Source organism: Magnolia sinica, chromosome 15 (assembly GCF_029962835.1).
Source record: "Magnolia sinica isolate HGM2019 chromosome 15, MsV1, whole genome shotgun sequence".
NCBI lineage: Eukaryota > Viridiplantae > Streptophyta > Magnoliopsida > Magnoliales > Magnoliaceae > Magnolia > Magnolia sinica.
In genome coordinates this window covers 14,746,807-15,035,164 of record NC_080587.1, presented here as the reverse complement: position 1 = coordinate 15,035,164, position 288,358 = coordinate 14,746,807, and the positions used below count along the sequence as shown (strand labels likewise).

At 40.2% G+C, this 288,358-nt stretch overlaps 4 protein-coding genes across 11 annotated transcripts; 1 reads left to right on the top strand and 3 right to left on the bottom strand.

The window, feature by feature from the left end:
• The first annotated feature begins 57,816 nt into the window (after positions 1-57,816).
• On the top strand, positions 57,817-163,840 carry LOC131226734 (uncharacterized). Its single transcript, XM_058222418.1, has 35 exons — positions 57,817-58,065; positions 59,018-59,185; positions 59,309-59,398; positions 68,275-68,411; positions 68,509-68,599; positions 68,801-68,883; positions 69,002-69,108; positions 76,349-76,501; positions 80,044-80,108; positions 91,112-91,199; positions 91,635-91,713; positions 91,804-91,912; positions 92,501-92,560; positions 92,721-92,839; positions 102,456-102,837; positions 102,927-103,111; positions 103,216-103,288; positions 117,005-117,155; positions 117,283-117,452; positions 118,106-118,456; positions 118,904-119,071; positions 119,546-119,839; positions 120,995-121,171; positions 121,264-121,527; positions 124,249-124,347; positions 125,544-125,728; positions 127,547-127,882; positions 128,626-128,779; positions 128,971-129,081; positions 129,910-130,077; positions 148,633-148,759; positions 161,755-161,916; positions 162,043-162,155; positions 162,244-162,303; positions 163,312-163,840. Exons 1-35 carry the CDS (start codon positions 57,880-57,882, stop codon positions 163,513-163,515), a joined length of 5,469 nt encoding a protein of 1,822 aa, XP_058078401.1. The 5' UTR covers positions 57,817-57,879; the 3' UTR covers positions 163,516-163,840.
• Positions 163,841-166,737: 2,897 nt separating this feature from the next.
• Positions 166,738-177,329, bottom strand: LOC131228248 (10 kDa chaperonin, mitochondrial-like). Its single transcript, XM_058224152.1, has 3 exons — positions 177,166-177,329; positions 175,372-175,511; positions 166,738-167,120 (listed from the first exon to the last, which is right to left on the bottom strand). Exons 1-3 carry the CDS (start codon positions 177,268-177,270, stop codon positions 167,072-167,074), a joined length of 294 nt encoding a protein of 97 aa, XP_058080135.1. The 5' UTR covers positions 177,271-177,329; the 3' UTR covers positions 166,738-167,071.
• Positions 177,330-180,504: 3,175 nt separating this feature from the next.
• On the bottom strand, positions 180,505-277,971 carry LOC131228246 (hydroxymethylglutaryl-CoA lyase, mitochondrial-like). 8 transcript variants are annotated; one of them, XM_058224150.1, is made up of 3 exons: positions 277,638-277,971; positions 276,267-276,517; positions 180,505-180,658 (listed from the first exon to the last, which is right to left on the bottom strand). In XM_058224150.1, exons 1-2 carry the CDS (start codon positions 277,833-277,835, stop codon positions 276,269-276,271), a joined length of 447 nt encoding a protein of 148 aa, XP_058080133.1. In that variant the 5' UTR covers positions 277,836-277,971; the 3' UTR covers positions 180,505-180,658; positions 276,267-276,268. The 8 variants fall into 8 exon arrangements, with proteins under 8 accessions (XP_058080133.1, XP_058080130.1, XP_058080127.1 ...); XM_058224147.1 differs by lacking the exon at positions 180,505-180,658 and adding an exon at positions 190,849-190,976; XM_058224144.1 differs by lacking the exon at positions 180,505-180,658 and adding an exon at positions 236,265-236,536 and having other exon boundaries at positions 277,638-277,966.
• Positions 192,251-216,223, bottom strand: LOC131226825 (uncharacterized). Its single transcript, XM_058222547.1, has 9 exons — positions 216,171-216,223; positions 213,632-213,689; positions 213,495-213,593; positions 208,605-208,784; positions 201,035-201,115; positions 200,778-200,941; positions 197,946-198,082; positions 194,222-194,337; positions 192,251-193,089 (listed from the first exon to the last, which is right to left on the bottom strand). The coding sequence occupies exons 1-9, from the start codon at positions 216,221-216,223 to the stop codon at positions 192,796-192,798; spliced, it is 1,182 nt and encodes a 393-aa protein (XP_058078530.1). The 3' UTR covers positions 192,251-192,795.
• Positions 277,972-288,358: the final 10,387 nt, after the last annotated feature.

Sequence of the window (288,358 nt, the reverse complement as noted above, 5' to 3'; positions counted from 1 at the left end):
ATCAAATGGACCACACCACAAATAGCAGTGGGGACATTGATTCCCACCATAAAAACATTCATAGGGCCTACAATAACGTTTACTTTCCATCCAATCTGTTTATAAGGTCACACATACCTGGATTGAGTAGAAAAGAAAAAATCATATTAATCCAATGTTTATGTGACCAAAAAAAAGGTTTGAATGCTAGACGTTCAATCCCCCACTTTTTTTTGTGGTGTGGCCCACACTTGATCTTTGTATCTATCATTTTTTTTTTTTCCGTTTCAAGACTTAATACTATCTCTTTAAACGGATGGACAGTGTGGATATAACACATACCACATGATGGGACCCACATAATTTGCTGACATCAACACACCAGCCAGGTCGGTGGTGTGTGGTACACCAGCCAATCCGCTTCCGTTCCCCTCGGGCACAGGCTTGTAGAAGAGTTGGATTGCGTACTGAGTTACTCTGTATGCTCTCATCGTACTGAGTAAACTCTGTTGGGGACACGGAGAATGCATGTGGTTTATCCACGCTGTCCATTCTTTTTTCCATATCATCTTAGGGGTTTTGATGCATATACAAAGCTCAAGTGGATCATGCCACAGGAAAAAGTGGAAGTATTGATTTCCACCGTTGAAAACTTTCTAAGCCCCCAGTGATGTTTATTTGTCATCCAACCTGTTCGTAAGATCAGACAGACAAGGATGAAGGGAAAAAAAACAAATATCAGCTTGATCTAAAACTTTGATTGCCCCCGAGAATTTTTCAAGGGTAGGTGTTCAATTCACACTGTTCTAGTGGTGTGGTCCAATTGAGATTTGTATATATTCCATTTTTTGTATAAAGCCCTAAAATCATGTGGTAAAACCGATGTAGGTAGTGAAAACAATTCATAAATGACAGTGGGGCCCACAGAGTTTACTCAGTACGCAATCGGCGTGCCTGAACTTAAAGACCCGTTTAAAATTAAACAGCCTTGGCTACAGCTTTTACAAAATCTTCTATTTTAATAAGGCCCAACAGCTTATACAAAGCAGACCCGTTTAAGATTTTAAATTGGGTGGGCCTGGACCTGAAATCTAAGGCCCAAATTAGCAAATAGGCTGTTTTGGCTTGGGCTGATCCTAACCGTCCAAGACCCAGCCTATTGGCACCCTTATTTTGAGATCTGGTGGACCACGCAACTTATTACCCACTCAATCTCCACCATTCATTTGACCAATATATGATAGAGAATCCTTCATCGATTAGGCCCATTGTGGATGTACCATGGAGCACTCATGGCTTCGATCAGCTGATCCAAACCATTAATTGAGTGGAGAGATAACACAACCTTGTACAGGACAACTCATTACTCTTCATTACCTAATTTTCTTTTTTATTGATTGTATTTTAATTATTTTTCATTTTAATCTTTCAATTGAAATTTCGATTAAGGGATCTGATTCAACTCCTCTTCTATAAATATCATTGTATTTAATTCTTTGCATCTTTAAAGAAATTAATGTACACGTTTTAGATAAATGTTTTGCACGTGCAAGAGGGCCCAGTTACAACTATTTATATTGGTATAATCCAATTCTAAATAATCCTATCAGAGGACCATAATAAAGGCTTCATCTAATGGCTTAGATTCATTTAAAAAAAGGTCTCTTCCTTGGAGATATCTACACCATCTATTTCGTGGGTTATCTCTTCCTTTGAGATATCTACACCATCTATTTAGTGGGTTACCTCTTCCTTTGAGATATCTGCACCATCTATTTAGTGGGTTACAACATTCAAGTGTGGTTGCACAAATATTAGATTGATGAGACGATCTCAGCTATCTGATTGTTCTTTGTTTTTAAAACATGGATAGTTAGCCTTTTCTTTCATTTTTTGCAATCTCTAATACATTGTAGGAATCATGGATTGAACAATTCTACTCAACCATCAAAGTAAGAACTGGAGGGTAATCACCAATTCTCTATACGGGGCCCACCATGTTGTATATATTGAATCCTTATTTTAACCATACACGCAAAAGATTAGATTGATAAGAAAACTCAGGTGAGCCACACCAATGGAAACAACGTAACATTGTGCCTAAAACCTTTAAGCTCATACAATGTGGCCCAGCTGAGTTTTTGTTTTTTTGTCTGAATTTTGTAACTCACCTTGGTCATGGTGAGTCACTACTGGAATGGGTTTTATGAAAGATACACACCGCTCGCTGTTGTGTGGCCCACCTGAGTTGTGGATTTGACTGTTATTCGGTCTCAGGGTACATAGCATAGTGGACTAATATGACTCTGGCCAATTTTCTAAAATGATTGGGGAGTTCTTAAATAATGATATGGATTATAAATAGCAAAGCAATAGTATGGAAAATGGATGGTCCATCTTGATTATAATTGAAAATGTTTGATAAATAATTTAGATAGTCATCATGTGGGTCCCAATATCTTTAAGTCAATTCAATATGATGGTTGTAACACCCCGGGTTTTTAGGGGCCGTGTAATAACTCGGCTTCCAAATTTTCAGGTGTCGTTTATATCCTAATTATGGTAATTTGTACATAAATCAGTTTAAATGGGCAATAAAGGAATCGGCTGGAACATACACCGCAACCATAACTAATCTACTGAATTAAATGCGACTAAGAAATACAAGTCTATAGGAATATCAAACGGGTCGCACAAGGTGTCGCTCGATAAAATTTATATAAGAAATGCTCAAAAGAAATGGTGCGCTAGATCCCTACTCAACAACCCATAAACAACCCGCACAGTTTACGGTGATCCACCCATAAGCTGTAAGTAAGAAAGCTTATCTTCCCTATCCATGCCCACCTCCCTCAGCTCATCGAGCTCCGCCTCACCTGCATCTAGTAAAGGGTTTGGTTGGTGTTTTAAAACACCGTCCCAGAGTGGGAGTGAGTAGCTAACTCAGTGGGTGTCATCAGCCATAGGTTATATCAAATAACAATTCCATGATAAATTTAATGAAAAGTACACATTCATAAATCACTAACTAGTATTTGTTAATGCATATGCATGAGTTGTGTATGATGCATGACCTCACCCACAACACTCCCTCGAGCGACTTCGTCTTACGGTCGCGCATGACTAACACTCCCTCATTGCGACCTCAACTTCCGAGTCGCCAAATCCTACCTAATGCAATGCATGAATAATGTTAGCCTAGTATTTAGTTAATTCTGTTCATCCAACAGGTTGAGAAAACTGGTACACCCCGATGATATCAATGCCCTCATCCATTTGCGAGGCCCGGACTCCTCAACGCGCGAGGCTAGGACCCCGCGATCCTTGATCCCATTGGGGTCCCCACTCCGATTGCAAGCACGTGGGCAGTGCTGGAAAGCGGGATCGCTCGCGATCACTACGGGGAGGCTCGTCACCCCAGCGTAGGCCAATAGCTCATACACAGTGTCCCATTCTACCATGCCCAGCTCACGAGACTGTGGATCAGTTTTCAGCTGTTGTCAGTGGGCGATGGGAGTTCCAAGTTCTAAACAGGCGTGAGCAAACATGGTTAACAAGCATGGTTAGTTAGTCAGTGGACTAGACTGCTGAAGTTCAGGCGAGCACGTAATGCACAACATCGGGTGCAAGCAACCCATGTAGTCCCACTAATGTTGCCCATTCGTGTCCACCCAAATCAGTCAGTCTGGTCACAGGGCGGTCCAACCAACGGGTCTACCCTCACAATTCTCAGTTCCTGACCAACACAGAGAATGAGTTATATTCAATATCACTTCAACAATTAAGAGTTCATCTTCTAGCACAAGTGAAATGATGCGCATAATACATCGAGCATGAAGTTTCAGGTTGTTAATATAAATGCAACTACTCTTAATAGCATGAGTTAGACGTGTATACGTGTGGTGCTGGATTACCGAAGAGACAAAGGACAACACACACTCATAGTACAAGAATACAACAAGAAATAGTACAATCATACATGTTATAGGAAAAATCATATAGGAGTCAAATATGAGATAATCATGCAACACCAATTTCATACTCAAACATGTTGAAAACCAAACAAATAGCAATTTATCATTGTATGGATGTTGGTGGACCTAATATGTAGGTTTCTACCTAGGTTTTTTCCAAATCAATCATACATATCACTCTAGCATTCAAAATCATTAAATTTATCCTAAAATTAGTACTTATCCACCTAGGGATAATGGTCCGCACCTTGTGACGTTTCGCCCAACTCATGGCGCTTATTGGGTTAGAAATTTGGGGAAAATGATTCTTATACCAATTTAGAAGCAATTAGGTAAGATTAATGCAATTCATTTTAGAAAAACCTAGGTTGGGAAGTAGGTTTTGTTTCTTACCTTCCAATCGCGAATGAAGCGGATTCAGCGAAGGAAAATGATCGATGCTAGGGCTTTGATTGGAGGAAACCGATGAAGGGAAGCACTAAAGCCTCTCCCACCCTACTCTCTCTTCTTCTCTTCTTCTTTCTCTCTCTCTCTCCTTTGAAAATGCAAATTCGTATGGGAAGAGGGGGTGCCCAAATGAAGCCCTTATATAGTGTCAGATTTGGTGTAAATGGCCCTAATGGTTGGGTTTTTACTATACTAGCCCTATGGGAGGATTTTTTTAACCTTTAGGGCCCATTATGGGGTGTACAAGTCGATATACACTAGGATAGTTGGCCCTAATGATGATCTACATGTGGATATGATCGGCCTGCCATTTGGATTGTCAATCAACGGATATGATTAGAAGTTTGTTTAACAGTCATCGATGGTCGATCGGGGCCACAACTATATGGATATGAGTAGGGAAATATCTATAACACCCCGACTTTTTAGGACCCGAGTATATGACCCGTGTTCCAGAAACCCGAGTGTTAACTTTTAAAGGATGGTCAGATATAATTTATTTATTTATTTTATTATCAGAGTAAGCAAATGAGCGTAGTGTGGACAAATCGACATAAAGAAAAATTTCATTATCATTCAAATATGCCCATAATGACTTATATAAACCATTGTCTCTAAAATTAACAAATATAAGAATTACATGATCTAATACATGTGAAATAATAGAAAACATATAAATATAAGCCGCAAGATCACACAGCTCCTCCAAGCATGCAATCAAGCATTCCTTGTGATCATACCCTGCTCCTTAACAAGTCTGAGCATGCATATCACTTAAGTCACCTGTACTACCTGTACGGTTTTATATTTGATGGATGAGTGACCAACTCAGTGTGAATTCCCCTCAAGATTACACACCACCGCATTAGGTAAGAAATAGTATAAAACATCCAGACAACCAAAACAGAGTAAATGCAATCTTATTAGGTGCATGGATGCATGAATGCAATCATCGACCCGAGTAAACCATTCGGACGGTCGGTGCCCCAGGAAAAATATCCAGACAGGCAATGGGGTCGTCACTCAAGGATGTGACTGGTCATCAGCGTAACACGCGGCGTAATCGTATGGGCATGAGTGATCCAAGTCATCAGCATAAATCGATCGGCTGGTCATTAGCGCAACACGCGGCGTAATCGTTTGGGCATAATGATCCAAGCCGTCGTAGTATGCTATGCATGCATGATTTGCCAGCCCGTTATTAGTCTAATTGCAATTAGCCATTTTTGAATAAGCTCACGGTCACTACGAGGAGCACATGACCCAGCGTAGGCCGACAGCTCGGGCAGAGTGTCCCATTACCACCATCCCCGACTCATGAGGCTACCATCTTAGGATGTTTAATGGAAACCCGTCGACTAGTGGCCAATCATATTACAGTATATGGGGCTTACCATTGCATGGTTGCACGGTATAAAACATTAAACCCATATAGAAAAAATACCAGAACAATGCCACATAAAACGATATTAAACAAGCCACATAGGGCAATTATCAAAATAGGCCTCATAGGGCGCGTATCAAAACTATGCGATAAAAGACCATCATTAAAAACTATTGGACACAACAACCTTGGATGGTAGGCCCACATTAATGTTCCATTTAGACCACCACTCAATAACCACTAAGTCAAAGGTCCATTTTAATCACAACCAGTCAGGTTACATCCCAAGTATGGGTGTACATTTATAGGTGGGGGTTTTCCACTAATGTACCAGTTTAAAGTCCATAAGCAATACACAAATAATCCACAAGCATGAACAAATATACAGGATGAACATTAAGCAGGTAATATAGCAATTCAATTTCCACCAGCTAACACATGTGATTATAAGAGAGAGATATCAAAACTATAACTTAAGCTAATGAGAAGATGGAAAGTTCAAGGGGAAGAATCATCACCTTATACTTTAAATTGCTTACTAGTGTCGCTAAGTGCTTGCGCCCTTAGAATTGAATCCTACCACAGATTATGAGCTTACATCATTAGATCCAAGTTCCACGCACTTCTTAAGTTTAAGATCATATCCTAGGGTTTGAGTCATCTATCTTAGGGTTTTTAATGTAGAATTAGGGTCTTCATCCTAGAGTTTGGGTTTAGGCTAGATCTTTAAGGTTGAACCCTAGTAGTGTGTAATTATTTATAATGTTAATTTAATAGTTATAAAATATTTACTAACATTAGTGCTATAGTTAATATTGGTTAATAATTATTATGATGATAATCAATATTATGATATTCTATCTATGATAAGACAACGCATTAATTTTAATTTCTTGTATATAATAACTATCTTTAAAATAGATAATTTACTAATGGTCATGCATCCTAATATTTAACAATCCTATTAATAATGGAAATAGTAACCATGTTAATTTAATAATTAGAAAATAATTGTTAACATTAGTATTATAATTAATATTAGTTAATGTGGCAAAATAATCATTGTGGTGACACCAACGACTATCCAAAATGAATATTTAAGAATAATAAACAGGATACTAATATTTAATAATTGAAATTTGTTTATAATAACCAGTTTAGCATAATGGTCTACTAATGGCTAATCTTTGCTAATATTAATAATCCCAATGGCAACAAATGATAATAGTACGTTAAAACATAACTAGAATGGGAGAAAATGTTAACTCACCCATGATGATTCGGTTCGAAACGAGTTGACTCAACTCAACACAACCGTCCATCAACTCTCTCTCTCCATCTCTTTTATTCTTCCTTCCTACCGCTGGAACCACCCAGCAACGGCTGTCAAACCCAGCCTGACCCAGCCTCAGTCGAGATGAGTTGGCGCGGTGGCTGCATGAAGAGGCAGCGAGTCAGGCTACCGAGTCAGGATTGTGCAGCGAGTTGGTGCAACTCGGCACAACTCAACCCAACTCTCTCTCTCTCTACCTCGACTTTCTTTCTTCCTTCTTTTGCTGGAACTCCAACATGGCCTGGACCAGGCCCATCCCTGACTCGACCGAGTCGAACTCGGTTTCAGCCGAGTTAACTCGGCAGCAACTCACAACCAGTCCCCTCTTCTGTCTCGCTCTTCATCCTCTCTCTCTCTCTCTCCCTTTATTTATTTATTTATTTTTCTTCTTCTCTGCATTGTCCAACAACCCTGGACTGAACCTGACTCGAGCACAACCCACCGAGTCGAGTGGTGCAACCTCCCAACCGCACACTCTCTTCTCTCTTTCTCTTTTCTTCTTCCTCTAATCTCCCTGAGCCCCGTCTTATGACCAGACGAGGCTTAGACTTGGTCCCAACTCAGGCCAAACTAGGCCTGGTCAGCGTAGTGCGGCACCCACAGCGAATAGCGTGGTGTTCGCTCCTCCTTCGAATGCTCTCCCTCCTTCTCTCCTTCTTTCGCTTCTCTTCTTCTTCCTTTCTCCCATCTTCTTCTCTTTCCTTTCTCACACCCATGACCCTCATCTGGACTCAACAAGCTCGACCCAAGCGGACCAGCTGACTGGTGGTGAAATGAGGAAGAAGACTCAGCCGTTAATGGCAGATTCTCCCCCTCAGCTTTCTTCTTCAATCTGACAACGTGGGAGGGTCCCTACAGGTGCATTGAAGCTTGGAGGATGGACGGATCGAAGGTTTGTAAGGCTTTCGGTGGTGGGTTCGGGCGTTGAAGGTTGTGGTCGATTTTCGGAGGTAGGGCTGTTAGGGACAGGCAGTGAGCTGTTCATCGTATTTATCCCCTTTTCTTGAAGCCCTAAGCGTCACAACACAGTTGGATGGATGGTGGATGGTCAGGATTACATCCTACAGTCCAGTTTTCACAAAACCGTGGGAATGAGCTGAAACCGTCCCCGGTTTCACCTGGAACGCCCTAAACAAAATGGATGGCTGTGATAGGACGGGGGTGGACGGCTAAGATTTCGAGAGGAGGGCTCACACGGATCGCCCTCGTGTCAGTAGCGGAATGGGATTTCCATTTTTAGCAATTTGTGTTTGTAGGGCCGATTTGCGCCGTAAACTATGCCCACACACACGCACTTCAACACGTGAGGTGAGTTGGGTTTTGGTGGGACCCGCTGCCCGAGTCAGATGGACGGTTTGGATCATTAATATGGATGATGAAGGTGGGCCACCTCATGTCCCAAAAGGACTCTGTCCGTTGACTGTGCAAAACGAAGAGAGAGAGAGAGAGAAATCTCTCTTTTTATGGAAATTGTGGGTAAGACCCGTTTGACCGTGCTGGGCCTACTGGTGCACAGCAGGTGCACGTGAAATGTGCGCATGCAACATTTAGGTGGGGTCCACAATGGTGTTTGGATGAAATCCACTCCATTCATTTGGTTTCACAGGTCCAATTAGGACCTTAGGCTAAAGATGAGGTGGATCCAAAGCCTAGGTGGGCCATACCAAGTGATTCTTGGCCTTAAGTACGGATCCTCGCTGATTCGCTAGTCGAATAATCTTGAATTTGGATGTCAACGGCTAAAAGAGTCCTAGGGACTACTTAAGCTAGAATTTAGTGGTTGTTCTATGAATCATATGGCCTAATACACACTTATAGCATGAGCTATTTTTTTTTCAATGCTTTTCATATCATTAATATTATTATTATTATTTTTCTAAGTTGTTTATCATCAATTGTGATTTCGACTATCAATGGTTAAAATATCTTAAGGGATCACTTATGTGTCTAAGCACATTATCATATGCTTTTATTCAAATAATATATAAATTTTAATATTAATATATTATCATATACGTGCTATGGATCACATGTTTATTAGTATATAATAGTAATATATATTTAATTAAAATCATCTTTGTATTCCTCAATATTGTTAAGTCATATAAAATCTTATTAAAATATCTAATAAATTTAGTACTCATATTTATAGAAGATATTTAGTACTACATCAATATTTATAATTCATTCATACATTGTAAAATTATTAGTCACTATAATATTGTTTTCGTAATATTTTGTATACGGTAGTTATATACATATCATTTTAATATGAGACTTTAAATATTTATAAAATCTATAAATAACATTTCATAATACATATATTTAGGTTGTATTATCTTTTTTTTTTGTATTCATATTGAATTAAATTAAATGGTAACACTTGAGTACTGGAAAGTATGGGGTGTTACAATCTACCCCCCTTAAAGAGAATTTCGTCCCCGAAATTCAGTGCTTCTATTATTATTAGGGACGATGATAATATCATTATTTTCCTACACGTACAAACGTATGCCACTAGGCGCCCAAAACTGAGGTCGTTACAATATCATTAATCGGTACTCCAATTTTGGTTGTGGATTAATGGTCCGAAAGACACAACTTCACGAAAGAGCGGAATGTCTATTTCACTTAATTTCAGATTTCGGCCTAGGGGATTCGCACGTTACAAACACTTAGCTTTCGGCCCAAGTTGAGCCGTTCTAGGCACTTTCTTGGTTCGCCACCCGCAATGAACGTCAAGTCCAGTGAGACGAACATTATTCTATAGTTTTAGAACTAGTGGCCCACTAACGAGCGGTCTAAAGCTTGTTCGGAAAATTGGAGCATTTTTGGAATGAATTAAGTATTGAGATTTCTTGTGGGCAGTGATTAGGGTTTAGATTAGCTATGTTCATAGTGTGACCTATTTATAACTAGTGAAAGTGGGAATTTGATCATGATTACTCTAAACCGTCAGTTTTAGGCTAAAAGAGTAACGGGGTTGATTTGGTCTATTAGTCAAGATTCGGGCCTTATCTAACTCGACTTCGAGTAGATCTTTTAATTTAGTTACGATTGTCTTAATTAATCAGTGGTAGGTCGGTTAGATTTAGGCTCTGTGTGAGCAAATCATGTGGTTAAATTCGGTATTTAAGTGATCGTGCGGATTCGTTGGCTTCCTAATATTGATTAATCGGACTTGTCCGGTTCTTTATTGGTACCACCTGTGTATATGAAAGTGCCCTGGTTTGTCAATTAACATGAGTGTTGAGTCGGACAGACTGCAGAGCCTCATAGGAAGATCAATTCAAGCATCTGCCTCAACCAGGATGTGTGGGAGCTCACCTCAGGTAAATCTAAGCCTCACATTCCATGTCCCAAAACACTAGGTATATAAACCTTTAAAACAAACTAGAACATCATAGGGTTTTTAAGTTGAGAAAACTTTTTCAAAACTCAGAAAATTCTCTAAGTTTTCTTGCTTTGTCGATTTTATCGACACACTTCTCGATAGAATTGACCTGTGCTGTCGATGTCCTCAATGCTTAAATGATATCATCGAATTGAGGACAAAATACGTCCAACAAACACATATATCTTTGGACAGATTTATCGATATCATCGATATTTAAATCTCGAGTCCATCGATGGTAACTCAATAATATCGACAGACAGATCTCTGGTGCCCCTGTTTTACTTAAGAAAATCATGTGTGCATCGATATATCGAAACTCTTCTCGATATCATCAAAGTTCAAATCCCGATAATATCGGAAGACTCTCGATGTTAACGGTCATGGGCACCTTGTCTTTCAGCAAATATTTTAGGATGTTTTATCTTTGATCGAGGGTCCCTCGATAGAATCGATATTCTAATATCAATGATATCGATGCTGAATCGATTGCATCGATCATGGACATAAATTGTCCAGCACGCTTAATAAAAAATTATTTGGATTTATCGATGCTTTGATATAGCTATCGATATCATCGACATTCAAATTCCGATGATCTCAAAGGTCTCTTGATCATTCTTGTAAACCTGAAATATTTCATAACAAGTCTCTCTCATTTTCAAGTGTCGATGAATCAAACCTCTCATCGATGATATTGGAGTTCGAAATCTGATGACATCGACACGTGCTTCAATTCCCTCGACCAGCTGGCATTAGGTTTCAAAAGCGTATGACATTTGATTTTGTGTCATCGAGCGGACAGTCGATACAGTCGAGAGTATACGCTCAATGATATCGACCTTGTTCGATGATATCGAACTCTGTCATAAATGTGACCATTTTATATCCATTGGAACCTTTTGCCAATATAAAGAGGACTTGTCTATTGTTGCTGGTAGAGAAAGAAGAGAGTGCTTTTGAGTGTTTTACCTTAGATCATATACCCAAAGCCCTTTCTCTCGGGGAAGTTCATCCTCCAATCCACCCTCATCATTGATATTCAATAGATTGGATTGGGGAATAAACTTCCGCATTCAAGGATCCTCCAGCTACTACCTTAATGGTAAATCATTAAGCTGGATACCTTGAATGCACAGATAATTGGAATCGCTCTATCTTCCTAATAGGAAAACATTTAGAGAGTAGGATTTCATCATAACCTTGACCCAACCCGTCGCCATATATTGGTATATCATTTGAGTTGCGGATCAAGGAAGCAAAAGACTCTTCATCAATAAAGGATGAGATCTTCATCATCGAGCTGAATGAGACTCATCCACTTATCTGTAAGTAACTAGAGTCCAGAGGACCCTTTGATCATTCCTCTGTAGGATTGGGTCTAAGGTGTTTCTCACCCTTACAAGCCCTCATAGGAGGCCTCTTGCGGGAGTGTACGTGGTGGGTGCGTTGTGTGGTCCCTTGCTCTGTGGAGAGCATAAATATTCGGTTAAATGTGAACCTGTCTAAAACCTTAGGTTAGAGGTGAACTATGTAAAATCTCAGTTAGGGTCTTATGGAAGATCCTTGGCCAGTGTGCCTAAAAGTGGGTGCGTTGTGTGACCCTTGCTCGTGAGAGCATAAACAGTCAGCCTCAGTGTATGTTGCTAAGGTTGAAGGTGAACCTGATTTAAAACCTTAGGTTTGAGGTGAACCGCTGTGAAACCTCCTTAGTGAAATCTGGTACACTCAGGGTTGAGTGCGGTTACCGAGAGTGGAGTAGACAAGTAGTCGAGCCACTATAAAAATGACTGTGTTTGAAATTGTTATTCTTTTGTTTGTGTGATTTGCTTTAATATTTTCATATCTGAATATCTGAGATCACACCTCACACACATACACAGTCATATCCATCATAAACTAGTTTGCGTATTGTTCACCTATTAAATAGTTTGCGATTGGATCCTCTACCAGGCTTAGAAGCTAGTAGAGTTACTTTTGAGTAATCCTAATATGAGTTTGTTGTTAGGATTAGTGCAATAAGATTTTAAATAAACCATAAAAACTTTAAAAGTCTTATTCACCCCCCTCTAGGACATATTGGCATATTCCTACTTCAACTAAAGCGGTCTTTACCGCAATTTCAGTATAAACTAACACTGAGTGTTAATGGTTAGTAAGTGATAATATAAGTTAATTATATAAAAAAAAATTCAAGGATTTTTAGAAATCCAAAATAGTGAAAATTTAGGACATTACAATGGTTCTAACCATGGTCGCTTGGATTGGACCCATTAGAATGATTATGCCAGGTTTTTAAGTGCGTTATGCGGCTTTAATTTGGTTTGGGTTGTTATTAAAATGAGCTTAGCCATTGCATACAAGTACCTAAATCTAAGCTGTCCAGCTTTACAAATTCATTATAAATGGGCCATGATTAAAAATAAAAATAAAAATCATACTAAAATGTCCCATTAGTTGGATTTTAACAGTTAGCCAAAATGAGAGATTTTGAATATCATAACACATCAAATAAATATCACTAATTAGAGGTTAGGATTGAATGTGGCACTAATGTGTGAGATCCAGCATTTCATCTCACGTCTCTCCTTAGCTGTTGTATTTTTTAGGATATTCCAATCTTGAATTTATTTGGCATAAAAAATCAAATTTATGGCTTATTATAAGAAAGAAACTTACTAAAATGCCATAAATGTCCATACCTTGTAGGTATATTGGCCCGTCTAATTTTAATACCATAGAGTATGGTATGTAAGGGTAAAATTGAAATTGAAATGACAACAAACTATCTTAATGTGGATTATGAGGTACATTTGAGGTATGTAAAGAAAGAATATCAATATTCAATTGAAAATTTTCCACACCTTTTGTGTGAATTGTATTTCGTAATTTATAGATTTACAGAGAAGGTTTTCATAATAAGAGGAGAGAATTTTGTCAGATTTTGTAATATCTATTTATTGTAAATTACAAGTTTTTCTTATTTGTGGATATTCACGAGTTGTATGAGATATTGTTGAATATGATGTGGATGATTGTATAATTGTAAGATCATAGAATTTTTAATGCATTCGTTGATAAAATTGGACTCATTGGTCATAGAGACATTGATTAGGCCGATATGCTAATAAGTGGAGCTCTTCGGGTAATGGTCGAGATGTTCTTCGAGTCATTTAAGAAGCAACGCGTAGTTGCTGTTTCATAGAAGTAGAGAAGATCGATCGCTAGTGCAAGTCAAGTTGTGTGGTTTCATTGAGTGATCGGTGATTTAAATTGCGAGCAATATACTCCGATGAAGATCGTATGGGAAAGGAAGTTGGTGATTACATTGAAAATAAATTAAAAAAATGTTTCACTTGTGAATCAAGCACACTGACATCAAATTTCACTATATTTGAGACCTTATGAAAGATGAAAGGTGATTGACCTAATGGTGTTTTTTAATGTATGTAATATTTAGAATAAGTGCAAACACATGTCCACCATATTGGACCTATAAATGTGAGCCCATGTGTGCTGATGTGTTTGATGAGCTCATTTGCCATGATTTTGGACCCATAAATGCAGGTGTAGATGTGTATGGTGAGAGGCTCATTTGCTAGGATTTTATATGAAGGGTGCTTGGAATATGTACAGATATACCATATCTTTTATTTAGACATAGATTTTTGCAGTTGTTTGAGTTACCATCATTTGTTTGAAATGCGCCATGTGGGCCTCACATCTATAAACCAACTTTTGAATAGGAAACACATGCACACTGTTGATAAGCATGTGCAGGAAGACGTGACATCACCTTCACTTTTTTAGTGGGTGTGGATATCTCTTTTTTGCTACAATGGTGGATTAATGGCACACTGAGTAAAATGCTTATTTTAGAGTCTCTACTAGCCTTTAAACACAAAATATACGTTCGCCCAGACATGCAAAATCAAAATGAGTTGAGGAATTAGAGAATCCTTGACTTGTATGACTCTTATGGTAGGTTGAGACTGGCGATTTTGAGTAAGAATCTTGGTAACGAAGAAGGAAAGGGTTAGGTACCCTTCTTCGCCCGCACTCATGTGGGTCTCTACTTTGTGGATTCTTTTTTTATTTAAGGTTTTTGGATGCTTTAGTGTCTAATCATGTAACGCCTCAGATTTCGGGGGTCAAGTAGATACTTGACTCCTGATATCCCGAGTGCCACTTATTGTAACACCCTGGTCCCAACGGTAAGAAATTGTCCGTTTTGGCTAGCACAATGTCCACCTCACGGCTTTGTTCTTGCAGGTGGAAGCGGTTAGCGAACCACCCGCAAAACGCGTCTTACCCTTAAAGGCCGAAGCCCCACATATAGACCAAGATCTTAGGCTCTCCCTTTCCGATGTGGGACTGGACACCCACCTCCTTGACAGCTGGCTCGTCACCAACCCGGCTAGGCAGGGACTCACCCAACCTCGGGAGACAGAGCGCCCTCGCTCACCATTTGTAACACCGCGGTCCCAATGGTAAGAAATTGTCCGCTTTGGCTGGCACAATGTCCACCTCATGGCCTGCCCAGCCGGGTTGGTGACAAGCCAGCTGTCAAGGAGGTGGGTGTCCAGTCCCATATCGGAAAGGGAAAGCCTAAGATCTTGGTCTATATGTGGGGCTTCGGCCTTCAAGGGTAAGACGCGTTTTGCAGGTGGTTCGCTAACTGCTTCCACCTGCGAGAACAAAGCCGTGAGGTGGACATTGTGTCAGCCAAAGCGGACAATTTCTTACTGTTGGGACTGGAGTGTTACACTTATGCTTTGCAGAAGTGGGATTTTATGGTTCATTTTTACTTGGCATGTGAGCATTTGAGGAATTAAAATGGATCATGCAACATACACTGAAATGATAGTAACTTAAACTCAAAATGTGACTAATAAGAATATATATATATATATATATAATATATTATATATATATATATATATATAATATATTATATATATATATATATATATATATATATATCCAGTGTACGGCACCATATCCCAGGAAAATACATATGGTTCCCAAATATAAAATGTCTCGGCCCTAGAGTGTCATCACTAGCCCTAAGACAACCTATAATGGCTCGCCCAAGAGCTGAAGATATGAGAGCCCCTCCTCCAAAGCATCAGATGTCATAGTACCTGCATTTACAAAAGTGTCTGGTTGGTATTTTAAAACATCATCCCAGAGTGGGAGTGAGTAATCAACTCAGTGGGTTCTATTAACAATAAGTTACACAGGTTATCAATTCCATAGGTAAAATTAATGAAAAGCATCTAAACACAAAGTTCCTAGCTAGTCTTGTTAATGCATATGCATGTTATTATGATATGATGTATGCCCTCGCCATACAACACTCCCTCAAGCGACTCCATCTTATGGTCGCAAATGATAAACACTCATTCAATGCGACATCGACTGCTGAGTCGCCAACCTAACTAATACAATGCGTGAATATTCATGTTAACCGAGTATTTAATTAAGTCCGTTCATCCAGCAATATTGGGGAAGCTGAAACACCTCCATTTAATTAATGGCCTTACTCAAATCACTTGACTCAAAGTGGCTGTAGCGGCTCTGAGCCTACGATCCTTGATCCAAATTTAGGTATCATCCATTTGCCTCATAAATCAATAATTTTAAAGGTAAGACATGATACCGAAAGGTTTGAAGATCAACTCGGTATAGGTCGTCACCCAAACACCGAGTACGACTACTCAGTTTCGAGGTACGAGTTGTCACACAACCAAATCACCATAGGGAAGGGCTCGTCACCCAATTACACTCATGCTCGGGTCATTCAAACGGTACTCTGGTAAGGAACCATTATCCGGGTAGTTTGACGGGGGTCATTCAGACAAAGACCTGTCACCTCCTGTGCTCGCTGGTCACTACGGGGAGGCTCGTCACCCCAGCATAGGCCGACAGCTCGGACATAGTGTCTCATTCCACCATGCCTGGCTCCCAAGACTTAGTTACTCACTGGTCATTATGGAGAGGCTCATCACCCCGACGTAGGTCGACAACTCAAACACTGTGTCCCATTCCACCATGCGCTGCTCATGAGTCTTAGTAGGATCGAATCACTAACGGTTATCAGTAGGTCTCTCAAAGGTATGAGATGCTTCAAATTTAGGCAGGCATAACTATATATGGTTAACACACATGGTTGGTCAGTTAGTGGGCCAATTTGTTCAATTCAGGCGAACTGCGAAACACCCGGCATTGAGTGCGAGCATTTCACGTAGTCCAACTACTACCGGCTATCTGTGTTCAACCTAAATTGTTTAAATTGGTTGTTGGGTGGCCCAACCGGTGAGGCTGCACGTACGAGTCTTGTAGTTTCACTGGCCAACCCAAAAAATGATTTAAATTACTTAATATTTAAGGAAGATCATATACTATTCCTAGTTATAGGAGAATTTAGGCATGCATGTAATTAAAATTTAAATTATTTGGCATCATAGAGAGAATTATGATTTACTCTTAGTTGTTGAAAGTTTAGACATGCATTTATATAAGACTTAAATTGCTTAATAACATAGGAAAATCACAAACTACTATTTACAGAAAATTCAAGCATGCGTGTAAACAACAACGAATATTTGACCTAAATCAATATATAGAAGACATGCAACACATTTCCCCCAAATTGCTTCAAATTTGAGGATGATCTAATTTCAATTTCACATAATAAGAAGGAAAAGCAAGAAAAGAAGGCAACATTTGAATGACTTAGTCTATATGGCAAGGAATTAAGTATTAATTTCTCTAAACATGTTTATATAGATTTCTAAAGAAGTAACTACTAGTGGATTCCTCATAAATCAATCATGCAAAGAAAATTTAACAAACACAATCATTAATATTAGCCTAGGTTCGATAATTGACAACTTAAGGTGTAAGGCCCGTATCCTAGTCTGTCCCATTCCTTAAACTCCTGCGATCCTCCCCGTTGAATTCCGGTAACTCGCGATCTATAATCGCATTTGCACGCGACCCTAAGTCACAACCTGTCAACCCGCGTCGACTCAACCCGAGACTTGTACCCCAACGACCGCGCCGTCGCCGCGGTTCCAATGCCACGTCTCGCGCGCTGATGCGATACCCAGGCCAGGAGTTGTGGGCCCGCATTTGTTTTGAGGAAATACCGCGTGTTGTGAATTCTGAGAGAATCTCTACCACCTTTCACATCAGTCAATCAATCACAAGTCAAGTACATAGCTGTAACGCCCTGAAAATCGGGAGTTGAGCAGGAGCCCAACTCCCGAGTTCCAACACATCACTTATGTAACATAGTTAATGATGAATAAATGTTGTCCGTATTAGTGCATTAAACATGAGTGAGATTATATCAAAATATCATATCATACTCCAGAGACAGTTAAATTATGCAAGCGGAAGACTGTGATAGATATATAAAATATATAAACTGTCGTAAGTCTCCAGAGTGTGAACATGATACTAGGTTAAATATATACATGTATACTCCAAAACTGAACAAAATGAATATACATGGGTGTTCCAAAGTGCAAAATGACAAGTGTAATGACGTCTAATCAGCATCCCTGTAATCCTGTCGATCAGAACATGGTCTACATAGACCCGCCTGATAGCTGCAAATAGGAGGACTCCTCATCATCATAAAAGTCTGGGTCCGCTTTGCAAGCATCGTCATCATCTGCAACTACAAAAGGGTCTGGTTGGTGTTTAAAGCACCGTCCCAGAACGTGGGAGTGAATGATCAACTCAGTGGAGCTATAAAACAAAGGTTAACATGTTATCAATTCAGTCAAGTAGTAATGATAAAGTAATACAACAAGCATTCCTAAGTACTATGGTTAATGCAAGGATGATGTGTTAATGATGTATGCCCTCGCCTGTACTCCCTCTTGCGATAACATCTCACGATCGTGGTATGCAACATTCCTGTTATGCTCAACTCCAACGCCAATGGCATATATAATGCGGTGCATGTGCGTGATTAGCCAAGTTCTTAATTAGGCATATTCATACAGCAGGATTAAGAAGCTAAGGTACCTTCCTTTTCGTCACTTACCCAAACAATGATCCATCTAGGGTCGTCATCCTAGTTAATCACATACGGTAGGCAAGTTCGCGAGTTTACACCATAACTCGCTATGAGAGGCTCGTCACCGTCAGCATAGGCTTAATTCACACTCGAGGTCACCCCACCAATGCCCTACCAATTGGCAGTCTATTTTCGAAGGCTCGTCACCAACCCGACTGGAGACCACAGCCAGGATGCGTCGGGGTAGGCCTATTTTGTACTCGAGGTCACAACACTAACGCCAACCAACTGGTAGTCTATTTTTAATGGCTCATCACCAACCTGACTGGGGACCACAGCCAGGCTGCACTAGTGTAGGCCGATAGCTCGAATACAGTGTCCCATACCACCATATTCGGCTCACGAGTCTGGATTGCTCACTGGTCACTACGGGGAGGTTCGTCGCCCCAACGTAGGCTGACAGCTCGACTATGGTGTCCCATACCACCGTGGCCGGCTCATGAGTTTTAGCAGATCATGGTACAATGGTTGAAATGGGTCTTTACATTAGTAAGAGGTACCTTAGGTTCAAGCAGTAGTGTCCATACATGGTAAACACACAATAGGCCAATCGGTTTATTAGATGAGTTCGACTGGTACGAGCGTATGTTGAATTAATCGACAAGGTACTGCTGCCAACGATCCTCGTATGACTTGGATTCACCGAACGCATCAATTGTGGCGAGACTAATTCGGCCACTCAAATAAGAATTATTATCGATTGCCTGGAGTACGTAGTAGTCCCAATCATATTCAAATGCAGTATATGGAGACATGTGATAATCATATAAGCATTTAATAAACATTCCCAACACGAATCTCAATTGAGCATTTCATCGAATAGATTGCACATATCGTCATATATTGCATTTCATCCATAGATTGCATAATCGGAATTTAGGTTACATGAAGGAAACTATGCATATAGATAAGGTGGTTGAGAATTCTATCTCAACACCCTTATTAAATATAGTTCATCAAACGATATCTCATTCAGACATTTTATCAACCACATAGAACATGTCATTATACATAAACCACGTAGTTGAAATTAAGACTACATGGAGGAAATTATATATCTAGATAAGGTAGTTGAGAATCCTATCTCAATGCCCTAAATAAATACAATTCATCGGACAATTTCTCATTCAAACATTTTATCCAACACTTAGTCTACACATTCCATCGTTTATAAAATAAATTAGTTATAACCTATATTATAGCAAATCCTTTCTCAAAAGAGTTGCCACACATGCAACAATCATGTATTCTCAACCAATACTCATGGCGGGCACAAATCATAATTCCATGTTCATTCATACATTTCAACAAACACAGAATACATTATTTTTAACATAGTTCATATATATAAGCGTAATACACGGAAATCATCGCATCTAAGCGCATGTGACAGCAATCAAGTCAGTCATAAATCATTAACTGACATTGAAAGCCTTGAAAACCATAACCTAAACATTTATAGTTCGCACCTTTCGTCGGTAAACTCGTATCGAACTCAGTTCGAACACTACGTCTTTGTCCATGACACAACGACAACCTATAGCATGAAATAGGTTAGTTATTTCATCAGTTACTCTATTTGAATCCCTAAAACAGATTAGGTTTAGGATTCCTTACCCGAAAACGGAATCGAAATCGCGGGTATAGCGACATGGAAGCGATGGTTAAGCATGTGGAGTGGTGGGATCGAATCCCAAGAACGATCTCCCACTTTCTCATCTTCTCTCTCTTCTCTTCTCTTTCTTCTCTCTTCTCTCTCCTAGGGTTGAAATTCGTATGGAATGAGAGAGGGGTGGGTTTAGGTCTTTATATAGGCCCAGAACTGACCTCAATGGCCCGAGGGCCATGGTATACTTAGATTATAGCCAAAAGTCAGTTGTTTCGGCGCAACGGAGCACATCTAGAGGCTCCTTTTCTGCACATGGTCTGAGGGAAGTTTCCTGACATTGGATGTAGGTTAGGCTAAGTTTTCGGTCTGATCGGATTTACAAATCGACTGTGGAGGACCAGTTTCAGTCCAACAATCACCAGTACTCGATCAGGGTCACAGGTACACTGACATGTGTTGAAAATTTTTCCTGATTCGAGGGTGTAATTGGGTCAGATTCTGACGGTCTGAATCCTTAGATTTGGCCTGCAAGCGAACGACTCAATTTACTTAAGTTTTAGTTCATTTTCTAAAGATATTCGCGCTTCTCACACACTTAGCTCCGGGCTCAAGTTGTGCATTTTTAAACACTATCTGGATTTGATTTCTAAGATGATTGTTAGGTCTAGCAAAGCGGTCATAACCGTATAGTTTTGTGGTAATCGGACTTTCGACGCGCAGTTCAGGTCTGATACGAAGTTTCAAGATGCTCCCAAGAGCAACTGGGTTTAGAGATTGGTCCTAGGTTTCTAGATAATGTAGCGTTAACAGTTCTACTCGTTTTGGGTCTTGCACTTCGTATTTAAAGCGATTTAAGCTAATTCCACCGATGATTTAGTTTAGCACTTAATTATTTTTGTCTAATTCCTAAAGGATTTGGTCCTGAGTGATATCTACCTGAGGTGGTACTCGGGTCTTTGTAAGGATTTTTCCGGGATGTTACAATCTACCATCCTTAAAGAACAATTTCGTCCCCCAAAATGGTATTAAAGGTTTTATTATTTCATTTTGCTTAGTCTTATTGGTTTCAGGTTTATATACGTATTAGGGTATATAATAACTATAGCAGCCTAGCTTATACTGATCTACCCCCTTAAAAGTTTCTACCTTTAAGGTTTGGAAATAAATGTCCAAATCATTATTATTATGCTAAGTGTTTGATGATAAAGTTTACCTAAGGGTGGTATAATCCACTCTTTATGATTGGGCTAATACGGAAAGACAGTTGTGGTAGGCTCAAATCCGATATGTCGATTGCCCGCCTGACTAGGGTAGACAACTCGTTGTATCCCTTCCTAATCCTGATGGATTTTGGTCTTCTACTCGGTCAAAGCAGTGAGTCCTTTAGTAATTACTCAGGATTGAGAATTGAGTTAAGTCACGAATGCCTCGTAGGGATATGGTTCTGAAATTTTGAAATCTGATAATCCTAATTATCTGAGGAGTATTATAATTCATTAGGAGGTTCAAGCCTCATGTTTATGAGGTTGTCCTTCGGGTCTTGTTCAATGAGAGTTCTTGTCTAACCTATGCTTAATGTGGTGAATAATAAGTTCTTCCATGGTGCTCATGGTCAAAAAATATACTAGAAGGATTTTCAATCTCCTAAAATTATATTTGTATGTCACCATTTCGATCATACGGCTAAGGGGTTATGGACAGATCGCACCTTTGGTTTCATTTACTTCGGGAGGGAAGGAAGAGTCGAGAGTTCTAAAATATTTCATAAGTTTGTAATATTAGCAACATAAGGTCGCGGGAAAGGAAAGGAGAGGGACATATCCTTGACGCGGTATGAATCTTGAATTTTCAAGGGAATAGGAAACTTATAATATTTTACTAGAGTCCGCCACTAACATGAGCTTACGGAGTATTAAGTTATGAAACTCAATCCTACTCAAGGGTCCTAATTTAATTGCACAAAAATAATTAAAAAATATATATATATGTGTGTGTGTGTAATTTAAATTTAATCACAAGATGATTCCTAGTATGATTACAAATAATTCCTAAATAGACACAAAATACTAAACTTTAATATGAAAAGGTATGACCAGTCTATTGGTAACTTGAAGTTGTAGAAATTTCTCGTTTCAACCCTTCTATTATTTATAACATATTTGTCACCTCTAGATATATATGTGTGTGTATGTGTGTGTGTGTGTGTGATTTAAATTTTTTCACAGGATGATTCCTAGTATGATTACAAATAATTCCTAAATAGACACCAAATACTAAACTTTAATATGAAAAGGTATGACCAGTCTATTGGTAACTCGAAGTTGTAGAAATTTCTCGTTTCAACCCTTCTATTATTTATAACATATTTGTCACCTCTAGTTACCATATTATTTTTATAGTAATCCATTGTTAGGCCCATTCTTTCATATGAATTGGTTTAATAAACCCAGTGTCTACCAGTAGGAATACATGTGTACCTTGAATGTGGGTTGTGACCTCAAAGGTCAAAGGTGCTGCAGTTGCTGACTCAGGCGTTTTAGCTGGAAGTGCATGCACACAGGCTTGTTGAGGATGATTTGGTTGCGCTGCCATAGGTCGTTGGGGCAACCTATTTCGGGATATAGGTGGTTGGTAAAGTGGCTGCACTGGTGATGCAAATCGTAGAGGTGGAGTCACTATATCACGTGGTGGCTGACGGTCGATCTTCTGAGGTGGCATGATACCATTGTCTTTCATCTTGGTAAAACAGAAGGGGTCAGCGTGTCCCCCTTTATTGTAGTATGTACACTAACGGCTTGTTCGTCTCTGATGGGTCGGCAGAGCCATGGGCCTGGGAGGCGAGTCGACATGTGGCCTCTTACCTAGGACTGGTCAGTGCTGTAATTCGGGATTAGGCCTCAGGCCCATTGATATACGTTTCTGAGAAACTCTGTCTCCATCTTACTCATCTCGTAGAGACATGTTGACTAGCTCAATGTAATTGGGGATGCCAGCGTAACACGTCCTATTGTGGATATTGGGCCGCAACCCATCTGAAAAATGCTTCATTTTCATCGGTTCATCTGCTAGTATCAAAGGGGCGTATCTAGCTAGCTCCGTGAATTTGTTCTCATATTCTGACACGATCATCTCTCCCTGTCGGAGGCGAAGAAACTCACCCTCCTTTTCATTATAGTATGTGAGGGGGAAGTACTTCCCACGGAAGCGTATCTCAAATGCATCCCAGGTCCACACATGTCCTGCGGGAACTGTTTGTAGGATGTTGTCCCACCATAAACTAGCCTCCTCGAACATATAGGTGGCTAGCTCAACTTGTTCTGCCTCAGTGCAGTATAGTGGCTTCAACATCTTAGAGATACGATCTAGCCAGTAATCAGCCACCTCGGGTCTTTGAGTACCCGTAAAAGTGGGAGGACGGAAGTGCTTAAAGCGCTCAAAAAGTCCGCTGGTATTTATGTTCCTAGCAGGGTGCAGCCTATCAAGGCTATACATAGAAACAAGCAACAAAGGAAACCAAAAGACGACTACATGTGCGACTAGTCGTCCGAATCTGGCGATGGTGGAGGTGCACCCTTGTCCATTAGACAGCACAGGATAGCTCTAAGGGTGTGAGATACCTTCTTGAATTTTTGTTTTACGAAGGCCTGGGTCTCACTGACCTCCTACCGCAGGGCGACCTGACCCTCCTCAAGTTGAGCCAAGCGGGCTTCTACAACAGCCTGATCACTATCGCACACCTGTGTAACAGGAGGAGAGCCCTCGTCAGTGTCTTGGGCCTCCTTTTCCTCTTCCTGCTCTCCTTCTTCCTTTATCTCATTTTCTTCCTCTTCTCCATCACTTTCCTCTTCCTCACTCCCTTCATCTTCTTCACTGCCTTCCTCGTCCTCAGACCCATCACGTTGTGGTCGCAGCCCAATCTTCATGTTAGCAAGTGTGGTGTCATTTATAAAGTGAATCGGCGCCACCACATCAGGGCAAAGTCTGTAGCCGAACTCACGAGCAAGCTTACTATAACGCCCTGAAAATAGGGGGTCGAGTATAGACTCAACTCCTGAGTTCCAACACATCACTTATGCAATATAGAAAATGATGATTTAATATTGTCCATATTAGTGCATTAAACATGAGTGGGATTAAGCTAAAACAACATGTTAAACTCCAAAGGCATTTAAACAACACAAGCGGAAGACTGTGATACATATATAAACAGTATAAGTGAGTGTAAGCCTTCGGAGTATGAACGTCACCAAGTTAAATTATTACAAGTGTGTTTCTAAAAAAAATAAAATAATGAAGTGTCGTGTCATCTATCCATGCCCCTGCAGCCCGTCTGGGCAAATCCAGGCCTACATAAACCCGCCTGCTAGCTGCATATAGGAGAACGCCTCCTTGTCATCCGTAAAGTCTGGCTCCATCTCATAAGTCGTGTCATCCTCTGAAACTACAACAGAGTCTGGTGGGTGTTTAAAACACCGTCCCATAACGTGGGAGTGAGTGATCAACTCAATGGAACAATAAAGTAAAGGTTAACATGTTATCAATTCAGTCAAGCAGTAATGATAACACAATACAACAATCAGGTCCTAAGTACTCTTATTAATGCAAGAATGATATGAAATAATGATGCATGCCCTCGCCTGCGCTCCCTCAGCGACTTCATTTCAATATTGCGGCATGAAACACTTCCTCAGTGCTTGACCTGCTACGCCAAAGGCACACATAATGCGGTGCATGCAAGTGATTAGCCAGGTTTCTTACTTAGGTTTATTCATACAGCAGGATTGGGAAGCTAAGGTACCTCCCTTATATCAATTCCTAAACAATGATCCATTCTAGGGTCGTCAGTCCTAGCAAATCTCATACAATATTGCGGTTCTAGGTCACTACAAAGGGCTCATCACCTGCTCAATGTAGGCCTAGTTTATACTCTAGTTGCTACGGAAAGACTCGTCGCCTCAACGCAGTCTCAGAGTATGCTCGAGGTCACTACAAAGGCGTTACCTAATTAGTGCGCAGTCTCAGAGTATGCTCGAGGTCACTACAAAGGTGTCACCTGATCAGTGTAGGCCGACAGCTCGAATACAGTGTCACATACCACCGTATTCGGCTTACGAGGCGGTGTTGCTCACTAGTCATTACAGGTGGGCTCGTCACCCCGGCATAGGCCGACAGCTCGACCACGGTGTCCCTACCACCATGCCCGGCTCATGGGTCTTAGCGGATCGAGGTACTATGGTTTAACGGATTTTCATTAGTAAGTTTGGTACCTTAGATTCAAGCAGTAGCGTCCATATATGGTGAACATACCTTGGGTCAATCGGGTTACTTGACGAGCTTGACTGACGAGCTTGACTGGTACGAGCGCACATCAAGTTTGTCGACATGAAGTGCGTAAGTACTCCGTGTGGCCTAACCACTGTCGACAACCGAAGTACGGCTCGGATTCATCGAACACCTGTGTGGCAAAACAACCTCAACCACCTAGTCAGGACCTATTACCGATTGCTTGGACTATACCGTAGTCCCAAACACATTACGATGTAGGAAATATGTACATGTGATAATCACACAACACTTAACAATCATTGCAACCATGGATAGCATTTGAAAATACAATGAAACACATATAACATGCCATTTTACATATACCTATTCTACTCAAACACACCATATAGATTTATAGCTACTTGAAGGAATTTTGTGTACATAGCTAAGGTGGTTGAGAATCCTATCTCAACAACCTTATTAACTACAGTTCATCTAGCAACAACTTATTCAGGCATTTTGTCAAACACTTAGACTACACATAACCGACACACATGACGTATGTTGATTTCAACATATAATAGGACAAATCCTTTCACTGAGGAGTTGTCTAATACACATCAATCATGTTCTTACATTCCATATACATGAAAGGCACAAATCATGAATCCATATTCATTCAATCATTTCAACAAACACTTAGACTACACACTATAACACACATGACGTATGTTGGCCATAACATGAATTAGGGCAAGTCCTTTCGCCAAGGAGTTGTCGTACATACAACAACCCCATATCCACGACGGATAATCATGTCAAACACGAATCCAAATTCCATACGCATTCAATCATTTCAACTAACACATGGGATAAACTATACACGATATAGTTCATATATATCAATAAAGCGAAGGAATCTTCGCATTTAGCATGTGAAATGGCACCCAAATCAGTTATGAATCATTAACCGACATTGAAAGCCTTGAAAACCATAACCTAAACATTTATAGTCCGCACCTTTCGCAGGTAAACTCGTACCGAGCTCGGTTTGAACATTACGTCTTTGTCTACGACACAACAACAACCTATAGCTAGAAATAGGTTAGCTATTTCATCACTTACACTATTTGAAACCCTAAAACAGGTTAGGGTTAGGTTTTCTTACCTAAGAACGGAATCAGAATCGCCCGTATATCGATACAGGATGGTGGTTAAGCACGTGGAGCAGCAGGAGTTAATCCCAGGAACGAACTCTAACTCTTACCCTCACTTTCTCTCTCTTTCCTTCTCTTTTCACTCTTCTCTCCCTTAGGATTTTCCAAATTCGTATGGAAAGAGAGAGAGAGAGAGAGAGGGTTTAAGCCCTTTATATAGGCCCATAACTGATGGGAATGGCCCCAGGGCGATGGTATACTTAGGTTATAGCCAAATACGGGCCGTTTAGGTCCAATGGAGCTGTTCTAGAGGCTCCTTTTCTACATACAGTCGGACTTAAGCTCTCTGACAATGGATCCAGGTCAAGCTAAGTTATCGGTCTGATCAGGTTTACAGATCGACCATGGCGGACCAGTTTCAGTTCAACGGTCACCGGTACTCGATCAGGGTCACAAGTACACTGACATGTGTTGAAAATTTTTCCTAATCTGAGGGTGTAATTGGGTCAGATTTTAACAGTCAGAATCCTTAGATTTGGCCTGCAAGCGAACCGACTCAATTCATTTAAGTTCAGTTCATTTCCTAAAGATATTCGCGTTTCTCACACACTTCGCTCCGGGCTCAAGTTGTACATTTTGAGGTACTATTAGGACTTGATTTCCAAGATAGTTGTCAGGTCCAGTAAAGCGGTCTTAATAGTATAGTTTCGGGGTAATCGGACTTTCGACGTGCGATCCAAGTCCGATACGAAGTTTCATGATGCTCCCGAGAGCAATTGGGTTTAGAGATGGATCCTAGATTTTTGGGTAATGTAGCGTTAACGGCTCTATTCATTTTGGATCTTACAATTCATATTTAAAGTGGTTCAAGCTAATTCTATTGAGTATTTAGTTTAATACTTAACTAAATTATGCCCTAATTACAACAGAATATGGTCCTAGGGCAGTTCTACGCCCCTTTCTAGCACTTTCAATTAGTATATTATTTTAATTATTTTTTCAGTGGTTTATCATCAAGTTTACTTCATCTCCACCAAATTTCATGAGATTTCGTATTGTAGAAAAATTCAAAAAATTCCAAAAGCAGCAACTGTCCAACAAATGATTTTCAGATAATTGTCACAACAACCTACTTTTAACTATATTAAATATTTTATTATATTTTTCACTTATTTTTATATGAAACTAGACTCATTTATCTTCAATTTAACTTTTGAATCACCTATATCGGAGTTATAACGAGGGAGATATGACTTTTTGAAGTTTGACAAAAAATGCAGAAAAAAGGCAGAAAATGGGCCGCTCGATGCGCTGCGGCCTGCCAGGCCGCTAGCCGGCGAGGCCTCGCCGATCCAGTGAGGACATCGCCTTTCTCTGGACCTTGGGGTGATGGCTCGTCTAAGGGCGATGCCATCCCCCCCCCCCCCCCGGGGGTGCCGGGAATGTGCGGGACCCACCTCGGGTCCCCTCAATTTGCATCGTTTGGGCCCCCGAGTCCGTTTGATGTGGTTTCGCCGATCCGAGATTTGAAACAGGTGCATCTTTCAATCTGGAATGGGTTACGTAATGTGCAATATATGATTTTGGGGTAAGAGAAGCTAATCTATCCAAATAACCTATATATATCATGAGATTCCAAAAAGGTTAATAGTCAAAGCCCATTTTATTTATGTATTTACCATTTATAGTAAGTTTTAGTTTAAGTATTGTTCTTCATCATTTAAACTTTAGGATTAGTATCTAATATGAAAGTACTTGGAAAAATTTGAAGAATAAGGTGGTGAAAGGTGAGATTTTTAAAGGAAATGAGTTGAAAGGGGATTTGAGGCTTTAAGATCGAGTTCTGAGAAGTCAATTAAGGTGTTATGATCGACTCATTGCCCAAGGACGTCTAATTCCAGGTTGAAAAAAATTCGGGGTGTTACACTTGCATATGAGTTGGCCAAAGAGAAGTGTAGTAGCCGTCCTAGTAGAACGGGTGGTCAGGACTATCTCACGCAGGACGAAGGTAGGCAAGCACGAGTTATCTCCCTGCCCGATAGGGTATAAGAAGTCTACCATCAAGCGCGTGCAGTCAGTGCGGTTGCTCCACCTGGGATACACATTGTATGTGAATATATGGTGGAGTAGTCGGAAGTCAGAAGTCATCTTGATCGCTAGGAGGCAAGTGCCTTGGTTGCTCCAATGGACCAAGTGGTCACAGAGGTATCGCGTGCGGTGATCTCTTTCACGCGCACTCTTGAAATACTTCTCATCAGCATGCACCTCACGATGCTATATCCTCATGACCTGAGCTATCAAACTGACATCGACGACTGCTTCCCACCTTACCACAGGAATCTTGAACTGTAGAGGCTCCAGCGATGGGTCCTGTATATGGGCTTAGAAGGCTCAGACAATGTCCACAGTCACACGTGACTTGCCTTCGAATATGGGCCCCCATCCTGCGTCTGACAGATGGTCCATCAGCAGATAAAGCCTAAATAGCTTCTCATCTACATGCACTTCAAAGAGAACCCTACAGCCTTGAAATCTTCCGTGCGACATGTAACGCCCCGTGTTTTCAAGACTCAAGTATATGACTCGTTTCTCAAAAACCCGAGTGTTAACCTTAAAGGATGGTCAAATTTGAGTATATATATATTTTTCCCTTTATCAGAGTAAGCAGATGAGCTTAGAGTGAACAAACCAACATAGGAAAATTTTCATTATCATTCGAATATACAAGCAGCCCATAATAACTTATACAAATTAATGTCTTAACATTAACAATTACAAAATTTGCATACATAAGAAATAACAGAAAGCATATAAATGTAAGCCGCATGACCACACAGCTCCTCTTAGAAATACAGTTGTGCATTCATGACACCTGCACAGCTCCTCATCAAGAGTAAACATATACATCATCTGGGCCATCTGTTTTACTTGTATGGTTGTATCTTTGATGGATGAGTGGGCAGCTCAGTGTGAATTTCCCTCAAGATTATACACCGCCGCATTAGGTAAGTATAGTTATAAAACAACAAAGCAATCAAAACAATACATGATACAATCTTTTTAAATGCATGGATGCATGAATGCACATCGGCCTGGGGATGCACATCCAGCCGGACTTAGGCTCATCACCCATGCAAATCATCGATCTGAAAAAATCATCCAGTCAGACAGGGGTCGATAGTCGGTGGTCTGGGAGCTAGCAAAACGATACCCCAAAGATCCTAAGGGGCACGTGCTACAGCATCCAGATTAGCCACCCGTCATCGCCAACATGCTATGGATGTATGATTAGCCAAACCGTTATTAGTCCAATTACAATCAGCCAATTTAGGTAAGCTCAAGGTCACTACGGGGAGCTCAGAACTCAGCGTAGGCCGAAAGCTCGGGCATAGTGTCACATTACCACCATTTCCAGCTCATGAGGCTACCACCTTAGAATGTTTAATGAAAAACCGTCGACTAGTGGTCAATCATATTACAACATATGGGGCTTGCCATCGCATGGTTGCTCAGTATAAAAACATCGAGCTCATATAGGGAAAATACCAGGACAAGGATACATGCAGCGATATCAAAGCAAGACACATAAGGCAAATATTAAAATAAGCCACATAGGGCGAGTATCAAAATCATGTGATAAAAGACCATCCTTGAAAACCGTTGAACACAACAACCCTGGATGGTAGGCCCACATCACTGGTTAATTTAAACTACCATTCAATAACCACTAAGCCGAAGGTCCATTACTATCACAACCAGTCGGGTTACATCCCAAGTATGGGTGTACACATATAGGTGGGGGTTTTCCACTGGTGTACCAGTTTAAGTTCCACAAGCAATCCACAAATATTCCACAGAATGAATAAATATGTAGGATAAACATTAAGCATGTAATATAGCAATTTAATTCCAACAATTAACACATGTGACTATGAGATGGAGGTAATAATTACAAGTTAAAATAAAAACTATAACTTAAGCTAATGGGAAAATGGAAAGCTCAAGGGGAAGAATTATCACCTTATATTTTGAACCGCCTACCCGTGTTACTAGAGAATGCATGTTTCCTTAGAGTCAAACTGTATCATGAATTGTAAAGTTATACCATTAGATTCAAGCTTTACACGTTATTCTAGGTCAAGGTCATAACCTAGGGTTTGGATTACCTTAGTTTTAGGGTTTTACCCAAGAGTCCAGGTCAAGTCTCAGACCTTGGGGTTTGGACCCTAGTTAGTTGTACAATTAATTAAAGGGTTAATTTAATGGTGCTTATTAACATTAATGATTAATATTAGCCAATATGGTAATTATAATTGTTGTGATAAATGTTAATATAATAGCTACCAGGTACTTATTAATGATACAATTAGTATTAGCTAATCTGGTAATCATAATTGTTATGATAGTGACAACTAGTACAGTCCATTATTAATGGTAATATTTAAGGATGGTCATTAAAATATTACTATATAATAATTATAATTATGTTTATAATATTTAATATCAGTGTAACTAGTCTAACAATGGCTAATCGTGTCTATAATAGTAATAAGGGTGGTAGTTGTACATCGGGTCTGGAGTTTGTCCATAGCTAAGGCCTGAATTGGGCCATACACATGGGCCTGACACAACATAATGGGTCTCATATGTACAGCAAGTGGGCCCCTCCAGGCAATGAGGCCCACGACCCAAAAATAAATGGACAGTGTGTGCAACACACATACATCATGGTGGACTTGGGACAAAAATCAAGTCAATGTGTGGCTTATGTGAGCCGTACAATGCATAACAATTAGGAGGTTCATCCACCATTAGAGTATTCGTAATCATTTGTTGGGCCCACCAAGTTGTGGTTCACAATCCAACCCATCCATCATGTGTGTCCAGCTAGGTTAAGGGGTCAAACCAAGTTTCAGATGCATACAAATCTCGGATGGACCCCGGAAAGTGCTTTTATATGGTTTAACAAGTCTTTAAAAGATTGTAGTTGGTGTGGGCCACTTGGGCTCTGTGTATGGCTGATTTTTGGGGGCACCCCCTGTATAAAAGGGACCCATCAAATGGACGGTGTTGATGTTCAACACACTATATGGTAGGGCCTGTGGTGGGGCCCACGGTCCTAGCCAAAATTTAAAGCACAAGGAGGCAGCGTCCTCTGGACGTTTACGTGCATGTTCTTGGTATATTTATTATTATTATTTATTTATTATTTTTTAATAGGTGGGGCCCACCTCAGGAGGATCTACTCTGTCCGTAGGGTTCCAGGCTTAGGACAGGTACAATGAGTCCAATATCGGATGTCTTGAGGCACCGAAATATCGCAGTGGGCCCTAATGATTTTTCACTATTAAATTAGTTCTTCAGCTGGTGTGGCCTACCAGAGAGTTGGGTTGGCTTCATTTTTCGGGTCAACGCCTAAAATGAGGTAAGAAATGGGATGGACGGTGGAGATATAACATACATCTAGGTGGGGTCCCACTTTAAGCAAATTTGATGGGCAGTGTTGAATAACACATACCGCAGTCAAACCCACAGACCCACGGAACTTGGTAACGTCAATACAGCAGCAATATAGCTGCTGTGCAGACTCCAGCCAATCGGTTGCACATCAGGAGGGCCACATATGATTAAAGAGAGAGAGAGAGAGAGAGAGAGAGAGAGAGAGAGAGAGATCACCTGACTTGGCTAGGCTTGGAGCTAGGACAGGGAAGAAGATGACGCCATTAATGGCAGATTTCAAATGGAGGCTCCCTCCTCCAATCAGTCCGCATGGGATGGTTCATATGGACTCTAGGAAGCTTATGGATGGACTTTTTCAAAGCTTTAGGATCGTTTGGATGGTGGGTCCGGAAGGAGGAAGAAATGGATGTTTTCTCATGGGCGGCCGCAAGGAGATGGGGAGAGGTTACTGTTGATCGATCCATCATGCTCTTCTTAGTTCAAAAACCTAGCCGTTTCCAGACCGTTGGATGGAGGGTGGACGGTCAGGATTTGTCTGCCTGAAACTGTCCCTAAAACAGTGGGTATAGCCGAAACCGCCCATGGTTTTCTTTACTGAGGTGGAGACTAATTCCCATTTTTGGGAAATGGCGGGTCAGCGTCTAGTCTGACCACGCATGCCATTCGGTGTGCTGTTGGTGCATAGTTACCGTGTGCACACTCTAAATCTAGAGGTGGGGTCCACCAACTCCCTGCCAAATCTACTTCATCCATCGAGTTCTAGAAGCTCCACCAACAGATCTTAGCCGTTGATCAGACTGATCTAAGGTCTAGGTGGGCCATACGGGTCGATTCCTATCTCTAACGGTGGATTCTTGTTGTTCTAATGGTTAGATTGTTCTGAAATTGAATGTCAACGGCTAAAATAGTCCCTGGAATTTACCAAACAATTGGGTCCATATGTTGTAGGGACATGGTGGTGGAAACCATAGTTACTTTCGGTTTCTGAATGTTTCTTCACGTTGCTGATCAAAATAGGTAGGGTCCACCTGTGATGATCTTTTCAAGAATCCATGCCATTCACCACTTTTGTATCGTTATATTAGGACACGGGGTCAAATATGAGATAATTTGGTTAGTCGAGTAAGTCGTACGGTGTGTCCAATAGCAACCAACACTCACCGTTAAACCCCATGCACGTAGCAGTGAAAATTTAAATGAATCGAGTTATTTTGTGTGAAGTCCACTTTACTACTTGTAGTTGTCTGATCCGCTCTATTCATTGCGTTTAACATGCCCTGTTAGGATTAAGGTCCAAAAATGGGGTAGATCTGTTGATTGGGTGGGCCATACTATCAGATTCAAGCATCAATGGTGGCATGCAATGGCATTCACTATTAACAAACTCGCCATCCATTTCTCAACCGGCATCCAACGCCCGTTATGTCGAAATGTGCCGTCCGAATGTCTTGAAATTTGACGAACATGCATCATTTTTCGTGCTCTTTCCTGTGATCCAGTTTGGGTTCCGATCTCCCGAGGATGAATAAGATGTTCTTTTAATGGCTAGTATACTTCAAAATTCTAAAATAATATTTGTACACCTCTAATCAACAAGTTACTAGGCAGTTTGGACTTAGAATCTAAGATCTTCATGATGATCGGTTTACCGTGATGTTCTTGTAGCCTGTTTGGCAGATCCGAATATGACTGGGGGTCAGATAACTAGCTAAAAATATGAGAACTTAATGGTTAGCACTCTTACTATGTATTTAGGTGGGTATACGGTCAGTTTCGTAAACGGATAATATGTAAAGTGGGTTTCAGGAGGATTAGGGGTAAAGCTTGTGTATCGTCGGATTAGAGTATCTTATTCACCCATGTAGGTTTCTCAGATTATAATTCTAATGGTGAGTTAAACATATTCATATAGTGTGAACAAGATGAACAGATCAGAATCTTGGTCTGATAAGTGTACGGACGATTGTGGGATCAAGTAGCTAAATTAATGTGATCTAAGGGCTGAAATTTGATGTGTACGGTTAATTTATGATAATTAGGCCTGATATAAAGTTTCACATGAAACGGATCATGAGAACCTTGTGAGTTAGAATTCAGGGTCTAGGTTGATGGCATTTTCGTAATTATTGCTGATCTAAGAGTTTTGTTAAATCTAATGGTTCTAGATAATTATATGTCATTTTCTAAATAATTCTTACAAAAGGACTTATATTTAAATCATTATAAATAAAGACTTATTCACTGATTTAGTTAAAGGAAGGTACATGTATCAAACTAAATGAGCAATGGTCGGACGACTTGATTTATGGATGAATATCATTCATAATCGGTCAGATTCATGTTGGAGGATGGATGTAGGGTTAGGTTGACTAGACTGATATCGTACACGTATATATATTAGGTTAAATTTATGGTAACACTCGAAGACTTTCAATACTCGGGTATTGAAAAGTTCGGGGTGTTACACGACAGGTCCGTTAGTAGAGCTCTTCCAAGAGGAGCCTGGGGATTGAGGTCCTGCTTCGTCCTCAGCTCATGTGCGGCACTTGAACTTGACTCTGTGCCCGATCTCTTCTTTGGACGGGTTGGGCGATTAGGCCCGACTTCATCCGCGGGAGCCCTCTTCTTTCCCATGAGGGAAATAATTGTGGAGAGAAAAAAAATGGCGGCCATAAGCTCGAAAAAAGCCATGAAAACCAAATAGCCTTATAATGAAGGTGGATTTTGAGGGTTCATGAAAGATGAGACACAACACTATGAACTTCGTGCCCAAACGTGTGGGGAATAGGGAAAATGGGAGTTGTAGATGATAGATTTTTGTTTTTCTTTGAAGAAGATGATGAAAAGAGAGTAGGTGGTGAAGGAAATGAAGAAGATGAAATTGAGGGGGATTTGAGAGAGAGAGAGAGACAAGGTTTTGAGGGATTTGGAGAGCTTGGAGTGGTGTGAGGGAGGGAAACGAAGCATAAAGGGGAAATGGAAGAGGTCCCACATGATTTCATAGGCCCCACAGCCACCCACACACGTCGGCCCGGCAGGCCCGCTGGCTAAAATCGGGGATGTATCCCTGATCGCTGGACAGTTGGGGGATGCCTCCCCAATTCGGGGATACTATCCACCCCGGGGACACCGGATGTGCGCGAGACCCACCTCGGATCCCTTTAATTTGCGTCGTTTGGGCCCCCGAGTCGATTTGAAGCGTTTTCGGGTCCCACCACACGTATATTCACACTTTTCAGGTTCTTTGAGTGCAAAATGCACCAAATCCTTGTCTAAACTTGTTGATTGACAGTCTAGGAGTTTGGTGCTATCTCACATGATCACCGAAGCCTACAGGCCCGGTTTCATCGGTCAATGTTGGTCACTTTCTTCGATTAGCGAAACTGGGCATCCTATGACTGTTTCTATATTTCATCGCACCCTCCTAAATCAAAGTACGTCAATGTGCGTCGTGTTACTATAACCTAGGTCCAGTTTAATCCAAATCATGCTCTGATACCAACTTGTAACGCCTTGAAAATCAGGGGTCGAGCAGGAGCCCAACTTCCGAGTTCCAACACATCACTTATGCAACATAGATAATGATGATTAAATGTTGTTTATATTAGTGCATTAAACATTAGTGAGATTATACCAAAACAGCATATCATACTCCAGAGATAGTTAAATTACGCAAGCGGAAGACCGTGATAGATATATAAAATGATATCAGGTTAAATATATACATGTATACTCCAAAACTGAACAAAATGAATATATATGGGTGTTCCAAAGTGCAAAATGACAAATGCAATGACGTATAATCAGCATCCTTGTAACCTCGTCGATCAGAACATGGTCTACATAGACCCGCCTGATAGCTGCATATAGGAGGACTCCTCCTCATCATCATAAAAGTCTGGGTCTGCTTCGCAAGCATCGCCATTATCTGCAACTACAACAGGGTCTAGTTGGTGTTTAAAGCATTGTCATAGAACGTGGGAGTGAGTGATCAACTCAGTGGAGCTATAAAGCAAAGGTTAACATGTTATCAATTCAATCAAGCAATAATGATAAAGTAATACAGCAAGCATTCCTAAGTACTCTGGTTAATGTAAGGATGATATGTGTTAATGATGCATGCCCTCACCTGCACTCCCTCTTGTGACAACATCTCACAATCACGGCATGCAACACTCCCGTTGTGCTCAACTCTAATGCCAAAGGCACATGCAATGCGGTGCATGTGCGTGATTAGCCAAGTTCTTAATTAGGCATATTCATACAGTAGGATTGGGAAGTTAAGGTACCTTCCTTTTTGTCATTTACCCAAACAATGATCCATCTAGGGTCGTCACCCTAGTTAATCACATACGATAGGCAAGTTCGCGAGTTTACACCATAGGTCGCTACGAGAGGCTCGTCACCATCAGCGTAGGCTTAATTCACACTCAAGGTCACCCCACCAACGCCTTACCAACTGACAGTCTATTTTCGAAGGCTCGTCACCAACCCGACTGAAGACCATAGTCAGGCTACGCCGGGGGAGGCCTATTTTGTACTCGAGATCACAACACTAACACTCTACCAATTGACAGTCTATTTTCGAAGGCTCGTCACCAACCCAACTGGGGACCACAGCTAGGCTGCACCTGTGTAGGCCGACAGCTCAAATACAATGTCTTATACCACCATATTTGACCCACGAGCCTAAGTTGCTCACTGGTCACTACGAGAAGGCTCATCGCCCTAGCGTAGGCTAACAGCTCGACCACGGTGTCCCATACTACCATGCCCGGCTCATGAATCTTAGCGGATCATGGTACCATGGTTGAAACGGGTCTTTACATTGGTAAGGGGTACCTTAGGTTCAAGCAGTAGTGTCCATACATGGTAAACACACAATAAGTCAATCGGTTTAGTAGACGAGTTCGACTAGTACGAGCATACGCTAAATTAATCGATAAGGTACCGCTGTCGACGATCCTCATACGACTCGGATTCACCGAACGCATCAATTGTGGCGAGACTAATTCGGCCACTCAAACAAGAATTATTACCGATTGCCCAATTATATTCAAATACAGCATATGGAGACATGTGATAATCATATAGGCATTTAACAAATATTCCCAACACGAATCTCATTTAAGCATTTCATCGAACACATTGCACATGTTACCATATATTGCATTTCATCAATAGATTGCATAATCGGAATTTAGGTTACATGAAGGAAACTATGCATATAGATAAGGTGATTAAGAATTCTATCTCAACACCCTTATTAAATACAGTTCATCAAACGATATCTCATTCAGACATTTTATCAACCACATAGAACATGTCATTATATATATGCATTTTATACATAAACCACGTAGTTGAAATTAAGACTACATGGAGGAAATTATATATCTAGATAAGGTAGTTGAGAATCCTGTCTCAATGCCCTAAATAAATACAATTCATCGGACAATTTCTCATTCAAACATTTTATCGAACACTTAGTCTACACATTCTATCATATATGAAATAAATTAGTTATAACCTATATTATAGCAAATCCTTTCTCAAAGGAGTTGCCACACATGCAACAATCATGTATTCTCAACCAATACTCATGGCGGGCATAAATCATAATTCCATGTTCATTCAGACATTTCAACAAACACATAGAATACATTATTTTTAACATAGTTCATATATATATATATATATATATATATATATATATATGCGTAATACACGAAAATCATCATATCTAAGCGCATGTGACAGCAATCAAGTCAGTCATAAATCATTGACTGACATTGAAAGCCTTGAAAACCATAACCTAAACATTTATAGTCCGCACCTTTCGCCGATAAACTCGTATCAAACTCAGTTCGAACACTACGTCTTTATCCACGACACAACAGCAACCTATAGCATGAAATAAGTTAGCTATTTCACCAGTTACTCTATTTGAATCCCTAAAACAGATTAGGGTTAAAATTCCTTACCCAAAAATGGAATCGAAATCGCCGGTATAGCAACACGAAAGCGGTGGTTAAGCACGTAGAGTGGTGGGATTGAATCCCGGGAACGATCTCCCACTTTCTCTCTCTTCTCCTCTCTCTTCTCTTCTCTTTCTCATCTCTTCTCTCTCCTAGGGTTGAAATTCATATAAAATGAGAGAGGGGTGGGTTTAAGTCTTTATATAGGCCCAGAACTGACCTCAATGGCCCCAGGGCCATGGTATACTTAGGTTATAGTCAAAAGTCGGTTGTTTCGGCTCAACGGAGCACATCTAGAGGCCCCTTTTCTGCATACGGTCCGAGGAAAGTTTCCTGACATTGGATTTAGCTCAGGCTAAGTTTTCAGTCCGATTGGATTTACAAATCGACCGTGAAGGACCAATTTCAGTCCAACGATCACCGGTACTTAATCAGGGTCATAAGTACACTGACATGTGTTGGAAATTTTTCCTGATCCGAGGGTGTAATTGGGTCAGATTCCAATGGTCTGAATCCTTAGATTTGGCCTATAAGCGAATGACTCAATTTACTTAATTTTTAGTTCATTTCTAAATATATTCGCATTTCTCACACACTTAGCTCCGGGCTTAAGTTGTGTGTTTCTTGACACTATCTGGATTTGATTTCTGAGATGGTTGTCAAGTCCAGTAAAGCGGTCATAACTGTATAGTTTTGTGGTAATCGAACTTTCGACGCACTGTCCGGGTCCGTTACGAAGTTTCAAGATGCTCCCGAGAGCAACTGGGTTTAGAGATTGGTCTTAGGTTTCTAGGTAACGTAGCATTAGCGGTTCTACTCATTTTGGATCTTGCAGTTCGTATTTAAAGTGGTTTAAGCTAATTCCACCGATGATTTAGTTTAACACTTAATTAATTTTTATCTAATTCCTAAAGGATCTGGTCCTAAGTGATATCTACCTGAGGTAGTACTCGGGTCTTTGTACGGATTTTTTCGAGATGTTACAATTGCCCATCCCTCTCTCACCAACAAGGCATGTCAACCCATACCTTTCTCATCCAAAGTCAACTCTCTCTCTCTCTCCACCCATCCCTTCCTTACACCCATCACCCATCACTCCACCCATCACCCATCATCTCTCTCTTATCATTTCTCAATCCATTTTCCCAAGCAACCCAAGGGAGGTGACCATCCAAGCTTTCTAGGAGAGAAAAAGAACCCAGGTGTGGCCCACTCCCTGTCACCCAATATCTCATCCTAGCCATTCATACTTCATCATCCTCCGTCAAAATCAAAGTCAAGGAGCTAAGGAAGCCAATGGACCAAGAAAGAGTGCAATCGATGGGTGATTTTAGGATATCCACCGTTGATTTTCATTTGAAGGCCCACTTGTTATGGGACCGATTTTGATGTATGTGTTGTAAACAAAGAGGGGTCCATAGTGGCGGGGTCCCTCCACTACGCTGTCTCTCTCTATCTGTCTCCTCTCTTTCTCTCCCCCTCTTTTATTTCTTTTGATGATGATGAGGCCGTGTGGCCCACCTAGATGGACCCCACCATGAAGTATGTATTATATCCATGTTGTCCATATGTTGGACCCACCTTACTGGACCGTCCAGTGGCAGGCCCGCTAGCCTGTTCGTCTGGACAAGCCCAATGAAGAGAAAAACATAAATATCAGCTTTGTTCAAAGCTGCTGGTGGGCCCCACACATGTGGACCCACCTCGTGCATGTGTTGCATCTGGGCCGTCCATCTACTGGACAGCCAATAGCACCTGGCTGCTGCAATTTACGTCAGCAAGTTTTGTGGTCCCACAATGATGAATGGTTATATCCAGAACGTCTGTCCGTTTGAGGACGTGGACCCCACCACAAGATGTATGTGTTCCTCCAGTTGTCCATCTGTTATGAGGTGTGGGCCCACCCCACACGTGTGACATGTGTGGGCAGGTGGGACCCGCCTTGATTTATGTATTTTGTATCCAAACCGTCCATTTGGATGGTGTACTGAGTGGGATGCACCACGATGCATGTTTTTCTCCACTTTATCCATTTGTTTTTCATCCACACCACCCATTGTCTGGGACAGTGGGACCCACCCTGCACGTATTGCAAGTGTGGGGTGTGGGGCCTACCATGATGGATGTGTTGTATCCACACCACCCAATCCTTGGACGGTGGGAAGCAGATTGGTTGGAGTACCTCACACCAGCTATGTAGCTGCTATATTACATCAACAACTCTGTGCGTCTGAGCATGAGGTATGTGTTTTATCCACCGTCCATCTGTGGACGGTGGGTCCCCCTAGCAGCAAATAACTGTTGTAAGACGTCAGCAAGCTCCGTGGGTCTGATCTGAGGTGTGTTATATCCAAACTGTCCACCCACTTGCGAGCTCGTTTTAAGGCTTGAGACTAAAAATAAGACAGATCTACCTATCAGGTGGACCACACTACAAAAATCAATGGAGGATTGAATGTTTACCATTGAAACCGTTTGGGGATCACATAAGTTTTGGATCAATATTAGATTTTTTTTTCCTTTTAATTTAAGTCTTTATGACCTTATGAACAGATTGGATGGAAAATAAACATTAAGGCGGCCCCCATGAATTGTTAATGGTGAAAATCATTATCTCCACTACTATTTGTGGTATGGTCCAGATAATCTTTTGATATGATTCATTTTTGGGTAATGCTCTATAATAATCTCTAAAAATAGATGTATAGTGTAGATATAATAAAATAAAAATATAGTGTGTGGGTCCCACCTTGATGTGATGTATATTGGGCCCAGATATGAGGCCCATTGTGATGTGTTTGAGGCCCATGGGTTGTAGTCCATTGTGATGTATTCGAGGCCCATGGGACGTGGCCTATTGTGATATATTTAAGGCCCACGGGATGTGGCCCAAGGCGATGTATATGAGGCCCTTGTATGAGGCCCAATGTGATGTATATGAGGTCCATGAGTGAGGCCCAAAGCGATGTATATGAGGACCAATGTGATGTGTGATTCCACCATGATGTATGTAATGATGTTTATGATGAGCCATGCCTTGGGGGCAATGATGACTTAATGTCCACATTGTAACTCTCCCTAGGGCCCATTGTTAGGCCCATCTCACCTCCCTTTAATGGGCTAACTCAAACCGTTGGGCCCCCGTGATCGTTAGGCCCATTCTTGATATGAGTAGGCCGTCTAGGCCCATCCTTGATATGAGGAGAGTACATCATCATCATACAACATGTTTAGTATAGCTTCACGATCCATGCTCATGTGCATCATATGTATGCTTGATATGAGGAGTGATTGATCATAACACATGTCATTAGGGGGATTATTATGGGACTCCCTAATAGGAGGAGTTGTCCACATGAGCGCGCGGTATGCGTAGGATTGCTGCATGACTGGATAGTATGATTCACACATATCGCATTTGTGTGATGTGATTTCTATATGCTCTAGCGACATCAGGGTCATAGCCTCCACAAGCATATCGTGGATGGCAGGATTGGACACCGAAAATACTGTTACTAGCACCGGGGCACTATAGATGTCCATGGGTGAAAATTCCTAAACCCGATGGTACCAGAGGATGACTCTAACGTCGAGACCGAGTGGATACATGAGCGTACGAGGGCCGTATACCAGTAGGCCACAGCTCTCACTATGTCGTAGTTGGTTGGAAGGGGGTGTGACCTTACCCGCCTGAGTGAGGGGGCAATATCTAGGTTGAGTTTGACCGGCTTGAGAAATGGGTCTGCTATCGATGAGCCGGGCCCGATATTGGCAGGTGGATAGTGAGGTCTCTTCCACTTACCCAGTTGTGCACTCGGATAGGGGCGGCAAGCTAGCGTAGAGTGTACTAGACTCTGGTGATTATCCAATGTGAGATCTGTACTGATAATTAATGCTTTTAGCGATGAATTGTATGGTTATATGGATTCATATGAGGACTAACATGCGTGCATTGCATCTCACATATGACATTCAGCTACATAGGCATCGCATCGCGCGGCCTTAGTATGGTCGACATTATTCATGCCTTGCATCGCATGGTCTTGGTATGGCCGATGACATTCATGGACTTACCAGCATTTTCGCATTACTCTGATATTACATTCTTACATTGTTACCTTGCGCACACACTTTCACCACTCTATAAACTTTCTATAAGCTTATGCACGACCGTTACATGTAGCTGACGCTAAGCCGTAGCTGAGCAGGAGCAGGAGCGTGCGGTAGAGCTTTTGGAGTTTTATCATTATTATCATTGTATTTCCTTTTATGCATATTGTACTCAAGTTTTTATCATAGTGGATTTTTGTGATGGTGTTCTCGTTATTGTTCGTGGGTTATACTTGTAGTTATGCTGAAATATATTTATATTAAAAATCCTTCTTGTAGGATCCTAAAATCAGAACCTAGTATATGGGTGCCAGGAGCTGAGAATGGGGTACTACGGAGGTTGTTGGCGCTGGATTCGACGCTTGAAAATTTTGTGAGCCCGGTCTCTGAGTTTAGGTTGTGACATAAGGATAATGGTCCACACCTATAATGGTTTGACGGCTTGTGAAGCCGCTCCCAAGGTGCCGGTCCCGCGAATTGGAGTGTTGAAGCCATGTGCCAATAGGATTTGCATGTTAGTGCCAATAGGATTTGCATGTTAGGATACATGCAAGGGGCCTAATGCACTAAAAACTGAAAGAGGGTTAGAAGGATACCTTTCAGTTATTAATGGGGTGCTCCCGCGGCGGTGGGGTTGCAAGCTTCAGCATGGGACTAAGGTAAGGGAGGAAATTTATCAACTTTCAGCCTCCTTGAGCTCTTCTTCAGCCTCCACTCCCTCTCTACTCTCTCTCTCCCCACTTGCAGGAATTTCGTATGGAAGTGTGGGAGAGATTTTAAGGGCTTATATAGACTGAAAATTGGTCCAGTTGGCCCCGAGGAGACTTGTTCTAATGTATATACCCTTAGTAGGTGGTTTTTGGTCCCTGGGGCTATCTTAGTGCCCCCCTGGCCCATCTGCATCATGGACCAGGTGCCTCATGGTCATATGAAGGGTCGTTCCAAGTTTGGTAGCAAACAGATGAGTCGATTGGCCGAGGGGGCCTGATTTGCGATTAATAGTCACCGGTGTTTGATCAGGGCCCCAGTTATATGGATATGAGCAAGGAAATATCCCTGACTCATGGCCCGAGTTTGATTACAATTCAACGGTTGGAAATTCGCAACTTCGCTATTTTAGTGGCGAGGCCAACTCACTTAAGTTTCAAGTTTCAAGTCTCGGAGAGTTGCACCTTTCAAGCTCTAGCTTCACGGTCTAAGTTGTGCAGTTTGGGGCATTATTTAGGCCCACCGTCCGCGATGGACGTCAAGCCCAGTGAGACGAACATTATTCTATAATTTCAAAACTAGTGGCCCACTAACAAGCGGTCTAGAGCTTGTTCGGATAATCATGGCATTTTTCGAATGAATTGGGTATGGAGATTTCTTGGTCGCAATTGATAGGGTCTGGATTAACTAAGTTCATAGTGTGGCCTATTCAAAATTAACGAAAATGGTGATTCGATCATAATCACTCTAGATCGTTGGTTCTTTAGGGTAAATGAGTGACCGAGTTGATTTGGTTTATTAATCAAGATCTGGCCCATAGTTGTCTCGGCTTTATATCACACCCCAAACTCGGAGATCGGGCTCACAGAATTCCTTATCACCAAATCCAGTGCCAATAGCCCCTATAGTACCCCATTCTTAGCTTCTAGCGTCCATACGCCAAATTCCGATCCTAAGATCCTACAAGTAGGATTTTCAGTGTGATTTTTTTTAATTTTTTTGTAAAAGAACATAACCACAAGTGTACCCAAATCACAAAGGCAACATCATCATCACATATCCACTAATTTGAACGTTTGATTACAGTGCCGAAAAGGAAAACACATAAATAACAAGATCTCCGCAAGCTCGACGCACACCCCTGCCTTAATGCTACTGCAACCTAACGTCTCCTGCACGCAACGGTCGTGCATAAGCTTACAAAGAAGCTTAGAGGGTGGTGAACATGTGTGCACTACATGTGCCGAGCATATAAATATCAAAGTAAGTGAAAATACTGGTAGGTCCATAAATATCATCAGACTTATCCAGACTAAGCGATGCAATGACATAGTAAGGCAATTTATATACTGAAGAAGCAATGTAGATCGGTTATGTAATGCGGAGACATAGTAAGACAAATGTCATATACTGAGGATGCAATGCAATATGCAAATCCTGACGAGTCCACGAATGCCGTTAACCGTATCTAAACCATGCAGTAGAGAAACATAATAAACTATATGTCATATGCAGAGGATGCAATGTGAAAGAGATGACAAAGCTGGAGTGTATAGTTGGGATGATAGTACGTAGTATCGCAAGCTGTGGGGTCCATCACAATGGATGTAACGACCTTGGAAATTTTTGTGCTAATCTTTCCTTAAGTAGTTGTTTTGGGGTAATTAGCGCTATACTCGATTGCTTGTGAAATTCGCATCAATCACTTTAAATTGTATCTGCATGGCTCAAAACTTGTAGATTAGTTAGCGCTACGTTACTCTGAAATCTGGGATCCATCGCTAAATCCAGTTGTTCTGAGAAATTTTTGGAAGATCTGGATCGGACCTGGACCGCGAGTCGAAAGTCCGATAGCGATGATCTTAGGCTGTTGCGGTCACTATGTTGGGCTTAACCATCGCCTCGAAAATCAAGTCCATGTAATGTTCTCGGTCGATTTGATTGAGTTCGGAGTGAAGAGTGTGAGAACGGTTGGATATTTAATAAGTTTTTATGAATCTGAGTCATGTCGCTTGCGCGACGATTTTAAGCAATTTGACCGTTGGATTCTGACCCAATTTTACCCTCTGATCAGGGAAGGTGGCCCAGGCATATCCTTGTGCTTGTGGACCTGATCGAAATTCTGTGACCGTTAAATTGAGTGTGGTCCGCCACGGCTGATCTGAAGAGCCGGTCGGTACGAAAACTCAGCCTGACCTAGATCCATGGTCAGTGAGCTTAAGTCCGACCTTTCGTGGTTATAGGCCCACCAGAAGTGCTTCGTTGGATCGCGAGAGTCAGGTTTTGGTTATACCTTAAGTATACCTTGGCCCTGGGGTTATTTTCATCAATTTGAGGCCTATTTATAGTCCTTAAACCCTAGCTCTCTTTTCCATACGAATTTCTCTAACCCTAGCTTGGAGAGAGAGTGGAAAAGAGAGAGATAGTGAGAGAGAAGTTGGTGAATCATCTTGGATTCTTTCTTGTTCTTCTTCATCTTTGAACCTTCACTTTGAATCGTTATTCTGACGGTTCTGAGTTCATCTTGGGGTAAGTTAACCTAACCCTAATCTGTGTTAGAGCTTAGAATAGTCTTGGTGTTGTTGTATCTCATTTCTATCCTTGTTTTAGGGTATTCTATCGCCGTTGACGAAGACAACTCGTCTAAATCAGTTCGGTGTTTCTTTTCTGGCTTAAGGTGCGGACTTTAAGTGTATAGGTTATGGTTTTCAAGGCTTTCAATGCCAGTTAGTGATTTATTCTTGTTATGGATGAGATTTCGCATGCCAAATGTTGTGTTTACTTTGCGTTCCTGATATGCATGTGTTATATTGAGATTTGTGTATTTTATGTGTATGTATAAAGTACCGTATACGTATAAAATATGCACATGTGTTTGCCATGATTATTTGTCATGTATGTATGCTAGATGTATGTGTGACAACTCCTTGGTAAAAGGAATTGTCTAAATGCTTGTGTTTCAACATACATCATGTATGTTGTACCATGTATTCTAAGTGTTTGTAGAAATGCATGAATGATCTAAAGTGTAACTTATTACACTAATTGCGGGCGTTGAGAAGTGATTCTCAACACTCCCATTGATGTGCATGATTTCCTTTATGCAAGTTACATTCCATGTTATTTAAATTCAAGCATTACTTATGCTTACATTTATGTTAGTTGATATTCTTCAGATGCTTGAGTACCACTTGATTTAAGTTGTTGTTCCTTTACTGTTTTACATTCAATATGAATATCTGTTGTAGTGTAATGTGTTTGGGACTATGCATTAGTCCAGGAAGTCGGTAATACGCTTCATGGTCGTGGCTGAGATTGCTTTCGCCACGTAGGACGTATTAGATGAACCCGAGCCGTATTAGAGTTGTCGGCAGTGGTTTGGCCACGTGGAGTGTTTGCGCACTCTATGTCGTTCAACCCAACGTACGCTCGTGCTAGTCGAGTTCGTCAAGTAACCCGATTGTCCGATGTATGTTCACCATGTATGGATGCTATTGCTTGAATCTAGGGTACCGAACTTACCAGTGAAATCCTATTAACCATGGTATCTTAATCCGCTAAGACTCATGAGCCGGACATGGTGGTATGGGACACCGTGGTCGAGCTGTCGGCCTACACTGGGGTGACGAGCCTCCCCATAGTGACCAGTGAGCAACTAAACTCGTGAGCCAATTATGGTGGTATGGGACACTATATTCGTACTGTCGGCCTACATTGATTGGTGACGAGCCCTTTGTAGTGACCTCGAGCATGCCTGGATACCGCATTGAGGTGACGAGCCTTAGTGTAGTAGCGAAGGTATGAAAGGCGTGCATTGATTGGTGACGAGCCCTTTGCTACGACCTCAAATATATGATCGTATGAGATGACTAGGATTGATGACCCTAGAATGGATCATTGTTTGGATGGTGATATGAGGAAGGTATCTTAGCTTCTCAATCCTGCTGTATGAAATGGACTAATAACAACTTGGTAATCATATCCATGCACCGCATTTGCATGTGCTTTATAGATGTGGCGCACTTTGAAGTGGTGTCATGCGTAACGTAAGATGAAGACGCTGAGGGTGTACGCGTGAGGGCATGCATCATTTTGCATACATCCTTGCATTAACAAGAGTACTTAGGATTTATTTAATTGTTCTGCTTTATCATTACTGATTGATTGAACTGATAACATGTTAACTAGTGCCTTATTGTTCCACTGAGTTGATCACTCACTCCCACGTTCTAGGGCGGTGTTAAACACCCACCAGACTCTGTCTTATGTTCTGATGTTGCAGATATTGATGCGACTTCTGAGGCAGAGCGGGAGATGAATGATGATGAGGCTGCCTTCTCTTATATGCAGTTTTCAGACGGGTTCTAGCGAGCCTTGGTTTGATGCGCGGGATGCTGGGATTATTTTTAGAAATTTAAATGATGTAATTTGATACTTATAATTTTGTTAAGTAACACTTTCATACAACCTGGTTTGTATATGTACTTCAGGGATTTACACTTGTACACATATATTTCTATAAGTCTTTCGCTTGCTTTATTCACTTATCCCTGAATTATATCTGTGTTTTGGCTTAATCTATTCCATGTTTTATGCACTAATACAGTCAACATACATCCATCATTAAATATGTTGCATAAGTGATGTTTTAGAACTCGGGAGCTGAGTTATGCTCGACCCCCGAATTTTCGGGCGTTACAATGGACTTCTATCCAAACCAGTCTCATACATAAATTTGGATAACTAGGCTTAATGTGGTAAACTTCTGATCTCAGGTTGGTTGTGTACCCAACCGAAACCATGGCCATTGCGAAGGTGCACGAAATGATCTAATTGCGCACCACTAACCCGAGTGAATAGTGAATGAATGAATGAATGAGTCAAATGCTGAGTACACAATACCCACTCAGCGAGTTCACATATCAGTATAGCTCATCTTTGGGATATCACCGAGGTCTAGTATACTCTATGCCAGCTTGTCGCCCCTATCCGAGCTCACAGCTGGGTAAGTGAAAGATACCTCACTATCCGCTTGCCAATATCAGGCCTTACTCATCAATAGCAGACCCATTCCTCAAGCTGGGTCAGACTTAGCCTAGCCATTGTCTACTCCCTTAGGTGAGCAAGGCCACACCCCCTTTTAACCGACCATGACACAGCAGGAGATGCGGTCTACTGGTATACGGCCCTCATGCACATATATATATATATATCCACTCGGTGTAGACATTGGATTATCCTTAGGTACCATGAGAGTTTAGGGATTTTCACCCAGGGACATCTATGGTGCCCCGATGCCAGTAACAGTATTTTCAGTGTCCTATCTCGTCATCCATGATATGCATGTGAAGGCCACAGCCTTGATATCATTAGGGCGTACGGTGGTCATATCACAAAATGTGGGACCCATGAGTCATACCATCCAATCTTACATCAAACCTGCGCGTACCACCCGCTCACGTGGGGCAACTCCGTCTCTCAAGGAGTCCCGTAAACAATTAGCCTAATGACATATAATATGATTAATCACTCCTTGTAACAAGCATACATATGATGCGTATGGGCATGTATCATGATATAATAAAGTACATAAACATGATTATTTGATTGGTAGACAATAATAATCCACAATCAACCATTACCGGCGTATCACATATACAAGTATAAATTGAACGACGTGCTCCCACTACAACTATATGAGCCTATGCGGCATGTCTTACATTAGCCTTCCAAGGCTCTGCATGATCCAAGACGGGGACAACGGGTTAATCCATACATTGAGATAGGTTCTACATAGTGGATATACCAAACCTGATACTACATATTCTTCCATCTACGACAAAGGGTAATAATGTACTCTCCTACAGATAGTGGATGACTTAGATGCTTATATATTAATGTCAGGGATGTACCTCACACTCGTCCCAAGAAGGTACATGGATGGTGTGGATGATACTTTCATAACATCGAGATCCTAGCAATCGATTACAAGGGTAGGACACATCGTAGGGGGTGAGTCAAGCAGGTATACAACAAAGTGAGTTAAGAGGATAAGTCTAGGTATAACAAGTGGGCTTTCTTACCCTCGTTATCATGTAGCAACTGGGATTTCCTACGGGGGGGCCTGGTATGAGTACAAGGAGGGCCTTGGCAAGGTTCACACATCTAGGGCTATGTGTCCTTACAAATTGATTGGGTAGCCTGCTCATCATCTAAGTGGGCCTCGGGCTAGGGTCACTAAGCTTGGGTAAACACACGTCTCTAGGTGGACCACATTTACTAAGGAATGTCCGGTAGGAACACAAGGTGGGCTCTAAGGTTTGGGTAGTTCTACAGGGTATGGTAGAAAACATCATTATCAATGGGAGTCCAACGGCATGGGATAGCCTAATAAGGATAGATGAGAGATTTCTAATATCAATGGGGATAGACCTCATGGGGCGAATCTAACGGGCATACAACAAAGGGAGTCAAGAAGGTGAGCCTAAGTATAATAAGTGAACTTCCTTATCCACTCTATCATGCCATGAACTGGGCTCCCTTATGGAGGCACGGTACAAACAAGGTGGGCCTCCAGGCTCGGATAACCTACAAGGCGAGGTGAAAGGCATAAACATCAATGGGGACTCAAAGAATTGGGATAGCCCAATAAGGCGTGATGAATTATACTAATAATAATAAGGGCCCATCAATTTGGGTTAGCCCACTAAGGGGAAATGAGAATGAGCCTAATACAATCGTGATGGGCCCCATACCATCTCAATGGTTTGTATCATGATGTTATACTAGCATATGCTCATAGTCGGCATCAATAATCGGCCTATACAAGGCGGGGTCCATAAATGGACAGCAGATCCATAACATGAGGGTCAATCCTCAACTGTGGATATACCAAATCTGATAGCACAGATCCTTTCGTCTATGGTGATGATGAACTCTCCTCATGTCAAGGTTGGGCCTAAGTGGCCTACCTATAATCCTAAGGATCCGGAATGGGCTTCGTTCACCATACTATCATATAGCCTACTAGATGCCCTAGGGAGCCAAAATAAGTCATAGATGGACTCCAAGATTAAAACAACTCTACTAGCAACCAATAGGGGCCCAACATTTTGGGTTGGCCCAAGAAGAATAGATGGATCATGCAATAACAATGGGGCCCAACGATTTAAGTTAACCTACTTAGAGAAGGATGAGAATGGGCCTAACGAGGCCTAAGGGAAGGTCACAATGTGGATATTTAACCATATCGCCCATTAATGTGGACATTTAACTAACATTGCCCCAATGACTGACCTACATAGAGCCAAGCGTACAGTGGGCCCATGACCTCACACAAGGGCCTAATATACATCACAATGGGCCTCACTTAAGGGCCACATATACATCATATCGGACCTCATCATATGGGCCTCATATATCACATCGGGCCTCGCACATGGGCCACATATATATCACATCGGGCCTCACACACGGGCCACATATGCGTCGCATTGGGCCTCACACATGGGCCACATATACATTACATTGGGCCTCACTCATGGGCCTCATACATGGGCCACATATACATTACATTGGGCCTCACTCATGGGCCTCATATACATCATATTGGGCCTCATCATATGGGCCAATATACATCACATCGGGCCTCATCAGATGGGCCGCAAATACATCATATTGGACCTCGCCAAATAGGCCACAAATACATCACATGGGCCTTAACATATGGGCCTCAAATGCATCATATTGGGGTGGGCCTTGCACATTCCAAAGGACCCACCAGATGAACAGCATGGATGTATAACACATACATTAAGGTGGGCCCCGCCATAACGTTTATTTTCCATCCAATCTGTTCACAAGGTCACAAAGACCTGGATTAAGAGGAAAAACGAATTCCATATTGATCCAAAACTTCTGTGACCCCAAACGGTTTTAATGGTAGACGTTCAATCCTCCACTAGTTGCAGTGTGGTCTGCTTGATAGATGGGTGGATAGAACATATACATCAGCAGTGGGTCCCACCATCCAGCCATCTAGACGATGTGGATAAGACTCATACATCATGATCGGACCCACAAAACTTGTGACGTTAGTACAACAGCCATATAGCTGGTGTAAATGTACACTAGCCAATCCCCTTCTATAGAGGTGGGTCCCACGTGGGTCCCACCAGATACCTATATATATACTATGTATATATATATATATATATATAAAATATTATATGCATTGTATAAGCAACCACCGTCCAGTGGACTGGACGGTGTGGACTGTCACACGTGCAGCAGGACCCACCGTCCAGGATCCCACAAATAGTGTGGATAGTACATCACGGTGGGCCCTACATCCTGAGTTGGACGACCTGGATATACAACACATGTTCACGGTGAGGCCCATAGAACTTGCTGACGTTAATCCAGCAGGCCGGTGGCCCACCGTCCGTCAGACTGATGGTTTGGATATAACACAAACCTCATGATCGGGGCTCGCAGCCTGCTGACGTCAATACATCAACTATATAGCTGTTGTAAGGTACAACAGCCAATCCTCTCTCACGGCAGGTGGGTCCCATGTGGGGCCCACCACATATTATATTATTATAAATTACATATATATATATATATATATATATTGTAACAGCTATTGGTCCAATGTCCAACGTCCAGTGGACTGGACAATGTGGGCTGCCACACCTCATCAAGTGGGATCCACGGATGGACGGTGTGGATCTAATCTATTCATCAAGGTGGGTCGCAACAGGGAAAAGGCAAGAGGGAGAGAGATGGAGATGGTGATGGAGGGGAGGGACTCCGCCACTATGAGTCCTCCCTAGGTGGGCTATGTAAATACAATACATATATTAAAATGGGTCCCAAATCATGTGGACCCTAAATCATAAAAATCAATGGTGGAGATCCCTTTCCACCAAAAGATGCAAGGTTTAGATGACTTTTTCACAAATAGGAAATAAACATCATGATAGGGTCCATGGAGAATGGCTCCATCATGGGATGATCATGTGCATCATAATGGGCCATCGGCCACATATTATATTATTATAAATTACACACACACACACACACACACACACACACACATATATATATATATTGTAACAGCCACTGGTCCAGTGTCCAACGTCCAGTGGACTGGATGGTGTGGGCTGCCACACCTTATCAAGTGAGATCCACGGATGGACGGTGTGGATCTAATCCATTCATCAAGGTGGGTCGCAACAGGGAAAAGGCGAGAGGGAGAGATGGAGACGACGATGGACGGGAGGGACTCCGCCACTATGCGCCCTCCCTAGGTGGGCCATGTAAATACAATACATATATTAAAATGGGTCCCAAATCATGTGGACCTTAAATCATAAAAATCAATGGCAGAGATCCCTTTCCACCAAAAGATACAAGGTCTAGATGACTTTTTCACAAATAGGAAATAAATATCATGATGGGGTCCATGGAGAATGGCTCCATCATGGGATGATCATGTGCATCATAGTGGCCCATCGGCTACACCTAGGGTCCAAAGTAAGATCCATACCATCAATTGGTAGGCCCCACTTGGCCCAACATCAAAACACAATCTAATCCTAAGATCACTCACCGATTGCTAATCTTCTTAGTTTTATGGCTTCCTTAGCTCCTTGGCTTCAACTGTAATAGAGGAAGATGAGGATCGCAGGGTGGAGATGGGAGTTTAGGGGTAGGAAGTGGGCCACACTTGCTCTCATCTTGGAAAGCTTGGACGTCCACTCTTATTGCTTAGAAAAAATGGTGGAGAGAATGAGAGAGAGAGAGAGGAGATGTAAGGAGAGAGGGATGGGTGATGGATGGAGTGATGGGTGGTATGGGTTGTGTAAGAGAGTGACATGAGAGGCATTAGTTGTGTTGACTTTTGGGTGAGAGAGGGATGGGTGTGATGGGATGTGTACTTGACTTGTATTTGATTAATTGATGTGATGGATGGTAGAGATTTTCTTGGAATTCGCAACGCGCAGCGTTTTTCTCAAAATAAACGTGGGCCTACAACTCTTGGCTTAGGTATCGCATCGGTGTTCAAGAAGCAGCATCGGAACCGCAATGAGGGTGCGGTCGCTGGGGTATAAGTCTCAGGTCGAGTCAACTCAGATCTACGGGATGCGATTTAGGGTCACATGTAAACGCCTATTACAGGTCGCGGGTTGCCGAAATTGAAAGGGAAGGATCGCAGAAGTCTAAGAAATGGTACGGAGTAGGATACAGGCCTTACACTTTAAGCATGTTTTTATTTATTTATGGTTATCTCAACTGATCAGTGATAAGTTGGCTAGATTTTTAGGCCTTATGTGAACAAATCATATGACTAAACTCGATGTTTAAGTGATCGGTCGAATTCGTTGGCTTTATACGGTTGATTAATTTTATTTGTGCGATCCTTTATTAGTATCACTCACGTATAGGCTCACTTCGAGCATCATAGGTCAGTGAGTGATGACGTAGGCTATATATATATATATAAACTAGTGTACATCGTTACTTACTTACCCTTGATACTCAAGGTGAGCTTATACGTATGTGATACCGATAAAGAACTGCACAGATTCGATTAATCAACCATAGAAGGCCGACAAATCCGCCCAATCACTTAAACCTTAAACATAGCCTCGTGATTTGTTCATCTAGGGCTTGAATTTAACCAACTTATCATTGACTAATCAATATGACCACAACTAAATTAAAGATCTACCCGAAGTCGAGACAAATAGGGATCAAATCTTAATTAACAAATGAAAGTAACCCAATTATCCGTTTAGCATACGAATCAACGGTTTATAGTGATTATAACCGAATCACTATTTTCACTAATTACGATTAGGCCACACTATGAACATAGTTAATCTAAATTATAATAATTACGCACAAGAAATTTTGATACCTAATTTATTAAAGAAATGCTCCGATTATCGAAACAAGCTCTAGACTGCTCGTTAGTGGACCACTAGTTTTAAGATTATAGAATAATGTCCGTCTCACTGAGCTTGACGTCCATCACGGGTGTAGCAAATCAAGATTATACCCAGAACTGCACAACCTGGGCTAGAGGCCGAGTGCTTGAAATGCACAAATACCCAAGGTTGAAACTTGAATCTTAAGTGAAATGAATACCCTACTCTTTCGTGAACTTGTGGCCTTCTGATCATTAGATCGTGACCAAACTTAATATATGATTTAAAGATATTTCCCTGCTCATATCCGTATAGTCGCAGCCCCGATCAAGCATCGACGACCGTCAATCGTAAGCGGGGTCTCCAAGGTTTATCGAAGTGTTCAATTGCCGATCGATTCTGACTAACCATAGATCCTATAGTGGGGCACATTTTTCTTGAAACAGATGAGCCAGTGGGCTCTCGAAAAGACCCTGTAAATCGAAATCAGCTCCCTAGAGACAAGTTTAATAGGAAAGAGGCCCCGAGGGCCATTTGCACACTTATCTAGGGCTATAAATAGCCGAGATTTTCACTCCCTCACTCTCATACGAATTTTATTGCAGCAAGGAGAGGGAGTGACGAGAGAATGAGAGAAGGGACGTGTGAGGAGCTTAATTAGGGGATTTTCCCTACCACCATAGGCCGCAACATGGCCCACGATCGCATCGCGCTATAGGAAATCAACTCGGCAACAAGAGAGAGGTAACTACCGAACCCATATCGTGTTTTAGGCCTTATAAGTCATTTGCATGCGCCCTTGCCAACTAATCTCATTGGCGCAGGGCACCGATATGTTGATTTAAGGACCCATATCCTAGGAGCGGCGCTAGAAATTTGATGAACCACTTCTAGGTGCGGACCATTACTACTAAGTTGTTGTTTATCGAATCTCATATCACGATTAATGATTGTGTAGTGAATAGATGATTTCATGCTAACCTATGTGTACTTGTATGACCCGTTTACTTTTAGATGATTACGTGTTAACCCATGCGTACTCGTATAGCCCGTTTACTTTTTATAAATTGCTATCCATGCATAATGAAGCCTATATGTTTGATTGGTTGCTATAATATGTTAAATTTACTAATTTATTGCTCATGCTTCATTTTACTCACCTGCCCATGCACTCAATTTACCTTACCTCACATGAAGTGCTATGTTAGTCGTAATGTGGCTTGCATGTTCGATAAAATGCCAAATAGAGTAGAATTTCATGATTTATTGCTTGTATCATTTATTGTAGCTGCGTAGTTGACTTATTAGTGTTATTGATTGATTGAGACTACTTGGGTAGTTAGGTTGGTTGACAAACCGCAGACCCACGAGGGTGACCTTGACTAGGTCGCCCGCCCCAGATTAGTCCAATTAAGTTGGGGCGAACGTGAACAACTGACAATAGTTAGATTATACGAGATGCTTATACTCAATGCCGGTTGCGCTGAGGTTCGCCAAGTCCACCGAACTAATTTATTAGCTAACCAACCATGTGTGTCCACCATGTATGATTATACTAACTTGAAACTAGAGCACTCCATACCTTAGAGATGCCCACTGATAACCGTCAGTGATACGATCCCCATGTCTCAAGAGCCGGGCATGGTAGTATGTGACATTGTGTCCGTGCTATCAGCCTACATTGGGGTGACGAGTCTCCTCGTAGTGACCAATGAGTAACCAATAAGGCTATGAGCCTAATACACCAAACTGTAATAATATCGCGACCGTTCCACAACTGCATTCGGGTGACGACCCTTACATCATTTGTGGGTGCCCTCCACCCATCGATGAGCGGCCTAACCCTATGCATCCAGGCTGTGTCATCCGAGTCCTGAGTGATCGGTTGGGCCAACGTTAGCCTCACATTGAATGAAGATTTTTCGTCTGGATGGTAAACCTTAATATGGATCAAGGATCATAGGTACGGGGCCGTTACGGCCGCCTTGGGCCTAGTGATTAGGTTAGGGCCATTGATTTAATGGAGGTATTTCAGCTTCCCCAATCTTCCTGGATGAATGAACTTAATTAATTCACTTGGCTAACATGAGCATTCATTACACTGTATTAGATAGGTGTGACGACTAGGTAGTTAAAGTTGCAAGATGAGGGAGTGTTGATCATTTGCGAATGTGAAATTGGAGTCACTACGAGGGAGTATTGGATGGCAATAGCATGCATCATATCATTATAGCATGGACGTGCATTAACAAAGGTATATAGAGACTGTATGTTTAAGTTGTTTTTCATTAATTGTGCATGTGGATTTGATAACTTTTGTAACTCAATGTCAATAAAACCATTGAGTTGATTAGTTACTCCCACTTTGAGACAGTGTTTTAAAATACCAACCAGACCATACCATAGATGCAGATATCCTGGAGTTTGACATGTTTGATGAGGCATCCATGGACCCAGGGGAGGAGTCCTCGTATATCCAGTTTCTCAATGGGCAGATGTAAGATGCCTGTGGGTCGTCGATGAGATATTAGAGTTGACGCATTTGTAAATTTTGGACTGTATATTTTGTTTAGTGGTAGTTCTGTACTCTGGATGGACATGTTTTAATGATAGTTGATTTACTTACATTAAAATTTATGTTTATTTTATGGTACATTGCATAGTCTATTTTAATTATATGAACTGCTCAAATGCTATGTGAAACAAACTATAAAATCTCGCTTCTACAAAGCATAAGTGACACTTGGAATATCGGGAGTCGAGTATTTACTTGGCCACTGAAATCCAGAGTGTTACATTGAGGATAATATAGGAATAGCTAGGCTTGTATTTGAGCTCAACATGAGAGAGCTGAGGGCTCTTAATAGGTTCGATTTTTTCCTCTTGCTTTTGTTGTCCTTTTTACTCTTCCGATGCCAAACATCTTCCACGGGGATTGAACAGATTATGGATGGATTCCCTTGAAAAATATAAGATTTGTCAAACTACACTGCAAGATTATGGCTAAGGGTTGGATGGTAGTAAATGGTTTACATTGTAAATGATTTACTAATAAATCACTTAAAAGCTGTAAATGATTTGTAACCTGTATTTTTGGCTTCAAGTTTAAATCATTTATAGAGTTTGGATAGCACAAAGTTTATAAATGAAATCTATTTTATAGGTTTTTATAATTTTTTTTAAAAAAGGACCGTTGCACTCACCTTTTTGCTAGTAGATAAAAAGGGGCCTTGCTAGCAAATTATTTACAAGTTATAAATAATTTGTTAGTAAATCATTTACTACTTGCCCTATTTACTAACATCCAAATGACCCCTTAAAAAAATATGAGATTTGTCTAACTCCACGACAGGACTATGGCTACGTGAGATGTTGGTTGAACCATAACAATCATAAGCACTACTTATTTGCTAGCACTACATATACGGAACGAAACCACTTTCAACTGTCGACATTACATGAACCACTGTTTCCCATGATGTGGTCCACTTAAGCTTTGGATTTGCTTTATTTCCGGGCTCATGATAAAACGGATGGAAAATGTGGCTAAATCACATAGATTATGGTGGGGCTTCAATTTTAAGTTAGCCCTTTATGGGCCAGTTTGGAGGTAGAAGATTTCCATCTTTTTGCAAAAGATGCTGGAAGTAATAATGACCCATTTATCAATATTTAAAAAGGATTTAAAAAATCAAACACCCATGAGTGTCACAAGAGGAATATAACATATTTCACTCACTAATTATACAAGAACCGAATTGGAATCCATTTTTTTATACATCTGATGAAAATCATCATTGGACGCTTATTATTTTTTCTTTTATATTCTCTTAGATTACACGTGACATGCCTCGTGTCCATGTGAAATTTAAATACAGGCATCTTTGCACAAATATGCAAAATATATGTGACTATTTACAAATACTTTAAAGTTGAGGCGGTTTTATATAAAAACTCTTTTCCGTCGCATACAAGAAATACTTCCTGACAGTAAGCGCTGCTCTCTCCGTTTTTCATTTTTCGCCTCTGATTTCGCAGCAGCAGCAGGAATGGCGGATTCTTCATCATCTTCCCTTTCCTCAGAGAAATCTGAGGCCGAGATCGAAGAAACTTTGGACCGGATGCTGACTCGCCTAGCTCTCTCTGACGATTCCAAGCTCCAAACCCTTCTCTCCAAGATCCTTCCTTACACCATCTCCTCTCTCTCTTTCCCTTCTCAATTAATCCGGAAAAAGGTATAAAATCTAATCTCCATTGACTTGATTTGAACTCCCGAAAGCTGTTATTGATGGCAGACCGTCAAATTTCCGTTTCTCGATCCATGAAATCATTGATTCTGTCCGAATACTTCAATATTGTATACATATATTTATTTGCTTTTATATGGTATGTATTGGATACTAGTTAGAGTAGTAAGGTCGTGTTTCGTGGTGCTGCTGAGTTGAATTTGATTTATTAGTTTGATAGAGTGGAAATGAATCGAATTGTGTCACGTCCTTACAAGTACAGCTCAGAGACTAATATAATGGCATGTTTCTCATTTGCCCCTTTGCTGAACTCGTTATTGCAGTCTGGTTTGTGAAAGTTGTTCCTAAGAATTAGAAGTTTTGGGGACTACTTAAGTGCTTGGAATGTAATTAAAGTGTAATTGAATGTGGTTTGAGGTGTATGGTGTGATTGCGGCTAGCAGTTGGGCTGCGAGAAAAATGATTTGATTTTGGGACTTTTTACTCATTCTAGAAATTCCAAAATAATGAAACATTGTTCTTGTGGATACAATAGAGCTCTTTCTTTTCAATAAATACAATGCGGTAGAGCTCCATTTCATGACTTTTTGGTAATTCTACTGAGCGTAGAAAAATGGCCATGGGCGAAATGCAACCTTAAGGTTTGATCTTTTTGATTGATATATAGTTTTCATATTGAATCCTCTTTAAGTTATAGTCCTCATCATGTAGTTGCCTGGGAATTGGTTCCACTATCCACCTACATTGATACTTTGATATTGAAGAAAATTTGCTTCAAAGACATGCATGAGATGTAAATAGACCATGCATTTGATCGAACACATAGGCAACTCCAATTCTGAAGTGTGCTTTGTGTCTATTTCCCATCAATAATTTGCTCATAGATTTCCTTTGTATCACACTATACCGATTTTATGGTACTGTATTTCATTCATGATAGGTGATGGAGATCCTTACTCACATAAACAAGCGAGTGAAGCACCAAGCACAGATAGGATTGCCTTTGTTGGAGTTATGGAAGATGTATGTGGAGGCTAATGCTGCACCGATGGTTAAGAATTTTTGCATTGTCTATATTGAGATGGCATTCGAGCGCTTACCAGTAGAGGTTAGTTTTACACTTCTTGTATTTGGATTTTGTTAGTTGAAACTTGAAAGTTCGTGCATTTCACCTTTCAATAAAGAACTGTTGCTTTCGAAGTAACACTAATAAACATGCCTTTTGCTACAGGAAAAGGCTGATATGGCACCTGAGCTGGTAGCTAATGTTTCAAACGTTCCTCCTCAACATCAAGACATTATTTTGAGAATTTCTGCAAAGGTACACCTACCGAATATCTACTTTATAAATAACCAGGGCACAATCTTGTCACTCACTTCATGTTTAGGGCTGGAGTTCAAAACTGAGGGGAATAATGGCTGTTAGTTTAAAACTGGGGACGTGTTTTGGCTAATTGGGGTTTTGTGATGGATAAAGTTGAGGAACTTAAAGGGATTTGGTTTAGCATGGTTGGGTTAAAATTTGTGAAAAAGGGGAAATTGGAAAGTTGGGTTTCAAATTCGGTAGGATTTTGGGTAATTAAGGTCTAGGGATCTGGGAATATAAGGGATTTGGGGAACATTGAGGTTTGAGGATGAGGGAATTTGTTGGAACAGAAAAAGAAAAGAAAACGCTAGGATTTTACTTGCTTTGATAGCAAGCTCGACATGATTGAAGCTAGAGCATCATTGATTAAAACTGAAACTCTCCACCAACTAAAGCTCAAGATTTGTTTAATGTGTTACATGCTTGAAATATAGACCCAGATGATGGATTGTGTATATCAATCTGACGGTCTTCTAGTTTATTCAACTTGCAAAGAATTAGAAGTAACACATGCTAAAGCAAAAGGATTCCTTCCCAGTTATTTGTATTGTCCTTGTTTTTGGTGCTTTGCTTTGTGTTCTGGCTGGGGAATAAAATTACACCATTCATAAACAAAAAAGGAATTAGAAGTAACACATGCTAAAGGAGATAAAAGGAACACATGCTAATGGAGATATAACTAACAGATGCTAGAAAACTAGAGCAACTAATGCCAGAAGCAACTGATACTAAAATAAACCAGTATTCAAATTATTCATCGGAGTATCATGTCCCATACACATGGCCCTTGGCCTTTATACAAGTCTCTACAAAGTCATGAAGTCTCTTGCTAAATTTAGAAGAAACGTATTCTTAATGCCTACTGACTCACATAATTAATTCTCCTAAACTATCTCAAAGTAGTACTAAAATACCTAGCAAGTGTGAACTTCTGAAGATGATGAATGGGTGAACTGCTTTCTCTCTTTTATTTTGGACGTTATAAATATTGATAACTCTAGACTAGAGAAGAGTTTTTTGCTTTTGCAAAAGTTTGTTCAATAGAGGAATGAAGAAGAAGGTTTCTTATTCCCGCCGATCAGGTGAAGCGCGTAGTCACGATCGTCGTTCCCAAGAACACTTCTCGTGTTATGAGAAATCGGTTGCGCTCTCAGATCCTCATACCTCTTCGGAATATCGTTCGAGACGTCACTCTAGGGCTAACGACTGTCCCTCTAATAGCAATCGGTTGAACAATCTAGAGAGGAGATCCACCTCCGCGAGATGGGATAGCTCTTCGGATTCTTGCTTCTCAACCCCAGGTTATAGCGACTCCTTAGATGGAAATTTTCTTAGAGACTACGATGCTCTTAGAGATTGGGAAGCCTCTAAGCAGATCACGATTTCAGTGCCATCTATAACGGAAAAAGGAAAGAGGCCGGCTTCTCCTGATTATAGAAGTGGGGTTTCTTCTTCAAAAAGAAATCCTGGAGGAAGTCTCCATGAGTTCGAACGCTTTGAAGCATCCAAAGGTTGGGTTAAGGTGAATGGCAGGAAGAAACAACCTCCAAAGGCAAATTTAACGTCGGTGAATCCTTTGTGGGAACTTTCGACTCTCTTCATTGAGAGGTTCCTAAAATTGAACGCGTGTCTCGCCTCTTGGATCCTCGTGCACTGCTCTCTAGGTCGGAGGACGTTATCGAGGCTGTGGCTTCGTCTGCAGGTGAGATGAGGAGCATAATACCATGAGTGAACGATCTCATCTCGTGAGAATCTTTAATTGTTGATTTGCCCTCTCCCGATTCTTCAGCAGCGGGTGGCTCGATGCCCTTTTCATCTGAATCGCTGACTTCGTGTCTAATCCCTAGCCATACTCCCCTTGCCTCGGGCAGTGGGATGGGGACATGTCCTCTTTGTAGCCAAGTCCGATTGATCTCGAGCCGCTCGTCAAATACGTGTCTTGCAAAGGATATTCATAATCCCCCCTCCATCGATGACATTGCCACGTGTTCGGACATTGTTCAATAGGCCCTTTCTCCTTCAGATTGTATTGTCTCTTTTCAGCTTGTGGAAAGAGATGGGGCAGTGGCGGATCCTTTTTCGCTTGAAGAAGTCTGTTCTTCTCCTCTTCTCTCTTTCAGTCAGGGAGATTTAGCCGTTGATAAAGAGACAAGCTTTTTCTAGATCCACAGTTGGAGGAAGGAGACTCCTCCTTTGAAGAGTCTGAGGATTCCTCTTTTGTGGATGGTGTGAGAAGTGTGGAGGATGGGCAACCCCCCAGTTCTTTCCCTCCAACCCTCTCAAGATGCTGATCTGGATGAAAGACTTAGAGCTGGTCGACAAGGCTCTTCTTGCCAAATGGATTTGGATGCGACGAAAACAATTTGTGGCATCAGCTTATTGTGGCCAAATATGGTCTCTCCCCTCAAGGTTGGTGGATCAAATCTTCTTCCTTGTACAAAGCCTCTTTCCTGCGGAAAGGAATTGCCAAGGTGGCTCCTCCGGTTTTGAATAGTGTCTTCTCCTCCTTGGGAAATGGTACTAGATTGCGCTTTTGGCAGGATTTCAGGTGTGGTCCCCTAAATCTTGCGACCTCTTTCCCCTCCCTTTTTGCAATCACCAGTGATCCGAGCATCACTATTGCTCTTGACAGCGAGGGAGGTGTTTGGCATTACGGAGCAATCGGGTCTCTTCTCTATGAGATCTATGTAAAAGATGCTGGCAAACCCTCGCCCCCCTGCGCTTCTCTCTCCTACAGGTCCAGTTTGGCATTACGGAGCTCCCCAAAAGGTTGCAACTTCTGGGTCTAAATTGCGTCCTCACAGTTGATAAGTTGAAGAAAAGAGGAATGGTTTTGCTGAAGATCTGTTTACTTTGTTACAAGGCTGAAGAGACCGTGGAACATCTCTTCATTCATTGTTCCTACACCACAGGCATCTGGTGGAGCATTTTGAGAATGGTCGGGTTATCATGGGCTAGGTGTAAGGAAATTGGTGATCTCTTCTGCCTCTGGCACAATGATCACGGAGGAGCTTTAGGGAGAAGGAAGTGGAGGATCATCTTTTTTGTTGTCTATTGGGTTGTGTGGGTGGAGATGAATAATTGCTGTTTTAGAAACTAGTTATCTTTAGCCTTGGGGGGTGCTCTCAAAAGTCCTCTCTTTATTCAGGGATTAGGCTCCTTAGTTAGGGTTAGGATTGGTTCTGGGGTTCTTTTCCCCTAGCAGTTGTTTGGGCTTTTCTTTTCCTTTCAGCATGGGGTTGCTATTGTATTTTGTTTTAGGTCCTGTTAGTTTTCTGTGTTTCCCGTTTCCTATTTTTAGGTCCTTTGTGTTTGTTGTTTTCTTCTTTTATTAATAAAATTCTCATCTTTCAATATATATATATATATTGATGACTCTGCTTGTGTGGTGTTTGTACTCTCTTAGTTATGTGAATACAAGTGATTCTTACCCCAAAAAAGCAAATATCCTTAAAAGAAACCAATCAAATATGGAGATAAGTAGAATTCAACCTATCAAATGACTATGTACATCGACCATACAACGTAGGCACCACCTTGTGGGACTTTTGGGTTGGTGTGGTTGCACTGAAGCTTGTTTATTTGTAGAGGTTGGATAAGCTGGCTGCCTGCAGGCATTACAAGGTAGTTCATTTATAGTTTACACGCTGATGCAGGACATGAAAATTAAATATGATACGCGAGATTTCAGGCTTAAGATCACGTTAGTTCAGAAACAATTACACAAATTCCATATCCCACATGAAAGTCCAAACATTCAATTAAGGGGAATCTATGCGGGTCCAGGCCTACACATGATAGGGCTGGATCAATAGAAATTATGAACCAAACGATACTCAAAGATAAGAAATAATCATCCACACATGCATAGTAATCAGTATCTAATCCAAGGGATCCAGAAATTTTAATTCGGGGAACCCTAGGGTAAGAAAAATGGGCATAAAATTGGAGATTTGAGTAATTTAGGGTTAAGTTTAGGGATTTTGGGTGAAAGCAGAGTGAAAGAGAGGAGAGAGACGGACCAAAGAAATACCGCACACGTGGACAATAACAATGGCTCAGACGCACGTGCGTGTGATCCCGGCTACACGTGTGTGGGACCCACTATTCAAAAAAAAGGCCACCTTGGCCCTGGTTGGCCAGGGATGGACTCCAAAACCCCCAAATCTCAGCTCGATCCGATGAACGGTTTGTGAGTGTTGCTCTGTCGAAGTTTCAGCCCTCCTGTAGGGCCAGATTCTGAAATTCTGCTGTGGGGAGGAGAATTGCTGCAATAGATGATTGATTCAAAGTGCAGATGATGGGGTGAGATGAGAATAATGGATGTAGAAGATGGGTAGTAGAGATGGCGATGGATGAGGGCGAATCGGGATAAATGTGACTTCGCACCACGGTAGTCAGCCCTTCGAAAAGGGAAGGCTTCGCAACCACTTTTGAATTCTTCTACAACTCATTAAGAGAGCAGAAAAATAAAACAAGAATTTTTATTAATTTTCAATGGCATCAAAAGGGGTGCCTATTTATAAGAAAACCCTATACCCTAAAACTCGTGCCATGTGCACAACCTATTACGTGGCGATGGAGTAAACTAAAATAAAAATCAAACAAAGAAATCTAAAGCGTTTATGATGTTCTAAATAATAACAATAAGCAAAACCTAAAATATGAAATCAATTCGACTAGTGGGCCCCGATCATGGGATCCCATGATTGGCTTTATTTGATTATCGGGCCCACTCCAAGGAACCAAAACTCCGTCTTCTAGCTAGGAGGACCCCACTGGACGTCGTTATTGATCCAGATCGACGGTGGGGCCCTCCTTCTTCGTGCGTACGTGCGTAGGGGGCGGCGTGCATGCGCGTGTGCGCGTGATGTCCCCATCACACGCCACCACCTGTGTCGGCGTGGCACGAGTTTGACATCCTAGCCGTCCATTAGTTTGGTTGCATTATTTCGATGCTCTGACACAAAATTTAGGGCGATCAGCTCATCAAGTGGCAACGTTTACAAAGAAATGGATTGGTGAAAAAACTATGGGCAAGTTTTTCTAAGCCATTCACGTCTTTGTAGCCTTGTGGTGCACCTGATGAGAGGTCTGACATAATTTATTGCCCATGAGATTTGTACGGAGGGACCCATGTGATGCATTACTTGGATTTCATGCCTGCATGCCCTGTTGCACTGGTGGCGGCATGTACATAAATTGCCTTGTATGCACCATGTGGCATTAGCAAATCTCTTCTTTGTAGACAGCGTGTGTTTGAACATCGAGGTCTTGGCTTCGAGCCCAACCGACCTATAAAAAAAAGGGTAGTGTGTGTAAAGAGTTGCATGTTTAGACTTATTGGCTGAACAATCCTGCCAGTCATTAGTTCAGGCCATCTAATTCGACCCGTGGGTCCCACAATCCAATCAATCATTGAGTTGTCCATATGTCACATCAAGACCATTGAAGTTGTCCCAATATGTAATTAGATCAATATGGAACTGTCACACCCCGAAAATCGGAGACAAGTGTGCACCCTCAGACCTGAGTTACGGTCCATGACTCATACATCCAGTGTACATAATTCCACTTATAATACAGTTGATAGGAGGCGTAATGTAATGTAGTCTAAGTTCTCACCATCATTTAACATTCAAACATCCTCACCAACTATACGAACTCACTTCTTCCCATTATCACAATCATCACGTTATCAAATCACATTACTAAAACTGAAATTTAACTACGTCCGCCCATTTGAGACTTTATTCAACTAACATATCAAGTGCTGTTTAATAAATGCATAATTATAAACAATCTGGATTTAATCGAACCATCAATAGTACAATGAATGGGAACTAAATCTTCTATAAATCAGCTGCATAAACAAATCATCCATTTAGTGCGGCAAGTTCATCTTCCGCCAAATATGGCCATTGGTCCCGAGTCTCATCTACTAACCCGACCTCATCCTCCGATATTGGATTTGGTTTTCCTGCTAAGTTCGTTTCTGTATAGTTGTTAATCCACAACATTAGCTGGTCAGGCTGGTGAGAGCATGGTTCATACGTAGCACAATATAAGATAACACAACAAAATGGAATGAGGTGTATGCATGCATGAGTATGGGTACTGAGATGTCATGAGATGCATGTCAAGTGGGATGATCGTCCACTTGCTTGGGCTGGATATCCGTCAACCCAAATCTGTACCCTTTAGACAACCACTGTAGGTAGGCATGGGCAATCCGTACTCGTCAGACATCCACCTAGGTAGGCATGGGCAATTGATACATCTACTCCATGAGTAGGCTTCCACTAATGTGGGCATTTGACAACAAATCTACCAGGAGAACCATCCAAGGAGATGATCCCCTAGGAACCTAGGCACGAGGTGTGCATGCAGTCATCTAGAGCGTGCCACTAGGAATCAATGTAGGAGTGCTATGGAGGCATGTAATGTGTGCTCAATGTTTGTGATTTGTCATGGGTGACCAATATATACATCTCATTGAGAGGAAATGATGGATTCATGTCATCAGTGCTTTGTATGCCATATATGTAATTCATATTAACAATTATTCAGAATGTAAATTATACCACATGAATTACAATCAAATAATACCAAAATCAATTACATCAATCATGGCAATCATAGCAATCACGACAGTCATAACGATCATGTTGGGATTCACTCACCTATTCGTATTAGAGTCGAATCCATCGAGTAGTTGAATGCCTTGGAATCTAGAATTCGAATCCCTATTAAGATGATTTAACAATTCATGAATTCAATTAGTTATCCCATCAAGTGAGGTCCACCTTTGATCAAACCAATATGACCCACCTTTAGTCTTTTAAACTAAATTTGAAAACCAAAAAGGAAACTGTTGATCGATTGAGCTATCTCGATGGTCCTTGATCGATCTTCCGATCGATCGGCTATATATCGATGAAATTCGAGATTTAACATCTCAAGTCTTTGGACAAATTTGGCCATCTTCGATCGGTTGAAACAGGTCGGATCAATTCAATTTAGTTGCTGGACATATTGGTCATCTTGATCGACACCTTCGATCGATCGAGACCTCTCGAGGAGACCCTTGATCGATCAAACTTGGACTTGATCAATTGGACCACGATATGATTTTTTGACTTAGGTTGCTAGACAAAAATTGACACGTTTTATCAATAGAACATTAGCTTCGATCGATCGACCGAAGTCGGCTAGGTTTTGTTACGCAATCCGATTTTCCGAAAATCTTAGGGTTTCTTCTTTATTTCCTTAGCTTCGGTGTATTCCATTGATTTCAGAATTGGTTCTAACCCATTTGATGGTTTTTCTCATTGTCAAATTTGGAGTGACCAAGGGTAGCCTGGATCTGAAATATTTGGAAATCTGTAATTGTTGGTAAAAAACTGTTTTATAGCATTGTCTAACATCATCTAGCCTACTCGCAGATCGCCGTGGGAAATGCCTCAGTCGAATCACCCTAGGGTTCAAGGTCCTGACACGGTTCGACTATAGGATCCTTGGATTCGAATTTTCTAGACTGATATAGCTGGATTTCTCACAGCCGATCTCCCATAATACAAAATTTCACGCAAAAAGCCGTTTTTCTTCCTTTTAAGACTTCTCCAGAGAATGTAGGTTTAATCCACCACCTTCTTTGGTTAGATCTTGGGTTTTAGATAGAGAATTCAGAAAGATTACAAAAGAACTCAGTGGAAACTTACTGGCGGAGGCTTTTCTTTCGCAGGGCTTCTCTCTCTCTCTCTCTCTCTCTCTACTATTAGCTTTAGGGTTTTCTGCAGGAATTTCCTGCAGACCTTCCCTTTAAATAGAGAAAGAGCCCTGGATCTAGAAGTTTCCATTAGGGTTTTGTGGAATTTGGCAAAAATAAAAACCCCTGTGGTGTTAGGAATTGACCCCCTAACCTATCCTTCCACCAAGAGTACCCCTACCAACTAGGCTACGTGCTTGGTTTTGTTAATGATCACAAAATTAAATCATAATTTGGGTAAGTGTGGTTTTCATATGGCTTAAAAATCAGGGTTGTTACAGGAACCCTAAGATGGTCCAGATCTTCAATTTGGATGGTTGGTCATTTAATCGTTGTCCATATCTTCAACCTAGATGGCTGGAAATTTAATCTGGATCCTTTCATGCACGTGATTTCGGTATGATCTGCAATCTCGTCACCTAATTGTGAATCAACCTGCAATGTGACCACTGTGCTCTCCCATTGGATCATCAGACAATCATGCATTAGTGAGTCTTTGTCAGGTCACCTGATACATATATGTATTGTCCAATACATAGTGAAATGGTTAATCGTAGTAAAATAAGTCGCCTTTTGTTTTCATGTTTCTTGCACAAAAAATGAGTGCATATTGCGGATGCATATCGTATTGGATGAAAATTTATCCTTTATTTGTTCTTGTTAAAAAGCGCATTGATTTTAATCAACCCTTTTAATTGACTATTACATAGTGCCTGTGGAAGTTTTGTGCTTTCATTGCCATTCCCAAGCCAGGATAAAGGAGGGTTGCATCAAGTTGGTGGCTGGCGCGAAACTTTTGCTCCGGCATTTTTCATGATTCCCGTCAATGTGACATTTCAAGGATATGGTTGAAATGATAGAGTGGAGTGACGTAACATGATTTGTGTGGCTGACCTCAATTAGTTGTGATAAGGCTTCCACACACAAACACACAAAAGAACAGAAAAGTAGTGGGATTTTATTTGTGCAAGCATTTCTTTTCATCAATTTCCATTTTATTGTTTGTTGGTTTTTGAATTTACCTCAAGCAATTTCATTATCTTTGGGCATATTTTGGTTTCAGGTGATTGGCGAATGCCATTCAAGTCAGATTGATGAAAAAGTTGCTGCAAAATACAGATTGATTGAAGGTGTCAAGGACAGGCAGCTATTTGTTGAGTTTTGCCTCCATACAATTTTGTATCAACCACCACCTCAAGGGTCTGATATCTGGAATCCTGAGTGCAAATGCAACCACAAACTTGTGATGTTCTTTTAAAATATTGGATAACTGAAATAATTGTTTATGCTTCTGCAGCATGGGATGTCCAGCAGGGCTTTCCGTTGCCCAGTCGGATCGTATTACTGGGAAGCTTCCATTGAAAGGCGATTTGCTTTTAATGAGAAAGGTGATGTATTATGAGTTAGTGCATGTGAAAGCTACTTAGAAGTTTAGAGGTTGTTTTTTTGTATTTGGAAATATTCTCAATGGTTATGACAGCACTTTCTAGATGGGCCAGTGCCCAGATTTAACATATGTTGTACTTTATCTTTGTAATTTCTTCTCCACACATACATTGTGCTTTATCTTTGTAATTTCTTCTCCACAGTTAGGGATATTGAATGTAATTGAAGCTATGGAGCTATCTCCTGAGCTTGTTTACCCTCTTTACATAGCTGCTTGTTCAGACAGGTGTGTATTGAACTCAACTAAGTCCAAAATGCTGGTTATATAATCTTTGAAGTTCATGCTGTGCCATGGACTTGAATTTTAGACAATAATATGCTATCTGCTGGCTGATTTGTTCAAGTCAAGAGCCTGTTATTAAGAGAGGAGAGGAGCTTTTGAAGAGAAAGGCTGCTGGTGCCAATTTAGAAGATCGGGACCTGATAAACAGACTATTTTTACTGTTTAACGGTAAACATTGCCTCTTCATTAGTCAGCTTCTAATTTACATTAGATCTAAATTTATAATTTTTCAGCGTGAATCTTTCATGTGCACTCAATGGTACAGTTTACTGAAGCTGTTTGAGAAGTCAAAGAGTTTATTAGCGTACATCATAATTGAAATATGCTTGTTCTAGGATCTTCTAGGTGCACCAAAATGGTTGGAACAAATACCTTAACACAAGTTCATACTGTCACATCAGTTCTTATACAACTAAAGTCCGATGGATGCCATGGTTCTGAGAGATGAGCTCTTAGCTCTGTCAGATGACTCAGATTAGTAACTCGTCCTCTTTAGGATGCTCATGTCATATGAGAAGTTAAAGGGGCAGTTTATGAAAGAAATTGATAATTGCATTTTTTTTTTCCCTTTGATGTATAGAAAATGAAACCTTTCTTTCCATCATTTTTCACCTATGGATGAAACTGTCCTCCAAAGGTCCAGCAAGAAGACAATTCTGCCATTTTCAATTACTTTGTTACTGTTATCGGATGTGAATCTGGGCTGTTATATGGCCCATTTTTAGGCCCATCTATGTTTAGGACTTGGGTATTTTTGCTTTTGTTATTAATGGCATTCTTGTAAATATTGAAAATCATGTAATAGACTTGAGAGCGGTTGGGACGTGTGAAACCTAATCCTTATTCTCTCTCTCCTCTCTCCTCTCTCTCTCTCTCTCTCTCTCTCTCTCTCTCTCGTTCTTTCTATCCTTTCTTCTCCTTTTCTTATTTTCGTTCCTCCTTTCTCAATCTGTCCACATGTATTAGAGTTAAATTGATCGGAGCATCGATCTCGTCCTTCTTCTTCAATGTTTCTTCTCTCTCTTTTTTTAAATTTTTTTTTTTTTTTATGTTTATTTTTTCCTTTTCCTTTTATTGATTGAGGTGAAAATCTGAGGTCATTGGGGGCTGATCTACTCGAATCTCTCTCAACCACCGTATGGTGGGCCGTGTAATCGTGTCCCAAGGCCCATTTTCATATAGATCCACCGTGATGGACAAAAGTGGGGCATTGTGTGTTTATGGCCAGATTTAAGATCGAAAAATATGTGTTGAAGGTGAGCGTTGCAAGAGTTAAAGAATCAATGTACGTGTGAAGGTATTGAAACAAGAAGTTCCATCAAGTGATTGTGTTCATTGATATACGTCGGTTTCAGAAATACGTGCGGGGTTAGTTAAAGTTACTTGTTCCTCTTTGGGTGTTTGATTTTTCCTTAATCAATGGATTTTAAGAATGAAGCCAACAGTCTTTTGTCTCCATATGAGTCGATGAGTTTTCAGATTACAATCGACTAAACTGAATGGGAAATTTACTGTGGGCCATATCAGTAGATGTATTCCTTACGGATAAAAGGAAATTACATATTTGTCTTCACCTAAACCTAACAAAGGTTCAATAGAGTGCGAAGATTGGGTGGTAGGGGATGGCCAAATTAGGGAGAAAGTGGAAGATGGGTGGCTCGATCACACACACAAAGGGAGGGAGGGGTAGTTGGCCATCGATGTTGGAGGTCGAGAGGGTGGACCTATTCACAGAATGGTATACCCCACCTCTAAATTGGAATTGGAGGGCTAGGGATGATTAGACAGGTTAGATTGGAATTGGAGGGCTAGGGACCTACTGCTACTGAGGGGTCCTCAAGCAGGAGCAAGTGGGGACCATCATAGGGGAAAGGGAAACATAGTGGTGCTAAATAAAGACGGTTCATGTTAGGTGGATGGGTTGCCTGAGCCTCATCATGCAAATATGCAAGTTGCAGTTTCAATTGGCTGCATATCGGGAAACAAAAAAAAAGTGAATGGGCTAGTGAGGTATTTTTGCTGGGGGGTCCTCAAGCAGGATCAAGAGGGCACCATCATAGGGGAAAGGGAAACATAGTGGTGCTAAATGAAGATGGTTCATGTTAGGTGGATGGGTTGCCTGAGCCTCATCATGCAAATATGAAAGCTACAGTATCAATTGGCTATATGCGATCTATATGCTATACTATGGGTATAAGAATTTTATCGAACACCTACCCTACGCTAGACCTAGGCTCTGATACCAAATTTGATATAAGGTGATGGAAACTATCTTAGGATGCAAGATGAGAGATCAATTACACATTAATTTCAACAATCAACATGTAAAATCAAACATATCCACATAATAGATTCAAAAATTCAGATTTATAACACGAAAATCCTAGGTTGTCCCATACGTGGTGCACAAAAATATAAAATAATTCAACAGTGGCCCACTTGGAGGTAGGGACCAATGTTTTAAATATCGATGATATCGGCCGATATATCTTGTATCCCACCTATACGATACGAAACGCATTGGTAGTGCTGATATATCCCACATGTTTGATCCGGTGTGCATTTTCAATTTCTGATTCTTTTTTTTTTTTTGGTTGAAATTATGTTACATCAGTGTCAAATGGTTACAAATCCATTGGTTCTTCATGTTTTGCATGAAAAATCATTGAGTTGGCGTTTTGATTTCAATATCCATTGGTTCTTCATGTTCTCCATGGTTTTTTTTTTTTTTTTTTTTTGAATTTTTCCTTCAACTAGGTGTCAATTGAGACTAATTTCAAAGCATTTAGGAGTATTTGACGAAATGATCATCACATACACTCAAATTTCGAAATTTGAGTGTAGGTGGTCCGATTTGGGAAAATTTGGGAAAATTCGAAATTTCTCCAATTTCTCCCAAATTGCTTGCAATGTTGCACTCCAAACATGAAATCAAGCATGTATGAGGGCTGATCTATTGATTTGTGAAGTCCTTGTCAATTTTTGGAAAATAAAAATCATTTTTAATTAAGAAGTATTAATATATATATATATATATATATATATATATATATATATATATATATATATATATATATATATTTCAAAATTTCCATTCAACCAATTGTCAATTGAGACTAATTTCGAAGTATTTAGGAGTGTTTGATGAAATGATCATCACTTACACTCTTAATGTTATGCATTCAATTTGAATATTGTTGCATTAGTTTAGTCAAACAGGGCATAACTTAGGACCCTATACAAAGGAAACTTATTATGTGCACTTCTTTTTTGAGATGTTTATGATTTGAAAGTGTGTATTAAAGTCTTTTTTTAACAATCCCTGAAGTTTCATTGAAAAATTCAACCATTTTCCTAATTTTTTCTAGAAAGCATGATAAATTATCCGATACAAATGATATATCCCATGCGATAACCGATATGTATCTGTATCTGAATGATGCGATATGTAACATGATACCGATATTTCAAACACTGGTAGGGACTTCCAATTTAACGTGGGTAGTGCAATAACCACGTGGATAGACAATGATGCATGCAAAATTCTGGTTTGGAGAAGGTTTCACAAAAAAATTCAGATTCTAATTAGGATTTTAGATTAATGGATGGAGGTTTGGGGAACTGGGTTTCTAGGGATTTAAAAGAGCTAGGGATTAAGTAGGTTTAAAGGGAAATCAAAGAGGGAAAATGCCAAATGAGGGCCCACATGTGGCTGCCCGTACGGATGCACGTGCGCGCGCACGTGTGCACGTGCGGGTCCACTTGTGGATAGGTAAAAGGAAAGAGAGAGGGTGGATTGGGTAGGGTTTTGATGGGTTGAGAAGGTCGTATGGGAAGGGGAAGGAGGAAGACAAGATAAGAAGAAGAATACTTTGTTGGAGAAGAGAAAGAGGAAGAATGTACATTGGGAAATCCATCACCAAACAAGCCTCTACCATTCTACAATTCAATTGAAAGGAAGGGTTTCTCACAACTCCTAAAGAACAAGGAGGAAAATTCCTTCACACAAGAGAGCTTCTTCCTCCCTCTCTCTCTCTCTCTCTCTCTCTCTCTCTCTTCTCAATATCTCCACTAGCATTGGATGTCCACCCCCCATGCTTTATAATGAAATATCAACATAATTACAACTATGCCACTCATTTAAGTGAAATGGCCCGTCATCCAAAATAAAGAAACTAAAAAACTTATTATCAATGTCAACCATCAAATAAATCTTAAAAATAATAAAAAACATAAAGGAGGCAAGATCAAAGTTGAAGGGGCCAAGATCTGGAAGATCTGGTGGCCCGTTGGTGTGATCGACAAGATCCAACGGTCGGATTGACACAAAATAAAAACCCTATGGCTAAAATAGTCTCCTAAGCAACCCACATGCATCATTCCAAAGTGGGGTCTTTCTGATGCGCGTCAAATGCATGTGGGGTCTTTAAAATGGTCCGATGGGCCCCATTTGGAACTCGTCTCCCATCTACAAAGAGAGTTGCACTGATGTAGGTGGTTGCCTCTGTCTCTGGTACACTTGCATAGGTCCTCTGTTGTCCTACATCGAATGGTATCAGAGCGGGAGGCTAATGTTTGAGTCTCCTTACCGGTGTAGGTGGATGAAGCAGGTGCATCTCCACACTAGGGTGGGGTGGCTCACGAGGTGGGGTCTGTGAGATGTAGAATGGCCACGGGGTGGGGCCCACTGTGGGACTTGTGAGATGTGGGGTAGCCCATGGGGAGGTGTTGTTCAGTTTTCCTGGGAGGGTCTGGATAAAGTGATATTCCAGTGCTTCCCCAATAGTTTTGGAGTCTCGGTCGGTTTGCCTGAGAGGGCTTGGATAAAGGGATATTCCAATGCTTCCCCAATAATTCTGGAGCTTTTGGTGCGTTGGCTGGTACTCCCTACATAAAAGGGATATTCTGGTGCTTCCCCAACAACTCCGAAACTTTTGGTGCGTTGGCCGGTACTCCTTACATCATTCGGAAGATGAGTAGGTTCTAACTGGTCAGCTGGGAAGATGCATGTAAAACTAAGGAGGGGAAACTGGGAATAAGATGCTTGAGAGCTTCAAACACAATTCTTTTGGGGAAATGGCTTTGAAGTTTGGAGCAGAAATTGGTAGCCTGTACTATCACATTATTTCTGGCAATATGTGCGGTGGAAGGTGGCTAATTCCCTAGATTATCGGTTCGGTATTGAGCTTCGGGGTTATGGAAAGCTGTGTTGAGCATAGCTCTTATGTTCAAAGGGGGGATCTCCTTGACATGAGAGGTAATTCTAAAATCTGGTTCTGTCCAGACAAGTGCTGTGGTGATTGGCCTCTTAAGGAGTCCTTTTCTAGTCTCTTCAGAGTTGTGGCAAATGAGGATGGCATTGTCTACAAATGTGTAGACAATGTTGTGTTGTCACCCTGTTTTTGCTAGAATTTCTTGAAGGAAGAAACTGAAGAATGTTCTCACCTCATGGACCTTCTTCAAAATGTCGAAAACGGGGTTTTGGATTTGGATAGGTGGGGTTTGGAATGCTGACAGATGGTAGAGTTTCAGTCGGATCTTTTTACTCGGTTGTCGTCTCCTAATCCTCTATCATTCTGGACCCTCAGTCTCATTTGGAAGTTTTATGGTCCTCCTCGGGTTCTCGCATTCACCTAGTTGTTTGGGAAAAAACAAAATACTTACCATTGACAATCTTAGGAAGCATAGGATGATCCTTCCAAATGGGTGGTGCATGTGCTTAAGGGAAGAGAAATCAGTAGGTCATTTATTCTTGCTTTGGCAATTCATCAACCAAATTTGGTGGAAAGTCCTCAGATTGTTAGAAGCGGAATGAGTGATGCTAGGATTTATGAGGGCCTTTATTTCAACTTTGCATGGCGGAAGGAAAGTGATGAGGACATCATACCCGTCAAAGTTTATCAAAGACGAAGGCGGCCGATGAATACATCTTTATGGCTCGATAATGGTTCATGGCACAACTAAGGATGATTTTTAAGATCTGGTTAATTGCACAACTAAGGATGATTTTGAAGATCTGGTTAATTGCTCAACTAGGGATGATTTTGAAGACCTTACATGTGTCCTTAGATTAATTGAAGGCCCCACATTAGGAGGACACACATGTAGGGTGAGTTAGAAGACTGATCTGTTACAAGTTTTTTTTTTTTTTTAAATAAATTTTTATAGAAAGCTTTGTTTTGCACTTTTTTTTAGTACTTTTGTCATAGGGGTATTGTAGTCATTTTCTTTTAAATCTGAATTTTATAAATACGGTGCTTTCTACCCTAAACTTGATGATTTTTTTTTAATGAAAGCTTGGTGCCTCCTTCCCCTTTCTCTCTGTGGTAAGTTCTTCTCTTCCCGTAATCTCTTTTCTTCTTCTAACTTCTATTTCTAGCCCTCCAGCCTTCTTCTTCTCTTCCTATGCCTAGTTTTTTTTTTTTTTTGGTTGCTACTGACCCTGAAAATCTGAGAATTGATCCCAACCATCTCTCAGATTTTCCAGCCGTCCCTATTCCAGAAATCCTTTGATTTCCTGGACCAGAGAAGCTGCATTGATTGTTGGATTGAAATCATGCAAGATTGGGAGGTTCCATCCCTCGTCGGATTCAATCCACGCATGATTTGAATACGGTACCGCAGGATTGTGATGATGGTTTGCAACCATTGCATATTCCCTTTATTATTATCTTTACCATGATGTGGAATGTCAATATTTTAATTGATTTGCTTAGTTTGTTTCGCTGGATCATTTTGTGCTCACACATGCATTCTAGTTTAGACCGTCCTGCATCAAAAAGGCTGCAAAAGAAAGATGTTGCTTTGGAGAATTTCCGTTCTTGCGGTGCTTTGGGGTGATATGGATTAAAGGGAATTATTTGTTGAACAAGAATTCCTTTTGTAGTGTTGCTGCAATATTCCTCAAAGCCAAGCAGTTGGCTATCAACTATGCCTTATCTTCAAAGATATTTGCTTCTAATTCCAAGTATTTTGTTAGGGGGTCTTGGGGCTTTAATTCTCCTTTGTATCCTAGATGATTTCTCATCATCTTCTTGTATAGTTTTCCCTTTTCAATAATATGTTGGAACCCTTTACACAAGTTTAATGCTTATGACAAAGTGGTGCCTATTCATCTCTATTATGGAAAGAAGGTTTCTTCCATCATACTTGCATTACTTTAATAGTTATTATGCTTCAATGTTGTGCTTATTTCACCCGCATGGGGTTTGGGCGAACGGCAAGCGGCGTGGGTGTGTTCCCCACAGACGTGAGTTCGATTCCCCTTTTGGGATTACCTGATGCACGTGGTTTGCAAGTGATTGTGTGCATTCGCAAGGAATAGTCACGCCTCAAAATGGGGTAGGACACCTTGGCGTCATAAAAAATGTTGTGCTTATTTCTCTCAATAACGGAACCCTTTTTGCAGGTACCACTGGAGTTGAAAACATTGCTGCGGATGCTAAAGTTAGTCCTGTGAACTCTGGATTGAGAGCCCGACTGATGTCTGTTTTCTGCCGGTCTGTTACTGCGGCAAATGCTTTTCCATCCACATTGCAGTGCATTTTTGGCTGCATATATGGTAAGTTTCAAAATAATCTTTCTTGTGATGTTTTTTAGTAGTATGTTTATAAGAATTTTTGTTTTCAGTGACACTTGATAGTTAATATTATTTTCTTTAATTTTGCTTGCTTCTACCCTTAAGTGGCATAACACTTTAAGAAGCTGCAGGGCATAGAGATGCTTTTCTTTGTTTTACTGAGAATATACTATGCAATTAGTTGGGATAAGGCTTAAATGATGATACATATTATGAGTTTTGTTACTTGCATTGTCCATGGTTTGCCATACCAGCAGCAGGAACATTGAAGAATATGCTGCATCTGCTATATATATATATATTTGTGTAACAATAAGTGGTATTCTGTTTCAGATGTGGGGTGGATGGGGTTTGCAGAAAGAGAGTAAAAAGTAGAACTTAGTAGAATAATCACGTGACACAATTCAAACATGTTGATTTTTAGGGTTTCTCTTCATCTGCAAGGGAAGCCTGTTTTGGATGCGTTGAAAAGTTTCATTTCTTTGGAATACCCTTTCGAGATGAAATAGTGAAACTGGAAACAGAGAAGGGATGATTGGGAGCATTCCCATTTTCCCTTGAAAAGCTATGCATTTGTTGTCTAGCATGACCTCGTTTTCGTTTTGGAATGTTTGGATTGGTGGAATCCTCTTTTCTACTATGGAGATGAAATTGTTTTCCTTGGATGTCACATTTTTTGTCATTTGCAAAACTAAAGTCAGCCGTGGAAATCAATTTCTGTTTCCAGAGTTTTCCTTGAAAAAGGGCGACTTCCTTTTCCTCAAAAAAATCTGTTACATGAAGATTTCCATGTTTTTGAGAGACAACTCACACTTTCTAACCATTGAGATTTCCACATTTACACAGAAATCACATTTGCTTAAACAAACAAGGTTCTTGGATTCTTTTTCATGGATTTCTATTTCGTCTGATATGACATTTTCCTTTCCAAATCCACATTTGGATTCCAATCCAAACATGCAATACATTTGGAAGATTTCACATAAGAAAACACAAAAGTTTCACTAAACATTTGACACATGTGGCACATGTGGAACACTTGAAATTGTATAGGGGCATGTGTTCATTGGCACATGTTAGATACTTGAGATGAACATGTGGCACATGTTGTGAGGTGCTTGAAGATGCACATGGCACACATCATGCATAAACAAAAGTTCCATTTTAAACTTTTGGCACATGTGGACATGTGGGACGCTTGAAATTGCGTGGTGGCACATGGGGCACTTGAAGATACACTGTAAGTTGGTACATGCGGTTGTGATACACTACTTAAAGCACTTGGTTTGCTAGGGAAGGATCATGTAGGTCATACACTGTATATGCGAAATTGCTTTTCGTACAAATTGATGTCTTTTATATATGAAATATCGAATGTTCTTATTATAAATTCCTCGTATAATTTGTGCGTGCGATTGCATAATCAAAGTACAAATCTCTATATTTTAAATATAAATTATAATTTAATAAACAACAAGTGTATCGAACTAAAATTTTAGTTTTGTAAAAGTAGGGATCATATTGCAAATGATGCATAATGATGCAGGACAATTAACCACTTGCTCTAAAAGCTCGAACTGATAGAGCATGGTGAATTAATCCCTTTATCTCATAGCCCAGGCCTCAAATCCATGGGTTCCGTGGGCCACCCACCCCGAGTGTGCCCTCTCATCCTACAAGCCACCCCACTTGAGCTCAGTGTGAAAGTGCCCTGCATTAATCACTCTCGGTGAGGAGTCTTGAACACGAGACCTCCTGCTCTGATACCAATTTGATGCAGGACAATTAACCACTTGCTCTAAAAGCTCGAACTGATAGAGCATGGCAAATTAATCCCTTTATCTCATAGCACAGGCTCCAAATCCATGGGTTCCGCCTCACACGAGCCACCCGCCTCACATGGCCCCCAAATCCTTGGGTTCTGCGGGCCGCCCACCCCGAGTGTGCTCCCGCATCCCACAGGCTACCCCACTTGAGCCCGGTGTGAAAATGCCCCTGCATTACATAATCCAAATTGCGAGATTCTAATAAGGTGTTGGCGATTTAGGTAACATTGATCTAGAAGTGCCCTAGAGAAAATCTACTTTTCTTTCTTCAGTATTGCAAGCCTCGTGACATCTACCGCATGTGCACATGCACATATGTCTATGTCTGAACGTCTGTATTGACACACTTATATTGCCTGCGCATCTACATGCTAGCGCATGTTCGATGTGGCAAATATGTGGAACATCCAAGTAGTCCATCAGATGGGACAGTGCAGATGATCTGGCCCAAAAATCAGGCCTAGCCATTCATCATGTGGCCAGTGTAAGAAACAAATGGGCAGAGATGAAGCCAGTTTTTTCTAGCCATTCATTTGTTTTAAACATTGTGGTGAACCTGACAAGTAAACCCACTAGATATTCGGGCTAGGAAATTTACATTTTGTACTCACCTGATGGACTGCTTGGATATTGCATGTGTTTGCCATATTAGCATGTGCACTAGTGTGTAGATAGGTAGGGCGGTACATGTGTGGGTCAATAAAACTTGTATATATACTTTATGAGAAATGATCTAATAACCTTAGAGGACTGTAGTTATAGTGCTCCGAGCTGCATTGGCACAGTTGGTTGATCTGGAATGACCATTAGGCCCGTGGAACATTTCAAGGGTTACCATGTGAAGAAGCACACTGATTGAATCATTTGGTTAATCCATAAGTTGGCCTTCTTTTGACAGCCATCAGTTTATTAAGCTATGGATTTGATGGTTATGATTGTCTGATGAGAGTTATTCTTAATAATTATAGACAATCCATGATGAGTCCCAGAGAATAGATGGCTCAAATTGTTGATTGGACCTTTCTTGACATAACTATTTTGACCGTCTCTTTTTTATTCTATTGATTGGATGGTGTGAATCATCCAATATGTGTGTTCTTTGTATGGTAGCTCTTGAATTGTGTTGTGGATCTAATGGATAGCCCAGATCGATCTATTGGATTGTCCAAGTGGGCCAATGCACATAGAGAATCGTTACTTGATAGTTAATAGTGCTCCTACGTTTTTCTCTCCCTCTGGCCTCCATGCTGATGGAAATTCCGAAAAGATCTCCCAATCACCACTCTAGTGGGAATTCCCAAAAGATAGATCTCCCAAATTGGGAGATCCTGGCCCTCTGATTGGTAATCAGTATCATACGGAATATTTTTAAGAAAAAATATACAACAATGGTTCAAAACAAAGCAAAGGTCAAAATCAAATGGCTAGGATCTTCTAATATGGAAGAATTTTGAGCATCTCCCACCCACCACGTGCCCTAATTGTATGTGGTGGGCAAATCAGGACACCATGCATGTCTTAATGTAGTAGGACTGCAATGCTCATTATTATAAACCAGAAACTAATATGCTGAATAATGAATTTGTAGTTTGCTTGTGATTTCGTATTACTTAACATGTTAGAATTTACTAGCTCATTTTTTCTTAAATTCTTACATGCATCCTATCAAATTTGTGGTATGGTATGAGTGTATGACAGGAAGTGGGACCACTTCAAGGTTGAAGCAGCTGGGCATGGAATTCACTGTCTGGGTGTTTAAACATGTAAGATTTGGTTTATCTGTTGAAGTTGGTATCTCTACATCCCTCTATGATCCCTTGCTGTTATCCTAGAGTTTTTTCAGTTACTAAAGCATGCTTTTGATGTTCCATGCAAAGTATCATTTGATGTTTTATATATGGCTTGGATAACATGTGAGAAGTCAATTATTAAATTTGCACTTATTTTATTGTTCCATGCAAATACAAAACCCTTGATTTTGCATGCATATCATGCATAGAAAGGAGTTAGAAGATTTTATTCAAAAAACCAAAAAGATAACCTTGATGACAATCAATCATCTCATAGTGTAAAAAAGAAAAGAAAAAACTCTTAAAGAAGAATGGATTGCCCTATGAATTTGGGTCCATTCGACACTTAATCACTTGATTTTTCACTATAACCACATGAGGCAGGCTGGCAGTGTTGCGAATTGATCGATTGTTACATTCCTGCCACACGACCCATTTTTTGTTTTTATTTTTGTTTTTTGAGAAGTGACGATAATTTTATTAGAGGAGAACCAAAGGCCCAAACTACAAACAACACTTACATCCCAAATAGAAAAGATCAAGCACTTTGGTCAAATTCCTTCATACAAGAGACTCACTCTAATACAGGCATATTAGCGCTCTTATAGACTTCTACCTTTTTCCCGCATTTGTTATGAAAACACTGATAGTTCCTCTCTCCCCATATCGCCTATATAATGGCCAATAAAACTAACCTAACTCCACACCACATTCTCTTTTTTCTCGAACTCTGCCCAAATCTTAAACCAAAAATAGACCCTCGATGGACCCTGACATTACCCAACATGTTCAAAACAAGCGAAGAATTCCTCCCACAACTTTGGGATGAACAAGTGATGGACGAACAAATGATCCACCGACTCTACATTGCCCCCCTCCCCCCTATGCACATAATGCAGCAGTTGGGACCACCCTTGATATTTTCCAAAGGTTATCAATTATGAGGATCATGATCCTACCCATCAACCATGCAAACGCTGCGAAATTGGTGGGCAAACCAAAGGACCAGGTGAAGGACAAAAAATCTTTACTCTCAGCAGACGAGGGAAGGCGTAGCAACTTGTAGAAGGATTATATCGAAAATTGCCTTGATTTCTCTAGTGACCACACCATGGAATCCTTTTCTCCCTTGGTTGGCTTGAGACCGGGGGGTTGTTATTTGCTGGCAATTACCTCTCTCCACAGCCTTCTTTCCTCTGAGCCAAACCTCCACAACCATTTACCTAGCAGTGTGAGATTCACATGTTCCATGTCACACCTCAAAATCTAGACTCTTGTGGACAACACGAGAAGCCAAGTTTCTGGATGTTTGCCGGAATATGTCAGAGTATAAATACTCCGCATATTCCTTACAATCATTATAATTCATATTTTCATGGAAATCATGGCATAAATAACAGGAAAATAAATCTAATTCCATTTTTAAATAACTATTCTAAGTTCCATTCACCAAAGTCCAATCAAGCACGAAAATAAAATCCAAGTTTTGTCCTCCCATGAGGGGACTTATTACAATTTGAATTTAAATAAACTACCATTAAAGGAAAACAAAAAATAAATAACATTTGACTGAGTCGCGTCAGCTTCATTGTCTGCCATCTGTTGCTATGATCCAATGTGTTCCTCTCCCTGGAGCTCTTCCATGGGATCGTCACCTGCAAAGTCTGCGGTTTTTCTATAAGATGAATGAGTTGCCTAGGTTCGGCTCGGTGAGGGAGTCCCTCCAAGATTAACCCACAACAATAACATAACCAACATGTGTATAATTCATCCAAAACTTCCATATAGAATCTTCTTAATGTAATGCATGATATGCATGCTCTAATGGAGGTACCCGACCAAATGAAACAGGGATGGCTGCGCTTTCCCCAAAACAGGATCCCCATACTTTCGGCGGAAATAGGAATTCCCACGCTTTCACTAATCGCTTAGCGCCACTAGAGGTTCCGAACCCGCTAGTGAGACGGTGAACCCACCACTCTCACAAGCTCCCATACCCAACTAATGAAACGGGATCCCCACGCTTTCATTAGATAGTGTACAACTAGAGAAATAAACATTCCCACTCTTTCCTCAACTAGAAACAAGACTCCCACGCTTTCTAGGGAATCATGGATTACCACGCTTCCTCCTTGTAACACTTAGAGGGGTTGATCCACCAAGTCGGATCCTAGTGAATGCATGGTTTTAAATCCAACCTTTAGTTAATCCGGTTTAACATCCAATTAATTCAATAGTGCACACATACTCCAAGTTACCACTAGAGCTGTACACGAGCAGAGTTAGTTCGGTGACTCGCTCGACTTGGCTCGAAAAAGCTCGACTCGACTTGGTTACTCGGATCGAAACTCTATTCGAACCAAGTCGAGCCATTTTTTGGGAGCTCGGAACATTTCGAGTCTAGTCCGAGCTGGACCTAGCTTGACTCGGTATTGAGCTCGACTCGACTCGGATCGAGTTTTAAGTGCATATATAAGGGTTTAAAAAAAACAAAAACCCTCATTCGCCCGACCCTAACCCATTTTGCCCAACCCAGAGCAACCCTAACCTAGCGAGCTTCCAGTGCTCAAATCGCCCGACCCTGACCCATTTCTCCCTCCCTTTCGCCCAAATCGGCCATTCGTTCGCCCAATACTCTTGCCGTTCTCCACCGCCCGGTGATATTCCTGCTTCCAGCGTCTGTCCGGACGACCTCCTCTCCCAAAGTGAGTCATCTCCTCCCCTCTCTCCATTTTTTTCCGGCGAGTAGCGTCCGTCTGAGTAGTGGAACCCATCCGACCAGCGACCACTGGCTGGGTGGCTCTGGTACAATCGGACGAACATCTGGTTTGGTCGGACGAACCCATCCGACCAGCGACCATTCGACTCGAAAACTCAGCTCGAACTCTGCTCGAACTGGACCGAACTGCTGGCCAAGCCGAACATGAGCTGCTGTTCCAAGCTTGAAGGCCGAGCCGAGCACGAGCTGAGACTCAAGTTGTCCAAGTCGAGCATGAGCTGGGCAAAGCTCGGCTCGGCTCGACTCGTGTACACCTCTAGTTACCACCACATCCACCACCAACTCATGGCCCGACAATATAATATAGTTGTTCACAAATTGACTCACAATTCAACACAAATGTCCACACATGGACCCACAATGCAACACCATTGTCCACACATGGACTCACAATTCAATATGATCGTCCACACATGGACCCACAATTCATCATAACTTGTACATGTGGAAGTGTGGCTCCTTGGGATGTGGCATTCTCAAAACATGTGTCTCATCATATAATTCACCACATAAACATCTCAAGTCTCAGTCTCATATAGTTTCATCATGATAAACCTTATAACATAGCATAATGCATGTATCTCACAAAAAACAATCCCAAATTCATGTTCACATGTTCACATGTACTCAAACATATGGCACTTCGAAAATTTCAGCAACATAGCAATACATCAAACTCATGGTAAACATCATCAAATAGCACATACACGTTCCAAGTTAGATCCATCAAAACTGCATAGTATGGGGTTCATGTTGAACTACTTTGGTGGGCGAACCAAGTTGACTTGGTGGGTTAACTTGACATAACGAGTTGACTTGCTGAGTTATACTTCCCCACATTTGATCACCACAAGTACACAAACTACGTGGTTTCCAACACCATAGATCATTGGACATAAACCCACGTACAAGTAGTTTGAATCCCTAACCTAGCCTTGTTCAATCTCTAATCCAAACACATCCATTCATGTAATTAATCACTCCACACATGATTCACAACATTAATTCATCACAAATCAGAGGTTTAGTGTAAAGGATTTGAACCAAAACAATCAATCAATCAACAATTGGAAACAACATACAACTACATGAAGGTTAAGCTAGTATTGGGGAAAAGCTAGAAGGGATCCTCACCTTGGAAATTGGATGATCTAGATGATGCTAGGATGATGATAATCACATACCAAGAGACGAGGTGGGACGTCCACTATGATGGACGGTTTCATGTGGTGGGCGTCCTCTCTTTCCTTCTCTTCTTCTTCTCTCTCCTCTCTCTTCTTCTCTTCTTCATTGAGAAAGGGACGTGAGGGGGCCGAAGAAAAGAGTTTTAGGCGTGGAGTGGTTGGATGTGAGGATGGGAGAAACTAGCTTCCCAAAAAGAAGCTTTATGGAAGCTTGCGCAAGGGGGAGGGACGGCTGCTGGTTCTCTCTCCTCTCATGGGCTGGGACACCCAATAGGGCTGGAAAACGGATTGGAGGATGTGGGCCCCACTTGATGTTGATTGTTAATAAAAACCATTCAAAAGTTTTGGATTTCAATGGGCTACAAAGTGTATATAGTAGTTTCTCGATTGGATGCTCCCATTGGCCTATGGGTCAAGTTCTTGATAAATGGTTGATGGGCCTGATATACATATTCCCACTTTTGGGCCTTCTAGGAGTTGTTGATCAAGGATATGAAACCATAGAACTGGTAAGATTTAAGAGATCTTTAAGTTTTATGCCTTGGTTTGATCATAGGACACCCAGGTGGGCCAAACGGACTTGATCTTGATTAAGGGTCCACACATGGTGATCAGGGTCCAAAATTAGAGGAAATGCATAGTCATGATAGGCAAACGATTGGGCAACATTTGGTGGTTGATCGATGGTGGGAAAGGTCTAAATCTTAGATTCCACCTATTACATCAATAAGCAGAAACATGCTTTAGGGTGATCATCATTCGATGGTGTGGGATCATAGATCGGGGGTCCACGCATGATGATTGGGGTCCAAAATTGGAGGAAATAGGCAAACGATTGGGCAAAATTTGGTGGTTGATCGATGGTGGGAAATGTCTAAATCTTAGATTCCACCTATTACATGAATAGGCATAATCAGGCTTTAGGGTGATCATCATTCGACGATGTGGGATCATAGATCAGGGTCCAAATTTTGTATAATCTCATAGTCATTTGAGGCCAAGCTGTGGTCAAAATTTGGGTTGTGATTGACAGTGGGAAGTGGGTCAATTGGATGGACCACCTTATGGAATTTGGGAAATTTGGATATTTCAAAAAACGGGTAACTTGGAGTTTAAGAAAAAGGCTTATCAAGATGAGGCATTCAGATCACACATTCGGTCCATGTGATGGGCGATCCAAGTCACTCACATGAAAGGAAACACTCGACTACAACTACCTATTAACTTTTCTCACTCGATGGACACTAAAATCAAGGGTGAAGGGGCTGCCTTGGAAATTAGGCCACTTTTACTATGATCCAAGAGCTGAAATTTTAGGTGTACGATCAAAACATGATGGATAGGCTTAGGTTAAAGTTTGGTGGCGATCAGATACTCAAAAAGGGTTAAAGGTGAGCCATTCACATTTATGGGCACTCAAGATCTCATATTTATACACCTCGGATGCTCACATCAATCCTAGGTTTAGGGTTTACCACCAAGGCGATCAATTTGGTACGGCTACTTTCCCAACTACCTTCCTTGATCAACGACCACATACACTGCTAGGTTAAGATCTCCATGATCATGTGGCCCGCTTGAAAATCTACCCACATGGCGTCGTTACACACCTAAAACTACACCTACCTTTTGGACATATTCAAAAACTATCTACCCGATTGATCAAAAATCGTGAATTTGGATGGTCCAAGAGCATTATCGTAAATATTTCTGATTTGAGACTTTTGGGAAATCTAATGGTTCTAAGCAATTCTTACAAATGGAACACTATCAAAATCTCTACAAATAATTAGTTATTCATGAAACGAGTTAAAATTCCTGTTACCTAAGGGAAAATACACATGCATACCAACATACCGAATATGAACTTAAGCAAAAACATCCGGGATGTTACAATCCACCCCCCTTATAAATAATTTCGTCCCCAAAATTGCTTGATCTATGTCTTCAAAAGGTTAGGGTTATTATCTTTGATTTCATCGTCGTCCAGCTGTGACTGTTTAATTTGATTACAAGGAATGGTCTTAGTCACGAAGAATTTGCTCTTTACAATTTTGGGTGCATACAGTTCTTCTAGGTACATGATGTTGATTTTCGGCTTCATCCGTTCCCTATTGATCACATGCGCTGATTTGATCACACTTTCCTGACTACCTTTTCTAATATAGACATGAATTTTCCGCTTTGAGGGGTCTGTGAACAATTAGATGATATCAGCTTCTTTGGGATGACTTGCAAAATTTTCAGTCATTTTAACCTTTTTTTTTTCCTCATCAGCATCTGGCTAACGATGCGGTGTACGATAAGAATGTTTAAAAATGCTTTATAGTTGAATTTAGCAAGCGGAAGGAATCGTTCCTGCTACCCTTGAAATTTAAAACACGTGCTCGTGATATATTTCTCGTCTTTAATTATCTTTGATTCATTCCGGTGTCTATCTAAAATTTGGGGTCATTACATTCCAAATTCCTTACCTTGGACCTCTAGTGCCACTTTTGCTTTATTCATTACTTGCAACCTTCTAATGTCCAAACCTCCCTCATCCTTAGCTTGCAAATCTCTTCCCACCCCCATTAAGTGGAATTTCTATCTTCTAAGCCTTGCCACAAGAAGCCCCTTTGAACGTTCTATAACTTGTGGTTGACATGCTTGGGCATCGGAATAAAGCCATGAAGTATATTGCCATACTTGCAATTGCTACTTTGATTAGCCGCCCCCCGCCTGCCCCCCCCCCGCAAAATAAAATAAATAGATGCTGGCTCTTCCACCCTTATAATTTCTTTTCTACTATTTCAATCACCATGTTCCACATTTGGTTAGCTGGTCGTCCAATGCACAAAGGCAATCCCATAGAAAAGGATGGGAATTTCCCAACATCACACCAAAAGCTAGTGCATATTTCTCTACTTCAACTTCCTCCATGCATATCCCTAGCATCTCTCTTTTAGCCAAATTAATCGTTAGCCTCAATAGCCCCTCAAAGCATCTTAGGATCTGGTGCAGAGGTGCAGATTATTGATTAGACCAAAAAAGTGTCATCCACAAACTAAAGGTGCTAGAAGAGGATGTTAGTCTGCTCAACTACGAAACCGTTTGTAAGACTAAGCTCACTTCCTTTTGCCAACAGCTTGCTTAAAGCCTCTTCCACAAGAACGAAAAGAGAAGAAACCTTTTGCATTTCCATTCACCAAGACTGAGAAGTTTCCTAGCTGATACACTCCCATATCCACTTCCTCCAAATAGTGCCAAATCCCATATGACTTATTAGGTAGCGAAGAAAGTTCCAATTCACCATGTCATATGGCAAGTCTACTTTGCACATTACCCCTGCTTCCTTAGACTAGAGTTTCGAATTGATGCATTAGTGAGCTGTAAGAGCCTTGTTGAGAATTTTCCTCTTTGGTTTTGCAAGATAAATGCATCCTAGAACCTTCCTCAACCTGGTTGTGAGGGTCTTGGCTAGGATTTTGTATGGGCCACCAATGAGACTAATTGGGTGGAAATCTTTCACACTTTCAACACCTCTCTCGGAAATGAGGGTATCTCGGGAATGAAGGTAATGAAGGAAACTCCTATGTCCTTTAATATCTTGCCCCTCTAATAGAACTCCACAATGGATACCATAACATCTCTCGTAGCGTACTCCCAAAATACTTGGAAGAAAGCCATAGGACAACCATTTGAGTATAGAGCCTTATCCCAACCAAAGCCCTTAAGTTGCTTACAAAACCTCTTCCTCCTCAATCTCTCCAACCATGCTACTTTTGAATCCTCAATAAGATCAAAATTGTTGGTTGTTCAATTTAGGTCTAAGCTACCCTTCATTGAACAATAAGGTGGAGTAGATGTTTACCATTCAAACATGGCTTCTTTTTCTTCTATTTGAACTGTATTTACCACTAGGCTCTGAATTCTGTTGATTTTTTTTTTTTCTAGCCTTTGCGACTATGGAAGTATTTGGTATTCTTATCACCTTCTTTTAGCCATAGTGCCCTTGAACCTTTGTCTCATTTGATTTTTTTTTTTTTTCTTGAAGATGCTTATCCAGCTCCACTTTCAGTAAATGCATCTCCGCTGTTTCATCTTCCGACTGGGAATCCTCCTTGTTGTCAAGGCATTGAATCATGTCCAAAAGTCTATCCCTTTCTTCTTAAAAAGAGGCCCCGATTGATTCTTCGCATTCTTTAATATTTCCTTTAAGAACCTTGAGCTTGATCAGATGGTAGCCAACCCTCTGTTCCACCTGAATATTTTCCCACCAATCTTTGATTTTAGCCACGAGATACCCTTATTCCAGCCAAGGTAACTCAAATCGAAAATTTAAACAAAAGTAAAGTATTCTAGCAAATGGATTAATAATTTATTAGATTGAATCTAAACAAAAGAATCAAAGTATAAATAACCAAAATAAAAAAAGGGATCTGTTTCTGTTTTCGTTTTTTTTTTTTAAAATTTTTAATATATATTTTTTCGACGGGGAGGTGCGCTACCCTCATATTGTTGATGTGTATCGCATGTATCGATGAAACATGGGAAGCTTTATAAAGGGCGCCTGTACTTCGCATTAGTCACATGTGATACTGTCGTACCGATAATATCGGCTGATATTATTGATATTTAAAACATTGGAGTAATCCACGCTACTCCAATATAGATGAATTGGAGAACAATCTTTCTGTTTCTGCTGCCACATATTTAGGGATTGGAGTGGTTGAAAGGATGTGAATTGACATATTTGTTAAAACATTGTACTACCTTATGGATATCTTGGCCTGCACAGTTATACAAAAGTTCTTTTCTATAGTCTATGATCTGTATATAAATCCCAAAAGCCATCCAATTGGATTTGCGGACCCAACAGTCAAATCGGGTCTTCTACATGGGCCATCTAGTTAGATTTCCAGGCCCCACAATCTAACTGGATTGTATCTTTGCCCTATAACTTCAATTGGCCACATTTGCGTAGGCTTGGTCAAGGCTCTTGAACATCTCTTCTTGTGGCTGTCCTTCCTCTTGTTGTGCTTCCTCTTCTCGTTCCTTGTCATTTGTCCCTTTGCAATAGTTGATGCTCTTGGAAGGGCATACAACTACAAAGTGACCATTATCCACATACTTATTATCAGAGAAATTGTTGCCGTCTCTTCTTGATGTCTTCCCCTTTTCACTATTTCCTTTGGGATCGTTTTCCATTTGGTGGCTGATTGCCACCACTATTTGTCAAAGGAACATTCTAGGCATCTCTAGTATGTTGTGATGTGAAGGTACACGGAGGGTAACTGTTTAGGGTGGTTGTGTATCTCGGTGTCCAATCCCCTGGCTTGAAAATTGCTGTCTGGGAACAACTTTCTTAATTTACTCTTGGATTCATAAGGACATCCGTTAAGCTTCATCCGCACGTTGATGTTGATTTGTCATAATTTCTTTTTGAATCTCTCCATGTTGACCATCACGGTTACAAGTCGTGGCTTGTCGCGCATTCTCTGAAACCATGCATCGAATCATCATATTGTAGTGCTTGTCTATATATTCCCCCGTGGTGAAGTATCCTTGGTGTAATGAGATTAGGTCTCAAAATGTGACCTCCTTAAAGTCAAAGGGTAGCAACCACTCCATTTTACTTGTCTCATCCTAGGTGCTAACAGGAGGATGTTACCCCATTGCAACTGTGTTTCCATATGGTGCCACCAATTTCATGCTGTCATTCACTTTGATTGTAGCGAAGCATATTTTCAGACATACCACCTGTAATGCGGGGGCATTTTCACATTGGGCTCGAGTGTGGTAGCCTGTGGGATGTGAGGACACACTCGGGGTGGGCGGCCCGTGTGAGGCGGTACCCATGTGATTTGGGGCCCACGAGGGGGGTTCGGTCGAGGTCCTAATCCATGAGATGTGGGGCCTGGGTTATGAGATAAATGGATTAATTCGCCATGCTCTAACAGTTTGAGCTTTTAGAGCAACTGGTTAATTGTCCTGCATCAAATTGGTATCAGAGCGGGAGGTCTCGTGTTCGAGACTCCTCATCGGGGGTGATTAATGCAGGGGCATTTTCACACCGGGCTTGAGTGGGGTCGCCTGTGGGATGCAGGGGCACACTCGGGGTGGGCGAGGCCCACGGGGGAGGTCTCGTGTTCGAGACTCCTCATCAGGGGTGATTAATGCGCATTTCCCACCGGGCTCGAGTGGGGTAGCCTGTGGAATGCGAGGACACACTCGGGGTGGGCGGCCCGTGTGAGGCGGTACCCATGTGATTTGGGGCCACGAGGGGGGTTCGGCCGAGGTCCTAACCCATGAGATGTGGGGCTTGGGCTATGAGATAAATGGATTAATTCGCCATGCTCTAATAGTTCGAGCTTTTAATGCAAGTGGTTAATTGTCCTGCATCAACCTGATATAAGCTGGCATGAATGTAGCCAATTGTGGGAGGTATTTGGATCTAACTTCCCAAAGAACTCTGCGATCTTTAAATGTTAGTGTTTCATTGGATCTTCAATATGCTCAAAGTAGCCAGGTTCAGGATAATATGGCTGATACGGATAATACAACTGTTGTGTTGTGGTATCATGCCCGTGGTCCTTTATATCGTGGAGGATAATATCTGGGCTGTGGACGAATCTCCTGGAAATAAATTTTAACTAAAGCCTTGCATCTTATGACTACTCATACTGAAGTTGCATTCCCTATCTTAGTTCTGCTAACTTTGCCTCTAGGCACAAAAGCCATCCTCTAAACCTCCAGTTTAGCATTGGTCTCCTCTTTTTTCTCATTGGCTGTCACCACATTGTTAGTAAACAACATATCGAAGTGACATCATCTGGGATACTACATAATGGTGATAAGTGATAACAGTAATGTATAGCAACTTAATGCAACTTCTCTTATATTTTTTCCCATCATAATGACCTGCACGTGAGGCTTTTATTATCTATATAGAGAGATTTGACTTTCCGTTCATTTCCCTGAACCACATCTTGCTGACAAGATTTGTGGGAAATCTGGTTTTTCTCTTGTAGGCAAACATGGATCAGTTGAAGCTTATGGGCCCCGTTATATTGAGTGGAATTCTGAGATCTCTTGATGGCAATTCAAATACGGAATCAGGTTTTTACTTTGTTGTACTTAGTCCTCACTTCATTCTTATGTTTTTGTTTTCTGCATGAATTGTTTTTTGAAACATTAATTTATGATTGATACGCATCTGAGAAGAAATTCTGATCTGGTTCATCATCATCATTGTTGTTGTTGTCATCATCTAAGCCTTATCCCAACTAATTGGGGTCTGCTACACAAATCCTCTTCATCCATTCCACTCTATCGAGGACCATATCCTTAGTGGAACCACAGGTCATCAACTTTTTTCTTACTGCCTCCACCACCATCCTTTTTGTCCTTTCCCTTGCCCTTTTGAGCTTTCAACTTGGACCAACTCTCTCCTAACCAGTGCAGTTCTTGCTCTCTGTTGCACATGGTCAAACCATCTAGGTCTACTTTCCATCATCTTATTGCCTAATGGATGCCTAACTACATCTTTTTCAGACGTAATTGCTAGGGATGTCAAATCCTTTGCCTTTCAAGCGATTGGGTTGCTAGCACAGCGCATGCCTCAACTTTTCAGGTTTTCTTTCCTCGCAGTGTTACATTCTGTTTGATTCTGATTACTGTTTTGAACAGCTCGTTGTGAATAACATGGTTTCCATTTTTTCAGAGATAAGATCGACATGGCTGTTCGCCTTTTTGATGCTTTGAAAGCAGAGAATCAATTTCTTCGTCTCACCATTCAAGAAGCAACGAGTTCCCTCGCGGTAGCTTATAAGGTACACATTTAAAAAGAGTCAAAACCTCTAATGCTCCAGTTTTTCTTGACACTGAAATGGCTTACACATAGAAGAGTCAAATATGTCACACTGTATATTCTCTCAACTCCTGACGGATCTACTCAGGCAGTTTTACTTATTTTCTTTTTTAGCATGATATCATCAGAAGCTAATATTTAAGTTAATATGTGGTCTTTTGACATTTTATTCTCTCAAAGCCCAGAGTGATAGGTTATTCAGTTGAACATTCAAGGTAGATTCACCAATAGGGTGGACTTCTTTCTTGTTTGTAATGAATTGGTGTTAGTAAAATAAGTCCTGCCAGTTTGGTTATCAGGTAGGCCATGCATGTTAATTGAATGTGGGTCATTGGTGAACTCCTTTTATCTGTCTTTCATATACATTACCCACCTTCTGAACTGGCCAGGTCTTACACACGTGTCACATTGGCATGTCTGAGAAGATTAGGATTGACTGTTCTATGAGTTGCCCTTCCTCTATTTATCGTTTTGTTTTTGGTATACAATGGCTTGCTGCTCTGTTACTGCTGTTGTTATTGTATCTGAAATTTTCTTGCCTGAACATTAGGAAGCTCCCAAGGTGGTCCTAAATGATCTAGAAGTGCTTCTGCTGGAGAATTCTCAAGTGGTACAAACCTCCTGCTTTTGGAGCATCCTATGCTTGCAATTTGCTCTCTGTTTTGTTAAGAAATCAGTGTCTTTGGTATAAATTGTTCAATAGTTATTTTTAGCTTCAGTAAGAAGAGCCAACTCCTTAATGAACACTTCTTATCTTGGATGGTTACAAGGAGCAAAGTGAAGTGCGGTTCTGCGCAGTGAGGTGGGCAACGTCTTTATTTGATATGCAGCATTGTCCAAGCCGGTTTATTTGTATGCTTGGAGCAGCAGATTCTAAACTGGATATAAGGTCTCAACTGTTTCTTTCTGTTATTCTCTAACTTTCTTTTACAAATTTGGTTTATGTTTGATTTTATTTGGAATTGTGGAACAGGATTCGTGTAGCCAACCCAATTAGTTGGGATAAGGCTTAGATGATGATGGTTTATGTTTGATTATTTACATCTGTACCTGTTTTGTATTTTTGTGTTCCTATAGATTCCGCATTACTCATTTTTCAGTTTGTTCATGAAGTGTCATGTAGAAAGATGAATTGGGGGTTGGGTGGATGAGGGAGGGATCACATCCAGCCCATGTACATGAACTTTCACATGTTGCCCCTTAAAAGTTGATAACCTCTCACTTGTGTTTCACATTTGAGCTGTGCAGGAAGTGGTTCCAGAACATTGATAGCCACCGATCTTATCCAAAATTGGCCCACCTGATGAGTAGGGCCCACCTTTTGTTCCACTCAGATGTCCACACCTGATAGGTTGCATGTGGAAATTCCTCATATGTGCGCGCGTGTAGGCATGCATGGTTTTGGAGCTGCATGAGCACGTATGATGTCAGTGATGCATATTAAAAAGACAAAAGCCTGGAAAAATGGCCAATGATTGGATGCTTAGGAACGTCCAATTGAGAATATTGTATTTTTAATACTTTTATTATCTTAATATATATTTCTTATTTCATGATATATTTATGTGCTTTTTATAGAAAACATTCGGCTATGTAAGCCATATCGATCATGGATACAATACCCATGCAGTGTTCAAAGTATGAGTATCGCTATAAGTTTTGTTGGCCAGGGATATGGAAACGATACGTTGATGATATCGCCGATAACTGAAAATGAGGGGAAACATTGGAATTTTCAGTGAAACTTCAAGAGATGCTAAAATACACATATTTACATATTTAGGAATAAAAAAGTTGCAAAAAGAATGCATACATAATAAGTTCCCATTTAATGGGAGCCTAAAAGCATGCGTTGTCTTAAGAAATCAGTCCAACCATCCCATTTATCGCATCTATCCATCCAACCATCTAACCTTCCATCCAAACAACCATTGATATTTCAAAATATCGACAACACATGATATATTGTCGAGAAATACATTGCCGATACCAATTTCTGATACTCAGCAATACATTGCCGATACCAATTTCTGATACTACCACTTTTATTGGTATCGATATCGATACATCGCCAATAAAAGCGACACCTGGAATTTACACAGTTGAAAATATTGGCGATACTCAACAATACATTGCCGATACTTGGAATTTCTTATACTACCAGTGTTATCGGTATTGGCGAGCTAGAGATGAGGATAATATCGCATTTCGGGGATACTCCGAACAATGTACCCATGTTCATGTTGTTTCCACCATGGATTTAAGGCTTCAACGACTTGGACCATTCTTGAGTTGAGTTGTGACTCAACTGAGTCTGGTGTGACTCATTTGTGACTTGTTGCATCAAACCAGGTTGGGTCTGATTAAGTCCGAGTCGACTCGACTGAGTTTCATGGGACTCGTTTGAGTCTTAAAACCATGATAAAACATTGAGTTCTTTGATGTATTTGATGTATCCTGTTGTCATAGCCCATCAGTATAGCATTGTAAATTTAACTGTAAAAAAAGGAGATATTAAAAAAATAAAATAAAAGAATCCTCATAACCTTTTCTCCATCAAGATATAGTTCAGCCACGTGTCAAGCACCAATAATTATCAGCTATGTTTTGGCAGGCTATATCACCTTTATATTCTCTGTTTATTATTATTATTATTATTATTATTATTTATTTTTAAACAAGCAAGGAAGAGGGGGATATGGAATGATGTTGCGTTAATTACACTCCATAAATGTGATTAGTGTAATGCAAATTACAATTTTACATGCAGATTGACAACTTACCATTAGTTAACATATGCCTTTCGTTTGTTTTTTTGGAAAGGTTAGTCAACATTATGTTTATGCCACCCTATGTAAGTAATATGCATTCTATTTGCCACAAAATCAAATAAGTAAATGAAATAAGCAATATCAAAGTTGTAGATCCTATGATCATCCTGTTTTGTGTTTTGCAGCTTCAAACAGATGTCAATAATGAATCTTATCTATTCAGTAGGGCTCTAAATGGGCTTTTTGGCCGGCACATTGAGTATTTGAGCTTAACCCAACAGGAGTCTGGCTTTAGCTTGATAATTGGGAAATTCAAGTTCAGTTACTAATTGGGCCGTGCTTGGGCCTACTGATTGAGGTTCATCTAAGTCCTTTTTGGTCTTCCTTTTGTGCACCTTTCAGTGACAGTTTAGAGTCCTTTTGAAAAAGTCTGCCTTTCTTCATTGACAATTGCCCATTATATAGGTAGATTACAAGCTATTTAGGGAAGAAATACAAGCTGATCTTCAGCCCCTACCATATATACATCTATCTAAATATACCGTACAGCTAATATATCCTAATTAAGGAAGGAATAAATCTGTATAACTGTCATATCAGTCAAAGCTGTAGATATTAGCTGTAAATCTGCTATTAGCTGTAAATCTGCTGTAGATATTAGCTGTAAATCTGCTGTAAATCTGTAAATCTGTAAAGCTGTAAATCTGCTGTGTAGATTGATATTTCCTTTGACATCCCCCCTCAAATTGATGCTGGTAAATCGACAAGCATCAATTTGCTAACGAGAAAATGATGGCGCTGACGTGGCATGGATTTTGTGAAGATATCGGCGATCTGCAAAGTTGTGGAGATATGTGGAAGAGTGATGACTTGATGATCATAGGCTTCCCTGATTGAGTGACAGTCAACCTCGATGTGCTTGGTGCGTTCGTGATAGACTGGGTTTGCGGCAATTTGGATGGCACTAGTGTTGTCAGCATGGAGTGGAGTAGGATGTACGGGAATGAAACTGAGCTCAGTGAGGAGACCACGCAGCCAAATGATCTCGGAGCATGCTGAAGACATGGCTCGGTACTCGGCTTCAGTAGATGATTTGGAGACGTGGTCCTGCTTCTTGCATTTCCAAGAGATAAGGGCATCACCAAGAAACATACACCAGCCGGTAGTAGATTTCCTGGTGTCTGGGCAGCCAGCCCAGTCAGCGTCACTATAGGCTTGTAGCTGAAGTGAAGAACCGGAAGGGAATAATAAGCCACGAGTAGGTGTCCCAAGAATGTAGCGAATTATGCGGCGGACTGCAGATAGATGGAGATGCCTCGGTGCTTGCATGAATTTGCTGACGGTATGAACAGCATAAGAGATGTCTGGTCGGGTAATGGTTAGATAGATAAGACTACCAACCAACTTCCGATAGGTAGTAGGATCCTCAAGAAGCTCCCCTTCGTCACGTCGATATTTCACATTAAGTTCCATGGGGGTGTCAACCGAAGTAGCGTTGGTGAGACCGGCTAGCTGAACCAGATCTTGACTATACTTGTGCTGATGCAAGAGGAGACCGTGCGGCTGATGATGCACCTCTAAACCCAAGAAATAGGTGAGCTGGCCAAGATCTTTCATGTGAAATGTAGAATTCAACAAAGTCTGAACCGCAGAGATTGCCTCCAATTCAGAGCCAGTGATGACGATATCGTCCACATAAACAAGGAGGACGACGATACCTGTGGATGTCCTTTGTAGAAAAAGAGAGGAGTCATACTGACTTTGAGTGAAAGAAAAACTAAGCAAAGTGGATCGAAACTTCTCAAACCATACTCTTGGTGCCTGCTTCAAACCATACAAAGAACGTTTCAGTTTGCAAACATCAGTAGGTGAGGAAGTGGGCATACCAGAGGGAAGTTTCAAGTAAACGTCTTCCTTGAGATCACCGTGGAGAAATGCGTTCTTAACATCCATTTGATGTAAGGGCCAGGATTGGGATGCAGCAAGAGCGAGTATAGTTCGAACAGTGGTCATTTTGGCGACCGGTGCAAAGGTCTCATCATAGTCGAGACCATATTCTTGTTTGTTGCCAAGTGCCACTAACCGAGCTTTGTAACGATCTATGGACCCATCGGAATTAAGCTTGATAGAAAACACGAACTTACTGCCAAGGGGTTTCACGGAGGAGGGACATGGAACAACATCCCATGTTTGGTTTTCTTCAAGTGCGAGAAGTTCGGTTTCAATTGCTTTTCGCCAACACTCATGCTCCATTGCCTGTTTATAAGATGAAGGAAGAGAAATAGACGACAAAGTGGCTGTGAAGGATGAAGGAGAAGAGAAACCAAACCTATCTGGGGGTCTACGAACCCAAGTACTGAGTCGGAGAGAGGGAGGTGCAGGTGCTGAAACAGGAGCAACAGTCGGGGAAGAAGCTTGAGGGGGCTCAGGAGGTGCTGAAGGTTGGTGGGAAGTGGCGGTGGAGCGTCGTCGATACACTAGGAGAGGTTTAGAAGGGACTGGATCTGCAAGAGAGTTAGGAAACATAGGCAAAACAGAAAATGAAGGAGAAACATGATCCTGATGGGTAGAAAAGAAATATTGATTTTCGAAAAAAATCACATTTCTAGAAACTCGAATGCGACACAGATTTGGATCATAGCAAAGAAAACCTTTCTGCTGTACTGAATATCCTAGAAAAGCACATTTAATTGACTGAGCCGTAAGTTTTGTGCGTTCATGTGCAGGAAGATGAACATAACAGACACAACCAAAGGTACGAAGGTTAGAATAAGTTGGAGGGTGACCAAATAACCTGGTGAAAGGTGAGTCATGGTTCAATGTGGGAGAAGGCAATCTGTTAATGAGATGGACAACAGTGGAAAGAGCTTCACACCAAAATCGAGAGGGCGTGGAAGATTCTAACAGAAGAGTGCGAACCACATCAAGAAGGTGACGGTTCTTCCTTTCAGCCACTTCATTTTGTTGAGGTGTCGAAGGGCAAGACCGTTGAGAGATGATGCCATGATTCTGTAGGAAGTCCTGAAACAAATGAGACATATACTCACCCCCATTGTCAGAACGAAGGATTTTGACATGGGCCGAAAATTGTGTCTGAATATATGCATGAAAAATCTTAAAAACAGAAAATACTTCGTCTTTGGAATGAAGGAAATAAATCCATGTGAAACGACTATAGTCGTCAATAAAAGTGACAAAGTATTTGTAATTAGCATGCGAAGTGACTGGTGCCATACCCCACACATCACTATGTATCAGATCGAAAGGTTTGACAACATGCGGTGTGTGAAAAGGAAAGGGTAGAGTTTTACTTTTGCCAAGTCTGCAAGAATTGCAATCAAACTGAACAACACTAAGAGATGGTGTTTCATTATTCCCAAGAAAACCATATTTCAATAAAGCATGAAGTACATTAGAGTTTGGATGTCCGAGACGTTTATGCCACGCTCGGTAATCAACATGAGCAGAATTACAAGCGACAAAAGGCAAAGAAAAAGAAGACAAAGGAAATTGAAGAGGAAAAAGACGTCCCACTTTAGGCCACCTCGCGATCATCCGCCCTGACTGTTGATCCTGCACAACACAACCAGATTTAGAAAACTCTACTTTACAATCATTATCAACTAACTGACCGATAGACACAAGATTGGTGGTAAGACCGGGAGATACGAAGACATCAGTGAGAGAGGAGGAAACATCACCAGTGGCCGTGATAGGTAAATGATTGCCATCAGCAGTATGAATTTTGAGATTTCCAAAATATTTGTTTACATTGGTAAGAGAAGCAGCATTGTTTGTCATATGATGGGAAGCCCCGGAATCAAAGTACCAAGGAGATGATGTAGTGAAGGGTTTACCTGAGAGTCCTAAAGCTGAAAATGCAGAAATGATCATTTGTTGAATCATGTCAGGGGTCACGGGTTGAACTGAAACGGGAGCAGGAGCAGGAGCACTTTGTGTTGTATTCACCAAACTACCCGCACTAGAAGAGCCAACTGAGACAGTATATGCTGTCTCCGATTTCTTGGGGGGTCGAGTTGGGCATTCCTTGATGATATGGCCATCCTTTTTGCAATAGTTGCAGAATTTTCGGGGACAGTTTGCAGCATAATGACCAAATCCCTTGCAACAGAAGCACTGAACAGTGCTCATATCCCTACTTCGTGGCCTGCCTTGTGCTGCATAGGCTACAGGAACAGATGTAGATCGTCGTTGTTCCATGGTGGTTTGAGTGAGAAGGCGCTGTTCCTCGCGAAGAAGATCATTTAGGCATGTATCCAAGGAGGGGATAGATTCTCGGTTCATAAGATTGGATCTGGTGCCTTCAAATTCAGACCTTAATTTCATTAGAAATTGATCCCTCTGAGTAGTTTCATGTACAGATTGAACAGAACTAAGACCTTCGGATGGTAAGTCAGCATAAACTATATCAGTGTATTCAGCCCAAAGATTAGTGAATCTAGAGTAAAAATCAGAGATAGAAAGACTATCCTGTTGGAGAGTGGCCAATTCATGTTCAAGCTGGAAACGACGAGCAGTGTTTTGTTGACTGTAGACCTTCTTCAGGTATGTCCACATCTGAGTTGCAGTCTGAGAAGATCTAAGGTTCAAGATGATGTTGGGTTCAACGGATCCCAAAATCCATGCCATAACTTGTGCGTCCTTGACTTCCCACTTGGTGTGTCGGTCTTTGTCTTTGTCTTTGTCAGAAGCTAGGTTACTGCCATCAACATGTCCCCACAGCTCCTTACCTTTGACGAAAATCCTGAAATGAAACGCCCAAGCAGAGTAGTTCTTGCCATTGAAACGAATCAAAGAAACATCAGACTTATCGGAAGACATGAGGTCAACAGAACTAGAACAAGAATAACCGAGACTAAGAAACTTGAGAGCACGAGACAAATGGAAATTTAGAGCTATAGCTCTGATACCATGACAGTTTAGAGTCCTTTTGAAAAAGTCTGCCTTTCTTCATTGACAATTGCCCATTATATAGGTAGATTACAAGCTATTTAGGGAAGAAATACAAGCTGATCTTCAGCCCCTACCATATATACATCTATCTAAATATACTGTACAGCTAATATATCCTAATTAAGGAAGGAATAAATCTGTATAACTGTCATATCAGTCAAAGCTGTAGATATTAGCTGTAAATCTGCTATTAGCTGTAAATCTGCTGTAGATATTAGCTGTAAATCTGTAAAGCTGTAAATCTGTAAATCTGTAAAGCTGTAAATCTGCTGTGTAGATTGATATTTCCTTTGACATTCAGGTCCTTTGATCCTGGTCTCCGTCACTGTCGGGGAACACAGGGAACACATTGGTTCACTTTCCAGCCTAACCGGGTTCGCAAATTGTGGCACGTTAGTTCCAAGGAGGGCCCTAGGTTGAACAATATTCAAAATATGATTTATTCTAATGGTATCTTGGCAGAAGCTTGATGACCTGTTGCCAACTTGACGGTAGTCTTTTTTACTCAGGCTGGGGACCTGTAGGTGCAATTGCTACCTAGCAGAACCTTTCCAACAATTGTTTAATTAGAAGAATAGCTTCAATTGTTGATCTCCCAGGCATGAAGCCAAATCGGTTCTCCGTTGCCCTTGTTTCTTTCATAATCTCTGCTTTACTTCATTCTCCTTACTAGATAGTGTGAATGTGTGACTCATATGTTTGATCCCCTGATAGTTTTGCAACTTGTGTATCTTCTCCATCATCATCATCATCATAGACTTTCCCATTTGTTTTGGGTTGGCCTACTTGAGATCAACCCTTTTCCTTTTCCCAATCTGGGTGGCTGGTGCATTGTTACCCAGTGGAGTTTTTGTGCATCTCCCTTGGTCTTGCAATAGGTATCACAATGCTTCCTCTCCACTCATCTAGCATCTTATCTGTGAACTTCTATTGAAAAGACTAGTGGAGCAAACTGATCTGATTTCACCTGGTATCTTTCATACTTCTACAGATATATCATTTGTTCCCGCAGCCTTTGAGCACCAATAGTGATTTTTAGAAACTTGGTCCTACTCTTCTCAAATATGCCAATGTGGCACGCATGTGCGAGGTTTGGGTCATTAATCTGGCATGCCTTGAATTTCTATGGTGTGGCCCAAATTTAATGCTTGTCTATCCATTGGGTAGGCCATGCATTATCGAAAAGGTGGATGATTCAAGAAATTGATTTGGTCCACATTCAACATGCGTGTGTGGCCCACTCGTTGAGAGTAGCCATGGAGAAGCTCTGTTTTATTTACTTATTTATTGTTATTATCATGGTATCATGTTCATGCTAGGACAAGGCTTTGATGACAATGACGATGATCATCATGTCTTGTTCTGCAAACCTTTTACAGAAAATGTTGTAATTTGAAATTTTGAAACTTAGGACTTTATGACCTAAAAACTGAATCTTGATTTGTTATTTCCATAATCGACTGGTACAAGGTGAGTTTTGTGTCAGTTTGACTATCAGAAAATTTCCAAAATGTTTGCTATGTTCAGAAATTTGACAAAGGTTTACATACCTGGTACTTTCTCTAATGTAGGGGCATTTTCACACTGGGCTCGAGTGGGGTAGCCTGTGGGATGCTGGGACATACTCGGGGTGGGTGACCCATGTGATTTGGGGCCCATGGGGGAGGTCTCGTGTTCAAGACTCCTCACCGGCGGTGATTAATGCGCATTTCACACCGGGCTTGAGTGGGGTAGCCTGTGGGATGCGGGGACACACTCGGGGTGGGCGGCCCATGTGATTTGGGGCCCACGAGGGGGGTTCAGCCAAGGTCCTAACCCATGAGATGTGGGGCTTGGGCTATGAGATAAAGGGATTAATTTGCCATACACTAACAGTTCGAGCTTTTAGAGCAAGTGTTTAATTGTCCTGCATCATTCTCCTTATACATCAAGAATTAATTGAAGTGATTTTCTTGTTTCTTTATGTTAAGACATAGTTATAATCAACCCAGATTTCAGAAGCCATCAGTGATCAATTATTCGAAAAGTCTTGTTCAGGTGCTCAAATGGCATTCCCCTGTCCTACAGCTGTACTTGTGAACTGAGAATTGTTCTCTGAGAAACTATGCTACCAGAATTGTGTTCTTAAGGAAGATATCTATTGAGATGTGACTCGGTGGTTATGAAGATAGGGAACTTGAGTCGCTCTGATCTTCCTTATCAATAGATTCCAGTTGGGCCTCCAGATGGAGATCTGTTAGGACCCATATCGAAGTGATTCATGGAGCACATTACAAATAAACAAGGAGAAAAGAAGTCCAGAATTATCACTTGATTAATCAAATATTAGCATGCAATGTGCATGGTTCAATTTGACATACAAAATGAATAGCAATTTCAGTGGAAAATGCCTTGGAAAGCCGCAAATTTCTAGAGGACCTTTATTCTTTGGTTCACTTGTTGGATGAATTTTGAACCCATATAGGGGTTCTGGACTGACTGTGGTGTTGCCTCTATTCGTTTATGTAATCTTACCAATAAAAATGTCCATGGTTGCTTTAGATATTTGAGTTGTTCTTATTTGGAAATTCTGTAATCCTAATTTTTAGCCTTACGGTGGCATCTTTGCCTTAATGTATTTTTGGTCTCGTTTTCTTATCTTCATCTATTTATCATTCACACCATTTTTCTCCCTTGTTTTGGTCTTTGGTTTTTGAGCTTTTATCTTTTACTTGACAATTTTTCTTACATATTTTTGTGATAATCTCATTGCTTTCTCAGGGAAATGGCACTTGCAGGTCTCTTTCCTGTGGTAGATCTAGGGCCAACCATTAACAAGAATAATATCCTTAAATATCCTAAGATGAGAGATATGCTAGATTATATTTGCAAGCAGCAACCGAAGTTGTTGGATTCCACCGAAATAAGGGAAGAAAAACTTCTTTTTCCATCAAAAATGTACGTGGCTATGATTAATTTTTTGCTGAAGTCCTTCGAGGCAGATGTTGAGCAAGATGCCTCTATGGTCGCCGTGTCTGAGTTCCATTCTTCATTGGAGACAATGTGTCTATTGCTAGAACATGCTATGGCATTTGAAGGTTCTGCTGAGCTACATGCTACTGCCTCCAAGGGATTAATTTCCATCGGATCTCATTTTCCTGAGGTTGATTTGCTACTTCTTTTATATGATTTTCTTCACTTTATTTCTTCCTCCTTTTGCCTGTCTTCACCTTCTGTTCTTTGTTCTTGTAGTTGATAGCATCACGTTACGCAGGGAGAATTTCATGGTTAAAGCAACTGCTAGGTCATGTAGACTCTGATACTCGTGAATCTGCGTCCCGCTTACTAGGAATAGCATGCTCTGCTCTTTCTGCATCTTCAGCATCTGCTCTCATTTCTGAACTTGTTTCCTCGATTAGTGGAGCTCACAAGTTAAGGTTTGTAAAGAATAGAGGAAAACATTTCATCCCTAACTTTGCTTCCTAATGTTGAACTGAATGGGTTTGACTTTTTTCCTGAAGTTGACATGGAACCTTTTCAGGTTTGAAAATCAGCATGGAGCATTATGTGCCATAGGATATGTTACAGCACAATGCATGACAGGCACGCCTCCTGTAAGTCATCTCACTGTTGCTAGAAACTAGGTTGGTTCTATTAAATCATTCACCTTTTGCCTTCTGTTAAAAATAATTGTGACCTAACTCTAATATGTCATTCGTATGTAATTGCGAACCCATGAATTCTAGATAAATTATTTACAGAGGGCTTATACTGTCATGTAAATGCATACTTCCATACTATATTTCGGTACCTATTTGATAATTTCAATTAGCATAAACTTTCTGCCTCACTTTTGGTGAACTACTCATGAAAAACTAATCCATGTTTATCGGATTAATATTTGTTTTTATTTTTCTCTCTTTGGTGATCATTGATCGCTAAGATCAATAGCTACAAGTTTTGCTTCCTAGGTGGACTCTTGATTCTGCAAGGATACTTAGGCTTTGAAAAGTAGAAATGGTTAGTTTGGGATATTATGCAAAGTTGACATGGAGAAGGTTTATCATCACATGGATGGGGACTCTTTAGAATATATGTTATTGGGATGGGGGTTTTGTTTCATGGCCATTTCTGAGTAGACTAAAGAGTGTCACAATGATGCGTCAACTGCTTTCCTAACAGTTTCTTCAAGAACTTGTGGGGCTTTAGGTAAGGATACAGCCTTTTACTTTTCACTATAATGAGTGATGGGCTTCGTAAGTTGCAAGAAATTGTGGAAAGCATTTGGTTGATTGGTTTCAAAGTTTGCAACTCCCATCTATCTTACACCTCGGAGTCACAGATGATATATTCCTTCGCAAGCAAGAGATTGAGCAAGCAAGGAATTTCACTCATATCTTGAGTTGCTTCAAAAGGCCTGAAGATGTATGGTCTAACTGAAGTTATGGCCCTTAGAGTGGAATGACGGAAAAGGATTTGTGTAGTTGACTTGGGATAAGGCTTAGATGATGATGATCTTGAGTCGCTTTGAAGTGTTGGAACAAAGAGAAGATGGTTGGGCTTCAAAATCAATTTCTTCCCTCCCTTTTTCATATCTTTGTTTTTGTTTGTTTGTTTCTGTCTTTGAAATCCTTCCTAGACAATTTGGGATTTGGTTATTAAGAATGTTGAGCGAAGGTCGGCATCGTGGAGAAGTCAATATCTTCGCTTGGGATACCCTATCACGCTCGTCAACTTTGTACATCATAATTGTCTTGTCTATTTCATGTCTCCTCTTAAGATCTCTGTCACTATAGTTGGCAAGCTTCAAAGAGAACAAACAGGTTTTCTTTGAGAAGCTTGCGTGTAACAAGTGCAATTTAATCTAATGTGCTAAGCAAGCTGATGAGAATCAAGGGCATTGGTTGGGGAATATTAGAAACAGATCATCTCTTCAGTAAAATGGTTTGGGGGTCAGGGGAAGAAGAACATGCAGTCTGTAAAAGTGATTGTAGACTTGTATTGGTAGGGGAAAAGGGTATGATCAAGGTTTTGCATATTAGTATTAAGGGGTTTATCAGCCCAGCCCAAAATAATACAATCAGACCATATTGGACCCCACTATTATTCCTTATCATGCAAAAAAATAAAATAAAAATAAAAATTTCTTTGCCCAAAAAAATGTGAAAGAATACCTGGACAACGGAAGAGAATGAGAAACATAAATCTCAATGTTTAAAATTTTTGACATGTATTCATTGGTGGATTGGACCATTCTTTGCTAACAATGCTGTATGTTGGCCTGACTTGAAGTTGAGTTTTTGAGACTAGCATATAAATTTGGTGTCAAAGAACTTAGGAAATAAATTTTTTAGTTGATCTCAATTCTTATGTAATGGGTTATGATGAGCACATGGATGATGGATCAAAGCATGTATGCATGGACAACCCCAATTTCTCTTGAAAATTAGATCATGGTGCTTTCCTCTACTGGTTGCTATAATTGGAGTATTATTTTCGATGGTTCGATATGCCCGATGAGTGAAAGGTATGTTTCCTTCAGTGTGAAACTCAAGGATTCTTTGCGAAATCGGCGACATAATGTTGAAGCACAATTGCATACCACATCCGCTTTGCACAGCCTCTTTTGAGTTGTTGGTAAGAGATGAAATTAAATTGAAGGAAAAAAAATCTACTCTCTACTACGAAGAGATCATCTTTAAGAATTTGATTTTACTCCATCAGGGAAATTATCAGTGGTGTACATGAAAGTACTATTATTTGATGGTTCACTGTAAGATAAATGAAAATTGGCTATAGGCAGTGGCTTGTTATTGGAATAGGCTACAAGGAAAGATTTTGTGGGGGATGACTATGGTTCACTCTCACAGTGTATGTGAAGCTTATCAGATGGCCCCTGGGATTCAAGAGGGCAGCAGTCAGGCACAGTGCCATTCAAGTAGTGGTATTTAGTTCTGCAAACTACTAATATTTTGTACTGGTGTTTGTCAGTTCCCTGTAATTGTAGCAATGTCCCTGATACTTCCACTATAATCATTCTCAGTAATCAGGTGTCCAATTCTACAGCACACAACACTAATCTAGAAGCACTGTCCTTCAACAGGGTGGACATAACGGGACGACGGAATAAGTGTTTCAAGTGTAGTGGAGTTTCTTCAAATACAGGCCTGCACTTCTGCAATAATAAAGTTGAAAAGGACCTTAAAGACAAAGTACAGGAGGAAGCACCATCAATAAAGGTCAAAGAATTTAAAAATAGGCCTTTGAATGAATATCTTATATATTTTTGTGGAATGACGAGGAAGACTTTGTGAGATTGGCTTTTTTTTTTTTTTTTGAGCAAGCAACTTATTCAGGACCTGAAGGTCAAATACAAAGCTAAACAAAGAAAAAGACAGCAAACAACTCTAGGAAATGGGAAGAGAACCCACCCCTCATTAAAGGATTGCTTAATCAATCGGAGGGCCACTCAGACTATACTTCAAATTTTGGTGGCACCAATGCCCATCTGAGGGCAGTCCCCTTGATTTTCCCTAGCAGGCAGCAGCGCTTCTGTGGACAGCTGGGCTTCCTTGAAGATTCATTCTATGGTATCTCTCTTTCCAGATTTTGCAGCAAATGTCAAAGGACACAATTTCAGAAGAAAGACCTTTATCCCTGACCGGACTGATGCACCAGTGTAGGAATTCCTCTCCTAAAGTCCTGCACCTGATCCAGAACATCTACTCTGCAAGAAAGAAGCTCCAGGTGAGAGATGCTGTCGGGCAATGGAGAAACAAATGAGAGCTAGTTTCCTCATTATCTTGCACATGATACACTGGTTAGGGATGGCTATGCTGCACTGCTGCATCTTATCAACTGTCAGAAAGTTCCTGTTTTAATGCACTCCAAAATAATGCAGAAACTCTTGGGGGAACTGGAGTGCGCCAGAGACGGTTGGCTAACTGAACTTTGTCTTCATTCGCCAAATAGCTATAAAGGGATTTAACTGAGAATTTTCCAGATTTGTCCTTTTCCCATACTCTTTCATCAAGCACCGTAGGGGAGAGATGAACTTCGTCAAGCAAGCTTAGAAGTGCTCCGAAATCTGCCATTTCCTCTTTCAAATTTATTTCTGAAACAATGTTCCAGAAAACTCTATCCGCACTAATTTCCGAGTAGTCCGTAACTGAAATGTGCCGTTCTTTGACCAATCTGTAAATCCTTGGAAACTTGTCCGATAAAGGACAACCCCCAAACTATTTATCTTCCCAGAACAGGATGGATTCACAATTGTTAACCAGGAACCTGAGCCCCTCATAGGAACTGCTGGGATTTTGAATAGAGGCCGGAAATAATTTGGGAAGTTCTCTGGGGTAGCTTTAATGAGAATTATTCTTCCTCCCAAGAATAGGTATCCACGCTTCCAAGATGCTAACCTTTTTTTTAAAAAAATAAATTCTTTCGATAACAAGGTCCCAAATAGAGGTCGCTGATGCACCTGGGCCTATCGAAAGGCCTAAGTAAGGGAGGGAAGCTTTGGATTTTATATCCCATTTAATCCGCAAGGCGCTTTTGACAAGATTCGCTGACTTCTATACCCGCAGCGGAACTTTTTTACAAATAAAATTTCAGGCCCAAAATCGCCTCGAGCATCTGAGAACAAATTTAACATTTGCTACATTTCTAGAAGAAGCTTTAACAAAAGACTATCTACCGTTGGCCAATTGGAGATGTGTGAATGAAAGGGTGCCCACCCAAAACCCTTCAATCAGCCTGCGATTTTCTCCAGTAAAGAGGCTGCAGAGATCTTCTGTGACGAGCTGGGATAAGAAAGGGGAGAGAGGGTCCCCTTGCCTTAAACCCCTTGAACTTTTGAAGAAGTCGCAAGGTGAGCATTAGTGAGGATAGAGGATTGAACTGATGAAATGCATTCCATGATCCGTTTCTTCCATCTATCTTTGAACCCCATTGATGCAGGACATATGATTTAATGCTAGCATGCAACATGGAGATTAAGAAAGAGTCCATAAAGTAATTCAATTAACAAAAGATGCTAACCTACTAAGTAATTAAGTGTAAACAATAGAAAATAAAATCTGATTTAATCTAAATCACATGCCCCCATGCTAAGAAATCACATAAAACAATTAAAACTAGGCCTGATGGAAGGATATAACTTCCAATTTAGCATAGGCACGTTCCACAATCAAGGGACAGATTTGTAGGTTTTATGATTAGGGTTGGGAAGGGGAAAATTTGACATTTGGAAAATTAGGGTTCATGAGAATTGAAGATTTTGGAATTAAGGTTTTTAGAAATTGGGAAAAATATTAAACTAAAGATTTAGGGCCTGTTTGGTTTTCTGACTCAAGTGTAATTACCTTGTAAATGAGTAATCATTATTTACCAAGGTAATTACCTACATCTTTCCCAATGCTGACTTGACTAGTTATTTTTAAGCACTTAAATCGAGGAATTTGTAAAATAAATATGGGGCCCACTATAATGTGTGTGGCTTATCCACACCGCCCATTCATTATGCCAAATGAATTTAAGGCATGGGCCCAAAAATTAGGCAAATCCAAAGGTCAAGTGGACCACACCACACGAAATTATGAGAATTGAATGCCTACCATTAAAAACTTGTTGAGGCCCTTAGAAATTTTAGATTAGGCTTATATTTATATTTTTCACTTATCCATGTCCATGTGACCCTATGAACGGGTTAGATGGTGAATAAACCTCAATGTGGGCCCAGTAAGAGAATCAACTTTCAACGGTGGACAAATTAAGTCCATTGTTTCCTTTCATGTGGGCCAATTGAACATTAGATATTCCTAATTTTTTCGGATCAAGCCTCAAAATATTCTAATAAAACAGATGGACGACACGGATATATTATATACATTATGGTGGGGCCCACGAATTTAAGTCAACATTTTTGGACCGGTTTTCTAGGTGAAATTACTCACTTATTTCCAAACAAGTGAAAAAATGTAATAATTACTTCTTTATAGCGATTTACCTGGATTATGGAAAACCAAACAGGCTCTTAGGGTTTAGAAGGTTGTAATGGAAAGGAAAAGAGGAAGACAAGAGAATAAGAATGAGAATACCTTTCGACGAAAAGAGAGGAAAGATGTAAGAAGAAGAATACCTTTTGAAGAAGAGGAAGAGGAATGATGTACCTTGGGGAATCCACCAACAAACAAGTTTCTACCCTTCCATAATTCAATTGAAATGTTATTTATTTATTTATTTTTTTTAAACTATAGAAAACAAGGAGAAAAATTCCTTCACACAAGAGAGCTTCTCTCTCTTTTTTTTTTCTTCTCAAATCTCTACTATGGTTGGATCTCCTCCCCCCCCCGTGCTTTTATTTTTAAAAATTCAACATAATTATAACTATGCCACTCACTTTAGTGAAGTGGCCCATCGTCCAAAATAAGAAAACGAAAACATTTATTATTAATCTCAACCATCAAATAAATCCTAAAAATAGCAATAAACATAAAGAAAACAAGATCAGAGTCCAAGGGGCCTAGGTCAGGAAGATCTGGTAGCCTGATGGCCTGATTGACAAGATTCAACGGTTGGATCGACACGAAATAGAAATCCTATGATTAAAATGGTCTCCTAAGCAGCCCACATGCATCATCCCAAAGTAGGGTCTTCCTGATTCATGTCCAATGCATGTGAGGTCTTCAAAATGGCCCAATTGGCCTCATCTGGAACTTCTCTCCCATCCACAAAGAAATTTGCGCTAATGTGGGTGGTCATCTCTGTCTTTGGTACACCCGAGTAGGTCCTCTGATGTCCCCATCGATTCCCCCTCTGCTGAGGAGATTTCGCCTCTGGCAAAATAAAGCCGCGGTGATGGTCGAGGAGATTCGGGTCTCGTCGCTAAAGCTCTGCCTTTGTGATTCACGTACTGTTTGACTTTGGTCTACCCTTTCACTTGATAAGGTACTCCTGGTAACCGCCATGTCGTGTGGAAACCGCTTCTTCATCTAAGATATTCTCTATCTCCTCTCTTCTCATAGGTATGGATGGTACAGATGGTAAAAGTTGAGAAGAGGGGTCAGGTAATGGCCATGGGTTTTGGGACAGGTCAAGGGCATCATCATCAAAGTTCATGTGAGGGTCAAGGGAAGGTCCATGAAACGGTACAAGATCTTTCACATTAAATGTGGAACTGATACCCATGTTAGGTGGAAGATCTATCAAGTAAGCATTCGAACCCAGTCTTTTCAAATTTTTATATGGTCCAACATTACGGGCTTGTAAATTTTTTATGGTTCTCCGTGGAAACCTTTTTGGACGTATTTTAATCATGACTTCATCACCCATAACAAACTCTTTAAACCTATGGTGTGAGACAGCAATCATTTTGTATGTTTCATTACTTATATTGATTCTTTTTCTAATCTCCACATACAAGTCATGCATATGTTGTGTAGATGCATGTACAGACTCTGAAGGCCTATGGAACACAGACATGGGTATGCAATCTATAGGGGTCTTAGGCTCATCTACTTGTCTTTCCAAATCCACTTCCTCCCCGAGATTCATTTGATCGTGATGAAGGTTTGGTAGAGTTAATGAGTGAATGTCCCGTACGAGTGTAAGCTCATCCGGTATGTCCTCCGGAATAACAACACTGGACTTCTCCAATACCGGACTCACCTCATATGGTGGCTCTACATATCCGTCAGGTGTAACCTCAGGTGACATCTCCATAATAACCTTAGGTATGACCTCACTTACCACGTGAGCATATAATGTCAAATTAGTTTTAGTTTATCTTTCAGGCTCTTTGGCATTAACTATAGGAAGAGATTCAAGTTGGAGTTTCGAGCGAACGAATAATGTTGCGTCCCTATCATACAACCAAGGCCTGCCCAAAATGATGTGGCTTATATCCATAGGCAAAACATCACACCACAACGTGTCCATATAGGAACCAAACTGGATGGGAATGGGACAACATTGAGAAACCAGAACTGAAGATGCATCAACCCATGGGACTTGATTGGGATGAGGGTGAGGAACTGCTAGCATACCTAAGTGGCATACAGTGCTAGCAGAAACCACATTGATGCAACTGCCACTATCAATGATCACCTCGAATTTTTGCCACCACACTTGGCATAAGTGTGGAAAATTGAATTCATGCGCCAATCATCACTTTTTACAATTTGGCTTAAGGCACGACTAATAATTGCAAGTGGCACAATCCCAATTTGATCCTCGACTTATGATTGGACATCTTCCCTAGTGTCGAGGTTCGCCTGAAGGGAAGCTTCAAGTTGATTGACACGCGTATTGATTACGGCCAATTGAGTTGCAGTGGTCCTATTGTGCGCTTCAATAGCCGTCAGACGGATGTTGATAGCGTTAAGAGCCTCGGCAATCTGCTCTAGATTTGTAGTGGGATGTAGACCAAAGCCACGTCCAGAACGAGTGGGCATACACAAGGTAACTCTTAGGGGAAAACCTAGATCCTAGGGTACTATTATGACAAAGACAAAACCAACCTAAATGTCAAATTGGACACACTAGAAACCCTAATTTGAAAATTCAGCAAGAGTGTAATCTGAAAATTACAAATTGAAAATTCAGCAAGGTGACAACCTAAGATTAATGCGCTGAAAATTCAGCAATGTATAAGTGGAAAACGCTAGCTGAAAATTCAGCAATGGGATACTCCAAAATAGGAACAAAATTCAGCAATATGATCCTAGATCCTATATACAATGTATGCTCTAATAACCCTAGATGTGACTCTAACCTAAGTGCAACACAAAAATCCTATGCTAATCCTGGCTCTGATACCAAATTTGGTGCAGGACACATGATTTAATGCTAGCATGCAACGTGGAGATTAAGAAAGTGTCTATAAAGTAATTCAATTAACAAAAGATGCTAACCTACCAAGTAATTAAGAGTAAACAATAGGAAATTATTTAACCTAAATTACATGCCATCATGTTAAGAAATCACATAAATCAATTAAAACTAGGCCTGATGGAAGGATATAACTTCCAATTTAGCATAGGTACGTTCTACAATCAAGGGAAAGATTTGTAGGTTTTATGATTATGGTTGGAAAGGGGAAAATACGAAATTTGGAAAATTAGGGTTCATGGGAATTGGAGATTTGGAATTAAGGCTTTTAGAAATTGGGGAAAATAGGAAATTGAAGATTTAGGGTTTAGAAGGTTGTAATGGAAAGGAAAAGATGAAGACAAGAGAAGAAGAAGAATGCCTTTCGAAGAAAAGAGATGAAGGATGTAAGAAGAATACCTTTCAAAGAAGAAGAAAAGGAAGGATGTACCTTGGGGAATCGACCACCAAACAAGTTTCTACCCTACAACAATTCAATTGGAAGAGAGGTTTTTTAATTTAATTTAATTTAATTTTAATTTATTTTTTTTATATAAATTATTTTAAACCCTAGAAAACAAGGAGGAAAATTCCTTCACACAAGAGAGCTTCTCTCTCTCTCTCTCAAATCTCAAATCTCCACTAGGGTTGGATCTCTACCTCTCGTGCTTTTATTATTAAAAATTCAACATAATTACAACTATGCCACTCACTTAAGTGAAGTGACCCATCGTTTAAAATAAGAAAACTAAAACATTTATTATCAATCTCAACCATCAAATAAATTCTAAAAATAACAAAAAATATAAAGAAAACAAGATCAGAGTCCATGGGGCCCAGCTCAAGAAGATTTGGTGGCCCGATGGCTTGATCGACAAGATCCAACGGTTGGATCGACACGAAATAGAAATCCGATGATTAAAATGGTCTCCTAGGCAGCCCACATGCAACATCCCAAAGTGGGGTCCTCCTGATTCACGTCCAATGCATGTGGGGTCTTCAAAATGGCCCGGTGGGCCCCCATCTGGAACTCGTCTCCCATCCACAAAGAAAGTTGCACTGATGTGGGTGGTTGTCTCCGTCTCTGGTGCACCTGAGTAGGTCCTCTGATGTTCCCATCACCCATCCTACTCAACATGTAGCTGAGAAAGCCCCAATCCACTATGTCATCACTTTTTCCCTATTAACTTTTTAGACTATACTCGAATCTTTCCCAACCTTTTTGGAATGGATGCATTTGTTTGCAATTAAAATACCATCTAAGATCCGAAGTTCTCTAACAAAGGTGCCTTGGAAAGGGGAGACTAGGAGAGGTAGTACTTTCTTCATTCTATTAGGAGGGTCTTAACTATGATCTTGCAATCACTGCCTATGATTAGGGGTGTACATGAACCGAGCTAGCTCGGTTAGCTCGCTCGACTCGACTCGAAAAAGCTCGATTCGACTTGGTTCGAAGCTAAGTTCAAGCCGAGTTGAGCTAATTTTTTGAGCTCGAAAATGAGTTTGAGCTGGCCCCAACTCGACTTGACTCGGATCGAACCCAACTCGAATCGAACTCGGATTGAACCAGTCCGGTGACTCAGTTACTTTGATATTGATGTTGCTCACCAAGTGTTTGATGAAATGACTCAACGAAGTGTGGATGGTGGCAAGGAAGGTATGTATATGAAACAAATACCTTTTTTTTCTTTATTTTTATGTTGCTTAGAAGGTGTTTGATAAAATACCTGTAAAACCACTACTGCTGTTTTACATACAGTGAGATTTTGAAGGTGCAGTACATGTGTTTGTGAAAATGCTGCACAAGCGAACTCGGCTCGAACTTGGCTCAAACTCAACTCGAACTGGCCGGAGATGTTGACCGAAACAAGCCGAGCTGGCTAGTCAGGCTTGAGGACCGAGCCGAGTCGAGTTCGAGCTGGGGTCAGCTAGTGGCCGAGCCGAGTCGAGCTGAGGCCAACTCGACTTAGTTCGACTGGATGTACACCCCTACCCATGATGTTGATCGGCTTGAAATCACTCAGCTCTGAGGCCCCTTGCTTTTTGGAATGAAACAGATCAAGATAGCATTTAAACTTTATTAAGTTTTACCTCTTCCGTGGAACGCCTTAAAGAGGGCCATTAGATTCCCCCCTAACGAAGTCCTAACAATGTTTAAAGAACCCAATCGTGAATCTATCGCCCCCAGACAATTTATCACTTTCCATTCCTGTGATCACTTGATTTTCTCCATAGAGATGGGATTTGCAAGTTGCTAGCCATGTCTTCTAGAAGGCTATTAAATTACAGGCCATCTAAGGTCCCTTTTTTAACCATAATTCTCTTGATCTCTGCCTCCACGCGACTTCAATAGCCCTAGAGGCGGATACATCTACTCCACCACCTTTCCTCGTTATGGTCATTCCACTTGCTGATGAAACCTCTTCCCCACCTATGATATAAACTAAAGGGTTTCCCACCATGGATTCATCACCCCGGCTCAACAAATAGGCTGAAGATTTGAAATTGTTGTCAAGGGCCCTCACTCATAGTCCTGGTGCCTTTGTTGCTCTCTCTCTCTCTCTCTCTCTCTCTCTCTCTCTCTCATCCCATCCTACGTGCCTCCTTTCGTTTGAGCAAGCCACCACACCGTAAGACATCTTGCTGATTCAATGGTGCCATCCTTGTCTCCCTGCGTTCAGTGATTAATGCCAGAAAGAACTAGATAGAAAGGAATCATCTGATCCAAGCACGTAAATCCCCTTTCTTCATCGTATGGTATGGATCAATCCTTCGCCCCTCCACTCCTTTCGGTCGCTCAAGTATGTCCCTTGCCTTTGACCATTCCATTGTGAAGACGTTCCCACCACCCGCCCTTCTAGTAAGCACCTTTGATCAACAAAGAATCTATGTAGCATGTAACTTATGCTACGTAGCATAGCGTAGCCTTTACATTACATAGCTCATGAAAATAGCTTAAGTTGCATGTAACCTACGCTACATAATTTACATACGCTACATACTATGTAACTCACATAATGTTTTCAATGATTTGTTACATTTTTTCATTTCCAATAAAAAATAGTTTACCTTTGTAATTCTTTTAGTAAAATAATATAAATAACAATATTAAATCAGTTTTATTACACTTTCTTCACCTTTGTACTTAATCATTGCCCTTTCCTATTACTTTAGGTTGCATTTTGTTGCATCAAATATCATGAAATTTTGTTAAATTTAATTATTAATCATTGGTGCAACTAATGTTCGAAATATTGGTACTGTGTTACGTATCACATCCTTAGGATACAGATATGTATCGGTTATCGCATGGGATATATCGTTTGTATCGGGTAATTTATTGCACTTTTTGGGAAACATGGTGAAACATTGGGAAAGTGGTTGAATTTTTCAATGAAGCTTCATAGATTGTTAAAAAAGACCTTAATACACACTTTTAAATCATAATATCTCAAAATAGAAGTGCACATAATAGGTTTCCTTCGTATAGGGTCCTAATCTATGCACTATCTGACAGAACTAATGCAATTATATTCAAATTGAATACATAACATTTAGAATATATGTGATGATCATTTCGTCAAACACTCCTAAATAATTCGAAATTAGTCTTAATTGACAGCTGGTCGAAGGGAAATATATATATATATATATATTATTAATTTTTAATTAAAAATGATTTTTATTTTTCGAAAATTGACAAGGACTTAACAAATCAGTAGATCGGCCCTCATACATGCTTGATTTCATGTTTGGAGTGCAACATTGCAAGCAATTTGGGAGAAATTGGGAAAATTTCGAAATTTCCCCAAATCAGACCACCAACACTCAAATTTCGAAATTAAAGTGTATTTGATGATCATTTCATCAAATATTCCTAAATACTTCGAAATTAGTCTCAATTGACAACTGGTTGAAGAAAATTTTTGAAAAAAAAAGTGGAGAACATGAAGAACCAATGGATATCGAAATCAAAGCTCCAACTCCATGATTTTCATCTAAAACATGAAGAACCAATGGATTTATAACCATTTGACACTGATTTAACTTATTTTCAACAAAAAAAAAAAAGATTGTAAATTGAAAATGCTCACCGGATCGAACAAGTGGGATATATCGGCACTACCCGTGCGTTTCATATCGCACAAGTGGGATACAAGACAAATCGTGGGATATATTGGCCGATATCGTTGATATTTAAAACATTGGGTGCAACCAAGTACCTTGATTAAAAATCTAGAAGTTGTGCATAGCTTACACTACACGCTATGTAGCTTACGCCTCACGCTCCCTTCAAACGGGTGAACGCTATGCTACATGCTATTTGCTATTTCAAACACTGGCAATAAGTGTAAAGGCATTCTGGGAAAGACAGGCAATGAATTCTCTTGCAAGGTAGCCTATGAGTTCTAGCAAGGCATTTGGTTCCTGATTGGTCAGAGTTCATTTTTAGAAAGATGCCTGACTTGATAAGAGGTCTTTAGTCCAGTTGTTCTCAGGTTTGTTTTCCTTATCAGTGGACAAATTAAAAAAGTTCTCTGATTATTATATGAATTCATTGTGGAGTCGAAGTATATGGGCTTCTTAATGGAACTCCCTTAGAGGTAATTACTGTATGGAACTTGGGCCCTTTTCAGCCAAGAGGCAACGTACTGTGGAAAATAGTGCTGTATGGTATAGTATGGGGCCTATAGAAGGAATGGAATCAGAGTATCTTTGGAGGCATGTCAACCTCAGTTGAGTACATCAAGAGAAGCATATTAAATAATGGTCATGGACTGGGCTTTCGCAGACCAGGGTTCAAGGATCTCTCCAATTTGATTTCTTGACCAGATTGGAAGGAGATTATTCATGGTGGAGAGCATGCACCAGTGGCTGGATCTGCTCTCCCTGACACCTGAGCTTTAAGTTTGATCATTGGGTCCATTGTTTGCCGAGTTAGTGTTCTGTTTTGCTTTTGCTGTGTACCTAGTTTATGGGAGTGACGAAAGGGCACTGGCCTGCAGGAGGTGGTTGAATTGCCTTAGGGCTTCCATCTCGTTCTTATAAAATTTATCACCTTTCCAAAAAAGAAAAAACAATGGTCTTAAGATATAAGATACCTATGCTCTGAGTACTGGTATTAACATGATATGACACCCATACTAGTATATGTAGTTCTTTGACACCATGTTGTTATGTTGTATATAGACTTAATGCTTTCAGAAGCTACACTTATGGACTTGCATTCTCTTTGGGTTTGCTTCGTGCCCCATTTTTCTTTTTTCTCTGCACGAACCACCTAATCCTAATATCTTCATTTGTGGAGTCAAACTCAAAATGCAATGTGGGAGTTGATTGAAACTCTCAGCTGTTGTTGTATGGATATTAAAGAGAAACAGGTGCAATTTATTATGTCTGGGTTTGTATCACATTTATGTGTTTCTATGTGGAGCAGTATGCTAATAGTCATGTTCATGCAGGTTGCGGAGCCATTGCTTCAGAGTACCATTAATCGTCTGGTAGATGTGGTCAAGTCTGAGAGTGCAACATTGGCTTCCATTGCGATGGAAGCACTAGGTCATATTGGACTGCGTGCTCAGTTGCCTGCACTTGAACATGTTTCTGTTTCATGTGAGTTTGCTAGTTGTATGTTGATATTTTATAATAGAAATGATGCCTGTCTTGGTGTAAAATTGCATACTCGTGTCAAAGAACCAGTGAACCCTGAGTAATACTTTTTCAATGTTTGTGGCTGTAGCTGGGATTTTGACGATCTTGCACGAAAGGTTGGGCAAACTACTCTTAGGTGATGATATCAAAGTGATCCAGAAGATTGTTATTTCACTCGGGCATATTTCTTTGAAGGAAACATCATTTTCTCTTTTGAATGAAGCCCTCGATTTAATTTTCAGTCTTTGCCGGTCAAAGGTGTGTGGGGCAGTTTCTGACCTCATTAAAAGTATCGGTTCTGTATTATTCTTAAATGAAGAAAGATCATATGGACCTAGTGGTGTTGCCTATGCTGGGACTAGTTGGTTGTCCATTGAATCCAGCCCACTCTTCATGGGCCATCTTGCAAAAATCACACCAAATGAATGATCCTGAGAATCTGATCAATTGGATGCAAAATGTACAATCAAGATCTTGTATAGAATAATAGGTCCAACCATCAATCTAAAATCATCCATTTATTTGACCCCACCTTGGATTGCTCATGGATTGAAAGAATCACTAAATCAGGTGAATGTTAAACACCTGGTCTGTGGCTTAGAAAATGGACAGTTATAGCAAAATGGTAAACTTTCGGAAGGTTAGGATCATTTGATGAGCACAATTTTTTGCACAGTAGCCTACAAAGAGTGGCTTGGACGGAAGGGATGGTCTCACATCTCCAAATGCAACTAGTTGCACCATTGGCTTCCAGTCAAGTAGCTGCATATGAATTTCCTCTTAAATTATTCTTGGCATGAATCAATCAAAAGATATGAAAAAGTTATCGGCACGACCATTTGGTGTGTGGTTCTCGTCATACTAGCTGTGTTTGGGAGAACTTCTGATACCTAAACTTTTGGAATTTGCAGGTTGAAGATGTACTCTTTGCTGCTGGGGAGGCTCTATCATTTATGTGGGGTGGGGTGCCTGTAACTGCCGATTTGATACTCAAATCCAATTATTCTTCCCTTTCACTCTCTTCAAAATATCTTACTGGTGATGCGCCCTCATCTTTGCTGAAACATGAGTCTACTGAAGAGAATGAGGCAAGTGACCACCCCCTTGTCATGGTCAGAGACGTGATAACTAAGAAGCTTTTTGATGTACTACTATACAGTACCAGAAAAGAGGAGCGTTGTGCTGGAACTGTCTGGCTATTGTCACTGACAATGTATTGTGGGCATCACCCTAAAATTCAACAACTGCTTCCTGAAATTCAGGTTTGTTGTTGGCTGTGATCGGCTTACATCTGTTGGGTATATTTCATGCTACCTGCTTTCAACTCTTGCTGTCTTTGGATATAGAAATCATAAGTGCACACACACCCACATTTTTTACAATCACAATTATCAAGGGAAATACACGACTCCCTCTCTTTCAAGCATTGAGTTTACTGATTTGAAATTTCAGCTTAAAGGGGTAATTAGATAAATAACCTGACTTGTTTATTATTCATGTTGTTTACATAGATACTGTCATGTAAAGTGTTAATCCTCAATAAAATCTGGATCCCATTACAAATGCATATATGTTGTGAGAGGTGAAATTAATGATCTATATGATCGTAAAAAGTCTACTGTGAATTCTAATTTCAAACAATGTCCTGTACTTCTAACCGCCACTTTGGGGACTTGGAATTGGTTTCACATCTTTCATGGCTTTTGCAGGAAGCCTTTTCTCACCTTCTAGGTGAACAGAATGACCTCACACAGGAGCTAGCATCTCAAGGTATGAGCATTGTTTATGAACTTGGTGACGAATCAATGAAGAGCAACTTGGTAAATGCCCTCGTAGGCACATTAACTGGTTCTGGAAAGAGGAAAAGAGCTGTCAAGGTGCAGTAAATTGATTCCATATTTTTTCTCTGTATTTTTTTCCAATGAAGTTTGCAAGCATTGTGTGCCTTCCGTGCCTTGACACCTGGTGATTCAGACTGTCCGTCGTCTTGTAGGTCCAACTGTTCAGAGATTTCATTGTTCATAGAAAGAACGATTAGAAACAGTAGTCCACATCTCAATACCTTGTATGGATGATGAGGATCTTGGATTGATGGAATCATTTCCACATGGCTTATCCAAGGTGACCTACTAGATAAACATTCTGGATCAGCATGTGGTGAAGCATGATCTGCAAGCAATATTGAGTAGTTACAATAAAAAAAAGTTGGTCAGTAACAAATGGCAGGAATTGCTAGCAAAATTCACATTACATCTTACCTTTCAATAAAATAAAATAAAAATCACACTACATCTTATGGGGAAGGTTTTCTATGTGGAGATTATTATATGCGTCTAATTTGTGTTCTACAGCTCATGGAAGACTCTGAAGTATTTCAAGAGGGAACTATTGGTGAAGGCCTTGGTGGAGGCAAACTTAGCACCTATAAGGAACTTTGCAATCTAGCCAATGAGATGGGGCAACCTGACTTGATATATAAATTTATGGATCTGGCTAATTATCAGGCCTCACTAAATTCCAAGAGGGGTGCTGCTTTTGGATTTTCCAAGATTGCAAAACAAGCAGGGGATGCACTTAAGCCACATCTACGTGTGTTGGTTCCTAGGCTTGTTCGATACCAGTATGACCCTGATAAAAATGTGCAGGTAAAAATCTGCACGTGCTATAAATGTGTTCTTGAGCTTCTAAAGGTACTTGTTTATAGGAGTGGCAATGGTCTGGGCTGGCTCTTTGAGCTTTGGGTCTCAGCATGATATGTGATGATGGGCTTGGGCCTCTAGCAGAGGCCCACGGATTGTGCTCAGGCCTGTGTTTTGCACAATTTTCTATCAAGGCCCAACCTAACCTGAGAATAAGCCTGTTTATGGCATTAATGGGCAGGCTTGGGCCTGAATGGAAGGCCTGATTGCTAAACGGGCTGTGTTTGTGTCTAAATATTGGGCCTGTACTAGATGGACAGGGCTTGGGCTGACCTAGACCTGGCTTGTTGCCCCCTATGTTTCTTTATTCTCATAACTTACCAAGCACATAAAATTTTCTTATTATTCAACTTTCGTGTCACCCAGTATCTGTTAATTGTTTTGAAAGCTTTAGCCTACACACGAGGTGCGAGCCCTTTGAGTTTCAATTTCATGCAGAGCAATTCTAAAAAGATTCGAGGGAATTGAGGGTTTTCTTTACAGCACACATGCCAACGTAGCATACATGTCTGAGATCATGGCCATTCCTCAAGTTCGCCCTAACATGAATTTGCCATGGCCACAAAAAAAGAAAGGTTAGTCCATTCATCGGGTGGAGTCGACATTTATGTTGAATATGAACTATTGGTCATTTTCCCAATGCTCAGTTTTTCCCTTATAAGTTGGCCAACTTGATCATTGGTGTTTTGGGCCAAGGCTTGTCCACAGTGCACCCCACCTCATGAATGGCACGGATCTCATAAACATGGCCATATGGGCACATGTACTGTGAACAAAACCCTCAATCCTCTTCATGTGGTTCTTCTTAAAAGTTCCCTTTCAATGAATCATGATTTATTTTTATTATTTATTTTTAATTTAATCTTCATCACCTTCCATATATTTGAGCCTCTTCCATGGCTGGTTCTAGAACCCAGCTAAAAGATGATGGTTGATATCCAGTAGGCAGCCTAATCAGAAAACTTTTGCCAATCTACCATTTAAAAGCCTACCTCAAATTTCCGGAGAAAGGTTAATACGATGATGATGATGTTAATTGTCGTCCACATATTTCAATACTGCTATGTTTCTTCTGACTCCTAGGCCTTGTTATACTCATAGGATGCAATGGGGCACATCTGGAAGTCACTTGTGGCAGATCCGAAGAAAACCATTGATGAATACTTGGACATCATTATTGAAGATTTATTGTCACAATGTGGGTCAAGGCTTTGGCGTTCGCGTGAGGCTTCTTGTCTTGCCCTTGCAGATATTATTCAAGGGCGAAAATTTAGCCAGGTGATCATTATGTAGTCTTTTCAATTTACTCCACTTTGTCACCCATGCATACTCTATATGTTGTAACTTTCAAATTTATTCTCATCATTCAGGTTTCTAAGTATTTGAAACAAATATGGATGGCAGCTTTTCGAGCTATGGATGACATAAAGGAAACTGTCCGAAATTCGGGTGATAGTTTATGCCGTGCTGTGAGTTCTCTAACAATAAGGCTATGTGATGTATCACTTACTCCAATGTCAGATGCAAGCCAAACAATGGACATTGTTTTGCCTTTCCTGCTGGTTGAGGGCATAGTGAGTAAAGTTGTTAGCATCCAAAAGGCATCTATAAGCATAGTTATGAAGCTCTCCAAGGTTAGTTCTTCTTGGCATTATAAATCTTGTGGTTCAACTTAAAGAATAACTTGGTATCTGGTTACACCTATGCATGTCTTTTTCCCCTTCTTTGAATAGAATCAGACATTTTGTCGCTGGGGATACCTGGGGTTTGCTGGTCTTATTTTGCTTGTTACCCTATGGGGTTTTCAAAGTTAACGTTCTAAGTTTTGTTTCATGTGCATGTGCGTGAGTTTATTTTAATTTGCTTCTCAGCAGTTTCTTTTCTTAACTCTTAACAGTCTCTCTCCATACCATCTGTAAGCAGTGATGTTTCGAGAATTTTTTTTTTTGAGAGATAACTGTAATTTTATTAAAAAGAACCCGCCAAAAGACAAGAAAAGAATACTACCTGACGCTAGGCTAAATACCAAACTGAAAGATTAGTAGACGCAGCTGCTTTAACATAAGGAGCTCATTCCGAAACAACAAATTTCACCAAGTATATGACCTCTTCAACATAGGGATCCTCATCTTGAAAACATCAACTATTTCGGCCTTTCCAGATAAACCGGAAAATCCTCATAGCAACAAGCCTCCAAATGGCCTTTTGAGAATTACCCACTGCAGCTCGATGCCAAACCCATTGGATATGATCAACAAAAATCGACATCACCCAAAGCACATGGAAAAGAGAGATGAAATGATCCCAAACTTTACGCGCGAAGGGGCATTGGATGAAGAGGTGGTCGATCGACTTCACATCACCCATACACATCAAGCATATGTTGGGAAGAACTAGGGATCTCCTTTGAAGGTCATCAATGGTTAGCACTCTTTTCCTTCCTATAAGCCAAAAAAAAAGACGAAATCCTCGGAGGGGCACCATAAGACCAATAGTGGTCCGGAAAGGAAAACGGGGCAGCCGGCTTAGAAATCAAATTACAAAAAGATCGCACCAAAAAGACGCTGGAAAATCATTGAGTCTTCTTCTTGAGGTGAAGGCACGACTACAAACTAATGAGCTCCTCAACCTCGACATTCGTCAAATTTCTTTGGCAAGGGGGAGACCAAGCAATGGACAATCCCTCTATGGAGTAGGAACGATCAACAAGGATGGAGCAATCCGTGGCAATACTAGCAATGCTCGGAAAAGGATCTTATAATGGTCTTTCACCACACCACGTGTCTAACCAAAAGCAAACGTGATCTCCTTTTTCCAAGAGCGAAGGAAATTCCTTGAGGAAACTTATGCTCAGTGGCAACAATTGTCTTCCAAATATGAGAAGCACGGTAGAGAGAGGAAGATTTTATACTCTTACGTCCTACCCATATGAGTTCCGTATTTGGACACAAGAAGCTCTCCAAAGTTTTCCTGCTTCCAACCTGAACCTCCAATGCCACTTTCCAAGTAGGGCATCATTCATAAGACCCAAATCTTTCAGACATGCCCCTCCCTTGCTTAAAGGCTTGTAAATTTTTTCCCTTTTGGGCAAATTAAACTATCTTTTTTCATCAGGTCCTTTCAGAAAGAAATCTCTTGTTAACTTATCAAGTCTATCTAACACTGATTTAGGGCATTTAAAGATGGATATAAAATAGATAGGCATGTTAGAGAAGTCTGTTTTAATAAGAGTCAACTGCCTGCCTACGGAGAGATAGCGGCCCTTCCAAGAAGACAAACTCCTTTCAATTCTTTCAATGGCCTTGTCCCAAAGGTGCTTCGCTGGCTTCCCTATACAAAGAGGCAAGAATATATGATCTGTTTGGCAATTATATCTTGCATCTTTTTCCACTGCTCTCATGATCACCGGAGCATTGAAATGCTAAAATTTTGGGAAGTGTCTTTCTTGTTAATTTATTGCTTATGCTACAATGCTTTACCATCACAATGGATTTTAAGAGGAAGTGTTCCTAATTAAACCATAATGCACAACTTGAGAGGGGAAGTCCTTGTTATCAAGCAGGGATGATTGCCTTGTAGAGATTTGTACTTGGTTTATTTTTACGATGTCTAAGATTTTGGTGGGTTCCTAAAAAATGCATGCGCAAGTAAGGGGTCTTCCAAATTGAAGCCATGATGATGGCGAGAAAAGAGGCCACAGATCTTCAAATCTTTCAGGGGCCAAGCTAAGTATAATGTTCCAAGAAGGCTACTCAGTTCCGTTGATCAAATGACACTGAAATGCATTGAAATTGGTACATTGGATAGACTATCGAGCTACATTTCCAGTTAGGAGTGCTAAGTTACGAATTATATTGTATTAGGAAAATAGTAAAAGGGTCAAGGTCAAGGTAATAGTGTTAGTACTATTCACATCAATTTTCACTTTGTGAATTTTTAGAAGGTCTGGATGACATATTTTTCATGTTTGTTTATCTCTGTTTATCCCAAAGCACTTAATTTCTATTGCTTTTGTTATGTTTTACTTGATTGTGGCAATTGGAAGCTATTCAAGGCTTTTGAATTGCATCACTGATGGACAGTTCATTATCCATTAATCTCTCTAGTCAAGGGGATCATCAATTTGAACCCTTGTTTTCTTCCTTGCTGTTCTTTTGTCCCTCCATCATGAGTCTACTTAACAACCATTATTTTGTCTTCTTTGAATGAGATACAATAGAGTAGCTCCATTTCCTTGCAAAATTTCAAGTTCATTGAGTGTTTCTTACCATTTTTATCATACATTTTATTGTTATTAAGGAGTTCTATCCCTGATTCTCATTACTCAAACTAAACAAATTTACTTATTGATCCAGGGCGCTGGCATTGCAATTCGGCCACATTTGCCTGATCTTGTTTGTTGCATGCTAGAGAGTTTATCAAGCTTGGAAGACCAGAGGCTCAACTATGTTGAGGTTTAGCAGCATTAACTGAACATCTATTTTTATTTTAATATTAAATTTCCTTTTGAAAAAGTTGCTAGCATGTCATCTGATTTCTTATTGGATATCAAGACCAATGTTTTAAATATCCATGATATCAGCCGATATATACCACGATATATCTTGTATCCCACCTACGGGATACGAAACACATAGGTAGTGCTGATATATCCCACATGTTCAACCTAGTGAACATTTTCAATTTTCGATCCTTTTTTTGCTAAAATTATGCTAAATAAGTGTCAAATAGTTAAAATCTATTGGTTCTTCATGTTTTGCATGAAAAATCATGGAGTCGTAACTTTGATTTCGATATCCATTTGTTCTTCATGTTCTCCATGTTTTTTTTTTTTCCGAAATTTTCCTTCAACCAGCTATCAATTGAGACTAATTTCAAAGTATTTAGGAGTATTTGATGAAATGATCATCACATACATTCTAATTTTGAAATTTGAGTGTAGATGGTCTGCATTGGGAAAAAATGGGGAAATTCAAAATGTCCCCAATTTCTCCCAAATTGATTGCCATGTTGCACTCCAAACATGAAATCGAGCATGTATGAGGGCTAATCTACTGATTTGTTAAGTCTTGGTCAATTTTCAAAAAATAAAAATATTTTTTAATTAAAAATTAATAAAAATATTAAAATATTATCTTTTTTCAAAATTTTCCTTCAACCAGCTTTCAATTGAAACTAATTTTGAAGTATTTAGGAGTGTTTGATGAAATGATCATCACATACACTCTAAATGTCATGTATTCAATTTGAATATAGTTGCATTAGTTCAGTTGGACAACCCCTAACTTAGGACCTTATGCAAAGGAAACCTATTATGTGCACTCCTTTTTTGAGATATTATGATTTAAAAGTGTGTATTAAGGTCTTTTTTAACAATCCCTAAAGTTATTGAAAATTTCAACCATTTTCCCGATGTTTCCCCGTGTTTCCCAAAAAGTGCGATAAATTACCCGATACAAATGATATATTCGATGCAATAACTGATACATATCTGTATCCCAAGGATGCAATACGTAATGCGATACCGATATTTCGAACATTGATCAAGAACCCCTTTTTTTCATCTTAAAGAATCATCTAGAATCACCAATTTTTGCACTTTATGTTGTGTAAGTGTAACAATTCTTGCTCTTTTTTCTGTGAAAACTAGCTGCATGCGGTAAATGTTGGCATTCGCACGGAGAAGCTAGAAAATTTACGAATTGCAGTTGCGAAAGACTCCCCAATGTGGGAAACTCTTGATCTATGCCTGAAAGTTGTTGATACCCAATCATTGGACCTTTTGGTTCCTCGTCTTGCTCAGCTGGTTCGTTCTGGGGTTGGCCTAAATACAAGGTACGCTTCCATGCTAAATTCACATGCAATTTTTTCATTTTTGACCACCTGATTTGTTGCATAACAACTGTTAGTGATTGATTTTGTGTAACACAAAGTCATGCATTTTTCGCTGCTATAGCCTATACTACATTAATCAGATCGAAACCTGTATCATGTACTCTAATGAAAATGGGGCCCACCATGGATCTGTCTTGCATCCAACCATTCTAACATGGTTTCCCTATAATGAAATGGCATGCCCCCAAAATCATGCCGAACCAACCATCAAGTGGGCCATCATGGGAATTTCAAGGTTTTAGGGTGTTTGCCAACCCCTATTAATTGGGGATAAGGCTTAGATCATGATGAGGAGGGTGTCTATTGCTTTCTACCATGTGGCCCACATGATGATTAGATCGGAATGATTTTTTGGGTCATCTTTTTTTGGTGACAGGCAACCCTGTTGGATAGATTGGATGTCATACATACACCGTGGTGGGCCCCAAATGTAGCTAGTTGCATAATTTTTCATCTACAACTAGTTGCATGTGAGACCTTCCCATATGTTTGTCAGCATGCATGCTCACACGTACTTATGTATGAATGCATGGGCTTCCCATGTAGCGTTGCAAATTTTCTCATTAATAACTATTCGCATGTGAGACCTTCCCATATACGTATTTAAACATGGATGCATGCATGCATGCATATTTTTATATGTACATGTAGCTAGTCGCAGATTTTTTCAACAACAATTATTTGCATGTGAGACTTCCCATCTGTATTTATGCTGCATGCATGTAAAAGTATATGCATATATACAAACATGCACGTTGGTGCCAATCCGAATTTAGAGTTACTCAGCTCAACTTTAATTGATTCCTTCAATTGCAACTGCAGGAAAATAGACAACCAAAAAATTGATTGGTGAAAAACCATACACCAACTATACTGACAGACAAAATCTAATCAGTATATATGAAATTGATATGCATTTTATAATTGGATTTGGTTCTAAGCACTTATTTTGATAACAGCACTCTCGAAGAAAAATAATCAGTTTTTTGACTCCCAAGTCTTTCTATTGTTGTAAATAAACCTCCAAGAAAGTCATCAAGATCGCACAGAATGGAACTCACTTTCCTCTTGTTTTAGAGACAGTGTGGCCTTGAGAGACCCCCTAATCCTGAAAGGAAGTATCTTGTTGCTATTTCTCTTTTAGAAGCTTCACTGGGCCAATCTTAACCGAGTTTTGAACAACCTAATATCCTTAGGGAGTTTCCAAAGCTCACATTACCAACCACCTTACTATTCATACCACAGAGCCACAGTTCACATTAATATTTGGCATGCTTATTTTGATTAATCATTCTGATTTGATCATACTCGTTACCTAAAATTGAACTCCAACCATTAAAAGAGGAGTCCACCGCGTAATGATTAGTGTAGTCATTTTTTTAATGGATCACATAATTTATTGAAAGGAGCAAATGATGTGATAAAGAGTTCCCTTACAACAAGAACACCCTGTTAACACCTTCTCTTCCTAAAAAGAAGAATCATTTCATCAGCAAGATTACTATGTATGCAAACGAAGAATTGCAGCTTTTATGTAGTCAATTATGAATAATATGCTATGCTTCTTCCCAAAATTCTACCATCAGATCTTTATCTGTCCTTTGCCACTTCATTACCTGTAAATTTAGTAGTACGAATGGAGATTGCCAGCAAATAATTTTTTACCATTGTTATTTTATTTTATTTTTTTCCAGTTGCTAACCAAGGACAAAATTTTACATCTAAAATTCCTCCTTTTGTGCATCATTCTTGTTACAGGGTCGGAGTTGCCAGCTTCATTAGCTTACTAGTTCAGAAACTTGGTGCTGACATCAAACCATTTACAGCCATGCTGTCGAAGCTCCTGTTCTCTGCCGTTCAGGATGAAAAGAGTGGTGCTGCAAAACGAGCCTTTGCTGCTGCTTGTGCAATCATATTAAAGTATGCAGGCTCCTCTCAGGCTCAAAAATTGATTGAAGACACCACTGCCTTGCATACAGGGGACAGAAATGCTCAGATTTCTTGTGCAACTTTGCTGAAGAACTATTCACATATTGCAGCAGATGTTGTGAATGGATACTATGCCATAACTATTCCTGTCACTTTTGTGGCAAGGTATGAAATGGATACTATGCCATAACTCCTTTTAATCTCTTTTTATTTGGTGCCTGACATTCTTCATAATTCTCAATTATGGGTAGTATTTTTTGCAATTTCATATCCAAGAAAACATCCCAATCAGAATTTGTGCGCCTAACAGGAACCTGTATGACATTGTGAAATTTTGTCCCATAAATTATTCATTATCCAAATGGTGAATTGGATTTTGAGAAGAGAATGCTAACGGGATTGATGCCAAAAAGATTGTGGGTTCTTCATAGCATGTGCCCATGCCAAGTGTGAAATGTGTGCCATTTATTAGGTGGGGCTGGCCATGAAAATGCTGTCAAAAAAGCTAGGCTGGTCCACTTACCAAGTGTTTCATGTGTGTATTTGAAAAATGAAAACTAACATATTTCACGAAGCCCACCTGTTCACAAGCCCTATTTCTCACTAAGGGCTTGTTATGTTTGGCACCACACGAATAGCACATGTTTGCATATGTGCCGTCAAGAAACCTGATGTGCCCTTTGTCCATTTGTCCTTGGCTTTTCTCTTTTGAGAATCATACTTCCTTTCTACTTCTGGTGGGGGTTTTCCTTCGAGATTGTCATGGCACCGGGATCTCTTTTCATAGACATTGATCTTAGTAGATGTGCTTTTTCCCAGATAATCAATCAGCTTTGAGTAATTTTTGTCGGACTGTATCCCATGTTATAGCTATATTTTACATACATGTATCATTGATTCTTGTGCAGATTTGAGGATGATAAGGATGTTGCTACCCTCTTTGAGGAGTTGTGGGAAGAAAACACAAGTGGTGAAAGAGTCACCCTTCAATTATATTTGGCTGAAATAGTTTCTCTTTTAAGTGATGGCATTATGTCATCATCATGGTCTAGTAAGAAAAAGGTCAGGCCAGGCTTTGCTAATAATAATTTACCTATAGAGGATTTTTTATTTTATTTATTTTTTTTCACGCGTCAGTATTTTATACCGTCTGTCTATGTTTTTGTCTCAATTATTCCCTGTTAAGGAAATTTTGATGGGTCAATGTCGATGGTGTTCCTAAAATGGTATTCACTTTCCATATTTAATTGCAGTCAGCCAAAGCAATCAGAAAGTTGAGTGAAGTTTTAGGCGAATCCCTCTCTTCTTCTCATCGCGATTTGCTCCAATGTCTTTTGAAAGAACTACCTGGGCGTTTATGGGAGGTATGTATATGATATTTATGCACTTGATAAAAGAAGATGTTTATACTTGAAAGCAGCTGTTCCCAAATAGCTGGGACAAGGCTGCTATGATGATGATGATGATGATGATGTTTTATAACTGGGTCAACATGCAAGATATGCCAAACACCTAAGCTTGCATTTAGAGTTGGTAAGCCCCAGCCTATCTTCATGTCTGTTAAGGGTGGCAAAGGACTGGGTGGCTCACCTGACCCAGCTTTGGGCTGGACATGGATCTACTACCTTGGCCTGTGGCTTGTGACTCGCATGCATGGACTGATCAATTTTTGGTCAGGCTTAGACCAAGTCATTTTAGTCCGATCTAACTTTATATTTGAATGTGTTATATCTTACAAATATGCCATTCCAATCCTCGGTTAGGCAACCCATCCATCTCGAATTTAGACCATTGGTTTTTTTTTCCCTCTAAAACGTCTATTTCTTTGTGCATGTGTGGTAAGGAGCATTCTAGTGGGAAATAGGGAATTGATCAACTTTTGGGCCGTGTTGGGTTCGTCCTGGGCCCAACCAATTTCTTTTGGTATCAGGCTTGGGCCATGCTTGGGCCTTGGGTCTTAAGTGTTGGGCTAGGCCCTGCCCAAATCCGGCCCATTGCCACTACTATTGTCTATGTATATGAATAATAATAACAATAATATTAGTACTAGCAATAGTAATTATTTGTTACTACTACTACTACTACTGCACCAAATTGACATCATTTAGTTATTTCGAGAACTAGCCGTATGAATACTCATGCTAGATGTGACGTGGTTACTAGTTTGTCTAAATTGTTTCCACTATTTACAGGGAAAAGATACTATTTTATATGCAATAGCTGCAATTTGCACATCATGCCACAAAGCAATTTCTGTTGAAGATCCTACCATTCCAAATACTGTGTTGAGTGCGATATCTTCTGCATGCAACAAAAAAGCAAAGTCCTACCGTGAAGCAGCTTTCTCCTGTCTCCAACAGGTAATGAATGCAAACTTCCCCAAATGCATTCTTCTTCTTTAGTTTGTCAAACATATAAGTTTTTCAGTAATAGGAAGCTTGCACACTGGTTTTCCATTTACCTCTTCTACAGTGCATTTATTTCCTAGTTCTTGCCATTTCTTGAGAACTGTCTTTTTTTTTTAATTTTTTTTATTTTAATGCTCAACCTTTGGACAGTCAATGTCTTTTCTATTTTGTTTTTTAGCAAAATAGAAAATAGCCTACTTAATAAAAGCAAATAGTCCAATATCTTCTTCTTCTTTTTTGAAAGATGTTGCAATATTATTAAGAAGGACGAAGCCTAAAAGGAGAATAACTAAAAGACAAAGGAAAAGAAAGAAAACAAAATAAGAAAAATAAAAATAGGAATCAGAAGACAAAAGAAATAGGAAAAAACAAAAGGAAAACAAAAATTCAATGGATGCTCAGCCCCACCAGCCCAAACAATACGAACAACTTAGGGAGCCCACCCCCTTAAATACAAATCAACCCGATTACGGACCCCGACTGCAGAACCTAATAGATTGCAGAAGCAATGATTGTTTGTTTCAGTCCAAATGGACCACAAAAGAGCGAGCAAAGCAAGCCTCCATCTAGAAGAACCAAGCGAGCTCCCCACCTCAATATGACACCAAGATCAGAATAATCCTTTGATCAAACTTGGCATAACCCAGCTCACATTTGCATATTAGAGAATGCCTGACCAAACCACCTGGGAGAAAGGGCAATGGATGAAGAGTTGGTCAACTGACTCCTTAGCACCCAGATATAGGGAAAAAGCATTCGGAAGCACCATAGATCTTTTACACAAGTTATCAATCATGAGAATCTTGTTTCTCCCTACCAGCCAAGTAAATGTCACCACTTTTGGTGGAGCTCCATAGGACCAAAGGAGAGCATGTGGCTCTTGAAACTTCCAAGCTCGGCCTAGGACAACACCAAGTAAAAGGAGCGCACCAAGAAAACTCCAAACTTGCTGAAGAGCTACATGAGGGAATCCTTCAATCTCAGAGCAAGAGAAATCTCCTGCAAGCGAGTCAAAAGGCCCACCAGATCCTCGAACTTGGAATCGCTCAGCTCCCGACGGTAGGGTGGAATCCATACTCCCCTTGAAACCTTAGTAGAAAAACAACTAGCAACATAAATATCGGTTATAGGACAGAGGTTAGCTAGGGCAAGGAAGGACAAGCGAAGAGGAGAATCTCCACACTACACATCCTCCTAGAACCTAACCCTAGACCCCTCCCCAATAGCAAAACTAAAAACCCTCAAATAGCTACGGGGCAACTCGAGCCACTGACTTCCACAAGAATGGAGCCCTATACAAGGATGAATCACCTTTGCCAAATAAGCAAATAGAATTTCCTGGTGGAAACACTACCTTGCCAAAGAAGTCCCTTCGGAGTCTGTTAATCCAAGCCAAAATTGACTCAGGGCATTGAAACATAAACAAGAAAGGGACAAGGAAATTAGAGAGGGAGGGCTTAATGAGGGTAATCCTACTGCCTAGGGATAAAAGATTTCTTTTCCTAGGAGAAAGCTTCCTCTCCATTCTCTCTACCACTCTGTCCCATAGATGTGGAGTCAGCTTTACCCAATATCTTCTGCGCAAGAAGAAAATGAAATCTTACCGAGGAGAAGTTTTTCTTTTCTGTTTGTGATAGTCATGCATAAATCATGAAGCTTGTATATTTCTTCTTTTGGACCTTTGACATAAAAGCATACTTTACTGAGTTGGGGGTGAGCATTAGTTTGAGTGAGGTTCTTATAGTGTAACTACATACACTCAATGTTTTAAATATCGACGATATTGGCCGATATATCCCACGATATATCCTGTATCCCACTCGTGCGATACGAAACACATGGGTAGTGTCGATATATCCCACATGTTTGATCCGGTAAGCATTGATGCAGGATATGGAATTAAATATGATATGCAAGATTTCAAGCTTTAGATCATACCAATTTCTAAACAATTACAAAAATCCACGTCTCACATACAATCAAACATTCAACAAGGGGAATCTACGGGGGTCCAAGCCTACATGAGTTAGGGCTGGATCAGATAAAATTATAAACTAAACAATGCCCAAAGGAGTGTAATATTCATCCATCCTTGCAAAGGATTGCTCTCCAATTTAAGAGATTCACTATGTTTCGATTCGGGGGAAAATCTAGTGTTTGTAAAAGTTGAAAAACTTGGAATTTGAGATTATCTAGGGTTAGGGTTAGGGAATTTAAGGTGAGAGAGAGAGGAAAACAAAAGAAATACGGAACCTGAGATGTTTTCTGCATGTGGACAGCAGGCCAACCTGGGCGCACGTCCGTGACTGCCTGACCGCACGTGTGTGGGGCCCATGAAACTGAAAAAGGCCACCTAGGGCTTGGTCGTCCAGGGGAGGCCCACTCTCACACCAAGTTTCGTGACAATCTGCCGCCCGGTGTGTGCGTGATGCTCCGCCGAAGTTTCAGCCCCTCTGGTGGGCCAGAATCTGAAAATCTGCTGTGGAGGGAAACTTGGGCAACAAGAAAGGTGAATCTAAAGACGGGAGGGTTGTGGAAGATGGTGGATGCGGGGTGGAGGAGGTGGGGACGATTTGGGATGGTTGTGGCTTCGCATCACGGTAGTTAGCCCTTCGAGGAGGGAGGGTTTCGCACCCAATTAGCTTCTTCAACTCGGAGGGATAGAGAGGAGGAAAAAACGTAAAATTTTATTCATAAACTTCAATGAAAAAATACCTACATGGGGTTTCCTATTTATAAGAAAAACCCTAAACCCTGAAAGTCGCGCCATGTGCGCACACTAATACTTAGAGACGAAGTAACAAAAATAACAAGTAATCAACGCAATCAAAACCGTTCATGATGTTTCTAATAACGATAATAACCAAGACTCAAAATCCTAGATCATCTAGGGCAGTGGGCTACGATCATGAGATCCAATAGATGAATCCACATGATGATCGGGTCCACTCCAATGCTTCATAGTACAGCCCCCTAACTAAGAGATCCTCCATAGATGTTGTCGTTGATCCAGATCGACAGTGGGGCCTTCCTCCTCCTTGAGTATGTGCATAGGGTGGGGGGCGTGCGTGTGCGCATGATGTCCCCATCAAGCATTTTCAATTTCCGATCCTTTTTTTTTTTTGTTAAAATTATGTTCAGTGTAAAATGGTTACAAATCCATTGGTTTTTCATGTTTTGCATGAAAAATCATGGAGTTGGAGCTTTGATTTCGATATCCATTGGTTCTTCATGTTCTCCATATTTTTTTTTTCGAAAATTTCCTTCAACCAACTGTCAATTGAGATTAATTTCAAAATATTTAGGAGTATTTGTTGAAATGATCATCACATACACTCTAATTTCCAAATTCTCCCAAATTGCTTGCAATGTTGCACTCCAAACATGAAATCAAGCATGTATGAGGGCTGATCTACTAATTTGTTAAGTTGTGGTCAATTTTCAAAAAATTTAAAAAATTAATTAAAAAATTATTAAAATATTAATCTTTCGAATTTTCCCTTCAACTAGTTGTGAATTGAGACTAATTTAGAAGTATTTAGGAGTGTTTGATGAAATGATGATCACATATACTCTAAATGTTATGCATTCAATTTGAATATGGATGCATTAGTTCAGTTAGACAATGCATAGCTTAGGACCCTATTCAAAGAAAATCTAGTATGTGCACTTTTTTTTTTTTTGAGATGTTATGATTTAAAAGTGTGTATTAAGGCCTTTTTTAACAATCCCTGCAGTTTCATTGAAAAATTCAACCATTTTCCCAGTGTTTTCCCAAGTTTTCCAAAAAGTGCGATAAATTATCCGATACAAACAATATATCCCGTGCGATAACCGATACGTATCTGTATCCCAAGGATGTGATACCTAATGCGATACCGATATTTCAAACACTACTTACACTTTGATCTTAATGCTTTCGTGTAATAAGTATATGTTTTGTGTTATAGAAACGTTTGCTTATATGATAGTGGTTATCATTTCTATTCTTGTTTTCCTTTGGGGCCTATTTGGATTGCCCAGAATGTGGAAAGGACATGAAAAAGTCAATGATTATCCGATGATTATTTCTCTTAGCATTATGCTGTCATGCTTTCCACTTTTAGGGGGTTGTTTGTTTACACTACAAAAGAACTCAGATTCATTATATAACATTTACCTTGTATCTAGGGTTGTACATGAACCAAGCTAGCTCAAAAAGCTCGCTCGACTCGGCTCGATCTAGCTTGGCTTGAATTGGCTTGAACAACGACTCGAGGCAAGCCAAGCTTTATGTAACCCAGCTTGCTTTGAAAACAAGCTGAGTTCGATCATAGTGGATCTTGACTTGACTCGAACTTGGCTCGACTCAAATATATATATATATATATATATATATATATATATATATATGTATATATAAAATTTAAAACTTAAACCCTACCAGTCCGTCCCTTCCTTACCCAACTCGTCAGGCCCGAGCTCCACAGTCTCTCTCTCTCTCTCTCAGCACCAACAACAAGGTACCTGTATGGCTTTATTTAATATTTTATATATATTATTAATTGAATATTTGATTTGGAAGTTGGGTCGGGTGGCTGGGTTGAGTCGGGTGCAGGTTGGGTGCTGGGATGGGTCGGGTTGTGAGCAGGCTCGACTCGATCCACTAGCTCGCCTTGACATCGACTTGAAAGGTTTGGCAAACAAGCCAAGCTCCAATGGTAAGCTCGAGGCTGAGCTCGAGCTCGAACTCGAGGAGAGCACGGACGAGTCAAGCCAATCTTGGCTTACCTCAACTCGACTTAGCTCGATGTACAACCCTACTTGTATCTCGCACTCATGGTATAAAATAAACGGTTATGTAACGGTCGCAGTCATTATGTAATAGTCATGGTGGGCAGTGTTCAAATTATTGGCGATATTATCGAAATATCGCCGATAATATCGGTGTCGCCGGTGCAGCGACACCGAAACCCCATTATTTTGTTTCCCTTCCAGGTTTCGCCGAAATCTCGCCGATATTATCGGTATTTTCAAAAGGGCGCCGATATTTCGCTGTTCCCACCAACCATGGGTGAGAACTGTAGCTAACAACCCCCTTTTATCGATAAAAGGGTTGGTTGTCGGTGAGAAAATCACAAAAAAATAAGAAATACCTGTTTTTTGGCTCGGATTTGGAGGAAGACACGAATTCAGCTGCTGTTGAGTGCAGATCGGCATTTCAAAATTTCCTTTTTTTTTCATCCAAAAATCCTCTGCAACGTCTCGATTCCGCCAGCGGGCTGAGATCTTGTTCGAAATTAGAGGTTTTTATTATTATTTGGGATGAGGGAGAGGGATTTTCAGGTTGAAAATCCGGAGAAATTGGTGGGAATTTTGAAAATTTTGAAAGGGGAGAGGGATTTGGGCGTTTTTATCGCAATTTGGGGATCGGGCGGTGTGAATGGCATTGCGTACGTGGTTACTCAGTACGCTCTTATCGTACGAGTACACTCTGTTGGGCCCACAGAGAATGTATCTGGTGTATCCACGCGGTCCATCTGTTTTTCCATATTATTTTAGGGGTTGAGACCAAAAATTAAGCATACCAAACGATCAAGTGGACCACACCATTGGAAATAGTTTGAATAATGACTTCCACTGTTATAACTTTTCTAGGGCCCACTGTGATGTTTATTTCTCATCCAACCTATTCATAAGATCACACAGACATGGATGTAGGGAAAAAACAAATAGAAGTTTGATCCAAAACTTTTGTGGTCCCCAAGATATTTTCAACGGTAAATGTTCAATTCATACTGTTTCCTATGGTGTGGTCTACTTGAGGTTTGGATATACTTCGTTTTTAGGCCCAAGACCTAAAATTATCTTTTAAAATGGATGGAAGGAGTGGATAAAATACATAAATCACGATGGACCCCACAGGGGAGCTTTGACGGTGCAACTCACTTGGTTGCATCACTTTGACGGGGTTCAAAAGACCCCACCACGACCGGTGCAGGTCGGTGCTCCGTGGGCCCCACCATGATGCATTTGTTGTATCCATGCTATCCATTAATTTTAAAATATTATTTTAGAGCTTTATCCAAAAAATGAGTTAGATCTAAAACTCAGGTGGACCACACCACGGGAAAATAGTAGTGATTGGATATCCACCATTTAAATCCTCCTCAGGCCCACTGTACTGTTTATTTGACATCCAATCTGTTAATTAGCTTATAAAGACTCAGATGAAGGGAAACAAAGATCAGCTTGATCCAAAACTTTTATCGTCCCAAAAAGCTTTTAATGGTCTACATTCATTCAACACTGTTTCTTGTAATGTGGTCCAATTGAGATTGTGATATGCCTCTTTTTTTTTTTTCTCATATCATAAAATTATCTATAAAAATAGATGGACGACATGGATGAAACACATACCTTGTGGTGGGGCCCACAGAGCACGACAGGGGAGTAGCCAAATCCCTTTCCGCAGCGCGTGGACCAGGGACGCGGATTTACTGCGGAAGCCTTTGCCACTGTTCCTGCGTTGCAAGCTCAGGTGGGGCCCACTGTGATGGTTGTGAGAAATCCTCTCCGTCCATCCGTTTTGTGATTTCATTTTAGTACTTGTTTTAAAAAATGAAAGGTATCCAAAGCTCAAGCGAGCCGTACTAAAGGAAAATGTGGTTTGGGAAAATCTCCAGTACCAGTAGATCATAACCATCCAATCTGGTTGCTCCATCTGATGATGATGGGCCATCTTAGATTGCTTTATATTACTTTTAAGCCCTATACTATTTTTGCACCATTAAAAAAATTTGTAGCTACTCATCCTTACCACATGTAGCACTAATGTAAAACTATCCTGACCATTCAAATTAAATCCTGCTGTAGATGCAGCATGTGTCAAAATGACACAGGTCGAGTAATCCAATCAGCTCAATTAATGGTTATTAAATAAATGGTTGGATCGTCTGAACAAAAGATGGTTAGTATTATGTAAGTGGCCCCACTTCATTTTGACCGTTCTAAATGTTAACTTGAGGAAACATATTAAGACAAAAGCTTTGATACTTTGACTGAGCGTGATGGTTGATACACATGCATTCAGAAATTGCACACGTGGCATACACCAAATGAAACTGTCCAAATCATGTTTCTCAGTTTAGATGTACCGTGAACAAAAATTGAAAATCATGTGATCATCTGACTAACAGATTGGTGGACATATATTGGATGGTTAAAAATGAAAGGTATCTTAATAGTCCTGCTTCCACGAACAAGTATCCATAAATCAGAGGTCAGGATGGAAACTTATTATTGTAAGCTTGCATTTGTATTATATAAACTCATTTTGATTACTATTTGAGTAATTTCTTACGACAATGCATGCCTTTTAGCCCCCATTAAATGGAAACTTATTATTTAATGCATTTTTTTTTACAATTTTTTCATTCATGAATATGTAAATATGTGTATTTAGGCATGTCTTGAAGTTTCACTGAAAAATTCCACCATTTTCTCCATGTTTCCCCCTTTTTCCCTGCATTTTCGGTTATCGGTGATATTATCGGCGATAATGATATTATATCGTTATCTCTGGCCAGCGAAACTTGTAGCGACACCGACAACTCGAACTTTGATGGTGGGTACCGTTCTGCTTTATGGGTATATAACGGCCATTATAGAAAAATGGCCCATAAAGGTTGTTACAACCAGTGTTCGAAATATCGATACTATCGGTCGATATTATCGGTATTGCAGCCCAGCGATACGAAACCCTTCTGAAGAGACTAAAAAATTGAAAAAATTTACAAAATACTTTGTATCGATCAATATATTGATAAATATTGCCAAATATCGTTCGATATCGCTTAATATCGTCCTAAATATCATGCAATATCAACGATACTATCATTTTATCGGGATTTTATTTATTTTTTCAATAAATTTGGTGTAACAACAACTGCTGGGCTAATATAGCCAACTTTGGGATTTTGGGACAACATCATTATCTAGAAAAAAAAAATAAAATAAATAAATAAACGAAAAAAAAAAGAAGGAAAAAAAGAAAATCTTTCAACAGGTAGATTTCGATACCTGTAGAGGAGATCCCTGATCGAAGATGCGTTTGATGGGCCATTCAAATCGAAGCTTTAGGTTAGCGCAAACAAAATCTTTGATTTGGGAGGTGAAATTCGATAAATTCTAAGAATTCCTCGACAAAATCCGATTTTTTTTTTAAAGATTTGGGAGAGACTTTAGGGTTCCGGAATGTCGGAACCCTCTTTGCTTCGAAAAAAAGGGCCTCAAGCCCCTTTTACGGGAAGTGGATGGGCTGGTGTACCGCACACCACGGACTTGGATGGTGTGTTGACGTCACCAAGTTCTATGGGTCCCATCATGAGGTATATGTTATATCCAAATTGTTAGTCCATTTGGAGTACTCGTCGTAAGGCTTGAGCCGAAAAATAAGACAGATCCAAAGATCAAGTGGAACACATTGAAAAAGGCAATGAGAGATTGAACATTTACCATTGAAACCCTTTTGGGGTCATAGAAGTTTTGGATCAATATGATATTTGTTTTTCCTCTCCATCCAGGTCTTCGCGACCTCGTGAACAGATTGGATGGAAAATAAACGTCATGGTGGGCCCTACAAATATTTTAATAGTGAGAATCATTGTCCCATTGTTATTTGTGGTGTGGTCTAGTTGAGCTTTGGATATGACTCATTTTTGGGCTCATGATCCAAAAATGATCTCTCCAAATGGATGAAAGGTGTGGATATAATAAATACATTATTGTGGGGCCCATGTAACTTTAATCTCCTTTTTAACTGTTTGTACAACCTGAGCTCGAGGAGCGTCAGCGCTCATCTTTGCACGACACGTACCCACACTAGCCAGGTCGCTGGTGTGTGGTACAGCAGCCAATCCACACTATCCATCCATTTTTAGAGGTCATTTTAGGGCAGCCCAAAAATGAGACAGATGTAGGGCTCAAGTGTACCACACTACAGGAAACCGTGATGGCATTGATATCCACTATTAAAGCTTCGTAGGGTCCACCGTGAGGTTTATTTGCCATCCAATCCATTCATAAGGTTTGACAAGCCTAGATGGGAAAACATAAATATTAACTTGATCCAAAAATTTTGTAGCCCCGAAAAAATTAATGGAAGTCATTCAATGACCACTATTTTGTGTGGTGTGGTCCACTTTAGATTTGGATCTGCCTTCTTTTTTGGTCCATGCCCTAAAATGATATGTTAAAATGAATTAACGGTATTGATACACCATCTTATGTCGAGGTAGCCCCATGGTTGGGGTCCCATCCAAGACGTTGGTTGCTTGGATTTGACCAAACAAATTGCGTATGTGAGTAAAATTTTAGGGCCCACCTCAATGTATATACTGCAAACAATGCCGTCCACCTGTGTGGACTGTTTATTTTATGACATTGTCCCAAAAATGAAACAGATACAAGTTTCAAGTGAACCACACTATAAGAAGTGGTCATTGATCCCCCACCATTGAAAACTTCATTGGGTCCACTGCGACCGTCCAACCTGTTGATAAGTTAACACAGACTTGGATGAAAGGGAAAAAACAAATATCATCTTGATCCAAAAAATTTTGAGGCCCACAAATTTTTTTAATGGTCAATAACCACTATTTCGTGTGGAGTGGTCCACATCTACTTGAAGTTTGTATTTGCCTTGTTTTTTAGGTCAACCCCTAAAATCAGGTTGCAAAACAAATGGACGATGTGGATATGCTGTGCATGCATCCAGGTGGGCCCTATTGTTCTCGACGGTAGCATCAATTGATTAAAGCCTTTTGTGGCTCCAAGAAGTTTTGGACGGTAGCATCAATTCCAACTTTTTTCGCTTGCGTAGTCCATGTAAGTTTGAATGAAGGGAAAAAACAATTATCAGCTTGATCCAAAACTTTTGTGGCCCACTAATGGTCAATCACCATTGTTTCTTATGGTATGGTTCACCTGATTGTTGGATCTGCTTCATTTTTTGGATAATGTCCTAAAATGATATGGAAAAACGGATGCCCGGGGTGGATATTGAATATGCACATCATTGATAGGTATGTTTTCTAATTTCTATTATATCTTTTGCTTTTGAATGCATTGGTTATGTTTTCATATATATCTTTATACATTTATAAAATGTTATGCATCATATTTGAATATATTTACCTTAGTTCAATCAAATAACGCATAACTTAGGACCTTATACAAAGGAAATTTATTATGTGCACTTGTTTTTTGAGATTTTATGATTTAAAAGTGTGAATTAAGGTCTTTTTAAATAATCCCTGAAGTTTCATAAAAAAAATTCAACCATTTTGCCCATGTTTCCCCATGTTTCCCAAAAAGTGCAATAAATTACGTGATACAAACGATATATCCCGTGCGATAACCAATACGTATCTGTATCACAAGGTTGCGATACATTGCGCGATACCGATATTTTGAACACTGGTTACAACCCCGTATCAGTCCATTATGGGGCCGTTATAGTTTATTTTTTATTTTTTATTTTTATTTTTATTTTTTTTATTTTAATGGTTGTAACAATAAACACATCGGTAGTAATCTATTATTGAATGCCTTGCTTGCATTAGAGAAATGTCACTGCAGATAGGACTAATGATTACTTTAGGGACTAATGATTACTTTTTAAATAATCCCTGAAGTTTCATAAAAAAAATTCAACCATTTTGCCCATGTTTCCCCATGTTTCCCAAAAAGTGCAATAAATTACGTGATACAAACGATATATCCCGTGCGATAACCAATACGTATCTGTATCACAAGGTTGCGATACATTGCGCGATACCGATATTTTGAACACTGGTTACAACCCCGTATCAGTCCATTATGGGGCCGTTATAGTTTATTTTTTATTTTTTATTTTTATTTTTATTTTTTTTATTTTAATGGTTGTAACAATAAACACAGCGGTAGTAATCTATTATTGAATGCCTTGCTTGCATTAGAGAAATGTCACTGCAGATAGGACTAATGATTACTTTAGGGACAACCCGTCGGTCTCCTCATGCGGGACCTAGTGGTTAAAAAAGGATGTATGCTTGCATTATGGAAGAAAGCTTATCTTTCCCTCTGCAGCAGGATTACCTCATTAGAGCAACCCTCACTAACTTTCCAGTTTATTCTCTCTCGTTTTCTAAAGATTTTTGCCTTCTTTGAAAACATATGGTGCATCTGTTCACATGACAAGATTGCTTAATAATTCTCTAGATGATTCTTTTCATCTTCCGATGATTGTTGAGTCTCCTATTTAGGACAAGTCACATACAGTTGAAAAGGAGTTGAAGGTTTACTCTCAAAGAAAGACAAGGATGTGGCATCTGTTATTTTAGTCATTAACTACCACTGTTCACCCTTGACTTCTCGTGGTCCTACAACAGATCATGCACCTCTCACACCATTAGCAATTTTCTCTTACAGGTCTTTCTCACCTTTGCTCCATGCATATATGTCATCTCTGTCAGATTTACTCAATGACCCTCAATCGAGTGGTCCTTTTCTTATATAGAAATCATTTTCCCTAATTACAATATATCCCTTAATTAGTATCCCCTAATTACAGCGTAATATCTCCTAATTACAGTAGCATCTAATCCCCTAATTACAACATAATATCTCCTAATTACAACATCTATATCCCCTAATTACAACAGCATCTATATCCCCTAATTACAGCATAATATCACCTAATTATAGCATCTATATCCCCTAATTATAGCAACATCTATATCCCCTAATTACAACAGCATCAATATCCCCTAATTCAGGAAAGATATTTACAGATCTGTTTCCTAAATAATTGTACAATTTATTTATGGTAAGTATGTTGTCTATCCTACTAACATCCCCCCTCAAATTGATGCTGGTCGATCAAGAAGCATCAATTTGCCAACAAGAAACTGATGACGTAGTCGTGTCATAGTTTTGGTGATAACGTTCGCTATCTGAAGGTCGCTTGAGACATGTGGAAGAGAGATAACCCAAGTATCAACAGCTTCCCGAATAGAATGGTAGTCCACCTCAATATGTTTGGTACACTCGTGATAGACAGGATTGGTAGCGATCTAAATAGCACTTATATTATCAGCATGAAGATGAGTGGGAGTAGACTGAGGAAAACCTATTTCAGCAAGTAAGCCACGGAGCCACATAATCTTCGAGCAGGCTACCAACATGGCACGGTACTCGGACTCGATCGAAGATTTGGAAACATGATCCTATTTCTTACTCTTCCAAGAGATAAGTGAATCACCAAAAAACATACACCACCCGGTGACAGACCGGCGAGTATCAGGACATCCTGCCCAGTCAGCATCACTAAAAGCCACAAGACGAAGAGGAGTACCAGTAGAGAAGAACAAGCCATGGTGAGATATCGAATAATTCGGCGGACCGCGGCAAAGTGAAGGTGGCGAGGAGACTGCATAAATTGACTGACTTGCTGGACAGCAAAGGAGATGTCAGGCCATGTAATAGTGAGATAATTGAGACTACCAACTAACTGTCGAAACACCATGGGATCAGGACGGAGATCCCCCTTCTCACGTCGATACTTGACATTCACGTCCAAAGGTGTATCCACGGAAGAGGAGTCCTGCAAACCAGACGAGGAAATCAAGTCCTCCGTGTATTTATGCTGATGCAGGAAAACCCTAGAGGAATCGGACTAAACTTCCAAACCGAGGAAATATCGGAGAGGACTAAGATCCTTCATATGGAATGAATCATGAAGATGCTGCTTGAGTTGATCAATGAGGGCAAAATCAGTCCCAGTGATGACAATGTCGTCGACATAAACCAGAAGAAGAATGATACCAACAGAAGTCGTATGAAGAAATAACAAAGAATCATACTGGATTTGGATGAAAGAAAATCGAAGTAAGGTAGCTCAGAACTTATCAAACCAGGCCCGGGGAGCCTGTTTCAAACCATACAAAGAGCGCTTCAGCTTACACACATTCGACGTCGACGATGAGCAGAGGCCAGGAGAAGGTGTCACGTAAACATCTTCCTGTAAATCACCGTGAAGAAATGCGTTCTTCACATCCATTTGGCAAAGGGACCATCCCTGAGAGGCTGCAATGGCAATAATAGTACGCACAATTGTCATTTTAGCAACAAGAGCAAATGTCTCCTCATAGTCAATCCCGTACTCATGGCGGTTACCAAGGGCAACCAAACGAGCCTTATAACGGTCCACAGACCCATCAGGCTGAAGTTTCATAGAAAAAACCCCCTTACACCCAATTAGCTTGACATGAGAAGGACAAGGGACCATGTCCCAAGTCTGATTTTCTTGAAGAGCTTGAAGTTCTTCCTGCATAGCCTTTCTCCAACACTCATGTTTATCAGCTTGTGAGTAGGAATTAGGAATCGACACAGCTGATAAGGTAGCCATGAAGGAGGTATGAGGGAAACCATACCTATCCGGTTGATGAGAAGTACGGGCAGATCGTCGAGGAGGGTGCAAAACGGGATCAGGTGGCAGATCAGACTCAGGAAGGGGTAGAGTTGGTCGACGACGTTCATACACAAAACCAGGCTTGAAGCGTTCAGGAGGGCACATCAAATCATCAAAGTGAGGAAGAATAGAAACTGCAGAAGATGATGTAATAGAACTCGGAAAGAAATATTGATGCTCAAAGAAAACAACATTACGAGATATATGAAATTTATTGGAAGAAGCATCATAGCACACATCCTTTTTGAGATAAGTTATATCCCATAAAGACACATTTCACAGATTGCGCAGAGAGTTTGTGACGTTGATGCGGAGGTAGATGCACAAAACAGACACAGTCAAAAGTGTGTAAGTCAAGAAAGCTAGGGTGCTGTTTATGCAGCCGATAGAATGGATAGTCGAAATTTAGCACTTTAGAAGGCAACCTATTAATCAAGTATACTACTGTAGCTAAAGCTTCAACCCAAAATTTAGGAGGAACAAAAGATGCAAGTAACAAGGTCCTAGCAACATCTAACAAATGTCGATTTTTGCGCTCAACCACGCCATTCTGTTGAGGCGTATAAGGACACGAGTGGTGAGAAACAATTCCTTTGTGACGAAGAAACTCAAGAAATTCATGAGACATATATTCTCCACCACAATTAGATCGTAAAGTCTTAATGCTAGTAATAAATTGATTCTCAACATATGCTAGAAACGATTTGAAAACAGCAAAGACTTCAGACTAATAGCGCAAAAAATATACTCAAGTATGCCGACTATGGTCATCTATGAATGTTAGAAAATATTTATAATGAGCATGAGAAATGACAGGAGTAATGCCCCATACATCACTATGAACAAGGTCAAAACAATTCTATGTCCTACTCCCGGAAGAAGGGAAGGGAAGAATCTTACTTTTTCCGATTTTACACATTGAACAATCAAAAGGCAAAGCATGAGGCAAAGAAGATTTTTTTTTTTTCTAACAAACCAGAATTCAGCAAATGAGATAAAACAACATTGTTTGGATGGCCTAAACGTTTGTGCCATACTTCACAATTATTGGAGATAGTAGTACAAGCCAAAGAAATGATACTAGGAATGGAAAAGTATAATGGAAACAGTCTCCCACCTTTAGGCCCCTTCGCTATTGTCCTCCCCGACATCGGATCTTGCACATGACAACCATCACGAGAAAACTGAACATTGTAATTATCATTCACTAATTGTCCAACCGAGATAAGACTCGTAGAAAGCCTAGGTGATATAAAAATTTTAGTAAGTGATGGTGCGATATCACCAACTCCAGTAATCGGTAAACGATGGCCATTAGCAACTTGAATATTAGAAGAACCAGTGTACTTACGAACATTGCTAAGCATATCAGGAGAACTGGTCATGTGATTGGATGCAGTGGAGTCAACAAGCTAAGATTGAGAGGATATAGTACGTATAGTACCCTTACCTTGCAGCCCTAAAGCGGAAAATGCCGATACAATCATTTGCTGCACCATTTCTGGTGTAAGGGCAGGTGTAGCAGCAGTGGAAGATGACACTGGAGCGAGATTTTGAGTGCTGGTTACCCCATCCGAAGTTTGGCCAGTAGCAGTAGCATGATAAGCATTCACGGGTCGGTTTTGAGGACGTGTTGGGCATTCTTTGATGATGTGCCCCTTCTGTTTTGCAGTAGTTGCAGAACTTTTAGCACAATGGGTAGCAATATGCCCATAATCTTTGCAACTGTAGCACTGAACTGTACGCATGTCTCGAACTCTCCCTTTGCCTTGAGCAGCGTATGCGACAACATTCTCTTGCGGAAGCAGTAAGAAGACGTTCCTCTCGAAGAAGTGCTCTAAAACACATGTCAAGAGATGGTGAAGGATTCCTGTGCATCAGGTTGGAGCGAATAGACTCGAATTCTGGCCTTAGTTTCATTAAAAACTGGTCTCTTTTGCTAACTTCATGGATTGCTTGAACAATAGAGAGGGACTCGGCCGACACGTCGGTATACACAATGTCGGAAAACTTAGCCCAAAGATTCTGAAAACCACAGAAATATTCCTGAATAGAGAGTGTACCTTGGGAAGAGGCAGCAAGATCAGTTTCCAACTGAAATCGCCGGGCGGAATGGTCGTGATGATAGTCCTTTTTCAAGTACTCCCACATCGATTTAGTGGTCTCGTGCGGCCTTAAATTGAGTATAAGTAGTGGATCAATAGACCCAAGAATCCAAGTCATCACGCGAGCATCTTTCACTTTCCATTGAACCAACGTCGTAGGATCGGTAGGTGCTGGATCACTCCCATCAACATGACCCCACAACTCCTTTCCCATGACAAAAAGTTGAAACTGAAACTCCCAGGTAGCATAATTCTTCCCTGTAAACCGAGTTTGAAAGACTTCTGAGTTGGAGTTGTTAGCCATAACTAGAATCTCTCGAAATGCACCAAAAAAACTGCAAACCAAAACCTGCACCCAAGAAACTAGAAAACCAAAGCCTAGAACCACGAAAATTGGACCAAAGACAAGGTTGCAGAGAGTGGCTTTGATACCATGTCAGATTTGCTCAATGACCCTCAATCGAGTGGTCCTTTTCTTATATAGAAATCATTTTCCCTAATTACAATATATCCCTTAATTACAGTATCCCCTAATTACAGCATAATATCTCCTAATTACAGCAGCATCTATATCCCCTAATTACAGCATAATATCTCCTAATTACACCATCTATATCCCCTAATTATAGCAGCATCTATATCCCCTAATTACAACATAATATCACTTAATTACAACATCTATATCCTCTAGTTACAGCAGCATCTATATCCCCTAATTATAGCATAATATCACCTAATTACAGCATCTATATCCCCTAATTACAGCAGCATCTATATCCCCTAATTCAGGAAAGATATTTATAGATCTGTTTCCTAAATAACTGTACAATTTATTTATGGTAAGTATGTTGTCTATCCTACTAACAATCTCTCTGTTATCCCTATTCCTACTAAAGCTGTAGATGACCTTGTTTATCCTAGATGGAGAGTGGCTACACTAGAATAGATGTCCTTCATAAGAACAATAGGAAACTGGGGATCTAGTTGAATTTCCAAGAGGTAAACATATATGGACTACAAATGGCTGTTTACTCTAGAACACAGGCCTGATGAATTTATAGAGATACATGGTTCGTTTGGTGGCTAAAGAGTACCTAGCTGTACATGTTAATTCTTAGGAAAGTTTTCTCCAATGCCCAAACTAAATTCCTCAGCAAGTTATTTTGTATGTTCTGCTAATAAGAAGTGACCTTGTCATCAACTTGAACAATGTGTTTATCTATTGTGGTCTTCAAGAGGAAGTTTATATGGTCCTTCCTCCTAGTTTTTTGTCATGAGGGAAAGAGTGATTGAGTTTCTACATAGAAAAATGCTATTTATGGACAGAAGCAATCTCCCGGAGCATGGTTTGAAATTTTCAGCAATGTCATATCTCAATTTATCTTCCAATAGGATAAATCTGACCATTTAGTGTTTACTAGGAGGAGCAATGGCACTATCATTGTGGTATTGTGCAGTGATTGAAATATATCGGTATTAACCAATATATCGGATGATACTATCGATATCACATGTGGCTGATACGTTATACAGGAAAAGTTATTAAATTCCCTTGTATCACCCAAAATATCATGATGTATCGCCAAGGTATTGCAATGTATCACTGGCACATATCGAAATGTAGTGCATGTATTGATGATACATAGGAATTTTATGAAGGGTTTTTGGTAAAATTGCTCCCAAATTTCTCTCCACTGGAAATTCAAAAAAAAAAATCATAAAAACCCCACAGAAATCGATTTTCTCCCAAATTTGTTTGGGGGAACTTGTTTTCATACTTGTATGGTGGAATTTATGAATTATATGAACACATTTTAGATATAATTGCATCACTCTATTAGACAACTTATGGCTTAGGACCCCACAAAGGAAACTTTTTTTTTTTTACACATGCACACACACCCACCCACACGCTAACGCCGTAGTGGGATTTCACCACCTATGGGTACTCGAACCCTTGACCGGGTGTTGAAACTCTTGTGAGTCTACCACCGGAGCAAGAGTTTAGGACCCCACAAAAGGAAACTTGTTTTGCATACTTTATCTTTTGAGTTCTAATGTGTAATCATGCCATTTCCAACATATGCTGAAGTTCTATAATTTCCATTTCCCAATGTTTCATTCAAACAGTGATACATTCCCAATACATGTGAGTGATACCGACGTGTTTCAGTATCCCAAGGGTGTGATACATGCATAGTACATATATTTAAATCACTGGTATTGTGTATGTCAATGACAGGTCTTACATGGGACCAGTGTTTAGAGTATTGGTATCTCTACACGTGTCGATGACTAGGGAATTGTGATATCTATGCTCCAGCTTAAGGGGGAGTGTAAGAATATCATATCATGGTGTATGGTCTTTGGTACTCCAATGGAGAATCATAACTCTTGTATTTTTCTTTTATAATTGTTCTTATTTCCTTGTACATGTGGCTTGGTTTTAAATAAGAGGCAAAGGGAGAGCAGTTTTTTTTATTTTTATTTTAAAAACTCCCTTCTCCCATTCTCTTTTTCTTCTCCTTCTCCTTTCTACTATGAATCAAAACATAAAAGATATAATTTCATCTATAAGATCTAGAAAAATCCTATTTCTACATAATTCTAACCGAATCTTTATCAAGTTGTAAAGTCTTTGTTTTTATCTTTTGTATATCAAAAACATAATTTATTGACAAAGGAAAGTGTTGAACGTGTTCAGCTAGTTGGTGCTTTCTTTTTTTTTTTTTTTCCTTTTTTTTCTCTTCTTTTCTTTTTAAAGTTAGGGTTTTGTATCTATTACATGGTCGTGTGCTTCCTCTTCATGAGCAAACCATCCTCTTGCTTGACTCAAGATTTTACTTTTGTTCTACTTCTCATTTTCTATAATATTTTGTTTCCATTTTTGTATGTACAATTTTTTTCCAGATTATAAAAGCCTTTGGGAATCCAGAGTTCTTTGGGCTGGTTTTTCCTTTGTTGCTTGAGGCATGCAACAGAAGTAGTGTTACCAAGCCAGGGCATGTACCTTCAACAAGTGATGCTATTAAAAAAGGTAACTGTAAAATCCTAGCATTGACTTGTAGCTTGCTTCTTTAATATTCTGCTATAGAACTACTGAATTTCAGTGTATTTTAGCGTAACGCAACTTCATCTCAGCTATGATATATGGCCATCACCGTCTTGTGGATAGTAAACATGCTATTCCTTTAGCAACGAAAATTCTCATCTTTCCTTTTTAGTCCTTGGATGTTGTAAGGTCGATGATATGTTTGCTGCAATTTATCATGATTCAACAGATGGGAATGTCACCATATTCAGTTTAGGTCTACCGAACCTTGTTTCACGATTTTTCTTTTAATTTTTTTGGTTATCTGAAATTGTACGTGGTGTAGGATAATCTACCACAGCTATGCAAGGAAGCTTGGTGGAGCTATAGAATGGTGGCTATGTCCTTTTGGGGGGGGATTAATACCAAATATATATATATATATATATTTCTAATTAACACACAATTGTTTACTTAAACTAATATGTCAATTTAAACTAAGTAAGGCGATTAACTCAAAGGCTTCAAGCCAATAGAAGTTCCAATCACATAGACTACAATAGATATGCCATTCAAGCAACTATTCTATATATGATAGTGTACATGTGTGTAGGATGTACTAACTATTAACTCCTAGTATTCATCTAATTATGCATACATATAATTCATTAATCAATCAAATAAGTATAATTAAACAAGTGCTCAAATGACAATCCCAAATACAAGAATGCATAATGGTTTGGTTTCCCTACTTCACTCCCGGCAGACTCACTCAACCCACGAGTGCACCAGATTTCACTATCGGAGGTTTTAGATCAGGTTCACTTCTAACCTTTACAACCCTACATAAAGACTAAGCTTACACTCCTATCGGAGGCTCCCGTAAGAGACTTTAGTTGGTTTTTTATCGGCTAACCAACAACCTTGGTCTTAGTCCAAGGACCTACATTTACTCCCGCCGCAGGCTCCTACGAAGACTAACACGTACACACCCATGTCCAATGAATTTGGCCCTACACAAGAGCTTAGGTCCTACACAAAAATATATCGAGTTTGGGTTACAAACTCTTAGCCCCAATCCTACCTACACAAGGAAAGAGACTATGAACTCACAAATTAACACTTGTCGAATTGAGCCCCATTGATGTGTTGTCTCATGTTGCTTGATCGATGCTCTCCCGATCATTGATGCCAATGCTTCTGCTCCAAGATCAAACACGTTACATGTGATGTTCCTTTGAGGTGGCCAAGGTGATGAGAGGTTGGGTGAATCTTTTATAACTAATGGAAGCTTGTAATCCTAGGTGATTCATCTAGATGGGTGTTCTAGAGGGTTTAGACAAGGATTTTACTATTGCTTCAAGTCTAATATCTAGAACAAGGTGGAGATTAAGTTCATCTTCTTTACTAAGGTTGGAATCATTTTTCAAGTGATGAATCACAAGGAAGATGACTTAAATCTCATGGATTTAGAAGCATGGAATGTGAGATATAAGTGGGGAATATCCTAAGCCTCTATTGCACTAAAAACTCATCGTTTTGCCCAAGAACCGAATGACCTTTTATAAGAAACTGTTTTGCAATGGCTATAAAACGGCTAGTTAATGGCTTTGTCAATAAGATTGAAAGGGCCTTCGATGGGATCTGTTTCGACAAGAAATTTATGTATTGCAATTGAGATATCTTATTCAATATTAACGAAAGAATATGAAAGAACAATCAATCGCAATACATTCATTTCTTACCTATCGAACCCTATGTCGATCCCATTGAGAAAATTCAGAGATATTTCTGGTGGTTGTTGGATAGGACTCATTCTTCGATCGGATCGAGTGGTACGTCGATTCCATTGAGTCCCATCAACAGCCTGTCAATGGGATCAAGAACCACTCAAAAATTGTTGTTTTGGGCATATGAGTTTACAGCAGCTTAGAGCATCTACTAGCCTTGACATGTTTTAATTAAGCTTTTAAGGCTAAGGAATGATCAACAAGGTTTACCTTTTGGGCTAGGATCTTCTAGAGGTTCAAGGGTTGTTTTGGGTCAAGGTTAGGGTCACCAAGGCACTTCATTTACTTGTTCTTTTCTCCTTAGTGTCCACGTCCTCCCGTGTCTTCAGTCTTCAGCTTCTAAGAGCTCAACCAACTACATGACACTTGGATTCACGTGATTGATAAACAATGTGCACAAATTAATGCACCAACAATCTCCCCCTTTGTCAATTACGTGACAAAACCTAACCTAGACAATGTCATGGTCCATACCAACGACCTACCAAAAGAACACAAAATATTACATGTCAAATATAAATGATTTACAACTCGATACAAATAAGGCATGTAACACTAGCAATGATCCGCCATAAATGCTCCATCTATCTTCATCAATCCTCGCATAGAACAAACAACTCCTGCAAAACAGAATTCATTGTTTTGGTGGAACTTGATCTTTCTCCCCCATTTTGTTAGAATTTGACAAAGAGTTAATTTCAATAGATATACCAATAAAAACCTAGCATGGATCAACTCTATAAATCATAGATTTGCCAATTATAAGGCACATATTAACAGGAGAATAAAAGGTGTATATAAACATTAAAACATAGAGCATGCTTATTAAGGTAATTCAAAGGATATACCAATCGAATTAGAAATGACCAATGACAGTCTACGCTAAAAACATATGATACCAAAATTCAGCAACTTTAAAGCTTAAACTATCAAGATAAATGAGGCTATAAACTTCGAATATACCCATTGAACACAAGATGAGGCTAAATCCTCATATTTTCCTATAGTACTCACTAAAGGGGCTCATAAATGACACTGAAATCCTCATTTTTAACTATTGAGTACAAACATGACGCTTAATCCTCTGAATTAACAATTCAGCCTAAAGGGACCTTCTAAGGTCAACTACTTGAGGTGTTATGGTCTCCCAAGTCTCTAGGAAGGGATGCCGTGGTGTTGGACGTTAAGACACGTAAGTGACTAAGGTCTTCAACACTAGAGGAGTCTTCTAAAGCATATTCAAACTCATCCATATCATCTCATGTTATCGACATAGCCTTGCCCTTGGATCTTACCTTGCTAAGGCAATCGGTGGCAGTGTGTTCATAACCCTTACAGTTGTAACATTGGCCTGCTTAGGTTGTTTAACATATTTACCTTTACAATTCTCAACCATCTTGTCTTTCTTGTCACAACTCTTTCATCTATTCAATTTGAGGAATTTCTTGAATTTTCTTTTGGAATCTTCATCTTTATCCTTATCATCAATGTCACTATTAGATTCAACAATCTTATGCCTATATGAATGCCTACGAGATGTTTTAGGGATGACTAGTTTATTTGCTATAGAGGGGGCCTTAAAGTATAGTTCATATCTTTGTAGGGAACCAAAGAGTTATTCTACATTAATCTCATCTATATTCTTATAATCTTCTACTGATGTTATCTTGGGAGTGAACCTATCCGGAAGGGATCTAAGTATTTCCTACATATACGACCATCCAAAATCCTCTCTTAAACCTTGCATGGAGTTGTAAATATCGTTATGTTTAGAATAAAACTTCATGAAAGTTTCAGACTCTTCCATTCTAATGTTTTTGAATTGGGTCATTAAGAGTTGAAGCTTTGATCTTTTTATTGTGCTAGTTCCCCCGTGGGAGACCTCCAATATGTCCCACAGTTCCTTACTTGTTTTATATGTGCAAATACGTTTAAATTCATCGGGGGAAATCACACTGTAAATAGCATTGAGAGCTTTGGCATCATAGGTATATCGTGCTCTCTCATCGACACTCCATTTGGATTTATCTTTGGGAGCACTAATGGTTTTACTATCAACCACAACTTGTACTACGGGCATAGTATATCCTTATTCGACAATTGCCCAAACCATAGGGTCAAAGGATTTTAAAAAGACACTCATCCTAACCTTCCAATAGACGTAGTTAGACCCGTCAAAATATTGTGGTCATGTGACAACATACCCCTCTTTGGTAGACATCATTCTTAAGCCACTTGGATCAACTCAAGGCGGTGTAGCCCTTCAAGAGCTATCGGCTCTAATACCAATTGAAATTGCACGTGGTGTAGGATAATTTGCCATGGCTATGCGCAGAAGCTTAGCAAAGCTATAAAATGTTGGCTATGTCCTAGAGGAGGGTGATTAGGACCAGTGTTCGAAGTATCGGTATTGCTACAAGTTTCGCTGGCTAAGGATATGGAAACGATATCGATATTGGCTGAAAATTGGAAATGCAGGGAAACATGGGAAAAACGGTGGAATTTATGGCGAAACTTCGAGAGATGTTAAAATGTACAAATTTGCATATTTAGAAATTAAAAAAATAAAAAAAAAATTGTAAAAAAATGCATACATAACAAGTTTCCATTTAATAGGGCCTTAAAAGCATGTGTTGTTGTAAGAAATCAGTCCAACCATCCCATCCGGCCTATTTAACCGTCCAACCATCTATCCAAACATCCATCGATATTGCAAAATATCAACAATACATGATATTTCGCTAAGAAATCATCAACAATTGGAAAATAAACAGAAGATTGTGGTCTCAATATTGCACATGTTACAATATTGATAATATCGAAATATTATCAAAATTATCAATGACAAATTGAACACTACTTGCAACCATGTGCCCATGAAAAATATATATATATATATATATATCTAATAATTTTTTTTTTAATGATATCAATTTGTTGGCGATATTATTGAAATATCGTCGATACACTTAGGCCTGTTTGGCTAGGCAGATTGGATAGGATTGGATGGTATTAAAGTGGATTGCACAGATTTTAAGGTAATGATAGTTGCGTCAGTGGATTGGTGCAAGATCTATGGGATTGTTGTATCCAAGGATTGCTATATCCTGTCTGTTTGGCACGCCCGGCCAATTTCGAGATTAAACCTTCTAATCCCTTTCAATCCCTCGAACCAAACATGTCCCAGGCAATTTTGAAGGGATTAGGGTGGATTGGATGGGATTTAAAGATAATGATGGTGATGTCAGTGGATTGTCTTAAGATCCATGGGATTGCTATATCCCGGGATCAGGATCCCGTGTCTGTTTGGCACGCCTGGCCAATCCCGGATCTATCTTCCAATCCCTTCCAATCCCATCCAATTTGCCCGGCCAAACAGGCCCTTATGATACAAGCATTACGTAGAATTTACATAGTAAAAAATATTGGTGATACATTGGCGATGTTGATGCATTGGTAATACAAGTGACACCTAGAATTTACTTAGTTAAAAATAGTGGCGATTACATTAGCGATATTGATACATTAGCGATACATTGCTAATACCTGGAATTTTTTATACTACCAGCATTATCGGTATCGCTGAGATGGAGATAAAGATAATATCGAAGATAATTCGAACACTGATCAGGACTAAATAATTGTTTTTTGCTAATTAACACAATTGCTTACTTAAACTAATATGCTAATTTAAACTAAGCAAGATAATTAACTCTAAGGCTTCCAAGCCAATAAAGGATCCAATCACATATACTATAATAGATATAACATTCAAGAAATTAGTCTATCTATGATAATGTACGTGTGTGGGATGTGCTAACTATTAATTCCTAGCATTTATCTAATCATTCATATATATAATTCACTAATCAATCACTAAGCATAATTAAACAAGTGTTTAAATGACAATCCCAAACACAAACATGTATAGTGATTCGTTTTCCTTACTCCACTCTCAGCGGACACACTCAACCCATAAGTGTACCGGATTTCACTATCGGAGGTTTTAAATTAAGTTCACCTCTAACCTTTGCAACCATACACAAGGACCTAGCGTACACTCCCGTCGGAGGCTCACGCAAGAGACTTTAGTTAGTTTTCTATTGGCTGACCAACAACCTTAGTCCTAGTCCAAGGACTTACGTTTACTCTCGCCACAGGCTTCAACGGATAATAACACGTACACACCCGTGTCTGGTGAATTTAGCCCTACACAAGAGTCCAAGTCTTACACAAGAACTTATCGAGTTTGAGTTACAAACTCTTACCCTCAATCCTACACAAGGAAAGAGAGTATGGGCTCAGAAATTGACAATTGTTGAATTGAGCCTCTTTGATGTGTCGTCTCGGGTTGCTTAATCGATATTCTCTCGTGCTTCAATCAGCTCCCTTTTGATCCCCTGATCGTTGATGCTTATGCATTGCCAATGCTCAATTCCAAGATCAAACACCTTGCATGCAATGCTCCTTTGAGGTGACCAAGGTGATGAGAGGTTGGGTGAATCTCCTACAACTAATGGAAGGTTGTAATCCTAGGGGATTTACCTAGATGGGTGTTCGAGAGGGTTTAAATAAGAATTTGACTATTGCTTCAAGTCTAATCTCTAGAACAAGGTGGATATGAAGCTCATCTTCTTCATTGAAGTTGGAATCATTTTTCAAGTGATAAATCATGAGGAACATGACTTAGATCTCATGGATTTAGAAGCGTCGAATGTGAGATATAAGTGGGGAATCTCTTAAGCTTCTATTGCACAAAAAACACATCGTTTTGCCCAAGAACCGAACGCCCTTTTATGTGTGTGTGTGTGTAGCCGAATGCTCAACTGTGTACCAATTCGCATGGAACTCGTGCGAACTTTTTTGTTAACTCATCATACATGCGACTCCAAAATCCGAATAGTCCACGTGAAGTAGCACCTCATGAAACCCCCCGGCCCCAATTTTTACTTTGATCCAAAACTTTGGTGGGCCATGAAAAATGAAAACAGTTTCCTCCCTTGATTTGCATTTCTCCTTGCTATGGCCCACCAAAATTTTAGATCAAGGTGAAAATTTGTCCCCTGGGGTTTCATGGGATTTCGCATCACATGGACCGTTTGGATTAGACGCACATGACACATGTGCAAAGGTGCGTAGGTGAGCATGACTCTCTCTCTCTCTCTCTATATATATATATATATATATATTTTGTGTGTGTGTGTGTGGGAAATGGTACTATGCGGTCAAGCTCATGGGAGCTCGAGCTCATGAGAACTTCCTATGAGGTCGAGCTGTGTGGGCCCCACCGTGATGCGTGTCGATCATCAACACTGTGCATTTGATGGGTCCCCTTTAAATTATGGGATATCCCAAAAATCAGCCGTAAAGGAACTCAGGTGGGCCATACCATCTAAAATCATGTGAAGACATGCCTAAAACATATAAAAGCACTTGGTGGGGCCCACCTGAAATTTGGATGAATCTGAAACTTGGTCTGACCCCTCATCCAAGTGGGACGCACATAATGGATGGGCTGGATTTGTGAACCACATCTCGGTGGGCCCAACAAATGATTATGAATGTTTTAATGGAGGGTAACCCCTCTCAACTTTTGTGTGGTGTGGCCCACAAAAGTCACAGATTGACTTGATTTTTAAGCCCCAGCCCCGGACCCATCAAATGCACGATGTTGATGATCGACACGCATCACAGTGGGGCCCACACAACTTGACCTCATGGGAAGTTCCCATGAGCTCGACCGCATAGAACCTTTTCCCTATATATATATATATATATATATATATATATATATATATATATATAACCGTTTTGCAACGGCTATAAAATGGTTAGTTAATGGATCTGTCAATAAGATCGAAAGTGCCTTCGATAGGATCGAACCCTATGTCGATCCCATCGAGAAAATCCATAAATATCTCGGTTGGTTGTTGGACTCATTCTTCAATCGGATCGAGTGGTACTTCGATTCCATCGAGTCCCGTCAACAACCTATCGATGGGAATGAGAACCACTAAAAAATTATTATTTTGGGCATATGATTTCACAGCAGCTTAGCACCTCTACTAGCCTTACTTAACATGTTCCAATTAAGCTTTTAAGGTTAAGGGATGATCAACAAGGTTTCCCTATAGTGCTAGGACCAGTTAGAGGTTCAAGGGTTATTTTAGGTCCAGGTTAAGGTCACCAAGGTACCTCATTTATCTATTTTTTACTCATTTATGCTCCACGTCCTCATGTGTTTTTGGTCTTCAGCTTCCTAGGGCTCAACTGACTACATGACACATGGACTTATGTGATTGACAAACAATATGCACAAATCAGTGCACTAACAATCCAATCTTTGTTTGGTACACGACAAGTACTTCTATTCATATCCATAAGTGGAGGTGTACTATAAAATCTGTGGGAAATGATAAAATCGTTTCTTGTGCTTTTAAAACTCAACTAAAGGAATTGTGGAAATTTTCTTGCACATATCATATCCAAGTTGTGAGCCTGTGGGTGTTGTCCACTAAGGACCCACTTGGGAAAGATTGGAGAAGGAGCTTGTGGCTTGGCATTATGCTCATTCAGTTGACTCTTGAAAATATACATATGTATGATTGGCCAGATTTTTGAACTCTGCCTTGTGTGATGCAGCAGATGATCCCAGCCCAAAGGAGGATTGATGTCAAGTTGGCAACCAGTCATTTAACTTTTTTTTTTTTTGCGTGAAGCGATCATGAAAATTCCTATTTCAAAGATTGGAGATATATGATTAATAAGTTGACCCTAGATAGGTAGGACTTGTGTTCGAAATATCAGTATCGCGCAATGTATCACAACCTTGGGATACAGATACATATCGGTTATCGCACGGGATATATTGTTTGTATCGTGTAATTTATCGCATTTTTTGGGAAACATAGGAAAACATTGGAAAAATGGTTGAATTTTTCAATGAAACTTCAGGAATTGTTAAAAAAGACCTTAATACACACTTTTAAATCATAAAATCTCAAAAAAGAAGTGCACATAATAGGTTTCCTTGTATAGGGTCCTAAACCATGCACTGTCTGATTGAAAAAACAGGCAATTATATTCAAATATGATGCGTAACATTTATAAATGTACCGGGACATTTATGAAAACACAATCAATGCATTCAAAATCAAAGGATATTGTAGAAATTTAAAAATATATATTATTTAATAATTTGTTCAGGTGGACCATAATATAGGAAATAGTGGTAATCGACCATTAGGCCACAAAAGCTTTGGATCAAGCTAATATTTGTGTGGTCTCTTCATCCAGGTCTTTGTGACCTTATCAACAGGTTGGATGGCAAATAAAAATTCTAGTGGACCCCAAGAAATTTTAATGGTGGGGATTCAATTACTACTGTTAACTGTGTTATGGTCCACTTAAGACTTAGACCTACTTCATTTTTGGGATCACGCCCAAAAATGAGCTCTCAAAATGGATGAACGGTGTGGATGTAAGACACATACATTACAGTGGGTCCACAGTTAGGGATCCACCAAACCAGCACCCAAAGTGGATGCAAATTTACTATCGAAAACCTTTCCCGGGAAGTTTATGTGCCAAGAAACTAGATGGCGCCCACCATGATGTTTTTGATGAATCCACCCTGTCCATACGTTTGGCTTGATCATTTTAGGACATGCAGCCAAAATTGAGCTTGATTTAAGAGTCAGGCGGGCCACATGAGAGGAAACAACGGGGATTGAGCAACTACCGTAGCCATTTGTATGGCCACAAAAGTTTTGTATCAGGCTAAGATTTTAGTGTTTTCAGTTCATCCTAGTGGGAATGACCTTATAAATGGTTTGGATGTCATATAAACATCAAGCTGGAGCCCAGAAAGGTTTCAACGGTAGGAATTTCCTTCCCCAATTTTACCTCTCATATGGCCCACTTGACACTTAAATCTGTCTCATTTTTTGCCGCATGTCCTAAAATGATCACGCAAAATGGAAGGATGGCGTGGATTCATCACAAAATTCACCGTGGGCCCCACATAGGTTCCCAACACATGAACTTTGAATCCGCATCTGCCCCGAGTTGGGGTAGTCCCCCAATCCACTCGGGAGGAATAGCTTAGTGGGTGTTACTCCTAATATGTGGCCCACATGGTGATATTTTTGTACGTCTACGCCTAGAGTTTTACGCGAACCGACCTAGCTTGGTTAGCTCGCTCGAATCGACTCGGAAAAGTTCGACTCAACTCGGGTCGAAACTGTGTTCGAGCTAAGTTGAGCCAGTTTTATTGAGCTCGAAAAATTTTGAGTCGAGTCCGAGCTAGACCAAGCTCAACTTGACTCGACTCAGTCTTGTGCTCAAACCCGACTCGGTTCGGCTCGACTTGATTTTTTGACCGGGTATATATATTTCAAAACATTTATCAAAAAAAAAAAAAAAAAACCTAACTCACTCGGGTCTCGGCCGTTCTCTAGCGCTCGACCCTAAAAACCCTAACCCACTCCAGCCGTCCAGCAGCAGTGCCCGACCCAGACCCTATCAATATCTCTCCTCTCATCTCTCTCTCTCTCTCTCTCTCTCTCTCTCTCTCGCCGTTCTCCAACATTCGAACAGCGACCGATGACCACTCCTCTCCTCTCTTTCTCGCCGTTCTCCAGTGCCGGAATGGCGAATGACGACTACTCTCCAACGTCCGCTTGGACGACTGGCAACTGAAAGGTACTCTTCCCTACTCTCCTCATCTCTTTATTCTCCAGTGTCTGTCCGATTAGTGGGCCCCACCAGACCACTAGCCTAGTGGCTATGGCCCAATCGGACAATCAGACCCCACCTGAAAACTCGAACTCGAGCTCAGCTGGAAAACTTGAACTTGAACTTGGCTCGAACTGGACCGAGTTGCTGATTGAGCCGAGCCGAGCCGAGTTCGAGCTGAGGTATCTTGCTAGCTGAGCTGGGCAAATCTCGACTCGGATCGACTCGTGTACACCTCTATCCACGCGGTCCATCCGTTTCTACAGATCATTTGAGGATGGGGTTCCAAAAATTATGCAGATCCAAATCTTAGGTGGACCATACCACTGAAAACTGTGATAGTTGAGTGCCCCACCATTAATAATTCCAAAGAGCCCATCGTAAGGTTTTAGTAATGTTTATTTGCAATCGAACCTATTGATAATGTCAAGAAGATCTAGATGAAGGGAAAATATAAAGATCAACTTGATCCAAAACTTTTGTGGCCCCCACTCCTTGATCATGGTCATTCATCACAGTTTCAAGTGGTATGGTCCATCTGAGATTTGGATCTTCTTAGGGTTTGGTATCACGTCCTAAAATGGGATGGAAATACAGATGGATGGCATGGATATATATATTAATATATATATATATATAAATACATCAAGATGGGCCCCACACGGTTAGGGTAGCACCCACTTAGCTATTCTCGAGGTAACAACTAATCCGCTCTCAGTCCACTGCACACGGACAAGCGAAGTGAGTGTGACCTTAACCGTGGGCTCCACCATGATGTATGTGTTGTATCCACACCATCCATCCATTTGGATAGATCATTTTAGTGCATTAGCCAAAGAACGATGCCGATCCAAAGCTCAAGTGGACCCCACCACAGAAAACAACAAGGATAGTCCCCCCACCATTGAAACTTGAAACCTTCTTTGGGCCCATCATAATGTTTATTTGTGATCTAATCTGTTCATAAGTTCAGGAAGATATGGACTAAGGGAAAAAATAAATATCAACGTGATCGAAAACTTTTGTGGGCCTCAAGAAGTTTTTAATGGTAAGCGTTCAATCCCCACTGTTTTCTATGATGGGTCCACTTGAGCTTTGGATTTGCCTCATTCTGTCTCGTGACCTAAATTGATACCTAAAAACGTATGGACGGAATGGATATAAAATATATACATCAAGGTGGATCCCATTGTAAGGGTTGTACCGTATCAAATACATCGGAGTCACACTGAATCCACTCCTTAGTTAAAGGAGAGAGTCAACAATACCATCACCCAATTTTCTTCTCCGTAGGCTTTGGAAGGTATCGCGATTTCGAATCCTTTGGAAAGCCCAAAAATCTCGCCCGAATTCCATCCCTTTTCCAAATCCCTCCCAAAATCCCCATAACCTCGGCAGAAATTTAATTTTTTCCAAAGAATTCTCTCTGAAAAAGAAGAAGAAGAAGAAGAAGAAGAAGGGTTTTGAGGGTTTTTTTTTACCCGATCCAGCGCACTCGACATTTGGCCCACCAAATTCAGTCGAAGACGATTACCTAATAGATTTTTGATGTAAGAGAGATTTTTTATATATATATTTTTTCGAATTTGTGGGGTAGCAACGAGGATTTTGCCTCATATTGCCGAAAATGATGCCTGCTTTATCGGCTTTATCGTCGATATCGCATGATATTTCACAATATCTTGTGATATATCGTCAATATTGGTGATATCACACGATATTTTGCGATATCTTGGAATATATCGTGCGATGTCGAGAATTTCCTCTCCTTTTTTTGTCATTTATGAGCGAGTTTTGCTGAGTTTCGTATCGCTAGCAAGCGATAACGATAATATTGGCCAATAGTATCGATATTACGAACACTGGGTAGGACAAGGCTATTGGTTCTAAGTTTTTGTTACTGCCCCTGAGGAGTTTTGAATTTTTTGAGCACTACATGCCTGTTTGATGTTCTAGGATGCATATATCAATTAATCGGATAATACGTTAGTTTTCACCAATGCCATGCTTAACCTTATAGCATTCCACTCTAGTTTTTATTTTTTGTTGACTCATTGGGCATTACTAAATGAAATATTTGTGTTCATAGAACTATATTTTCATATCTTTGTACCCTGATGAGTTTGTGAAACCTCATACATGGGTTCAAGCCCATAGCTAGATTGCAGGCGCTCTTTGCGTCAGCATTGGGATCTTGAGTTCAAGCCCACTTACCTACCGAAAAACAAAAACGAAACAGAAAAGAAGCCACACACGTGTGCGCACACATGTTCATGCATGTGTGTGCACGCGCGCACGTGTATCAGTCAACTTGTCTTCTATTTATGTTAGTCCTGAGCACAAATATGCTTGCACGTGTATCAGTCAACTTGTCTTCCATTTATGTTAGTCCTGAGCACAAATATGCTTGCACGTGTATCAGTCAACTTGTCTTCTATTTATGTTAGTCCTGAGCACAAATATGCTTGAGTGCAGGTGAAGAGAATACCGAAGATGATGTTTCTGCTCCGCTTGATATTGTTCTGGACTGTATTACCGCATGTATCCATGTAGCGCATCTGCGCGATATTCTTGAACAGGGGAAGAACTTGATACATGTATTTTTATGTGCCCTCTCTCCTGGGTTTTCTTGGACAGGTACCCTCTATCCTGATCACTACTAAGGGCCTTTTTTTCTTGGTTCTGTGCGGAGTTCATTTTCATGCACTATTTGGCATGGAATTGATTCTTAGTACCTCCATTGATGGAACTCTTGGGACCCAGTTAAAATGTCAGCTTTTTCATCAATTAAAGAGCTTTGTTTGAAGTGCTGCCTTCTTGGCGATGATACTCGGAGTCCCTCTCAAGGCATGGATGTCACATCCTTGATTCATGAGGTAATGTCAAGTGGCTACTTTCCCCATTCCATTCTGTTTATGGACTTCAATGGTTCTTAGAGGTCTCACTTATTTTCCCTGCTTTCAGTTGTTTCATTCTGTGGTGCCTCAAGTAGTTGAATGCATAAGCACAGTAAAGATTGCTCAGGTATGCTTCTTCTAACCATTTCTCTGGTTTGTTTGACTAAAGGATGATGTAAGCTAACACAGCTGGCTTATTCAAGCAAGGTGGTCCATTTGCAAATGGTAATCGCAGCTATATACACCGTTTAAAATAAGCTGCAATGCATTCTAACGGAAGTTTAGGATGTATTTGAAATTCCAAGCCAGTGTTATAAGGTTCAAGTAACTTTTGATTGGTAAGATTAGCTAAGCTAATGGGATCCAGAGCTCTGGTAAGCCTGCATGTGGTCGCAAGTGTCAACCTGGCATGTGCATCCGAGCCATGCAGCAGGTGGGTGCCATGTGTACAATCTGACCTAAAAATCAGCTGGTCTTGACATCTTGTTGGTGAAACGTGGACATTGATTGAATCTTGCAAAATCTTAAACAGTCCACTTTTCTGTACGTTTGACCCCCACTAGATGAGTGGACTAGCCTGATTCTTGGTCCAGGTCATCTACACTGGGACCCACCTGATGCATGTCTTCAATGTCCTATGCACATGCTAAGCTCAGACGCACCTCAACATGATGTAGCAGCATGGGCCTGACCTGGCACTTGAGTGTGATGTTCAAGCTGTGCATTAGGTGGGCCTACCATTTAGATGTCCTGCCCGAAAAATCTGGTTAGTCCACTCAAAAGGCTGGCTAAATGTGTATGTTGAATGACAATCTTCCACAAACCATCTATTGTTTTGGTACAGTTGTGGCCCGCCTGCTGAGGTGAGCCAGCTGGATTTCTGGGTCAGGTCAATTACATGGCAGGATCCACCTGTTGTGTGGTGTTGATGTCCCACTAACTGGTGTGGGTGGCTTACGCAAGCTCTGAATGATACTCCTTTTAACTGCAATACCTTCATTCAAACATTGCAACTATATATAAATATCCCCAGCACTCCCCCAACAATTAGCATTGCCTTGCCAATGCCATTTCACTGTCCATCAGAGCATCCATTTGATCTTTATCTCTCCATATGCAATATACCCAAACACAGGTCCACATTGCTGCTTCTGAGTGTCTCTTAGAGATGACCAAGCTGTACAAAGCTTCCCTGACAGTGTCAAGGAAAGAAGCCGGCTTCAAGGATGAGCTCATTCATCTCCATGAGGTGGAAAAGAGCGAACAAGCAAAGTCGCTTCTCAGGAAATGTATTGACATCATCGAAGATATCGAGCAGGAAAATGCGCCAGCAATCTAAAATCGGGTACCCAGACCAACCAAAGGGATCCATTAACTATAGGGAATGGGCATTACACATTTGGTAGGCAGTCTCGAGTCTGTAATATTGTCAGTTCAGGAAACTCATATCTACAACCTAAGCTTTTGATAGATACACCAATACAACACTTTTCAGTGATACTCTAGTTTGAAAAGTAGAAGAAATTGATCATATACCAATCAAAAGCATCAGGTTTAGATACCAGTTCCTGTCATTCAATTTTCTTTTTTAATGATAAAAAGATGGTTTTTTCTATCCTCTTAAAGAAATGAAATATCCATTCAATGACCATTTTTTATGCTGCTGACTTGTGTCTCTGAATGTTTTTTAGCAATTGCTCTTTGGATACCGTAGTCTAATTTCTCCATTCAATGGCTGGAGTTCGTTTTCATACTCTCAAATTCTTGAATATGTGTCTCACATGCATGGAGATGAAATGCTTGATGACCAACTTAGACCATAGTTCGAAAACTTGCTGACTCGACTCAAAACTTGGCTAACTCAATTCATTTCGAGCGGAGTCTCTGGGAAAATCAGTACTGGGCCTGACGTGGCCTGGACTCGGACAGAGTTGTGATCCAATGGCTGGGTCGACTCGACATGACTTGAACTGATCACTTGCCTTAAGTGGTGGGATCCTATTAAGAAAAAGCAATGTGTTGGGAGTGAGATTCGAACTCCCAAGTTCACCTGAGTCAATGACTTAACCAGTGAGATGGAGGAAGTATTGTTACTGAGGTTTGCTTGAATACATCCCAACATACTGCAATATGATGAGCAGGAACTTAGCCATTGGAATAGCATTTATGTAATAGGGCCTCTGTTGGTTGTGGGATGCCCCAAACTCTCTCAGATTGAATATTTTAACCCTATACAAAAGTTATGGTTATTGTCCATTTTCAAGGCAAACAAGCCAAATTTTAAACAGTTGAAATAATTGAATTTGAGAGATTTTATTTGTCTATCCACCATACAAGAGATTGTATGCACGGTTTTGATCATTGGAAGACTGCCCAGATTCCATTACGGCAGCTGGATTCAAGCAAACCTTGTTATTGTTTTATATTATTTATTAGAAATTTAATCAATTCAAATATCTATTATTGATCCTAATATTTTTTTAATTTGTACCATATTAAATATCGAGTTGAGTAGGTCAAGCAGGCAAGTCAACCTCAACCTGCTGAATATTGAGTCGAGTTGAGTTTTTTGGTTTTTGAACTATGACTTGGACATCATTGATAGCATCTGATTCCTGATTCCTTTCCCACCATTGGATAACTTAGCCATATCTTTGTCATGAGATTGTAGGCCATCTTGTATCTAGCTTTTAAAAACGGACAACTGATAAAAAAATAAAAGGGTAATCATCACATGAGTCCTAGCTACCATAGACCCAAGCTGTTGTGGGGCCTATACTGTATTTTTACAACATAAAACCCATTCATTAGGCAGGCCCCACAATGATAAAGGAACATCACAAAATCAGTCTGATCCAACCTTAAGTGGGCCAAACCATAGGATACCATGTATAGCTGCACCAAAACCTCTACATTCATGCCTTGGCCCAGTGGATGATTGGATTGGCCTGATTTCTAAGGTGTCCCTTCTTCGACCCTGTTGGATGTCATACAAGCATAGTGGGCTCCTTAGAAGAAGCAAGCAAGCATGGGTGGGTGGGTGCGGCTGCTTGTGCATGTGACGCGCTCCACAGATTGTGCTTCCCCACCCCTTCTTGGGACCCTTAGACTTTCTATTTACAGACTAGATCATTGACCGAAAGTCCGTTCGCCCCACTGCGCTTACGGCTCTATTACCCCAACCCAGCTTGCTCTGGCCCCGGGTCCTCCCTTTCTATTCCTCGGTAAGCAGACCGTGGGAGCATGGGGGGGCGGTATCTGCTTGGGACTGATAGAAAGCATATCTCTTTTGTCCCTCCAAAAAATCCAACCCTATATTCCTATGATGTGCCAAAGAGAGCAACAGATCGTGGGCGCTGTTTGGGTAAAAGATAAAGGGCTCCCAATTCAAAGATTCGCCGAGGTAAAGAAACAACAATCCAAGCTCCTACATAACCTTTTAGGGCCTATTTTGAACTCCCAATCCCTTGTTTGGTGCATTAATGGACACGCCGAACTCAGGATTCTGCAGTCTACCTATCACTCCCCAATTGGCGAATCTAGAAATCAAAGATACACACGAATGGTTGGTTAATCAGGAGAGGAGTCTTCAATTCAGAACTGACCACCTGCAATATTCATAATACCTTGATATTTGAAAGTTCCACTGTCCAAATGAGGCCTTAAATATGGGACGTGGCAAGTTCTACCAAAAACTTCATTCAAATGTGAAAATCCAAAACAGTTGCATTCAAATGATACATACTGATATTTTCCACAAACGGAGTCATTTGATACTCTAGCAACACATGACGCATAATACATAGTCACTTAAGCGTCCCAAAATTGGATTGCTTGAACAATCTTAACTTCTAAATTGTGGACGCTTGTTTGTGAAATGGGACTTATTTTTTGGAAAAGGTGGAGGAGAATTTCACCTTGACATACTAATAATAATGTGAAAATTTTATAATGGCGGACTGGACCTTATCCATCAACAATTAAATCATCATTCATTTATAACCATTTGATCAATGTTCACCAACCTGATAGTGAGATTATGAAATAATCTATGATACATCTAAACTGAGACCATAATTTTTGGACAGTTTAATTTGAATTACTTGTATACTACATATGTCATTGTCTGTCAATTCTGAGTGCCTGCATGTAATCCATCATGCTCTCTTAGAGTATTAAAGTTAAAGCCTTTTCGAATAAAGTGTTAATGCAATCTCTAAGAAATGTTTTCCAGTCACTTCCAAATATGGAGGCAGATTGTGTAGCAACTCACGGGTAAAGTTTGTGGGGCCCACCATGATGTATGTGTTTTATCCATGCCGTCGGTACATTTTTCCAGTTCATTTTAGGGCATGCATGTAAAATTGTTGCATATCCAAGGCCCAAGCGGAACACATCACAGGAAAGTGGGAATTGAACACCTACCATTGAAAACTTCTTGGGGGCCACAAAAGCCTTAGATCAAGCTGATATTTGTGTTTTCCCCTCATCCATGTCTGTGTGACCTTAGGAACAGGTTGGATGACAAATAAACATACTGAACTGAAATCTGGTCCAACCATTCATTTTGAATCCCATCCAATTTTGAGGTGGTTGCGATCATTGCAAGCTCTAATACATACTTTAGAGAAGATGATCCCATACGAATTAAGAAGCTGTTGCACATGATATTATGAAAAAGAAAAGCTCTATCAAACAAAAATAGAGGACACTAATATCTAATGCAATCCAATAACATTTATCCATGGAGTCTACTTTGAAGAGAGAAGCAAACTCCTGTTTACAGTATAAACTACGGATGCCATCCATAATAATATAAAAAACTGCCTCAATTCAAAGGCAAGGAGAAACATAGGGGAACTTCAAACTTTCAGCCCGTTGGAATGATGCAGATGCTAGTCATGTAACGTTCCCAGTATGTCATCATCTCTATACAGATGATACCTGAAAAGGTTATAAACAACGGATATGTAGGTTAGCAATAGAATCATCATTTCCTTTGGGTTTCAATATTTTCAACTGAACAGGAGGCATTAAAATTGAAGAACACACAACGGCCACACTTAGGGAGGCATAGGATCCTTACCCCCATGGATACGCATGATTTATGGGTTTATGGGTTGTCATTTGTAAAAGTGGGGCCCATGTTTCAATCATTTAGGCCATTGGTCTGTTGGGGCCCCACTTTTAGTTCCATGGGAAGATCCTCACCTTTCAATGTGGGTCCTGCAAATAGACTCGAAAGAAAAATACAGCAATAGGTCCACATTCAAAAAAAAAAAAAAGAGGGGAAAAGAATTGGTGGCTAGGATGTTCCAAATCGGAAGATTTTTGGGGAATCATCCACAATCGGTTGCAACAAGCAAATGCCATGGTTCAATATAAAATGGGCCATGCCTGGTGGCGAGGATGTTCCCAATTTTCGATGATTTTTCTTAAATGACTTCAGAAAAATGATACTTGTAGTCAAGGTATTCACCGTTACCGATTTGGGGGCGTAATGACCGTTACGACCCCCATAACGGTTCCAAAAGAAAAAAAATGCTTGGAAATTTCTAGAAAATCTAGAATAATGTAAATATTCCAAATCTGTATTCATTTTTTGTTTTGAGCATGTTTATGGTAGTGTAGCGGTCCACTCTTTGGTGAGAGTGTTGTATTGGGTTTTTTGGTGAATTTATGAACATGTTTATGTGTCTTTAATGGTTACACATTACAATCAAGCATTAGAATTAGAAATTGGAAAGAAAAAAAAAATGCATATATACCACTTTTTTTTATTTTGTGAAAAAATGCCATCAGAGCTTCTATTTGCCCAAATCGCTTCGATCTACTAATTTAATCCTAAAAACTATAATACAAGTAGTCAAGTCTACTGTAAAATGTAGGAAAGTTTTTTGGAATAAGTTTTTTTTAAAAAAAAAAAAAAAAAACCTACTGCTCGTTTCACCCCTGTATGGCGTAACGGTCACGGCCGTTACCTATAAGTATCGGCCTTTACGACCGTATCGTAATGGATACGGAACACCTTGCTAGCAGTCATTCAGTGAATCTTCAAAGAAGAGATTGCTGAGGTTCAGCTCTTTCTTTTCTTTTCTTTTCTTTTTTTGAAGGTCAGTAAAGGTTCTAGTTACCCATTTGTTGCAAGGGTTTCAAAGAAGCTGATGGGTATCCGGTCACATACACTTTTAGAATGAGGACTCGAAGAGTTTGTCGCCAAAAATTCATTGCCATCTTTAGGATCGGTTAGCTGTTGCATCAATGTTTGTTTCTTTGGGCCACGCTGCTTCATCATCTTCTGTAACTAGTAGCTTTGACAGCTGGTGAATTAACATACTATCCAACATTGAGTAATCCTAGTTGTGTTTATTCTTGTCAATATATCGCAGTTGCTTTTCATGTAAACATATTGTGGCGCAATTCTTGTACAAATTATAGTTGTTGTGTTTATTCTTGTCGATATATTGCAGTCGCTTTTCATGTAAAAACATATTGCGGCGCAATTCTTGTACAAATTATAGTTTCTCATCTCTAGAATTCTACTAAACATAGCGTTGGAGGCCTATAAATACCACACTTTTTTGTTCTGCTCTAGAATTCTCCAAGCTTCAACCATTCACATGGCATAGTTGCACTACAATCCAGATTGTCTAAACTGCTGACTCAATTGTCAATGGTGCGCCACTTGGTTTCAACCATACACATGGCATAGTACGACAATCCAAAATGTCCGCATCACTTATTCAAATATAGACTATGGCCCACATGATTTCAGCCATGCACATGGCATGGTTGTACTGCAATTGATACTGTCCAAGTCACCAACTCAATATAGATGGTGGCTCACTTGTTTCCAACTGCACACGTGGCATGGTTGTAAGGCAATCCATTCGCCAAATCGTTAACTAAATTGGAAAGATCAACGATGGGAAAAATCTTAAAGGGAATCAATAGGAAGAAAAATCCAGACTTCTAGGTGCTATCCATGCATTGGATAGCAAAGAGGAAGGCCCGTTGATGGAAGACAACATAGCGGAGAGGTGTGTGTGTGTGGGTGTGTGGGTGTATTGAAAGGTGAGTGGAGAGGCCTGTATTGAAGGTGGAGCTAGAAAAGTACCTTCTCCAAGAAGAAAGAAAATTGAGGTAGCAGTCTCAGGTGGTGTGGTTGAAAGAAGGTGATAAAAACACCAAGTTCTACACAGCATTGCCAAATGCTATATGGACAAATCGGATCCCCATCCTAGTGGTTATCTTAGAAAGAATTGAGGGCAAAGATGAAATATGTGATGCAATAATCAACTTCTACTCCAAATTCTTGTCTGATGAGGGATGGAATAGGCCTTGGTTGGACAACTTGCATTTTGATGAAATTCAAGACTTTGAAGCAGCTTGGCTGGAAAGGGCTTTTGAGGAGGTGTTCAGAAGCAATTAGAAGTCTAGGGGCTTTTGAGGAGGTGTTCAAAAGCAATTAGAAGTCAAGGGCTGTAACTCCTGTGACGGATGGTTATCCCCTTTTTTTTCCAGTTCTTTTTGCAAGGACGTCAAAAGAGATGTTTTGGCTTATATCTCAAAGTTCTTCAAAAGAAGGCTAACCAAGGATATTAGTGCAACTTTTATTGCCCTTTATTCCTAAGAGAATGCTTGATAGATTTCTGTCCGATAAGCCTCATAGGGTGCCCATATAAGATTCTCATCAGAATCCTCGTGTCCAGGCTTCACAAGGTGCTGGGTGGTATTATTTAAAAAACACACAAAACGGATTTGTAATTGGGAGGCAAATTCTAGATGGAACTCTCATCACCCACGAATGTATCGACTACAGATTTGTAATTGGGAGGCAACCCTCTCTCTCTCTCTCTCTCTCTCTCTCTCTCTCTCTCTCTCTACTAGTGAGTGTGAATGATCCAAGGTTCAAACCCTAGTAGTGTTACATTTGTAAAAAAACAAAACAAAACAAAAAACAAGGAGCAATATGAGACCACCGATTACCTTGGAATTAGAGTCTGGGGATAGTTGGTGTTTTTCAAAATAAAAGTGGTGTTAATTTTCAAAATGGTAGACCAACTTTTCAAATCCAGAAAGTTGTTTTTTAAGGAAAAAAAAAAGTAATTCTTTTTAACTAAATTTTTGAAAAGGAGAGGGGAAAGTGGTCGGAGGGAACTTCAAGACCCTGCAAGGATAGTGTAAAGCATTGTCCGTGCTTGCATCATGCACAGGCAACGTGTGGACTCAGGTGCAAGAACTTTGAGGAGCCTTGATTTTTTATTTTTTATTTTCTAGTTGTTTGATTAGTGTCCTAGGCCAATCAAAATGTTAGGATGGCTCCTCAACTCAATCAAGTGCATCCAGTAGTGTGGGGCCTTACAAGGTCCAGACGAAAGCAATATCAACCTCAGATCGATAGTGCACAAGCACTATAACATCTCAATGTATTAATGTTAGAGATAGATTTGAATTTGAAGGGTGCGGTAGCATAATTTAAATATGGTGAACCAAGAGGCACCAGAAAGGAGCGTGTGTTTGTTTAGTCAAGTGTCTGTTCAGTTTGACTGAACAGGCACATTCAGGAGCACCAAAGTGACCCATCCGGTCTACAAGGTCATTACGAAAACGGCAAAGTTTCCTCTCTCTAATCTCTATCTTCTTCTCTCTCTCCCACCAGTTTTGTCAAATCAAGCTCTTCAAATTGGGTGTCAAGAACTATGAAAAAATTACAGAAATACAGAAATCAAGGTGTATCACTATAGAAATTATGTTTGGGGTGCGGTCCAAGCCCATATTTCTCTAGTTGGAGAGGTAGGCTTGTTGTGTCATATAGGCAAATTTACTGCAAATCTCTTAGAAACCAGTATTTCAAATAGGCAGGGGACGGACATTGCCTTAAAGATAGCGTCTAAGTAATGTGCCTCAAGCTTATCTTTTAATCTGATTATTATAATACGCCTCTTCCCATCTCTCTTAAAATTTCAATTTAAAGAATAATAACCTTAAGAGTGAACTCTAGGGGTTCGCAGAAGTAAGAGGTGCCTTCTGCCCAAGTCTTTGGGTGCAAACTGGGAAAACTTCCACCCACCTGCTTGGGGCTTCCATTATGTATTGGGAAGATGAACAAGCATCCTTGGCATTTGGTGGTGGAAAGAGCGAAGCAGAAATTATCAAGATGGAAAATTCATTATCTATCATTGTGGGGGAGAATTGCTCTGATCAAAGTCACTTTGGCTGGCATGCGTCTATACTATGTGGCTTTGTTCCAATGCCCGAGTAGTAATGTTCTCATGCTAGAAAAGATCCAAGGGACTTATTGTGGCAAGGGTTAAAAAACAAAGACGCGTTCCATTTGGTGAGTTAGGACAAGGTTTGTAAAGCAAGGAGGAAGGAGGCCTAAAATATATGATTGTAGCTCTTTTAGGAAAATAGTTATGGAGGTTCGGGGAAGAGGAGAGCTACCTTTGGAAATGTACTATTCTCGGCAAGTATGGGCAAAGGAAGATGATTGGTGCCCTCAATCGTCAGTGTGATGCAAGGTTGTATGTTTGTGGAAAGTGGTGCTAAGAGTCACAAGTATGTTTAGGTCTGTTTGGACTGGTGGAATCCAAAAGTATATTTGGAAAGGAAATCCATGGAAAGAATCCTAAAAAGGTTGTTTGTTTCAATTGCTGTGATTTCTAAGGAAATGCAGGATTGCCAATGGTCAAAAAGTGAAATTTGTCTCTTAGAAAGTGTCAAAATGAGAATGATCACGATTGTAGAAAAGGCTATAAGAGCTTCTCTCTCAAACTTATGGGTGAGGCATCTTTGAACATTGATGAGATTATCCAATACATATATCCATCAATTCCATCTATCTCATGTGTCCAGCATCAGTTCTCATGTAGTCAAGATAGCTCATTTATGTTTTACCTATTCCTCCACCTAGGGTCGATTGATTTTTCTACATGCTGATGAGATTGTACTTGCAAGTGACAGCGACTCTGTTGATCACATCATCTTCATTCTTGATTCACAAAGTGTCTCTTGATTAACAGTTTTCTATAAAGGACTTGGGTTTGTTGCATTATTTTTTAGAATCAAAGGTACTCTAGCTACTCGTGGAATCTCTCCCCTAGACCATGGTTTGAATCATCTATCAACTTCAAAGATAAAAGGTTATTAGCTAACTAATTGCTCCAACAACCAAGCTCAACTTCTAATGGTGATCCTTTACTCTTTTTTTAATCAACAATACTGATCCATATTTTACTTTTATCATAAATATATATAGTGACCTGTATTTTGATCCGTCATATTGCCACAAACATTCTTGGAGCTCTACAGCATCTCAATCTTACTCGGCCAAACATCTCCTATGTAGTAAATCAAGTTTGCCAATTCATGCATATTCCTGCCACAACTTATTTGTTGGTTGTCTAGAGAATTATTCATTATTTTAAGGGCGCTGATAATCATTGATGTTAAACTTGCCTGTTTTCTGCATGAATAGTTGGTGCATATAAAGATGTAGCATGGGTTTAAAATGTTGATGATTGATGACTGACTAATACTGCCTCTATCTTTGGCCCAAATCTTATTCTTGGTGTGCCAGGAAGCAACCTACTATCTCTCATTATAACATCAAAGCTGAGTGCTGGACATTAGCCTCCACTATAGTTGACATTATATTGGTGTGCATTTACTTCATCGTCTCATCATTTGCATTTCCACTTCAATGACCTTATTATTCTCCTCCAATCTTGTGTTTCAAGCTCCAAATAAACATATTGGGATTAAGCATCGTTCTTCTAGAAAAACAGATTTTGCAGGAGATATAATGGTTCTTTTGCCATCTCGTATTACCAACAAGCTGAGATCTTCACCAAAGCTCTTTCAAGAGGCTGTTTTCAATGGCTCAAAGCAAGTTAACCATCTTCTCACCCGATTTTGCCACCTTGAGGGGAGAGATAAGGGGTAAGTTACAGTAGAACAGTAAATATACTATGGTAGTATTCTTTTGTGTGTGTGTGTGTTATACGGTATAAATATAATAGTAAATATATTATAGTAACGTGCATGCATGCATCTCTACCATCCTCCTAGGCCTTGTAGAGTCCTCCTGGTCCTAGAGATGACCTTAAAGGCAAACACCATATTCATTTTATTAGTTGAGAAATGCATGCCTCCTATTTATCTTACAGTCCTCATTGCAAGCAAATAACTCAGCTTTGCTAATGAGAGTCAATGGTTCTAGAGCCAACCATGATGTCATTCTAGCATTTCCATCTTAGTGAAACCTGAAACGTTTGAATCCCTTGTCTAATAATTGGACTTGGAGACATCATGGGTGAGAATTGCTGCATTGTGGACTAGATGTGCCTTACTCTAGATAGGGTTCAAGAGTGGGTCTTCTATGCCCATGTCCCAATTTCAATGTCATCGTCATAGCAATTGGGCCAGCTTTACAAGCCCTGTTTTGCAAATCACCCCATTTACGGTCCTATCACCTACGAGTGAACGAGCCTTCATAATCCTTCTCACCACCTCAACCCAATCCGTTTCTCTTCTCATCTCCTTCAAACCCGACCCAACACGTCCATGTGCACTTTAAAAAAAAACTGCCCCAGATTCTCACAGTAGATACATGGACCATCTTAATCTGTTCTGCATTATTTATCTCCTACTTAACCTCCACTTATGCTACTTCAGATGATTCTACCCTTCTCAAACACCACAGATCTATGAATTTACTTAGTTCATTTTCATCATCAGAACTGACACTATGTTCTGGTAAGGAAGACACTGTAAATGGCTGAATATTTTCAATGTCAATGAGATGGGCAAATATTTTGACTACTTAATCTAGCTAAACACCTTGTTAAGATTCCCCATCAAGAAGAACAGAGGAAATTTTTCGATAGCTTCTACACTATCGCGCCCTCTTTGTATCTTTCTCGATGTTCTCTTTCTTACAATAAAATCATTGTTGCCTTTCAGTTCGCAGAAAAAAAACAAAAGAAAAAAGAATGTCAGCTTCAAGCTATAATGGTATGGAAGGGACCATCCTTCGAGCAATCTAACACTTGTAATTCTCCTTTCAAAGAGACAGTGGATGCTTCGTCCCTGCCATTATGGCATGGGAAGTGGGAACCCATCAGCAAATTACACGATCTGAAAAGGTGTCCAACTATAGGAGTATCCACAAACCACTTGCCCCTGCATGATATAAGCTATTGCATCATGTCATTTACTTCCCTGCTACAAAGCTCTAAACATTTATGCATTTCCATAGCAGTAAATTCAGAAAGTGATTCACAATGGATCAAATTGATGCTGCAATTTCCATGAGCCAAATTGTAGACAAGAAATGAATTTTCAACTTCCGATCCCAATAGCCAATGTAAAAGATTGGTGTAAATCCATACTGTTAAAAAGATTTCAAGCCATGCATATTAGGGCCTGTTTGATTTGTCAGATCAACTGTAATTACAATGTAAATGGGTAATAATTATTTACCTAGGTAATTACCACATCTTTTCCAATGGAGATGTGACAACTTACTTTTTTAACATTTAAATCGAGAAATTTACAAAATCAATGTGGGGCCCATTGTGTTGTATTTGACTTATCCACACCGCTCATTTGGTATGCCAGCTGAATTTAGGGCGTGAGCAAAAAAAATGAGTAAGATCCAAAGCTCAAGTGGACCACACCACAAGAAACAGCGGGAATCGAACGCTACCATTAAAAACTTCTTGGGGCCCTTAAAAGTTTTGGATCAAGCTGATATTTGTGTTTTCCCCTTATCCATGTCTGTGTGACCCTATGAACGGGTTAGATGATGAAAAAACCTCAATGTGGGCCCAGTGAAGAAAACAACTTTCAATGGTGGACGAATTAAGGCCATTGTTTCCTTTCGTGTGGGCCATTTGAGTGTTGAATCTGCCTCATTTTTCAGTTCATGCCCTAAAATATTCTAATAAAATAGATGAATGGTGTGGATATATCATATACATTACAGTTGGGTCCACAGATTTAAGTCAACATTTTTGTATTGATTTTCGAGGTGGAATTACAATCACATTTTCAAACCAAGTGAAAAAGTAATAATTACTTATTTACCATGATTTACATGTATCATGGGAAATCAAACATGAAACATCTACTCAAATCCTTAAAAAGAACAATACATTCACACGCACGTGTGTGGGTGGGTCATACTTACTCTTTGTCTCCCAGCTTCACTTCAGTCCCTCCATATTCAGGTAACAGAACAGTGTCTCCTTCCTTCAAAGCAACAGGAATAACATTCCCATCTCTATCACGAGCACCAGGACCCACCGCAACAACTTTCCCAGAATTCAACTGAATGAAGCAAATAAAAAATATCAATTAGTAATAAAAACGACCAAAGATATAATGAAACATTTTAAAGAAAAACATGTAACTCCTCAAGCCCAAAGAAACTAAGAAAATAACGAGATGTGCCCAATAGAACCAAATATCAAAAGGTAGAACCCATGGACAAATTTCAAGAACCTACATTCATGCACCAAATTGTTCTCGTTGATTCAAGAAGCATATAATGGCCAATATAAAGGCCACCTTAATTCTAAAAAGTTAGAGGTTTGCTACATCCACACATGTGTGGCGCCCTGCCCATCTACATGCAGACACATGTGCCAATGTGGAACATGTGTGCAAGATCTGAGCTTTCCAACAGTTGGAAACAATCATTAGATCTTCCCCCTAAAAAATCAGGCCATTTCACTCCTCAGGTGGGCCAAAAGGTACAAAGTAAACAAATGTTTTTTTTCTAGCCATCCATTTGTTTTATATGTTACAGCCTGCCTAAAGCATGAAATGGTTTGATTTTAGTCAGAAGATCTAAACAATGCAGCCACCTGATGGAAAGATCGGAGCACGCACTCATGTCCCATGTTGGCACATGTTTCCCACACATGTCGAATTAGCAAACTTCATAAAAGTAACAGCGGCAAACCAACCCACCCTACTTGATCAAAAGAGTCCGCATCGAGTGAGATTCCAAGAGTGCTATTGCTTGGGCTTCTGGATCTAGGCCAACTCCTTGGAAGTGGCAATTCATCATAGATGAAATAAGAGGGAAGGTCTGTTTGTTCCCTAATCTTCCAATCTTGTCTGTAGAGAGGCCACCAGTGTTTGGTCAAGGAAGCTATCGGCCAAGGATCTTTGTATGATGCTAAGGTTTATCCATTACCTTAATGGATATTATCTCATTTTCTATCTTTTAGAGAACTGATCCCCTACAGGCAGGTATTGTACCATCTTGACCGCCAACATGCCGCTTGTGTAGGGGACACCAGTACCGTAAGATTGGTAGGCCCGATCAGCTCATCACGTCGGCCACACCATCGGGATCGGTGGAAACCGACAGTCTGACTCCGCATAAAGGTTCAGCTCGCCTAGTAGTAGAGCAGACTGGTTTTCAAGAAGGGTTCGCCCGTATTGTCTTAATGGTAATGATTTCCCAAACATGCTGAATGTTGGCAGGAAAGATGGTCTGGTACCACAAGTTGCGGTACCATTGCCTGTAGCTGATCAGTTCTCTCTTTTAATGCAATTCTATTATTACCTACCCCAAAAAAAAAAAAAAAAACCGCACCATTTTTTTCCTTTTGGCAATGCAAGAGTACAGAGTTGTACTATTGTCTCAACATGAGTAGATCATGAAGGGTGTTCTTATAATCAAGGTGGGTGTAAATATGAATTTTATTTTATTTTAAAAAAAAAACACTAGAAGACAATAAATAAGAATCTTCACTAGAAAAGGAGTCTGATGGGATGATTTTCATCAGATAGTGTACCAAATCGACCAAAGAAACGGAAGATATTGAAAGCCCGAGTGAGATTTTCGAATTAAAAAGCTACCCAGAAGCAGAATATGACAATTGATCAGTAAGGGGAAGAGAAACAGATTTTGTAGAGAAGGTAAGTTCTTTGAATGAGGGGATTGGCAATTATTGGAATTTTCTTTTACCTTGTTCGTTTTTTCAGGAAGTAAAATTCCTGCATTGGTTTTCGATGGAGGGACGATTTTCTCGATGAGAATCCTGTTTAGAGAAGGAATCAAGCGCCTCGCCATGAGAGAGAGAGAGAGAGAGAGAGAGAGAGACGAAATGAACGAAAACCTCCCGGTGGTGCAGTAGGGTTTAAGAGGGTTTATTTACGTGTCAAATTACATAAATGCCCCTGATTTTTGTTCTAGAGAACAACCTTGATACTCCGGCGGGGACGCGGAGTACTCAACCCGTGAGTAAGTGACGTCACCAAGTTCTGTGGGCGCAACATGATGTATTTGTTGTATCCACACCGTCCATCCATTTGGATAGATCAATTTAGGGCATGATCCAAAGAATGAAGCGTATCCAAAGATCAAGTGGACCCCACCACAGAAAACAATGAGACAGTGACGCCCACCGTTGAAACCTGATGTTTATTTGAGATCCATCCTGTTCATAAGTTAACAGAGAGATGGAATAATGGAAAACAAATATCATCTTGATCGACCACTTATATGCCCCCAAGAAGCTTTTAACGGTTGACGATCAATCCTCATTGTTTTCTTTGGTGGGGTCCACTTAAGATTTCGATCTGTCTAATTCTTTGACTCATGCTCTAAAATGATATCTCCAAATGGATGGACAGTGTGTATACAATACATACAAGGTCCACTTGAGATTTCGATCGGTCTAATTCTTTAACTCTAGCTCTGTTTGGATTCGCGTATAAGGGTATATTGTATTGTATCCAACTATTGTTCATGTATACGTTTGATCAATTTCAAAATAGATAGAAATCAACATGATATAAATCAATGTTTAGATAGGAGGTATTGTTCGAACAAATATTCAGATTCTTCCTTCAATCAATGTTTGGATATGGCGTATTAAGGCTGTGTATTGTATATACATATAATATTGATAGCACTTGTACGACAGTAGCTATTTTTAAGTTCTCAAAATGGGAACCCAGGTGGGGCCCACTGTCATGTTTGTGAATAATCCTACCCGTCCATCCTTTTTGTGATTTCATGTTAGTACATGTTGCCAAAATTGAACTGTATCAAAAGTGGGCGTGAGTGTAATCCAGGATAATTAGACATCCATAGTTGAAATAAGGATGGGGCCATGGAAGTTTCGATTCATGCTAATATTTTTGTTTTTAGTTCATCCCAATAGGAATGACGTTATTAACGACATGGATGGCATCTTTGATGGACGAGGAGGATTATTTACAAACATGACAATGGCCCCACCTAGGTTACCAGTGCAGGAACTTCCTGTGAAAGGCGTATGCAAGAAATCCGAGCACATGGCAAAGTAGAGTTGATTCTCGATTTTCTGTGTGGATCCCTCAATGAGGTCCGCACTCATCCATACCGTCCATCTATTAAGGCCAAACAGCAAATCGATTTCATCCGATCAGAATTCCGTCTGTATATACCCCATCAACGAGGGGCCTCTTGCACTCCAAGAGGGCCATGCAACTTCTAACCTGAATCGGCTCACGGTTACAGGGTAGATGCATATCGCAGTACGATCGGAAAGGGAGATATTCGTCTTGAACGTTCGGCTTTTTGTCGGACGATCTGGTGGACGATTGCCCGATTTGCCACGATCCAACGTGGTAAGAAGTGTATTTTTCGACTATATTTTGAAATCAGACCTTCAGAAGCGAACCTTCTCAGCTGAATGGCCACATGTAGAAGGTCGGAGATGATCTAAGGCGTTGTTGGAGTAGAAATATTAGGTCCTTCTCAGATAGAAAGCCCTCTGTAATAGACTTCGCCTCTATCGCACGTGAATAGAGCGTCTTGAATAGGCTGTACTGAAGGAAACAGAGTCGTCTGACAATACACTACCGTTGTTTGAATTTTTTGAAGAAAGGATGTATTCGCGCGTATAGTGTTCCATGGATCTCAACTCCAAATCAAATACTATATAATGTATTTTAACCCCTTTAATATAATACAAGACACTCTTATACGCAAATCCAACCAGGCCCTAAAGTGATCTCTCCACATACATCACGGTGGAGCCTACATAACATGGTGACATCACTTCTTAGGCAATCACTAAATAATTGTAAACTTTTTTTTTTTGTTAGCTTGTTAGCACACCCAGTTCACACTTCACTATTTGCCACCCCCCACCAGGGAGTCGATGCCAAGACCTCAGTGTTGAAACGAGGTATCTTTCACTCAGTCTACTACTTGAGTTATGGATCAGGGTGTAAATAATTGTGAACTTTGAATATGCGTTACTGGCCCCATCTCTTATGGTTTATTAAAAGTATTCATACTGAATTAATACCTCAAATCGTTGATTACTTGATATCTGATGGATAGCTAACATGAAAATCAATCAACGGTTCAAATTCAACAAGCAAATTTTTATAAATTGGGGTATAATTTTATTAATATCATTTTATGTTTGTAGTCCTACAAAACTTTCTATGATTTGCATGGTTTAATTTGAATTATATATAATGCTATTAATGCACCAGGGTGGCCCATTGGGCTTTTGGGCATGGCCCACCTCAGGTTAAGCTTGGGCAAGTTTACAGGTTCAAGGGCCAGGATTCAGCTTATATTAAGGCCCACTTCTTAATGTTGAGGCACAATTCGACTAATATTCAGGCCCACATCTTAACGTTGGGGTGGTGCTCGTACAAATGTATGAGGTCTCTCCAGTTAGGAATCGTCGTACTCTTATTCATGTACATGCATACATGTAAGATGTTGTAAATGTCATATTCTTAGGAAATTTTCACATGCTCTCTTTAGCAGTGATCTATATAATCAATTTACAAGAGAAGTATTCTATTAATTCATCTGTTAATATATTTTTTATGGGATTTTTTATATTTTTAGTAAAGAAGAAAACTCTGTATTATCATTCTATGCATAATACATGAACATCCTCAATTTACTCATGTTAGTGCTCCAACCCACTCCTCTCTGTTACCGAACAAACCCTCAAACTCATGTTCTGGCTCAGGCCCAGCAGCACAGGCCGAGTCTAGGCTCAGGCATATGTTAAACAATGCGTGTTGGATGGAGTTTGGCCTTGCCCTAACCTAGCCACACCCCTAGTTAAACATGAGTCACGTTTAAAATCACAAATGCCTGCGTATCTCAGAGTTTGCTGTCTTACACTCAATTCGCTGCATGCAGCATAGTTGCCACAATGGAAAGGAGTGTGGCAAGATGTCCCCCCAACCATGAAATCATCATACTAAAAAATCAGGCAGTTTCAATAATCCCATTAGCCATCCTTATAGCAAAAAGAATGGATGGTTTAAAAAGAATAGTCAACGGTCCACATTCAACTTATATGTATTGCCCCACCCAACCATTTTTGCACATGATAATCTTCACAATGGGCCCACCATTGTGACTTTCACAGAGAAGAATTGCTGCTAGTAACGACTCTTCCGATTCCATGCCCGTAGTTCCCTTGAATTTTCATCTAGAAAGGCAAGATCATTTCATATCATTTAACGAGAGTTGGAAGAGGCGTGCAAAATTAGTGTTCGAAGTATCGATATCGTTATGAGTTTCCCTAGCTAGGGATACAGAAACAATATCGATATTACCGATAATATCGTTGATAACCGAAAATGCAGGAAAACATGAGAAAATGGTAGAAGTGAAACTTCAGGATATGCCAAAATACACATATTTACATATATAGGAATAAAAATTTTGTAGAAAAAATGTATACACAATAAGTTTCCATTTAATGGGAGCTTAAAAGCATATGTTGTCATAAGAAACAATCTTACCATCCCATTGATCCCATCTAAATAAACATCTATCGATATTGCAGAATATCAATAACTCATAATATTTTGTCAAGAAGTCATCAACAACTGGAAAGAAAATGAAAGATTATGGCCTTGATATTGAGCATGTTGCAATAACGATAATATTGTAATATTATCAATATTAGCAATAATAAATTGAAAACAGCATACAACAATGTGCTCATAAAAAAATTAATAAGATTTTTTTTCAATAAACAAACTTTTTGCGATATCTATTCATTGATGATATTATTGAAATATCGCCGATGTGTTGGGAAGCGCGGAAGGTGAGCCCTCAAGATCTGACGGTCTATACGAAGTTTGGAACCCTCACAAAGCAGAAGAACGGTGCTTCAACGGCCCACCTATCTACTACTGGAGCAGATGGAACTATTCACACCTCTGATCCTACGGTATATAGTGGCCCTAGATTGCGATCTATGGATCAGATCGTCCCAAGGACAAGCTAAAATGGACAGACTATAGTGCACACAATATCTCTCTGTATACTCTCGGTTTATCGTATGACTCAATACTTTACACGAGAGAAGCGCATTCCTTTTTATAACAAAGGAAAGAGAGTTTGGGTGGGATTGGGATGAGGCCAAATAATCCAATCAAATCTCTATCTTCAATTAAAAATCAAATTCATATTTGAATTTGAAATTCAAAGGAAGAGACCGGAGAAAACATGGGACGTACCCACTAGTGATTGGTCACAAGTGGGCCCCACTGGCCTGCGTCCAACATCTCCCACTCAATCACATTGTGGGATAGACACATAAATTTGTTCATCTAACTTGCCTAATAACAATCAAAGAACCAAACATCGCGATCAAAAGAATCAGAGGTGTGAGACCAGCTGGATCACCATAATCTTCTCACAAGTGCTTAAGTACTAAGTGATCACCTGACTAGTACTCAATAACCCAAGCTTTGTAATGCCTGTCCTAGTCCGCATGACCACATCGGATGGAGTTAACTCCCGACCTGGAGTACTCGGCCAACATACGCATTTATCTAACTTATCGAGTTATTTTGAAAACTTGATTTTTTACAAACTTCGATTGAAACCAATTTAAAGCAATACTTATATATATATATATATATATATATATATATATATATATATATATATATATATATATATATATATATATATATATACTTTTTAAGAAAAATATTGTTTACAAAAGTCTAATAAAAATAACTCGATAGTGCCGGCGGATAAGTCTTCAAGTGCGTATTTATAGTTCTAAAAACTTGGTATAGTTGTCACGGGATCTTCCCCACGCAGATGTGTAATTTGAAATTAATCAAGCCGCTTTCCTAGCGTAACTGAGTCTGGCTAATCAAGGACCTTTCGTCATAGTACACTAAAGTAGCGACACTCAATCTCATCCTCATATATACAAGAGGAGGATAGCTAAGGACACAAAGAGTCACCTACGGGACTGGCTACTCGCACGTTGTAATGATTAGATCGAATCAAAGCAATCTGTAGGTAATAGGACCCAGTACACGGCTACAATCCACGTCGTAGAGTAGACAATACTAGGTAAATGTCGGGTCTACAATACACAGGTCATTCCACATGAGGTACGACTCATCTCATAACCTCATAACCTGGCTTTAATTTCAGGCCATAACATTGATCGCATGTAACAGAATGGTACGATTATGTTATTCGACTGTATCAGTCTCATCTACAATCTTTATAAGATTGTAGGCGGATACGACTCACTCATATCCTCATCCTCTATTATTCACAATAAAGGGAAGTTCATACCTTAATGTATAAACATAGCCCCAAATGTACCTGTCTTGTACATTCAAGGTTGGTCAACCCGTACGAGTGGGTGACCGGCCTGCCGATAAAAATAGAAATCCCACATGATTTCAAGGTAAATGTTGATGATCTTCATACCTAGTTTATATTAGTGTTCAATACTGGATAAAAGGAATATATTATTCATGAAAGATCGAATGTCTTACAAAACAAGTACATCATTCAAACTTTCCTCAATCCCATTTGTCTGACGTGAACCTGAAATAGATCTCTAGCTATAGGTTTCATCATGGGATCAGCCATCATCTCCTTAGTAGGAATGTAGCTGAGGGCGACCTTTTTATCTCTCACTTGATCACGGACGTAATAATACTTGATTTCAATGTGCTTAGATTTTTTGTGGTGTTTAGGGTCATTTGCCAAGTCAATGGCAGAAGTATTGTCTATCTTCAGCGATATAGGCTGACGAACACTCGGTACAACACCCAGACTCAATAGAAATCTGCGAACCCATACACACTCCTGAACTGTAGCACAACATGCAATGTACTCGGCCTCCATAGATGAAAGAGCTGTGGATGTCTGTTTCTTACTCGACCATGAGATAGCTCCTCCTCTGAATAAGAATACATACCCTGAAGTAGACTTTCCCTCGTCGGCGTCATTACCCCAAGTAGCATCTGAATATCCTTTGAGCTCGAGGTTTGTGCCTTCATAACACAACATTAGGTCTTTTGTTCCTCTGAGATAACAGAATATACGTTTGACGGCTTGCCAATGAAACTGTCCCAGGTTACTCTGATAATGGCTGACTATGCCAACTGCATAGTTAATATCCGGTCTGGTACAAAGCATAGCATACATTAAGCTCCCTACTGCACTTGCATAAGGTACTGAGGACATAGCTAATTTCTCGGCTTCAGTTTGGGGACACGATTTCTTGTCTAGCTTGGTAGCTTTATCCATAGGGGTTTCAACAGCTTTTGAATTTTCCATCCTGAACCGCTTTAAGATCTTTTGTATATAGGTTGCTTGAGACAAGCCTAAAAATTTCTTAGGGCGATCCCTGATGATTTTTACTCCAAGAATAAAGTTGGCTTCACCGAGGTCTTTCATCTCAAAGTTCGAGAATAGCTAATCTTTAGTTAATATCAACAATTGTATGTCATTACCAGCTAACAGGATATCGTCTACATATAGAGATAGTATCAGAAAAGATCTTCCAGACCGTATCATGTATACACAATGATCTTCTTCACTTATCGTGAATCCAAAAGTGGTGATGGCCAAGTGGAACCTCATGTACCATTGTCTTGAAGATTGCTTCAACCCATAGATAGATTTCAACAACTTGTAGACTTTCTTTGGATGCTTTTTGTCCACATAACCCATGGGCTGTTGCATGTATATCTCTTCATCCAAGTTACCATTTAAGAATGCGGTCTTTACATCCATCTGATATAACTCTAAGTTTAAACTTGTGACAATGGACAAGATCATGCGGATTGAGGAGAACTTTGCAACAGGTGAAAAGGTCTCATCGTAATCAATGCCTTCTTGTTGTGTAAAACCTTTAGCAACTAATCGTGCTTTATACTTGTCCACTGTACCATCTGCATTTCTTTTGATCTTAAGTACTCATTTATTACCTATCGCTTTGCGATTGGAAGACAGATCAACAAGTTCCCAAACTTTATTTTTCTCCATGGAAGCGATCTCTTTGTCCATAGCATTTACCCAATCGGCCGAGTTAGAAGATAATAATGCATTCTGATACGAATCAGGTTCATCATCATCAACTGCAACGCAAGAGAATGTTTGCCCCTCAATATCGAAGTATCTTCGGGGAATCAATCCTCTTTCGCTTCGACGTAACTCAGGAGCCTGCTGAGATGTCCTCCCACTGTCCTGATGAACTACAGGAGCATCTTCATCTTGAGGAGTAGAACTCCCACTCTCCTGAGATACATCGGGTATTTCAAAAATTTCTATTGGAACCTTTTGCTTCATTCAGCTCGGGTATCTATCTTCAATGAAGGTAACGTCTCGGGATTCTATCTCAATCCATCGTCCATGGTCCTCATAAACTAGAACGTATCCCTTTGAATGCATATGGTACCTTATGAACACGCATTCAATGGTTTTACTATCAAGTTTACCTCTATGCGGAGTAGGTAGCAAAACATATCTTAAAGATTCCCAAGGGCGTAAGTTGGCTAGAGAAGGAGTCCTCCCAGACCACATCTCATATGGAGTCTTATAAATGGATTTGGATGAGACTCTATTAAGGACGTAGATGGCTGTTAACAGTGTGTCTCCCTAGAATGTGGTAGAGAGATTGGCTTGTGTCATCATCGATCTAACCATGTCCAATAGTGTCCTATTCCTTCTCTCTGTAACACCGTTTTATTGTGGAGGGTAAACCATTGAGTACTGTCGAATAATTCCAACGTTTTCACAATATGATTTAAACGTTTCAGATGTATACTCGCCACCTCTATCAGATCGAAGGATTTTAATCTTTTTCTCAAGCTAATTTTCTACCTCAGCTTTATATTTAAGAAAATAATCAAAAGCCTCAGATTTGTGTGAGATGAGATACACATATCCATAGCGCGAGTAATCGTCAATGAAAGTGACAAAGTATTGACATCCGTTTCTGGCATGTACATTAAATGGTCCACAGATATTTGAATGGATTATCTCTAGTGTGCCCTTGGACCTAGCCGCTTTGGGAAATGGTTTCTTCGATGTCTTCTCAAATACACAATATTCACAAAATGACAAATCAACTTTGGATAAGGAGTCTAACAGACCAGAATATACTAGTCTTGTCATACGATCATTTCCTATGTAACTTAACCTCACGTGCCATTTTTGATATTCAGATACTACAGTTTCATTCGACATAACAGATAAAGCAAGAAGGGCATTATCACAATCTACGTTCAGAATAAATAAATCTAAAATTAAATTTTTCCATACAAAGATGAGGTTATTCAGTCTCAAAGAAACTCTTGTCCCGAAAAATCGAATATCAAAACCATCAAATAATAACCTAGAAACAGAAATTAAATTTCGACGCATCCCCGGTACAAAAAGAGTATCACGAAGGATTATTGTTTGCCCTATGCACGTACGGATATGAAGAACGCCAATCCCTAGTACGTCTTCAACAGCGTTATTGCCCATATACAGCTTGTAACTTCCTTTGGATACAGGCTAGAATTCCTCGAGTCCTCAACGACTCTGTATCACGTGCTTTGTTGCGCCTAAATCCAAAATCCACTCGTTAGATATAGTATCAACGGAAAATATTTCAGAACAAACGCCTACTTACAAAGTATCTTGTGACTGAGAAATTACCGTCTTTTTGTGGGCACACTGCCGAGCATAATGGCTGGAATTTCCACAGACAAAACAGACTATATTTGTCTTTTTCTACTTCTTCTTTCCATTCTCCTTCTTGAGATTTGGAGCAGATGTTGTGGTCTTCTGTTCTTGATTATTTTTCTTCGCCTTCTTGCAAGTTTTGAACCGTTTATTATTAGCTTTCCGCTTATGGGTCTCTGCTACAAAGGCCTTGGCCGAACCTGACTGAATTGCATTCATTTCAACCTCACGTACCAAGTGGCCACAAAAGTCTCTGAACGTAGTGATAGAATTAGTATGGTTCAGAATTCTTTTGATTTTGGCCCAAGATTTAGACAAGGAATGGTGCATGGCTATAATCTTCTGATTTTCAGTCAATTTACACCCAACATTCCTAAGGGCACCTATCATTTGCTCCATCTTACGAATATGATCTTTGATGGGGCAGCCGACAGGCATCCTGTACTCCTAGAATTCTAATTTCATTGCCCTAACTCTCGCATCTGACTTATGCGCATAGGCGTCAGTGCTTCCTAGATTCCCTTAGTGGTTTCATGCACTTCATACGTAGGTATGAGTTCTTTGTGCATAGTGCTAAGAAGGACATTATAGGCTGAACGATTTTATTTTCGCCACTTATTATAGCGAGTCATCGCAATCCTATGTTTTTGTAAATTTTCGTTTTTAGCCAGGATGGGTTCCTCTTGAACTACATCGAGTGTGTGAGATATGTCGTCTTCGTCCAGAAGGCATCGCACCGCGCGGGACCATTCTTCGTAGTTGTTACCGTCGAAATGTTGTCCTTTCAGTTGTTCAGCGATTAACGCTTTGGTGGCCATCTCTACATTGCATAAGTATCACTACTTAGCTAAGATCTAAAGTATTGACACTAATCATCAGCATTTCTATGTGTTATATAAAATTTCAAAGTATAAAAGCAGTTAACAAATCTTAATGAGATCTGAAAGTCCACATACCCGAATGGGCGGTGTAGAACAATCAAGTTTTCTAATTAAGATGGGTTTAATACTTTAATAAGAATAAATTTGTATAACTTGCAATCTTCCATTACATGGTTGCATGCATCATTGGTGGAGGAGAATAAACTCCCACTCAGGTTATGCACAACCTTTATATGTGCATAGAGAGTATCTAAGCACTAAGTTTTTCTATATTTTTTGATGAAAAATAAGGGGGCTTAGATCTAAACACATCAAGCCGAATATTTTCATGCATATTAACATCATCATTAGAAAGGAAAAATCAAGTGCTTGGATATAAAGAGAGTACAATCTTCACCTGTGATCATGACCATTAGTGATGGATCCGATCATTACCGTTAATGATCATTATTGATGATAGATCCGTTCATCAACATTGATCATCATGGTTGATGATCGTTTCATTCACTAATGAGCTCTAGATCAATAGTGAAGAAGAAAGGAAACAACATTCATATGCATGAATCTTAGATCAAATAAAAAAAACAGGTATAAAGTAGTAACATGAAATAAAAAAATAAAAAATTCAAGGTTCAGGTGGACCACATCATTCTAGCTTATATCTCTCAGGACCATCTTAAAAAAAATGGTGGTCTGACTGATTTAAAATCGTTGGGCGCATTAGGCCTGAGTCATCAGTCAGCACTAACCCGTAGCCCAGGTTAACGTAGTACCCTCCACTCTAGGAACCAAGTAGCCTAGGCTTTTGCCCAAGTTACATGACTCAACCGCTCATTTTAGAATAGCCGAGCTAGCAAAACTGACAGGACCCTTTTCTACGGACCCAAGCCAGCCGTCCTCATCACCTCAATAAAAAAAAAAAATGGGATATTAAAACCATCTGATTCCTGTGATTTTTGCCAAGTAGCGGATGGGTACTGGACCTAATGGAGGGTTCCTATACACTTAGCCCACCAAGAGCATAACTCTTATCTTATTTGGCAGGTCATTATAAATGCACCATAGTTGGATTTTGGTGCAGCAAACACACTCCATTCATGTGGGTCCAGACTATGGGTGTGACTCATCCAAGTTGACTTGGTCATAATTGGGTCCAATCTTGTTCAATTGAATTCAATCAGACTCCAATCAAACTATGCCTAGGATCTGATACATCCCCATGGATAGGATCTGATACGACCCTATGGATCCATACCCTCCAGTTAAGCGGACCATGTCTTGGATGAGTTCATGTCCACAATTCCCTTTCATCGGAAGTTCCAAACTATCCCAACACATTATCCATGATGGCCAAGATGAGTTTTCAGAAACACTCCAAGAAAAAAGAATGCCCATGCACCTGATGGATGGACGGTTTGGATTCATCTTATACCATGTGATCAAACCCACATGAATAGCTGACGTCACTATGGCTGATGTTATGAACATCAGTCAATCCGTTTCTGCAACAGCAGTGGTGTAGTTCAATACAACATGGATATTGCTGGTATGATGTACACTAGCGGATCAGCTTCCCACGTGTACAACAGCAATGATTTAGTTGTTTTGAGATACGTCACTGACAGCAAGATAGATGGGTATGCATTATGGTGACGGGTTTTGAACTAACACGTATATAGACGGCCATGCGGTCTTCTCACCATCCGGGCCCCAATAAGTTTTTAACTGTAGGCACACATGATAACATAAATAACACATGTATAAGATCCCATCTTTCCATCCAATTGGATTTTTTTATTTTTATTTTTATTTTATTAGGGCCAATCCACGATCACTTTGCAGATGGACGGTCCAGATTCTACTAGAAAGACAACATACTTACACATAGCTATAGCACACGAAAAATGCTAGATAATGTTAATGTAGTGCTGCATGTGTTCAATATCCTAGTGTAGGCCTGGCAATGGGTGGGGCCCAGGCCTAGTATGTAGTGCTGTGTTGAGAGATACGTCACCAGCATCCATTTAGTGGTGTAGTTTAATAAACAAGTATTGCTGTATATTGGGTGAGATGTACACGTATGTACTTCAATACAACAACTTATGTAAAGTACCATAAAGTATACATCCATGCCGTCGATCCGTTTCGACAGCTTAATTTAAGGCATGCTTACAAAAAAAATCATATCCAAAGATAAAGTGCTAGTAGATCATTTTAAGTTCAAGCATTAATAGCGAAGAAGCTGTCCATTTCGGAAATCACTTGGGCCACATGTGAACCTTATTTACTTAACCATTGGTTAAAATTTTGGTATACATGAGGAGCCCACTCCATTGATATGGGGAACAAGAGCAAGATCTTAATCAATACATGAGGGGCCCACTCCATTGATATGGGCCCACTCCATTTTTCTTCTCAAGCCTAAAAAGAAGCACGCCGAATGGATGGATGTTAATACATAAGCAATATTTCTGATGTACAGCCTAAAATCAAACATGGATTCCAATTCAAAAAGAAAGGATGAGACACTTATCTTTTTAGATGAAAATAACCGGAGATCCGCCGTTGAATGCTCTGATACCACTATAAGGAAGCGCGGAAGGTGAGCCCTCAAGATCTGACGGTCTACACGAAGTTTGGAACCCTCACAAAGCAGAAGAATGGTGCTTCAATGGCCCGCCTATCTACTACTGGAGCAGATGGAACTATTCACACCTCTGATCTTACGATATATAGTGGCCCCGGATTGCAATCTACAAATTAGATCGTCCCAAGGACAAGCTAAAATGGACAGACTATAGCGCACACAATATCTCTCTGTATACTCTCGGTTTATCGTATGACTCAATACTTTACACAAGAGAAACGCATTCCTTTTTATAACAAAGGAAGGAGAGTTTGGGTGGGATTGGGATGAGGCCAAATAATCCGATCAAATCCCTATCTTCAATTAAAAATCAAATTCATATTTGAATTTGAAATTTAATTCAAAGGAAGAGACTGGAGAAAACATAGGACGTACCCACCAGTGATTGGTCACAAGTGGGCCCCACTGGCCTACGTCCAACATGATGCACTTGTGATACAAACTTCATTACACAGTAAAAAATATTGGCGAGTAGAATTTACACAATTGAAAATATTGGCGATAACATATGTTAGCAATACTTAGCGATGCATTGCTGATGTCTGGAATTTCTAATACTATCGGTGTTATCAGTATCGCTACCAGTGTTACCGGTATCGCCAAGCTAAAGATAACGATAATATCATAGATAATTCAAACAACGCTAATGATTTCTTTTTGCTCTGAAAGACCGTTGTTGGTATTTCACCTTATAAAATAGACTTATGAGCGGTGATTGACACCGTTGAAAACCCATTTCCCTATTTAATGTGGATTTGCTAGTGTTGCTGTTGTTTGCTTCCTTCGTCCTGTAGGTTGATTTTGTGTGTACACTGCCTATGCAATTCTACTGCTGTTGTTGCTGTTGATTATGATGTTTCTGTTGGCAGTTTGCAGATGAAAAACACTTCACTTTGGATATGTTGTTTATTCATTCTCTTTATTTTATTTATCCTTAAAAACAAACAGAGAAATTTCATTGAGTAAAATGATAAAGAAACATAAATTGGGTTGGAAGAACGAAGAGTTCATATTGCTTAATAGGTCTGGAATTTGAGAAATTGGACACACTTGATGGGCCGTCGGATTTAAGTGTCAATATGCCAGGCAGGCGTACGGTGGAGATAGCTTTATAACGGTGGAGATAGCTTTATAATATACTGGCTCCCAGAGTTCATATGCTGGCCATGGAAACTACCTATCGTCCAGATGACTGGCAAGAAGACAGGCCATGAGCAATTCATCTGTGAATTATTGCACTAGGACTGGAATGAATGGCCATGGAAAGCACCCTGCAATTCATTCATGTAGATATAAAAATTTACCCTTCAAGCTGCCAGTTTATATATGTGGGGACCATGTTAAAACAATCTAAGCCATTAATATGGACTCTTCATGGATGGGCCATGTACCAAAAAGCCCCCAGACTGGGACCCTAGCTGTACAACGGAGTCTTTTCTTGGTTCAATGTGAACTGATTCTGTGTTTTCTTTCTAAACCAACTATCGAAGAGTTAGGCTTCTTCAAATATGGGTTTTTTTTTTTTTTTTTGGTGCATGGGCCGCCCAGTGGGACACATGGAACTAAATCCGGATCTGGCCTGCAACCCTAAGTGTTGAGGGGCTCACCATGATGTTTGTGTTTTATCCACTCCATCCATCTGTTTCACCAACTCATTTTAGGACATTTGCATAGACGAAGACCCAAAACGCAAGTAAGCCACACCACATGGGGCAGTGAGGATTGAACACCGACAATTTGAAACCTTCTTGGGCGCCACCGGATCAAGCTGTCATTTGTTTTTTCCCTAAGCCATTGGGAAATCATCTTATGAAGGTGTGGGCAGATGAACATCATGGTTGGGCCGTGGAAGGTTTCAACTGTGGGCATTTCCATCCCTACTGATTCCTATGGTGTGGCCACTTGAGTTTTGGATCTCATGTTTGGGCCAGTGCCCTAAATGAGCTGGCAAAATGGATAGACGGAGTGGGACCCACAAGTTCTTGGGCTAGTAAGATGGTTGCAGGCAATCCGCATGTGTGTTTGGATCACGTCAAATCATAGTAATGTAGTGTAATGAGGAGTTAAAAAGTAATAATTACCATTACTACCATATTCGAAAGTAAAACAGAGTACTGTCCTTGTGCAATACTCTTCCATTTTCACGACCCACATGTAAAGTACTTTCATCGGTTAAACACATCTAGATATAATTTTGTACATGTGTTATATCCACACCATCTTATCTATTTTGCAATATCGTTTTGGGGCAGGTCCCCAAAAATGTGAAAGATCCAACACTTGTGAGGACCTCAAGAAGTTTTCAATGGCAGACATCCAATCCCTACTGCTAGCTGTCATGTGGTCCATTTCGAATTTGTATCTGCCTCATTTTTGTCTCATTGCATAAATGATCACACAAGATGGGTGGACTGCGTGGATATAACACAAACCTCATGGTGGGGCCCATGAAACTATGTCACGTTAACCCACGTGCACCCATTCTTGCCATGCCGAGATTCCAAAGGATTCCAGTGATTTGACAGTTGGCAATATCCAATCAAAGGAAAACAATAATAATGTGAGTTTTACTCTTATGTTACTATGGTTTTCAATAATCTAAACACACCCTAAAAGCTGATAGTACGTTGGGCTGGAACCGGCCACGTGAACCACTCAGGTTACCTACACCTGCTTCAGGCAAGAAAATATTCAAAATCTGGTCAATTTGGACTTGTTGGCTATACAAACCAAGCAAACTATCAAGTGTGCTAGATTTTAGTTGCTTAATTCCTATCATCTATTTATAGCTAATGCCATGGGCTGAACCAGTCGGTCTACCTCTTGACTGAACGGCCCACGTAAACATATCGAGGCCCGGTCCGGGTTTGAATACATTGGTTTGTATCACAGAACCCTGGTCCCCACTAGCCCAGCTTGTACAAGCTCAAATCCTGAACAGTACTGCAAAAACTTTTTGGCTGAGCACAACCTGTTGGAATGCAAATTTCCTCCTTTTTTTTTTTTTTTTTTTTTTTTTTGCATTATTGTAACATGTTTTGGAGATTTCCACACCCAGCAATACTTTCTGCGAAGATCATTGATATTTCTTTATTTCCAGAGTCTATTACTAGATGAAGGATTATCCAATAACATTACCGTTTTAACTTGGATGCATTCGCCATAGCTCAAAGCAATGGCTGTTTTTGAATCCGACTGACGTCCCGAATGCTTGCAAATGAAGTCTCCAGCCGACATGAGCTTGCCAAGATCCACATTGGTCTTTACACTGAGCCCATGGAGCATATACACGACATCCTCAGTAGCCACATTGCCAGAGGCACCCTTGGCATATGGGCACCCTCCAAGGCCAGAAACAGACGAGTCCACGGTGCTGATTCCCATCTGTTAAAATAGAAGAAAACAATTCCAGAGTTGATCCTTAGAAGACTGCTTGGTTTTGAGGGGGTCTTTCAAAACGTTGAATACTTAGGCAATGAACTCGATTTACATGGGATCCGACTTTTCCACCATTTGTGGAATGAAAAGTATAGAAATTGATTTCCATTTCCAAGGTTGTACTACAAAGACTGGATATAAATTTCTCCCCAAAAACATACTGAAGTTTTATTTCTAAGGTTATGCAGGACAGCCCTCGTAGAAAAGTGCATTCCAAACCAGTGTGTGGGGTATCAATAGTATCAGCCGATACTGTCGGTTATCAATTTGCAAATTTGGGAGTGATATCATGGACTTTAACCTCCAATTTGCAAATTTGGAAAGAAAATAAAAAAAAAACCGAAAATTCCCCCATTAACTTGCAATTAGGTGTGGAAAAATCATATTAGAGTGGTTGGAGGCTGATCTACAAATTGAAGTACTTTTTAATTAAAAAACTTTTTTTTCAAAAATTCCAGATTGAGCGGTTATTTAACCTTAAAATTCATGTGTTTATGATCAACAGTTATTCAATTACATCCATCGATACCAATACTGAAAACATTGTTCCAAATCAAACATCAAAATTACTATTGGATTCCGCAGTTTTTCATTCGCTATGAATTCCCAGGGTTTTCCGTGTGCACGATTTGGATCCTCTCTATCCAAAAAAGAACTGTGAAATCCTAAACCTGTGGATATGTACAGTATCTGGAGTACTCAGTTTGTACAAGTGGGGCCCATGGCTCACAGATCCATCATCCATAGCATTGACATAATGCGCTCCACCATCAATGGGGCACTATCCTGATTCTTCCCATCAAGCTGTCCACATTCAATGATAGAAAAGACAAGTACAACAATTAAATGGCTTGGATGATCTGATCTGGGAGCTCTTGGTGCATACCCTATCCTTTTTGTGGGGAACCATACGAATGGTCTTTATCAGCAAATCATGGGCTACACTCATAAAACTGCAGGATCAGGTCAACAATTTATTTTTATTTAAAAAATATAAATAAATAAATAAATAAATCTCCTTTTGATTAAATGGGGTTAGTGATTTACTCTCTTGAAAATTATACAGAGTTTTGCTTACTTGGAGGGAAACAAGAATATTTGAAAGAGATTGCCCATATGTGTCATGGAAATGTACAGCAAGCTTCTCAATGGGGACAACAGCCATCACAGCTTCAAGCATTGGAACAATGGTGCCTGCAACACAGGAAAGAAGCATGTAAAGAAAACAAAACCAGAATGAGTATCTGGTGCTGCATGCTAAGATCTTAGTTATCATGAATTCAATCTCAGTCAACAAGGCATTTCCAGACCTTCCATTGCTGGGCCCTATGACATATGGGGGCACAGCCCAAAAATCACACTGATTGGGTGATCCAAGCAACTGATTGGATGCTTCTGAGAATTACACCTCCAGCCAAATGTCAACATTAGATAGGAATTATGTCCCTTGATCAGTGGCTAGGAACATCTGATTTTTAGAGTATGGCATATTCAAGGCAGGCACAACAGATGAACAGTCCAGATCTCATACAAGCATGCCGCATGTACTGACATTGAGCACTCGATAACAAATCCAACTATTATCAGTTAGTAGTAAGCATTGGATCCACTCCCAGCGAAAATAAAGAATTAACAAAAAAATTAACATTAGTGCTCAAAACATGCATATTCTGCAATGCAGCTTTTGAAAGTCCGGAAGTTAAGGAAACCTCTTCTGTCTACAGTGACAGATTAATTATTCTTTTAACTTCACATAATTTTGGACATTTGCAATAGTCTGTGATCCAGACCATTCATTTGGTGGGCGCCACCATAATCATATCAATATTCCATAATTTCCCAAATCTAATGTTCTTAACCCTCCAATAAGTGACCTATAAAGAAGAATGCGGGACAGGGTGCTACCTAGCAGCTGTACTTTCCAGCTGAACCTGGCAGTCATATAATGCCCATGTACATCCTCATCCTATTTATCCGGCCATTTAACGGCATGTAGGATTTATCCCTAACAGAGAATATGAGCAACGGTCACCCACGTTTGGATCTAGCTGATGAAAAAGTCTAACCAGATGGTATGATTTCAATTGGTTTTTCCACATAGTAGCCACTCCATGTTTGGATCTAGCTGATGAACAGTCCAGCGATAGTACTTCTGTGCAGCGTCAGGGATATGCAAAGATTATAAAATGCTAGTATGACCCAACTTTTCTTCACGCAAAGATTAGAAAATGCTACGTACGGCCCAACTTTTCTTTTATGTTCTCTTCAACAGTAAGATGGCAGTGGCAAACCATCAGAGGCTTAAGCTTGAACCTCAGCTATGAGTCCCCTATTGGGTCTCAACTCACCACTGTATTTGTGTATGCATCTGGCGAAGAAGAATTACAGTAGTGACTCGAAAGCTTTGTTTAGCATGCTTATCCTGGTTATCGGTGGCAGGTGGAAGCAGGCATGGAAGAGCAGCATCGGAATGTAGAAAATAAACTAATTTGACATGTAGTGTCCAGGGACCATGGGCTTCCTAAGTGGGACTGGCAACTTAAGTGAAAGGCTCTTCCTACTATCATAGATACATCAAGTCTACCCTCCATAAGGTGAAACCACATCCTACAACCAAGGTCTGTTAATGGTAACAGTGGCCATAACAGCCAGCCTCCTTCATCAGTGGTTGTGAATGACTGACTTTTTCAATCTTTTCAACCTTGGTTCCATAGGAGCAAGTCAGAAAGATTGAGAAATAGAACCATCTGATTTGATTTGTTCTCAATAGCCATGAGATGATCATCTTAGGGTGATCCTTTTGTTGACGGATGCTCCTATTACACTCGTAGTCTCTGAAGGACGAGAACCAACTATGTAGTGGCTGTTTCAATATGGGTTGTAGATCGTAACAGCTATTACAGCCCCTATAACAACCGAAAAAGAAGGAAAAACCAGAAGAAAAGGGAAGATCCCAAATATGCAGCCTTTTCTAGTTTTGAAAATATATATGATGGTTTAATGGGCCATTCTTTGGTAAGAATATTGTCTCGGGCTACCTGATGATACTGTTAACCTGAGAAGCTAAGACTGACTTTAAAACAGCCATCATACAATCCATGGGATTCATCCCACCAATGCATATCTCTAATCATTTTATACAATTTTCCTCAAGAAATTTAAGGGAAAATTAACATAAAATTCAAAGGAATATTGTCAGGCCAAGTTGGGTACACTTGAATGACCTCAAAACGGCCTGAAATTCATGTAATCCATGGGATTCATCTCACTGATGCATATCCTTAACCATTATACATCATTTTGCTTAAGAAAATTAAGGAAAAAATAAAAGATTTTTTATACTATTCAACCCCAAAATGACCCGAAATTGGCCTAAAATACCCAAAAATAGAAAAAGAGTTCAAAATCGTTGATTTTGTGCATGCATTATAGATCTAAACTTCATATATGTTACTTGTTAATCTAAACTGCAAACATTTTTTTTTCCTGTTTTTGGAAAGATATCTAAACTCCAAACATTTTAGATAAAATAAAATAAAACAATAAATTGCTGGAAACTATTTAAAAAATGGTGAAAATATAAAACATTGAAAAATTATGCAAATAGGCTCACGTAGAACACAAATCTAAGTAAGATTTTGAATCAACACAAATGCAGCAAGAAAAAATAAAAAAGAAAAAAGAAATTTTTACCTTTCTTACTTTCCCTGAAATAGACTCTAGATGTTGGATTCATTGAATCAAAAACTCAAATCTTGTATTTTGATCTTGAAAATTGGTGTAAATCTGGTATTAAAAAAAAAAAAAAAAATGGTTGCAAAACAATCCTACAAGGATAAAATGGGGACAAACGGGGGAGAAAGAGGAAATTTTTTAGGGAAAAAATGTCGTATTGGCGTATGATGCTTTTTACGGGCCTTTTTTTAAGGACTGGGCATTACACCCCCGTATCATCTAATGGGTCCCATTGTTACCATTACATAATGGCCATTATGACCATTACGTAACCTTTTTCAAATACCTTGCCTCCAACAAACGAAATGAAGTCTTCATGTGAAAAACAAGGGGCATGTTTCACTGCTCCCGGTTCCCAAGGATGAGGGTATGTGCTAGAGTCAAATTGTACTCAAGATAACCATGATTTGGGGTGGAAAAAACATTTGGATTTTGCATTCGCTCTCGTTTGGCAAGGGGGTTTGCTCACAACACTGAAGCTTTTGCTCTTTGGGAAGCTATAAAGATATCCACAACCAGCTCTGGGGGAAGACGTCAATGTGGAAGGGGATTCTGCTAATGTTATTGATTGGGTAAAAGGGGTGCAACCTAAGGCTTGGGACTTTTGCTTTTGACAGAGATTTTTATCTGCTGCGCTAAACTCTCTTCTTCTTTTTTTTTTCTTTTTTTTGGCAAGTTGGTAGAGATGCTAATTATATTAGCATGATGCATTGGCAAAGGTTGGGGTTCCTTGCCTTTCTCTTTGTAGTGGGAAATATGTTCCCCTTTACGCAATCTTGTTGTCTTTGAAAATAAAAAAGGAAAACACTAGCCGTCTTATTGATTCCGTTCTCTGCACCCTCCCAAGCACCAAACATGATCAGTATGCCTGGGAAGCCCTTTCAACGACTTGTGGTTCTCCCAAACTACCCAATGTTACGAATAGACTTCTGAGTTTTGGAAGTGCCCCACTTGGAAACAACCTCATCCAATGCACATTATTTCTTGGGGCAGATACTCTCACATCCATGTCCTTACCTTGCTTGCTACATGGTCATAGCCATTATTTAAACAGTTTATAACCTTACCTGGAGTACCCACTCCAATTGTATCACCAAGGGAGATTTCAAAGCAGCCCATATCATAAAGCGCTTTCGAAACATATGAAACTTTTGATGGGAGCACTGCTCCTTCAACAGGACAGCCCGCAACACATGATACATACCTGCAAGGTTGAAAATCAGAAACTTCAAATCAGTATATGTAGCAGCATGAAAACATCAATGCTAATGAAACAACGGTTATAATGCAAAACCACAAGGACGGGTATCAAATCATTTTGGATTGCCAATAAGCTGATAAAAAGAAAACGAGAACGCCAAACATAACCACTGATTTACTCTTTAATATGATGTTGGAATCAATGTTTTAAATATCAACAATATTGGCCGATATATCGTGTATCCCACGTGTGCAATACGAAACGCATAGGCAGTGCCGATATATCCCACATGTTCAATTCAGTGAGCATTTTCAATTTCCGATCCTCTTTTTTTTTTTTTTGTAATTATGTTAAATCAGTGTCAAATGGTTATAAACCCATTGGTTCTTCATGTTTTGCATGAAAAATCATGGAGTGGAGCTTTGATTTCAATATCCATTGGTTCTTCATGTTCTCCTCTTTTTTTCAGAATTCTCCTTCAACCAGTGTCAATTGAGACTAATTTCGAAGTATTTAGGATTATTTGATAAAATGATCATCACATACAATCTAATTTCAAATTTTGAGTGTAAGTGGTCCGATTTGGAAAAAAAATTGGGAAATTTCGAAATTTTCCAATTTCTCCCAAATTGCTTGCAATGTTGCACTCCAAACATGAAATCAAATATGTATGAGGGCTGACCTACTGATTTGTTAAGTCCTTGTTAATTTTCAGGAAAAAAAAATCATTTTTAATTAAATTTTTTAAAAATATATTAAAATATTATATATATATATATATATATATATATATATATATATATATATAATTTCCCTTTAACCAGCTGTCAATTGAGAGTCTGAGACTAATTTTGAAGTATTTAGGAATGTTTGATGAAATGATCATCACATACATTCTAAATATTATGCATTAAATTTTAATATAGTTGCATTAATTCAGTCAAACAACACATAGCTTGGGGCCCTATGTAAAGGAAACTTATTATGTACACTTCTTTTTTGAGATGTTATGATTTAAAACTGTGCATTAAGGTCTTTTTTAACAATCTCTAAAGTTTCAATGAAAAATTCAACCAATTTCCCAATGTTTCCCCATGTTTCCCAAAAGGTGCGATAAATTACCCGATACAAATATCTCATGCGATAACCGATTTGTATACGTATCCCAAGGATGTGATATGTAACACAAAACCGATATTTTGAACACTGGTTGGAATTGATTAGTTTGGATGCACAACTAAGTTCAGTTCAATCAAAAGATGAAATACCAAAATGGTAATGACATATCTCAGTACTCAATATGAGGAAGTAACCCTTGAGTTAATGCACAATCGTTCGAATCCAACTTGTAATACTATTGCATTTTACAGCATAGTCCCTTGATATGAATACCAATGAAGGTTGATCAGTCCATCCCATTGAACTCATCATTTCATCATAGCCCTTGCCCCAGCACTTTGTGCTTAGCTTTAAAAATCCTGTTTTGCCAATCAATCCTATTTAAGGCCCTATCCTCGGTAAACCAACAGGCCCTCAAATCTCTTCTAACCAGCTTGATCCAAGCCCGTTTTCCTCTCATCCAGTTCACTTTTCTAGTCCCTCAACCCTAATCAATTATTCCCTATTGCACATGATTGACCCATCTCAAGCCGCTCTCATCATTTTATCTTTTATTAATACTATTTCTAGGCTGCTTCGCATGGCTTCATTTTTATTTTTTATTTTATCCTTCTAGGCCCTGTTTGGGATACACCTAAAAAATTAGTTCATCTCATTTTACTTAACAGTAATTACGTTTTAGATATCTTGATCTCTATCTAATGCACAAGTTCACATTAACAGTCTCCAATACATGATTACTATTAACTAAAATCAGAAAAACTCAATTTTAAGATTGCCAAACAGGCCTTAGTCTTCCCACGCATCCATTATTCTAACATCCTCATCGAAAACACTCAACCTCTGCTCATGCTGCCTTCTAGCTGTCCAACACTTTACCTTCGTCATTTAAGAGAACAATAAAAGAGAAACATGAGATACAAATGCACAAATGAACTCTTGACATCTCTGCCCTGCAATGACATGCATGACTAAGTTGGCAAAATTGAGACATATATTTGCCATGAGCACTGCACCAAGTTATCCAGTTGGAATGCCATGAGATGAATCGGTTGGGATTCAAGTATCTCCGGCCCCTTTCTTTCCACTGCAATAGAGTAGAACAGAAGTTCTAGCATATCATGATATCACAGTATCTAAATATATGTGACAATGGTGACAACTACGGCACATCAAGATGGATGTTGGACTAAATCAGGATGATGAACTACATCAGAGTGGACTTAGATTTACTTTTGAGAAAACATGTATACGTTTGGACCAACTTGATGGATGGATTGAATCTCACAATTATGGGCCATGCTGGCACATGTGTGCGCTTGATGGATGTACATAACTTTATTGCACACTGGTGTGCGCTTAGCAAAGCTCTATGGTATAACTTCAAACCATGGTTTACCAACTTATATGACCTTCTCATCATTCGAAATAGACATCTTGTGAAAGAAAATAATTTGCTGGGCCAGTAAAACAAACATTAGAAATGGCAAATCTTCACTTGGTCAGTAGAAAGAAATTGCAGGGCCCTTGAACCTTCCAAGAGGAATAGGTTTCTAGGAAAAGGAAAAGCAAGACGCACCCACGAACAGGAATAGAGAGCTTTCTGGCAGCAAGAGCAACATCACGGTAACGAGTGAGGCTCTCTTCAATGCTACAATTAATGTTTGATCTAGAAAAGGACTCTGAAGCAGATGCAAATACGGCGACTTCCTTTGCACCAGCTGCTACTGCCGCTTCAAAACCCTGGAGCATGTGACGTCAAATCGTCAACTGTTCTCTTCAAACAAATTTGCATGGTCTAAATGATTTTAGAATCAGTTTCAGACAAGCGATTACTTTAAGATTGGGAGTTAACACAGGAAATCTGACACCGTCCACATTTTGAATTGCTTCCATCACATCCTTTGCATCTGCTAGCTGTAATGCATTTCAGCAACAAAATGATTCAGAAATTGGAAGTTCATGGGTTCAAAATGACAGACTGAAGTTTTGATGTACCAAGAAAATGCAGGTGGGATGCCAAACAAAGTGCATAAAAATGAAGCAGAAGTAGGTGGACGGGAGGACATTGAAACAACGAAGTCCTTTACCATCTGAGGCAGATCTAATGGTAAAAAGATAAGAGGAATTATAGGGTCCTGAGAGATCCAGCAAACATACAGTTTTCTTTTATGCTTTCAGTTTTGTACATGTGGGCCCATCGTCTGGTGGTCCAGAACCATTCTCTTATGTACCCCACCTTGGATAGGAGATGCCTCAAACTAGATTGGAAAATCCAAAACTGCATCCTTTAACCTTTTTCTTGTCAAGCGTGGACAATTACTGGATTTTTTTTTTCAAAATATTTGTAGCCACTGATCAAGGGGTTAGATTTTGAGAGGCATTCCCCTTCCTAAGTGGGCCCATCAATCATTTATTCATCCATCCATTCAACAATAAATGGATTATAGATCCATTAACAGTGTATGTTTCTTCACTAATAGACCCTTTTGGCATGGGTTGGCCTCCAAACAACTTGAGGCCCATTAGGTTAGGCTCGGGCGTGAACATCTGGTCCGTTTGATAATGCCAATCTTGGGAATGTTCAGGACCACGCCCTAGATAGCCTTACCTAAAAGTCACAACTATCTTTTCTTTGTGCATTATAGTCCAAAAACCTTTCTCGGTTGAAGAATGAAGATTCCACAAAGAATAAGCAGTTTACTGTTGAAGTACTGTGAAAGCAAGTCATCATAAGAGCCGATTACTCTCTCTCTTTCTCCGGCCCCTATTTCTGCGTCTGTTTCAGTCATCGTCTCAGTCGTCTCCGTTTCCGTCATCCGCGCTCAGTCGTCTCCGTTTCCGTCATCCTCATGGGTATCATAAGTTGCAAGTGCTGTTGGTATTAAATAGTGAACCCCAAAGGCAGAAACATTTTGTGCACCAAAAAGTTCAATTTGATCCTTGGAAGATTTCCTATGTTTTGATGAAATTCACCTCTTTTTTTCCCTTTTTTTTTAAAAAAAATAAAAATTGAAAGGTGATTTCTGCAGTGGAGAATGAAGACGATGATGACGAGAAGAAACCACGATCCCCATACCGTAGCAGCTAAGACTGAGGACGGATCGGGGCCATCCAACAGAAGTAGAGCTTCGAAGGGATCGGAATCTCCGACAGCGTCTGACGATGAGGCGGCAGAGTCTAAAGATCAGGGAGCGAATGGCTGAAAGCAAATCCCGCCCCGCAATTGTCCCCCTACCTCTTCTATGACCAGGAAGAGGGATTCATACTCTATGCTTTTCATTAAAGGGTACCCGGAGGGGTGGCTCCCCATTAACATCCCGAGGGTCTTCAGCCGAGCAGGAGCAGTCATGGACGTCGTTATGCCGAGAGACCGCTCCAGCGGTTCCTTCAAAGGCTTTGCTCTGGTAAGAATGGCCTTCGAAACGGAACTAGCAAGGGCAATAGAAATGCTACATGGTAGAAATGCTACATGGGGAAAGATTTGGAGGCATTTCCATGCTAGTGCAGAGGGCTAGGTTTGGCTCGAACCGAGTCGCCCAACAGAAAAGGGATCCTAACCCCACAGCATCCAATGATACTCGTTCCAAAACCTCCCATCCCCTAACCGAGAGAATGAAAGGTCTCTCTTTCAGAGACGCTCTCCTTCAGCAAAAACCCTCCGAATTTAACCATTCCAAACAACACATTGGGAACGACCCTCCACCTAGCACCAAACCGGCCCTCAATAATGAAGATCCCAAAGACTTAGAGAAGGAAAATATGATTTGCATTAGTCAGGCCACCCTCAACCGTGCCAGAGAAGAGTTAACGAACACTATCGTCATCCTCAGCAAAGGCGGGGCCACCATCTCTCAGGTGAAAAATTGGATAGCAGAAACTATCGGCTTTCATCCCAGCAACTACAATATCAAACCAGTGGGTTACAATGAGTTGTGGGTCAAGGTTTGTCCTGGACTCAACCCGGAAATGCTGCTAATGGCGGGCCATTTGCATTCAGGAGGTCCAGTAGCGAAAGTGATGAAATGGGAAGATTTTTCCATTTTCAGAATGGAAAACATCTGGATCCAGATTTGGGGAATCCCCATGGAACTCTGGTCCAACGAGTTCTTCATCTCGGCAGCGACTCGCCTCGGGTCCTTCCTTGAGTTGGATTCCAAGACGAAACTAGGAGAGGAGCTGGCAGTTATCAGAATGAGGGTGAGAAGAAAGAAGGACTCTCCTCTTCCACCCTATGTCTGGGTTCTCGTCGACGAACGTATCATTGAGTTGCCGGTGATAAGAGAAGCTCCGAATGAAGCATACCCTCGGTGGGGAGATCTTTGGCATACCAGGGAAGGTCCTTCCTCGGCTCCGGTGGACCAACTAGCAACGTTGATCAAAGCACGAACACATCATCCATGCTCCAGCGGAACACCATCACTAACTGCTGACATCCTCTCTGCCTCCATCGGAGACGGCGAATCCATCCTAGCCCTTCAAAGGGCACGTGGCGCCATTGCGCTAACTCGATCGTCTCCCCCTGCTGAAGCCGATTCTCGAGAGATGTTCTCTCCGACGCGGCGGAAGGATACAGCTCCACCTGTCTTGTATGCAGCAGACATGTGTACTGCGCCAGGCCCACTGATCGAGTATCTAGGGGAGCTTGGCACGCGGTGGTCAGAGGGACGTCCATGTCAGCATCAATCTCCATACGTTTTAAGTCGCTTGCACATCGAAGGCTCTACCTCTTGCAGCGACTGACGCGTGTCCACCCGCGTCAGCACCTCCAGCCCATCCCAAGGACACTTGTCCACTCGACCCTTAAGTCCGTCGCATGCGTTCGCTCCCCCTCCTGAGATCGGGTCTTGCTAAGACCCAGATCGTATTCAGTCGACTATCCCAGACGCACCAATCTATCCAACCCAAAATCAATCTCTAGCCATTACCTCTCGCCCACCAACATCCTCCCCCTCCAACATCATGCACGGTAGTCCCAACCATATCGAGTCCCCTATGGTGAACTGGAAGATCCTGAACCTCTTGCTTCCCCCCCTCCAAGTAGCAGGCAAGAATCCTTGTTGCGATTCCGAAGACGACCTCTTTGGGAGAGAGGCGTTGAACTCTGGCTACTCGGACTATCAGTCCCGCCCCTCTTCTCCCCTCAACTCCATCCCTCCATCGGGTAACTTCGTAGACCTGGGCCCCATCACGTTATTCCAAGAGAATTCCTCGGGCGATGTGTTAGAAGCAGAGCCTCTACAGATGTGCGCCGAAATCCCTCTCCAGCAACATCAAGCCACCGTGACAACACCGTCGAACGAGAACAAATCAGACCTTCTATATAAGATCCATAATAAGTGTTGGATGAGAGAAGCAGTCAGGCATGTAGGCAGATCACTCGGGTTGTCTTTCGGGGATAAGATGGAGGATTACGTTGCCCTATTCCAGTGTATCGAAAACAGAGGAAGACCTTTCTCAAAGACCAGATCTCTATCGAAACACACCCCCAAATCCAGCAGCAGCCGCGAGCTCCAACGTCTGGAACCAAGTCCAGGTCTCAAATCAGCTTCCAAAGCTAAGCATCGAAGGTAGGGTAATCAGGGAAGCTCTGTTCCCAAATGAGGATTATTTCCTGGAATGTTAGGAGGGTGGGCTCTAAGCAGAAAAGAAGCCTTATAAAAGCCTCCATGAGGAGAAAAAATCCAGATGTCATCTGCTTCCAGGAGACTAAGGTCCCTCTCTTCAAAGATAGTTTGCTGGCCACCCTGTGGAAAGTGAATGAAGCAAAGTGGGTCTCTCTTGACGCCATTGGAAGCTCGAGAGGCATCCTCGTAGCATGGAATTCTTCTAAGTGGGATCTCCAGTCCTCTTCGATGGGCGTCTTCTCGGTGTCGGTTATACTGAAAGATAAGTCCTCCAATTTTCATTGCCTTATTTCTTCTGTTTACGGTCCTATTGTTGATTCCGTCAGATCTGAATTATGGGACAAACTAACCCAAGCAAGACAATCTTTCTCAGGGCCTTATTGTGTGGTTGGCGACTTCAACGTTATTCGCTTTGCGGAAGAGCATTCCCGTAAGAGAAGGGTCTCTCTAGCCATGATTCTCTTCTCCAATTGGATCCAATCCCAAGAGCTCATCGACTTCCTACTATCTAGGGCAAAATTCACGTGGACCAATGGTCGCAAAAGCCCCATCCAATCCAGGCTAGACAGGTTTCTCGTATCGCCTGAATGGATCGAGGCCTTCCCCTTAGTCATTCAAATTGCTATTCCAAGAACTACTTCAGATCACTGTCCGCTGCTGCTTTTGATGGAAGAAGACAACTGGGGTCCGAAACCATTCAGGTTTAACTCCTCGTGACTCAAAATAAATGGTCTCAAGTCGAAGATTGCAAATTGGTGGTCGAATTTTCTGGTCGAAGGTTACACAGGGCATAAGCTAATCTGCAAGCTCAGACTACTCAAGCTTAAATTGAAAGAGTGGCATCATGAGGAATTCCGGACGAGAGTCTGAATCGGACTCCCTATTGTCAGAACTTCAACGCATCAATTCTAAGTCCAAAGGGCTTACATCTTCGACTGATATCCTGGGCAGGCGTATCCAAATCATCCAGGCCTTATCGGCTAGGGCTTTGGAAGACAAGGCTTCACGGAAGATAAAATCTAGAGCCAGATGGGTTGCAAAGGGTGACAAAAACACCAAGTATTTCCATAGTATTGCCAACATGCATTACCGATCCAAGGCTATATTCAGCATCACGGATAATGGAGTCTGCACTGAAGATAAACAGGCAATAGCAGACCTTGCCATCAACCACTTCAAAACGCTCCTCTCCTCTGATAACCGAGCTAGACCACGACTCGATTTCGTTCACTTCAACAGTCTGGATACCGCTGAAGCCGAGCTTCTTGAACCCCAATTCACAGAGAAAGAGGTCAAGGCAGCTGTTAAATCTCTGGGAGGTGACAAATCACCTGGACTAGATGGATTCCCGATCAGTTTCTTTCAAGCCTGCTGGGAGATCGTCTATCTGGATGTCCTCCATTTCATCCATGAATTTCACAATAGAGGCAGACTCTTGAAAGGGCTCAGAGCTTCCTTCATTGCCCTCATCCCTAAGGTGGCTGGTGCAAGTTCATTCTCGAACTTCAGACCAATCAGCTTGATTGGGAGCCCGTACAAAATCCTCACCAAAGTCTTGACCACTCGCCTATCGAGAGTCATAGGGAAGTTAATCTTGCCTAATCAGAATGCCTTCATTAGAGGAAGACAGGTCATGGATTGTGCCCTTATTGCCAACGAAGTCCTCCACTCCTGTCAGAAGTCAGGTACCAAAGGCATTTTTTGGATATCGCCAAGGCATACGATCATGTTGACTGGAGATTCCTCCATTATATGCTTACCCGAATGGGATTCGGGATCAAGTGGAGAAGGTGGATTGAAGCTTGCATAGGCTCGGCTCACTTCTCAATCCTGCTTAATGGCTCCCCTAAGGGTTTTTTCAAGAGTTTAAGAGGGCTGTGCCAAGGGGACCCCCTATCCCTCTTCCTATTCCTCATCATAGGTGAGGCTCTGTCCAAAATGATGTCGAAAGGTCAGGACGAAGGAATTCTGAGAGGAATACATATGCCTGGGTTGTCCTCACCCATTACTCACATCCAGTTTGCCGATGACACTCTCAACTTCTCCGACGCAACTGCGACAAACATTGAAAACCTTCACACGGCCCTCTACTGTTTCGAGCCTGTTTCTGGGCTGACAATAAACATAGCGAAGTCGAAGTTGTTCGGGATCAACGTGCCATCAGAAGTCCTCCACAGTTTTGCTGATATCCTTGGCTGCCCTGCAGACTCGTTTCCCACCTCTTTTGTGGGCCTTCCCCTATCCATTGGCCCTCCCCCTAAAGCGCTGTGGGACAGGATTATCTGTAAGTTCCAGAATCACCTGGTAAGATGGAAGTGTCGCTACTTAACCTTGGGAGGCCGGCTAACCCTTATCAACGTAGCTCTCTCCAACCTTTCGTTATACTTCATGTCCCTGTTTAGATGCCCTGCTTCAGTGTTGAAGGCTATCGACAACCTTAGGAGAGATTTTCTGTGGTACGGTAAGGAAAATCAAAGGAAGATCCATCTCCTTGAGTGGAAGGAAGTCTGCAAGATATTCCGAGATGGAGGTGCTAATGTTAAAAATCTGAAAATTATGAATCAAGCCCTGCTCGATAAATGAACCTGGAGGCTAGGTGCTGAAGGCGATGCCTTTTGGACCTCGATAATCAAAGGCAAATACGGCTCCTCCCCAGGTGGATGGTGGACCAAGGACTCTTCTTCCTACAGGGCCTCCTATTTATGGAAAGGGATTTTGCGGTCGAAGCAGGCAGTCCTTCAGAACATATGTTTCGAATTGGGAAACGGATCTGCTATTTGATTTTGGGAAGATTTATGGGTGGGTGAAGACCTGTTGAAAAACCGCTTTCCTAACATCTACCGGCTCGCCCCAAACAAAAAAAATATTCATCTTTGATTGTTTCTCAGTTTCCGCTGGCCAAACTGTCTGGGACGTGAGATGCTCTAGGAACCTCCATGATTATGAGCTTACTGAATATACGAAGCTTCTAGACTGCATCTCTAAGACCATGCCAGACCAATCCTCGCCCGACAGACTTATCTGGAGGCTTGACAACACCAGCTCTTTCACGATCAGATCCCTCTACTCCTACATCGCTCCTATATCGGATCCACCAGTCCCTGCTTCCCCATTCATTTGGAGGTACACAGCTCCCCCCAAATTCATCTGTTTCGGCTGGCTGGTGGGTCGAAACAGAATCTTAACCATCGATAATTCAGAAAGAGGGGGATGCAGATAGTGAATGTATGCTTATGTTGTATGCAAGATGCAGAGATGGTGAATCATCTTCTAGTGCAATGCCCTTTTATTTCTCAAATCTGGGCCGACTTCAGCCAGCGGTTCAGAGTTAGTTAGTGCATTCCAGACTCATCCCTCAACCTGCTATCGACTTGGCAAGGGTTCAAACTAGGAAAAACCATAACTATTATTTGGAGAATGGCCATTTTAGCAATCTGGTGGTCTGTTTGGGAAGAGAGAAACGAAAGATGCTTCAATGACAAATCGTCATCTGCTAATGCAGTTGGCTCTAGGGCCAAAAGGCTTATGATCGAATGGGCAGTCAATTCCAAGGGGTTGATAGATAGCAATCTTTGTTTTCTAGGCTTTTAGTGCCTGTCTGCTACCTCAGCAGATTTGTTTTTTTTCTTTCTGTTATTTGTATTCTCTCCTTTCTTCTTTAATATATTATCACGTTGCTTTTTTTTTTTTTTTTAAAGCAAGTCATCATAAAAGGTATAGAGGGAAAAAATAAAATAAAATAAGGAAAGACAGAGAGAGAAAAACCAAAGGTACATTACCTGTGGTACCCATTTTGGTGAAACAAAGCTTGTAGCCTCGACAACAGGCAGACCAGAAGAAACCAATCTTTGGATCAATTCAATCTTTACAGCTGTAGGTACAATATTCTTCTCATTTTGCAATCCATCCCTTGGCCCAACTTCCACAATCTTTACAAACTTTGGAATATCACTTAAAAACTGCAATTATGCAAACAAAAACAAAAAACTCCATATTATACACCGCTTGAATCACAAAGAGGTGATGGAACAAATATGATTAATACATCAAGGAATTCAGATAATAGTAACTGAAAACTAAATAAAGAGAAAAGCGTGCAACATCTAAATAAAGCTATCAAGAATGAGGAATCTAAACTGAGAAATTAGAAGGCAGCATGATGTCACGATCGATCATTTCCATGTCTCCTTGACATGGGCTTATAGCCGTTTCAACTGATGAGGACATTGTGCGCACGCGCACGCCCCCCACCCTATGCACATACTCAAGGAGGAGGGTCCCACTATCGATCTGGATCGACGATGACATCTATGGAAGACCTCTTAGTTAGAGGGTCGTGCTATGGAGCATTGGAGTAGACCCGATCATCATAGGGATTCCACCATTGGATCTCATGATCATGGCCCACTACCCTAGATGATTTATGATTTTGAGTTTTGCTTATTATCGTTATTAGAAACATCATGAACGATTTTCATTGCGTTGATTAGTTGTTATTTTTGTTACTTCGTCTCTAAGTAATAGTGTGCGCACATGGCGCGGCTTTTGGGTTAGGGTTTTCTTATAAATAGGCAACCCCATGTAGATTTTTTTCATTGAAGTTTATGAATAAAATTCTGCATTTTTTCTTCTTTATTCCTCAGAGTTAAAGAACCTAATCAGGTGCGAAACCCTCCATTCATCAAAGGGCTAATTACCGTAGTGCAAAACCACAACCATCCCAAATCGTCCCCACCTCCTACACTCCACATTCATCATCTCCCACAGCCTTTCTGTTGAGGGTCAAATATTGCATATCAGACCCCAGTTATTGTCAAGATTTACAAACATAGTACTGTTTAACGGCCTGATTTAATCGTGTTCGTGATGCAGGGCGTATTCACGAGCCTGGACTGGGAAATGGTACTAAAAGCATGGATTTAACGGTCTGAAGTCACCAAGGCAAGTGACGGACACCAGGAAACCAAGATCGACATATTTGCATGCTAGGGATCCAAGAAAATCGAGAAATTGAAGCTCAAGTGGCCTGAAAAGTGTCCAGAATGTAAGATCATAGGGTTCCCACCATCTGATCAATTCAAAACTCCATACGTGGCCTGACGACTATAAATGAACCGTACACGTCGAATTTCAGCTCTTAGATCACTGTGAAAGTGGCCCAGTTGACAGATCAGTCACCAAAACAGTGATATGGGGCCCACCTGATCTCTGGATACGCTTCAGTTTTGGACTCAACGGCTTAAATAAAAAGAGGAAGAAGATGGTTGGAGGAGATTTGATATATACATCATCGTGGACCCCACCTGAGCTGGGTGTGCACTATGTGCAAATGCACCAGGCGTGCATAGAAACTCCAGGACGGTCAAACCGTCCTGGACTTGAGCTCCTTCAACAACAGCAAGAGCCGTCCCCTCTGTTACGCAGACGATCAGACTGCGGAAGCTGGTGGGCCATCATCATGGCCCAAAGGGTCGATCCAAACCATCCATCTTGTAACGGAGCTCGGAAAGGTCGACGCCATGTTGGCTATCTGCTCCCATGCGCGTACACACGGGAAAGACTCGATCAAACTCAGGATGGATGGCAGAATACAATATTCTGTGGGCCACACAGAATCCAATCTGAAACCAGATATTTCTTACTGTTTTTTCGAGCAGAATGCAGTGGACGGCGTGGATTTATCAAAACAACAGTGAAGTGGGCCCCGCCATCAGCACAACGTCCGTCGTGCGCTGCCTCTGTTCCTGCGGTCAGGATGATCCGGGAGGCTGTGGTCCACCCCTGTTAATCGGACGGTTGATCTGATTCGTCCAGACGAAGACCAGACTCAAGACGAGCACCACCAAGAGGGCAGATGTGGAGCCGCGACAATCAGCACTCCGGAAACCTACTCCTAACGCCGCTGACTGCGTGCGAAAGCAGTTTCTAAAAAGAAAATGCGCCCGGCTTCCGCAAGGCTCCGTCTCGCATGCTGTTCCTAATTGCGCAGGGAGTTGCACACCGTTTTACGGGGATAAAGGGCAGGAGAGAAGATGGGAACGGAGGGCAATTGGAACGTGGAGCTGTGAGCAGCGAAAGGGGTTGAACGTGAGCTGGATCTCGGGTGGAACATGGATGTAGGGCTGGACGTGAGCAGAGGCCGACCGGGTTTTTCTTTTCTTTTCTTCTTCTTCTTTTTAATTGGAGTTTAGCCTAATCATGCCCGTGATCGGCTAAACCTCTTAGCTAGGGCTAAGAGGTGAAGCTTGTAGTCAGATGGGAGACTTTATTTTATTCATGAACTAAATTTGATTTTGGTTGATTATTAAAGGAATGTTTTTAGTCTTTAATGGTCTGTTGCGACTGAAATTACAATGGGTCTGCAATGGCTTTGAATATTTTTTTTCCCTTTTGATGTGTATGACATCAGGAAGCCCTGTTTTTCACCATCGTCTCCAGGGCATAGTCGGATGATGGTACCCTTCCTAACCTTCATAATCATCTGATTGGTTGGTAATTAGTTTAATTCTTTTGTTGAGTTTCTCCTAGGCATGGTTTGGTGAGGGAATCCATTCTAATTCATATACCTTTCATCTCTTTAAAATAATATCAGAGGAAGTTCAATTTAATTTTCATGAGTTATGAAGCAGGCATAAGATCTCCCTGATCTCTACAAGTGGATCCTTTGAATCCCTAGTTTCTTATTCCTGAATTCTTTAAGTTTTAAATAATTATTTCATCATTATTCCTCAAATCACACTCGATTTAGATTTCATCTTATTTTAGTTCTAGTTCTAGTTATTTTCAGATTACGTACAGGTTTCAGTCCCTTGGGATTCGACCTCGGTCTTACTGAGTTTATTACTACATCACAACCCTATACTTGGGGAGTGAACACTTTCCATCTTCAGATTTATCTTTTTTTTTCACTCAAATTCTCATTTACAGAAGATTTTCAAATTCTAGCGCACCGGGGGGCTGAAACTTCTGCGGAACACCACGCACACATTGGACCACGAATCAACGTGAAACTTGGTATGATGGTGGACCTCCCCTGGCCGACCAACCCCTAGCTGGCTGTTTCCAGTTTCGTGGGCCCCATACACGTACGGACAGGAACCCACGCATGTGTGTATGGGCTGGGTTGCTGTCCACACATGTGGACTATCTCAGGTTATTCTCCCCCTTCTATTTCACTCCTCTCTTGCCTTAAATGCCTAACCCTAACCCTAGATAATCCCAAATTTCAAGTTTTTTCAACTTTTACAAACCCTAGACTTTCCCTAAATTGAAACATGGTGAATCTCTTGAATTGAGGAACAATCCTTTGCAAGAGTGGATGAATCTTACACTCCTTTGGGCATTGTTTGGTTTATAATTTTATTTGATCAAGCCCTAAACATGTGTAGGCTTGGACTCCCATAGATTCCCCTTGTTGAATGTTTGATTGTATGTGGGACGTGGAATTTTGTGATTATTTAAAATTGGTATGATCTAAAGCTTGAAATCTTGCATGTCATATTTAATTTCATGTCCTGCATCATCAACTCTCCTTGTACATAGTTGTTTTTATGTGTACAATATTCTAGAGACGATTAGAGAGTTGAAGACATTTTTGGAAGTCCTCTGGTACCTTCTTGTAGCTAGAGAATTCTAGAAACTTTCTAGAATCCTCTTAGCTGTCGGATGGTCGTCATGTGGAATCATCCTAAACATTCATGTAGAGAGACTAGAAGCTTCCTACCTCTATATAAGGAGGGGTCGTCATTTGAAAAGCACCCAAGAAAGTTATAAGCTCTCTTATGTTCTAGTGCAATACAATTTCTCTTGCCTTCCAAAGTTTTCTTGTGATTTCTCCTCTTCAAGTTGCTAGGTTAGCACTTGGGTGTCGGTTGACTCATTCACGACAAGACTGTATGAGGAATGTTGCATGGTCTACACTTGGGGAAGCACTTGGGATGTGGCAATGAGCCGAGGTTATAGAGCTGTAGAGATAAGGATGCTGAGATGGAAGTGTGGGAAGAATATGATAGAATTGAAAAGAGGTCAAACAAAGCAGCGGAGAAGTACTCTACTAGGAGATACAATGATGGGGAGCAAATTTACATGGCATGTTCATGTGCACCAAACAGCGTAGATGGTAAGGTTTAAGGGCTTGAAAGATGATTAGAGGAAGACCTAAAAGGACTTGGATTGAGGTGGTGAGAAAGGATACGAAAACTTACTGAGGACAGGCCTTAGACAGGACTCTTAAGCAATTGATGTATGTAAGCAGTTAGCACTTATAATATTTTCCTGAGGCTTCTCATTTTGCAGCGATAATGATCAACAAACAAACAAAAATGTGCGCATGCGCGTGTGTATGTATGTATGTGTGCATTCTTTTTCATCAAATATGAAAACTCCAGTCTCCAACTCATGCAAGTCACGAGGTCGACTGGTCCAATTCAAAACTTTGCAGTAGGCCTAATTGAGTTTTGAGTGTTGAGTTTTCCATCATTGAATGTAGATGACAAATCATAGGGTCGAGGAACATTTATCAGTCAGACACTTCTCCCCTCAAGTTTTCCCAATCATGAGTTATTTCTACAAGTATCTAAATATTTCACCACTCCCACATTTAGAAAAAAAAATAAAATCAAATGAAGATTCTACAATAATAAAGAAGCACATTCGGAATTTAACAACACCTTATTTGTTCGGTATCCCGTGTCCTTGTAATTGCATTGTGTGCCATATTGACGGTTTTGTGAATGCGGTGAACCACAAGCACTATCAAATACTCTACTCTAACCAAGCGATGAGATCCTTGGATTTGACAGGTTACCTGGAAATTTTCCCTTGAATAGCTTCTCCATTGGAATGTCTCTCTTGTGGATTCCTCACTGCAAGGGAAGAACTCATTACAGCCATTCAATAGAGCCATCTTCTTAAGCAAAAAATCTAAGTTTACAATATAATAGATGAGAACCATGGAACAAAAATTACAAAATTGGAATGTAATCATTGACATTCAAAGAGAAATGGAAAAGATTTTATACAGTGTAAGGTCCCATTTCACTATCAACTGCTTTGGAGAGGATATTTCATTGAAACTGATAACCATTCAAAGTGTTTGGCATTTGCTGTAGTGCCTTTTCCTAGACAGGCATCAGTAAGAGTGCTAAAAGTAGCACTTCTCAACCCAAAAATGTGAACTACAGAGAAATTGTTTGCATTGCACCTCTTTTTCAGCCACTACTGATTTTATCTGTTCGAATACACGTTTGGCAGACATCCAAACGCACCCTAAAGGTCAGATTGATATATTGACAAATTAGTTACGAAAAGTTAACAGCCCGTTTGGATAGGGGATTCCGCAAAATCAGGATTAACTCCTAGGCCCTAAGCATAGGATTCACAGCATTAAAGCGGCAACTTTGCTCCGCATAAATGCAATTAGTGCCTCTCTTCTTCTTCTTTTTTGTTTTTTTTTTCTAAGAATTCCTTAATTGTATTTATGCGGAGGATAAAGCAGTTTTAGTGCAGGGAATCCTACATGGAAGGCATGGGGCTTGCCAAAATCAGGATTCGACCTAATCCCAATTTTGCAGGATCCCCTGCCCAAACAAACCCCAAGTAAATGATAAAATCCTATTGAGCCATTAATAATGGTTACCAAACTCTTGATTTAACAAAGTATCGACAGCTTATGAACCTTAAGATTGCGAATGCAATAAAAGCACTAGCAACAAATCTTAAGATTGGATTTGTGCATGTGAAAATATTATACAAGGGAACCCATTTAGAGTTGGCCATATGGTACAAGAGCACAAAATTCAGCTTATCCAGAATTTCAAGGAACATGAAATCCCTCCATTAAAAAGTTCACATAGACAAAAGCAGCACAAGAAGATGAAGAGGTCAGCCAATGCAGGAACTAGCTCAAATTCTGAGGAAAAGGACAATATGAAAAACAAGCATCAAGCTCCAGGAGTTTATCTCACGATTAAGATTATTCAAGTAATAATGTGTAGACAAACAGCTATTCTGCTAATTATTTAAACCCTTTGACAACAAACCACCTTTCAGTACACAGGTGTAAATCAAATGTATTGCAAGTAGACATTTTTTAGCCATCAATTCTCTTCATGCACATGTGGCCGATCTGATGAGTGGACTGAGCTGATTCTGTACCAGCACACCTACACAGTAGGGCATACATGATGAATGCTCTGGACCTCGCACACGTATGATGCACTGCCAAGTCTTGAGTGGGATTCTAATCCTACTCATGTGACACTTAGCAGAGCTGATGTGTTACACATGAACCCATCAGATTCACCAATTTGAGCTTTGCTAAGCACACCCGTGCGGGCAATAAAGCTCATGTACACACCGCTCCTGACAGCATGGCATGATAGGTACAAGATCCAATCCATCCATCAGAAAGGAACCACTATATTGATGCCCTGGCCCAAGAATCAGGTTGATCAACGGATCACGTGGGCCACAGTTTGTAAAACAAATGTACGGCTCTAAAAAACTTGGCTGAAGTTTTTTGACCCATTCACCTATTTCCAATATTGGGGCCCACATGTTGAGTGGACCAGATTTATTGATAGGAAAACATGAAGAAGGTTGGACCAACCTGATGGATGGACTGGATCCTGCAGCTATGTGCCATGCTGGCACATGGGCGGCATGTACATGAGCCTTTATTGCACACGCGTGCACTTAGCAAAGCTATGGATAACCTAAGGAATGGTTCGATTTTATTTGTTATTCATCTTTCACATCATTATTGAAGCAGGTTATTTGATTGATAAGTGCAAAGCAAAAACAACGGACAATTAGGCACCAACATATGAAACTCAAGTAACTGTTCTTGTAAGGTACATTCACGGGAGAAATTATGGGATCCAGATGCACTACGAGATGAATAATGTCCTGATGCACTCAGTTCGTGCCAGTGAAGCCCGTGATTTGATGATGTATACCATCAATTTGATGGCCTCACTGCGGACGGGGGAAGCCCCGAAATCTTCTAAATTTGACGATCCTAGCAATCCAATCAGTGCCTTTTTTTTTTCCAGACTGTTGACTTATTTGTCTTAGCAGTCTATTTTGCACCCCACAGTCAAAAGGGTTGTGAACTTCCAAAATGGGACATTCTTGAGGCATTCCCCATGAAACATGGGGCCATTATACTAACCATGTGGATTGCCAAAACATGGACCCAACTTGCATGCACGCATGAATCAAGGCATTACACTGTAACTTCTCATTCATAAGGCTCTTCATCAGTCTTAGGCCTATGCAAAGGGGGGGAAAAACAGAAAATCCAGTAGACCATAACAGAACATCTTCAACCTGTGAAGACATACCTGCCACTGTTGGAAGAGCTGCGCCTCCTCTCTTCAATCATTCCCATTTCCATTTCACCGATACCCAGCCAGCAAGAACTGGAGGAAAATGTTTGAAATCTACCAACGCCGTTCAAGTTTGGCAAGTTCTCAAAACCAATTGGCTCCTCTAAACGACGCTTTGGAGCTGGATATCAGAAGGGAAATGGGAACATATATGCGCGATAAGCAAGTTCTCCACCACGAACAACTAAGCAAGGCCTTGGATGCAAGCACTGGATCAACAGCAATACCAGAAGGGCCGATTCGCCTCAGATGAAAGGACTTTTAAAACTCATTTCAAAAATTCAAGTACCTGAATTCCAATGCACAAAAAAAAATTAAGCCAAAAGAACATATCAATGCAAGTATAGAAACTGAGATCTTGCAACCCTTTAGGGTACCCTTATATTCAAATGTACATTAGTGTGCCAAATATATATTCTAGCTAGCATGTGGGTTTACCACAAAATTGTGGTTGGAGCCTGGAGGTGCTCTCTGAGTGTACTCAACAAAATGCTTGGTGTTTGGGTGCTTAAGCATGCAACAATTTTCTCTTTTTTTCACCGTGAATCGCAAAAGGCCTCATTTTTTTTCTGAAGTACAACTTGGTGGTAGTGCACACTGTCGACCATGGATCCATGAACCACACAAATCTTACACTTAATTAGTGCAAATCTCAAGTGGTTGCCAAAAAGTACTATCAAACAACTGGGTTTGGACAAACACTATAATCATTCCTCATTGACAAGGATTCCCCACTTCCAATGCAGACAATGAATTGCTACAATCAATTGTGTAGATTTTCTTTCCAGTTATGTTTCTTAATCAGAAAAAGATTCCCAGATATGAAGCATGTGATAAAAGAATTGACCCATCATATGAGCTAGGTTCTTAGTGGAACACCTGTCAAAACTAATTAATGACATTCTCATATTCACCCCGCCTTTGAGCAACTTACAAGTTACAACCATATAAGATCTTTAATTACGGAGGTTCCATGTATCCAAACAATAGAACATCAGAAACTGCTTTTTTTTTTAGGTATTAAGTGGCATTTAACAAATGGCAATGATGTAGAAGCTTTTTTAGAGAAGTTCAATAAAGATGTCCAATTTATATAGAGAAGATTTGACAATGATATCAGTGGATGAAAATATTTTATGATCGAGCAATGAAAGTAAATCAAATTGCTTATAAATGTGGAATCGATCCTATGATATTTTGACTTCTATGAAGATTTTTAAGTTTGAATACTTAGAAAGTTGGCTGCTACGCTTAATGCCTTGGTTGCCTTTAGAAGGCAAACAGGATAAAAGGAATTATTATTATTATTATTATTATTATTATTATTATTATTTTTTAAAAAAGGCCCGTGAACATGTAGGTGAGAAAGAAAGCAATCATGCTAACATAACTCGACAGGCATAATGACTTCACTTGCCACCAGATAACATCATTGAAAAAGAAAAACATGAGAAACCCATTAACAAAAAAGAAACCTGCTCAATCAAACCATGTTTGTCAATTCAAAAAGGTTATATATGGTTTATCACAAACCCTTCATGCTTGGTTCACACACTTTAGTTCCTTACGTAGAATGGGTTTCTGATACGGACATCGGGCCATTTAAAGTATATCAACATAGGAGGCATGCATTACCCGTGTCAATATAATTACATGACGGATATGGATCGGGTCTCTAGAGGTGGTTGAAGACCTTACACATGTGTTCATGACATATGTAAGTTGATTAGAGGAGACATTTGGACCATTAGATCGCGAGGATGGTATGATCGGACCGTTGGATCGTCACAGCCCACCTTCATTACGTCACCTTCATAGAGCTATCATCGGGCATCTTAAATTTACATTTAGTTTATGAACATTTGATTTATTTAAGTTTTGAGACAGTTTGCGCACAATTTTGTGTGAATTTCTTTTTTTAAAAAACTTTTTTTAGTAGAGGTATTTTGGTAATTGCATGTAATTATGAATTTATAAGGGTTGCCCTAAACCTATAGCATCTTATGTTATGTTTATGAAAGAAAAAAAAAGAAAGTTTTTTCTTTTGACGATTTCGTCTTCGACTTCCAGTGATTAGAAGAGGGCGTGAGGCCCAAATAAACAATTTCTCATCCTCTACTTATTTCTCCTTCTCTCTTTTCTCAAGGTACTCTTTTCTTTAATCCCATTCTCTTCCTTTTCTCCTATAATCTTTAAATCTATAAGCCAAATCTTGTTTTTTTTTTTTTTTTATCTAAATCATTAGATATCAAAAGATTTTCATCCCTACATAAAACCCATCACCCAAATCTAAATTTGAAGAACCATCAATTCTTTTCTGAATTTTTCAGATTTCCCAATCCAGGAAATTCCTATTTTTCTGGAGTAGAAAATTCACTTGGATCGTTAGACGAACCTATTACAAGATAAAAGTTCTATCTTTCGCCGGATCCAACTAAATTCAGATTTTAAGATTCAGTACTTCGTGTTTGTGATGGATGGCCCTACTCAATGTTATATTAACCTTATTTCTTTCTTGTGTTTATGATGTATAAGGCAGACTGATATTTTATTTATTTTTTAAGATTGCATGAATCTGCCCCTTTCAAATACCATATTCATTTAAGGTTGGATTAGGCCGTCCTACATCAATTTTTGGTATCAAAGCTTAGGTTTTTGCATCAGGTCGTCTTAGATTGAGTTATCAAGAGTTTAGATTTTTATGTTTTTTTTTCTAGGGTTTCATGCATCGCATATAGAGTTTAGATATGAAAATTTCAGATTTGCATTTAAAAAAAATAAAAAAATAATAAATAATAAAAATAAAAAGTCTAGATCTGAATTTTTCCACATTTGCATCATTCTAAAGGTTAGGATCATTGATGTTCATAGTCTTGTGTCAAAATAATCTCATAGAGTCGTGTTTTAGGAAACCTAAGTTAAGTCTTATTGTGTATGCCCACTCGGACTGGTAGAAGATTTGGTCTACACCCGATTTTCAATATGGAACAGCTGACTGAGATAATGAACACGATCAACCAACATTTGGCCGCTATTGGGCACAATCTAGGAACACGAATACCTGTATGGATCAGATAGAAGCGTCCCTAAGAGAAATCTCCGACATTGGAGGGGATGAACAGTCTCACGTAGGGGGAGTAGTTAAGGAACGAGTAGAAAATCGTGGTAGAGGTCATGAAGCACGTGGACGAGGGGTAGGACAAGGAGGAGCGCGATATCCGCAGCCCACTGTCAAGTATCAAGACCGTTATGATGTCGATAAAAGGGTCTTAAAGAGTATTAAAGTAGATGCTCCTAGTTTTGATGAGTGTCTTGACCCAAAAGCATTCTTTGATTGGTTAGCGGACATGGACCATTATTTCGAATGGTATGAGATATCTGAGAACTGACAGGTATGGTTTGCGAAAATGAAACTTGTGGGTCAAGCTAAATTATTTTGAACAAATACGGAGCATAGGATCGAGAGATCAGGAGGTATCCCAGTTACGCATTGGGTAGAGATGAAGGAGTTATTAAAGGAAAAATATCTTCCTCTCTTACCGTCAAAAGCTTCTAGATCAGTGGCAAGCATTACGCCAAGGATTTATGTTGGTTGCAGATTACATTGCAAAATTTGAGGAGTATATGATGTGATGTGATATTCAGGAGGATCCCTTAGTGACATTGGCGTGTTTCAAAGTGGGTCTTCGCATGGATCTACAGTGTGAGCTTATGACCCATGCAGTGAGTGACTTGGATCAGGCTTACCAAGTTGTACAGGAATTAGAGCTTTACCTAAAATCTCTTGTTACGAGGCGCTTTGTGTCCCGAGACTCTATTGTTAGATTTGGTTTTCAGGGAACCAGACCTAACATTGGAAGTCAGCCTAGGGCGCAGGCTAGTGCATTGTTTAAGCCTGAGGATGATAAGGGCAAAGGTGACCTTGGTGTCAATCCTGGCAGTGGTAGTCACTTGAGATGTTATGAGTGCGGAGGTATAGGTCATTTTGCATACTAGTGCACGGCAAAGACTCGCAAGAAAGCCTTAGTCATAGACGAGTCAAATGAAAATGCGGATGACATGGGTGATTATAAAGTTGAGGAATATCACCTAAAGATAGGTGCTAGTGATTATGAAGAAGAAGAACCAGAGACTGCACCACTAGCTGTAGTTAGATGTACTTTAGCGCAGGCCAAGAAGAGTGATGATTGACGCAGAAGCACAATTTTCTACACATTTATCAAGAGCGGTGACAAAAATTGCAAAGTCATCATGGATAGTGGTAGTTGCACTAACGTGGTCTCAGCTAACACAATCACTCGTTTGGGTTTAAAGCCCATCCCTCACCCTCCATCCTATAAGGTTTCTTAGGTTGACACGTCTTCTATGCCTGTGTCCCAACACTGTTTAGTTCCCATCCAAATTGGTTCATATAAAAATATATTGTGCTGTGATGTTTTACCTATAGATGTGGGTCACATCATTTTAGGGAGGCTATGGTTATACGATAGAGATTTCACAATTTTTGGTCGCTCGAACGTGTGTACATTCACGCATGAGGGCAAGAAAATCAAAATTAATCCGTTGCCACCTAAGAGCCACAAGGACAACGCTGAAAATGTGAAAATGAGTAAGTCAAGGATGTGAGGAAATCTATTTTGAAGTCTCTACATATCGTTAATGCAAAAGAGTTTGAGAAAGAGATAGCGGATGATTCGATAGTGTATGCCCTAATGGCTAGGGAAGTTACACTCGAGGTTCATGTAGAGTTATCCCCTGAGGTGACTTCGGTTCTTGAGGAATACAGTGATATATTCCCTGAGGATTTACCGGATGAGCTTCCACCTATGCGGGATAACCAGCATGTCATTAATTTCATCCCAGGGTCTTCTTTACCCCACCTTCCTCATTACAGGATGAATCCTGCAGAGCATGCAGAGTTGCATAAACAAGTAAATAAGCTCCTACAAAAAGATTTCATCCGTGAAAGTATGAGTCTCTGTGCTGTACCAGCGCTATTAACGCCTAAGAAAGATGGTACGTGGTGGATGTGTGTGGATAATAGGGCCATTAATAAGATCACGATCAAGTATCGGTTTTCGATACCGAAGCTTGGTGATATGTTAGACATGATGGCCAGATCCACCATTTTTTTCAAGATAGACCTCAAGAGTGGGTATCACTAGATACGCATACGCTCTGGAGATGAGTGGAAGATAGCCTTCAAGACGAAGGATGGATTGTACGAGTGGTTGGTCATGCCCTTTGGCTTGACTAATTCACCCAGTACTTTTATACATGTGATGACCCAGGTTTTGAGACCCTTTATGAGAAAGTTCTTAATGGTTTATTTTGATGACATACTCATATATAGTACGACTAAAGAGCTACATCTCGACCACTTAAGGCAGATCTGTAGTGTCCTGAAGGTGGAGAGGTTATGTGCAAACTTTAAGAAATGTTTGTTCCTGTCTGATAGGGTTGTCTTCTTAGGGTTCATAGTGACGTCTATAGGGATGCGAGCAAATCCAGAAAAAGTCAAGGCCATAATTGACTGGCCTGAACCGCAGAACATACATGAAGTGAAAAGCTTTCATGGCTTAACCACATTTTATCGTCAGTATTTGAGGGTTTAGCACTATTATGGCTCCCATTACTGATTGCATTAAAAAGGAAGAGTTCATATGGTCTAAGGCCGTAGCTAAGACATTCAAAGATATTAAGGGCAAGATGATAGATGCTCTCATCATGCGTCTTCCAGAATTTTTAAAGTCTTTAAAGTAACGTGTGATGCTTCAGGCGTACGTATAGGAGGGGTACTAAGCCAAGAGGGTCATCCAGTTACCTATTTCAGTGAGAAATTGAATGAAGAAAAATAAAAGTATTCCACCTATGATAAAGAATTTATGAGGTAGTGCAATTGCTACGTCATTGGCATTATTATCTTCTACCACAAGAATTTGTCTTCTTTTCTGATCACGAGGCTTTAAAGTATTTGAATTCCCAAAAGAAGCTTAATTCAAGGCATGCCAAGTGGGCAGCGTTTCTTCAGGAATATTCATTTGTCCTGAAATATAAAGCCGGGATCGAGAACAAACCAACTGATGCCCTTAGTAGGAGAGTGACATTGCTCAACTCCTTGAGTGTAGAAGTTGTCGGGTTTAAGCAATTGAAAGACGAGTATCCCATGTGTCCAGATTTTGGGGGAACATACGTGTCACTCTTAGGTGCCCAGCATAATTCGGGTGAGTTCATGCTGAAAGATGGTTTCCTTTTCAAAGGAGACTGACTTTGTATTCCCTACACTTTCCTCTGGAATTTTCTTGTTTGAGATCTTCTTGCTGGAGGTATTGCTGGCCATTTTGGTCGAGATAAGACCATCGCCCTAGTGAGGATTAATTTTATTGGCCAAGTCTCAAGCAAGACTGGCCAAAATTTTAGGTCAATGTCAAACATGTCAACTGGCAAAACAAAAGAAGCAGAATACTAGATTGTACATGTCATTTCAATGTCACATGCACTGGGGCAAGACATCAGTATGGATTTCGTGCTTGAACTTCCCAAGACAATTAAAAAGCACGATTCCATTTTTGTGGTCGTGGACCGTTTCTCAAAAATGGCTCACTTTCTCCCTTGTTCTAAAACCTCAGATGCGTCCAACATAGCCAAGATTTTCTTTGAGGGGGTAGTTCGATTACATGGTTTACCTAAGGCCATAGTGTCTGATAGGGATGTCTGGTTTACTAGTTATTTTTTAAAGACATTATGGCATATGATGGGTACAAGACTCCAGTTCTCGTCTGCCTACCATCCTCAAACTGATGGTCAAACTGAGGTTGTGAATCGAAGTCTCGGAAATCTAATACGATGTTTGGTGGGTGAACACATTAAAACTTGGGACTTCGTCCTGCTAGTCGCCGAGTTTGCATATAATAGTTCAGTTAATAGGTCTATGGGTATGAGTCCATTCGAGATTGTTAGTGGTTATAAACCTAGACTACCCATAGATTTCTTACCTATGTCAGTCCCCCAGGGGACCTCGGAGTTAGCCGATGCATATTTCCATCACGTTCTTGAGTTGCATGCTGAGATTAAGAGGCGGATAAATGTTAATAATGAACAATATAAAATTTCAGCTGACTTACATCGTAGAATTCAATAATTTAATGAGGGTGATTATGTAATGGTTATGATGAGGCCAGAATGGTTCCACAACGTACCGTTAAGAAGTTACAAGCACGCAGTGCTGGACCATTTAAGATTCTGAAAAAGATTGGGTCCAATGCGTATGTGATAGATCTTCCACCTCGCATGGGGATTAGTTCAATATTCAATGTGAAGGATTTAATGCCTTATTTCAGCCATCCCATAGACCCTAATTTTGTTCCAAACCATTGACCAATTTCTGAATTTTCTTCCCAACCTACACCACCTATGCCTACTATCCTTGAGAAAAGAGAAGAAATTAAATGAATTGTAGATGAGCAAATTGTTTCCACTCGAGACAGTGGATTTCAGAGGTACTTAGTGAAGTGGAAGAACAGACCATCATCCGACTGTACTGATTAACGACAGCAGAGTTGCAGCGACAGATCCATATTTGTTAGAACAACATTAGAGTTTTATCTCACTGGAGTCGAGATCTTCTCAGCCGAGGGGAGTTGATGAAGACATTAGGCCATTCAAAGTATATCAACATACAAGGCATGCATTATCCATGTCAATATGATAGATGACGGATACGGATCGGGTCTCTAGAGGGTAAAGACCTTAAACATATGTCCGTGACATGTATAAGTTGCTTAGGGGATACATTTGGACCGTTGGATCATGAGGATGGTGTGATCGGACCATTGGATCATCACAGCCCACCTTCATTATGCCACCTTCACGGCGCTATCATCGGGCCCATCGGGCATATTAAAATTTCATTTAGTCTATGAACATTTGATTTATTTAAGTTTTGAGACAGTTTGCATACAATTTTGTGCGAATTTCTTTTTTTTAAAACTTTTTTTAGTAGGGGTATTTTGGTAATTTTATGTAATTACGAATTTATAAGGGTTGCCCTAAACCTATAGCATATTATGTTATGTTATATTTATGAAAGCAAAAAAAAAAAAAATCTTTTTGCTTTTGACGATTTCATCTTCGACTTCCAGTGATTGGAAGAGGGCGTGAAGCCCAAGTAAACGATTCTCATCCCCTACTTTCTCATTCTCTCTTTTCTCAAGGTACTCTTTTCTCTAACCTCATTCTCTTCCTTTTCTCCTATAATCTTTACATCTAGAAGCCAAATCTTGTTTTTTTTTTTTAAATCTAAATCATTAGATCTCAAAAGATTTTCATCCTTTCAGCTACCTCAGTAAATCCTTTCAGCTACCTCGCGGTCCCTCTTGTCATTGGGAGGTGCAGGGCTACAGATTTCTAACCTCTCGTCCACAAAATTGAGGCAAAAATTTTTAGGTGGCAAGCCAGATTTCTCTTCCAAGCCGGTAGAGCAACGTTGATCCAGAACGTCCTCAGTAGCATACCGGTTCACTCCCTAGCTGCTTGCCATATTCCGAAGCAAGTGTTGCGTTCCCTAGAAAGATTGATGGCAAATTTTCTGTGGGGCTGGTCCGAAGGAAAACGCAAGGCCCACTGGCGAAGTTGGAAGACGATTTCTCTCCCTAGAGAGGAGGGGGGGCTGGGTATAAGGAGACTCACTTACACCATGCAAGCATTCAGAACAAAGATGGCGTGGTCAGTCCATTTCAAATCAGGTCACGGCCTCTGGAGGGATTTTATGTTATTCAAATATGGCCCGATCAGTAACTGGAACGGGCAGCGCTCCACTCCGGCTTTTGCCTCTCCCATTTGGAAACAGATCCAGCGCCTTATCCCGACAGTGAAGACCTCCTCTCAGCTGCAGATTGGAGTAGGAGACAGCAACATCTGGATCACAAATTGGACAGGGCTAGGTCCCCTGGAGCACATTAACGGTATCCTCATTCCTCACTCTTTGCGCCATCTAAAAATTAACCAACTCTTAGGTAAATCAGGCCCCCTTCCTCCGTCTTCGGTGTTGACAATTATTCCTCAAGAAGTTGCTGATCTTATTTTCCAAGCGGGGTTCTGCACGACTCCTGGACCAGCTGGGGGTGGGGGTCTCAATTCAGAAAGGTTATATATGGTTTATAACAAGCCCTTCATGCTTGGTTCACACACTTTAGTTCCTTACGCAGAATGGGTTTCTATGCAGTTAGACCACTTCATATGTGTTCACCTACTCTTCCAATCAGTGCGATTTGTCTTGCATCTATATGTTGACAACATTATCCTCACCAATGAATGCAACTCTTTGATTTCATCCTTCTACTCTCAGCTCTCAGTTTGACATGAAAGAACTTGGCTCATCGCATTATTTTCTAGGAATAGAAATTGTTCAAGACTCTTGAGAATATTTTTTCTTAGATGAGATATGCTTTAAATATCCTCTTTACATTTTTTTTAAATGGAAGATACCAAGCCAGTTTCCACACCTATTGCCATTGGTAAAAGCTTGTATATCTGTTGTGACCCATATCCTGATCTATATCATTAACGCAATCATCTTGGGATTCTTTTTTTTTATTTTTTAACAACACCTAACTCAAACCCATCTAGATTTCACTTATGATATCAGTCAAGTGTACCAGTTCGCGACTGCTCCTACTATTAACAAATTTATGTTCACCCAACAAATTCAATTTTACTTAAAGAAGTGCTGAACATAGACATGGAGGGTATATTCATCCCTGTTCTACCCTTGCAGTTAAGGCTTACAATGATGCTGATGGGGCTAACAATCCTGATGTTTGGAGATCAACCACTAGATATTTTTTTATCTTAGTCATTGTTTATTGCTCTAGTAATGAAGTTGAATGCCAGTGTCTAGCTTTTGCAGTAACTAACACTACTTGGATGTGCTTTCCTCTTTAAAGCATGGGTATCCCTCTGTCCCAATTACTCTACTTTATGTAAGATAATAAAAAATAGTTGCGTAGCAACTGCAATGGATGTTATCAAATGATAATGGTGGGACCCATTACACGGTACAGGGCTATAATTGCCGTTCTGAAAAATGTGGCCCGTAAAGGGCCAATACGGGCTCATAACGGTCCCATACGAGGCCGGTTCAGTTTCTTCCTTTATTATTATTATTATTTTAAATTACCGTTACAACCACCATCATTGAATGCCTTGATTTTTTGACAAATTCAGTGCTATATGCATGCGTTGGAATCCAGTCTTTCATGCGCATGCCAAATACATGAAAATAAACTTCACCATGCTTGGGAGAAAGTTTCCATCGGGTTAGTGAAGGTTCTCTTAGCGACCTCTCTAAATAATTTGTTGACATCTTCACCAAAGCTTTGTCAAGGGGCCATTTTCGGGGCTTAAGAGCATGTTGGCCACTGCATCCCCAGTGGCTCTCAATTTGAAAGGGGGATGTTAAGGGAAAATGTGTACTATGAGTGTACTCCCATAATTTCTAGGTACTATTGGTATTCAAATTATCTCCAATATTATCTTTATCTCCAGCTCAGCGATACTGATAACACTAGTACTGATATTGATAACGCTAGTAGTATCAGAAATTCCAAGTATTAGTAACGTATTGCTAAGTATCACCAACGTATCAATATCGCTAATGTAATCACCAATAATTTCAACTATGTAAATTCTAGGTGTCGCTTGTATTGCCAATGCATCAATATCGCCAATGTATCACTAATATTTTTTCTTATGTAAATTCTAGTTAATGGTTGTATCATAAGTGTATTGACGATATTTCAATAATATTGCCAACGTATTGATATCATCAAATTTTTATTTATTAGAAAACAATTTATTACGAATTTTTTCATGGGCACATGATTGTATGTGGTGCTCAATTTGTCATTAATAATATTGATTATATATTATCGATATAGCAATATGCACGATATTAAGACCACAATCTTTCATTTCCTTTTCAATTGTTGATAATTTCTTGGTGAAATATTATGTGTTGTTGATATTTTGTAATATCGATGAATGTTTGGATGGAAGGTTGGATGGTTAAAAAGGCCAGATGAGATGGTTGGACTGATTTCTTACAACAACACATGCTTTTAAGGCGCTGTTAAATGAAAACTTGTTATATATGCATTCTTTTTACAAATTTTTGTATTTCTAAATATGCAAATATGTACATTTTAATATCTCCTAAAGTTTCGTTAAAAATTCCACCGTCTTTCCATGTTTCCCCACATTTCCCGTTATCAGCAATATTATCGGCAATATTGATATTGTTTCCATATCCCTGGCCAGCAAAACTTGTAGCGATACCGATACTTCGAACATTGTGTAATATGAGGGTATTCTTCTAATATGTAATTCTACAAGCTTTTTAAGTATAAATCTTTTAGATGACCCTGAGGATATCCCTATGATCTCTAAAGATAAGCTTGAGATGATATCTAGACTCTTACTAGATAGACTTAAGAACTCTACAATATTATACATTTGTAATCATTTATTTGCTCAACCAAGAAAACAAATCTTTTTTGTTTTAATGGAAAGGATTCGTTTAGCGAATCCAAATTAGTTAGGATAAGGCTGAGATGACGATGATGATGATGTATTAAGTAAACAAAACTTGTCCAAACTTGGCGACTAAGAAACTTCCACGTCACGTTTGAGGTAAGATTTTTTTAGACAAAGTTGGCTTAGGCTCGATTAGAATGGTGTAATTGCAGGTGGGGCCTTGCTTGTAAGATTCTTTACAGTTTCTCACGAGGGGTCTCCTGTTTTATGTAAGGGAGTTCCCATCCGTATAGATTTTGTCTTGAATATAATATTAACTATTTTTTTAAAATAATAATAATAATAATAATAATAATAATAATAAAAAGTAAAAAAAAACTTTTTTAAAATAGAAAGGAAATTATTCAATTACCATTTGATAATCAAGGTAACAATTCTATCTTTCAACCCTTTTTTTTCAGAAACTACTAATATCATGTTCACAATAATGAGATTTCATTCATCCTAATATCATTTTAGGAAGGCATATCGGTGCATTTCCAGTTCCATTTTGTGAATGGTACTGACTTATTGTCTTTATAATAGTACAACCCACTTGTCCAAACTTTAACCTTTTTTCCTCTGATTCATATGCGTCAAAGAAAAAAAAAAAGGTGATGAATTGGAAAGTTCGAAATTGCCATTAACCCAAGCTATGGTTCATCCAAGATGAGACCCATTAGCTGTTCGAGAATCGATTGGCATATGCACCAAAATATAATGGTTTGTATGGAGTAAGAACCTACACTGCAATTTACAGAATTGTAGAAGAAGCCTGATGATTAATAAACTTTCAACAAAACAAAACTAATCATGCAGCATCATTTTCTGTTTCCACAATCAGAATTCCCACAAAATCATCATGTAACTCGAAGGATTGACCACCCACAAATCAAGACAAAATAATTCTATAACAACGCGAGCTTCATAATCCACATGGGAGGCCTATGATGATCCAGACCATTCATCCAGCAACTACCACAATGGTGGTTCATAGACACAAAAGTCATACTGATCCGACAACTCTGACCGTCCAATTGTCTTGTATTTCTTTCGTGTTGAACATGGACCATCTATCCTTTCCAATTTAATGATCCACCCGTTCAGGCCACTGATCAGATGGACACTGCAATCTGATCGCTATGCCTATTGAGCTATGACCCACTCCACGTGGTGGTGGACCACACATGAGTTCCACTTCCAAAGTACCATTCTTCCAATCAAACCATAGATGAAAAATAAAACAATTGAGTTGTTCCAGTATCAATCCTTTATGAATTTATACGGTGGGCCCAAATGCTCCCACCTGTAATCAAACGAGACCCTTGGATAGGAGCAGTCCACCTTGAAGTTCACACGGGCCTTAAAATCACACTGATCAGATCATCAGATCCATTCAAATAACGGCCAAAAAAAATGAAAAGAAATACCAGCTTCGCTCTTACCGTCCATTTAACAGACCATCTATCGTGAGCCTGAGATTATACAATCGACATTGAATTTGGGTGTGTGCAATCTAGGGTGGGTTCCCTCTATCCACGGCCATTTTTGTTTTTCATATTGCCCATGCATCAAAAACCTTAAAATTCCTAACATCAGGTATCCAATCCTTAGCTGGATTTATTTATTTTAAATAAATAAATAAACAAGCTCTAAAAGAATTCAAATAGATAACAGAAAATCAAAAGAAATGAGAATTTCTCACCATGAAAAAGAAGCAATCCAAACTGCAAATTTCGTAGTTTTTGAATGCTTTCGCGCTTTTTATAGACATGCGCAGAGAGGACGAGCTTATCTAGCTGCGTCAGACAGAAATACAAATTACAGACATACCCATCTTCAAGCGCCAAAAACAAACAAGCCACGTGGCACTTCTATGCGGGATCTGGGACGTACATAGGACGGGCCTTCTCTGTGATTTGCGAATCCGGACAGTCCATTTTTCATGGTCCGGGCGACTTGGATTCGGTCGTGACCACTCTATAACTGACGTAGGTGCTGGAAAAGCTCTGTGAGCCACACCATAATGTATGTGTTTTATTTCGATTTACTTCATTTTGGGTTCACGCCCTGAAATGAGCTGAAAAATAGATGAATGGTGTGGATAAGATATATACGTCATGTTGGGCCCACAGAGCTTTTCCAGCACCTCACTCGTAATGGAAGCGGATTGGCTGGTGTACACACACTAGCCACATAACTGTTGTAGATAAGTGTCGTGCCAAGACGAGCGCCGACTCCGATTTGTACGAACGGTTCAAAGGAGATGAAAGTTACATGAGCCTTACATCGATGCATTTATTATATTCACACCGTTCATCATTTATTCGAGATCATTTTAGGGCATTAGCCAAAAAAAATTGAATCATATCTAAAGCTCAAATGGACCACACCAAAAATAGCAGCGGTGATAATGATTTTCACCGTCCACCGTAACGTTCATAGGGTCACAAATACCTGTATGAAGAGGAAAAACAAATTTCATGTTGATCCAAAACTTCTGTGACCTAACAAGGGTTTCAATGGTAGACATTCAATCCCCACTGCTTTTTGCAGTGTGGTCCACTTTATCTTTGGATCTGTCTTATTTTCCGGCTCAAGCCTAACGACAAGCTCGCCAAATGGATGGAAGGTTTGTATGTAACACATACCTTATGATGGGACCCACAGAACTTGATGAGGGCAATACACTAGCTATATAGCTGGTGTGTGGTACGCCAGCCAATCTGCTTCCCTATGAGCCCCACCATGATGTATGTGTTTTATCTAGACTATCCATCTATCATATCCAAATCACAGGTGGACCACACCATAGGAAACAGTGTTGAATGAACACCAATGATTAAAAACTTCCTGCTGCCCACTATAGTATTTATTAGTCATCCAACCTGTTGAACACACCCAAATGAAGGGAAAACAAAATTATCAGCTTGATCCAAAACTTTTATTTCTTGTGGTGTGGTCAACTTGGGATTTCGATTTACGTCATTTTGGGTTCATCGAGCCGAATGGTGTGGATAAAATATATACTTCATGTTAAGCCCACATAGGGTTGTACATCGAGCCAAGTCGAGTCAAGGTGGGCCAAGCTTGGCTCGACTTGTCCATGATATACTCAAGCTCAACATTGAAGCTTGGCTTGTTTGCCAAAGTTGTTAAGTCAAGTTTGAGTCGAGTTTACCTCGAGTCGAGTCGAGCTTGTTCATATGTCATGGATTGGGCACAGGTTGCTCGAAGTCGCCCAGTGGGCTGCAAGGGTTGCTCGGAGAAATCAGGATAATAAGAGGGGGGGGGGGCGCAATCAATGAGGCAGAGAATCTCGGGCAATCGGGTTGTCGTGATGGGTGCAGCCATGTGGGCTACGACGTCTGCTCGTGCTCGGTAGGGTGAGGGAAGAAAGAAAGAGATAGAATGGGGATGGTAGGGTGGAGTAGGGTTTTTTAGTAAAAAGTAAAAAACCTTTAAGTTTTAACTTTTTTAAGTTTTTTAACTTTTATATATATATATATATATATATATATATATATATATATATATATATATATATATATATATATATATATATATATATATATATATATATTCTTCGAGTCGAGTCGAGTTGAAGTGCACCATGGTCGAACTCGGCTCAAACTCAACTTGAGCTTAAAAAAGAAGCTTGACTCGCCCAAAGTTGGCCTTTCAAGCCGAGTCAATCTGAGTTGACTCGAACCGTGTCGAGCGAGCTCGACCCATGTACAGCCCTAGGCCCACATAGCTTTTCCAGCACCTCCCTCATAGTAAATGGGTTGCTATAGAATAAGTCTAGATTTTTTTATTTTTTTTTGCCGACATGCTCCAATGATGGGACATAACAGACCAACAGGTTGTATTACCAAGCCATTCTGTGTACACCATGCAAAGATGTGGGCCATTTGGCCGACTATGATGGTTTTAATAATCCTAAGATTATTTAGACTAAAAAAAAAAAGCTTAAGAGGTGATCACGAGAATTTGTAAAAAAATCTACCTCAACTGCACCTAGTATAGTGAGTTTTCTTCTCAAAAGGTTTTTTTAAAAGATATATAAGCCCCACAAAGAATAGAAATTTAGCCTACCCTTGCCGATCTAATATATTCATTTTAATCAGAAGGGCGTGAATTTTAAGGAGAAATTTTGCTATTTTTTGTTTGAAATTTTTCGTGGCCCACAACTACACCAACGTTCTACATTAATTTTGAATTGTTTTCTCTTGTGTGGTTCATATATAATAAGTTTTTTCCTTAAACTTGGGTTGACGATGTGAAATTAAAACCCCTTACATGTGAAATGGATGAATTTGCTTCAAGATCAATCCAATGAACCCCAAATAAGATGTGAATGGGCAGAAAACGTGGGGCCCAAACCCCATGAGACCATTTGATCGTTTTTTCTTCTTTTCTTTTTGTTTTTCCTTTTTTTTTTGACATTTTTTCACTTCTTGGAATCATACGAGACTCAAGCTTCCGCGACAGTTGGTAATTGTACAGCCAAAGTCCGCACTCTTCGAGCAACGATAAAAATTCTCGATCAAACTTCAACGAAGTTAATACCACTCTTTGCCGTAAAAATAATTGTTTTTTTTTTTTTCCACTTGAGATTTCGATCGTTCTAATTCTTTAACTCATGCTCTGTTTGGATTCACGTATAAGGGTGTATTGTATTGTATCCAACTACTGTTCATGTATACGTTCGATCAATTTCAGAATACATCGAAATCAACATGTCATAAATCAATGTTTGGATAGGAGGTATTGTTTGGGAAAATATACAGATTCTTCCTCCAATCAATGTTTGGATACGATGTTTTAAGGTTGCGTATTGTATATACATATAATATTAATAGCACTTGTACAACGGTAGCTATTTTTAAGTTCTCAAAATGGGAACCCAGGTGGGGTCCACTGTCATGTTTATGAATAATCCTACCTGTCCATCCGTTTTGTGATTTCATTTTAGTACATGTTGCCAAAATTGAACTATATCAATAGCGGGCGTGAGTGTAATCCAGGATAATTAGACATCCACAGTTGAAATAGGGATGGGGCCACGAAAGTTTCGATTTATGCTAATATTTTTGCTTTCAGTTCATCCCAATAGAAATGACGTTATTAACGGTATGAATGGCATCTCTTATGGACGAGGAGGATTATTCACAAACATGACAGTGGACCCCACCTAGGTTACCAGGGCAGGAACTTCCTGTGAAAGGCGTATGTAGGAAATCCAAGTGCATGGTAGAGTAAAGTTGATTCTCGATTTTCTATGTGGATCCCTCAATGAGGTCTGCGCTCATCCACACCGTCCATCTATTAAGGCCAAACAGCAAATCGATTCCGTCCGATCAGAATTCCATCCATATACACCCCACCAACGAGGGGCCTCTTGCACTCCAAGAGGGTCATGCAACTTCTAACCTGAATCGACTTACAGTTACAGGGTAGATGCATATCACAGTACGATCGGGAAGGGAGATATTCGTACCTGAACGATCGGCTTTCCGCCGGACGATCTAGTGGACGATTGCCCGATTTACCACGATCCAATATGGTAAGAAGTGTATTTTCCAACAGTATTTTGAAATTAGACCTTCGGAAGCGAACTTTCTCAGCTAAATGGCCACATGTAGAAGGTCAGAGATGATCTAAGGTGCTATTGGAGTAGAAATATTAGGTCCTCCTCAGATAGGAAACCCTCTACAACAGACTTTGCCTCTAGCGCACGCGAATATAGCATCTTGAATAGGTTGTACTGAAGGAAACAGAGTCGTCTAACAATAAACTACCGTCGTTTGAATTTTTTGAAGAAAAGATGTATTCACGCGTATGGTATTCAACGGATCTCAACTCCAAATCAAACACTATATAATGTATTTTAACCTCTTTAATACAATACAATACACCCTTATATGCGAATCCAAACAGGCCCTAAAATGATCTCTCCAAATGGATGGACGGTGTGTTTATAATACATACATTATGGTGGGGCCTACATAACTTGGTGACGTCACTTCTTAGGCAATCACTAAATAATTGTAAACTTTTTTTTTGGTTAGCTTGTTAGTACACCTAGTTCACACTTCACTGTTAGCCACCCCCACTAGGGATTTGATGCCAAGACCTCAGTGTTGAAACGAGGCATCTTTCACTCAGTCTACCACTTGAGTTATGGATCAGGGTGTAAATAATTGTGAACTTTGAATATGCGTAACTGGCCCCACCTCTTATGGTTTATTAAAAGTATTCATACTGAATTAATACCTCAAATGGTCGATTGCTTGATATCTGATGGATGGCTAACATGAAAATCAATCAACAATTCAAATTCAACAAGCAAATTTTTATAAATTGGCATATAATTTTATTAATATCATTTTAGGTTTGCCGTCCTCCTACATAACTTTCTATGATTTGCACGGTTTAATTTGAGTTATATATAATGCTATTAATGCACCAGGGTGGCCCATTGGGCTTTTGGGCGTGGCCCACCTCAGGTCAAGCTTAGGCAAGATTACAGGTTCAAGGGCCAGGATTCAGCTTATATTACGGCCCACTTCTTAATGTTGAGGCACAATTAGGCTAATATTCAGGCCCACTTCTTAACGGTGGGGTGGTGCCTTGTACAAATGTAGGACATTTCTCCTGTTAGGAATCGTCCTACTCTTATCCATGTACATGCATGCATGTACGATTGTGGTTGTAAATATTACTGAAAATGTTATATTTTCAGTAAAGAAGAAAGCTCTGTATTATCATTCTATGCATAATATACGAACATCCTCAATTTACTCATGTTAGTGCTCCAACCCACTCCTCTCTGTTACCGAACAAACCCTCAAGCTCATGTTCTGGCTCAGGCCCAGCAGCAGAGGCCGAGTCTAGGCTCAGGCATATGTTGAACAATGCGTGTCTGGACGGAGCTTGGACTTGCCCTAACCTAGCCACACCCCCAGTTAAACATGAGACACGTTTAAAATCACAAATGCCTGCGTATCTCAGAGTTTGCTGTCATACACTCAATTTGCTGCATGCAGCACAGTTGCCACAATGGAAAGGATTGTGGTAAGATGTCCCCCCAACCATGAAATCATCATACTAAAAAATCAGGTCTGTTTCAATAATCCCGTAAGCCATCCTTATAGCAAAAAGAATGGACGGTTTAAAAGGAATAGCCAACGGTCCACATTCGACTTATATGTATTGCCCCACCCAACCATTTTTGCACATGATAATCTTCACAATGGACCCACCATTGTGACTTTGACAGAAAAGAATGGTTACTAGCAACAACTCTTACAATTCCATGCCTGTAGTTCCCTTGAATTTTCACCTGGAAAGGCAAGATCATTTCATATCATTTCGGCAATGAGAGTTGGAAGAGGCGTGCAGAATCAGTGTTCGAAGTATCGATATCGGTACGAGTTTCCCTAGCTAGGGATACAGAAACAATATCGATATCGCCGATAATATTGTTGATAACCGAAAATGCAGGAAAATATGAGAAAATGGTAGAAGTGAAATTTCAGGATATGCTAAAATACACATATTTACATATTTAGAAATAAAAAATTTGCAGAAAAAATGCATACACAATAAGTTTCCATTTAGTGGGAGCCTAAAAGCATATGTTGTCATAAGAAATAGTCTTACCATCCCATTGATCCCATCTAAATAAACATCTATCGATATTACAGAATATCAATAACTCACAATATTTTGTCAAGAAATCATCAACAACCGGAAAGAAAACAAAATATTGTGGCCTTGATATCGAGCATGTCGCAATAATGATAATATTGAAATATTATCAATATTAGCAACGATAAATAGAAAACAGTATACAACAATGTGCTCATAAAAAAATTAATAAGATTTTTTTTCAATAAACAAACTTTATGTGATATCTCTACATTGATGATATTATTGAAATATCACCGATGCACTTGTGATACAAGCGTCATTACACAGTCAAAAATATTGGCAATATCAATACATTGGCAATATATACCAGCAATGTCTAGAATTTACACAATTGAAAATATTGGCAATACTTAGCAATGCATTGCTGATGTCTGGAATTTCTAATACTACCGGTGTTATCAGTATCGCTACTAGTGTTACCGGTATCGCCAAGCTAAAGATAACGATAATATCATAGATAATTCAAACAACGCGTATGATTTCTTTTTGCTCTGAAAGACTGTTGTTGGTATTTCACCTTATAAGATAGACTTATGAGTGGTGGTTGACACCGTTGAAAACCCATTTCCCTATTTAATGTGGATTTTCTAGTGTTGCTGTTGTTTGCTTCCTTCGGTCCTATAGGTTGATTTTGTGTGTACACTGCCAATGCAATTCTACTGCTGCTGCTGTTGTTGATTATGATGTTTCTGTTGGCAGTTTGCAGATGAAAAACACTTCACTTTGGATATGTTGTTTATTCGTTCTCTTTATAAGAAACATAAATTTGTTGGAGGAACGAAGAGTTCATATTGCTTAATAGGTTTGGAATTTGAGAAGTTGGACACACTTGATGGGCCATCGGATTGAAGTGTCAATATGCCAGGCGTACGGTGGAGATAGCTTTATAATATACTGGCTCCCAGAGTTCATATGCTGGCCATGGAAACTACCTATCGTACCGTCCAGACGACTGGCAAGAAGATAGGCCATGGGCAATTCATCTGTGAATTGTTGCACTAGCACTAGAATGAATGGCCATGGAAAGCACCCTGCAATTCATTCATGTAGATATAAAAATGTACCCTTCAAGTTGTCAGTTTATATATGTGGGGACCATGTTAAAACAATCTAAGCCATTAAAATGGACTCTTCATGGATGGGCCATGCACCAAAAACCCCCCAGACTGGGACCCTAGCTGTACAACAGAGTCTTTTCTTGGTTCAATGTGAACTGATTCTGTGTTTTCTTTCTAAACCAACTATCGAAGGGTTAGGCTTCTTTAAATATGGGGGTTTTTTTGGTGCATGGGCCGCCCAATGGGACCCATGGAATTAAAACCGGATCTGGCCTACAACCCTAAGTGTTGAGGGGCCCACCATGATGTTTGTGTTATATCCACTCCATCCATCTGTTTCGCCAACTCATTTTAGGACATTTGCATAGACAAAGACCCAAAACACAAGTAAGCCACACCACATGGGGCAGTGAGGATTGAACACCCACAATTTGAAACCTTCTTGGGCACCACCGGATCAAGTCGTTATTTGTTTTTTCCCTAATCCATTAGGAAATCATCTTATGAAGGTGTGGGCAGATGAACATCATGGTTGGGCCGTGGAAGGTTTCAACTGTGGGCATTTCCAACCCTACTGATTCATATGGTGTGGCCACTTGAGTTTTGGATCTCATGTTTGGGCCTATGCCCTAAATGATCTGGCAAATTGGATAGACGGAGTAGGACCCACAAGTGCTTGGGCTTGTAAGATGGTTGCAGGCAATCCACGTGCGTGTTTGGATCACGTCAAATCATAGTAATGTAGTGTTATGGGTAGTAAAAATGTAATAATTACCATTATTACCCTATTCAAAAGTAAAACGGAATACTGTTCCTATGCAATACTCTTCCATTTTCACTATCCACGTGTAAAGTACTTTCATTTGTTAAACACATTTAGATATAATTTTGTCCATGTGTGTTATATCCACACTATCTTATCTATTTTGCAATATCGTTTTGGGGCAGGTCCTCAAAAATGTGAAAGATCCAACACTTCTAGGGACCTCAAGAAGTTTTCAATGGCAGACATCCAATCCCTACTGCTAACTGTCATGTGGTCCATTTCGAATTTGTATCTGCTTCATTTTTGTCTCATTGCATAAAATGATCGCACAAGAAGGGTAGACTACGTGGATATAACACAAACATCATGGTGGGGCCCATGAAACTGTCACATTAACCCACGTGCACCCATTCTCGCCAAAGGATTCCAGTGATTTGACAGTTGGCAATCTCCAATCAAAGGAAAACAATAATGATGTGAGTTTTACTCTTATGTTACCATGGTTTCCAATAATCCAAACACACCCTAAAAGCTGATAATACATTGGCTAGAACCGGCTACATGAACCACTCAGGTTACTTACACCTGTTTCAGGTAAGAAAATATTCAAAATTTGGTCAGTTCGGCTTGTTGGCTATACAAACCAAGCAACCTATCAAGTGTGCTAGATTTTAGTTGCTTAATTCCTATCATCTATTCAGTCAATCAACCTATTGACTGAACGGCCCACGTAAACAGATCGAGGCCCAGTCCGGGTTTGAATACATTGGTTTGTATCACAGAACCCTGGTCCCCACTAGCTCGGCTTGTACTGTAAACAAAGCAAAAACAATGAAGGCTTTGAGGAAAATGATTCTCCTGTGCTTTTCTGTGTATTTGAGACAACCCTAAAGAGTTGAATATATAGAATTTTACAACGACTATACAAGGTAAAATGATTAATACAAAATCTTCTAATTATACATTATCTATCTATAGAATCGGCTATACAAGGCATGTGGCCTGTCTAACATCCCCTTTCAAACTAATGCTGGTCATCGATAAGTAATAGTTTGCTAATTAAAAATGAGTGTTGTGCAGAAGTGAGGGACTTTGTGAGAATGTCAACAATCTGACCATGAGAAGCAACATGTGGTAGCGAAATAAGCCGAGACTGAAACTTCTCGCAGATGAAGTGACAGTCAACTTCAATATGCTTTGTCCGTTCATGAAAAACCGGATTAAAGGCACTCTAAATGACACTCAGATTATTTACATGAAGTGGAGTAGGATCTTGTAGATGAACGCCCAAGTCAGAAAGAAGTCCACGTAACCAGATAATCTCACTACAAACTGCTGACATTGCTTTATATTTGGCTTCCGTGCTTGATTTGGAAACAGTGGCATACTTCTTACACTTCCAAGAGATGAGAGAAGTGCCAAGAAAAATACAGTAGTCAGTGGTAGATCCGCGAGTGAGAGTACAACCCAGCCTAGTCAGCATCTGAATTAGCACGAAGATCAAGAAGGCTCGTGGAGGAGAAGAACAGAGCTCGATCCGCAGTTCCACGTAGGTACCGTAAGATGCGCAATACTGTAGTCATATGAAGAGTTCGAAGAGCAGAAATAAATTGGCTAACAACTTGAACCACGTAGGCAATATCAGAATGAGTCATTAAGTAAACTAGACTCTCAATCAAACGGCGGTATAATGTGGGATCCGCAAGGAGTTCACCATCGTCACGGCCATATTGAACGTTAAGTTCCAAAGGAGTCTGAACTGTCTTCTGATCCATTAAGGAGGCCAAGGCGAGAAGATCCTTGGTATATTTATGCTGGCTAACTAGGATTCCACGTATAGATCGCGAAAATTCAAGTCCAATAAAGTATGTCAGATGACCCAGGTCCTTCATCTTGAAGGATGACTTCAGAACTTCTTTTAATGCCAAGATGCCAGTATTACCATGTAAACAAAGCAAAAACAATGAAGGATTTGAGGAAAATGATTCTCCTTTGCTTTTCTGTGTGTTTGAGACAACCCTGAAGGGTTGAACATATAAAGTTTTACAACGACTATACAAGGTAAAATGATAAATACAAAATCTTCTATTTATATATCGTCTATCTATAGAATCGGCTATACAAGGCATGTATCCTGTCTAACATGTACAAGCTCAAATCCTGAACAGTACTGCAAAAACTTTTTGACTGAGCACAACTTGTTGGAATGCAAATTTCCTCCTTTTTTTTGCATTATTGTAACATGTTTTGGAGATTTCCACACCCTGCAATACTTTTTGCGAAGATCATTAATATTTCTTTATTTCCATGAGTCTATTACTAGATGAAGGATTATCCAATAACATTACCTTTATAACTTGGAGGCATTCGCCATAGCTCAAAGCAATGGCTGTTTTTGAATCCGAAATGCTTGCATGATGAAGTATCCAGCTGACATGAGCTTGCCAAGATCCACATTGGTCTTTACACCGAGCCCATGGAGCATATACACGACGTCCTCAGTAGCCACATTGCCAGAGGCACCCTTGGCATATGGGTACCCTCCAAGGCCAGAAACAGACGAGTCCACGATGATGTTTCCCATCTGTTAAAATAGAAGAAAACAATTCCAGAGTTGATCCTTAGAAGACTGCTTGGTTTTCATGGGGTCTTTCAATACGTTGAATACTTAGGAAATGAACTCGATTTACATGGGATCCGGCTTTTCCACCATTCGTGGAATGAAAAGTATAGAAATTGATTTCCATTTCCAAGGTTGTACTACAAAGACGGGATATAAATTTCTCCCCAAAAACATACTGAAGTTTTATTTCTAAGGTTATGCAGGACAGCCCTCGTAGAAAAGTGCATTCCAAACCAGCGTGTGGGGTATCAATAGTATCAGCCTATACTGTCGGTTATCAATTTACAAATTTGGGAGTGATATCATGGACTTTAACCTCCAATTTGCAAATTTGGAAAGAAAAAAAATGAAAATTCCCCCATTTAACTTGCAATTAGGTGTGGAAAAATCATATTAGAGTGGTTGGAGGCTGATCTACAAATTGGAAGTACTTTTTAATTAAAAAACTTTTTTTTCAAAAATTCCAGATTGAGCGGTTATTTAACCTTAAAATTCATGTGTTTATGATCAACAGTTATTCAATTACATCCATCGATACCAATACTGAAAACATTGTTCCAAATCAAACATCAAAATTACTATTGGATTCCGCAGTTTTTCATTCGCTATGAATTCCCAGGGTTTTCCATGTGCACGATTTGGATTCTCTCTATCCAAAAAAGAACTGTGAAATCCTTAACCCGTGGATATGTACAGTATCTGGAGTACTCAGTTTGTACAAGTGGGGCCCATGGCTCACAGATCCATCATCCATAGCATTGACATAATGGGCTCCACCATCAATGGGGCACTATCCTGATTCTTCCCATCAAAGTTGTCCACATTCAATGATAGAAAAGACAAGTACAATAATTAAATGGCTTGGATGATCTGATCTGGGAGCTCTAGGTGCATCTCCTCCTTTTTGTGGGTAACCATACGAATGGTCTTTATCAGCAAATCATGGGCTACACACATAAAACTGTAGGATCAGGTCAACAATTTATTTTTATTTAAAATAATAATAATAAATAAATAAATCTCTTTTTGATTAAATGGGGTTACGGATTTACTCTTGAAAATTATACAGAGTTTTGCTTACTTGGAGGGAAACAAGAATATGTGTCATGGAAATGTACAGCAAGCTTCTCAATAGGGACAACAGCCATCACAGCTTCAAGCATTGCAACAATGGTGCCTGCAACACAGGAAAGAAGCATATAAAGAAAACAAAACCAGAATGAGTATTTGGTGCTGCATGCTAAGATCTTAGTTATCATGAATTCAATCTCAGTCAACAAGGCATTTCCAGACCTTCCATTGTTGGGCCCTATGACATATGGGGGCACAGCCCAAAAATCACACTGATTGGGTGATCCAAGCAACTGATTGGATGCTTCTGAGAATTACACCTCCAGCCAAATGTCAACATTAGATAGGAATTACGTCCCTTGATCAGTGGCTAGGAACATCTGATTTTTAGATTATGGCATATTCAAGGCAGGCACAACAGATGAACAGTCCAGATCTCATACAAGCATGCCGCATGTACTAACATTGAGCACTTGATAACAAATCCAACTATTAACAGTTAGTAGTAATCATTGGATCCACTCCCAGCGAAAATAAAGAATTAACAAAAAAATTAACATTAGTGCTCAAAACATGCATATTCTGCAATGCAGCTTTTGAAAGTCCAGAAGTTAAGGAAACCTCTTCTGTCTACCGTGACAGATTAATTATTCTTTTAACTTCACATAATTTTGGACATTTGCAATAGTCTGTGATCCAGACCATTCATTTGGTGGGCGCCACCATAATCATATCAATATTCCATAATTTCCCAAATCTAACGTTCTTAACCCTCCAGTAAGTGACCTATAAAGAAGAATGCGGGACAGGGTGCTACCTAGCAGCTGGACTTTCCAGCTGAACCTGGCACTCATATAATGCCCATGTACATCCTCATCCTATTTATCCAGCCATTTAACGGCACGTAGGATTTAGCCCTAACAGAGAATATGAGCAATGGTCACCCACGTTTGGATCTAGCTGATGAAAAAATCTAACCAGATGGTATGATTTCAATTGGTTTTTCCACATAGTAGCCACTCCATGTTTGGATCTAGCTGATGAACAGTCCTGCGATAGTACTTCTGTGCCGCGTCAGGGATATGCAACGATTAGAAAATGCTAGTATGACCCAACTTTTCTTCATGGAAAGATTAGACTTGGATTCGGTCGTGACCACTCTATTACTGATCGTAGGTGCTGGAAAAGCTCTGTGAGCCACGCCATGATGTGTGTGTTTTATTTAATGTGGTGTGGTCAACTAGGGATTTCGATTTACTTCATTTTGGGTTCATGCCCTGAAATGAGCTGAAAAATAGATGAATGGTGTGGATAAAATATATACGTCATGTTGGGCCCACGGAGCTTTTCCAGCACCTCCCTCGTAATGGAAGCGGATTGGCTGGTGTACACACACCAGCCATATAGCTCTTGTAGATACGTGTCATGCGAAGACGAGCGCCGACGCTCCTCGAGCTCCGATTTGTACCAACAGTTCAAAGGAGATGAAAATTACATGAGCCTTACAATGATGCATTTATTATATCTACACCGTTCATCAATTATTCGAGATCATTTTAGAGCATTAGCCAAAAAAAATTTGATAATATCCAAGGCTTAAATGGACCACACCAAAAATAGCAGCCGTGATAATGATTTTCACCGTTAAAAAATTTGTAGGGCCTACCGTGACGTTTATTTTCCATCCAATATGTTCATAGGGTCACAAATACCCTGTATGAAGAGGAAAAACAAATTTCATGTTGAACCAAAACTTCTGTGACCCAATAAGGGTTTCAATGGTAGACGTTCAATCCCCACTGCTTTTTGCAGTGTGGTCCAATTTATCTTTGGATCTGTCTTATTTTTTGGCTGAAGCCTTACGACAAGCTCGCCAAATGGATGGAAGGTTTGGATGTAACACATACCTTATGATGGGATCCACAGAACTTGATGACTGCAATACACCAGCTATATAGCTTGTGTGTGGTAGACTAGCCAATCCGCTTCCCTATGAGCCCCACTATGATGTATGTGTTTTATCTAGACCGGCCATCTATCATATCCAAATCACAGGCGGACCACACCACAGGAAACTGTGTTGAATGAACGCCAATGATTAAAAACTTCCTGCTGCCTACTATAGTTTTTATTAGTCATCCAACCTGTTGAACACACCTGAATGAAGGGAAAACAAAATTATCAGCTTGATCCGATGATGGGACATAACAGACCAACAGTTTGGATTACCAAGCCATTCCGTGTACACCATGCAAAGATGTGGGCCATTTGGCCGACTATGATGGTTTTAATAATCCTAAGATTATTTTGAAAAAAAAAAAAAAAAAACTAAGAGTTGATCACGAGAATTTGTAAAATATCTACCTCAGCTGCACCTAGTATAGTGAGTTTTCCTCTCAAAAGGTATTTTTAAAAGATACATAAGCCCCACAAAAAATAGAAATTTAGCCTACCCCTTGCTGATCTAATATATTCATTTTAATCAGAAGGGCGTGAATTTTAAGGAGAAATTTTTCTATTTTTTGTTTGAAATTTTTTCTGGCCCACAACTACATGCACCAACGTTCTACGTTAATTTTGAATTGTTTTCTCTTGTGTGGTTCATATATAATAAGTTTTTTCCTTAAACTTGGGTTGACGATGTGAAATTAAAACTCCTTACATGTGAAATGGATGAATTTGCTTCAAGATCAATCCAATGAACTCCAAATAAGATGTGAATGGGCAAAAAACGTGGGGCCCAAACTGCATGAGACCATTTGATCGTTTCTTCTTCTTTTTTTTTTGACATTTTTTCACTTCTTGGAATCATACAAGACTCAAGCTTCCGCGACAGTTGATAATTGTACAAATGAAGTCTGCACTCTTCGAGCAACAACAAAAATTCTCGGTCAAACTTCGACGAAGTTAAGACCACTCTTTGCCGTAAAAATAATTGTTTTTTTTTCCAGCCACAATCTCCGAAGTGAAAGCTATGGTAAGCAGATGTAAGTTTTTTTTTTGTGTTCATGTATTTTGTCTTTGTTAGTGGGTGTGAATGGTAGGAGTTTGTGAAAAAGAGGAGAGTGTGGTGGGAGTTTGTGAAAATGAGGAGGGTGTGGTGGTTCCTTTATAAATGTTGTGGGTTTTTCTTATTGTATGAATAGTGGGAGTTTGTGAAAATGATGAGAGTGTGGGGGTTGCCTTTTTTATTGTATGAATGGTTAGACATCATGGATCGAGAATATTAACTGCGGACCATTAATATTCATCATGGACCGTGGATATTAACAATGGAGCACTGATATTCAGCGTGGACCACAAATAATACCAACGACTCATTGTTATTATCCGTAGTCCACGATGTATATTAGTGGAATTTACTGTGGATTGTTGGTATTAACATATGAGCGTTGATATTATCTGCGATCCATGATGAATATCTGCAATATGTTGTTAATATCCACGATCCACAACGAATATCCCTGGAATTCATTATAGATCACCGATATTAACTTAGCACCGCTGATATGAAACGTGAACTGGAGATAATATCAGCGAGCCATAGTTAATATCTGTGGTCCACAATGAATATTAGTGAATTGGATTGTCAATATTAACATAGCATCGCTAATATTCACTATGGACCGTAAATAATATTGGTGGTCCGCGGATAATATCAATGGTCCATTGTCAATATCGACGATTAACAGCAGACATTTGTCAATATATACATGCCTATGTAAATATGATTATTTATTAATCTAATACTTTATCATTTTTATACTACAGTATCCTTTTACGAGGTGAGTGAATCTGGCTCTTGCTTAGACTACTACAATGTGAAGGTATCCCCAAAGTGCTCATCTACATTTCTTGGTGTTGTGAATGAGGATTTCAACAACTCCCCTACCAGGATGGAGATGTTTTAGAGAATTCAGTTTTGATATTTTCTTGATTTTGATAAAGTAAAATAGAGGGTAAATGGACTTTTAATGCATTGCCTAATGTAAAGGCACATGGGTTGTCATGTCCCAAACTCGAAAACCGGGCTCACAAAATTTTCGATCGCCGAATCTGGTGCCGACAACCTCCGAGTACCCCATTCTCGGCTCCCAACGCGCATACGCCATATTCCGATCCTGGGATCTTACAAGGAGGATTTTTCAACGTACATTTATCTCATAAGAAGCATAACCACAAGTTTACCCAAATCACAAAGGCAACATCGTCATCACATATCCACTAATATAAACACTTGAATATAGTGCTGAAAGGGAAATACATATATCGAAATCAAAGCTCTAGAAGACCGCCGCACGCTCTAAGCTCAATGCTGCTGCAACCTAACATCACCTACACGCATCTATCATGCATAAGCTTATAGAAAGCTTAGAGGGTGGTGTAAGTGTGTGCACAAGGTAAGTGTCAAGTATCCAATACAATGTCATAATCATATAATATCAGAAATACTAGCAAGATCATAAATCATATGATATCAGAGTAAGCGGAAATACTGACAAGTCCATGAGTCATACAATATTAGAGTACGCAATACAGATCAGCTATGCAAATGATGAATCATAAAGAGTCAAATATCATATGCCGAGGATGCAATACAATATACAATTCCTGATGAGTTCACAAATACCGTCAGCCGTATCTAAGTCATATAAATACATAAACATAGTAACCCAAAATGTCATATGCTGCGGATGTAATGCAATATGCGGTGCGAATAGAATGACCATGCTAGAGTGTAAAGTCGGGATGATAGTACGTAGTATCGCAGGCTATGGGGTCCATCACAAGGGACTTCTATCCAAACCAGTCTCATACCTAATTTGAATAGTCAGACTCAATGTGGTAAACTCTTGATCTCAGGTTAGTCGCGCGCTCCAACCGAAATCCTGGCCATTACGAAGGTACACGTAACAAATAATTGTGCACCACCAGCCCGAGTAGATAGTGAATGAATGAATAAATAAATAAGTATGCAACTCCTGCTCAATAAGTCCTCATATTAGTACCATACATCTCTGGGATAATCACTGGGGTCTAGTACACTTATATCATGATGGGGTCCACTGCACAGACCGTGTAGATAAAACACTTATATCATGGTGGGGTCCACTGCATAGACCATGTAGATAAAACACTTATATCATGGTGGAGTCCACTGAACAAATGGACGGTCTGGATTAGAATAAATATATCAAGGTGGGTCTCATCTACCACCGTTTAGCAATGGACATTGTAGATATAAAACCCACACATCGTGGTGGGGTCCACACGTCCCACGTGTGGACGATGTTGATAAGGCACATGCAACACGGTGCATCCCACTGTCCAGCAGATTGGATGGTGAGGATGATATACAAGACATCATGGTGATCCCACAATCACGTCCAACAACTGGACAGCTTGGGATACAACATGCCTCGTGATCAGAGCCATGTGATTGGCTTATGAGAATACAACAATTTGTTATGCTACTTTGGCAATCTGATCACAAAGGTGGGTCTCATGTGGGGCCCACCAGATATACATCCATCAATGCATTATATATATATATTATTTATATTATTATTATTATTATTATTATTATTATTATTATTATGGATTGTTGAGGAGTCCAGCAATCCCACCAAAAGATGCAAGGTCTAGATGACCTTTCCAAAAAGAGAAAAATAAAAATGATGATGAGATTTATGGAGAATGGCTCCACCTTGGATCAACCTGATATTTGTGATTTCCTTTATCCAAGGCCTGCAAAAAAAAGGGGGGGTAGCAGCAAAGTAGGCCTCACGATCGGACGGTGGTTAAAATACTTGCATCATGGGTGGTGTCTCGCCCCGAACTCTGAAACCGGGCTCACAAAATTCCCGACTGCCGAATTCAGCGCCGACAGCCTCCGTAGTACCCCATTCTCGGCTCCCGGCACCCAAACGCCAGGTTCCGATCCTGGGATGCTACAAGGAGGATTTCTAATCATCAATTTGATTTGTAATGAGCATAACCAAGCATAACCCACGAACAATAACCACAAGAACACCATCACAAAATCTACTATGATAAAAAACTTTGAGTACAATACATATGAAGTGAAATACAAGATAATGACAATAACGAAAACTCCTGAAGCTCGATTGCACGCTCTTACTGTGGCGAAGCTACGGCTCGGTCCTAGCGTCACCTGCACGCATCAATCATGCATAAGCTTATAGAAAGCTTAGAGGGTGGTGTAAGTGTATGCGCAATATAAGCGTGCTCAGAATGCAAAGTCAGAGTAATGCGGAATCATGGTGATGAGTACATGAATGCAATTAGCCATACCAAGGTCATGCGGTGCAAAACATGAATGCGATCGGCCACATCAAGGCCATGCAATGCAGAATGTAAGTCAAGCATGTCAATCCTCATCCACATATCAATGCAGCTCCTCATTAGAGCATCAAATCAGTGCGGTTCTCAGTCTGGATAATCACCGGGGTCAAGTACACTCTACGCCAGCATGCCGCCCCTATCCAAATGCACAACTGGGAGGGTGGAAGAGACCTCACTATCCGCTTGCCAATATCAGGCCCGGCTCATTGATAGTGGACCAATTTCTTAAGCCGGTCAAACTCAACCTAGAAATTGCCCCCTCACTCAGGCGGGTAAGGTCACACCCCTTTCCAACCGACCACGACACAGTGGGAGACGCGGCCTACTGGTATACGGCCATCGCCCGCTCGTGTATCCACTCGGTCTCGACGTTGGAGTCATTCTCTAGTACCATCGGGTTTAGAAATTTTCACCCAGGGACATCTATGGCGCCCGTATGCAGAACTAAATATTTTGGTATCCAATCCTGCCATCCACGATGTGTCTGTGGAGGCTATGGCCCTGATATCGCTAGGGCATACAGTAACTACAATCACACAAATGAAAGTGCATGAGTCACACTACCAGTCATGCAACAGTTCTGCGTGTACCATGTACTTATATGGGGAACTCTGCCTATCAGGGAGTCAGCAGTCACAGAAAGCATATGCTATGATCGGTCACTCCTCACATCAGGCATACATATGATGCCAATGATCATGAATCATGGATCTATACTAAACATGTATAAAGAGATGGGCTCTGTGTATAACGGAGATGGGCCTAGACGACCTACTTACTACAAGTATGGGCCTATCAGTGGGCCTTAGGGAGAGTTATAATGCGGACATTTAACCAACATTATCCATTCAATGTGGACGTCAAACCATCATTGCTCCCAAGGCGTAGCCCACTACAATAGTCAACACATGAACCATGGTAGAATCACGTTGTGATGGGCCTCATGAACATCCCATTGGGCCTCGACCCATGGGCCTTCAATACATCCAATGGGCCTCAAACCATGGACTCATATATCTCAAGTGGGCCTTAGTGGGCGACCATGAATACATTAAGATGGGCCTCAACTAATGGCTTTATACAAATTAAAGTGGGCCTTAATGGACTAAATACATCAAAATAGGCCTAGTCACATGGGCCTCGTATATATCAGAGTGGGCCTCAACATCGGGCCACAAATACATCAAAATAGGCCGAGTCACATGGGCCTCATATGACAGTCCATGATTAGCAAAATTAGAAGGACAGAGGGTCCGACACACTCATCACGGTGGGCTTGCCTAGGGTGGCCCATATTTGGGGCACATAAATAGGGTGGACCCCACAAAATAAATGAACAGTGTGGATACAAAACATACATTAGTGGGTCCCGTGTGGGCCCACCATAAACGTTTATTTTCCACCCAATATGTGGATAAGGTCATACAGACCCACATTGCCACCGTAATGTTTATTTCCATTCAACGATTGATAAGGTCACATGGACCGGGCCCACTTGGAATGTTTATTGCCATTCATACGGCTCATGGTCACGTGGTCGGGAGGGGCCCACCGTAACATTTATTTTCCACCCAATCGTCAGGGACCACCGTGATATTTATCTGTCATCCAACTTTGTTTATAAGGTCACTTGGACCGGGGGGTGGGCGTGGGGCCCACCGAAATGTGGTTCACAAATCCGGCCCACTCATTATGTGTGTCCCACTGGTATGAGTCAGACCAAGTTTCAACAACATCCAAAACTCGGTAGGCCCCACTAAATGATTTATATGTTTTAGGCATGTCTTCACATGATTTTAGATGGTATAGCCCACGTGAGACAGTTTCTGATTGATTTTGGGCCAACCATTGACAAAGGGGACCCATCAAATGCAAGGTGTTGATGTTGAAATGCATCACGTGGGGCCCAATTTGAGCCGTGAGCGTTCCTACTTGGGGGTTTCCCGTTGCATAGTTGGTCTTGTTTCTCTGCTTTTGTTTTTTTTTTTTAAAAAAAAAAAGAAATTCTGTGGTTTTTCCCCTGAAGGGCCCACATCAGATGAATTCACTCCAGCCATTGGATTCCACAATCCAAGACCGACCAAATGAATCCAATATGCGGCTTGTTTTTGGCGAATAGAAGGATTAAGGTGTGTTTCAATGGTAACACCGCTATTTCCCATGGTATGGCCCGCCAGAAAATGGGATCAGCTTCATTTTTCGGCTCAACACCTAAAATGAGCTGAAAAATGGAATGGACGGCGTGGATCGGCCCCATACATCAAGGTGGAGCCTACATAGGTAACCTATCCCAAAAGCAACTCTTTTTTTTTTAAAGCTTTGTTAGTACCCACCCATGTCAGTACATACACTCCATGTTAGCCAACCCATGTCCAGCGTCCAGGGATGCTGGACGGTGCAAACACAGGCGTCATGGTGGGGCTCCACATGCATGTGGCCCGCCTACACCTATATACTTATATAATATTTATATATCTTATATTATATATATATCATATATATATTATATAAAATATAACATATAACAAGAAGGGCATTGGAACCATTTCAACAGTGGATGGTGTGGATCTTCACCTATAATAAGGTGGGCCACACCGTCAGATGTTGATGGATGGAGTAGATATAACACATATTGGTGGGATCCACACCATTACAATGGAAAGAGAGAGAGAAAGAGAGAGGAAGAGACAAGAGAGACGGTGATGGAGAGGAGGGACCCTGCCACTATGGGCCCTCCATTGATACAACATATACATCAAGTAGGTCCCACAACAAGTGGACCCTAAAATTTAAAATTAACGGTGGATCACCCACCTCTAGGCCTCCTCCTTGCTCCCTTAGCCTCTTAAGCTCCTTGCCTTCGCCTTGGACGGTGGATGATGGGGTTTGGATGGTGGAGATGAGAGATGAGAGGGGTGGGGAAAGTGGGCCACACTTGGCTTGGGAGAGAGAAGCTTGGACGTATGGAATTGTTGCTTGGGAGAGTGTTTGAGTAAATGAGGGAAAGAGAATATTAAGAGTGATGGATGGAGTGGTGGGTGTAATTAATGAAGTATGGGTTGGTTTGAAATATGGATAAAAGAGAGATGGTGAGGGAGAGAGGTATGACTTGTGGAAAAAGGAGGAGTGGGGTGGTTGTACTTGGATAAGGATGCATTTATGGTTGATTGATGAGACTTATTGTAGAGATTCCCTCGAGATTCGTAACGCGCGGCGTTTCTTCAGAATAAATGCAGACCGATATCTTCTAGCCTGGGTATTGGGTCAATGCGTGAGTCGTGGCGTTGGAACCGCGGCGATGGCGCGGTCGCCAAGATATAGGTTTCGGTTCGAGCTGACTTTGGTATGTGGGACCCGGCTTAGGATCACGCGCAAACGTCGGATATGGTGCAAAGGTTGCCTGAATTTGACCGAAAGGACCGCGGAAGCTAATGGAACGATATGGACTAGGACACGGGTCTTACAGGTGGGCCATACAATCAGGGGAGAGAGAGAGCAAGAGAGACGCGCGATGGAGGAGATCTGCCACTATGAGCTCTCATAGGTGGGCCATACAAATACAATACATACATCAAAATGGGTCTCAAATCATGCGGGCCCTAAATCATAAAATCAATATTGGAGATCCCTTCCCACCAAAAGATGCAAGGTCTAGATGACCTTTCCAAAAAGAGAAAAATAAAAATCATGATGGGGTCCATGGACAATGGCCCCACCATGGGATGATCATAAGAATCGTGGTGAGCCATCAGCCACACCTAGGGTCCAAAGTGAGATTCATACAATCAATCTGTAGACCCTACTTGGCCCATCATCAAAAATAAAAATCTAGGCATATAAGAACACCCATCTTTGATCATGGACTTCTCCTTCCATCAACGCATTCTAGAGCTCCAATGATGAGATTCAACGATCGAGATTGGTTTTGGATGGTAGGATTAGGTAGTAGGAAGGTGGGTCACACAAGCTCTCTCCAATGGAGCATGGACATTGGGTTGCTCTCATGGAGCTTGGGAAAAAATGAGAGAGAGAGGTGACGTAAGAGATGGGTGTGATGGGTGAGGGATGGGTGAAAGGTGATGGATGTACTTGACATAGTTGACTTTGAGGATGGGCATTGTACTTAGGGATGGGTGTGAGTGATGGGAGTGATGGGGTGTGTACTTGACATTTAATGGGACATATTCTCTTGTGATTTGCAACACGCGGTGTTTTTCTCGAATTAAACGTGGGCCCACATCTCCCGGCCTGGGTATCGCCTCGACGTGTAATACGCGGCATTGGAACCGTGACGACGACGTAGTCGCTAGGGTATAAGTCTCGGGTCAAGACGACTCTGGAATATAGGATACGACTCAGCGTCAGAACTGCTATATACATGTCGCGGGTCGCTAGAATTCGACCGGGAGGACCGTGAAAGCCTACGGAACGGTACGGGCTAGGATACGGGTCTCACATGGGTGACATTTGTTTTTACTTTCATGGCACCATTTTCAAGTTCAAAGAGGTGGACTTTCGTATTAATAACGTGTCTGAGGTGGGGAATACCGTAAACATTGAATCAGACTGACAATAAATCAATGGAGAAAAAAGAGAGAGTATTAGGGATCATTTTTTCAAGGATAAGCATCGTATTTCAAAGAACAATTTCCTTAAAAGTATTTCAAATGCTATGAGGGGCTGACCATCACGAGGATGCCATGAAGCTGGTCATGCTAATGTGCATAGAGCATTTACTTCTTCTATCGACCTTGAAGAATGCGTACATAGATGAGTATTTAGATTTAGTTAATGATTTTGATGCATTTGATAATCATCCGTGGGGGAGCATGGTGTATGAAACATTAAAAGAATAAGCGAATGTTGTAATCAATAAACATATGCCAGACTCCTACAACTTCTGTGGATGTCCATATGCATTGTAGGTAAAACACTTTTCCGTTGAGTTTTCATAAACTATTATTGCAGTATTATCTATCATATTTTAATATTCATTGTTTTTCCTGTTTAGCGGGTATTCGGATATGAGGTTTTTCCTATCGTATGCAACCCAAATGAGTTTGCCATCAGACATAATTCTATCAGAATTCTCCCTAAATAATTAATTGAAAGCCGACTATGGCGGCAACATACAAGTGTGTGTCCAAAAATTTTACGAATGTATGGGTAAGTTAAATTGTCATCTCAAACTTGGTTTGTTCGTTTAATATTATTATGATCTGTGTTTCTGACATTACATATATGTTGTTGCAGCTTAAGATCAGTGGTGAACTCATCCCCACACCCGATGAAGAAAAAATTGTCATTATTCAACAAGTTCTACGACTTATTCAGGGGACAAAAGAAATGAGGATGAAGCAGAAGATGGATTATGTAAGGGAGATACGAAATGAAGATTTTGATAAGAGATGGGTGGTGAAGGAGATGGGGAGTAAGGGGTAGATGAATGCTGAGATTAGAGCTGGGCATCGGACCGAGTCGGATCGGATTGGGTCCAACTCGATTCGGTCTGAAATCTACATAAGCTAACCCGAACTAACTTGAACCGATCTGATGCACGGTTGGCCTGACCCGAACCGAGTCCAACTCAGTCAGGGGAACCGAGTCGGATCGGGTTGGGTACGATTCGGATCAAATATTTTAATGATGAAAATCATTATCCTCACTACTATTTTCGGTGTGGTCCATTTGAGTGACGACAGGAAAGAAAATCTCCAGTAGTCTATATAACTAACGAACGTCCTTCGTAAATGTGGCCCTGATGTCTCACACGCGTGATGCATCGGCACGTGCCGCGAGTAACCTCTTCGTGCGCTGTGGTGGGAAGTCTGAAGCATTTCTCCTTTTTACAAAACCTCACTGGGCGCAAAACATCTCCCCTCGCAATTGACAGGCTACGACGGGTCGAAAGCCATCGAAGAGGAGACCCACCCAGCCCTCCGATGACGCAAACACATCTCCCTTTCAGTGATGGACCTCCTCTGTGGGGCCCATCTTATGCTGCAAACTGAAAAATGGGCCCCACCTGATCTTACAAACTAACAAAAAAAAAAGAAGCAAAGCACGCTCCATTGCTTTTCTTCCACTTCTCCTCGCCCCCACCTCTCCCTTTCGTTTTCTTTTCTCCCTCTCTTTTTTCTCCTTCCCTTTTAAAAAGCAGAGAATGCATTCATGACTTTGTAAGTGTTAACGTGTTGTGCACGAAAATGTAGTGACGTTGCACGAAAGTGCAGCTGTGCACAGTGCATTGTTGTATTGACGTTAGCATGTTTCGTGGTCTGATCATGGGGTATGTGTTACATCCAAACCATCCATCCATTTGGCAAGCTCATCTTAAGGCTCGAGACGTAAAATAAGACAGATCTAACTATCAAATGGACCACATGAATTGTTTAACGGTGAAAATCATTATCTTTGTTGCTATTTGTGGTGTGGTCCAGATGATCTTTGGACATTATTAATTTTTTGGATAATGCTCTATAATGATCTCTAAAAATATATGAACGATGTAGATATAACAAATACATCACTGCAAGGCCCATATAACTTTGATCTCCTTTGAACCATTCGTATAACTTAGAGCTCGAGGAGCATCAGTACTCGTCTTCGCACGACACGTACCTAAAGAAGCTATATATCTGGTGTGTGGTACACTAGAAAATTCACTTCTGTAACGGCTCTTTTATCGTACCGAGTAAACTCTATTGGGGCCCACCATGAATGCATGTGGTTTATCCACTCCAAATTGGATCGGATCGAGTTTCGGATTGGATCGGTCCAGATTGACCACGATCCAGAAAATATTCAGATCTGAATGGCCCAACTCGATCCGCACCAATCCAGGCTGTTGGTTCGATTCGAATCGGGTCAAATCGGGTCAGACATGCCCAACTCTAGCTAAGATGGGTACGGAGGAGGAGAGTAGGGTAAAGAAGAAGAAGATCGAGGACAAAGAGACCCCCTTAAGTCAAATTAAATAAACAAGGGAGGAGAGTAGGATGAGAGAAATGGACTATGAGAGTTAGACTATGAGAGTTAGATGAAAAGAATAAATGTTTGTATGAAGATGTTATCTGGAAAAGTTGATGTATTGGAAACAGAGAATGAGAGAATTTGCAAACAAATGTAATCTCTATATGCCGAGGTGGAAACGTTGAAGGTATGTAAAATTTCAATTGTTATATTGTGCATGACAAGTCTACTGCAAACTAATCAATATATGTAACGGTCTTGTAGGGTGCACGTCCCACGATAGCGAGGGTCGAGACCGATGACATGGATAGGGGACGAGGGGACGACACTGATGACAAGGGCGAGGCTGGGTCCCACTCCCCCTCCCCCTCATAAGATCAAGCAGGGGCCACAATGGGTGGCATGGATGAGGTAGGAGCCAGTCCCGATGACGCGGGGGCTAGTCCAGAGGCACAGGCTCACCCCGAATGTGGTGGGGTGAAGTGGCTTCAGAAAGGATGACACCCCTCCAAATTTTAAGCGAGGTGGTAGATAAGCATAAATATAAGCTTATATGCGACATGTGTCCTTCAACACGACTTCTCAGTCTATACACGGCCCCACGCACCTAGCAATAAGCCATTTTGACTAACAAATATGCGTTTAGAGACTCATTGAGAACACTTACTCACAGATAATACAAATTTATTAAAACGGCTTATAATAGGTATAAGCATGAGTAACTTTTATATTTATGGGAGGATTCATGGGTCAATGATCGGGTAAGATTATGACATAAAAGTCATTTAAGTACTTCACTTACTATTATACATATTTATTGATAATTTGAGAGTGGCATAGAGATCGACTAGTACATAGATTTTTTGACCGATCATCACCTTCAACATCCCGAAACGCATCCTCAAGATTATATGTTTGTGACGACATTCTTCTACATAATGTCTAATAACATGTACATTTAACTTATATTATAGTCAGTATATTTATAAAATCTTGATTCCTTTGTGATAAGCATTGTTTAAGGATAATACGTAGCTCTTCCGATAATTTAGTGCCGGTCTGCATCAAAATAAAGATGACGATGAACTTTTGGATAATATTAATAATGGAGTTTTGGTTATTGTTAAGGTTGAACGCTTACAAACGGTGATGTAAAATTTTGAATGTGTAAGTTTGTCATTGCATTTTTTATGACTTGATTGACTTAATGTGTAAAGTCTAGCTTGCTTTTGATGTACTTATAATGATACCTATGTATTTTGTAGGTATATTTGTCTACTAATACTCGAAACCAACATTGATTTTTTATCGTCATACACCATAAAAGATGATTAGTTTGATTCTTTGACAACATTCATAGTGAATGGATGGGGAAGTATGATAACGAAGTGGATGGTTTCACCGAAGGATTAAGATGGCCATTCCATCTTTGTGACAGTGGGACTATATATTAGGAAGTCAAATGGTGGGACTACATATTGGGAAATCAAATGAAAATTTAAAATGATCACCGAGATCACACGATAAATTAGTGGTAATGAATGTGAAATCTTTATTATAAAATAAATCGACTTCCCATATAGCAAGCTAGAGATTCTATTTAGCCCAGTAAGTTTCTTATGACATATTTATCATTGTAATCATTATTTAAGGCTTTTTTTAATTAAAAAAAACTATCAATATTAACTTTCATATTATATTGCACTACAAAATCAAAAACCTTAGGCAAATCGTGTCCTTCGACTGTCTTCAGCGATATATAAAGTATTATTCATAAAGTATCAAACCGATTGTGGCTGAAAATGTATAAGAGGTAGAGGACCGAATAAAAGCGATAAATATAAAACACCACATTCAAAAGGAAATCACACAGATTCTTTTTTAAGAAGATTAAGTATCTTTTTTTTTATGGTAGAATTGTATTAAATGTATTTTTTATAAGTGTCATTAATGAATTTTGTAATCCTTTTTTAAAATTTAATCATCTTTTTTATTGAGAGTAATTGATCATTTTTGTAATTAATGAATGTGATGATTGATATAATGTGATAATTGATGCATTAGATGAATGTGACGATTGGTATAATGGATGAATGTAATGATATTTATAATAAAATAATGTTGAAATTAAGGAATTAAGAAATGCTTAAAGGAAAAATGTTAGGTGGATGATTGTTGATATTAACAGTGGAACACTAATATATACTAGGGACTGCAGATATTAACAATGGCTTGTTGATATTTGTTTACTCTCCAAGTATATGGTTGTGATGTAGTAATAAACTCGGTGAGACCGAGGTCGAATCCCAAGGGACTGAAACCTATACGTAATCTAAAACTAACTAGAACTAGAACTAGATTAAGATGAAATCTAAATCGAATGATTTTGAGGAATAATGGTGAAATACTAATCTAAAACTTAAGGAATTCAGAGGAAGGAAACTAGGGATTCAGAGGATCCACTTGTAGAGATCAGGGAGATCTTATGCCTGCATCAAAAACTCAACTGGACTTAGAGTCCATCTTCATCCAGTTGAAGGGTGTAACCATGAAAATCAAACTGAACTTACTTTGATATAGTTTTCAAGAGATGAAAGGTATATGAATTAAAATGGATTCCATTACCAAACCATGCCCAGGAGACAAAGTAAACAACAGAATTAAACTAATTACCAACCAATCAACAATATATAAAGGTTAGGAAGGGTACCGTCATCCGACCATGCACAGGAGATGATGGTGAACAATAGGGCTTCCTGACGTCATAAACATAAAAAAGGAAAGGAACATGCTCAAAGCTATCGCAGACCCATTGTAATTTTAGTCACAATAGACCATTAAAAACTAAAAACATTCCCTTAATTAAACTAAAATCAACATCAGTTCAGTCTAAACAAAAGGCATAAGCAAAAAGTCTCCCATCACGCTACAAGCCTAAGAGGTATAGCCTAGAATAGACATGATTAGGCTAAACATCTTAAGATGAAATAATAAAAAAAAATAGTAAAAATAAAAGAAATCTGAAATACTACTATCTCTCTCTGCTCCACCTCCTGGCTGCGAATTGAATCCCCCTCTTCTCTCTTCTCTCTTCTCTTTATAGGCAGTAGGAGGAGGAGAGTCGGTCGGATGTGAGGCAGGAAGTCGGTGGAGAAGGTCGGTTGTGTAAGGAGTTACGCACTACCTATTTTCGCAGCTCGAAACGCAAAAATAGCTTGCGTTTGGTGGATTTCAGGATGGTTGTACAGCTTATTTTTGGAATCTGGCTTCGTGGATGGGGTTATGGATGTCCTAGGCTCCACTTGGACGGTCCAGATCTTCAAAAATATCGATGATCGTGGCCCACAACTCCCCTAAATCTCTGGATTTTTCGGACGTGCGTAAGGCTTATGCAGACGTGCAGACGTGTTCGGTGGGCCTCATAGTGATGTTTTCTAGAAAATCCACCCCGCTAATTGGATTTTTGGCGAAATTTCAGTCAGGAAGGAATAGTTTTTATCTGGTTTTGGTGCGGTCCACTATATAAAATAAATTCACCGTCCATCCTGCATTTTTTGATGATACACGTATTTATGTGTATCTGAGACCAAAAGGACACCTAGGAGAGGGTCAAACCCCCCATATGGTCACATTTTAGGTTCAGATCTTCCATATAGGTGATGGGTGGGCCCCACTACTCAAAAAGGCCTCCGTGCGCAAGGACGCTGGATGGTTTTTATTTTTCTTTAAAAACTATCGGTCAGTCCTTTTGTTTGACCGGACTCTCCGTCCGATGCACATTTTGTGCACGTGTACCCTTTGTACATGCAATGTATATGTGGGGTTCATCATGATGTATCATTGTAATCCGTTCCGTTCATCCACTTCCACGTCTAATTTAAATGGTTGAGTCCAAAATTGAGGGATGTCCAGAGATCAGGTGGGCCCTAGATCTCTAATATGGGCCCTGATCTGTCCGTTGGGCCTCTTCTAGATGGATCCAATGGATGATTTTTGACTTGTACGGTTAATTTATAGTCCTCAGGCCATATATGAAGTTTCGAGCCGAACGGATGGTGACAACCTTGTGATCTTGTATTTTGGACGTCTTTCAGGCCACTTGAGCTTCAGTTTCTCTATTTTCTCAGATCTCTGGCATGTAAATCCATAAATCTTAGTCCCCTGGGGTCTGTCCCTTGCCTTTGGTGTCATCAGAGTGTTAAATCCATGCTTCAAGCACCCTATTTCAGTTCAAGCTCGTAAATACACCTTGCATCACAAACACGATTAAATTGAGCCGTTAAACAGTACCATGTTTGTAAATCCAGGCAATAAATGGGGTCTAATATGCAATATTTGACCCTCAACAATATTATCTGTGGTTCACCGTAAATATCAGCGGTCCATTATTAATATCGATGATCCACAATGAATTCCATTGATATTCACCGTGGACTGTGGATATTAATAGTGGCCCGCCGATATTATATGCGGTCCACTTTAAATATCAGCGATTCTCTATTAATATCAACGATCCATAGTGAATTTTATTAATATTAACTGTGAATCGCGGATATTGACAATTGTCTGCTGATATTGTTTATTGTCCACTATTAATGTCGGTGATCCACAATGAATGCAAGTGATCTATAGTGAATTATAATGAGATCGGTGAGAACATTAATCCATATACTTTACAATGTAATAATATCTTACTTGTTAAGCATTACTTTATAATAAGTGGCCACTACACTATACATAGAAAAAAATAGAATTTTTCAAATTACAAAAAGTAGCATATAGAATCTAAAAAATCATTTTCACTAACGACTGGAAGGAAAGTGCACGTCATTCGACTATGACATATTTTATTACACCTAAAGCGCTTCACCGGTCACCTTTCTTCACCCAATATTGTAATTCTTCTCATTTTTCATCTTTCAAACCGTGTCTTCCAAATCGGGGGACAAATTTTTTTGTATATTGCTTTAATATATGCCAATGTCTCCCACTGACTACTATCAGGGTTTGGATGCACTAATTCCCGATATTCAAGTTGATAAATTTACGTAGAGTAGAATGAGAAACAATAATTGTAATGATTGTGTTGGTATTTATCACGGGCTGCAATTACATGCACACAGTGCAACATCATCGCACCATATTCACCACATCCACATTAAGTTTCGCTCAGTTTTACTACGTTAGTATAACTCCCTCGCTCTCACTTCATACTCATCTGCAGATATCGCTATACATACTGTCTTATGCATCTCTTCTGATGGTTCACTCATATAAGACTTCGCTCATAGAGTCACTCTTCTAGGAAAATGGATAGCATCTTTTCTTCTTTGTATGATGCTAAGGTTTATCCATTACCTTAATGGATATTATCTCATTTTCTATCTTTTAGAGAACTGATCCCCTACAGGCAGGTATTGTACCATCTTGACCGCCAACATGCCGCTTGTGTAGGGGACACCAGTACCGTGAGATTGGTAGGCCCGATCGGCTCATCACGTCGGCCACACCATCGGGATCGGTGGAAACCGACAGTCTGACTCCGCATAAAGGTTCAGCCCACCTAGTAGTAGATCAGAGTGGTTTTCGAGAAGGGTTCGCCCCTATTGTCTTAATGGTAATGATTTCCCAAACATGCGGAATGTTGGCAGGAAAGATGGTCTGGTACCACAAGTTGCTGTACCATTGCCTGTAGCTGATCAGTTCTCTCTTTTAATGCAATTCTATTATTACCTACCAAAAAAAAAAAAAACCCACATTTTTTTTTTCTTTTGGCAATGCAAGAGTACAGAGTTGTACTATTGTCTCAACATGAGTAGATCATGAAGGGTGTTCTTATGATCAAGGTGGGGGTAAATATGATTTTTTTTTTTTTAAAACACTAGAAGACAATAAATAAGAATCTTCACTAGAAAAGGAGTCTGATGGGATGATTTTCATCAGATAGTGTACCAAATCGACCAAAGAAACGGAAGATATTGAAAACCCGAGAGAGATTTTCGAATTAAAAAGCTACCCAGAAGCAGAAAATGACAATTGATCAGTAAGGGGAAGAGAAACAGATTGTGTAGAGAAGCTAAGTTCTTTGAATGAGGGGATTGGCAACTATTGGAATTTTCTTTTACCTTGTTCGTTTTTTCAGGAAGTAAAATTCCTGCATTGGTTTTCGATGGAGGGACGATTTTCTCGATGAGAATCCTGTTTAGAGAAGGAATCAAGCGCCTCGCCATGAGAGAGAGAGAGAGAGAGAGAGAGAGAGACGAAATGAACGCAAACCTCCTGGTGGTGCAGTAGGGTTTAAGAGGGTTTATTTACGTGTCAAATTACATAAATGCCCCTGATTTTTGTTCTGGAGAACAACCTTGATACGCCGGCGGGGACGCGGATTACTCAACCCGTGAGTAAGTGACGTCACCAAGTTCTGTGGGGCCAACATGATGTATTTGTTGTATCCACACCGTCCATCCATTTGGATAGATCATTTTAGGGCATGATCCAAAGAATGAAGCGTATCCACAGATCAAGTGGACCCCACCACAGAAAACAATGGGACAGTAACGCCCACCATTGAAACCTTCCCAGGGCCCACCATGATGTTTATTTGAGATCCATCCTGTTCATAAGTTAACAGAGAGATGGAATAATGGAAAACACAAATATCATCTTGATCGACCACTTATATGCCCCCAAGAAGTTTTTAACGGTTGACGATCAATCCTCAGTGTTTTCTTTGGTGGGGTCCACTTGAGATTTCAATCAGTCTAATTCTTTGACTCATGCTCTAAAATAATCTCTCCAAATGGATGGACGGTGTGTATACAATACATACAGGGTCTACTTGAGATTTCGATTGGTCTAATTCTTTGACTCGTGATCTGTTTGGATTCGCGTATAAGGGCGTATTATATTGTATCCAACTACTGTTCATGTATATGTTCGATCAATTTCAGAATACATAGAAATCAACATACCATAAATCAATGTTTGGATAGGAAGTATTATTCGGGCAAATATACAGATTCTTCCTCCAATCAATGTTTGGATACGACATATTAAGGCAGTGTATTGTATATACGTATAATATTGATAGCACTTGGACGACGGTAGCTATTTTTAAGTTCTCAAAATGGGAACCTAGGTGGGGCCCACTGTCATGTTTGTGAATAATCCTACCCGTCCATCCTTTTTGTGATTTCATTTTAGTACATGTTGCCAAAATTGAACCGTATCAAAAGCGGGTGTGAGTGTAATCCAGGATAATTAGACATCCATAGTTGAAATAGGGATGGAGCCATGGAAGTTTCGATTCATGCTAATATTTTTGTTTTCAGTTCATCCTAATAGGAATGATGTTATTAACGATATGGATGGCATCTCTGATGGACGAGGAAGATTATTTACAAACATGACAGTGGGCCTCACCTGGGTTACCAGCGCAGGAACTTTCCTGTGAAAGACGTATGCAGGAAATCCGAGCGCATGGTAGAGTAGAGTTAATTCTCGATTTTCTGTGTGGATCCCTCAATGAGGTCCGTGCTCATCCACTATTAAGGCCAAACAACAAATTGATTCCGTCCGATCAGAATTCCGTCCGTATACACCCCATCAATGAGGGGCCTCTTGCACTCCAAGAGGGCCATGCAACTTCTAACTTGAATCGGCTCATGGTTACAGGGTAGATGCATATCGCAGTACGATCGAGAAGGGAGATATTCGTACCTGAACGATTGGCTTTCTGCCGGACGATCTGGTGGACGATTGCCCGATTTGCCACGATCCAACGTGGTAAGAAGTGTATTTTGCGACTGTATTTTGAAATCAGACCTTCGGAAGCAAACCTTCTCAGCTGAATGGCCACATGTAGAAGGTCAGAGATGATCTAAGGCGTTGTTGGAGTAGAAATATTAGGTCCTCCTTAGATAGAAAACCCTTTGTAACAGACTTTGCCTCTATCGCACGCGAATAGAGAGTCTTGAATAGGCTGTACTGAAGGAAACAGAGTCGTCTAACAATACACTATCGTCGTTTGAATTTTTTGAAGAAAGGATGTATTTGCGCATATGGTGTTCCATGGATCTCAACTCCAAATCAAACACTATATAATGTATTTTAACCCATTTAATATAATACAATACACCCTTATACACGAATCCAAACAAGCCCTAAAATGATCTCTCCACATACATCACGGTGGAGCCTACATAACTTGGTGACGTCACTTCTTAGGCAATTACTAAATAATTGCAAACCTTTTTTTTTTGTTAGCTTGTCAGCACACCCAATTCACACTTCACTATTTGCCACCCCCACCAGGGAATCGATGCCAAGACCTGAGTGTTGAAACGAGGTATCTTTCACTCAGTCTGCCACTTGAGCTATGGATCAGGGTGTAAATAATTGTGAACTTTGAATATGCGTAACTGGCTCCATCTCTTATGGTTTATTAAAAGTATTCATATTGAATTAATACCTCAAATCGTCGATTACTTAATATCTGATGGATAGCTAACATGAAAATCAATCAACGGTTCAAATTCAACAAGCAAATGTTTATAAATTGGGGTATAATTTTATTAATATCATTTTAGGTTTGCAGTCCTACAAAACTTTCTATGATTTGCACGGTTTAATTTGAATTATATCTAATGTTATTAATGCACCAGGGTGGCCCATTGGGCTTTTGGGCATGGCCCACCTCAGGTCAAGCTTGGGTAAGATTACAGGTTCAAGGGCCAGGATTCAACTTATATTAAGGCCCACTTCTTAATGTTGAGGCACAATTCAGCTAATATTCAAGCCCACTTCTTAACGTTGGGGTGGTGCCTCGTACAAATGTACGAGGTCTCTCCTGTTAGGAATCGTTGTACTCTTATTCATGTACATGCATGCATGTAAGATTGTGGTTGTAAATGTCATTTTCTTAGGAAATTTTCACATGCTCTCTTTAGCAGTGATCTTTATAAAAAATTTACAAGAGAGAAGTATTCTATTAATTCATCTTTTAATATATTTTTTATGAAATTTTTTATATTTTTAGTAAAGAAGAAAACTTTTTATTATCATTCTATGCATAATACATGAACATCCTCAATTTACTCATGTTAGTGCTCCAACCCACTCCTCTCTGTTACCGAACAAACCCTCAAGCTCATGTTCTGGCTCAAGCCCAGCAGCACAGGCCGAGTCTAGGCTCAGGCATATGTTAAACAATGCGTGTTAGACGGAGCTTGGCCTTGCCCTAACCTAGCCACACCCCTAGTTAAACATGAGTCACGTTGAAAATCACATATGCCTGCATATCTTAGAGTTTGCTGTCTTACACTCAATTCGCTGCATGCAGCACAGTTGCCACAATGGAAAGGAGTGTGGCAAGATGTCCTCCCAACCATGAAATCATCATACTAAAAAATTACGCTGTTTCAATAATCCCGTAAGCCATCCTTATAGCAAAAAGAATGGACGGTTTAAAAAGAATAGCCAACGGACCACATTCGACTTATATGTATTGCCCCACCCAACCATTTTTGCACATGATAATCTTCACAATGGGCCCACCATTGTGACTTTGATAGAGAAGAATGGCTGCTAGCAATGACTCTTACGATTCCATGCCCGTAGTTCCCTTGAATTTTCATCTGAAAAGGCAAGATCATTTCATATCATTTCGGCAACGAGAGTTGGAAGAGGCGTGCAGAATTAGTGTTCGAAGTATCAATATCACTACGAGTTTTCCTAGCTAGGGATATAGAAACAATATCGATATTACCGATAATATCATTGAAAACCGAAAATGCAGGAAAGCATGAGAAAATGGTAGAAGTGAAACTTTAGGATATGCTAAAATATACATATTTACATATTTAGAAATAAAAATTTTGCCAAAAAAATGCATACACAATAAGTTTCCATTTAATGGGAGCTTAAAAGCATATGTTGTCATAAGAAACAGTCTTACCATCCCATTGATCCCATCTAAATAAACATCTATCGATATTGCAGAAAATCAATAACTCACAATATTTTGTCAAGAAATCATCAACAACTGAAAAGAAAAGGAAAGATTGTGGCCTTGATATCAAGCATGTTGCAATAACGATAATATTGAAATATTATCAATATTAGCAACAATAAATTGAAAACAGCATACAACAATGTGCTCATAAAAAAATTAATAAGATTTTTTTTCAATAAACAAACTTTATGCGATATCTATACATTGATGATATTATTGAAATATCGCCGATGTGTTGGGAAGTGCGGAAGGTGAGCCCTCAAGATCTGACGGTCTACACGAAGTTTGGAACCCTCACAAAGCAGAAGAACGGTGCTTCAACGGCCCGCCTATCTACTACTGGAGTAGATGGAACTATTCACACCTCTGATCCTACGGTATATAGTGGTCCCGGATTGTGATCTATGGATCAGATCGTCTCAAGGACAAGCTAAAATGGACAGACTATAGTGCTCTCTGTATCTCTATGTATACTCTCGATTTATCGTATGACTCAATGCTTTACACGAGAGAAGCGCATTCCTTTTTATAACAGAGGAAGGAGAGTTTGGGTGAGATTGGGATGAGGCCAAATAATCCGATCAAATCCCTATCTTCAATTAAAAATCAAATTCATATTTGAATTTAAAATTTAATTCAAAGGAAGAGACCAGAGAAAACATGGGACGTACCCACTAGTGATTGCTCACAAGTGGGCCCCACTGGCCTACGTCCAACATCTCCCACTCAATCACATTGTGGAATAGGCACATAAATTTGTTCATCTAACTTGCCTAATAACAATCAAAGAACCAAACATCGTAATCAAAAGAATCAAAGGCGTGGGACCAGCTAGATCATCTTAATCTTCTCACAGGTGTATAAGTATTAAGTGACCACCTAACTATTACTCAATAACCCAAGCTTTGCAATACTTGTCCTAGTCCGCATGACCACACCGGATAGAGTTAACTCCCGATCTGGAGTACTCGGCCAACATACGCACTTATCCAACTTATCAAGTTATTCTGAAAACTCGAATTTTCACAAACTTTGACTAAAATCAATTTAAAACAATACTTATATATATATATATATATATATATATATATATATATATATATATATATATATATGTATGTATATGTGTATATATATATATTGTATATATTATATATATCATTTATTGCCGGCGGATAAGTCTTCAAGTGCGTATTTATAGTTCTAGAAACTTGGTGTAGCTGTCACGGGATCTTCCCCATGCAGATGTGTAATTTGGAATTAATCAAGCCGCTTTCCTAGTATAACTGAGTCTAGCCAATCAAGGACCTTTCGTCATAGTACACTAAAGTAGCGACACTTAATTCCAACCTCATATACACAAGATGAGGGTAGCTAAGGACACAAATAGTCACTTACGGGACTGGCTACTCGCACGTTGTAATGATTGGATCGAATCAAAGCAATCTATAGGTAAAAGGTCCCAGCACGTCGCTACAATCCACGTCGTAAAGTAAATATTACTAGGAGAATGTCGGGTCTACAATACGCAGGTCATTTTACATGAGGTACGACTCATCTCATAACCTCATAACCTGGCTTTAAATTCAGGCCATAACATTGATCGCATGTAATAGAATGGTGCGATTATGTTATTCGACTGTATCAGTCTCATCTACAATCTTTATAAGATTGTAGGCGGATACGACTCACTCATATCCTCATTCTCTATTATTCACAATAAAGGGAAGTTCATACCTCAATGTATAAACATAGCCCCAAATGTACCTCTCTTGTACATTCAAGGTTGGTCAACCCGTGCGAGTGGGTGACCGGCCTGCCGACAAAAATAGAAATCCCACATGATTTCAAGGTAAATGCTGATGATCTTCATACCTAGTTTATATTAGTGTTCAATACTGGATAAAAGGAATATATTATTCATGAAAGATCGAATGTCTTACAAAACAAGTACATCATTCAAACTTTCCTCAATCCCATTTGTCTGATGTGAACCTGAAATAGATCTCTAGATATAGGTTTCATTATGGGATCAGTCATCATCTCCTTAGTAGGAATGTAGCTGAGGGCGACCTTTTTATCTCTCACTTGATCACGGACGTAATGATACTTGATTTCAATGTGCTTAGATTTCTGGTGGTGTTTAGGGTCCTTTGCCAAGTCAATGGCAGAAGTATTGTCTATCTTCAGCGATATAGGCTGACGAACACTCGGTACAACACCCAGACTCAATAGAAATCTGCGAACCCATACACACTCCTGAACTGCAGCACAACATGAAATGTACTCGGCCTCCATAGATGAAAGAGTTGTGGATGTCTGTTTCTTACTCGACCATGAGATAGCTCCTCCTCTGAGTAAGAATACATACCCTGAAGTAGACTTTCCCTCATCGGCGTCATTACCCCAAGCAGCATCTAATATCCTTTGAGCTCGAGGCTTGTGCCTTCATAACACAACATTAGGTCTTTTGTTCCTCTGAGATAGCAGAATATACGTTTGACGGCTTGCCAATGAGACTGTCTCGGGTTACTCTGATAACGGCTGACTATTCCAATTGCATAACTAATATTCGGTCTGGTGCAAAGCATAGCATACATTAAGCTCCCTACTGCGCTTGCATAAAATACTGAGGACATAGCTAATTTCTCGTCTTCAGTCTGGGGACATGATTTCTTGTCTAACTTGATAGCTTTATCCATAGGGGTTTCAACAGCTTTTGAATTTTTCATCTTAAACCGCTCTAAGATCTTTTGTATATAAGTTGCTTGAGACAAGCCTAACAATTTCTTAGGGCGATCCCTGATGATTTTTACCCCAAGAATAAAGTTAGCTTCACCGAGGTCTTTCATCTCAAAATTCGAAAATAGTCAATCTTTAATCAATATCAACAATTGCATGTCATTACCAGCTAACAGGATATCGTCTACATATAAACATAGTATCAGAAAAGATCTTCCAGACCGTTTCATGTATACACAATGATCTTATTCACTCATTGTGAATCCAAAAGTGGTGATGGCTAAGTGGAACTTCATGTACCACTGTCTTGAAGATTGCTTCAGCTCATAGATAGATTTCAATAACTTGCAGACTTCCTTTGGATGCTTTTTGTCCACATAACCCATGGGCTGTTGCATATATATTTCTTCATCCAAGTCACTATTTAAGAATGCGGTCTTTACATCCATCTGATATAACTCTAAGTTTAAACTTTCGACAATGGATAAGATCATGCGGATTGAGGAGAACTTTGTAACAGGTGAAAAGGTCTCTTTGTAATCAATGCCTTCTTGTTGTGTAAAACCTTCAACAACTAATCATGCTTTATACTTGTCCACTGTACCATCTGTCTTTCTTTTGATCTTTAGTACCTATTTATTACTTATTGCTTTGTGATTGGAAGGCAGATCAATAAGTTTCCAGACTTTATTTTTCTTCATGGAAGCGATCTCTTTGTCCATAGCATTTACCCAATCGGCCGAGTTAGAAAATAATAATACATTCTGATATGAATCGGGTTCATTATCATCAACCGCAACGCAAGAGAATGTTTGCCCCTCAATATCGAAGTATCTTCGGGGAATCAATCCTCTTTCGCTTCGACGTAACTCAGAAGCCTGCTGAGATGTCCTCCTACTGTCCTGACGAACTATAAGAGCATCATCATCTTGAGGAGCAGAACTCCCACTCTCCTGAGATACATCGAGTATTTCAAAAAGTTCTATTGGAGTCTTTTGCTTCATTCGGCTGGGGTATCTATCTTCAACGAAGGTTACGTATCGAGATTCTATCTCAATCCATCGTCCATGGTCCTCATAAACTAGAACGTATCCCTTTGAATGTATAGGATACCTTATGAATATGCATTCAATGGTTTTACTATTAAGTTTACCTCTATGCGGAGTAGGTAGCAAAACATATTCTAAAGATCCCCTTGGGTGTAGGTTGACTAGAGAAGGAGTCCTCCCAGACCACATCTCATATGAGGTCTTAGGAATGGATTTTGATGGGACTCTATTAAGGACGTAAACGGCTGTTAACAGTGTGTCTCCCTAGAATGTGGTAGAGAGATTGACTTATGCCATCATCGATCTAACCATGTCTAATAGTGTCCTATTCCTTCTTTCTTCAACATCGTTTTGTTGTGGAGTGTAAGCCATTGAGTACTGCCGAACAATTCTAATGTTTTCACAATATGATTTAAACGTTTTAGTTGTATACTTGCCACCTCTATCAGATCGAAGGATTTTAATCTTTTTCTCAAGCTGATTTTTCACATCAGCTTTATATTTAAGAAAACAATCAAAAGCCTCAGATTTGTGTGAGATGAGATACACATATCCATAGCGCGAGTAATCGTCAATGAAAGTGACAAAGTATTGACATCCGTTTCTGGCATGTACATTAAAGGGTCCACAGATATCTGAATGGATTATCTCTAGTGTGCCCTTGGACCTAGCCGCTTTGGGAAATGGTTTCTTCGATGTCTTCCCGGACACACAATGTTCACAAAATGACAAATCAACTTTGGATAAGGAGTCTAACAGACCAGAACGTACTAGTCTTGTCATACGATCATTTCCTATGTGACCTAACCTCACGTGTCATTTTTGAGATTCAGATACTACAGTTTCATTCGACATAGCAGATAAAGCAAGAGGGGCATTATCACAATCTACGTCCAGAATAAATAAATCTGAAATTAAATTTTTCCATGCAAAGATGAGGTTATTCAGTCTCAAAGAAACTCTTGTCCCAAAAAATCGAATATCAAAACCATCAAATAATAACTTAGAAACAGAAATTAAATTTCAACGCATCCCCGGTGCAAAAAGAGTATCACGAAGGATTATTGTTTGCCCTATGCGCATACGGAGATGGAGAACGCCAATCCCTAGTACGTCTTTAACAGTGTTATTGCCCATGTACAGCTTGTAACTTCCTTTGGCTACAGGCCGAAATTCCTCGAGTCCTCGACGACTCTGTGTCACGTGCTTTGTTGCGCATGAATCCAAAATCCACTCATTAGATATAGTATCAACGGAAAGGATTTCAGAATAAATGCCTACATACAAAGTATCTTGTGACTGAGAAATTACCGTCTTTTTATGGGCACACTACCGAGCATAATATTGGCCGGAATTTTCACAGACAAAGCAGACTATACTTGTCTTTTTCTGCTTCTTCTTTCCATTTTCCTTCTTGAGATTTGAAGGATATGTTATGATCTTCTGTTCTTAATTATTATTCTTCGCCTTCTTGCGAGCTTTGGACCGTTTATTGTTAGCTTTCCGCTTACGAGTCTCTACTGCAAAGGCCTTAGCCGAACCTAGCTGAATTGCATTCATTTCAACCTCACGTACCAAGTGGCTACAAAAGTCTTTGAATGTAGTGATAGAATCAGTATAGTTCAGAATTCTTTTGATTTGAGCCCAAGATTCATGTAAGGAACGGTGCATGGTTATAATCTTCTGATTTTCAGTCAATTTACACCCAACATTCTCAAGGGCACCTATTATTTGCTCCATCTTACGGATGATCTTTGATGGGGCAGCCGACTGGCATCCTATACTCCTGGAATTCTAATTTCATAGCCCAAACTTTCGCATTTGACTTTTGTGCATAGGCATTTGTCAGTGCTTCCCAAATTCCCTTAACAGTTTCATGTATTTCATACGTAGGTATAAGTTCTTTGGGCATAGTGCTAAGAAGGACATTACGGGCTGAATGATTTTGTTTTCGCCACTTATTATAGCAAGTCATCGCAACCCTATGTTCTTGTAAATTCCCGTTTTCAGTCAAGATGGGTTCCTCTTGAACTACATCGAGTGTATGAGATACGTCGTCCTCGTCCAGAAGGCATCGCACCGCGTGGGACCAGTCTTCGTAATTGTTGCCGTCGAAATGTTGTCATTTTAGTTGTTCAGCGATTAACGCTTTGGTGGTCATCTCTACATTGCATAAGTATAACTATTTAGATATGATCTAAGGTATTGACACTAATCATCAGCATTTTTACGTGTTATATAAATTTTCAAAGTATAAAAGCAGTTAACACATCTTAATGAGATCTGAAAATCCACATACCCGAATGGGCGGTGTAGAACAATCAAGTTCTCTAATTAAGATGGGTTTAATACTTTTATAATAATAAATTTGTATAACGTGCAACCTTCCATTATTGGTTGCATGCATCATTGGTGAAGGAGAATGAACTCTCACTCAGGTTATGCATAACCTTTATATGTGCATAGAGAGTATCTAAGCACTAAGTTTTTCTATATTTTTCAATGAAAAATAAGGGGGCTTAGATCTAAACACATCAAGCCGAATATTTTCATGCATATTAACATCATCATTAGAAAGGAAAAATCAAGTGCTTGGATATCAGGAGAGGTCTTTCTTCACCTGTGATCATGATCATTAGTGATGGATCCGATCATTATCATTAATGATCATTGTTGATGATGGATCCGTTCATCAACATTGATCATCATGGTTGATGATCGTTTCGTTCACTAATGAGCTCTAGATCAATAGTGAAGAAGAAAGGAAACAACATTCATAATCATGAATCTTAGATCAAATCTAAAAAATAGGTATAAAGTAGTAGCATGAAATAAAAATAAATAAATAAATAAAAATTCAAGGTTCAGGTGGGCCACATCATTCTAGCTTATATCTCTCAGGACCAAAAAAAATGGTGGTCCGACTAATTTAAAACCGTTGGGCACATTAGGCCTGAGTCAGCAGTCAGCACTGACCCGTAGCCCAGGTTAACGTAGTACCCTCCACTCTAGGAACCAAGTAGCTTAGGCTTTTACCCAAGTTACATGACTCAACCGCTCATCTTAGAACAGCCGAGCCAGCAACACTGACAGGACCCTTTTCTATGGACCCAAGCCAAGCGCCCTCATCACCTCAATAAAAAAATAATGGGATATTAAAACCATCTGATTCCTGTGATTTTTGCCAAGTAGCGGATGGGTACTGGACCTAATGGAGGGTTCCTATACACTTAGCCCACCAGAGCATAACTCTTATCTTATTTAACAGGTCATTATAAATGTACCATAGTTGGATTTTGGTGCAGCAAACACACTCCATTCATGTGGGTCCAGACTATGGGTGTGACTCATCCAAGTCGACTTGGTCATAATTGGGTCCAATCTTGTTCAATTGAATTCAATCAGACTCCAATCAAACTATGCCCAACATAGATCCATGGATAGGATCTGATACATCCCCATGGATAGGATCTGATACGACCCTATGAATCCATACCCTCCAGTTAAGCGGACCATGTCTTGGATGATTTCATGTCCACAATTCCCTTTCATCGGAAGTTCCAAACTATCCCAACACATTATCCATGATGGCCAAGATGAGTTTTCAGAAACACTCCAAGAAAAAAGAATGCCCATGCACCTGATGGATGGACGGTTTGGATTCATCTTATACCATGTGATCAAACCCACATGAATAGCTGACGTCACTATGGCTGATGTTATGAACATCAGTCAATCCGTTTCTGCAACAGCAGTGGTGTAGTTCAATACAACATGGATATTGCTGGTATGATGTACACTAGCGGATCAGCTTCCCACGTGTACAACAGCAATGATTTAGTTGTTTTGAGATACGTCACTGACAGCAAGATAGATGGGTATGCATTATGGTGACGGGTTTTGAACTAACACGTATATAGACGGCCATGCGGTCTTCTCACCATCCGGGCCCCAATAAGTTTTTAACTGTAGGCACACATGATAACATAAATAACACATGTATAAGATCCCATCTTTCCATCCAATTGGATTTTTTTATTTTTATTTTTATTTTTTAAAATTAGGGCCAATTCATGATCTCTTCGCAGATGGACAGTCCAGATTCTACTAGAAGGACAACATACTTACACATGGCTATAGCACACGAAAAATGCTATATCATGTTAATGTAGTGCTGTATGTGTTCAATATTCTAGTGTAGGCCTGGCAATGGGGTGGGGCCCAGGCCTAGTATGTAGTGCTGTGTTGAGAGATACGTCACCAGCATCCATTTAGTGGTGTAGTTTAATAAACAAGTATTGCTGTATATTGGGTGAGATGTACACGTATGTACTTCAATACAACAACTTATGTAAAGTACCATAAAGTATACATCCATGCCGTCGATCCGTTTCGACAGCTTAATTTAAGGCATGCTTACAAAAAAAATCATATCCAAAGATAAAGTGCTAGTAGATCATTTTAAGTTCAAGCATTAATAGCGAAGAAGCTGTCCATTTCGGAAATCACTTGGGCCACATGTGAACCTTATTTACTTAACCATTGGTTAAAATTTTGGTATACATGAGGAGCCCACTCCATTGATATGGGGAACAAGAGCAAGATCTTAATCAATACATGAGGGGCCCACTCCATTGATATGGGCCCACTCCATTTTTCTTCTCAAGCCTAAAAAGAAGCACGCCGAATGGATGGATGTTAATACATAAGCAATATTTCTGATGTACAGCCTAAAATCAAACATGGATTCCAATTCAAAAAGAAAGGATGAGACACTTATCTTTTTAGATGAAAATAACCGGAGATCCGCCGTTGAATGCTCTGATACCACTATAAGGAAGCGCGGAAGGTGAGCCCTCAAGATCTGACGGTCTACACGAAGTTTGGAACCCTCACAAAGCAGAAGAATGGTGCTTCAATGGCCCGCCTATCTACTACTGGAGCAGATGGAACTATTCACACCTCTGATCTTACGATATATAGTGGCCCCGGATTGCAATCTACAAATTAGATCGTCCCAAGGACAAGCTAAAATGGACAGACTATAGCGCACACAATATCTCTCTGTATACTCTCGGTTTATCGTATGACTCAATACTTTACACAAGAGAAACGCATTCCTTTTTATAACAAAGGAAGGAGAGTTTGGGTGGGATTGGGATGAGGCCAAATAATCCGATCAAATCCCTATCTTCAATTAAAAATCAAATTCATATTTGAATTTGAAATTTAATTCAAAGGAAGAGACTGGAGAAAACATAGGACGTACCCACCAGTGATTGGTCACAAGTGGGCCCCACTGGCCTACGTCGCCGATGCACTTGTGATACAAAGTCATTACACAGTTAAAAATATTGGCGATACGTTGGCGATATCAATACATAAGCAATACAAGCAATGCCTAAAATTTACACAATTGAAAATATTGGCGATAACAATACGTTGACAATACTTAGCGATGCATTGCTGATGCTGGAATTTCTAATACTACTGGTGTTATCAGCATCGCTACCAGTGTTATCGGTATCGCCAAGCTAAAGATAACGATAATATCATAGATAATTCAAACAACACTTGTAATTTCTTTTTGCTCTGAAAGATTGTTGTTGGTATTTCACCTTATAAGATAGACTTATGAGTGGTGATTGACACCGTTGAAAACCCATTTCCCTGTTTAATGTGGATTTGCTAGTGTTGCTGTTGTTTGCTTCCTTCGTCCTGTAGGTTGATTTTGTGTGTACACTGCCTATGCAATTCTACTGCTGCTGTTGCTGTTGATTATGATGTTTCTGTTGGCAGTTTGCAGATGAAAAACACTTCACTTTGGATATGTTGTTTATTCATTCTCTTTATTTTATTAATCTTTAAAATAAAAATAAAAATAAAAATAAAAATAAAAATAAACAGAGAAATTTCATTGAGTAAAATGATAAAGAAACATAAATTCGATTGAAGGAACGAAGAGTTCATATTGCTTAATAGGTCTGGAATTTGAGAAGTTGGACACACTTGATGGGCCATCGGATTGAAGTGTCAATATGCCAGGCAGGCGTACGGTGGAGATAGCTTTATAACGGTGGAGATAGCTTTACAATATACTGGCTCCCGGAGTTCATATGCTGGCCATGGAAACTACCTATCGTATCGCCCAGAACGAATGGCGAGAAGACAGGCCATGAGCAATTCATCTGTGAATTGTTGCACTGGCACTGGAATGAATGACCATGGAAAGCACCCTGCAATTCATTCATGTACATATAAAAATGTACCCTTCAAGCTGTCAGTTTATATAAGTGGGGGCCATGTTTCAATAATCTAAGCCATTAAAATGGATTCTTCATGGATTGACCATGCACCAAAAACCCCCTAGACTGGGACCCTAGCTGTTCAACAGTCTTTTCTTGGTTCAATGTGAACTGATTCTGTGTTTTCTTTCTAAACCAATTATCGAAGGGTTAGGCTTCTTCAAATATGGGGTTTTTTTTTTTTTTTTGGTGCATGGGCCGTCCAGTGGGACCCATGGAACTAAATCCGGATCTGGCCTGCAACCCTAAGTGTTGAGGGGCCCACCATGATGTTTGTGTTATATCCACTCCATCCATCTGTTTCGCCAACTAATTTTAAGACATTTGCATAGACGAAGACCCAAAACGCAAGTAAGCCACACCACATGGGACAGTGAGGATTGAACACCGACAATTTGAAACCTTCTTGGGCACCACCGGATCAAGCTATCATTTGTTTTTTCCCTAATCCATTGGGAAATCATCTTATGAAGGTGCGGGCAGATGAACATCATGGTTGGGCTGTGGAAGGTTTCAACTGTGGGCATTTCCATCCCTACTGATTCCTATGGTGTGGCCACTTGAGTTTTGGATCTCATGTTTGGGCCAGTGCCCTAAATGAGCTGGCAAAATGGATAGACGGAGTGGGACCCACAAGTTCTTGGGCTAGTAAGATGGTTGCAGGCAATCCATCCATGTTTGGATCACGTCAAATCATAGTAATGTAGTGTTATGGGTAGTAAAAAAAGTAAAAATTACCATTACTACCATATTCGAAAGTAAAACAGAATACTGTCCCTATGCAATACTCTTCCATTTTCACAATCCACATGTAAAGTACTTTCATTGGTTAAACACATTTAGATATAATTTTGTCCATGTGTTATATCCACACTATCTTATCTATTTTGCAATATCGTTTTGGGGCAGGTCCCCAAAAATGTGAAAGATCCAACACTTCTGGGGACCTCAAGAAGTTTTCAATGGCAGACATCCAATCCCTACTGCTAGCTGTCATGTGGTCCATTTCGAATTTGTATCTGCCTCATTTTTGTCTCATTGCATAAAATGATCACACAAGATGGGTGGACTGCGTGGATATAACACAAACATCATGGTGGGGCACATGAAACTATGTCACGTTAACCCACGTGCACCCATTCTTGCCATGTCGAGATTCCAAAGGATTCCAGTGATTAGACAGTTGGCAATATCCAATCAAAGGAAACCAATAATGATGTGAGTTTTAATCTTATGTTACTATGGTTTCCAATAATCCAAACACACCCTAAAAGCTGACAGGACATTGGCTAGAACCGGCTACGTGAACCACTCATGTTACCTGCACCTGTTTCAGGCAAGAAAATATTCAAATTTTGGTCAGTTCAACTTGTTATCTATACAAACCAAGCAACCTATCAAGTGTGCTAGATTTTAGTTGCTTAATTCCTATCATCTATTTATATATAATGCCATAGGCTGAACCAGTCAGTCAACCTGTTGACTGAACGGCCCACGTAAACAGATTGAGGCCCAGTCCGGGTTTGAATACATTGGTTTGTATCACAGAACCCTGGTCCCCACTAGCCCAGCTTGTACAAGCTCAAAACCTGCACAGTACTGCAAAAACTTTTTGGCTGAGCACAACCTGTTGGAATGCAAATTTCCTCTTCTTCTTTTTTGTTTTTTGTTTTTTTTTGCATTATTGTAACATGTTTTGGAGATTTCCACACCCTGCAATACTTTCTGCAAAGATCATTGATATTTCTTTATTTCCATGAGTCTATTACTAGATGAAGGATTATCCAATAACATTACCTTTATAACTTGGAGGCATTCGCCATAGTTCTGCTCAAAGCAATGGCTGTTTTTGAATCCGACTGACGTCCCAAATGCTTGCAGATGAAGTCTCCAGCCGACATGAGCTTGCCAAGATCCACATTGGTCTTTACACCGAGCCCATGGAGCATATACACAACGTCCTCAGTAGCCACATTGCCAGAGGCACCCTTGGCATATGGGCACCCTCCAAGGCCAGAAACAGACGAGTCCAAGGTGCTGATTCCCATCTATTAAAATAGAAGAAAACAATTCCAGAGTTGATCCTTAGAAGACTGCTTGGTTTTGAGGGGGTCTTTCAATACGTTGAATACTTAGGAAATGAACTCGTTACATGGGATCCGACTTTTCCACCATTTGTGGAATGAAAAGTATAGAAATTGATTTCCATTTCCAAGGTTGTACTACAAAGACTGGATATAAATTTCTCCCCAAAAACATACTGAAGTTTTATTTCTAAGGTTATGCAGGACAGCCCTCGTAGAAAAGTGCATTCCAAACCAGCGTGTGGGGTATCAATAGTATCAGCCGATACTGTCAGTTATCAATTTGCAAATTTGGGAGTGATATCATGGACTTTAACCTCCAATTTGCAAATTTGGAAAGAAAAAAAAAAGAAAATTCCCCCATTTAACTTGCAATTAGGTGTGGAAAAATCATATTAGTGTGGTTGGAGGCTGATCTACAAATTGAAGTACTTTTTAATTAAAAACTTTTTTTTTCAAAATTTCCAGATTGAGCAGTTATTTAACCTTAAAATTCATGTGTTTATGATCAACACTTATTCAATTACATCTATCGATACCAATACTGAAAACATTGTTCCAAAACAAACATTAAAATTACTATTGGATTCCGCAGTTTTTCATTCGCTATGAATTCCAGGGTTTTCCGTGTGCACGATTTGGATTCTCTCTATCCAAAAAAGAACTGTGAAATCCTTAACCCGTGGATATGTACAGTATCTGGAGTACTCAGTTTGTACAAGTGGGGCCCATGGCTCACAGATCCATCATCCATAGCATTGACATAATGAGCTCCACCATCAATGGGGCACTATCCTGATTCTTCCCATCAAGCTGTCCACATTCAATGATAGAAAAGACAAGTACAATAATTAAATGGCTTGGATGATCTGATCTGGGAGCTCTTGGTGCATCCCCTATCCTTTTGTTGGGGAACCATACGAATGGTCTTTATCAGCAAATCATGGGCTACACTCATAAAACTGCAGGAGCAGGTCAACAATTTATTTTTATTTAAAAAATAATATAAATAAATAAATAAATCTCTTTTTGATTAAATGGGGTTAGTGATTTACTCTTGAAAATTATACAGAGTTTTGCTTACTAGGAGGGAAACAAGAATATTTGAAAGAGATTGCCCATATGTGTCATGGAAATGTACAGCAAGCTTCTCAACAGGGACAACAGCCATCACAGCTTCAAGCATTGGAACAATGGTGCCTGCAACACAAGAAAGAAGCATGTAAAGAAAACAAAACCAGAATGAGTATCTGGTGCTGCATGCTAAGATCTTAGTTATCATGAATTCAATCTCAGTCAACAAGGCATTTCCAGACCTTCCATTGTTGGGCCCTATGACATATGGGGGCACAGCCCAAAAATCACACTGATTGGGTGATCCAAGCAACTGATTGGATGCTTCTGAGAATTACACCTCCAGCCAAATGTCAACATTAGATAGGAATTACGTCCCTTGATCAGTGGCTAGGAACATCTGATTTTTAGATTATGGCATATTCAAGGCAGGCACAACAGATGAACAGTCCAGATCTCATACAAGCATGCCGCATGTACTGACATTGAGCACTTGATAACAAATCCAACTATTAACAGTTAGTAGTAATCATTGGATCCACTCCCAGCGAAAATAAAGAATTAACAAAAAAATTAACATTAGTGCTCAAAACATGCATATTCTGCAATGCAGCTTTTGAAAGTCCAGAAGTTAAGGAAACCTCTTCTCTCTACAGTGACAGATTAATTATTCTTTTAACTTCACATAATTTTGGACATTTGCAATAGTCTGTGATCCAGACCATTCATTTGGTGGGTGCCACCATAATCATATCAATATTCCATAATTTCCCAAATCTAACGTTCTTAACCCTCCAATAAGTGACCTATAAAGAAGAATGCGGGACAGGGTGCTACCTAGCAGCTGGACTTTCCAGCTGAACCTGGCAGTCATATAATGCCCATGTAAATCCTCATCCTATTTATCCAGCCATTTAACGGCACGTAGGATTTAGCCCTAACAGAGAATATGAGCAATGGTCACCCACGTTTGGATCTAGCTGATGAAAAAATCTAACCAGATGGTATGATTTCAATTGGTTTTTCCACATAGTAGCCACTCCATGTTTGGATCTAGCTGATGAACAGTCCAGCGATAGTACTTCTGTGCAGCGTCAGGGATATGCAATGATTAGAAAATGCTAGTATGACCCAACTTTTCTTCATGCAAAGATTAGACTTGGATTCGGTCGAGACCACTCTATTACTGATCGTAGGTGCTGGAAAAGCTCTGTGAGCCACGCCATGATGTGTGTGTTTTATTTAATGTGGTGTGGTCAACTAGAGATTTCGATTTACTTCATTTTGGGTTCATGCCCTGAAATGAGCTGAAAAATAGATGAATGGTGTGGATAAAATATATACGTCATGTTCGGCCCACAGAGCTTTTCCAGCACCTCCCTCGTAATGGAAGCGGATTGGCTGGTGTACACACACCAGCCATATAGCTCTTGTAGATACGTGTCATGCGAAGACGAGCGCCGACGCTCCTCGAGCTCCGATTTGTACGAAGGGTTCAAAGGAGATGAAAGTTACATGAGCCTTACAATGATGAATTTATTATATCCACACCGTTTATCAATTATTCGAGATCATTTTAGAGCATTAGCCAAAAAAATTGATCATATCCAAGGCTCAAATGGACCACACCAAAAATAGCAGCCGTGATAATGATTTTCACCGTTAAAAAATTTGTAGGGCCTACCGTAACGTTTATTTTCCATCCAATATGTTCATAGGGTCACAAATACCCTGTATCAAGAGGAAAAACAAATTTCATGTTGAACCAAAACTTCTGTGACCTAATAAGGGTTTCAATGGTAGACGTTCAATCCCCGCTTCTTTTTGCAGTGTGGTCCAATTTATCTTTGGATCTGTCTTATTTTTTGGCTCAAGCCTTACGACAAGCTCGCCAAATGGATGGAAGGTTTGGATGTAACACATACCTTATGATGGGATCCACAGAACTTGATGGCTGCAATACACCAGCTATATAGCTTGTGTGTGGTAGATTAGCCAATCCGCTTCTCTATGAGCCCCACTATGATGTATGTGTTTTATCTAGACCGGCCATCTATCATATCCAAATCACAGGCGGACCACACCACAGGAAACTGTGTTGAATGAACGCCAATGATTAAAAACTTCGTGCTGCCTACTATAGCTTTTATTAGTCATCCAACCTGTTGAACGCACCTGAATGAAGGGAAAACAAAATTATCAGCTTGATCCGATGATGGGACATAACAGACCAACAGTTTGGATTTCCCAGCCATTCCGTGTACACCATGCAAAGATGTGGGCCATTTGGCCGACTATGATGGCTTTAATAATCCTAAGATTATTTGGACAAAAAAAAGAAAACACTAAGAGGTGATCACGAGAATTTGTAAAAATATCTTCCTCAGCTGCACCTAGTATAGTGAGTTTTCCTCTCGAAAGGTATTTTTAAAAGATATATAAGCCCCACAAAAAATAGAAATTTAGCCTACCCCTTACTGATCTAATATATTCATTTTAATCAGAAGGGCGTGAATTTTAAGGAGAAATTTTTCTATTTTTTGTTCGAAATTTTTCATGGCCCACAATTACATGCACCAACATTCTATGTTAATTTTGAATTGTTTTCTCTTGTGTTGTTCATATATAATAAATTTTTTCCTTAAACTTGGGTTGACGATGTGAAATTAAAACCCCTTACATGTGAAATGGATGAATTTGCTTCAAGATCAATCCAATGAACCCCAAATAAGATGTGCATGGGCAGAAAACGTGGGGCCCAAACCACATGAGACCATTTGATCATTTCTTCTTCTCTTTTTTTTTTGACATTTTTTCACTTCTTGGAATCTTACGAGACTCAAGCTTCCGCGACAGTTGGTAATTGTACAGATGAATTCCCCACTCTTCGAGCAACGATAAAAGTTCTCGGTGAAACTTCAACGAAGTTAAGACCACTCTTTGCCATAAAAATAATTGTTTTTTTTTTTTTAGCCACAATCTCCGAAGTGAAAGCTATGGTAAGCAGATGTAAGTTTTTTTTTTTATGTTCATGTATTTTGTCTTTGTTAGTGGGTGTGAATGGTGGGAGTTTGTGAAAAAGAGGAGGGTATGGTGGGAGTTTGTGAAAGGGAGGAGGGTGTGGTGGTTCCTTTATAAATGTTGTGGGTTTTTCTTATTGTATGAATGGTGGGAGTTTGTGAAAATGATGAGAGTGTGGGGGTTGTCTTTTTTGTTGTATGAATGGTTAGACAGCATGGATTAAGAATATTAACTGCGGACTATTAATATTCATCATGGACCGTGGATATTAACAGTGGATCACTGATATTCAGCGTGGACCACAGATAATACCAACGACCCATTGTTATCATCCGTAGTCCACGATGTATATTAGTGGAATTTACTGTGGATTGTTGGTATTAACATATGAGCGTTGATATTATCTGCGATCCATGACAAATATCTGCAATATGTTGTTAATATCCAAGATCCACAACGAATATCCCTGGAATTCATTATAGATCACCAATATTAACTTAGCACCGCTGATATGAAATGTGAACTGGAGATAATATCTGCGAGCCATAGTTAATATTCGTGGTCCACAGTGAATATTAGTTAATTGGATCGTCAATATTAACATAGCATCGCTAATATCCACTATGGACCGTAAATAATATTGGTGGTCTGCGGATAATATCAATGGTCCATTGTTAATATCGGCGATTAATAGCAGACATCTGTCAATACATACATGCCTATGTAAATATGATTATTTATTAATCTAATACTTTGTCATTTTTATACTACAGTATCCTTTTACGAGGTGAGTGAATCTAGCCCTTGCTTAGACTACTACAATGTGAAGGTATCCCCAAAGTGCTCATCTACATTTCTTAGTGTTGTGAATGAGGATTTCAACAACTCCCCTACCAGGATGGAGATGTTTTAGAGAATTCAGTTTCGATATTTTCTTGATTTTGATAAAGTAAAATAAAGGGTAAATGGACCTTTAATGCATTGCCTAATGTAAAGGCACATGGGTTGTCATGTCCCAAACTCGGAAACTGGGCTCACAAAATTTTCGATCGTCGAATCTGGTGCCGACAGCCTCCGTAGTACCCCATTCTCGGCTCCCAATACACATACGCCAGATTTCAATCCTGGGATCCTACAAGGAGGATTTTCCAACGTACATTTATCTCATAAAAAGCATAACCACAAATTTACCCAAATCATAAAGACAACATCGTCATCACATATCCACTAATATAAACATTTGAATACAGTGCTAAAAGGGAAATACATATATCGAAATCAAAGCTTCAGAAGACTGCTGCACGCTCTAAGCTCAACGCTGCTGCAACCTAACATCAAATGCACGCATCTATCATGCATAAGCTTATAGAAAGCTTAGAGGGTGGTGTAAGTGTGTGCACAGGGTAAGTGCCAAGTATCCAATACAATGTCATAATCATACAATATCAGAAATACTAGCAAGATCATAAATCATACGATATCAGAGTAAGCGGAAATACTGACAAGTCCATGACTCATTCAATATCAGAGTACGCAATACAGATCATCTATGCAAATGATGAGTCATACAGAGTCAAATATCAGATGCCAAGGATGCAATACAATATATAATTCCTGATGAGTTCACGAATACCGTCAGTCATATCTAGGTCATATAAATGTAGAAACATAGTAACCCAAAATGTCATATGCCGCGGATGTAATGCAATATGCGGTGCGAATGGAATGACCATGCTGGAGTGTAAAGTCAGGATGATTGGACGTAGTCGCAGGCTATGGAGTCCATCACAAGGGACTTCTATCCAAACCAATCCCATACCTAATTTGGATAGTCAGACTCAATGTGGTAAACTCTTGATCTTAGGTTAGTCATGCGCTCCAACCGAAATCCTAGCCATTGCGAAGGTACACGTAACAAATAGTTGCGCACCACCAGCCCGAGTGGATAGTGAATGAATGAATAAATGAATGAGTATGCAACTCCTGCTCAATAAGTCCTCATATCAGTACCGTACATCTCTGGGATAATCACCGGGGTCTAGTACACTTATATCATAATGGGGTCCACTGCACAGACCGTGTAGATAAAACACTTATATCATGGTGGGGTCCATTGCACAGACCGTGCAGATAAAACACTTATATCATGGTGGAGTCCACTGCACAGATGAACTGTTTGGATTAGAATAAATACATCAAGGTGGGTCCCATCTACCACCGTCCAGCAATGGACGTTGTAGATATAAAACCCACACATCATGGTGGGGTCCACACATCCCACGTGTGGACGATGTTGATAAGGTATATGAAACACAGTGCATCCCACTGTCCAACAGATTGGACGGTGAGGATGATATACAAGACATCATGGTGATCCCATAATCACGTCCAACAACTGAACGGCTTGGGATACAACATGCCTTGTGATCAGAGCCATGTGATTGGCTTATGAGAATACAGCGGTTTGCTGTGCTACTTTGGCAATCTGATCAAAGAGGTGGGTCTCACATGGGGCCCACCAGATATACATCCATCAATGCATTATATATATATATATATATATATATATATATATATATATATATATATATATTATTTGTATTATTATTATTATTATTTTACTTTTTTATGGATTGTTGAGGAGTCCAGCCACCACCGTCCAGGTGGACTGCCACACGTGCAACAGGCCCCACTATCCAGGATTCCACGGACGGTGTGGATACACGACACATACATCACGTGTGGGTTCTACATGGTCGGGCCACACACCTTGGATCAACCTGATATTTGTGATTTCCTTTATCCAAGGCCTGCAAAAAAAAGGGGGGGTAGCAGCAAAGTAGGCCTCACGATCGGACGGTGGTTAAAATACTTGCATCATGGGTGGTGTCTCGCCCCGAACTCTGAAACCGGGCTCACAAAATTCCCGACTGCCGAATTCAGCGCCGACCCAGCACCCATACGCCAGGTTCCGATCCTGGGATGCTACAAGGAGGATTTCTAATCATCAATTTGATTTGTAATGAGCATAACCAAGCATAACCCACGAATAATAACCACAAGAACACCATCACAAAATCCACTATGATCAAAAACTTTTAAGTACAATGCGTGTAAAAGGAAAATACAAGGTGATGATAATAACAGATAACAGGAACTCCAAAAGCTCGACTGCACGCTCCAACTCTAACAAGGCTACGGATGCGTCCTGGCATCACCTGCATGCATCGATCGTGCATAAGCTTATAGAAAGCTTAGAGGGAGGTGTAAGTGTGTGCGCAATATAAGCATACTCAGAATGCAAGGTCAGAGTAATGCGAAATCATGGTGATGAGTACATGAATACAATCAGCCGTACCAAGGCCATGCGGTGCAAAACATGAATGCGATCGGCCACATCAAGGCCATGCGATGCAGAATGCAAGTCAAGCATGTCAATCCTCATCCACATATCAATGCAGCTCCTCACTAGAGCATCAAATCAGTACGGTTCTCAGTCTGGATAATCACCGGGGTCTAGCACACTATACGCCAGCTTGCCGCCCCTATCCAAATGCACAACTGGGAGAGTGGAAGAGACCTCACTATCCGCCTGCCAATATCGGGCCCGGCTCGTCGATAGCGGACCGATTCCTCAAGCTAGTCAAACTCAACCTAGAAATTGCCCCCTCACTCAGGCGGGTAAGGTCACACCCCTTTCCAACCGACCACGACACAGTGGGAGACGCGGCCTACTGGTATACGGCCCTCGCGCGCTCGTGTATCCACTCGGTCTCGACGTTGGAGTCATTCTCTAGTACCATCGGGTTTAGAAATTTTCACCCAGGGACATCTATGGCGCCCGTATGCAGAACTAAATATTTTGGTATCCAATCCTGCCATCCACGATGTGTCTGTGGAGGCTATGGCCCTGATATCGCTAGGGCATACAGTAACTACAATCACACAAATGAAAGTGCATGAGTCACACTACCAGTCATGCAACAGTTCTGCGTGTACCATGTACTTATATGGGGAACTCTGCCTATCAGGGAGCCTATAAACAGCCCGCCCGAAAGCATATGCTATGATCGGTCACTCCTCACATCAGGCATACATATGATGCCAATGATCATGAATCATGGATCTATACTAAACATGTATAAAGAGATGGGCTCTGTGTATAACGGAGATGGGCCTAGACGGCCTACTTACTACAAGTATGGGCCTATCGGTGGGCCTTAGGGAGAGTTATAATGCGGACATTTAACCAACATTATCCATTCAATGTGGATGTCAAACCATCATTGCTCCCAAGGCGTAGCCCACTACAATAGTCAACACATGAACCATGGTAGAATCACGTTGTGATGGGCCTCATGAACATCCCATTGGGCCTCGACCCATGGGCCTTCAATACATCAAATGGGCCTCAAACCATGGACTCATATATCTCAAGTGGGCCTTAGTGGGCGACCATGAATACATTAAGATGGGCCTCAACTAATGGCTTTATACAAATTAAAGTGGGCCTTAATGGACTAAATACATCAAAATAGGCCTAGTCACATGGGCCTCGTATATATCAGAGTGGGCCTCAACATCGGGCCACAAATACATCAAAATAGGCCGAGTCACATGGGCCTCATATGACAGTCCATGATTAGCAAAATTAGAAGGACAGAGGGTCCGACACACTCATCACGGTGGGCTTGCCTAGGGTGGCCCACATAAATAGGGTGGACCCCACAAAATAAATGAGCAGTGTGGATACAAAACATACATTAGTGGGTCCGTGTGGGCCCACCATAAACGTTTATTTTCCACCCAATATGTGGATAAGGTCATACGAGACCAAGACCACAGGGCCACCTTTGTAATGTTTATTTCCATTCAAACGATTGATAAGGTCACATGGGACCTGGATCCCATTGGAATGTTTATTGCCATCCATACGGCTCATAAGGTCACATGGTCAGGGGCAGGGCCCCACCGTAACATTTATTTTCCACCCAATCTGTTGTCAAGGTTGCCCACCGTGATATTTATCTGTCGTCCAACTGTTTATAAGGTCACTTGGACACTGGGGTGGGCGTGGGGCCCATCGAAATGTGGTTCACAAATCCGGCCCACCCATTATGTGTGTCCCACTGGTATGAGTCAGACCAAGTTTCAACAACATCCAAAACTCGGGTAGGCCCCACCAAATGATTTTATATGTTTTAGGCATGTCTTCACATGATTTTAGATGGTATGGCCCACGAGAGTTCTGTATTGGCTGATTTTTGGGGCCGTCCCGTGGACAAAGGGGACCCATCAAATTCAAGGTGTTGATGTTCGAAACGCATCACGTGGGGCCCACAGCTGGAGCCATGAGGCCCAGCCGGTCCGTCCGTCAGGCAGCGAGCGCAGGTGCTGCTGCGCCTTCTTTTTGAAAAAAATGAAATTCTGTGGTTTTTCCCCTGCAGGGCCCACATCAGATGAATCCACTCCAGCCATTGGATTCCACGGTCCAAGACCGACCAAATGAGTCCAATATGCGGCCTGTTTTTGGCGAATAGAAGGATCAAGGTGCGTTTCAATGGTAATACTGCTATTTCCCATGGTATGGCCCGCCAGAAAATGGGATCAGCTTCATTTTTCGGCTCAACGCCTAAAATGAGCTGAAGAATGGAATGGACGGCGTGGATCGACCCCATACATCAAGGTGGAGCCTACATAGGTAGCTTATCCCAAAAGCAACCTTTTTTTTAAAGCTTTATTAGTACCCACCCATGTCAGTACATACACTCCATGTTAGCCAACCCATGTCCAGCGTCCAGGGATCACAGGCGTCATGGTGGGGCTCCACATGCATGTGGCCCGCCTACACCTATATACATATATAATATTTATATATCTTATATTATATATATATAATATATTATATTATATATCATATATATATTATATAAAATATAACATATAACAAGAAGGGCATTGGATCTATTTCAACAGTGGATGGTGCAGATCTTCACCTACAATAGGGTGGGCCACACCGTCTGATGTTGATGGATGGAGTAGATATAACACATTTTGGTGGGATCCACACCATCACAATGGAAAGAGAGAGAAAGAGAGGGAAAGAGACAAGAGAGACGGTGATGGAGAGGAGGGACCTTGCCACTATGGGCCCTCCATTGATACAACACATACATCAAGTAGGTCCCACAACAAGTGGACCCTAAAATTTAAAATTAACGGTGGATCACCCACCTCTAGGCCTCCTCCTTGCTCCCTTAGCCTCCTAAGCTCCTTGCCTTCGCCTTGGACGGTGGATGATGGGGTTTGGATGGTGGAGATGAGAGATGAGAGGGGTGGGGAAAGTGGGCCACACTTGGCTTGGGAGAGAGAAGCTTGGACGTATGGAATTGTTGCTTGGGAGAGTGTTTGAGTAAATGAGGGAAAGAGAATATTAAGAGTGATGGATGGAGTGGTGGGTGTAATTAATGAAGTATGGGTTGGTTTGAAATATGGATAAAAGAGAGATGGTGAGGGAGAGAGAGGTTTGACTTATGGGAAAAGGAGGAGTGGCGTGGTTGTACTTGGATAAGGATGCATTTATGGTTGATTGATGGGACTTATTATAGAGATTCCCTCGAGATTCGTAACGCGCGGCGTTTCTTCAGAATAAACACAGACCGACATCTTCTAGCCTGGGTATCGGGTCGGTGCGTGAGTCGTGGCGTTGGAACCGCGACGACGGCGCGGTCGCTATGATACAAGTTTCGGTTCAAGCCGACTTTGGTATGTGGGACCCGGCTTAGGATCACGCGCAAACGTCGGATATGGTGCAAAGGTTGCCTGAATTTGACCGAAAGGACCGCGGAAGCTAATGGAACGATATGGACTAGGACACGGGTCTTACAGGTGGGCCATACAATCAGGGGAGAGAGAGAGCAAGAGAGACGCGCGATGGAGGAGATCTGCCACTATGAGCTCTCATAGGTGGGCCATACAAATACAATACATACATCAAAATGGGTCTCAAATCATGCGGGCCCTAAATCATAAAATCAATATTGGAGATCCCTTCCCACCAAAAGATGCAAGGTCTAGATGACCTTTCCAAAAAGAGAAAAATAAAAATCATGATGGGGTCCATGGACAATGGCCCCACCATGGGATGATCATAAGAATCGTGGTGAGCCATCAGCCACACCTAGGGTCCAAAGTGGGTCCCACATACAAGTGGGCCCTCTAATCATCAAAGCCACATAAATCAACACTAGAAAACACCTACCTTTGATCATGAACTTATCCTTCCATTAACGTATTCTAGAGCTCTAATGGATGAGATTCAACGGTCGATATTGGTTTTGGATGGTGGGATTGGATAGTAGGAAGGTGGGTCACACAAGCTCTCTCCCATGGAGCTTGGACATTGGGTTGCTCTCATGGAGCTTGGAAAAAAATGAGAGAGAGAGAGGTGATGTAAGAGATGGGTGTGATGGGTGAGGGATGGGAGAAAGGTGATGGATGTACTTGACATAGTTGACTTTGAGGATGGGTATTGTACTTAGGGATAGATGTGAGTGATGGGAGTGATGGGGTGTGTACTTGACATTTAATGGGACATATTCTCTTAGGATTTGCAACACGCGATGTTTTTCTCAAACTGAACGTGGGCCCACATCTCCCGGCCTGTGTATCGCCTCGGCACGTAATACGCGGCATCGGAACTGCAACGAC

What these genes read in the sequence shown, in the direction of transcription:
- LOC131228246 (XM_058224150.1), bottom strand. Translation starts at nt 277,835, where the DNA reads ATGATAACTAAGATCTTAGCATGCAGCACCAGATACTCATTCTGGTTT. An exon ending in ATATTCTTGTTTCCCTCCTA is followed by an intron (nt 276,518 to 277,637) that starts GTAAGCAAAACT and finishes CTATTTTAATAG; the next exon opens with ATGGGAATCAGCACCTTGGA.
- LOC131226825 (XM_058222547.1), bottom strand. Translation starts at nt 216,223, where the DNA reads ATGGAAATGGGAATGATTGAAGAGAGGAGGCGCAGCTCTTCCAACAGT. An exon ending in AGCTCTTCCAACAGTGGCAG is followed by an intron (nt 213,690 to 216,170) that starts GTATGTCTTCAC and finishes CTTCCCTTGCAG; the next exon opens with TGAGGAATCCACAAGAGAGA. An exon ending in ATTCAAGGGAAAATTTCCAG is followed by an intron (nt 213,594 to 213,631) that starts GTAACCTGTCAA and finishes TCGCTTGGTTAG; the next exon opens with AGTAGAGTATTTGATAGTGC.
- LOC131228248 (XM_058224152.1), bottom strand. Translation starts at nt 177,270, where the DNA reads ATGGCGAGGCGCTTGATTCCTTCTCTAAACAGGATTCTCATCGAGAAA. An exon ending in TTCCTGAAAAAACGAACAAG is followed by an intron (nt 175,512 to 177,165) that starts GTAAAAGAAAAT and finishes TGCTTCATTCAG; the next exon opens with TTGAATTCTGGGAAAGTTGT. An exon ending in GTGAAGCTGGGAGACAAAGA is followed by an intron (nt 167,121 to 175,371) that starts GTAAGTATGACC and finishes TAACCTTTTCAG; the next exon opens with GTATCATCTGTATAGAGATG.
- LOC131226734 (XM_058222418.1), top strand. Translation starts at nt 57,880, where the DNA reads ATGGCGGATTCTTCATCATCTTCCCTTTCCTCAGAGAAATCTGAGGCC. An exon ending in TATCAACCACCACCTCAAGG is followed by an intron (nt 68,412 to 68,508) that starts GTCTGATATCTG and finishes ATGCTTCTGCAG; the next exon opens with CATGGGATGTCCAGCAGGGC. An exon ending in AACTGCTTCCTGAAATTCAG is followed by an intron (nt 118,457 to 118,903) that starts GTTTGTTGTTGG and finishes TGGCTTTTGCAG; the next exon opens with GAAGCCTTTTCTCACCTTCT.